Source organism: Gobio gobio (genome assembly GCF_949357685.1).
Source record: "Gobio gobio genome assembly, chromosome: 4".
NCBI lineage: Eukaryota > Metazoa > Chordata > Actinopteri > Cypriniformes > Gobionidae > Gobio > Gobio gobio.
The window spans coordinates 33,376,096-33,634,456 of record NC_137100.1 but is presented as its reverse complement, the minus strand read 5'-3'; the positions used below and the strand labels follow the sequence as shown (position 1 = coordinate 33,634,456).

Below are 258,361 nucleotides of genomic sequence, written 5' to 3'. Positions count from 1 at the left end.
CAGAAAATGGCCTGAAGCATCACACTGCCTCCGTCGGCTTGCCTTCTTCCCATAGTGCATCCTGGTGCTACGTGTTCCCCAGGTAAGCAACGCACATGCACACAACAATCCATATGATGTAAAAGAAAATGTGATTCATCAGACCAGGCCATCTTCTTCCATTGCTCCATGGTCCAGTTCTGATGCTCACGTGCCCACTGTTGGCGCGTTCGGCGGTGGACAGGGGACACCATGGACACCCGGACTGATCTGCGGCTATGCAGCCCCATACGCAACAAACTGCGATGCACTGTTTTCTGACAGCTTTCTATCAGAACCAGCATTAACTTCTTGAGCAATCTGAGCTACAGTAGCTCGTCTGTTTGATTGGACCACACGGACCAGCCTTCGCTCTCCATGAGCATCAATGAGCCTTGGCTGCCCAACACCCTGTCGCCGGTTCACCACAGTTCCTTCCTTGGAGCACTTTTGTCAGATACTGACCACTGCAGTCCGGGAACACCCCACAAGAGCTGCGGTTTTGGAGATGATCCGACCCAGTCGTCTAGCCATCCCAATTTGGCCCTTGTCAAACTCGCTCAAATCCTTACACTTGCCCATTTTTCCTGCTTCTAACACATCAACTTTGAGGACAAAATGTTCACTTGCTGCCTAATATATCCCACTCACTAACAGGTGCCGTGATGAAGAGATAATCAGTGTTAATCACTTCACCTGTCATAATGTTATGCCTGATTGGTGTATATGTATAATATAAAATTGTATATATAGTATATAATAAAATAGAACATACAAAATTCAAGTTTTTCCAAACTGCACGTGGCCAAGAACTACCAACCCTAATGCAGGGGTTTTCAAACTGGGGTCCAGGGACCCCCAGAAGGTTCTAAGGGGTACCCAGAAAATTTCAGAGAATAAAAAGACTAAGCAAAAATGGATAAAGTCTATCGAATATTCTAACGGTTTCATTTCTAAATGTTTCTCTCCTTTCTTGCCGTATACATTCCAGAATTATAGATGTTTGTTTTGTATCTTTAGTCAGTTTTTCTCACTACAGTCCTCTTTATCTCGCTCACTGGGGTTGAAAGGCAGTTTTCTTAACGCAGTACATGAGCTGCTTGCATACATTTATTGTGAAAGTTGCTTATACAAATACTTTTTAATTGAAAATATTATTCTTCGGGTTTATACATCCAACATTAATAAGCCAATTTAAGTTGGGAAACAATATGTTGTATTTAGAATGTCACACTTACTATTTATCTACAGTTTAATTGTTTTTTCGTACATAAAAATAGATGGATTTAAGGAAGGGGGTCCCTCATAAAAGTTCATCACTTTTGGGGTTTGAAAACCCCTGCCCTAATGAAATAAATACAAGGTCCTCTTAGAAATTCTGATGCTGTGATATCTGACCAGTAGATGGAGACAAAGACCGATTATTCTCCAATATTAGCGTTGGAATTTGCACCATTCTCAAAACAATATAATACATCGTGGCTTTTCACACGTTATTTAAACATTGGATTAATTTGGAGCACTGTTTAATGACCAGCTGAACTTTTTGGACCACAACAAACCAACCATACAGATTTACGCTCCATAACATCAGAACGATCCTAACCCACTAGTATTCATTGCAAACTAAACTTGCTTAAATACACAGAAGTCAGTGGATCTGGACCCTCCTGATTCTATCAAAGAATCTTGAAAAAAAAAAAATACAATAAATTTCAACATTGATAAGAAATGTTTTTTGAGCACCAAATCAGATCATATAAGAATGATTTCTGAAGGATCACATGTGACACTGAAGACTGGATTAATGATGCTGAAAATTCAGCTTTACCATCACTGGAATAAATTATATTTAAAAATATATTCAAATTAAAATAAATGTTACAGTTTTTATTGACCAAATAAATGAAGCCATTTCAAGACAAAAACATTACAAAAAAATCTTACAGACCTGAAAATTATTGAACGGTATCAGAGACAAATTATAATAAACCTACAACTCATCCCCTCAGAATCTTGCTCACTTAGAAAATGTTTTAAATGGCAGTATTCCGGTTATTATTCCAATATACAGTTCCAGACAAAATCATGACACATACACATAAAAGACTCAAATAGCTTCATAGGCATTCTTTAATCTGCCCGAACAATCAAAACACATACCAATATACAGAGTGGAGAAAAATACATGATATTTACATAGAAAGAAAAAAAAAATATTTGTGGAAAGGTTCCAATAAGGGAAAAAAAGTGTAGACTTGACGTCATCTGACACTTCATATTGTGTGCTAGTACCTTCAAATATTGGTTTTTTCCTCATACAAACTTTTATAAACATTATAAAATATTAGATAGGGCAATATCTGATTACTATAAAACATGTACCTAGTACAAAATAACAGAATATAATAAAGTCTGTAAAAATATTTAACATATTTGAAAACAATGAAGCAGGCAAAAACAGGACAACTACAGATATTTTTGAGGCCAATAAATAAAACCAAAGGAAAATAGAAAGTATTAATATAATAACAGTAATACAAACTAATACATCCTAAAAATGGACTTGAACCCCAACTACCACAGGTATGATAACCCTTCATGTATTTAACGCCGCCCTGATAAGAACAACGCTGTCCCCAAGTCTGTATGATGTAGTTTTCCCACTTCACCAGCAGAGGACAACATAACACCATTCACCACTGACAACGGCCGACAGCACTTGGGCGAATTGTCCTTCAATAAATAAATATCACCTTCATTGTGTAAGAAACAGCATTACACCTGTAACACTGACAAACCAAACACTGTTTTTCCTTCAACGACACTGGCAACCGTAACGACAAGAAAAAGGGATGAAGGGAAGCATTTTGCTGCAGAATTCTCACAAAAGAGTTTACACAAGAAAGGAATTGACATCTTTATTCACAGAAGCATCCAGTGCATTCGGCAACCCTCTGCGGGTTTGTCACGCACACATCAGTGGTCACTCACAGAGGTTAAAGCAATGCATTACTCTCATTTCATATGCATAAAAAAAAAACTGACAAACACAATATCAAAAAATAGTGACAACATAAATCTATACTTAAATTAATGTTTCAGGTACAATAAAAAATATACAGTACTGGAACCCAGTACACATAATGCTGGTTTGTATCTTTTTTTTCCCAACAATTGAGTTTGCCAACCAGCGGCATACTCAGAGTCAACAGAGAAGAACGACAGCATAGATTGGAATTGGATTGTAGTCAAGGGACATACCCCAAACACAGTCCTACTTCAGCTCAAACCACGATGTAAAGAGGGGGGGGGGGGGGGTGCAAAAGTCTGCACAAAGACATGAAAAAGCCTGAAATATCCAGTATGAAAGACAGAAAGAGAAGGTCCTTGTAAAAAGATGCTGCTCTTTCCAACATAAAAATGCACCGATCAGCAAAATATGGATTGTCATTTCCCTTGAAAAACAGGGATACATCTCACTTTTGGAAGGGGCAAAAGGGGGACACAGCTTGCTTGTCAGAGGGTTCACTTGATTTTGAGCTTCTCACAGGATTACGTCCTGTTCAACAAAGATGACCTGCATGAAATGAAACAAAAGAGTCGTTTAATGATTCAAAATGATCCAAGCAAAAATACGCAACGTTCAATGTTTTTTACTTAAAGTCACAATGAAACGGAAGTTGTGACAGATCTTTTCTTCCCTATTGTGATGCATATCCTATTGAGAAGAAGGAAAAAAAAAATATATATATATATATATATATATATATATATATATATTATATAATTTTTATTTTTTTATTTTTTTAGGGTGGAGACTGAAGGATTGAAAAAGTCCTGCATACGCCTCCAGAGAGAAGCTGTTTTCACCGGTAGGTCCAGTTATGACATTCTAATTATTACACGGTCAAAAAAAGGAAAATGTATGCATATGTATACCTATTCACAATAAAACCAAGAAAATGTATTTCGAAATAGGAATTAAAGTCCGCACAAATTCATCCAAAATCTATTACACGTTGTATAAAACCTTGAGTTTATATTATGAGCTCCTCATATATGCGTTTTAGTGTGAGCAGACGTTGTGCGTGAGGACAATGGACACGCTGTACAGTATCTGCCATGTGTGCTTATCCAAGTCCAGTGCCCTACACTTGATAAATCAAGTATAAACTGGTTTCAGACTAGCAGTAAAAGGCAACTTTGCCCTGTGCACATTATTCTTCTGTCTACACATCAGCTGGATGGTCTATTCTTTCTGCTCTGCCCTGTTTCCTGCTGGGTTATGCTGCCTTCACGTGCTATCGGAAATTTGGTCATTCCGACTTCTGAAGTCGTGATTACGAGCTCATTGCATTCAAGTTTCAAAATGTGAGGGCGTTCATGTGCAATTTTTACCTAGGAAACTCGTATTTACGATAATTCCGAGAGCACGTGAAGGCAGCATTACTATCCTCACGCCGAGACATTGAGAGTCATACAAGTGCTGAGTGGGGTGGAGCACGAACTGCTGATACAGACAGAATCTGGTGCTGTGACAGATTCTGTCGCAGTGGGGAAAAAATGCAGCCCACCGTTAGCCTCCGCATTCACTTTCTTCCTCCCCTATCCCTCGCTCTATCCATCCCTCTTGAGCAGTAAAGCTATCAGGAAACATGACTAAGCAAGAGCCAAGAGGTCTCAAGCAAATATGTGTGTATCTATCACTGACTAATCTTTGGCAAGCGTTAATGGAAGATGTTTTGTTTATATATTGAAAATGATTCATTGAAATTAACGCGAGATAATGTGCTTCTTTATATAAAATAAAAATAAATTGTGAAATAAGTGTTCTTAAATACTTTAAAAACATTAACGCTACACAGTGTAATTCCCAAAACACCATAATGTTCCAGTAAGAAACAAAAGGCAAACGACGCCTTAAAACATGATTTAAAAGTAATACAAAATAATGTGCTTAATTGAAGGTTCATTCGTTTATCCACTAATTAATTTTCATGACTGTTTATTATTGGATGAGATTTTTTTTATCCTTCAATTTGGGGCCGTTTTGACTGATTCACTGAAAAGAACAGGTTCAAAAGAACAGTTATAAATCAGATATTATTTGGCTTGCAAGCACACTGAACTCTAAACTAGCCATATTTAACCGACTAGATGAATAGTATAACTAGATGAAATTCTATTTATTGCAGACATTTCCATGACTTTTAGGATTTTATTTTATTAATTATTTTTCAAGACATGGACATCTGATTTCTCTGACAGTGGGAACCCTGTTAACTGAATCTTTTGATTAGACAATGTCTATCAGCAAACGTCACCGATCTTCAGACAGGCCAGGAATAATCTCAACATCTGAATGCATTCACACATACCAAGAGAGCGTCAATCAACAGCCCTGATGAATCATATCATACACACCTGAGAGATTTCCATCGGTCTTTCTCCATGTTGTTCTCCGGTCCTTCACTTTCATATGATGCCAGATACAAAGCTGTTGATAGATCATTGAGATGAGACGAGTGTGTCAGCAACAGAAAACAAAGCCACCTGTTTTCATTCATGAGGAATGTTCTGAACTCGTGTTACTTGGTTATTTAGCATGACGGCATTTAACACCTGAGGTAAATTATGACAAGTGCAATTGTCTGTGTCTGGTATCTTGTGTGCATATTTCGCAACTGTCATTAGAACAGGTTTATGACGCCAGTGGCAGAAAATGAGTAAGCAGAAGAGCTAGACAGGAAGTCCTAGCTGACAGTAAACAAGGAAGGCAGAATGTAAAAATTAATCAGCACTGCCTTCCATCACTATTATCAAGTGTCTGGGATTTTAGTAGATTAAAATCACCATTAAAACGTGTCAAATTAATCAAACTAGCATTGAAATAATCCCATAGCATCATTACCATCTTCACTGAAGACTGGTGCGGTCAGGAGATACTGCAGAATCTTGCGGTCTCTGTCAAAAGGACACTCCACCTTCTTCCACGTCATAAACTCCATCACTTGTTTGGCCAGCTCCCAGAATTTCTGCAGCAGAATCAAGATGGATTCAGTTAGAGATCGTCTATGTTTTGTGTGTAGCTACTGTCACACTGAATCCATGCCCTTGAAACTCAATTTCAACAGATGCATACGTCAATGAACTTTTGAAGCTACGTGACAGTTTTTTCTCAACCATCCATTGTTATTCAGTAGCTGTGACGGCAGTTGTTTCCATGCATCATGTTAGTTTGCATGTGTAGCCAAGCCAAACAGAAAGAATTACCTCAAAATTGAAATGTCCGTTCGGGAGCCTGTTGGCACATCCTTCATTGAGGAAGTAAATGTCTTTGATCAAGAGGCTGAAGAAAGGAATAACAATCTGGAAGGCAAAAAAGGGAACATAAGATAAGGGAACATAAGACACAACATCTACAACTGACCAAAAACCCAAAAAACCCAAATGAAGCAGCCTCATTGGAGGCTATCTGAAGGTTATTGTGACAGTAAGACTGCATTAGGCAATAGCGTTTTACAGCTGCCTCTAAAAGCCTACAGGGCAGAGCACAACTGGATCTACCACTTTGGAGGGCAATAACAATGTTTCATGACGCAAGGAAGCAGTGGCGTGCACGTGAGGCCGAAATCTTAAGTCTATGGTAGCAGATTCAGCTACAACATGATAAACAAAGCTGTCTCTATATATATAGATGCGTCACTCCTGTATTCAAAACACAAAACAATCCGCAATTCAAGCTTTGACGCATACGCATCAGATGTGGAAAATAGCAAAGAACTAAAATCCACGGCACACTGACCAAAAAAAATAACCAAGTAAAAAAGTCCCATGTTTTAAATTTTTTGTAGACCTGAAAATTACCATCATTCTGAAAAGCAATAGAAAATGGAAATAAATACTTTTTATAATATTAATACAGTAAATTATTCCATGGCATCACCCTTTTAGTTTTTTGCATTTATTTTTAGTGTTAAACCTGAACACCCCACTCAAACGAATAAACAAAAAAATAAACAAAAAAATAAAAACAAACTAGTGACATTATTGCAGTAAAGCCCAATGTGACTAATTAACCTCAAGTTCAAATCGAGCTTAAAATAAGTGTAACAACCACTAGCTAAAACAAGGGGTCAAAAATATGAGATGAAAAATATGAATATGAAAAAATATGATGAGTTAAATACATTAAGAGAGCAGTAATGCATTCCTGATTTAATTTGTTTACAGTGGAAATTCCTGCCCTGGAACATGCACTTATTTTGTCCCTTATATCTTTAAAGTAACAACACTAGCCAACAAAGTGTAAACACATCTGATTTTAGGGAAAAACAAGTGACATGGGCCACTGTGATGCAAAAAAGCCCGTCCCCCCACAGAAGGCTGAGCATTCCAGAGTTGCTCTGGAACATTCTGTCTCACCACCCAAACCCACACAGCGAACATCTCCTCCCTAACCAGTCGAAGATGCAAAACAAGCCCTACAAAGCTTAACAAAAACAAACAAATCCAAAAGATGTACAAAACAGTTGTGCATTTTAACGAAGACATTGACAATGTCGAGCATCCTGTTGGCAGACTCGTGCCGGAAGGATTTTATTGGAAAACACTGAAGAGCATCAGAACATTTTGTTAACTGGCCGACTGCCATGTTTTTAGAACAAAAATGGAGCATATTTTTGCAGAGGAAACAGAATGTCCCATTTGACGCTTGGCCCTCAGCAAATCATCCATAAATGGCCCAAACATTATTACATAACTCTCGGCCAAAGAGGCCAAACTCAATTTACTGTAAATACAAAGCTTCTGGATTGGGGTCTGACTTTCTTTTTTTTTTTTTACTGGCATCTTTTACGCACGGAATCTGATTTAATCACTGTCCTCATTACGTTTGTTGCTGATATCAATACAACATATCGCACACTTCAAACACTGTTTGAAAACAGCCAAAGCCAAACAGTGTTATGAAACCATCATTCCTACGGTTTCTGTGAGAAAACGTCTGGAAGAAGAAATGAAGCGCATTACCTTCTCTCTGCTACTATGAGCAGTGATGGATCTCTGAGTGGCTCCACGCAGCGCTGTTCTGTAGTTGTAGAAATTGCTAGAGGGATCCATCTGGTGCTGAGAATAGAGAAGAAGAAAAAACATGTTTATGCACCAACCTCAGGACTTGGCCTGAAAAATGTAGATGTGGTTTCTACAAACTAAAGTTTCTAATGAGCCCTAAATCCATTTGACATGGTTACGTCTTAGTTAGAACTACTGATTTAACCAAAGGCAACATGAGTCACTCTAGTTACTATTCAGCATGGGACTTTCTTTCATGGGAACCAAGTAAGATGAGACATTTCATGTGCTTTCAAACTTCATTAAACTTTTTGCCTGAAGGTGAGATGTTCACAAAGGTTCAGTCATCTTAAACCAGCAGTTTTAGTAGGTCCACAAAAGTTTGGGGTCAGTAGTATTTTTTTTTATGTTTTTGAAAGAAGTTTTACACACTCTCACCAAGGCTTCATTTAGTTGATCAAAAATACAGTAAAATTGTGAAATAATATGAAGACAAATGTATTTAATTTGTCCTTGCTGAATAAAAGTATTATTCTCTCAAACTTTTATCAGGGACTAGAGGTGAATTTCTGCAGCTTTAACATTCAAGATTGTAATGCTACAGGGAAGGCAAGAGGCCCACTAAGCCTTTTATCCTACAATCCTCCATGGTCTGAAAGTAAAACAAAAGGAAAAAGTTGTTGTGATACAGAGGCTGAACCTCCCTGAAGACTACACATAGAGTCCCTATTTACACATCAAAAAGCTGCAAGCCACAAGGGGAGACTGTACCACGCACGTGTAGGTGTGTGTGTGTTGCCTACATAAGTCATATATCAAGTTCAAGGCCTCTATAAAGATAAAGCAAGACCTAAACAAACCCTCTTTAGACAGTAAACACAGTGTACAGATTCAAAATGAAAGCCTTAAACTGTGGCCTAAAAGCTTTCTAAACATTTGCACATCCACTCAAAGGGAGAATTGCTGTGCTTCAGAAAAATTATGATACAAAACCAACAATTCTCGCCCACTTGGGACTAAAATTGGCAAGAGGTGGCGTCCATATTGTCAGGGGTTTGAGCATCATGCATGCATGAGTCACGGGGACAAGAGCCAGGGTCGAACACTTAATGTGATTAGTGCCATGTCAGCACTGCATTCACCACCATTCAATCCCACTCATGTTGTCCCCTACATATTCCCTCACTCCAGTGAGTCACACCCACCCACTGCTGTAAACAGAAAAGACAACATCAATCCCATCATGATGAAAAACCTACCTCTAGTATATCAAATTTGGCGGTTTTGACTTTGCCCCAGGTCTTCTTGAGCCGTGACACTGGACTCATGTTCATCCCGGCTGAAAGACACACAGAAACAGACACAGGTCAGCACACTGCAACACCTCGTTTCCTGTCAGAGGTGCAATTTCTCTATAACAAATAGAGCAGTTAGGCCCATGAGCCCACATGAACAATGGCATTAGAAGGAGCATCATTTCCCTCAGACAATAAGTTCAGCTTATAGTGCCGAGGGTCATGGTGGGCTTGTGCAGTCAGCACTAATGACCATATGAGGTCAGAGTGTTGACTGGAAATCACTAGGGGTGGGTCAACCAATCGGATTCTTCTGTACCGATGACAGAATCATTTCTTACTAAACCTTGCTTAGATGATAATCTACTCGTTTTTGAAGCGTTAAAATCTTTACTTTCCTAACGCACATTCTTGGTATTGTTTAGCCGTTGTTTTAGCATTCAGTCCATTTTGGTATATATAATGTTCATAATATAAACAATTCCTGTTGCACTCTGAAATAAGTTTGGGGTCAGTAAGATTTTTACATTTTTTCAAAAGTCTCGTATGCTCACTAAGGCTATATTTATTTGGTAAATACAGTAAAAAAAAGTGATATTGAGAAATATTACAATTTAAAGTGACTTTTCTATTGTCATATATTTGATCATTCCTATGATGGTAAAGCGGAATTTTCAGCAGCCATTACTCCGTTCTTCAGTGTCACATGATCCTTCAGAAATCACTCTAATATGCTTCTTATTGTCATCAATGGTAAAAAGAGTTGTGCAGCATTAAATGTTTGTGAAAACCCCAATAATGTGTTTCAGGAAATATCTTTTATTAGAAATTGAAATCTTTTGTAACTTCATAAATGTCTTTACTATGAATTTTGATCATCCTTGCAGAAACATTTCTCTCATTTTCTCCTATAAAAAAAAGTTATTATGGGTTCAATTATAGAAGTAAAATGATCTAGAAATATAAATTCACATTGACTTTAGAGAGACATTAGAATTAACCAATGGACATCGAAAATGTTGATATTTGTAGTTCATACAATTCACATTGCTGAATATTTTGTGATCTACATCTAAAAATCCATTCATTTTAGATATTTTCTTATCCAAACACAACAGTTTTAAGCCTGAACAAGAGCAGCACTATCTATCCATCAACAAAAGAGCCATCTGAGGCTTTAGTACCATTAGCAATCTGTCTGTACTAACAGGTGTCAGGCCCAGAGCTCCTCCGTCACACTAACATTATACTAGTGCGAATGATCCTTCAGTCCTAGCCACGCGCTGACACTATTCACATCACACAATGTACGTTGCCTCCAAAAAAAAAAACACTAGAAGGAGCGATAAACCTTTCCCATGACTTGTTTGTTCTCTTCCAGTGACTTTAATATCGGCCCTCCATCTCTAGGGAGGGAGGCTGGTGTAAGAGTCCCGGCCCACAGGCTTGTCTCCAGGGAATGACCAGGGAAAGGACAGCTGGCTCCACTCCCTCCCTCCCACAATCCCCCTCTCAATGAGTCTGTCCCTCTCTCAGTCTATTGGATTGGTCAACACTGACCATCTGCCTGAAGGATGCCGCTCTCTCGTTCCAGCTCTCACTCACACAGGCTGAACAGCTGCCTCCTCTCAAGGCCCTCGCCACTCCTGGTCCCCTACCCATAATGCCTCAGGCACAGGATGATTAATGCAGCCAATCATATTCTTATATAATTCTTATTGATAATAATAACAACCTGCATCATATATTTTTAGAAATCTAACTAATATAAAAATGTTTGGAACATATTTTATATAATATAATATAGCTAAAGATTATCTGTAGCTTACCAAACAATGAACAGATATAGATAAGACGCAGTAAAGGTTGATTTATTATCTAAACCTTGACGCACAGCTAAGGAAGACTCTCTGCAGCACTCCACAAACAAACTGATGAATTGTTTGCAGGGTCTATAAGAGATTTGACAATGTTGTGTGTGTTAAGCATACAAGAGCAAGGATTAGAAAAGCAAACCAAATCCTGCCAAAACAGCAAACTGTATTATCCAAACAGATTTGTGGGGAACAAAAGAGTTTCTGTAGCTGTAAGAACTGGAGCAAAGTGTTGCAAGGGACAGCAAAACACTCACTAATGATGGCCATGAGCGAGTTGAAGTTGCCAATGTTGAAGCATTCTCGTGCCACGTCGATGAAGAACTCAATGACTCGAGCCCGATGTTTCTTCTTTACAGGCTGCAAAGAAAACCAAGCAAGATTTTTGAACATCAAAAAGGGATATTTATAACTTCTGATTTCAAAGTTCATTGAATACTAAACACTTCCAAACCTTTCATGATATAATCGAAATATAATCTATGCAACTGCTCAAAAGTTTGGGGTTGTTAAGATTTTTTGAGATGTTTTTGAAAGTCTCTTATTAAGTCTTTTTTTTTAATGAATAGAAAGAACAGCATGACCCTATTAATTTTCTGACCCGAAACTTTTCTATAAAGCCTATATTTAAAATCACACTAGAATCACTAATTGTGCAACACAACTAACTAATGTACAAGAATATAAGTTGCTAGGTGAGTCATAGCATTAAAGCAGATAATTACCATGCAGATCTCTGTCGCCACCAGGTAGCTGAGCCTGTTGAACCACTCCACATAAGCCTCCAGGTTACTTGCTTTTTTGTGATCACTAAAGCATCTCTGCAAGAATCAAAATTTCAAAGATCAATATCACCATTGTATTTACACTGAAGCCTGAGTTTAGTCAAGAGACTCATTTAGAACATTGTGGTTTTTTTTTGTTTTTTTTCTTTACAAAAATACACCATATATTGGTCATCTACCATTATTATCTGTGTTTTTTATTTATCGGCTTTAGCCAGTTTAATGTTTTTTTTTTTAAACAAAATAGTTAAAGATATATGTGTGATAGGAGACACCTTGAAGTTTTCCTCCATAACTATTTTTACTGTGTTCTTACTGCTCCTATGCATTTTATAATATTTATGTGTGGTTTTCCGTTTAATCTGATATTTTCCTTTTAGCTATTTATGGAAAAGTTTGTGCAAATGTTTGTTGGTTTTATCCATCCTATTTATTGTATTTATTGACTTATTCATCTTGTGTATTTGTTTATTTCAATATCAATGCATGTAGTTTTTAATCCTAAATTCTGAACTGCAAAAACTTTGACAGCAATTAAAAGAGTTCATCATTTGTTGAATGATCACTCTTTAAAGGGATAGTTCACCCAAAAATGCAAATTGTCATCCTTTACTCACCCTCAATTTGTTCCAAACCTGTATGAGATTCTTTGTTCTGCTGAACACAAAAGAAGATATTCTGAAGAATGTTTGTAACAAAGCAGATTGAGCAACCATTGACTATCATAGTATTTTTCCCCTACTATGGTAGTCAATTGTTGCTCTATCTGCTTGGTTACAAACATTCTTCAAAATATCTTCTTTTGTGTACATCAGAACAAAGAAACTCAAACATGTTTGGAACAAATTGAGGGTGCGTAAAGGATCACAATTTTCATTTTTGCGTGAACTATCCCTTTAAGTGATCTCACAGAACTGTGCATGCTGGGACAACACAAGAAACAAAGGCCTCTGAGATGACTGATGATCTCCAACAATGCACATTCAATTAGTTTGTGCTATTATCTGTTTAGGGAATGTATGCAGGCGCTCTGTCTGAAAGCTTGTCACTCTATCCCTTCATTCCTCACATTCCTACAGTCAGATTGTGCCACCCGTCACACAATGCACAATACACCCTACTCTACCTTTGATGGACAACATCAGAGAGCCATGACGGTGCACAAGGACCCTCTGGAGAGACATGGCGACCAAAACAAAAGAGAAAAATCGCACCACGAGCTGTTGCCTAGCAGCCAGACGGCAATGGGCATTACGAGGCAGGGCTAAGCAAACTTTTGGCGGGTTATTGTGAGAAACCAGTTGCTAGGCTTTGGCCACAAAAGGAGACTGTGAGGAACGTGAGGAGGGAAACTTGGACAATGACCGATTAGACGAGGAATGTGCTGTGAACGTTGTTTGAAAAAGGTGACACCATGTTGAACCCGTTGAATGTAAACATTGTGCGTATTGATTTGTCCAAGCTGGATCTTTGCTGTAGTGAGTGAAAGACATAACATTTGCGTTGAATGTATTTTTAGTTAAAGCTACACTATGTAACTTTTCCATCCACTAGAGGTCGCCTGTTCAAAACAAAGGCGTAGTTTGATGACGGCACGTTTGAGCGCAGACTCTTGGGACGTAGTCTTCACCTCACAGCCGGTGGAAAACAGTCTGGATAGGACTCGGGCAGAAATCATGTTCATGGGTGCGATTATTAACGTTACTGTAGTGAAGCAGAGCAGGACCGAGTGTTGTGGAGCTGAGCAAGGCCGCAGGAGCGATTGAAGAGCAGGACTGTTATTATGGCATAGTCGCCGGCGGGACTTTTATTATGACACGGTTGCCGGCGCCACTTCCTCTTTTCCAGTCATGAGTGAGGTAACGCAGCTCTGTTTATCGTATTAGATCTATCTGAGTGTGTTGAAAAGGAAGTTATGACGTTCACTCGGCGGCTGCTATGACACTTGTTCACACTGCAGTGAGAGTAAAGTGTTTCACTGAATAAAACCGGAAACTGAGGGTAACGCAGATATGACGCAATCGACAGGCGACTCCCTCACACGCATAGCTCACACGTCCCGGTTCCTTGGTTAAAATAGCAATTTTCTCACGATTTACAAATAGTTGAAAACATTTGGGATATTCTAAGTACTCAACTGAACAAAATATATAACACTGGCCTAGTGGTTTCTGGATATTTTACTGCAAAAATCACCTTCAACCTTTAACCTTGCTGACCATAAACCAGAGGAGACTGTTACCTTGTCGTTATCAAGAGGGTCTTTCTGAACAAATGCCTGAACAAACTCCTCTGGTCCGATGTAGCTCAGTCTTTCCTGAAAAATAAAGATGATGTCAGTGTATGCTTTGCAGCAAGTCCAAATGGTCACCTTAAATAACTACACAGATTATTGATTTTGTAAATGAATCCATCCAAACCCACAGTGAGGTGAGGAATGTAAGGTCATGTAAACTGAGGAAGTTCCTCTCACCAGTTCAATGTGTGTGAGTTGTTGTGCCAGGGTAAAGGGGTCGTTGCAGATGGTCAGAATGTCTCTCTGGATAGACTGAGGTTTGGTCTTCAGCACAGTTAGCCTGTCGGTCACAGAGGAGTTGATCTTGGCCAGGGCCTCCTCATACTGACTCAGTGTGGTGAGCTTACGGATCAGTGTTTGTGTCATCTGTTGCACCGCCTTACGATAGAGCTGAAGAGAGACAAGAGACAGAAGTCGTGGATTTAATTACAACCATGCTTTTATTGACCAGAATTACCTGCTAATCATTTATTCGAAAGGACTGACTACAACATGTGTCCTGCACTGATAAGAAAGCTGAGGGAATGCACAAACATCTAATAGATTTTCAGGCATATAACAGTGGGAAAAAGTCCTTATTCTCTTGAATGGTCAGCAATGATGGTGGCTTGGCTCACATGGTCTGTCGTTCCAAGATAGGGTCTTGAGTATGTTATATAAACAGTTAAAGCAAGATTATAAAACCGCAGCACTTCATTCATGTCCTTTCAAAAGGTTCACAAGAGCCCTGCATGCCTCCCATTTCCCCTCGTAACACAAGATGGGGTTGAGTTATCTAATAACAAGAGCCTGACACAGTTCTGGACTTCTGTTGCATAAGAAAAGGACAGCATGCCCTGTTGCTCAACATCAGTCAGGCAAAAATCTACATCCTTTGCCTGCTCAACAACCAGTGGGTTTTAAGAAGTAGATGTAAAAAAAATAGATTTGAGATTTTTTTCCAGCTAATGAACCATAAAAAATAAATAAAAAAAAGTATAGCATCCGATTGATCAGAATCCAGCTGCTTGAGGTTTCTGCTTGAGCATTTAAAGAGGTAGGGGGAAAAATAACTGCAGTGTTACTAATAATCAAAAGAATATCATCAGTTGGTGTGGACGCTAATGTCGTTATCGTTATAATTATCATTCTTGGTGTTAACAGCCCTTAAATTTTCCTGATTGAGTGCGGGATGTACAAAACATCTTTTGTTTCTGTCAGGCTTCTGTACTCCTTTCTGACACATAGAAAAAAAGTGGACCATTAATCTGTTGTGCACAGCCAGTCTTCAATAATTCCCTCTCCAAGGCCATGTTGACACACAGAGGAAAGGAAGATTATTTTTAGCAGGAGTTCTTGGCGATAACTGCTTGACATTTTAAGCAGCAATTCAGACAACTGACTTGTTGTGGAAAAATAAAAAAAGCTGATTGTGTGCTGCCTCCGCATTTTTAACCCTGGCACGAGTGTGCGACAGCCGTGCAGATCACTCTGGCACGGATACACCACACCCAGGTCAAGGGTGAATGCCCTCCATTACTTTCCCAATAAACAGAATTTGTGCAAAAGGTGTCCAAATGTGCACCAAATGCCTGGATCTGCAAATGTGCACCAAATGCCTGGATCTGCAAATGTGCCCTGCCTTTCCCATACAGAAGACCACAAGCATAATGACAATCTAAGCAGACCAGAGGCCTGAGGAACCAAACTGCGGTCTGGAGAAAGATGTTACGACCTCTATTCTCAGCTCTTGCACCGAAAGCAAGAGATCTGCGATGCAATTGCCAGTAAAAAGACAGAAAACAGCAGATCAACAAACTGCTGGCAAACTCATCAAGACTGATGATGAGGTCCAGAAGAGGTCAAAACCTAGAAGGCCTAACTGGAAACCACTAGAAAGTGATCTTGTTATGATGGACTGTGAGCACTGGAGAGTACATTTGAAAAAAACACCATGTATTATTATAAATACACCTATTGTCTATTATGTGGCTCTGACTGCTGTGAATTCCCCCGTCAATGTAGAGTACGAGTACATGTCGTACTCATGAAGGGGAAAACATGGACTGAATTACATAATACAGACAGCATATTGATGGTCTGAAGAAAAATTAATTCTTCACGCTATGAGACGCTCTTCTCATGCACAGATGCACATCTACCAGACAGGCGCGACAAATGAAATCTGTGTTTCGAGTTTTGACTAAGTAGTAGATTTAAAGATGAAAGAGACTTTGTTGAGTTTTCAAACAAAATGGTGTAACCATTTAATTTCCTCATTATGGGTCAGTGACATGTAAAAATATACATACGGGTAAATATATCGCTCTTTGTATTCATGTTGGTTTCTTTTGTCTGTATTAAGACCATTGTATCATTCCAACATTTTTGATAGAAAAATAAACTTAAGACAGAAATTAAAAACCTCCTCATCATATAAGAGGTGCGTTCAGGATATTGCATGTATGAATTGCGTTGTGAATTTTTAAATAAACAAATAAATAGGTCAACAACATCATTGACCCTTATACAGTTATAGCTTTCCATGTTATCTTTTGATTGTGCAGGCAGTCTTATTAGTTTAATCAGCCTTTCACTAGATTGAGGAGGCGGTACAACACGCACACATTTCCTCAATGAGCTTAGCAGGGCTGCAGAAGGTCATCGATCTCCAGGGTCAGGATGAAGCAGATCAATAGCCACACATGTGTTTACTACACAAGTCACAGGAGGATGAGTCCTGCTTGTCTTTTCGGGTTAGTGAAACATCATTCCCTTGGATCTGATGGGTCAGCGCCCTCCATCTTAAACTGTCTATTCTAACTAGCTCCCTGCTGTTAGTCATTACACTAACGCTCACAACCATGTGAGATGACCAGACCTTGCTCCAGCAAATCTCTTTATATTTCACTGTACATTAACAAAATCAAGATTTGCCAACAGAGGACTGTTCAACTGTGGAGATAAATGCCCACAGGAACATTCAAGGACAAAGCTTGATGAGAGCTGCCAACGTTATTCAAATTTAAGAGGAAGTGACAGGCTCAGCTCTGGCCGATAGACGTACGAGCACAACAGAAGGACGATAACCTGATGTAAAAAATAAAATATAAAAATCGAATCACGTAACACAACCAAAGAGTGTAGCTTTGGTTTTTGTGTACGGATGTTTTTAAAAGAATCTAGCATAAATGAGGATTCCAAATGTGGTGAAAAAGTCCCTTTGAGGAAACAAATGCTAAGCCAGAACACGGTAACATACGAGTCAGCGCTAATGGAACTATTTAAATGCAGCCTGTGGAAAAGCACCAGTGAAGACAAAAGCCGGCTGAACAAAAGAGCTTTATTCTCGCTCCTCTTGTCAGAACACTTTAGGTCTAAAGAAATCTCACTCCCCATTGCCCAGGTGTTGACACTCTTCTCACCCAGCATGTTACATCTAATGTCTTAAGCAGCCGAATGTTAAAGAAGCCATGCTAAGACAAAGATATGTTATTCTGTTTATGCTAATAATGGTACTAAAGGCATAAAGAAACGCTAATGCCGTGACTTCAGGTGACTTATTTTAAAACGCTGTTGCCCTTTAGCTGACATTTCCTTAAGAATAAAAACCTCATTGTTTCTGCTGAAATGATCATCTAACACTTTGAAGCGTCAGACTTACTTCATCTCCAGTACTCAGACGATGTGTTAGCTCCTTCAGACTCTTCATCATCCTCTCATCCCTGAAGTCATAGGGAAACGTCTCCGTCCACTCAGTCAGCAACTGCAGGATCTTAGGAGCAATTTTCCTTACTCTTGCCTATAGATAAAGTCAAAATAAACAATGCAATTGTAATTGCATATTATTGTCTCCAGATTCTTAAAGTTCCTTGCTAATGCTAGAGCAACCAATACGACTGAAGACACCTTGTATGACAGTAAGTAATGATACATGATGTTTTTGCCAGCCTACCTTGTCTGCCTGAGGATCACTGAGCCTCTGCTGGTCCACACACAAATGGCACACTTTGGACATCAGCTCATATGGGTGAATAAAGAGTCGGGAACTGAGCAGGAACGTGAAGATATATGTCCTCTGCAAGTTAATAAAAATTAGATCAATGTTGGTACAACAATATGTTTTTCACTATTCTAAACAAAACTAGTATCAGACTAAAACAAATCAAAGTGTTAACTACATGGAATTTATTTCTATTTATGAAAATATAACTTGTTAGCTACATTGCTGTTACAAAGTTTGGGCTTGGTACAAATTTTTTAAACTTTTTTTTCTTCTTCAAAAGAAGATATTCCCTCCAAATTCCCACCACTATTTGATCATAAATGCAGTAAACCAGTAATATAACAGTAATATTATAGTTTAAAATAACTTTTCTATTTTAATATACATTTAAAATGTAATTTATTCCTCTGATGACAAAGCTGAATCCTTACTCCAGTCTGCAGTGTCACATGATCCTTCAGAAAACATTCTAATATGATGATTTGATGCTCAAGAAACATTTTTTATTATTATCAATGTTGAAAACAGTTCTACTGCTCAAATTAATATTTTATTTTTGTGGAAACTGTGATATATTTTTTCAGGATTCTTTGATGAATAGAATGTTCAAAAGAACAACATTTATGTATATAACAAATCTTTTGTAATATACAACTTTGTCACTTTTGGTCAATTTAATGCGTCCTTGCTGAATAAAGCTATTAATTAAAAAAAATCATACTGAACCCAACCTTTTGAAAGGCAGTGTATGTTGGTGATTGTTAGAGACAGTTTTATGGTGTAAGTGTTTTGACATTTTATGAAAATTAATTTGAGATATAAAAAAAGTGTGCGGCATGCGTTTTCAATACTCAAAATACAATGTTACTTTTGAAACTCCATAATAGTCCATATACTCACATCAGGATAGTACGCCACTGTAGGGACCAAGTGCTCAATAAGAGCCTCCAAGGACCCCGACACCAGGTTGTTGTCATGGTAATACAGGCCTTCATAGTCCTCTTCCTTTGCCTTATAGAGATTCTTGTTGTATCCATTGGGCCCATACATCACTGGAAAGGGTGGCGTTTGAGGCATTTTGTCCTGTTGAAGGACACAAAAAAACAAGTCTGATGAGCCTCAGATAATGCAAACACAATCAAAAACAGACATTAACGCATGAACCAATTCGTTAATGTTGAGCCTTCATCCTCCTCTGAAAATTTTGTTTACCTTTGTGTAAATCACAAAGTCCCCAGTATCATTATAGGAAGCTGAGTGGAAAATTACTCTTCCTCGGATGGACGACTCATGGGGATGAAAATGTCGCGATTAATCTCAATGTGCAAACACCTTCCCTGATTGAGCCTGTGAGAACTTGAGTTTAAATCTCCATTCAGTAAGTATTTCAGACTCGCACTCTAATCCACCATAATAGCAGCTGTACGTACCGCCGTCGGGTTTCACTCACAAACACCAACAAATTAATCTTCATGCTGCTTTTACTTCACGTGGATGTACAAAACAGAGGCTCTTTTAACTATGGTTTGATAAGAAAAAAAAACACGATGACCTATTAGATCTAGTACTTCTGAAAAGAAGGATTCTCTTTTTTTCCCCCTCAAAACCAAAATGTGGCCCGTTACAGATGAGAGTCCTGTGAGTCGGTCAGGATTAGCTAGAGGTGATAAGCAGCCAAATGCAGTTCTTCACCCACACAAAGAGCTCTGGCTCACACTTCCTCCCTCCTACTTCTGTATCTTCCAGGCTCTTGTGGAACAGCAGAAAGTGAGTTTTGCACATGTCAATGCATCACCTAATCACGCGGGCGGCTCCAGCATGCCAGCACGAGCTTCTGTGCCATTTCAGAGCTTAGCCCGTGACTTTATGTGAGATTCCTGGACATTGCTCATATGGGCCCCTCAATGGAGGCATTCAGAGTTACGGCACGGGGTGTCAAGGGACACCCCGAACAATGTGCGGCCCCAATGGCCGCCTGCCTATTCAGGCTCACAGGCGTTTGGGTGCCAGAGTTGGACAGGAGTGCGCAGGAGGGAGGGGGTGTCGTATGATGTGGTATAACCTCAGTCCACGGCCCCCTTCAGAGACCTCCTTGGAAAAAAAACATAGACATTAGCATCAAAATGGAAGCCCAAGAGGTCAAAGCAGCAAGCGCCCCCCGCGCATCTGCTTTACCATGTGTTATACCATCTGAGCAAATCAATGAGTTGAAAAGCTAGGAAGGCCAAATTATGTCATGAGTGACTTTGTGCGTTGTGTATGTCTGTATGAATGATGCCTCTGGGAACCACAGCTTCATTTTCCATCTCATATTCTGTGACATCATTTGCCAAAAAACAAACAGATAAAGCAATAAGCAACTTTGTTGTTTTTGAACAACCTGTGTTCACTAAAAGTCCACTCAACTCTTATATGGCCAAAAAGCAGGATCCTCCTGCGCATCTGCCGATGCAAACGTATTAGTGAAGCCCCCAGGCCACAATGCAAATCTGCTAAAAACTGCACCAGAAAAAGCCAAAGCCCTTTCAAACTCACTAGGTACACCAGCTGCAGCCCGATCCAATTCTGCGAGTGAATAAAACAAAGCAGAAGCTGATTAGTAGCAGGGAATCTGGATGTGTTTACTTTTTGGTTGCAGGTGTCAAGTATGGCCAGCCACATGTCCTCTCCCCTCTCCCGTTTAAACAAACACGGAGCACAGAATTCACAACAGGGGCTGTATAGCGTATAAGCAAACAAAAAGGTCCTTGCTTTCACACAATTACTGCACTGTGTTTTTCAGAGCTTTTATTTTGACGATGTAGAATATTTGGCATCCATGCACGGCTGCATTTTAGATAGTTATGACTGTCAGAAAGCTGAAAACATTCTGTCCCACCCACATGTTGACTGTAGATCACAGCGGACTTCCTCAAGCATAAAGCAACATTAAGCAAGATAAATGAACTGTCTGATCTTCAGGATTCCCACACCTTTAGTTTCGACCAATGCATTTCCATGATTTTTTACAGATCACTATTGAATAAGGATTTTAATCTTTATATATATGAAGATAGCGCTCAAAGTTGATAAAATAGAATAGAACAGGTAATAAATAAAATAACACTTTTATTTACAATATTTAGATTTCCGAGACATTTCCACGAGTTCTTAAGATCAATTTCCATGGAATATTTACAGGTTTTCCATGGCTGTGGGATCCCCGTCTAATGCAAATGTAGAGGTTAAAGCAACAAAACTCAAATGTTCCGGACTGTTTTGAAACTGCATCCTCAACAACAGGGTTTGTTGAGCTCATTGGCATGTTATTAGGAGCTGTAAAGTTGTTGTGGCAAGTCTTATATTAAAGGTCGCTTCATGCTGAATATAAAAACAACCAAGGAATAAGCTCTAACAAATAGGAAGGACTGTTCACTGCTGTGCTTACAGGAAGACATGATTCCCACATTCCTTTAAAAGATCCAAACAAACAAACAAACAAACAAACACCTGTCGTATTCAAATGACTTTGTTTGCTATGGTCCACGCATCAGACTCTCAGAGTTCCATGTAAAACGACAAATTAGTATAAAAGGATGTTGCGAATATTATGAAACAAGGAAATAAACACGTCTGCTCAAGACACTGCCATAGACACCGGTATGACACAACAATTGCCAGGTCTCAATAAATTGAGCAAAAGGATCAAATTTAGTTTTTTTTTTTGGTTTCTGTCAAAGTGGGTTACATGTTAGCCTTGGGAAACGAGCAGGTGTGTGTGCATGGGTGTAAGGCGGTGGGGGAAGGGAGCTATGGCTTCATTGAAACTACTCAAGTGTGTTTGAGTAAATAAAGGGCTTGGCTGGCATAGTGTCCTTCCCACTGTAAAAGCACTTTGAGCTATACCTGGGTGACTTGTATCTCAGAGGCAAAGTCCAGCCAAATCACAGCGACCTGATGCAGATCAGCATTTCAGAACACAATCAAATGTCTCAGACACACTTCTTTTCACAATCTTGACCTGACCCTAATTTCAATACAATTCAATAAACATGGATTAATCAAGTAGATATGACAATCTGCCAAATTCCCAAAATAGCTTACTTATTTGATAGTGGGGAGGAACACATGGATCATCTGAAATCAACAGGGGAATATTTGGCATCAACTCTCCAGTTCCCAATCCCGCCCACCATAAGACCACTACCACACTAACATAGGAGGAATGAAAATGATTTCCCCACTGAACACTCAAAACTCCATAAAGCTGCCATCCTTCTGCAGTGCACACCATCTGTTTAGTGCACACTATATTCCTAAGCCAATTTACTGTCTTTTTATACCACCCTAAACAATTATAGGCTAATGGACTTTCATAGAGATTTCCATGATACTTTAAAATTTCACGAAACCCCATGGGTTTTCCAGGCTTAGAATCGCAATTTTAAAATGCTCTGAATATTCAGGGCATTCCCTGGTAAGGTATATAAACATTACCATCATTGTATAATAGTAAACATCTAAATATCATGGTCATACCATATGACACATACATTTAATCAAATTATCAATGAAAAATGTAATCATCAAACTATCAGACCAGTTTAATTACACTAATACCACAAATAACCAATAATCGTTCATGATGGTAACGTGCATGGCACTGGATATGTTGTGCATAGCATATCTGTGAGGAAAATCACATTCAGGACCGCCAACATACCACACCACATGCTAGATTCTCTACTAATATACTTATGTCAACAAGACAGCAATGAATATTATCAGCACCGCATATTTGTTGGTGTGTTTAGATATAAGAAACTGAATTCTGCCTGAAATGTATTGACTGACGGACATAGAGCAGGTTGTAATGTGAAATAATATCAAAACGCATGCAGACCAAGCGGCGTGTAAAAGGTTTTGTTATTAAAGCGCATAAAACATTGCTTGTGTTTCTCACCTCGAAAGGGACAGAGACTCCGCTGTAGATCAGCCCTGCAGAAGTTTGGCGTTGAATGGCTGAGCAAGAACCTCCGGACATATATATCGCACACTTAAAAAAAGATTCTTAAAACATATGAGCTCACATCAAGTCTTAAACCACGCTGAGGATTATTCCCAGGTCATACGGATACCGACTGTGACATTCAAGCGCAGGTCCTTATAATTATATCCAAGCAGTATGTGCGACGTGCTGTTCACTCACGATCCCAAGCAAGTGTGAGTGCGGATCCACTGAGCGCGCGAATAGTAAATGATAGTAGGCTGCACTGGAGAATGCGAGGCGGCCAATCAGCGGACAGCACCAGAAACCCGCGTGCATGTCCGCGCGCGCCCATCAGTTTACGGAATATTTCACTAAAAAAGACAACTGAAAGAAGAACAAAATGCCTGTCTGAGCGAAAATCCCCTGAAAAGAATTGTCTTGGTTACTTAGAAGTTTAGTCTATATTCAGAAAGACAGCGGTTCATTCACATTGTTCAGCGCAAAAGAAACAAATGGAATTTTTTTTGTTGAAAAGTTGTTTAAAAAAATAAAATGACATGAAATGACATGCATAGGCAAAAACAATGGGATTTTTTCTCATTCAACAATCAATTTGCATGTTTCAGGATTTTAACCAAACTTTGTTTAAAGACGATTCTCAACCATGCTATGAAATATATAGTCTAACTGAAAGAATTGATATACCATTTTACTTTATGCAATATGTGGGTAAAATGTCCATTCATGGGTTTTCTTAATTCAATGTAATGTATCTATACACTGTATCTAATTTGCATAGCCTATTATTGTGTTCTTGGAGCAACATGTAATGAAAAAAATAGTGTAACAATGGGTGTAAAAGTTGGCAACATTTTCATAATAATATCTAATATTTTATAGGAACATTGATATTTAATTTCTTTTCTTGTGTCTCCCAAAAAAGGCCTGATAAACATGCTTTAAGTCTGGGTGTCCTCTATTGAGGACATGTATAAAATCAATGCCCTGTTTTGTAACAGAAAATCATATTTTGATTAGAAACCCCATAACATTTTCCTGATATGTTGATTTATAACAAACCATTTGAAATTTAGTCAGATTTAAATGATAAATACAAAATATTTTCATATTTCCATAAGAGTGCTGCATTTGATAATTCGGTCATTTTCAAAGACAAAGAAGAAGTTGTTGAAACTGTGACATGTATTGTGTCCGAGAAATTCACTAAAATATAATGTCCTCATATGAGGACAGTGGCACCCAGGAGGATAAAAAGGAAAAAGGGGGGAATTTGTTATTAACTAATTTGAATGCATCTTTTCTCATAATCCACAAAAGGTCATAAATGCATGTATTTATTGAAACAAAATAAATGTTACTATCATTAGCGTGAATGGGAATATCTTGGGGAATCTCCCTCAAGTCTCACTTCTTGAAGACAGCGACAGATAACACTGCACTGATAACATCGTTTTTGTATCTGTAATGTTTACCTTCATTATCCTTAGCTTTTAATTTGAACTAAATCTGTAAAACACACTCTACATTCATTATTTTCTATACCCACCTCGTCTTAGAATTGTTCTTGTGTTTTGCTAATGTGCTATTTACACATGAATGTCTCTGCATCAGGATGCCTGGACTTAGATTTTCACTGAAACTGGGCAGGACCCCACATAGTGAATACCTGAAACAGTTCACAGAGAGGTTCACTCTCATTGCAGGTCAGGGGGCCGAGAGGTCATCACCTCTCTCACCTTCATTGGGTATGCTAACTGAACGACAAACATATCAGTCTGTCTTTTAAATTGACAGAAAAAACTGATTCATCTGCAAAATGATTCACTCACCCGGTTAAACAAAAAAATGAGCGATATGCTATAAACATTCACATGTTCAATAAGTGTGTGTGTTTAAAGTATATTAAGACGACAGTAGCTGATATCAAACCAGCAGCTTAACTGAGGATGCCTATCATGAAGATTGAATAAACAATGAAAATGTTTGTTAAAAAAGCAGAATAGAACAAATTTGTAATGCTTTAATGTAAAAGACGTGTATGAATCATCTCTAAAATCTGCATCACAAAAGACTTTTCAAATGTGGTGTGAAAATGAAGATGTGTCTTCATGCCTTTGACAGCAGCATGAATAAATTCTGAATATGGGGAGCATTATGCTTGAAAATAACCATTCACAGATTTCACAACTTGGCTAACACCTCCACAATGGGCCCACCGTTATATAACCTCAGTGTATTGAAAGTCATTGTTCATTGTGAAGTGCTGAATTATGGAGGTGTTCGTAAAGATATGAAGAGCTAACGGTTGAGTTATCTGCAAAAGTTAACACTAACGACGAGCCAGAAAAAAAAGTTGAAGAGAAACAGCTAGTCCATTCAAGTCCAGTCATTCACCCTGTTAAAGGGTAACTTCAGTGATTTAGCATTACGCTTTGTATTTAAACCGTCATTTATGCAGTAGAAATGTGAAATTATTTTTGAATTTGGTGCCTTCTAGACTGAGAAAAGACAGAAAATGTATTTTTGTCTCATGTGGATAAAAGACAACAACTCCCAGATTGCACTTGCTTTGCTGCCCTACGAGGCCAATCCGTACACCGTCGTTTTGATCTTCATAGTAATACAATAATTTCGTTCAGTTAGAGAATAAACACTACAATTAAAAACTGAACGTGTCTTTTCAATAAAGTGTGTGTGAGCCGAACTAAGTAACGGCACAGACGCAGCAGTGTCAGATTTCATTCGAGCTGAGCAGAGCTGAGGTAACGTTAAGCGCCAGTCAGGCACGTTTTCAGATCGCATATGGAAGATAAACTGTTATGATGGTCCGTGCGGCCGTCTGTGTCTTACATTCTGTGCGTGAGATCTCTCCCCTATGGGCGGGTTGATAACATGCGGAACAGCTCCATCTACTGGCTGTAGTCTTTAGCCTCTGCCAAAAAATCCTCAGATGACGCAAAATGACGATATTTGCGTCATCGGAGGATTTTTTCCAGAAATAAAATGCATAATTATCTCGTCTCAGGGGGATATGAGGGGGCAAAGTATCATAATTTGAATATACTACCGGGTTTCTATTGATACAAAGCTTAATGCTAAATCACTGAAGTTATTCTCCAAAATAATTATGCAGTTTATTTCTGGAAAAAATCCTCCGATGACGCAAATATTGTCATTTTGACGATATTTGACGAATTACGATATTTGCGTCATCGGAGGATTTTTTCCAGAAATACAATGCATAATTCTCTCGTCTCAGGGGGATATGAGGGGGGAAAGTACCATAATTTGAATATACTACCGGGTTTCTATTGATACAAAGCTTAATGCTAAATCACTGAAGTTACCCTTTAAATACACATTTGAGTTTAGTCAGCACAGACGGTCTGACTTAGCTTCCATTCTGCTCCAGAGGTGTGAATACCCCTGTTTTGTAGTCCTAGATGGGGCAATATGAATGTGAAAAGTGAGATAGCGCATTAATTATTTAGATGTTTGAAATGCTTAAAAGGAATGCAAAATGAATACTGTGCCTGTTGTTGCATTAACACGTTTGACTTCAAAGATCCTTAAAACAGAATGTTTAGGGTTTTTTTAAGGTAAAAAAAGGTATATGCTGAAAGTTAAATTGGTTGATAAAAAAATCCCAATAAAGCATTTTAATGTTCCAAATCTTTACAATTCAATTGTATCACTTACAACGTATATGTACAGTGTGTACATATTTACACACAAGAATGCTAAACATGGAAATTCTCATCTGGATACACATTCAAACATTTCTGGCACATCCATTCTGTGGAAACAAATGCGCTATCAGTTGACAGAGATGATCATACAAGGTGTTAAAAACCACAGTATGGTTAGCTGTAGTTAACCAAAGTGCTAATGTACTGCAGAAACTTTAGTATGCCATATGGTTACAAGTGTGTGTTGAATTTCCATTACTGGAGTGCAAGGAGGTCACAATCGGCTTGTCTTTTGATATTGGGCTTTCCTGTAGCTCAAACAGTCGAGTATGGCGCCAGCAATGCCAAGGTCATGGGTTCGGTTCCCAGGGAAAGCAAGAACTGACAAAATGTAAAAATGTGTACCTTGAATGCAATGTAAGTCGCTTTGGATAAAAGCGTCGGCCAATTGCGTAAATGTAAATTGGGTGTCACTCTGTTGTTTAATTGCTACTTCATTTCACAAGCCAAATCTTTAAAATAATTTATAAAGATCCATTTTCACCAATTATAATAAATACTATTATGCCACATTGGGTGTAATTTTGACTCTAACAAGTCAATACTAACAGATGGAGACACCCAATTTTTAACTTCACAATCATTGAAAAAAAAAAAAAAAACTTAAAATATGGCCTCAAATCAGGAATAATGGGTGGCAACCAATTCCAGACAAAGGGCAAAAGTAGGGCAGTACAGTCTACTGCTTCCAGTCATCATTCATAGAGCCTTATTAGTATCTCACATATTACGTCAGAAGATCACATGCATGGAAAAGTCAAAGCCTGGAAACCAATGTGACTCGATGATCAGAATTAGCTTCCAAATGAGGAACAAGTTACATGTGTTGCTTCCTGACATTTAATGTGTTACCAAACATTTTGTGAAAAATGTGACTACAGTTCTCACAAAGGTAACACTGTACAAGTTCTTTTGGAGTGGGGATCTTTTTTTTGTGTAAATTTAGTAAACTTGTATATTCATCATTCTGTTTTGATTTTAACTTCTTGATGAAAAAAAAAACAATTCTGCCATCTTAATTGACTTAATTCATAATTAATGTAGCATCTCACTCTGCGTGTTGAACTTTTTAATGAATATTTCTCTCTATGAAAGATGAATCCATAAACCTCTAGGTTTTGCCTTTTCCTTGAAGTTCAGCCACTTAAATCCAGCACTTTTCTAAACATTTACAAAACATGCTGGGATAGACACGATCAATTTTACTCATGTATAGACCTTTTCACAAACATACCAGGGAAACCCCAACTGGCAAGTAAAGAATGAGTGAGGCACTTTCCCAGTCGATTTCTCAGTCTTGATGGATTTTAGGCCTTCATTACACTCTGCAAACTGATCTAGACCACACAAGTGGACTCTCAACTACACAAGCCAGTTATAGTCAAATGCAACTTGATGATTAAAACCTTATGAAAATATGTGGTCCATATACGTTTCCAGAGGAATGTCTGCAGCACCAAAAATTCACAGTTGGCCTAGTTCACTGTTTGTGCGAGCCTGAGGAGAACGCCTTTATGTCTCTGTCTGACAAAACCACTCACATCCCAGAAACCAAAAAATAGGGCATCTCTAACTGCGGGAAGTGACTTTTGAGAAACCTTGATGTGTAGTCAAATCCAGCCCCTAAAAAAGCTCAACAACAACGGCGAAACAATTCTGTCACAGAGATGTGCATTTCTTCTGAGGTGACCTCAGCCCTGAAAACTTATCATTAGGATACTGCGGCAGATAATGACCCATTGAACTCAGCCCTTAAGGTCACAAAGATATCACCTCTCCCGACCCGTTCTACAACAACAGATGCCACATGATACAACATGTCACAGATGGAGTGGATAAGATCAAAGGACAGGTGTAACAGCGAACAGAGACTTGGCTCGTATTCTGAGAGAATCAACACCAAATTACTGAAGGCCACACAATTTTATCATTGTTGTTTAAACTGTTGTTGTACAAGACTCAAAACGTTTCAATATATAAAATGAATTAGATCATATTAATATACACTACAGTAATATAATATTAATGTCTTCGTTTAACGCATACACAAGCATGAACACAACACTCTCCCCCCAGCAGGTGTGTGGGAGACTGGCTGCTAGCAAAATGAACAGGAAACCTGAAAATACTCCATGTTCTCTCGGCTCCCACACACACTGAAGGCCAAAGAACATGATCTCCCACCCATGTATCTCAGAGGTATACAGAATCGCACGATGTAGTCTCAGACTTACTGTAGGTCGATTACAATGTACAGCACACATATTGTTTATGCAGTATGAATGTTCACACCACTGGGATGCATGCCATGAATTATGCAACATTTTCTCATACGGTCTGACACATAACATCATTAACTGCTCTAAGCCATCACCATACTGACCACCTTTAGACATACAAGCCCTGAACTTCATATAAAGACACATCTCCTGTTGCCATCTGGATGCTACAGTGAGTAGGATGGGTTGCTGGTTTGTTAAGTCAGTCTGGGGGCAAAGGACTGTCTTGTGTCCATCTGTGACTTGGGTGTCTGAAGAAGCGCTGACATTTTAATTATCTTTGACTGAGGCAAGAGACGGAAGGCCTCAGTCTGGGAAAAAACTGACTACAAAAGAGAATGGGTTATAAAACTGTCTCAATGAGAGGCGTATGAAATGACATATGTAGGTGTAAGCATGGTGTCCAATAAAAAGTTAGACAAAAAACCCCCCAAAAAAACCTTCAGATAAATAAATAGAAAAGCTTTTTTAAAATACAGGGCTTAACTATATGGAGGAAAATGAACACTGACCCAACAAAAAAGAGTGATGACTTTTGGAATATTTAACTCTCAAAATGTCAAAATCTAATTATATAACAAATATTCAATTGAAATTAAATAATTAGTCATCTCAAATATATAATATAAGAAATGACTAAACGGACTCAAATCCCCTAAATAGTCAACAAAATGTCACATGATGAGCATCCTGGAAAAGAGCTCTGAGAACAGAGTTATGTGCTTTGGGAGGGGACAGAGCAGCTGGAAGACATTGCAAGTGTGCATGTGGATTGGCATTGAAGTATGGGGGGAAGGCTATAGGAAATGGAGGAAACTAGAAGACAACACCCAGACAAACTCCCTGTGACCCACATACCCTCCCTTTTCCTCCCCCGTCTCCCCTCTACCTTCTGAGAAGAGACGGCCTGGAAGCTGACATTCCATCCCCACCCCCCTCTGTCAAAACAAACAAGAAGACCACCTGAGGAAAAGGAATTGTTTTGTCACATTTTCAAGGGTCTAATCTTAACCAGTCAGAGGCCCACTAGCTCACATGCCTTCATATTACACTTCAGACCTTTGAGTACACAAGACGTAAATGAGAAATATTAATAGCTATGTACGACACATTATTGCACTGAACGGAGGCATACGCATAGTTTGTTTTGTCCTGCTTTTGTCTTATGGGTGTTGTCTTTCATCAACAAAGGCTACGAAGATTATGCACTTCATAGAAAAGGATTCCTCAGTGTTATGTAATGGGACAAATGGCACAAACATTGTAGTTAGTTAAATTACGTCAATCACCACGTTTATAAGGACAAAAACATTCAGAATTTGTTAAGTGTGATGCAAACACATCAACCAATAATAACAATACCATAAAAAAAGTTTGGTTTCTAGAAATATGAATAAAACCGCTGGCACACAATAATATACCTGTATTTATCATGTAATGACCTTACTTATTTCACCATTACTGAACATTCATTATATTTGCATGTCTAAAAGGTTGGTTATAGACTTCTGTTCAAAAGTGAGGGGTCAGTAAAATATATTTGAAAGAAATTCATAATTGTATTAATCTAGATGGTATTGACTCGATCAAAAGTGACAGTTAAAACATTATACACTCAGAAAAAAAAAGGTACACTGTCACTGGGGCAGTACCCAGGGCGGTACCTACACTTTTGTACCTAAAGGGTGCATATTGGTATTTTAAAGGTACATATTAGCACCTAAAGTGTACATATTAGTACCTAAAAAGAACAAAAGTGTACCTTATGAAAAGGTATCGCCCCAGTGACAGCTTTTGTACCTTTTTTTCCTGAGTGTAATGATGCAGGTTTTCCATTTCAGAAAAAAAAAATGATGTATTTGAAATGTAAGTGAAATGTATCACGGTTTCCACACAACTCTTTTCCACATTGATAACAATTTATTGTTTCTTGAGCAGCAAATCAGATCATATTAGAACGTTTTCTGAAGGATCATGTGACTGAAGACTGGAGTAATCGCTGCTGTGTTTTGCCATCACAGGAATAAATTACATTATTATTTTTGACATGTTTGATAAAATAAATGCAGCCTTGGCACGGATAAAAGACTTTCAAAAACATTTAAAAAAATTCTTACTGACCCCAAACTTTTGACTCTAGATGCATCAGGCTAGCTGTTGAAAAAAAATGTAAAGAATCTTTTTTTTTTTTTAAATAACATTTCTTTTCAACATGAAAAGAAAAATCATAGTTTACATTTGTAACATTTTTTATGAATGCTCTTGTGTGCTGCTCTTGCATCCAGAATATGGACAATAAAAAGGACAGAATTTTCTTTAATCAGAAAATGATGTACATGTAAACATTAATGAGGCAACCCACTTATCAGAATGAACATTCCAGCGAACATCAGCATGAGATTCCACCCACAGCTTTCAGAGAATGCTAGGTGGCTGATGTTGTCAGCAGACGGCCATAATGATGTTCTCAGTAAAGGCTGGGGGTGGCCGCTTCTTTCCACCATCCCTGCTGAACAGCTGAACAGGCCCACTTGTGTGTTTGTACTCTTTCATTAATTCCACCAGTGCACGGGACACTTGCTCAGTCAACTGGCTGCATGTTTCTATCTTTCAAAGTTGTCCACTAAATAACCTCACATTGCTTGGGAATGGTCAGATATGATGTCACTGGCACAGAATGAGATGAGACAAAATAGTCCACCACATAAAAGCTAATCTGTTCTGATTACATAAGATCTGTCCCTTTTTATGGCCGTCCAAGTCAACAGATGAGGCCCACTGCCCCCGCTTTCAGCCTGGGGCTCAACTGGCCGCGGAAAAGTGAAGATGACATTATTCAGACCATTTATGTAACAGCATGTAGTCATACATTAGAACTGGTCTCCACAATAGTTTCTCTAGGTTGTGTTTGCCTATTCAAACGGGTCCTTAGACTGTCTGCTCTGACCCTGCTAACAGCCTTTTCCATCATGCCACCAGTGCCTGAAACAATGCAAGCGCAGATGGCAGGCATGCCACGCCAAATGCCACACAAAGCAGTCCCAGATGGAGCCGGCCTAGGATTTATCTGCCTGATAAAAGAGTATGGAGAGATTGTACATTTTGGTGATTCCGAAAATAGCCAAATATCTGTGTAAGAACATATGACCTTCCGATTGTGTCTCACTTCTTTCTCCCAGACAAATTCTCTTTTTGATCTGCAAATGTTCAGACTTGAAAATTGGGACAGATTGCACAAAATCTCCTGAAAAGTAGGGGAATAGTTGGACAATGCAACTATTATGCACTTTGGGCCTGTTTTGAGTTCTCAGACAGGAGCATGAGCTTTTTTTTCTCCTCCCTATTTAGCTTTCACAGCCACCGTAAACATATGTTTTGAATAGCTTTCTCAAAATAGCCATCGAGACAAAGTGATCAGTTAACACAGCTGTTTGGCGTCCTACATTCATAGAATGAAATTTAAGTAATCATAATGTCTTTCTCTATGAAATAATTGTTCCTAACAAGATTGGGGTGACAAAAAAACCCCCAAAAGATTATTATTCCTCGTAAAATATACAAATGGGAGAGACTTCTTTGACATCTTATGATTATAATTACAAAACATAACATTGTGAAACCAAAAATTGAACAAAATGCTACAGTTAATATACAAAGTTTATTTAAGAGAGGTAAAGTGATGAAAACTTTTCCTGAAATTCAACTCTTAGGAAAATATTGCGCAGTTCAGCTGTGACGTGACCCTATGACCTCCATTACTATAAATCAAACACTTTTTGGTGTGAATAGATTTAAAAGAGAAACAAAAAAGTCCTTATTAACGATTAAGGGTCCCCTGTGGTTTTTGTGTGGAAAAATGTGAAGATTTGGTGATCCCAGTCACGTTCAAATGCCTGTGTGTGCTCATGCTGTTTTCCTGGTGAGGTGACGAGTGAAACGGAAGCTGCACGGCCCATCCCAACCGCAGAGAGCACACCCTCTTATCATAATCCTTCTGTTTCAAAACATTTTATCTTGTTTCTTTAGATTTCTCTAGTGTGTTATATGGTTGATAGACTTGAATATATGTTGTTAAAGGAATATATATATATATACACACACACACACACACACACACACACACACACACACACACACACACACACACACACACACACACACACACACACAATGTTTAAGAATTACAGGATGACAATTTGGTGCCATATATTTAATTAATTGAGATATATTCAATAATCCTTAGTCATCATGGTAATACCAGGTAAAATAGAAGTGATTCAACATGTGTATAGAAAGTTTTACTCAAACATACACAAAACCCAAAAGTAAATCACATGACATTAAAATAACGCAGTAAAAACAATGACTAAACAAAAAAGAAAATTGTATACACAATGTACATAACTAACTAGAAAAAAAGAAATGTACATTTATATAATATTTTTTAGAATAAAATATAAATCATTGTTATGCATTCTGGGAGCATCATTACTCAATTTAAGATGGCAAACTTTATTTGCCAAAAATTAAAGTCAAAAGTAGTTCAAGCTAATATGGTAAGGGTCATACAAGATTCCTGATAAAATTACTAATATATTTAGATAAAAACACTAGGGGATGGATCTGTTTAAAAAACTTATAGCTAATCTATATCAATTATGAAAAATAATTTTCTTGTGTAGAAAAAGAGCCCAAAAGAGGAAGAGCAGGCACCAGTGAGAATGAAAACTTTCAGTTAAAGCCTATTCACACAGACAGGTTCAGATCATGCAAAAAACTAGTAGCCCAAAGCATATTAATATTTACTATATGCTTTAGTGAAACGCCTAGAAGCAACAATAATAGAGCATGTTTAAAACTGTTGTCTGTTTAAAAGATATTCAAAAGGCTTTACCATCATGTCGTCACATAAAATATTTATTTGCAATAGGTGATCACCGTATGACACTGACATGAATTGTTCATTATTAATGAATGTGGCACTGGATCTATTCTAATAAAGTTCTGACGCAATTGTGTGCTCAGGCTGTTTTTCAGAACACAATGACTGTTATATCATGATAATCTTCCACATGTACAACCGTAATCAAGTGATTTTCAGCGCTGCCATGATATAATACACACATAAACATAAGCTCCTATATGTAGAATCAGGATTCTATAAAACGGTTCCTTTAGAAAACAACTGTAACATGTAGTCTACACTCTAAAAATTGCTGGGTTGTTTCAACCCATATTCGAGTCAAATATGGACAAAACTGTTGGTACAACTATCAACTATAAATTTTTTAAATTCCATTTTAAACCCAACAATTTGGTTTGTCCATATTTGACCCAAACAGGGATTGAAACCACCCATATATATATATACACACTCTTTAAAAAAAATGGCACCAAAAATGGTTCTTGGCTCGTAATCATAGGGGAACCTTTTTTAGTGCTATATAGCACCAATTTTGGTGCTTCAGTGGTTCTTCAGAGGTTCTTCAGAGGTGCTATATAGTACCTTAGTCAAAGAACCGGTGAAGAACCTCTGAAGAACCGCTGAAGAACCACCGAAGCACCAAAATTGGTGCTATATAGCACTAAAAAAGGTTCCCCTATGATTAAGAGCCAAGAACCATTTTTGGTGCCATATAGAACTTTTTTTTTTTTGAGTTTATATATATATGCATGCATGTTCAATCCATGTTTGGGTCAAATATGGACAAACCCAATCATACCCATATATATATATATATATATATATATATATATCATACCTGTGGTCCACCATGCTGAAAAGACTGTCCACATGATGTCAATTGAAGACAATGTTATGAGATCTGGATATGGATAAAACTGTTTGTTTGAAACAGGCCTCCGAAAGGCAAATGCCGCCTCTGACCATATCCCTTCACCCATTAGATCCACAGAGGTGGAGCTGGACGTCTGCTAGCTCTGCAGTGAGCACCACTTGCTTTTTATTCGTATTTGTAGTTCTAAACGAATCCTCGTCCAATGTGCAAAGGGTTGTAGGCAATATTAGCCGTTAGAGTGTGCATGGATCAGCACTTCAGTTTCTAACCAGAAAAAGAAGACCATGCAGGTATCTTTGGAATACTCATTTCAACACTACGATTTGGGGCACACTAATTCTAATTTAGAAATACTATTTAGGACGATAGTATGCGAATTAGGATGCAGTAATAGTGATTCATTTGTCGATTGATAAGTCCCCACCTGTACCTTTTTTTTCTCCTCAGTTATCCTGTATTTATAATCCTCAGTTTCTGTTGTTCATTGTCTGGTTAGTTATCCTGGCTTGATAGTTAGTTATATTGTGGTTCACTTTTTCCCGTGTTTATCCTGCATGTGTTGCTTTTTGATTTGTGGTTAATAAATATACTGCTGCCATTAGATCCTGCCTCTACTCTTCCTTGCTGCACAACAACAGTGACATATGTAGTAGAGTCACAAGGAGTAGGACAACAGTGAAAATAAATAGACAGTATCACAAGGTACACCGAGTAAAACAGAATTGATAGTTATATGGCTAATATAATATGGTACAACACTCCCTATTCTGTTTCCTTCCACCATGGGGTTCCTGGCCTACATACAATTTTACACATAACAATATTACGACAATAACATGACAGCTGTATATCAGTTTGTTTGTTTGTCTGTCAAGTCGAGTGCATAGTGGACTAAACTGCTTTCAGGGATTGTACCCCTGAAAACTGCCCCCCTTGCTGAAGAGCACAATGTTGACCAAAGGCTTTCAAAAGGCCGACCTCTGCCAAGACTCAAACCCCTGCTTTTGTGCTGTCAGTTAAGTCACTTCCACCAGTGCACCTGCCTGTGTTCACTTTCTTCTCAGCATGCATGTCTGTACAACTTCACTTCAACAAGAGAGGTAGCTTGCTGATATGTCTAGCTGTAATATAAATTGTAAGAAGGGAGGAGAGCATGTTTTTCACAGCTGTTGCGGTCATTACATGGTGCACTGAAATATCAGTCAGTGCTGTAAAATGCTCATCTGCTCATTCTGGGTAAATATTATACTTTTTTTACCATTAGAGTGTATATTGGCCACGCAGATGCTGAGTAAAATGTAACGACGAGTGACGGTGTTGACAGCTGCTTAAAGGAGAGTTCAAATGGACCAACACATTTATGAGCATCAGGAGATCGCATGCAGTTGGTTTGACTGATGGTGATTTCTTCCATAAACTGTTCATTGTGTCTACGTAAAATATTTCAAATAAACTTGTTCAGGGATTAAATTCATGATTTAAAAGTTAAATATCTTTATGCTGACAAGTGTTCCTGTCTAGTAATTGATTCTCCACTCAGGGATGGATTGCTTTAAAATAATTAAATGTAATGGTATTATTATGGAAATTTCATGTTAATGCTAATGATAATGTTTTAATCTTGTGTGAGTGACTTGAGCGATTGAAAACAAAATCTGTGCCGAACACTTTTTTCCGCACTCACGGCAAAAGGAGTATAAAGGCTTGTGGCACAAGACGGAACGAACGCAGAGAATTAAGTATACTTGGGCTTAATAAAGTTCGTAGTTATTGCATTCAAAGGAAACTTGTCACTGAAGTGACTCATGCAGGGTTGTACATGATCAGTTAACGATGGTGCTTTTGCAACTCTAGAGCTCCTCATTAAATAATGAATAAATAATGATTTTATGAAGTTAAAGTTTTTTCACAGACTTGACTCTGCAAGAACTGAAGTAGCCTATAAGGAGACTAAGAAAAACTATCAAGGCGCTATGATAACAAAATCATCGGCTGGGACATCATGACCTTCTGAGGAGTTTTATGTTCCAAGATGGGGTCAGAGCTTTTTCCAATGCCAGGCAACTGAACGCTTAATATTTGTCTGATGACTACACTGACCTCTCCTTTTGTCTATTTGTCTGTGTTTTGGAACTAACTGTGGTTTTATTAACAGTTTCCAATGGTGACCACACTCTCTCTTCAGCCGCTTCCTGTTGCGTAAAGTTTCACTGACAGTTGTTTACAGAGCAATACTCAGACACTGTTGTATATGCTCATCCACAATACAACATGTAACTATACGAATTGACAAAATGATCTGAGATTAGTTTTAAAGAGCAACATACCAAGTTCAGTTGATAGATGAGGAAAATTTGAAGAGGTGAAGGTTCAAATGGCACATTGACAAAGCTCACAAGAGGAATCTTACATAAAAAACATACTTGCTTACATAATTCATATTATTAAGAATCATTAACAAATCAACATATCCATAAAACAAAGGGAAAAAAAACTTTAAAATCTAGTTTGAAACATGTAACCGTGAAAAAAAGTGAATCTAAAAATAAGCAGTCTGAGTAAATCTGCCTCTGACTCAGTGATTCAGATTTGACTAACATTTATATTATAATTGTCATTATTCAGCCGTTAATCAGCACACAACAGAAATGCCTGTCCATAAAACTGACACTGCACTTTCACTTCCTGAGAATATGTTTAAGCTTATTGTTGTTGCAACGGTTGATACTGCGTAGATTTGATCTAATACACAATACCTATTTATTTTTTAGAGCCTCTTGTTTTTTGAGTTCAGTCATTATTACATTTTTACATGAATGTTTATTTGTAGCATTGTAGCATGGAAACAAAACAAAATGTTTTGTAAAAGTAGAACATCAACGAAACTAAAGGGCAATATCAGAGTAACAAAGAGTCTTTCACTGAAACTGTCTGACGGCTTTAAAACCCATAACTGAGGCCTTCTGCTGAACTTTCCCAAATTGCATCAGCACACCAAACCCTAACACAAAACCTGCAGAGACAGACATCATAAGCAAAGGTTGACAATAGCCACTTGGTTCAGAGTTTTGAGCATGTCAATCAGACTTAAGAAAAAAGATAGGATGCTTTCCCATCCAAACCGTAACCAGCTTGATTTTGTGGCATGGAACCCATGAGAATTATTTCCACATATCAGAAAGCCAATAAATCTCTCACAAATTTAGCAGTTGGTGGGTGAATGAGTTTCTCAGCCAGCGGCTACCTATTGGATTCAAAGGGCTGATTCGCTATGATGTAACTGGATATGAGCTCATTATGAGTCAGACAGACAGAAAGGATTGAGAAGAGAAGAGTGTATATGCTTCAGTAGGCTTGAAGACAAAAGTGCTTGCACACACACACACACACACACACACACACACACACACACACACACACACACACACACACACACACACACACACACACACACACACACACATTTGACAGTAATCGTTTTTGAGTCTCCCTCTTCTCTCATCTGTTGCTATTCAGACAGCAGTAAAAGCTGTGCCAGTGTCTCCAGTGAGACCTCCAGAAATACTCTCTGAACTTAGTCTAATCCAAAAACCACTGGAGATTCACAGCATTCTCTCCCAACAATAAGAGTAATGTTTGATGAATTACAAACACACAGTGCTCATACAAACATTAGAGGTTCATTTGTCCATGTCTGTTCAGTGTTTTGGTTATTATAATGTCACACAAATTGTGCAATATGTGAACTTCCAGAATGTTCTCGGTCACCTGGCTGTAAATCAGTGTATTCCAACCCCATTTGTTATATTCTCCTGAGACCCACCCATGGGTGTAGAATATACACGGAGGGGGTGGGGGAATGTGTACCCCGCATTTTTAATAAAACGCTAATTCAACCCCCGCACTTTTTTCTGGCAAGTGTGTTCACACAGAGGCCAAAGTGAATAAATCTAGATTTAAAGTCAAAGAGACAAAGTAGTCCATGCATGACCTGTTGCATTTTGTTCTTATCCAAAAAGAGGTGATCTGAACATGTATGTTTCATTCCTACTCGAAGCCGGAGGCTCTCACACAGAAAGTCCAAAACGGATCCGTAGCAGTATTAACTTATGACGTTCCAGGAAATCCCTTATATGGACAAAGGCATCTAGCTATTCGCTGTACCGCAATTTAATAAAAAGAAATGTTTTGACTGATGAAACGTGAAAACAATAAACACACGATAGCGACAATATATGGTTAATGTGTGTTTTTCAAGCCATCTCAAGGTATTTATTGACAATAAAGTGTACGAATAATGCAGTGCTATTTGACAGCCTTTTTAATGTTTTTGAAATAAGCATATTCCGTTCACCAAGGCTCCATTTATTTAATCAAAAATACAGTAAAAACAGTAATATGGCAAAATATTATTACATATTAAAATAGTTGTTTTCTATGTGAATATATATTTAAAATGTATTTATTCCTGTGACTAAAGTTGAATTTTCAGCATCATTACTCCACTTTTCAGTGTCACATGATCCATCAGAAATCATTCTAATATAAAATATTTCTTCTTCTTATTATTATTATTAACAGCATTTTATTTTTCAGGACTCTTTGATGAATAGAAAGTTCATTTAACAGCATTTATTTATTATAAATGTCTTCACTGTCACTTTGATCAATTTAATGTATGCATGATGAAAAGTATTAATTTCTCTCTTTTTTTAAACTTAACTGAAATATTTGAATGGTATCATGGTTTCCACAAATATCTGAAGCAGCACAACTGTTTTCAACATTGATAATCAGAAATGTTTCCTGGGCTTCAAATCAGCATATTATTATGATTTCTGAAGGATAATGGGACTGAAGACTGGAGTAATGAAGCTGAAAACTCAGCTATTGATACACAATATATTCGCATAGAAAACAGCCATTTTAATTTGTAATACTATTTCACAATATTACTGTTTTTACTGCATGTTTTGGAGTAAATAAATGCAGAAATAAAGTTTGTATAACTTAAAGGTGCAGTGTGTAGTATTTATGAGGATCTATTAAAGGAACACACCGACTTTTTGGGACTCTAGCTTATTCACCGTATCCCCCAGAGTTAGATAAGTCCATACGTACCATTCTCATCTCTGTGTGCCTGAAAATAGTCCCCAGCACACTCTCTCTGTAAGCAGGTTGTCACGTTGGTTATGTTGACAGAAGTTAGCCTATTTTGAGGCGCTGTGTAATATCATTGCGCCGCTGCACTCATGGTACTCGCGTTGTTTCCTTCTCACTTCTCGCGTGTGCTTTGTTGTGAAACGTAATTTGCGGACGGGACAGAGCTGTCTGTGATTCTTCCTCTTGTACAGTCATGCAGTGTGAAACCTCCTGTCGCCGATCCATCGGTCAGTGTGAACACAGCAGTGCCTGAATGCTGGCCCAGATAGTCATGCAGTGTGAATAGAGCAGTGATCCGACGAGTTTGAAAATCGTGCAGTCTGAACTAGGCATAACTCTGGGGGATATAGTGAATAAGCCAAAGTCCCAAAAAGTCGGCGTGTTCCTTTAACAGAAATGCAATATAATATACATTGTGAAACTATGTTTTCAGTGGTGTAAAAAGACCTTACATAATGAACCGTTTTTATTTCCTTAGAATTAGAAGTCGCCATTTTGCACAGTCATCAACGGACAGACTGCCCTACAGAGTACTATAGCTATCTGCTGTCTCAGACAACAATATTTTTGTAGCTTCTCAACATGCTTCGAAAGGGAGGGGTGGGCAGTGGGTGATTGCAATGGGAGCATTGTTTACTGTTTAGCAGTGTATATGATTTCTTACCAAATTAAAAGCAAAAGATGAGATAAAAAATAAAATCTGTCTAAAACTTTTGTCTTCTGCAGAGAACATTTGCATTAATATATTTTCTTTTCTTTTCTTAAAAACAAACTGAACGCAATCATGATTTTAATCCATTAATTCAGATCAATCATTTTAATGCATTATATTCTAATTTCTTTCTATTGAATGTATTTTATACCCGTTGAAAATCACCACTAAAACATACCTAACAATCTGTTCTCAAAGTACTTCATGTTGAAATACCCACACATGCTGCCCTAGATTTCATTTAACAATGTAATTTGTCCCTCACTTGATAGCGAGTGTCACTTCATGCAGGGTGTAGAGTGAAAGACACACTCCCACGAGTCAAAGTCACTCAACTCGCCTTCAACCACACAGTCATCCTCTTCTCATCATTTCCTTCTCGTCTATGTCCTACTCTGCCTCTCAGCTCCATTAGTCACAGTGCTGAGAGCGCAGTCGGCCCCTGCACCTGTCCTCTCCTGTTCTCACTCACACACCCGAGGGAACTGTTATTGCCTTGGGAGGAGTCGTCTGCTCGACTGCTCTCTCGTCATCCTTCCATCAAACACTGACACACTCATGCGTGCACAAAGACAGTCAGTTTGCTATGCCTGTCCTGCTACACATCTCTTGCAAAATCTGTACAATTTAGCTTTTTTGAAAATAAAAACGAGCAATGGGAAAAAAATTTTTTTCAGACATTCACGTCTTTGTCCTCTGACAACCTCACGAGACCCAGGTGCTCCATTACCTTCATCTCCTTCAAACATCAATTTATGTGAAGTCACAGTCAGTTTAATGTAATTGAAACTGACAACTTTTATGAGTACCCACATGTGTGCCTTTCACTCAAATGTGGTGTGGGGGGGTTTCTTCATTTTATTAGTGAACATGTACAGTTAAAACTCTCACAAAGTCAAAAATAAACTGTACTAAGGCGTTTTGGCAACAATGGGACAATATCTGATGATGGGACAATATCTTCTAACTCTCTTCTTTGATGTATAAGAGAGCATGCTTTGACTCAGTTCAATTAAATTCAACTGTCATGGTCCACATTGTTTGCTTACTGTCAACAAATGAGGCAAACAATTATCTATTTATGGGAGCAATTTTTTTTGCAGTTTTAAAGGTGCAGTGTGCGAATTTTAGGAGCATATAGTGGTGAGGTTGTGAATTGCAACCGTCCACTGCTCACCCCTCCCTTTGGAAGCACATAGAGAAGCTACGGGGGCCGACACAGGACAAAAATGTTGTCGTCGGAGAGAGCAGAGAGTAGCTTGTGCTCTGTAGAGAAATTTGACCGTTTAGGGCTACTGTAGAAACATGATGGCGCAAAATGGCGATTTCACTGTAAGGGGACCCGTGGTGTATGTAGATAGAAATGGCTCAATTTAAGGTAATAAAAACATAACAGTACATTATGTAAGGTCTTTATACACCACTGAGAACATAGTTATGTATATTAAGCCACGTTTCCACCGCAGGAACTTTCCCCAGGAACTAGGAACTTTGGGGTGGTACTCGGTGTGTTTCGACTGCAGGAACCAGGGTCTAAATGAAGTTCCGGTAAATATTTCCCCCTCCAAACGGCCCTGCTCGCGAGGTAGTACTCTTTCAAAGTTCAGGAACTTTCGGGGGTGGGACTTGGGCGCTGAACATGCTGATTGGTTGAGCTCACGCAGCATTTTATTTTAACCGGCATTTTTAAAAGTCTTTTGCGAGGTTCGTTCTGCGTTCAGTAAACATCAGCCTCGCTCTTTCTGTCCGATGGCGCGCGTTGTCTCAGCAATCGCATGGTCAATGTCCGTAATAGCTAATAATAACATGCGTTGTCTTATTTTAAATCTAGCTTTACGAGCTTTCAGAATACGCTTTAGTATCAGTGCTCATCTCTTTTCCGCCGTTTTGTTAATTACCTCTTTAGTAAACCAATACATAACTAGCAAAAGCAGCGCTGCTTGAATCTCCTCCATACTTGTTATTGTTGCAAACAGTATCGCACAAAAATGATTTCTGTCCGTTGCTGACTGGGAGGAGCAGTTGCGCACATTCCTACATCACCGGACTAATTTCCCTAATCTTCACGGTATAGACCGCAGTGGAAACGCAGACAGTAGCAGGTCTGGGGGGGAAAAAGTTCCTGTAAAAAAGTTCCTGGTACAAATTGTTCCGGGTAATTTTGGTGGAAATGGGGCTTTATATTGCATTTCTGTAAATAGATCCTCATAAATACTACACCTGAATGACTGAACTGCTCTGGTTCAGTAAAAAAAAAAGAAGGCAAAAGTTGATCAAAAACGTTTTTAAATGGATTCCAACACATGCATAAAATATAAAACATTTGGCATAAATATCATGTCACATTTAGAGCTTGATCTTCACATAAGTTTCTAATTACAATTATGTTTATCATTTTAAAGTTTTCCCATGCAACAAATTCAAGTGACTCCAACCAAAGATTAGAAACACTCAACGTCATATTTTATCTTACATGTAGGCCTTCTCTTTATCTCCCTGTACTACTATGCAAATATAATATTTTAGCAGGAAATTTTATTGGGTGGATGGAGGTTTCGTTGCATTCACGATCTCAGCATGCCACTCAAACTACACCAGAGATGAAAGACTGCATGTCTGAAGTCACAGTCTACAGAGTGAAGAACAAACATCTGTCCCCCAACTGGACACACTCTTCATACATTCGTCTGCTCACATGAAGAACTTGAAGCTGGCTGCAATGCGAATATAAATAACGATATGATATCGCAAAGAAATGAACACTGACACTGTATTTAACCTTATTTATTGTGTATAACTGAACTGATTTTGGTGGGATAATCATATAAACACAAAAATAGCCTATTCAATGTATAATATACTGTACATAGTTGAGGCAAATTACATATAATAAAGAATTAATTTGTTCCATTTCACCACACAGGACCTAAAAAGCCTAAAAAATAAAGCAGGAGAATAAATTCCAAACATAATAATGGATGCAAAGTGCACATTTCCATACAGGTCAGCTTTTCATACCCACAGGAGAAGGAAGTGATTATCAGCTGCTGCAGACTTACAGTTTGTCTTTGAAAGGTTTGTAAACATAAGCCAATCAAAGGCACCGCTCGCATGCAAATTTGAAGCCTATTATCCTGCTGAACAATTTAACAAATGACTTAACATATCTAATCTCACCTAGAAGAAAAATCCTTAGCTTGCCACAGGCTACGGTACCGCATGAATAAAACATTATCTTTCTCTTTTTACTGAAAAGAAAAGGGCAAAGCATCTAAAAAAAGAAATCTTTAATAAATCCTCCAGGCTAAACATACCATTTTTGTCTCGGCTAAAGCTTACACTGCTTAGCTAAGTAAAGCCATACCTACTCTAATACTAATGTTGCAAATTCGAAGGTGAATTATTCATGAATAAACACTCTAGATTGCATTTTCTCTTGTTAAAAGTACTTTCCCAAATACAAGAAGTTCACCCAGAAGTTCACAAGTATATTTTGAATCATGGAAAGTTATTTTCTCCCCTCAACAGAGAAATATGCAATAATGCCATGTCCCAAGGTTTCCAAATCTGCTGGTTAACAGCTAAATTTAGTTGACTTCATTATCTACAGCTTTAATTCTCTTAGAATGAAAAGAAAGAGGAAATGAAAAGAGAACGTGGGGATTTCACAAGGGTAAAGTTACTATTTATCTCTGTGAAATATTGTAATCGGACACATGATAGCTATTAGATAAAAGCAGGTTCTAGGAGCCTGAAAATTCCACATCATTTGACTTTTAAAACTTGTTTAATTTCTGCCGGGCTATACAAAAAACAGCTTTAAAATAAACTTCCTTTTATCATTTCTTTTAGAATTCAGTTGATATAAATTGAACAAAACAAAAGTACACAGATTAAAATCCATAAAGTACGACACAATAGAAAAAAACTGCCAGTAATCCGACTGCTTTGTTAAACAGCAGTTGTCGGCTGTATAAAGGAATCTACTAAAAACGCTTAGCCATATGTGCTTGATCTGGGGCAGAGGGACTATTATGGTTGTCTGGGGACAGTGTCTTAATAGGATGCAGAAGGCAAGGGTCCACATCTCCAATGATTCTCAGAGAAGGAAGCTGAAAAGAGTATTTGAATACTTTCTGATTGTCAAATTCAAGATCTAAACATTGACAAAAGTTACATTAGTTCTGAAAAAAGCTCTGGTCCCAATTGTCTGGTTTAAGGAGATTCTAAGTTTTGTTATAATGCAATGAAATTATGCATTTTTAAAGAAAATCAAGTTTTTAAATGTTGTTTATTTGTCTATAGGGTGTTTTTAATATGCTTTGAGACAAAACATGAACATTTATAAGTCAACACCATTGCTGAGTATTTTCTCCTTAAAACTCCAGCGAACCAAAGACAATCTCAAAAAACGCGGTTTGAAATCACTGGTGTTTCTTACGTCACAAACTACCTTGTATCCATCCAGTCAACGTCCATGCAGGCTTTAGCATATCATTAACTATGACCGCTCTGAAGCAGGAGAGTCTCAAAAGGAGCCAGGTTATCACAGTATATTTTTCTGTTGATATGAAAAATCAAGTAGGCCTACATTTAGCAATATAGCAGGTGAATTATGTCTATGATGTATATTACGATGTTATGATGAACTATACGCCTTCCTCCACTGACGTTCTATGATGTTGAGAGCGTTTCTAAGAATGCTGATTTTTAGAAGGCAGACTGAGACGGCGAACGGGAACATGGTTTGTGTAACATTAGCAACACATTACTAGCCGTTTGATAACGTACTCAAGCAAAAGGCTAATCATATTAATTACCGCTGTTTGTCCGACGCTGTAAAGAGTGATACCATTGTGCAGCATTTACTACAGTAAGTTGAGTAAAGTTGACCAAGTGGATCTCTGAGTTGGTGTGAATGGAGACGGGGATAATTTGCATTTTTATGGTTCCGCATATACTAATTGAAGCAAGGGTTTAGAGTTACATTCAAGTTATTTTAAGGCATGAAGACATTTTTTTTCATGAAAAGTCATTTTCATGATCAAAGATGAGTTTTAAGGGATAAAATGATTGATTACAGGGGGGCATAATCAATAATTCAATCAATTAAAAAAATCAACAGCGAGGCTTTAAGTGTGGTTTTAAGTGTCTAAATACTTTTTGGGGTTCATGACACAATTCAATGTAATTAGATAACCCTTTAGATTTTAGTTAATCCTCTTAAACTGTTCAATGATATCTTGGCCGGTTTTACTTCTAAGCCAATACCATTAGTCTCTAAGCCAAAGTAATTTCCTCCTGGATTGCTGAATGCAAGTGGGAAGAGGTTGGAAGCATGCAAATAACATAACACAGACCGATTTGAGCAGCCTGACTGTAAGATAATGCGTGTCATACAGAATAACCCTTCACAGATTCAGTAAACTGTCTGATAGATACTCCGAGACGTTCCTTGCGTGAAGGTCATTTCACATGAGGTCAATAGTGTTGCTGAGCTTCAGGTCTGCTAAGCCGTGTTAGGACATTTCCAGACATCATCTAATGTGGCGCTTGGGTCATGGGTTCAATTCCTAGATAACACACACCGTGATAATTATGTACAGCTTGGATAAAAACATCAGTCAAATGTATAGACATAAGTGTTTTGTCTCCAAAAAGACTTGGAGTCACAGATCACATGGATCTAGTTTTGCATTTGGAACTTGTCATTGGCTAAAACATACATTGTATTCCTTCATTCATTGGTTGCCTGACCTCAATTCTGTTTTCATAACACTTACGCATTTTGAACAAAGATGTAAAAAGATGCACTGCGTCACAGTGTTTTCATTAAATACAAAAGGTTGGTTGTTATTACAGTTCAAACAGGAGAAATTTATCTCAGGGGGAGCTGGGGGCTGTGCATAGCCCATCCATAACACGGGCATAACGCAGCCTGTACAAAAGCGCTGAGTCAGTTAGTCATCAAAGCAGCCTTTCCTAGGAAGACAAACATCCTCAGTGGAAGGTCACTTGGCCTCATGTTTACGAGCAGAGCAGCTTGCATGCAGGCGCTTCCCCCACACAAAACACTTTGTTTCACAGTGTCAATGCAGTGTAAATTTAAAGCCTTCCTATTTTGTTTTTCCCTTTGGCACGGGGTTGGCCAAATCACTGTGTAGACGCTTCTTTTTATGCATCTTTGTGCTGATGTGATCTGCTGCAGAGTGTGTTTGTGCCAACACTATAACTAATACAAAAGCTTTGCTGTCAGAGACAGACGTGTAAATCTTTTTCACGAGAAGATAAATTAACTTTATTGTATAAAGGCTGTGGGCCAAAGTGAGCACTGCATTTTTGTCTGTAAAAACACTGTTAGTGATAAAAGGGCACATGCTTCCTGCAGACGAATTCAGGAAACGTAGAAAAACACAGATTTGTTATTTCAGGTAATTAAAAAGCTATAATAATACATGCCACCTTCCTTCTAAAAAGCCAAACACCTTATGAGCAAGAGAAAGACTTGTTTGCTTTCCTTGATCACAGTGTACCACATTATGCTGAAGCACCAGATGGTCATTCGACATTCAAGTACCTCATTCTGCTTGCAATAAATCTGAAGCACGCTCATACAAGCCAGTGGGTTATATATACAAATATACCCTCAACCATCTCTCTTTAACTTCCATGAAGCTTACCACAGGAATGTTCACTCTGAGAACAACAGGAACATGTCTGAAGGAAGAAGAGGGTAAAGATGAAGAGTTGCTCTAGATGAGTGCTTCTCACTGGTTTTGCTTCAGGAGTCAGAGATTATACTTTCATTTTAAATTTCTTTATTGAGATGATATATATATATATATATATACACAGTACCATTTAAGAGTTTGGAAAATGTTATTATTAGGGGCCAAGCACCGAAGGTGCGGGCACCTATTGAAATCGTTAGATTTCTTATTATTATTCCGCCATTGAAGTCTATGGCAGCCCATAGAACCGCTTGCGGGAAAGTTGTGAAATTTGGCACACAGCTAGAGGACAGACCCAGCATTAACCACACCAATTTTGGAATCTCTAAAACAATCCCTCTAGCGCCACCACCTGTCCAAAGTTTGACTCATATTTTTGCTAATAACTTTTGAAACCTAAGGGCTAGAAACAAAATTCTTTTTTCCTCTGATTCCTTAGCTCAAGCCAATTCGATAGAGACAGAGCGACACGCGTCATAATCTGAAGACCACGCCCACCGGGGGGGAAAACAATCGAACGCTCTCCATTGACTTTGCATTGCGTGAGGCTGCATCCTTGTCATTTCGGACTTATTACAAAAAACTGAACAATGTATTAAAGCTGATATGTGACAAAGTGAACTGCAAACAAGCTAAACAAAACCCAGAAGCAAAAACCCAGACGTTTTTATAAGCTGTTGAGCCAAAAAACGAGCGTTTAAGGACAAAAAAGTGTATTCAGGCCATTGAGACAGAGCGCTACAGGTCATATTACACTGAGAACTACGGCGACTAGAGGGGAATGTAATCAACGACAGGAAATATCATATATAAAACGGACATTTGGATATTTGACTTAACAGTGACAAAATGTTTACTGCACACATAGGCATACTGAGACATACTGAGTGTCAGATCCCACAATTTACCCATTCATCCTGCTGAAGCGTCACTTCGTATTGCCTGTATCCACTTTTATCTTCTTAAACGCTCGTTTTTTTGGGTCGACAGCTTATAAAAAACGTATTTCTGTGTTTTTTAGCTTGTTTGCTGTACACCTTGTCACATATCAGCTTTTAGACATTGTTCTGTTTTTTGTTATAAGTCCGAAATGACAATGAGGCAGCCTCCCGCAATGCAAAGTCAATGGAGAGCGTTGGATTGTTTTCCCCCCCGGTGTGGGCGTGGCCTAAATACGCTCTGTCTTTATTGAACCCTATGACGTAATTTTCCGTCATAACAATTTTCCCGCCATTTTTAATTGACCGAAAAACCTACTTTTGCGAACTCCTCCTAGGCTGTTGCTCCAATTTGCACGAAAATTGAACACGATCATCATCAGACTATGCTGACAAAAGCGTATTAGACTCGAGATGATTAGTCAAACTGTTCTTGAATAACGCTCGAATGAAATCGACAAAGTGCCCACAAAAATGAAAGTCAGGCTCTATCTCCGCAACGCTTTAGCATATTCTAACCAAACTTGCTGTGTGTTATGGCAACCATGACCTGAGGCTGCCTGCAGCGTTTCGGCGCAGTGCCACCAAGTGGTCCAGACATACAAAAATGTGATATACTTAAGAACTTAACTTAAGAACGCTTTAGCCAAATATCACAAAACTGGTCTCTTTAGAGTCGGGGCATCACGCCGAGCCATACCATACCCAATTTTCCCATATCAACCATTTTGGGCGTCGGCCATTTTGAATTTTGTCAGAAAGTGCAATGTTTTACAAACACATTGGCGTATCATTACGAAACTCGGTGTGTGTCTTCGTCACCAAGCCCTGAAAGTACTCAAAAAGTTTCAAGGCAGCGCCACCTTGTGGACAAAAGTTATAATGAATTTTCCAATAATGCTAATAACTTTTGATTAAATTTGACTATTGGCATAAAACTGGTTTTAATAGATTCATTGGGTCATGCCAAGAACCTAGATCCCAATTTTGCCATATTTGGCCAAACAATCTGTTCGCCATTTTGATTTCCTTTAGAAACCTTCTTTTTCAAACTTCTCCTAGACCATTTGTCTGATTTTCACCAAAATCGAATCGTAACATCTTCAGACTATAACAGCAAAAAGTTATTAATTTCGTGTCAACAGACAAAACCGTTTTCATATACTGCAGTGACAAAGTTGAGCCATGATGCCAAAATGACTCGAGGCTGTATCTCTGCAATGCTTTGACATACTGACACCAAACTTTGCCTTTGTTATTGTCATCTCACTCTGACCGCACCACATCAATTTCGTAGCTGCGCCACCTATTGGTCAAAAGTGACAAAACCATTAAGTCATATTATTAGTGACTGTATATATGATTTTTCAGCCATTTTGCCTAAAATCATCTTAAAATGCCTTTAATTGCTCATTGTTGCAGTTGGCCTAACCCTCCCAGCCATGTTGGCATGTTTTATTGGCTTGTTTGCGCTTGGCCACGTTAATGGCTGCTCGCAGCTATATTTGTTAATGTTATTATTTCTCTAATAATTTGTTACAAATAAATTATATTTTAAATAAATGCTTTTAAAAGTTTGTTTTTTTAAACTTTGTAATCATCAAAGAATCCTGAAAAAATTGCATCATGATTTCCACAAAAACTGATAATAATAAATAAATCATGTGACACTGAAGACTGGAGTAATCATGCTGAAAATTCACAAGAAATTACATTTTAAAATATATTCATAGTAATAGTAATATTTCACAATATGGCTGTCTTTACTGTATTTTTAATCAAATAAAATCATAACGTTCGTTTAAAAACATTAAAAAATCTTACTAACCCCAAACTTTGAACAGTAGTTTAAATTGTCTATTATATAATTGACCACACAGAAAACATTATTAGGTAACACTTTATTTTACAGTGTCCTTGTTACACGTTACATGTACTTACTATAGTAATAACAGTCAATTATGCATAATTACATACAAATAACCCTCAACCAAATCCTAATCATACCCTAACCCTACAGTAAGTACAGGTAGTTGATTTATATTACTCAGTTCTTAAATATATAATTAAACTGTATGACACCTTAAAATAAAGTGCAACCCATTATTATCTATCATAAAGGAGGCATGTAATTTGTCTAGCTTCAAGGGACAGAATTTGCAACAAAAACAAATTTGGGAACAATTTTCTCTGATAAAGTTATACAAATTATGTTCTATTGTATGGTTAGTTGCATTTTATTATTTGCATTCAGCATTGTTTTTGTTTTTAGGTCATGATTTGAGAGAAGCACTGATATATATATATATATACACCAAATGAAGGGCTTAATAACACGTTCTGACTTGTTATGTAATGCATCATCGTTAGATTGACTGAGCGGCATTGCATCAGTTGGCAGTGCACCAAAGCCTGGCAGACTCCATGATAATCCTCCTCGATTTCTCTCAACCAGCTGAAGCATGCGTGACATATTTATGTGTGCCTACAAAAATTAAATGAACAGATACTTCATTAAATAAAGCATTCTGAGCATTTTTCATTATATATTCTACCATTTACAAAATTGCTGATGCTCATTGGTAACATGTTCAAATCTGCTATTTGGTTTTGTTATAGGTTTTGTATATGGGAGAAACAGAACTCTGCATGATGCTGACTGTTTGCTGATGCTGACATAAAAAGTCATAAATTAATGTAAATTTCTATTTCTACTTTTTCCATCATGAGTTTATGTAATAACTATGATTAAAGAATAATTATCTTTTTTTAAGTGGGAGAAATGAGCTTCCATATTTGTGTCAAAAATTATTATGAAGTCCTCACCAAAATGAAACACATTCACACAAATATACTCAATCTGTTCAGAACTGTTCAACATGAGAAAAAAAAAGTTAAACTAACATATGCCTATAAAACACAGAGGTATTATCAATGATGCAACATTGCCTGAAAATGATTTCTCCTCTTTTGAAGACACAGTTTCAAGGGATGCATGTGGGCATAAAAGCTTTCCCTGTTTCCATAGCAATGCAGTCAGCCGCACGACATCAAATAAGCGCTTTTGACGTAAGCTACTGGTGAACTAGAAAAACCTACTGAATATGATGACCCACAGGGCATCAAAACCAATAACTCATGGAAAAAAGAAAAAAAAAACACATCCGAGGGGAACAAAAAACCAAACATGAATATTCTACTTTAAAAACAACAGTTTGACATTTTGAGATATGTCAAAAATATTTATATCATAGACATATAAACGTGCAGCAGACCAAATATTGTATGATGCATTAAACTATAACCCTACTATACTCTTTAAAACACATTATGAAGTTAACATCTTATAATAAAAAGAAAAAGGTACTTCTTGTAGAGCTTGTAAAACCCTCTCCAATGTCCCTGTCATACAGTGAACTGTCTGTTGCGGAGTTTTGACAGCTCATTATGCTGGTGGTCACTACTGTATTATTTATATGGTGTGCGGATGTGTTCTAAATATAAAGCTTGTCCTCAACTGGTCCAGTGAGTCAGACACCTCCCCTTTAAAACTCCTAAACACCGATTCAAATTCCAGAGCTCCAGTCGAGCTGCCCTGCCACTGTCATGGGACACCAACCAAAATTAACAACCTCTGGCAGCTAGTCAATCATCATTCAAATGCTCAAATGCAACACAAATTGTCCATCGCTTCTGATGCACTTACTATGAACATTGTGCATGTGATTCTTATAAATAAATCCCTTTTAAAAATAAAATTTGCACCAACAACAGACATTCGTCCAGTCGGTTATGCATTTAGCAACAAACAGACTAATAAATCAACCAATAAACTGTGCTGACATTATTACATTTAAAAGGGGCTTTCCGCACTGTCTATTCCTATACCAAAGCTATTTTTTAATTCCTGCACTCACATAAGGTGAATATCAGGTCACTATGAAATACAAGGCCAAAGACAATCATTCTTACCATTTTTTTTTTTTTTAACAAACCACCCATGATCTGGCTTCATCCCTATAGCAAACAGATCATGCGTTATAGCAGAGAAGGTGGATGAGAGATCTTAAAACGTAAGTTTGCAGAGAACAAAAGCACTGCAAAAAAAATCAATTTGGCTTTGGCACATTGTAATTGCATTAATCCTTAAAGCTCATCTCATTGGAGTTAAGCCTTCTGCTCTGATCTCATGTGTGGACTGACTCTGGTGCACAGTCGAGTCCCGTGGAGAAAGCCATTGTTCGACACACATACGTTAGCATAATATTAGGCCTTGAACCTCCTGTGTGTCTGTGGGTAAGTTGGATTCTCCCAGGTTTCATTAGGCAGAGAAAGCATGCCTGGTGCCCAAAACTTTACTGAATACAATATGATCTCCAACTGTGAGTATCCTCAGGACTGAAACTGAGAATTGAGTTGCCTCACAGAGCAACTATTTGTCTGCTGCATAGCCTTGAACATAAAACTAAATTATCATGAATCACTTGAATATTTAATACTGGTTTGCACAAAACTTAATAAATTAAATTAATCATATGAAAATGCAGGCAAATTTTGAATAAATTAATAAAATGCAGATATTTTTGTAAACACCACATATAAAAGTGGTGCAAATATTCACCTCTGGGTCTTGATTTGCATCCTGCAAAACTCCAGGCCATCATTATTACGCACAAATGACAGATCAGTAAAGAACATCACAACCCAATCAAAGGGCAAGGAAATTCATATTTTTGATGAATGAAGAATGTAGCTGTCTGTTTCCTCATGCACTTGGCTCCAAAATTAACTGAATAAGTCACTTGCTACTTGGCAAGCTTCGGATTCCTCCTCCTGATTCTGTACCAACTCTGTCTGATGTGGCTAATTTGTCAAGAGGAACATTTAATTACATCTGATGAAAATAATCAGGCATCATACTGAATATCGGTGCTGGCTGACCAACAATAAAGCGAAATGGGAAACTTTTGTCAAGATAAAAAAGACTCAATTTCAAAGGTTAAACACAATCTCAGGATTTACAGACACATGTATCTATGTTAATAAAAAGCTACATTATCAATGACCATAAAAATAAATAAATAAACTGCAGTTTTGTTGCAATGTCCAGACGCTTGGTGAACTGAAAACATAAGAATAACACAGGCTAAATGTGTTCAAACGTTTGTGGTTACTCACGCAACCCTGGTTCCTTGAGAAAACAGGAATGAGCATTGCATTAGTTCACTAACGCTTATGGGGAAATCTCCTGTTTTCCCTGAAGCCTGATTGGTCCACGTCAGACAAATGGCATTTCAGCCCACCAACCCGGGCTGGGTTGGCTGCCTATATAAGCCATGCAGAAATGCCCAATCGCCAGAATCTTTCAACTGAAGACCAGCTAGCATGACTCGCTGTGCCGCGTAGTAGTACGGCAAGCTATGCAATGCTCAATCCCGTTATCTCAGGGAACCAGGGTTACAAAAATAACCATAAACATTCCCTTTCGATACAGTTCACTTGCGTTGCGTTAGTTCACTAACGCTTATGGGGAACTTAATCCAATAGCGTTGCTCAATGCTCAATCCCGTTATCTCAGGGAACCAGGGTTACGTAAATAAGCATAAACATTCCCTTTCGATACGGTTCACTTGCGTTGCGTTAGTTCACTAACGCTTTTGGGGAACTTAATTCAATAGCGCTGTGCTACAAGCGGAGAACGAAACCCCCTCTGCGAGTTGATAGCTTAAATGTGCTCATTTGATGGCCCTGTGATCAGCTGCACAAGGAGAGGCTCAGACCACGGTCGGAGCCTGACTACATTGTACACAAACACTTAGAATGACAACACCCGTGCTTGAGGGGCGGCAGTGGCTCAGTGGTTCATGTAGGTTGTCTACAAACCGGAAGGTTGGTGGTTCGATCCCCGGTTTCACCTGACCAAGTGTCGAGGTGTCCATGAGCAAGACACCTAACCCCAGCTGCTCCCGACGAGCTGGATGGCACCTTGCATGGCTGACACCGCCGTCGGTGTATGAATGAGTGTGTGAATGGGTGAATGTGAGGCAAAAATGTAAAGCGCTTTGGATGGCCGTAGGTCTGTTAAAAGCGCTATATAAATGCAGTCCATTTACCATTTTGAAGAGAAGTAATGTCCAGGTTGTAAAATCTGATGAAAGTGGACGGCGAGGACCAGCCGGCCACCACACAGATATCTGCAATAGAGATTCCGCTGGACCATGTCCAAGAAGAGGCCATACCTCTAGTGAAGTGGGCCCTAATCCCTAGGGGACAGGTCAAGTCTATGGACTTGTAAGCCAGCGCTAGTGCTGGAAATCCTTTGCTTTAAAACTGGCAGCCTTTTGGTGCAGCCTCCGAAGCTGACAACTGCTTAGGGCTGGGCGATAAAACGATAGCGATATGTATCGCGATAGACACGTAATCGATATCAATAAAAAATGCTTTCGATAAAACATTCGATAATTTGCTTTCTTCATCGGAAGAAACCAGAGGTTACGAAGCAAGTTTGGTTGCATGAACAAAGGCACTCACTCTCTGGTAACCAAGCAACATAGGGAGTGACACGCTAACAGCCATTCATGTAACTGTGTCAAGTTTGGTTGCGCCATATCGTTGTCTCGTGTTGGATTCATTCTTCAGCAAACAGAACCGGCGTGGAGTGAGGAAATTGTTGATAAAACAGGAAAACAAGTCAGCTCGCCAGTATGACAGTTTTTTGGATTGTATAAGTCTGACTGTAGTCAGACCAATGTCGTCTGCAAGACTGTCGCCCCCACCAAGACTGGTAATACCACAAACTTGTTTTACCAGCCTTGTTATACTTTCGTCTGGCTTCGCAGCGCGAGCATCCGCTGACAGCACACGCGCGCCTCGTTCTTTCGGGGACATGTTTATACTCGACATAGGGCTGTAACGATTTGACCAAAAATAAAAACCTCGATTAATTGAACATTTGACCTCGATTACGATTAATGAACGATTATTTTGCTTTTTTTTTTTTGCCCTCATAAGGTTTTGAGTAAGTTAACTGATAAGGTTTGTACTGTAAATATTTTCTACTATTAAAGGTGGAATTTTTTTTTTCAAATGAAAAAGTGCATTTCTTTGTGATTTTAAAATACTTGAAGGAAACGGTTCACTTTCATGGGGCAGATTTCTGTTTGTTGTACATCAGATACAGATACATTAGCAGAGTAGGCCTACATTACATTTATCTGAATGCATCAATGAGAGAATGATTGTGTGTCAATTACTCATACAGTCTCTATTCATTATTAAGCTGTGGTTTGTACTTACTGCAAAGGTATTAAAATGTATGCCTAACGGTTGAGTTTCTGAGCTACTTTAGTGACTTTACTTTAGTCACAGGACAGCGTTGACACTGCGTTTCTGTGCTCCTCTGCGCTCGATCTTCACGTGATGTGCGAGCTTCTGTCTGAGTGTTCGTTTGTCACAATATATCAGGCATTAGTTCAACATAATACACATCTGATGGTCGAAACTCGCTTTAATGTTCAAACTGGCAGGGCTTAAACCACATACAAATGACAAGCTTTGTGAGGACGCAGGTGAAAGATCTGCCTTCAGGGCGCGCGCGCGAAATCGCCCCCTAAACCCTGAATCAATGTTCCCTACGTTAGTCCACTGATACATTTCACTTGAAGGAGGGAATGAAAACGAGTGCGTGAATTCGGACAGCTTGTGTTTACATCATCAGCTGTACACTCGTTATTGCGGTGCAAAGTGGGATAGAATGAGTGCACTCAATAATGTCCACTATGGTTAATTCGGTTAATGGTTAATTAACCACTACAAATGGCTGTCCCCTCAAATAGTGCCCTATTTAAGGACACAGGGGGCGATTTCGGATTCAGCCTTTAAAACTACATGGAAGGTAATGTTGCATAATTGAAATTTTAGACTTGTTTATATTTTTATTATTTGAGTGTTTTCCATGGTTGTGTTGACATTTCTGCCTTTATAACTGAGGCAGTTAAAATAAAAATGTTTAAATGTAAAATATTTTCCCCTGGTCCTTATTTTAAATAGGTCATAAAACATAACAATAATTATCGATATCGACCGACATGAAACCCTTATATCGTGATACAGTTTTCAGCCATATCGCCCAGCCCTACAACTGATTGCCAGAACTGGCTAGAGTGCACAATATACAGGACAGAGTGGGTGAGATGCCTGCTCATTCTCAAAGCAAGCAAAAGAGCTGACAGCGCTACCACCTGCCTTCTGAATGGGGTGAAAAGCACTTTCGGCAGGTAACCTTCTCTCAGCCTGAGGACCACTTTACAGTCGTTAGGACCGAACTCAAGGCAGGACGGTTCCACAGACAGAGCCTGCAGATCTCCAATTCGCTTGACTGACGCTAAAACCAACAAGAGGACAGTCTTAAGCGAGAGGGGCCGAAGGTCAGTTGAGTCGAGCAGCTCAAAGGGAGGGCTCCGAAGTGCCCTAAGGACTGGGGGGAGGTATGGGGATTCCCGCCTGTTTCAGAGGGAAGAGCTGCGTCTACGCACTTCGTAAAAGTGCGCGGAGCTAGAGAGAGTCCAAACGGAAGGACTGTATATTGGTATGCCACCCCCTCGAACACAAATCTCAAGAAAGGTCTGTGATGGGGTACTATTTGGATATGAAAGTAGGCTTCTTTCAAATCCACAGATATAAACCAATCCCCGTAGTGAATTTGTGCTTATTTGTTTGATTAGTTAACATTCTGAAGAGCGTCTCATTTAGAGCACAATTCAGACATCTCAGTTCAAGAATGGGCCTGAGGCCGCCATCCTTCTTGGGGGCGAGGAATTAGTGGCTGTAAAAGCCTGACTCACTGCGTGCCACGGGAACTTTTTCCACGCCCCTTTTTCCAGCAGAGACTGAACTGCAGCTTTGAAGACATGAGAACTGTGTCTGAGAGTTTGAATCACGCCCCCTAAAGCGGGGTGGTCTGCGAGTGAATTGGAGCAAGTAACCTCGTTCTATTTTCCCCAAAATCCAGCTTGACACGCTGGGGATGGCTTGCCTCACGATGTAAGCTCGCTTTCACCTCGCTGCTCAGACTGCTGGCTCCACCTCTTTCACCTCGGCTCAAGGGGGGAAGGCGATGAGGGAGCGCCTGGTTTGATGAAGAGCGCGATCCGGGTGTGCAGCGTCGTGAGGTTCAGCTTCTTGCAGTGCAAGCAGCTGGAGTCCAGAAGCGCTGCTCGGCGTGGGTGCGGCCCAGTGCGTTCCACTGTGAGGCTCAATCGACGGCGAGAAGAGGCGAGAGAGAGGCTTCAGTCTTCTTAAGAGCAGAGAGATCTTCGTGCTGAAGGAGAAAGATTCTGACGTTCGGGCATTTCTGCATGGCTTATACAGGCAGCCAACCCCACCCCTTTTGGCGGGCTGAAATGCCATTTGTCTGTGAAAAGCACAGACGTGAACCAATCAGGCTTGAGGATTCTGAGAAAACAGGAGTTTTCCCCATATGCGTTAGTGAACTAACGCAATGCATGTAAACCATATCGAAACAGAACTATGTTTTATCCATTACATATTTTGTCGCATGTTTTTTTTCTTCAAGATTTACTACACACAGGATAAAGAAAATTTTATTTGCTTACTGCATTGTGATCCCCCAGCGGTTTTTCAATCAGTGTCCCAAATATGGTAGGCTGCGAAAGAAAGTAGAAAATCAATCAATCAATCAATAGAGGAACACAAAAGTTGACACAGGTCAAGAGCAAAGTGCAACAAGTTTAAGTTTCCTTCTACATTAAATGAGGATGTATAAACATCACATGATAGTTGTCATGATCACAGACGATTCGGATGGCTCACAGATAAGCAAAGCCAGATTAGAAGCTGACACAAAGTCATTAGACAAATTTAGTTACTGCAAACTCAAGTTATATAAGGGCTCATCCAGCACCTTTAGCCATAGCGCTGGGAAGTTTTAAAACTAGAACATGCACAACACAGTTCCTTGTTTTTATTCAAAATATATATTATTAAAGCTTAAAAATGGTTGACCATAGCATTATTGTTTGCCTTTAACTTAGCTTTGCATAATGATTTATTCATCATATTTTGCATAGGCCTACCGCAGAAGTATTTTTACTTCACAGCCAATTCTGGCATCCAAACAATATTACAGACCCTATTATAGTATCTAAATAATTTCCCATGCAAAGTGTATTGTGTCGTGATACTGACACATGACAAATTGCAAAAGTGACATGAATTCAATAATAAAACTGGGAAGAGAGATGCTGATGATGCAATTCGTGAATGACTTGTTTTATGAGCTTTATTGAACCGTTCCATAATTAAGCAATCATTATGGCCGACATCAACATTTGAGAGAATAATTCATAAATCAGACTGATCTCTGTGTTCCTGCAGTGGAGTAATATTCCACAGGATAAGGTTTCCTGAGGTTGCTGTCCAGAACACAGGACGCTTCGAGTCCAACAACCCCGGTTATTTTTAATGACTGTGGCTGAGAAATAATGACCATAATAAAAGAACGGAATTCATTACTTGTGTGAGCAGGTGTCTATGAAAAAATAAATTGAAATTGTGTGTGTGACTGTAATATAGACAGACGAAAAAAGGAGCTTGTTTGGCTAATTAAAGTCGTTAAAAGTCAAATAACAAATGAGACAGCACGGCAGAATGCATCTCACCCTGCAAGTCCATCGGTCAGTGATCCAAAGCAATTAACAAAACAGTGCTGCTTTACAGCACCCGCTGGCTCCGGCAGAGAATGAGAAAATGACAGAATAGGCAGCAAAGCAAGTCATGCATGTAATTAAAACCATTCCACAAATACAACGGCTGGAATCATAATGGGCTACACTAACAATCCTTCTTCCCCAGCAAACTACTTGAGTTGCAAGTCCTGTCTTGCATTTATTGTAGTTGGCTGGGTCAAAAAGGTAATCCATATTGACTTAATCGGGAGGATGTTTGGAGTTTGGCACAGCTGGAAAGAATGTGAAGGGCTGAATCATTAATCGGCCTATTAATTATAATCCGTCTCCCGTTCCACATCCTGTTTTTAATACTACATTGTCAAGCTCAGAATTAATGGTAACACTTTACAACATGGTTCAATATATTGACAGTTATACACCACATGTAGTCTTATCTCATGTATAAACAAAAGTCCTATTGCAAAGTGTTAAATACATGTAGGGACTAACTTCAGAACATGGCTCTCAATGCTTAAAGGACTTGGCTTTAACACATTCTGTTTGCTTCAACAACTGCCAAGCATGTCCGGGGCTGTTCTAAGGCAAGATTCAAGTTTTTCCGGTAATCTTCATAATCTTCAACCATGCAAACAACACAGTCTGAAGGGCAGGACGGCAACCTGGCATCGTCATGTGCCAGGAACCAGACATTTCACACTCAGTTTGCTCATTGGAACATCAGTCCCTGGCACAGAAGGAGCCCAAACTGTGTCTACTGAGGTTTCTGCTTTAATGGAAACACTGGGGGAATCCCTGCTGCTGCCACAGGTGCACCAGACCCCTCTAATCACACAGATGATTGCCTCTTCTGTCACAGTGACGTCTGTGAGAAAAACAGATGCTCACCTATATGTTATCTCAGGAAATTGCATTCCCTATAATTCAAGAGTCTACTATTAACTAGCAAAAAACAAGACTATCATAATGAAATCATCCCCTTTTGACTGCCACTTAAACTGCATAAATTCAACTCATCATGTTTATTATGAGTTTATAAGGCGCAACTAATGAATGAAACAGCAAGTGGCCCCTCATGTGTGATTTCAATAATAGATTGATGTGATTGCTTTTAACAATGTGAACCTTGAGCAAACTTGGTGGACTGAAGTGGAATTTATACAATGTGAATGGAATTAATAGTAAAAAGAGTAAAGGACCAAAGAGAATTCTCAACTGAATGGATCTCCGGTTGTTTTCGGATTTAGACTTTAGACAGACAGGTCTGAATCAATGCTCAGCATTGACTTATAAATCTCTGTCTGAGAGGAGACAGCTGAAGGATGTCTGGCTGGTCATCCTGAAGTGTTGTCAAACCTCAATTCACAATCATGCAATTGTGCCGCTCAAACTGAAGATATTTCCAAGATCATGTGAATAGAGAATTTAGTGTTAGAGCCTGGTGTTTAGAGCAGAAATAGGCCCATTTAAAGGTGCACTTAAATACACTGTACCATTAGTCAATAAGAATTGTTTTATTTATTACATTTTTTATTGAATTAATATTTTTATTCAGCAACAAAGACTCATTAAATTGGTCAAAAGTGTCAGGGAAGACATTTCTACAAAATATTTCTATTGCTGTTCTTTTTAATCCTGAAAAAAATGTAACACTCTTTCCACAAAAATGTAGCCGTTTTCTAGATTGACGATAAGATGAAAGGTTTCTTGAGCAGCAAGTCAGTATATTAGAATGATTTCTAAAGCATCATGTGACAGACTGGAGACTGGAGTAATGATGCTGAAAATTCAGCTTTGCCATCACAGGAATAAATTACATTTTAAAATACATTAAATTAAAAAGTTATTGTAAAATATTTAATAATAATCAAGTCAAGTCAAGTCAAGTCAACTTTATTTCTATAGCGCTTTTTACAATGTGGATTGTTTCAAAGCAGCTTCACAGTGTTAAACAGGAAAATAATACAACATTAGATCAGTAATTAAGTTTATATGGTTAATTTAGTTTACTAATTCGATTTATTTGGATATTTAGATGAAAAATTTGTGTCCCCAACAGAGCAAGCCAAGCCAAAGGCTACAGTGGTAAGGAAACCAAAACCCCATCAGGTGTCCTAATGGAGAAAAATAAACCTTGTGAGAAACCAGGCTCAGTCGGGGTGCCAGTTCTCCTCTGGCCAATTAACAAACAGCGTATGATTATTATTCTGGCAATTTTACAGGTCAGAGGTCATATTAGATCGGAATATTCGAAAGATCGGAGTCGTCAGGCCGGAGACGGGTTTATTGAGGATGCCGTATTGATTAAACAATTATTAAATTGCGATATTCCAAAGATTGGAGGCAAGACGCCGGAGACAGGTTTATTGAGGATGCCGTATTGATTAAACAATTATTAAATTATGATATTCCAAAGATCGGAGGCAACACGCTGGAGACGGGTTTATTGAGGATGCCGTATTGATTAAACAATTATTAAATTATGATATTCCAAAGATCGGAGGCAACACGCTGGAGACGGGTTTATTGAGGATGCCGTATTGATTAAACAATTATTAAATTGCGATATTCGAAAGATCGGAGGCAACACGCCGGAGACGGGTTTATTGAGGATGCTGTATTGATTTAACAATTATTAAATTGCGATATTCGAAAGATCGGAGGCAACACGCCGGAGTCGGATTTATTGAGGATGCCGTATTGATTAAACAATTATTAAATTGCGATATTCGAAAGATCAGAGGCAACACGCCGGAGACAGGTTTATTGAGGATGCCGTATTGATTTAACAATTATCAAATAGGAATATTCGAACGATCGTAGTCATCAGGCCGGAGACGGGTTTATTGGGTTTATGAATAATATTACAGTTTTACCATATTTTTGATTAAACAAATGAGCATAAGAGACATTTACAGACTTTTACAGTTGGTACAAAATGCAGCTGCTCGAGTTATTACCAACATTTCTATTTCTGAACATATTACTCCTGTTTTACAAAATTTGCATTGGCTTCCAGTTAAATTTCGCGTACATTTCAAAATTTTACTTTTAACTTACAAAGCACTTAATACATTTCTTCATATACACACACCTTCCCGCACTCTAAGATCGGCTTCTGCACTTACACTTGTTCTTCCACGCACTAAGACAACTTCCATGGGATCACAAGCTTTTAGTTACGTAGCTCCTCATTTATGGAATTTGCTTCCTGTAGAAGTTCGCAATAGATCAAGTCTTCCAGTTTTTAAATCTCGTCTTAAAACTCACTTGTTTAGGCAGGCTTTTATGTGATTTTAATGTTATTGTTGTCAGTTCTGTATTGTCTTCATTGTTTGATGAAATTGTTTTTTGTGGACTTTGTAAGGTGTCCTTGAGTGCCATGAAATGTATAATAAAAACAATAATAATTTAAAGAAATGGAAATAGATTATTCCTCTTTTTCTTCATAACTTTGCTATCAGACACTTTCAGTTTGCGTAATATAGTCATGGGAGCCTTTTACACTAGAAAATACGGCATCAGTAAGAAAACATTCAAAGGGTCTGTGGGCATCATGCAAGACTACGAACCACATGATCTACAAAGAACACCCACTTACAATGACCACGTGAGATGATGTGACTCCCACTACAAGTTATGCATAATATCAAACACACCATCTGAGAAACCAAGAAACACAACCCTAGAATCCTTGACACAATCGTCTGTGATCACTGATGATGACAAAGCTTATATTATTCACACGGTTTAAAAAGTGAATGCATCTTTTTATTAGATTAACAAAATATGATTGTATGACAGAATTTAGCTTTGTAGTCATACAGGCTGTGAAACACCTGATCAAGCATAGCTTCAGTAGTTTAAAATTGAAACACTTAACAAATAGCCGGATTCTGCCATACATACTGCTAAAAATAACAGTGCAGTCTTTTCTAGAGAGCTGTGTTTTTGAAGTAAAAGAAATAAGCACAGGGGACCGTGTTTATGTTGGGTCGAAGGTGAGCTCAAACCCCTACTCTAGTGGAGAACAGCTGCTACTGAAAACACAAAGGTGTGTGTGTGTGTGTGTGCGTGTGTGTGTGTGTGTGTGTGTGTGTGTGTGTGTGTGTGTGTGTGTGTGTGTGTGTGTGTGTGTGTGTGTGTGTGTGTGTGTGTGTGTGTGTGTATTTCCTGAAATGTAAACCTCATATGCCCTTATCCAAATAGCAAAGATAAACAAATAAAAAAGAACCACAGATATAAAGCGTAATTCTGGAATCCTTCCTCAGTTATATCTTATATGAGCATAAAATCCCTTCAGCTGTATCTGAGACACAAAACATAAATTATTAACATATACATATTCAAAGTCAAAGTCAGCTTTTTACAGTCATGTTTAACATACTGCAGAGCAATGGAGGAAAAAGAAATGTGGTTCCTTCGAGAAACTGTGTAGTGCAGACATGACAAATATTACACAAGTATTACAGTAAACAGACATTACATATAACTAGACAAGTAACAGTTTTAGGCAAAAAACTATATATATAGAAGAATGCATAACAATAATGGAATAATGGATATGTATTATTAATAAATTACATATTAAAAGTTAAAATAGAAAAGTCATTGTAATAATATTTCACTATATTACTGTTTTTAGTTTGTTTAAATAAATAAAATAAAAAATGCAGCGTGAGAGACGTTTTCCAAAAATAATAAAACATCTTACCGACCCCAAACTTTTGAATGGTTATGTATATACGTGTGTAGATTATGTAGATAAATACACAACACAAAATAATGCACATAATTATTTATATAATTTTAATAAATGACGGTAGTATAGTAGATTATACTTTATTACCTACTAGTGAAAATGCTTTCATTAAGTTGAATTTGCCAAAACTGTTGAAGACACAACTAAGATTCAACATTTCTCAATTTATTACTGTAAATACAATACGGACTAAAAACAAATTGTATATGGTCTTGCAATCACAATCACAAGCCCCCCCCCTTTTTTGGTGTCACTCAACATACGTTCCTGCAAGCACATTTTTAAGATCATAATTAGTTCCTGTCAAACAGATAACAGATGTTTTGGACAGACAGATTCAATTTGGCAGGGAATCTCACATAGATCAATTACCACAGGTTGCTGTAGCTAATCTTAGCTCTGGCCACAGCAGCAGACATCAAATGAAGGCAGTAGGAGCTCTATGCAAGCTAATCAAGCCGGCCATCCCATTCTTAATCAACTGGAGTAGAGTCTTGGCAGAGACCCGTGCGTGAAACACCACAACTGCATGTGGTGGCATAATGAGGGTCCGTTAAATCCTCATGCCCATGTGACATGAAAAAGTAGAAAATCAATAGCTTTCCTGTTTTTAGCATTTCAGCATAGCACGTTTGTGTAGAGCGCAGGCCTGATTTACGCAGCCAATAGCAGACATGCTTATGTTTTAAGGTTAATCAAAGTCAATGCAGTAGGCTAATCATTGTTCAGCAACCTTTGGTAGTGAAGTATAGCTTTTGTGCATGCTGTAATTTTAATGTGTGAAAGATGTTAATATATCTAGTATGCAGTGGGGATCTGAAATAAGGAGGCAAATTCCTCACTGTTTTTTTAAGTAAAGTCATGTTCCAGTTACACTTAATGTTGACATGTTTTCAGGTTAAATAACTAAACATTAATTATGATCAAGAAAGCAACAAAAACAACAACCAAAATAATTATATTTAGTATTTTTAACATTGATGTAATATTTTACATGTATTCCAAAATATTAACCAGCGTATAAAAACGAAGTAACATTCAGCTTTTCCTTTTTAGTCAACATATTTTTGGATCATCAGTTAAAGCTCGTAAACGCTACAAGTGTCATGGTCACGGATGGATATGGAGATGTGCCTTTAATTTCACATAATTGCTCACAAAAAACCCCTCACAGATAACAATTTTAAGTCATTTCAAGTTTGAATACGACATGACATAGCCTACGGTACATCCGAAATCGCGTACTGTCTGAGTAGTATACTACTACATTTGAATTTGATCTTACTTAGTGACCTTTGAAAAAGTATGTTCTATAAATGTGTGTAGTAGCCTATGAATGTAATCCGGACGTACTACATCCGCCATGTTGTCATAATCATGTGACCTACCAGCGTCAGTTACGTACGCTTTACTGTGGCCTCATTGGATAGTAAAGTGTCCAGCAAGTGCGCACTTCAGAATCTCACCGGAAGTAGTAGGTCATCCAGGGACTTTTCGCCTACTGTTTTTCGAATAGTAGGCCTAGTATTCGGACAAACTACTCTGTTGGCGCATACTGTTTTTCGCATGCTATATACTAGAAGAGAAGTATTCGATTTCGGACGCAGCAATAGTCTTCCTATTAACACCGTTATTTATTTTAGCGCGTGAACAACACAAAAATCCATTCATAATGCAATGGAGTCATTGCCTCCTATCACATGACTTTTCCCCATTCCTTTACAGACAAACCCATGGCACACTTTAGGGGGTCTGTTAAAACTCAATGGGCTCAGGGAAAGCAAGACAAATGCGGACTCCTGCTGTAGGCTAAATGTAACCACTTATGTCACCATTGGACAGTGTGTTTCCATTCAAAAGGTGCGAATGTAACTTATGCGCAAAATTGGAATATCGCATAAAACATTTGCGAAGGACTGTTTCTGAGTTGAAAACATCAAAATTCCTGATAAACTGGCATCTAACGTCTCAAAGAAAAATGTCAGTTAAGTTGCTGCAGTAGAAGAAGCCACTATGGGTATTTCTTCACATAATAAATTGCACCTCTGTGGCAGGCAAAATGCAATAAACGCTGTCATGTTATCTTGCTTGTTGTTTGGGAGCGCAGTCGTGTAAAGCCCTATTCGGACAGGATTAGTTTAACATGGTAAAGTAATTATTACCAGAGCTTCTCAGTTATTTTAGTCCCGTCCGAATGTGCCATCTCATTGAGGACAATGTCAGTAAAGATTATGGCGACTTTTACCTTCTGTAAAAAGGTCCTGAAAAATTACCTCGGTAATACTACTAATAACGGTAATACTACTAATCCTGTGCGAATACACCCACTGTAAATATGTACGTAGATATTCCGTAAATTTGGAGGCACTATTGACCGCACCTTATTTAATTATCTTTTTTTATCTCCTGGTAATCATTTCTAATTTAAATTATTTTATATTTAGTTCTCACTTTTTTAATACCTTGTATTTTCTCTTATTTTTATGTAAAGCACTTAATTACCATTGTGTATTAAATTTTGTATATAAATAAACTTCCCCTGCAATGAAGCTAAAAATATAAACAACTACATCATCATGTTGATATGTTATATTTTAACTATAAAACCCTTGTCTTCTAATATCTTAAATTGTTTCGTATACCAAGCTGCAGCGGACACATTTGTAAACATCTTTACTTGGACTCATTGTGCGAGCTGCTTCTTTAATTCCGCGTGGTTTATATACGTTGCTGCTGATTGGGCTGACATTTTTGACACACCCACCAAACAAGAGAAAACGGATCTCAAACCAGGAAACATGTCATTCAACTTGGAAACCGTAGCAAATCACGGTGTAGCCAATCAAAATGTGTCCCACATTTTGTCCCAATGCGCAAATTCACAAGACTTCTTTGATGCGCATCGAGGAATTTATTCTGTAAATGTGTTTCCATCATATTAGTTTATGAATTGCCTCAATTGAGCGCATACGTTTTTCATTCGCATGTTTAAGATTTTTTTTAAAAATTGTATTTATTTTATTATGCAATTTCCCAAAATACACATAAAAATAGGTCGATGGAAACAGCTAGAGTCACATAAAAAAATCATATTTAATAATATTTCTTATGCTTTATTTTTTAACTGGATTTTCACATCCAGTTTTTTGAAGAGGCACTGCCTGCCTTTGCTAGCCTGGTTCTGCCTTTGCCTCCACAGAAGAAACACCCCTGCTAGAATGGCACCATAGTTTCCCTCATGTGCTCTCTGACCTCTTTATTAGTGGAGTGCAATGTGCCATAATTTCGATGCAAGCGGAACACATCTGGCGTGACCTATAGATAATCCACTTATACTGTATATTAACATAAAGGAAAGAGATTTGATCTGTCAAATCCGGAGACTGAAGTGTTTGTTTTATCCTTTCATCCTCTCAGCTGCAAATCGTGAATCTTTTCACATTTTTTTCCATTAAAGAATCATGGTTTGCACAAAAAGATTAAAGGGGTCATATGATGCGATTTCTTGTTTTCCTTTCTCTTTAGTGTGTTATGTAGCTGTTTGTGCATGTATAATATCTGCATAGTTACAAAGCTTAAAGTCTCAAACCCAAAGAGATTTTCTTTGTAAAAGTTAAGGCTCAGCTACACCTTCCTAAAACACTTCAAACACCCCCACAAATCTACATCAGTATGTGGGGGCAGAGTTTCATAACACTGGCCAAATGTATACGCAAAAAAAGGAGTAACTTTTATTCTAGCTGTAGTATTGTTGTCGCCAGCGCCGCCATGTCGTGGAGATGCTGTTTTTCAGTGCGAAAGCCAAACTACTTGGTTTGGCCTTCCAAAAGAGGGGACAATTGATCTATCTGTAAGCCCCGCCCCCTTAATTACTGTTGCTAACTCGGACAAACAAATAGAGTTGCTAACTGTCTTACAATGACAGCTGTGTTAGTGTGAAACCCTTATCCCAAGATGTTTTTGGACACAGAATGCAGCGTAGCCCCTCGGATTGATGGCCAAACTTTACTGGTTTATGAAGTTTATTACATTGTTTTTCGCAGCATAAGAAGTGCACATTAAAGTCTCATTCACAAACTCTCTCTCTCCGTTGCATTATCATTAACATACACAGCAAATTATACAAAAACACTCACAGTAAACAAACATACAGACCGTATGCCTTTTCGGGGGTGCTAATAAACTGTAAACTTTGTATCTGCAAAACAACTCCGATAAACTGCTAACGTTAGCTCTCCCTTTCACTACCCGCAGACTATAATACCCATCAAAATAGGAGTCCCTCCTTATTAAAACAGATAATGCAGACCTTAAACGTATCTAAACAGAAACATAAAAAATATATACAAAAACAAATTAGACGATAAATCGCAATAAAATCTGTGACATGTAGACCTTCGTTTATGTGTTTTTGACCAACACTGTTAAGGTTACATGATGTGAGAACAGTTAGTTATTTCGGTTTGTAAGTTAGTAGGGACTCACTAACTTTAATCGTAAATTAATGAGAGTATAACAATCATAAAATCCTCTCAGGATACCTGGAATCAGTGTTACAGTACCCCAGGCACATTGTTTTACCATTTTTGTAGCATAAACACCATTTTCCAATGATTCTCTATGGCGCTGAAACCTAAAGATGTCTGAGTTTCGGTCACCGTGCAACTGATACTCAACTTCTATTGGCTCATCTGCGTTCGAGGGGAGGGGCTTACCGATAGATCAATTAGGGTGTTTTCACACTTGGTCCTTTTCAGGGGTCTGAGCGCGGTTCGCGTGATTTTTGGCCCATATGTGAACACTCCACACGATCTCAGACCCCTTTAAAGCAAACCGAGCCGAGACCATCTCGGGAGGTGGTCTGGGTACGGTTCGATCTCATTTTATGGTACGGTTCGCTAAGAACACGCAATCTGAACACAAACCGCTCTGGGCTTACTTGATTTTTCTGTTCACGAATTCCAATGTAGTTTGGTCATCAGATGCCTCCATACAAATCAGCTGTTCGTCATGGCTGCTTCTTCTGGCAAATCTCTACAAATTATTCGTTCACAACTTACACTTGTTGTGAACTTCGGTTCTTTTAAAGAGGACCCAAGTGTGAAAACACCCGTATAAAACAGTGGCTAAGCTTTATTTACAACACTGTTCCAGAACAGTACAACCCAAATATTCGACTGTGTGCTACGCATTTTTCGGACAAATAATTCTAGCACCTGGGAGAGTATAGACCATTTCTACGTCTTTGTTGTTTCTACGATAACAAATGCAAACTTACCAATCGGATACTTTCTGGTCCAGTCATGCTGGCAACATTGATCGATCATCTTGGTCATCTGCATTATCCGATTCAGGCTCGAATTGATAAGGTAGGACCGACATTATCATCTGTCAATATTGCTTTGGGAGCTGATGTTCCAAATATGGTAAGAAGCGTGACATTTCCATCAGAAGTTAAAGGGGCACTTCAGCGCTGGGAAGATGAATGTGTATTTAAACTGTGTCATTTATGTAGTAGAAATGTGAAATTATTTTTTAATTTGGTGCCTTCTAGACCGAGAAAAGACAGAAAATGTATTTTTGTCTCATGTGGATGAAAGACAACAACTCCCAGAATGCACTTGCTTCCCTGCCCTACGAGGCCACTCCCTACACCGCCCCCAGCGTCGTTTTGATCTTCATAATAATACAATAATTTCGTTCAGTTAGAGAATAAACACTACAATTAAAAACTGAGCGTGTCTTTTCAATAAAGTGTGAGTGAGCCGAACGAAAGTCACAGGACAGGAGTCAGATTTCATTCAGCACGAGAGGGAAGTAAGATCTGAGCAGAGCTGAGCTAAGCGCGGCTGTCATTCTCAGCGCGTGCCCAGTCTGGCGCGTTTTCTGATCGCATATGGAAGCTAAACTTTCATAGGAATTCATTGAAAAGTTAAAACACTCACTTTGCTCTGCACCGCTCCGTTATGAATGCCCGAGGCCGAGCGCATTTACATTCTGTGCGTGAGATCTCTCCCCTGTGGGCGGGTTGAAAACATGCGGAACAGCTCCTTCTACTGGCTGTAGTTTTTAGCCTCTGGCCAAAAAATCCTCAGATGACGCAAAATGGCGATATTTGCGTCATCGGATGATTTTTTTCCAGAAATAAAATGCCCAATTCTAAAATTCCTAAAACCGCGTAAACACATTGCATTTAACCAAACACACAAAATAATGTTCTTTTTAGAACCATCATATGACCCCTTTAAGCAGCAGTTCCCTTTCAGTCGGTCACTACGACGTACGTCGGTAATACCGACGAATTGGGATCACTTCAGAGAGCCCCTATCAGCTTCGAGAACTTAAGAACAGGCCAATGAACAATTGGCGTGCGAGATTTGCATCTCGCGCTCCGCCCCGCGCCGCGGGTATAAACAGGAAGCGAGAGCATCGCACTGACGTCATTCACTTCGAAGCCGAACCGGCGTTTGAAGAGTACGGACTGCTTTCCTGATTATTCAGCAAAGAGAGACGGAAAGAACAGAGAAGAGGATCGTGTGCTGGTGTGGCGGCGCTTTCCAGCGGGGCCGCGAACTCAAGCTGCAAGAAGGAACAAACTGCTGTTATCACAGCAATCTGTTGGTATCGGTGGGCGTTCCATTCTTTGAGTGCAAACACAGGCTGCACTATCCCCTGTGTGTTGCCGCGGTTTCCCTGGGTGCTTCAGCACTCTCTTAAAAGAGCGTTTCCTCACAAAAAGAGCAACACGGGTGTGACACTGCGTCTTTTTCAAGATGTCATTCCACCCGTGCGTTTCTGGATGCGGTCGTTCCCTCTCGCCCGCTGACGGCCACACTCACTGCATCACGTGCCTGGGCTTACAGCACGCTGAGGCAGCGTTTGTGAATAGCTCGTGTTCTCACTGCGGGAACATGACTATTGCGGTGCTTAGGTCAAGACTCACCTACCTCCGGGAAGGCGGAGTCCCCCTCCCCATACCTCGATCTAGAGCTATCCCTAACCAGGATAGACCTACTTCGACGGATGACCGGGGTGATCTGAGGATTACGTTCAGGACAAACCCGCCTAGTGTCCCTACGCAGGTCCCTGAACCCTCGCAAGCACCGCTGCCGGTGGCGCCACCGGAAGAGATCGCTGGTCCCGCCCACGGGCGCCCAGTCATCTCTTTCGGAGCGCCTGCGGACGAGCAGATGTCGATCGCAGCATCGGAGGGGGAGTTCCAGTCCTCGGAGGATGAGGATTCAGCTGTACTGCCTCCCTCTGGGAGAGTGGCAACGGCTGAGTCGGACCCTGAGTTGACGGCTATGCTTTCCCTGGCCGCCAAAAAGGTCGGGCTTGTGTGGAACCCTCCACCACGAACCTCCTAGGTTGGATGATTGGTTTCTGGGGGGGGGTCGCGCTGGTTCTCAGCGTCCCGCCCCAGTGCCATTCTTCCCGGAGGTGCATGAGGAGCTTTCCAGGTCGTGGACGACACCCTTCAGTGCCAGAAACAGACCTGGAGGCTCCTCCCTCCTCACTACCCTTGACGGTGGACAGGCCAAGGGTTACGAGAGGATCCCGCCGGTCGAACGCGCCGTCGCGATGCAGCTGCGTCCGGCGACCGCCTCCGAGTGGCGTGGTGATCCTCGTCTCCCGTCCAAAGCTTGTGGGCTTTCGTCCAGTCTGACTGCGAAGGCCTACAGGTCCTGCGGACAGGCCGCGTCTGCCTTGCATGCCATGGCGTTGCTCCAGGTGCACCAGGCCCAGGCACTCATGGACATGCACGAGGGTAGGTCTGACCCAGAGCTCCTCCGGGAGCTCCGGTGCGGCGACGGACCTCGCCCTCCGGGCGACGAAAGTTACCGCCCGTTCCGTGGGTCAGGCGATGTCCACCTTAGTGGTCCAGGAACGGCATCTCTGGCTCAACCTGGCCGACATGAGGGAGACTGACAAGAACCGGTTCCTGGACTCCCCCATATCGTCGGCCGGGTTGTTCGGCGACGCGGTCGAGAATTTCGCCCAGCAATTCTCGGCCGCCCAGAAGCAGACGGAGGCCATCAAACACATCCTGCACCGGCGGCCCGCTGCTGCCTCCACCCAGCCGCCGGCTGCAGCACCTTCGCCTGCCCGTCGCCGAGGACGTCCTCCTGCGGCCGCCCCCGCTCCCGCCCCAGCCCAGCAGCAGCCTTCCACCGGTTGTGGGCGTGGAGCTGGTCGCGGGAAGAACGTCCAGCCCGCTCAGGCCGCTGCCAAGCCAGGTGGCAAGCGCCGTCGGAAGAGACCCTGAGACGGGCCGCCCAGAGATGGAGGATACTGCTCTTCGGGAGATGGCTGCAGCACCACTCCTTCCCCCGGTGGAGGGCCGGGGGAACCCCATTTATTTTTCTGTTCCGCCACTGGCCCCAGTGCCAGTGGCACCCAAATTTTCAATAAAAGAGCAGTTTCTAACATCTCTGGGTGCCAAGAGAGCGCGTCTGGCGGTATGCGACGCTACCATGCCTCGTACCCCTCAGACACCTCTCTCCTCGCCAACAGGGGGCGTCGGTTGTGCGGACGCACACAAAGTGCCTCCCCACGCTCGCCCGTCCCCTCAGCGGATGCAGGTCGTGTGTAAGACCCAGACCCCTGCACGGACCACTCCCATGTCGTCCTGGGGCCCCTGCGTTCCGCTGCGCTGCCCCGCTCCGGGTACGTCCGTGGTGCCGATGATCCCGCTTGCTCGGTCTCTGGGGGCCTGGCTAGTGCTCCCCAGCCCGTCTCGCTGGATCATCCGCACCATCAGACTCGGCTATGCGATTCAGTTCGCCCGGCGTCCCCCGAAGTTCAGGGGTGTCCACTTCACATCTATACCGAAGGAGGGCGCCCCCGTGCTTCAGGCGGAGATCGCTGTCCTATTGGCGAAGGACGCGATAGAGCCGGTCCCTCCAGCCGATATGAAGTCCGGGTTCTACAGCCCGTACTTCATTGTACCCAAGAAAGGTGGCGGGTTACGACCGATCCTGGACCTGCGTTACCTGAACCGCTCCCTCCACAGGATGCCGTTCTGAATGTTAACCCAGAAACGCATCTTCAGATGCATCCGTCCCCAGGATTGGTTTGCAGCGATCGACCTGAAGGACGCGTACTTTCATGTCTCGATTCTCCCTCGACACAGACCGTTTCTACGCTTTGCTTTCGACGGACGGGCATACCAGTACAAAGTCCTGCCCTTCGGGCTGTCCCTGTCGCCCCGTGTCTTCACAAAAGTCGCGGAGGCGGCCATTGCTCCCATGAGAGAGCGTGGTGTTCGCATCCTCAACTATCTCGACGACTGGCTGATTCTTGCCCAGTCACGGGAGCAGTTGTGCGAACACAGGGACATGGTGCTCCGGCACCTCAGCCAATTGGGTCTTCGGGTCAACTGGGAGAAGAGCAAACTCTGTCCCGTACAGAGGATCTCTTTTCTCGGGATGGTGATCGACTCGGTCGCCATGACTGCGCGCCTCACAGAGGAGCGCGTCCAGTCGGTGCTGAGCTGCTTGAGTACGCTCAAACGCAGTACAGCGGTTCCACTGAAACATTTTCAGAGGCTCCTGGGGCATATGGCAGCAGCAGCCGCAGTAACGCCGCTAGGGCTGCTCCATATGAGACCGCTTCAGCACTGGCTACATGACCGAGTCCCGAGATGGGCGTGGCACAGCGGGTCCCTCCGTGTCCAAGTGACGCCGAGATGCCGCCAAACCCTCACCCCGTGGTCGGACCCTTCATTTCTACGGGCAGGAGTGCCTCTAGAACAAGTGTCCAGGCATCATGTTGTCTCCAGGGATGTCTCACCCACGGGTTGGGGGGCCACGTACAACGGGCTTGCAGTATCGGGTCTGTGGACGGGGCCCCAACTGCAATGGCATATCAATTGCCTAGAGTTGCTGGCAGTTTGTCTTGCTCTCAGCCGCCTCAAAGGGTCGCTCAAAGACAAGCACGTTCTGGTCCGGACGGACAGTACGACGGCCGTTGCGTACATCAACAAACAAGGTGGTCTACGCTCCCGCCGTTTGTCCCAACTCGCCCGCCATCTCCTCCTGTGGAGTCAGAAGCATCTGAGGTCCCTTCGTGCTATCCACATTCCGGGCCTGCTCAATCGTGCGGCCGACGAGCTGTCACGGTTGCCAGTGCTTCCCGGAGAGTGGCGACTCCACCCCCAGGTGGTCCAGCTGATTTGGAGTCGCTTTGGGGCCGCACAGATCGATCTGTTTGCCGCCCACGACACGACCCACTGCCAGTTGTTTTATTCCCTGTCCGAGGGGACCCTCGGCACGGATGCACTGGCACACAGCTGGCCCCGGGCTCTGCGCAAATATGCGTTTCCCCCAGTGAGCCTTCTTGCACAGACACTGTGCAAGGTCAGGGAGGACGAGGAGCATCTCCTCTTGGTAGCTCCGTACTGGCCCAACAGGACGTGGTTCCCGGAACTAGTACTCCTCGCGACAGCACCTCCTTGGCCCATTCCTCTGAGGCAGGACCTTCTGTCTCAGAGACGGGGCACCCTATGGCACCCGCGTCCAGACCTCTGGAAACTCCATGTCTGGTCCCTGGACGGGACGCGGAGGTTCTAGGTGACCTACCGCAAGCGGTAGTCGACACCATCGCTTCCGCCAGAGCCCCCTCTACGAGACGGCTTTATGCGTTGAAGTGGAACCTGTTCGTCGACTGGTGCTCTTCTCGCCGAGAAGACCCCCGGAAGTGTTCGATCGGATCTGTGCTATCTTTTCTTCAAGACGGGTTGGAGCGAAGGCTGTCTCCCTCCACCCTCAAGGTATATGTTGCCGCCATCGCCGCAAGCCATGACCTCATTAATGGTGAGTCCTTAGGCAAGCATGATCTGATCGTCAGGTTCCTAAGGGGAGCGAGGAGACTAAATCCTCCTCGCCCTTCTTCTATACCCTCTTGGGACTTGTCTCTGGTGCTGACCGCACTGCAGAGGGCGCCCTTTGAGCCTTTACAGTCAGTAGAGCTTAAGATCTTGTCTCTAAAGACAATACTCCTGATTGCATTGGCCTCAGTTAAGAGGGTAGGGGACCTGCAGGCATTTTCGGTCGATTAATCGTGCCTGGAATTCGGGCCGGGTGATTCTCAGGTGACCCTGAGACCCCGGCCTGGATATGTGCCCAAGGTTCCCACTACTCCCTTCCGGGACCAAGTGGTGAGCCTGCAAGCACTGCCTTCGGAGGAGGCAGACCCAGCCCTAGCTTTTCTCTGTCCCGTCCGTGCTCTCCGGACTTACGTGGACAGAACGCAAAGCTTCAGGACCTCAGAGCAGCTCTTCGTCTGTTACGGAGGACAGCAGAAGGGAAAGGCTGTCTCCAAGCAGAGGATGGCCCACTGGATAGTGGATGCCATCGTCTTGGCGTATGAATCCCAAGACGTGCCCTGCCCGCTCGGGGTTAGAGCTCACTCCACCAGGGGTGTAGCTTCTTCCTGGGCGCTGGCTCGTGGCGCCTCGCTGACAGACATTTGTAGAGCTGCGGGCTGGGCGACACCCAACACGTTCGCTAGGTTTTATAGCCTGCGTGTAGAGCCGGTGGCTTCTCGTGTGCTCGCTTCCCATAGTCAGCTTCACTGAAGTGCCCGTTCTAGTGTCGGCTTGCTGCGCCATTCCCTTCCCCTGGAACGGATACGTGCGCTTATTTTCTCCAGTCGAGTTCCCCAGGATTGGCGAACCCTGTTGAGTCCTCCGCACCCCTCGGCAGTCGGATGTTGCGGAGCGTCCGACGCCAGGTCTGGCACTCGTATGCATTGGTGGAACTTGTGTCATTGGTGGAATTCCTCTGCCGTCTCAGTACGGTGTCGTCCCCCGCCTGCATTAGGCCGGGGCCTCCCCTGGGACTTCGTATGTTGAGCATACGTATTCTTTCCACATGGTAACTCCCTTTGGGCATGATGTGGCTCCCGCAGCGTCCTTCGGGCACGCTTTCCCAGCGTTATCCAATCAAGTCTGCTGAATGGGTCTTGCGGAACAGCAGTATGACTCTTCTGGCGTGAATCTTCCCGCCCGCTTCAGAACGGGGTCTGAGGGGCTCTCGCTGGGCGCTGGAAGTGGTAGTAACTGTGGCGTTTTCCATAGGGATCCCAATTCGTCGGTATTACCGACGTACGTCGTAGTGACCGACTGAAAGGGAACGTCTCAGTTACGTATGGTAACCCTCGTTCCCTGAAGGAGGGAACGGAGACGTACGTCCCGTCGCCACAGTTCCTTCCATCACTGCTTGGCCGGGTCACTGGTTCGGCTCCTCAGTGAAAAACGTCAGTGCGATGCTCTCGCTTCCTGTTTATACCCGCGGGGCGGAGCGCGAGATGCAAATCTCGCACGGCAATTGTTCATTGGCCTGTTCTTAAGTTCTCGAAGCTGATAGGGGCTCTCTGAAGTGATCCCAATTCGTCGGTATTACCGACGTACGTCTCCGTTCCCTCCTTCAGGGAACGAGGGTTACCATACGTAACCGAGACGTTTTCAACATTGATAATAATAAACAAATGTTTCTTGAGCAGCACATTAGAATGATTTCTGAAGGATCATGTGACACTGAAGACTAGAGTAATGACTGGTGAAAATTCAGCTTTACCATCACTGGAATAAATTACATTTTAAAATATATTCAAATAGAAAATTAATTTAATTAAAAATATTTTTTTTTCATAATATTACTATTTTACTGTATTTTGAATCAAATAAATGCAGTATTGGTGAGCATAAGAGACTTTTAAAAACATTACAAAATGTCACTGACCCCAAACTTGTGGTAGTGTACATGTGACAGTTAGACGTGCCCATTTCTTATCAACGTGAAGTCATCACAAAGTAAGGAAAGGAAAGTTTTAGCTAATATTGTCCAGACCCCCCTTTTGTCTAGGGAGATTCCAAACTTTTTTTTTTTTGTAGTAAGTAATCTAACTTCATGGTCCTGTCAAAGTATAAAATGAGCAGGTATTAAAATAAAGCTCCTTTTTTCTGTGATTAGTGAGATATATGTTTTGATCATACAGGTATAAAGCAGTCATGCCAACCCTCCACTGGCAAAAAGAAGTGAGCTCATAAAGGAAAGGGTGCAACCAAAAACACAAGCACAGTCCAAGGAGCCTTTTGATGTCAAAGAAAACCACACAATGAAACACAAGACCCCTATAATGCTGGTCTCATACACCCATCTCAGGGCCACAGTCCTTGTTTACCTTCTATGAAAACAAAAGCCACCCCTCCCCTTTAATCTTCGTTGTAATTTGAGTTTGGAGGCAGATTTCACAAGTTCTAATTTTTGTTCTCCCTGCATAAATTCCCCTTTGTCACTTTTTAATGAAGTGCTATTATTACAATTTGGCTCTGTGAAGTGTAAAAGTCAGGTAAGTCTCATCAAAAGCTTTTGCAACACGATCCATACACCACATTCCCATCAACTCTGTCTTTCTGAACTCAGCTGCTTGCCTCAAAAAAAAAACTAGCATCAAATGCATAGTATCAAAGAGTCAGATAAACCCAGTCGACCTCGGCTGCGGTTAAGCCTGGGCACGACTGCCTTGAGAACAAGTGGAGCACATGCTGACAGAAAGAGAATTTGAATTTAGGAAGATGAAAGTCATGTTTAAGCATTCCTAGACGCGCTCTTCAGAAGGACTGTGACTGTCTACGTGCGCGAGGATCAAAGCCTCGCCTCCAGTGCCGGGCTGATGGCGGAGTGTGTGGAGGCCACCGAGGTCCCTGTGTTAATGGGGACAGAGTAGAGCTCTGGGCTTTGATGGAGAGCTTGTGCCTGATCCCCATCACTGCTGCATTGTTTGAAGGGCAGGGACAGTGGATCAGGCTACAGTCTCGCTGTATGGAGTGCTTTGGTGTAAAAAAAAAAGACCTTCTTCATTAGACAGGTGAGACTGATTGATGTGAGAAGAGATTAGATGTTCCTTTCATACAAAAGCAATTAATTTTTTCTATATTAAAATACTCTTATTTCAGCATGAAACGTAAAAAAAATGGGGGGGGGGGGTAACAATCTGTCATCATTTATTCATCCTCATGTCATTCCAAGCCCATTTTGTTAATCTTCAAAATCTTCACAGCCCAAAAAAGCATGTGCAAGTGACGATTCTCTGTCAGCCAATCAACAATCTGCAGTGAGTCTAGCTCCACCCTTTAGTACCGGACTACTGTGCTAGGTACCCCAACGGAAAGGGTGCCAAAAAAGTGGTACAGTACAGTTCAGAATACCATTCACAACTTCTGACAATGGAAACGGCAAAAATTGCGTACCGTACTGAACCGTACCGCTCTGTGGAAACGAGCCATTAGTGATGACAGAATTTATTTTTTTTTATATATTATATATATTATATATTATATATTATATATATATATATATATATATATATATATATATATATATATATATATATATATATATATATATATATATATATTAGTGCTGTCAAACGATTAAAATATTTAATCGCGATTAATCGCATTAATGCCATAGTTAACTCACAATTAATCGCACATTTTTATTTATTCTATTCCTATTCCTATTATAACTGTAATATTTTTATTTCATTTCTGTGTAAAGCACTTTGAATTGCCACTGTGTATGAAATGTGCTATACAAATAAACTTGCCTTGCCTTGCCTATTCTAAATGTCCCTTGATTTCTTTTTGTCCCATTATTTTTTCTTATTTTAATGCTCTTATCAACATAGAAAAGTGGATCGGCTTGCTTTGTTCAAATGTTTGTTTTATTGAAAACAACATTGGCATACTTTAGTGTTCGATTTCACACCAACATTCTCACTTGGAGCAAATAATCGCTCACACAATGTAACACTGCCCATCAATAAAAGGGTGAAACAAATACTTTGTTGCACAAACAGCCCCTTCAACAGCCCTTTCTAAGGGATCAAAACAGGGTGATACAAAATAAAATTACAAAGTGCACATGCAAGGTAAACTAGGACTCCGCCTATAGTGCAGTTAAACCAGGGGTCGCCAACTAGCGGACTCCGGTCCGAATCCGGACCGCGAAGCCTTTTGACGTAATGAAACAGTTAACGTTGCAATGCTCAGTTACTACGTTCAGACCCAGACGCGCGGTCAAGCATGCAGTGAAGAAGAGACTGATGGTGCGTTCACACCGGACGCGAATGACGCGACATGCACGCCGCTTAATCCGCGCCGCAGAATGTCTATTTGCGTCTTTGCATTGACTTAAATCACTCGCGCAAAACGCTTCATTCGCGTCTGGTGTCAGAGCAGAAAGCAGCGCTCAAGACAAGCACTTTTAGTTGAAGACCCCTGAGTTAAACCATGGCTTAATACGTTTCTCATTTCGGCGTCTCACGCTTGCCATCCACGTCTAATCTTTTAATGGCCCAAACGAGTGCGGGCAGCCGCAGCGTGCCTGATGTTTTGTTTCCGGTCTAGCTACATCCGGAGTGGTGTTGTAGTTTTTCTAACGTTACTAGTTGTTGCAACAGCATGTGAAAAAACTACAAAGTTTGTTAGACCAAAAAGAACGTTAATCTCGCGATAAAAAAATTGACGCCGTTAAAATAGGTTTGCGTTAACGTCGTTAATAACGCGTTTAACTGACAGCACTAATATATATATATATATATATATATATATATATATATATATATATATATATATATATATATATATATATATATATATATATATATATATATATATATATATATATATATATATGCAAAGACTAGAAATCAGTCATTCATAGATTGATTTCTCAGAAGATCGGGCATCGTTAATAATTTTTTTTCACACAAAAAAACAATTTCCTTTAGATGTACAGTTATGTACGCAAATTTGTCGATGACTTAGTATTGTTGAGTGTGGATTCGATTGGTTCTAAACTGTATCGTAAATTTAATTTTAGAGCAAAATTAATGAATCATACACAGATTTTATGCAAAAATAATTGCATGTGCACAGTTGGTGAATGAGATCAATTTCTCTGTTTAGAAGGAAATAACTACCTCTTTATTGGAATAATGTGTTTGAGAAAACTGTCTGGAAATTATTTATTATGAAAATTATGTATTGCAATATGAACATATTACACTTAAAATTAAACACTATATAAAGTTCACAATACTATTCAAGTAATCAGGTGTGTGTTATAATATATATATATATATATATGCTTGGTATATTTTTAGGTCTGACTGTCAAAAAGCAGTGATGGGAAAATATCATAGATTTTTTCTGCCTCAGGGTAACTGCAGCTTAAGATCCCAAATCAATACTTCCTGTTCCATACAGGACAAAACACACAGATGGAGAACATACCCGTTGTTTGGTGACATGCCTCAGTCCGATGTGCGGCTGACTTCTGCACTGTGGAGGAAAAAAAGAAAGAATTTATTGCTCTAGTTCTCTTTCTACAGCTTAAAAAGACTGTCTCTAAAAGTTTTAGAGAACTTCCGTGAATATAATCTACACGTATAATCTGAATCTCAACTGCATGACAGTTGTGAACACAAATCAAACATGGGACCCTCACAAAGGTCATCTGAACGGAAAACATCACAAAACTTGACAGCAGTTAAGTTTAAATTTTAATTATACATTATATTATTATATTATTCTGTGCAGTGGACATGGGATTCAACAAGATACAGATTACAGAAATAATCATTTGTGTCAGCAGCTTTTTAAACTCTTTAACTAAATGGTTTATGTATAATGATCCAGAAATTGGAGAGGCTGAGGGGAGGGACAGTGAGTGAGCAGGTCTAATTTCAGAAAACATTGCGGTCCCTCTGCCAGTACCCAAGTGAGTATAAAAACTCAACCACCATTTCATAATTTTCTTCTAAAAATCCTTGACAAAAATTTTATTTTTTATGATGTGTTTTTAATGTTCCTAGAGGCTAGAATAAACAGGGACAAACAGGGACGGCATCAAGGAGGGGCATGCCCCCCTCCCAAACAAGTTACTGTGACCCCCCTACCTCCCCACTGAACGCGAGTGTAAATGAAAGCAAAAGTGAACACGCTGAGCAATTGGTTGCTGTTAGGGTGGCCATAAATCCAGATTTTGGCCGGACAGTCCAAATTTTAAGCCCCCTGTCCGGCACAGCCTCAAGCCGGACACTCATTTGTCCTCCTTTTTGGAGTTGCGCTGAATTGGCCCACAAAAACCCTGCTTTAGATTCTTTATCGGGACGCAGCAGCATAGCGTCTATTGCCGTAAAATTTCTGGTCAAACAAACGATTGGCTGAAACCGGTGTCAAATAAATATCTGATATATCATAGGTTAAAAACATAAACAAGCCTCCACGATGTGCTGAATATAACGTTAACATGCCGAAACGTCAGACCCCGTTTAATCCGGAATGGACAAAAGAGCACAAATTTATATCAAATTCCAGTAGAGATGTTTTTCATGGATTTTGCACACTGTGTCGCTGTGAAGTGGACTTTAGTAGTCAAGGGAAAGCCGCCCTTGACCGACATGCCAGCACGGAAACACATAAAAGTAACCGACGAGCCACAGGTAACGTTACATCTTCCATTGGTTCATTTTTTCGAGAAGCAACATCACATCAGGATGACATCTCTGTTGCAGAGCTTAAAGTCTAGCATCACCAGTCATAACTGTATAAAAGAAATGCATAAATAAACAAATAATCTGGCACAGGGCCAGAAAACATAACATTTCTGGACTTCTGGAAATAACAGAAATGCATAAATAAACAAATAATGAATGCGAAAAATAAATAAATACACATTTCAGTTCTTAACAAAGAGCTCCCTGAGCTGCTGCAGAGGGTGAACTTCTTTAAGAACCGAAATGTGAATTTATTTATTTTTCACATTCATTGTTTGTTTATTTGTGTATTTCTGTTATTTCCAGAAGTCCAGAAATGTTATGTTTTCTGGCACTGTGCACTTTGCAAGACAGCTTCATCTCAGTGGTCAGTTTTTGAAACAGACATCACAATGTCTTGAATAAATACAAATACTGTGAACATACACTTTTTTGCCTCTTCTGTTACACATAGGTCTACATCAAGGTATATCGTAGATCAAATTGTCTGGCAATGAATAGAGTAGGCTATTTCAGAATCACTGTATTATGATACCATCGATATGATGGACAGAATTGTATTGTATTTGCGATTACACCAGAGTCCTATGCAATTATTCTTTCCTCACTAAATGCCGCAAAGTGTCCTCCTTTTTGCTGTTATGGAAATGGCCACCCTAGTTGCTGTACACTACAAAAGCAACAAAACGTTAACAAAGCGTGATTTCGGAAGCTGCCCCCGATTTGTGCACTCAGGTGCCGGCTCTGACGACAAATCTGAACCAACACTAGGCACTTGTCAACTTTGTAAAATGGTTACAGAGAAAATCTGAGCATCCTAAGCTAAACGACTAAGGATCACAGAAACTTGTTCCTCATTGAGAGGAGACGCATGAAAAATAAAAACAATGCGTTCTAAAATCGGCTCTGAGGAGTTCAAACATGTTTGATATCCTCCGACTGGATAGTCTGAATCTCAATACATAATTTTCTGTGAAAATCAGTCAACTCCGACCGCCCAAAATCATCAAGATTGGTTCTGACTTTCAGCAACTTTGGTAGACTCAGCCAGAATGCAAAATTATATTGCAGAGTATTCCAGCCTTAGGGGTGTGTGGGAGCTTTTTTGTGAGTATGTGGTGCTCTTTTTGAAACCTGAAAGTCACATTTCAAACATCACGCGTAAAGGCAAACAAGCTTGGATTTTCTTTCCAAAAGACAAGGCTCAGAAACAGAGTCAGCAGTCGAGTCTGTCACTGCTCAGAGCCTGTACTTCACTGCATTAACACACACACAAAAATACCTTAACTGACTCAAATCATGATGCCTCCAAACAAAAACAAAAATTTACCTCATATACTTGCACACACAAAACACTCTGACAACCTCGCTCAATGAATGTCTATATCTAAGGTTTGAACATTGACCTGAACTAGACACCACCGCTCTCCATGGGGCAAAGCAATTACCTGCTGGTTTTGCGACTCTAGAGTAAATTTATTCAGCAGATGTAGACAAAACATGGGGGCCTGGGGTAATAACACCTGCTCCAACCCATTAAAAGATGATAGACCCTTCCATAAGAGCTGCATTTTAATTGACCTAATAGGCAAATATAAAAAGAAAAATAAACCATTTCAATCCAAATCAAAAGAATAGCACAGAAAATTGTTGCCCATGTAAATTCATCAGTAAACTCAATATCTGAGAGCGAAACACATGCACAAGTCATGAGATAGGACAGACAATTGCAAACAGAAGCCACGCCACATAAGAGTTCTTCATTATGAGGGAGCCTGGTTGCCTAGTTACCACAGCAGCCTGCTATGCGTGCATGTTTTTGGGCTGGTCTACAGAACCTCTGTCACACACTCCATCGTGACTGCTGCCTGAGAGGCTAAACGCCTCCTCTGAGTAATGCATCTGAGTGCTTGTGTGTGTGGGAGGTAAGTTTATGACATAAGACAAAGAGGGTTCTCCAGGTCTATGGTTGCCCAGAGGGGTCAGTTGCACAAAATGCTTAGATAGTCTTACTATAGTCAAGTTAGCCATCTAATTTTTTTTTTCTTTAAAAAATGGTCATAACATTAAGTCAATTATATAAAACCCTGGAAACAATCCTTCAAAAACAACAAAGCAAGAGCTATATTGATTATAAATATAATTGATTCAATAACAAAAAATATCCAATCCAATCTAATGACAATTTCACATTTAAAAGTGTCTGCACTATGTATTCATTTTTACAGTTAGAGTAGTGGGATTTTCCGGTCACGACAAACGGTAATGCTATCTTTTAGGTGTCTGTTTGAGTTAGGGGTAAGTGTTTGTTTCAGTGTTTGTAGGCAGGGTTTGCACTGAACTGGTTTGAATGAAGGAAAAAAAAAATTAGAAATAAAAATGTAACCCGCTTATAGTACACTATATTGCCAAAAGTATTGGGACACCCCTCCAAATCATTGAAATCAGGTGTTCTAATTACTCCCATGGCCACAGGTGTATAAAATAAAGCACCTATAGGCATGCAGACAGCTTCTACAAACATCTGTGAAAGAATGGGTCGCTCTCAGGAGCTCAGTGAATTCAAGCGTGGTACCGTGATAGGTTGCCACCTGTGCAATACATCCATTCGTGAAATTTCCTCACTACTAAATATTCCACGGTCAACTGTTAGTGGTATTATAACAAAGTGGAAGCAATTGGAAACAACAGCAACTCAGCCACGAAGTGGTAGGCCACGTAAAATCACAGAGCGGAGTCAGCGCATGCTGAGGCACACAATGGCGCGGAAGTCGACAACTTTCTGCAGAGTCAATTTCTACAGACCTACATACTTTGTGTATGTAAAGTGGTGTAAAGCACACCGCCACTGGACTCTAGAGCAATGGAGCCGTGTTCTCTGGAGTGACGAATCACACTTCTCTGTCAGGCAAGTCTGGGTTTGGCGGTTGCCAGGAGAACGGTACTTGCCTGACTGCATTGTGCCACGTGTACAGTTTGGTGGAGGGGGGATTATGGTGTGGGGTTGTTTTTCAGGGGTTGGGCTTGGCCCCTTAGTTCCAGTGAAAGGAACTCTTAATGCTTCAGCATACCAAGACATTTTGGACAATTTCACGCTCCCAACTTTGTGGGAACAGTTTGGGGATGGCCCCTTCCTGTTCCAGCATGACTCTGCACCAGTGCACGAAGCAAGGTCCATAAAGACATGGATGAGCGAGTTTGGTGTGGAGGAACTTGACTGGCCTGTACAGAGTCCTGACCTCAACCCGATAGAACACCTTTGGGATGAATTCTCGTCCAACATTAGTGATTGACTTCACAAATGCGCTTCAAGAAGAATGGTCAAAAATTCCCATAAACGCACTCCTAAACCTTGTGGAAAGCCTTCCCAGAAGAGTTTAAACTGATGTAGGCCAATGTAGACCAATCCAAATCACTTAGATTCATTACAGTTATAATGACTTGACTTTTTAAAAATAATATTTCATACAGTAACAACAGTGATTTAACTAAAGAAAGTCAAAACTCTGACAAGTAGCTCTGACAACTAACAGCATAAAGAAGCACAGAGTTTCTAAAGAGCAACAACAACAAAAACTTTACTTTCCTTTTAAACTTTTTTTCAGTATTGCAGTGTTCATGCACATTTTTATAGAAGCTGTGCTTTAGGTATTCAAAGCAGATCATAACCCATGAGCAGCAGCCTTTCTTAAGGACATGGTGGATGACAAAGTCTCTGATCTTACATTTCTGGTAAAAGGAGAGGACAGGAGATATAATGTTGGTGGTGAATCTAGATAGAACAGCAATACGACGGATGTCCAAAGGGCGCCATTTGTAGTCTTATTTGTAGCTACAGGGAATGAAAGGAGTCCTGCAGTTTATACACCTGATATCCAAAACACAGTTGTCAACACTAAGATTTTCTGTCTGGCTGTGGTGACGGTTAGAGCTGAAAATAAGTTTGAATTATTTAGGCTCAACTCATTCACTCATTGATGTGAATGCCGGGTTTGTCTAGATGAATTTTTTTTTAATCTGATGGAGTTGGTTCATATTACATTTTCATTTGCATTCAAATGCAAAATTTGACTAACAATAAAAACATTTTTCTCTGTTTTTTTCATGGATAGAAAACACGGCACATTAGATGCACCTCTAGAAGACAAATAGGGCTGTATGACAGGAGTCTTGGGCTTATGTTTTTAACATTTTTGTTAAATATGTGTGGTAGGGAGGGGGTGCTGACATCATTAACCCATTTAATGCCAAGTGCCAATCAAACCAAACCCCAGACTGAGATAATCAAGTAAACGCATCTATATGCAAGACACAAATGTCAAGGACAGCAAGGATCAAATGGGCATATATAAGCAGAATATCATTACAGTAAATGGCAGAGAAACCCAATAAAGTGCTGAAATGAATGCAATCAAATTCTCTCAAATGCAAATTCAAATTCAGCATGAGTAATATTTCAGCTTTGTGGCTGTTACTCAAAACAACGAATGTTTAAGTACAATGACTGAACCTGGTTTCTCCCAAAGGTTTTTTTCTCCATTCTGTCACCTGATGGAGTTTGGGTTCTTTGCCACGGTCACCTCTGGCTTAGTTGGGGTCTTGGGGACACTTAAAATTCAACATTAAGACAATTGTTTGCAGACCGTCATACCCATTACCCTGCCAAACAGTTATCATGACATAAAAAATTGTGTGGAAACTGTTTTGTTCAGGATTCTTTTTTCTTTTTTTTTGTAGCATTATGGATGTCTTTACAGTTATATTTGATCAATTTAATACTATTAATCTCTTTCATAAAAATAATTTAAATTTATATATATATAAAAATATAAAATTTTGAATGGTAGTGTATAAATGCCCTACTTTTACTTGAGGGACTTTTGAGGTTTATATGAAGGAGTAAAACTGTTGATAATAATACTTTCATAGCAACAGCTGCTTTGGAGACACTTGTAGACAATCAAATACCAAAGTTTCTTCATCAGGGTCAAACAAAGCTATGCAGAGTATTTCAGAGGACTTTCGGAATTCGCTGACACAATTAATATAAATATTTTCTTAAAAGCAGTTCCACTATCTAAACAGGAGGTATATTACCACATTATCACACACCATCTCTTTTCGTTCCCTTCTTTTCAAGCAGATGAGCACCAGCACTTACATAAAGCTGACCTTGGCTGACACAGCCGGTCGAGCCTGGTGAAAGTGCGGATAGCACAGAGGCAGCCGCTCCATCCAGCGGGCATCCATTTTATCAGCGTCAGGGTGACGGAGTGCATGGCTGTCATGGGGATGAGATACGGCAGGCAGAGGTCCCATCAGTGCACTAACATCTGATGTCCTGACAGTGTCTGCTCACCCCTGGCCTGCCCAGCTGCGAGTCCTCTCTCAAAGTGTGTGACAGGCAGCTAATGCACAGAACATGCCTCATAAAACAAAAGGACTGGATAACGTTGAGGGTCTTTTTTTTACAGTTCAGGATAAACTACCTTGACATCTTGAGAAAGGTCTTAAGAGAAAGCCAATGTGATATTTTACTGCTCCAGTCTTGCTCTTGAAGGCTCGCTGCATGGAGTATTGGAGCGTATATAATTACAAAAGCCATGTTTAAGGCATACTCAACAATAACAATCTCATTGGCAAGAAATTGAGTTCTTTCACATTTTTAAACCCAAATTGTATTGCGGATATTATATGATAAACTTGCCAATCTCTTACTACCATGAAAGGCAAAACATTTCTAAAACATTAAACCGCTGTTGTAATGCACTACTTAATTTATGACTTGATGGTTCTCTCTCCACTTTCCAAAGTGGGTCTTCAGACAGCGTTTAGAAACGCATAGAGCCCCCTTGTGGCGTATTTTAGAGGACAGAGTTTATACAAATTAAGCAAGGTTTGTGCAAATTAGCCTATTATTATTTAGGTTGACGGAGCTTCCCATGATTTAGAAACACAGCTGCTTATGAAAGCACAAGAGGCATTAGATACAATAAGCAGGCAACCAAGTGTTCATTAAAAATCTTCTTGGCAAGCACCTTTTCCATTGTAAGTCCCTTCGCGTAATTCGCCGCCAAGATCTTTGCTGATTAGCTTGTTATGTGTGAGTGACATGTCTCTCTTTTGAGACCTTGAGGCTGATGATTCCCCGTTCCAAACAGCAGGTGGATTGAGCGGGGCCTTTGTTCATGGCTAACGAGACACAAAGAAGATTGACACACGGCATCGGGAGAAGAAGGTCTCCAAGGGAAGCGTTGTTTGATGAGATTATGCTGTGGAAACAAAATCGAGGCTTTCCCTGCTTTCCCAGGAAAGAAATCCTTCACTATGAGAGGAAAGAATAAATTTATAAAGAAAAAATAAGAGCGTGGAATGTGTGTCAGAGCATCTGAAGACAACCATTTCTTTGTAGCTTTGGAAATAATTGTGATCAGCATACAAGGCCTGGCCAAAAAAAAAAAAGAAAAGGTCTGGGTATAACTATACTCTCTTATCAGTTTGGTTATGTCTTCAAGTAAAAAGACACAATAATGCCCAAGAAAGAGGGATCTGTTACCTCAAAGTCAAAACTCTGTCATTAAAATGGAAATTGCCTCAGATTAGAGTCAACGAAGGTCAATTAAAAACTCTAATAGGCACAAAGAGAGATAAAGCCTTCAAAGCCCTTTCAGCAGAAAATAACTGCACGTACTGTATGACAAACGCAGACCTCAGAGAATACACTGAAAATCAAATCATTCCTACATGAGAAGCACATAATAATGTTAAAACGTAATTTAAACCATTATATTAGCTATTATCAAGATTTAAATTATTATAAGCCATATTACTGTCTGAACAGATTTGCATATTTTTCAAAATTGCAATTATGATGGTACTATAAACCTTAACGGTTTAAAGCAGCAATTAATAATTTGCAATAAAACATGGCTTTTAATGTTACTTAATAATCATGTAAATGAAGCCACAATGTTAACAATACATTTCATGGTCTGAGAAATTCACGATTGGTGATAGGCTACTTTAACATTTTTCTCAGATCTTGTGTTGATTTAACTAACACTTTGAAAATGGTTATAAAAGGGTGGTTAAAGTTCACTTTCATCCCATGGAAAAAAGCAACTACCTGCTAGATAACTCCTCTTTTGCTCCATGCAAGAAAGTCATACTAACTGGAATTACCTGAATGACATTCAAGTTTTAGGGTTAGTTCACCGGAAAATGAAAATTGTCATTAATTACTCACCCTCATGTCGTTCCGAACCTGTAAGACCTTCGTTAATCTTAAAAACACAAATTAAGATATTTTTTATGAAATCCGAGAGCTCTCTGACCCCTCCATATACAGCAATTTAAATAACTTTGGTGTTAGTGAGGCCAGCAGGGGGTGCTCAACCTGTGGTCTGTGTGGGTCCAAACGCCCCTGTATAGTGATGGAGACACTATACTGTAACAAGCAACATCCTTCGGAAGAGACGTTAAACAGAGGTCCTGACTCTCTGTGGTCATTAAAAATCCCAGGATGTCCTTCGGAAAAGAGTAGGGGTGTAACCCCGGCATCCTGGCCAAATTTGCCCATTGGCCTCTGTCCATCATGGCCTCCTAATCATCCCTATACAGGGAGTGCAGAATTATTAGGCACGTTGATTTTCTGATCATATTTTTTTTCCAGGCACATTTGACCAATTCCAAACCACAGTAATCCTAATAACTACTATTGATTTAGTATTTAATAATGTATAAGTGATATATAATTGTTCATGAAGGCTGGAAATGAAAATCACCTTAAATTCAGGTGTGCAGAATTATTAGGCATGTTTTCTTTTACAGATAAATTGAGCCAAAAAAGAGATTTAACTCAGACTGAAAAGTCAAAAAGTATTAAAGGCCCATGAGAAGGATGCAATACTAATGCAATACTAGACATTGCAGTTAAGGCGTGACCATTGGACAGTGAAATGCTCGTTGGGTCAGCAGGATCTGACAAAAACAGATGGTGAAGAAAAGACACCTGTCAACTGCAAAAGAATTAAGAATTAAGGTGAAGAATTAAGGGTGAAACCATCAGGAACCCTTTAGTCTCCAGCGCCACCATTTTCCAAAGCTGCAACCTACCTGGAGTCTCCAGAAGTGCAAGGTGTCAGGATCTCAGAGACTTCAGTTAGGTAAAGAATCCTAAAAAATGACCCCCACTAGATAAGAATCACAAGCTGAAGTGTTGTAAAATACATGAAGAAGGTTTTTTTATAGGCTTTATAGGTTTTATAGGTTGAGAATGACTCTTGAAGGACCAGCACCACATCCTCTAGTACCAAGAATTCATCTTCCAGAATCTGGCAGTACGTTTTGGGAGTTCATTTTTAGTCCATCTCTGCAAAACGGACTCCAGGATGGACTAATATGAACTCCCAAAACGTACTGCCAGATTCTGGAAGATGAATTCTTCAAACAGTGGTACTAGAGGATGTGGTGCTGGTCCTTCAAGAGTCACTCTCAACCTATCTGTCCATAAAGCCTATAAAAAAACCTTCTTCATGTATTTTACAACACTTCAGCTTGTGATTCTTATCTAGTGGGGGTCATTTTTTAGGATTCTTTACCTAACTGAAGTCTCTGAGATCCTGACACCTTGCACTTCTGGAGACTCCAGGTAGGTTGCAGCTTTGGAAAATGGTGGCGCTGGAGACTAAAGGGTTCCTGATGGTTTCACCCTTAATTCTTCACCTTAATTCTTAATTCTTTTGCAGTTAACAGGTGTCTTTTCTTCACCACCTGTTTTTGTCAGATCCTGCTGACCCAACGAGCATTTCACTGTCCAATGGTCATGCCTTTACTGCAATGTCTAGTATTGCATTAGTATTGCATCCTTCTCATGGGCCTTTAATATTTTTTGACTTTTCAGTCTGAGTTAAATCTCTTTTTTGGCTCAATTTATCTGTAAAAGAAAACATGCCTAATAATTCTGCACACCTGAATATAAGGTGATTTTCATTTCCAGCCTTCATGAACAATTATATATCACTTATACATTATTAAATACTAAATCAATAGTAGTTATTAGGATTACTGTGGTTTGGAATTGGTCAAATGTGCCTGGAAAAAAAATATGATCAGAAAATCAACGTGCCTAATAATTCTGCACTCCCTGTAAACTGATTGGGTGTGTATCAATCCGCTCCCTAGCTCAGTAGTCAGGGCACTGATCAGGACAAGTCAATGGGCTGATTCCCTGATCAGTGCCCTCACAGAGAAATAGGGTGTCAAAATTGAACCTTTAGGGATACAAGAGCTTGTCACTGGGGCAGTAACCTTAAAAGGACACATTTGTACCTTTTTTACCACAAAAAGGTTCATAGTAGGACCTTAAGGTACGTATTTGTACTCTAAGGTACTAATATGCACCTTTTAGGTAAAACAGGTACAAATGTGTCCTTTTAAGAGTACTGCCCCAGCGACAAGCTGTTGTACCCCTAAAGGTACAATTTTGACACCCTATTTCTCTGTGTGCTGACTACTGAGCTACGGAGCTGATTGAGACGCACAAAATTATTTTTAACAGGTTTTGAACGACATGAGGGTGGCAGAATTAATGACAGAATTTTCATTTTTGGGTGAACTAACCCTTTAACGAATAGTATAGAAGAAGTAGTACTACCAACACTGAGCTTTTGACAACAAAAAGAAAAATCAGCATAAAGGTATAGAAAGAGGAAATGGGGTAAAATGAATCTCGGTAACACTTTACAATAAGGTTCATTAGTTAACATGAACTAATAATGAACTGCACTTATAAAGCATTTATTGATCTTTGTTAATGTTCATTTTAACTTTTACTAATGCATTATTAAAATCTTGTTAACATTAGTTAATGCACTGTGAACTAACATGAACAAACCATCAACAGCTGTATTTTTATTAACTAATGTTAACAAAGATTAACTAATGCTGAACAGAGGTGTTGTTCATGGTTAGTTTATGTTAACTAATGCAACCTTATTGTTAAGTGTTACCTGAATCTCTAACTTAAACATACTCAGTCATAGAAAAAAACAACAACAATAGTGATACAGACAGAGCTGTATTTACAAAGCAACACAGACACAATGCTTAACTAGACCACCAACATAGCCTGACGTTGTCATACTCAGATTCTAGTCAAATGTTGTGGGCGGGGCTAAGTTCGGCTGGCATCCAGGCTACCACCAACACTAAATGAAGATGAAAAAACAAAATACACACGACTCTGTACTACTCAGCATAAACTGTATTCCCTTCCCTAAAAAAGGGGATTTGTGGTTACCTCATGACTGATTGTGGCCAGTGAACCCCATTACGTTGCACATTATTTGGCACTGCATTTTATTTCTGTGAGTCAACCATGTTTAAACACAAACATGCTAGTTTCAGCTATACAGCTAGAAACAAAGAACATTCAGTGCTGAAGGACATTTAATTGTCTATGAATTTACCTTCCACCAACAGACTTTTGAGTGAAAGAGTGGGTAACATGTTTAAAAGGTAAAATCCATTAAAAACTAGGTGCTTCTATCCTACAACTTATATTTCATTCTAAAGATGGCCGAGGGATAAGGAAAATGTCAACAGATGAGATGTGGATGAGAAAACTGACATCGGTCACACAGACGTTTTTCATCGAAGCATTTGTGAGTGTATAGAAAAATGCGCAATCTTTCCCAACCTTTAAGTTATTTATTCACCAGACATTGTAAAAAATAATAAGCAGCATATTCTGTAGTATCTGTGACATATCTTACTGATGTTTTGAGAGCATTTTGATTTCTTAAAGGTCACTTGCTTCCATTGTCTGAAAATCTTGTTATCTTCCAGTGAATGTCTCTGTGCTATCCCTAAAAATATGCAGAAATTACAAGTGAAATATGCTGATCAGGCTTCGTCTTTCCTGCTTCTGTCTGTAACCTCCATATTTTTGAGAACTCACATCGAATAACCACTGATAACACTCATCTCTACATGTACGGAAGTAATAATGACCAATTGTTGCATGAAACCAACATATTAAGCAGATTTCAATGTCAAAACAACAAAAGACACACACACACACACACACACACACACACAAACTGAATGGTTCTCACTTTTGAGATTGCTTCTCTAAACACTGCCTCACAGTGGAAGCACTTAGGTGAAAAGTTTACATTAAAAATCTACATAAGAGTTGCAAAATTTTCTGTTTATTTTGATAAAATAATTCATTTTTGTTCAAAAATATACTGTCATTAAAATAGGTTAATAATTTTTTTTTAAATACAGATTTTAAAGTAAAGATTCTGAAAGCACTGAATGTGATCCCATAATAATTTAATATAGATTTATAGTAGTAACATTAAATCATATTTTATTATATGATATGATTCATATATTTTTTTAATATGATGGATTCATTATAAATATGGTGATTATCTCTAAGGTGGACACCCAATTTATACAATAAACAAGCTTTCCATTGGTGTATGATTTGTTAGGATAGGACAATATTTGGCCGAGATACAACTATTAGAAAATCTGGAATATGTGCAAAAAAAAAAACTAAATATTGATAAAATTGCCTTTAAAGTTGTCCAAATGAAGTCCTTAGCAATGCATATTACTAATAATAATATATTTTTTATATATTTAAGGTAGGAAATGTACAAAATATCTTAATGGAACATGATCTTTTCTTAATATCCTAATGATTTTTGGCATAAAAGAAAAATCTATATTTTGACCCATACAATGTATTGTTGGCTATTGCAACAAATATACCCGTGCGGCTTCCATCTGAATCTAACCATGTCATGTCATCTAACCAGCAGAGGTGCTTTTTACCTCAAATGCCATACTTTTACATATTCTAAATTTGCTTTAATTAGCTTGAACAAAACTGAAAATCATTAAGAAGACCTTTGTCCTTTGTTCTCATTTGCTACTTAAATCTACAACATTTTAAAAACATCAAATATTAGATCAAATTAGCGCAAAATCAACTTTGTGTTGCTGCCTTCGATCATGCCAAGGATCAGTCAAATTTCCACGTGCATCATCAAAAGCGGTTGTTTTGGAAAGTGCTGCGGCAAGTTGGGCAAGTGGTTTAGAGAAAAATCCAATCAAAGGAGCCTTTAGCCTCGTTGTACCATATTAAATCACGTTTTTTTAAAAAGTTCTTTTAACCTTGTTTAAATGGATGAAACTGGGGAGAAAGCACATTGAGAGAACTAGTTTAGTTACATTTTTTTAATTTTGCATATCAAACTTGTGATCATAAAGTGTGTTTAAACCTAACTGATAACAGTTTTAACTTTAGAGAAAGCTGCAACATAAAAGGGCCAAAAGGACAGAGATTGCAGCATAAATCCCTGTTATAAGGTCCAGTCGTATCTAAGCTCACACACTAGCCGAGTCAGTTACCCAGCAATTTTCAGTTTAAGGGAAGAAATGGGTTCAGTTCTGTCTGGCAGCATTTCAGTGTCCACTATGAAATGGCCTGTCGGGATTCGGGAACACTGACATCCTGACGTGGTTCTGATTAGGAGTGAAGCTGAGAGCATAATGCCCTCTAAATGAAAACTCCTCTCAGGATGGGACTCTTGCTTTCTTATCCCTCCATATCTCAAAATTCATTTATGAAGTTGACACTTGTTTGGGTGCTATTACTATTATTCAAACAACTGAAAGAAGTTTGACAGATGTAGTGGCAGTCCTGACTTACATGGTGCCCTTGGCGAGATCAGACATCCGACAGTTACCTGATGAAATCCTTTTATTATGGTACTGTACACCTACTGCTGTATTTGAAAAATACACCTATGTTGGGTTATTTTTGTCAAGTGCTGGTTTGAGCCTGTTGGGCCACAGAGTGATTGTGTAGTGTATTTTACAGTTGTAGATTTCAGTTAATCTGGAAATATTAACCCATGTATGAGGTAAAAACAAGAAAAAACAAGTATTCCTGTAAAAATAACTCGAATAAATCAACCCATTATGCTGAGTTAAATTAACAACCACAGCATATAGGTTTACACAACCCACGGTTGGGTTTGTCCATATTCGACTCAGAAGTGGGTTGCAAAACAACTCAAATTCAGTTATTTCCAACCCAACAGTTGTAGGGTGTAGAATAAATACACAACAAAAAATGACACTTAAGAGAAATGCACTTATAAATACCAAAAATATGTCACATGGCTCTGCATATCCAATTATATTTGAAGCAGAGGTGCATTTTGTTTTGTGATTTGATTATGTTGACCTATACTATATTGTTTCAGGAACAGGCCGTCTTTAATTCATACACCTAACTTGATTCCAATAAAAATGTGTTGAATATGGAGAAAGGTGGAGGTGGAGAAAATGTATGTAAAAAAGCTTAAATGCTATAAAATTGATGAATTTATCAAACAAAATTTAGATTGAATAATTTTTCTAAAAGAATGATAAAACTTTGCTATAAAAGTATGAAAATAAGGTTAGGATGCTTGCAAGTTTAGACTGAAACTACATGATTTTAGGTATTAAAATAATAATAATGATAATATTAATAGTTCAAGCAGCGATCCTTCAAGCAGCCATGTGTGCATGTGGGGGGCAAAGTGTGGGTGTGTGTGATGTTTGTGTGTGCACGCATGTGTGCTCACCTTGCCTGACTCAATCTCATGCTGAGTGTCAAACAAGTGACCACAGGACACTAATGAGGACCAGATCTGAGCCAACTCAACATTCAACACCTACATCCTCCACACCACAGTAATCTGACCAGCCACATTCTCAAATCATTTCAACTCTTTAACTGAACATTTTTAGAAAGCTAAAACCTGAACCCAAGTAAGCTACAAGCACACACAATCCACAAACCATGTACAATTTTAAAACAACCAATACAACAAGCCCAAACATAAAGTTAACCACTAATCTCTAACCCAGTGGCTCTTAACCCGTTGACCCTAGCCCCAAGTCGCCAACCCCCCATATTGGCTACAATATTTCCTAAAGTATTTCTGCTGAAATTATGAAAACACTGCTTGTTTTTTTATTAACAGAAACAAGGTTGCTCTACTTTAAACAAGACCACCCCCCCAGCCCCGACCCCCCAATGGGCCCCGGCCCCCTAGTTGAGAACCAGTGCTCTAACCCAAACTAACCCAAAACACCTACAGTATAAACCAAACAAAAAAAAACTGCACTCAACCGACCTAAATCTAAATTTGACACCTAAACAACTCAGTAGGCCTGTTATTCTTACAACATACACTAATCAGATGTATGAAGTTAAAGCTCAATTAAGATAAATGCAACACAGCAGGACACAAGACACAGAGAACATTTAAAATACAAACAGCAACACAAGGGAAGAAAGGCATGATGAGATTAGAGGCAAAGGCTGATCTGATGGCTTTGTGCAGATCCAAAAAGAATATTCTCTTATATAACGGCCCGGACGCTAATCCCTCAACACCACCGTGCTGCAGTTGTTCTTCACTCACTGTAACTGCCATTACAGGCCGATTATGACCATCAGCAACACATTTCAATAGATAACTGAAAAGCGTATTCATCTGGTGCTCACACACACTGATTTGAAATAGCTTGATCTGGGGATTATAAAGTAAATCAAGCAGCAGCTGATATGATAAACAAACCATCCATACAAACATATTTTCATAAGACATCAAGGTGCACACACACACACACACACACACACACCATAGGCAGGATACAAAGTAGCTTTGCTTATTCATAATCCATTGACGGCACAGTTGAAGCAGCAGCAGTGCAAAGCACACCAGTAAAGGGGGAAAAATCTGACTGATTCATGCAATTTTCATATTACATATAGTCCAAGGACTATACATGATTTGCAGTACATTTAGTTTTATGGTTGGTAGGCTTTGTTTTGACTAAATGTATTAAATGGACCTTTTGGAAACGGATTTTGACATTTCATGCCATCCATCTCCTCATATGTTGTGTTTGAGCTTCCAGATGCTGTTTTGAGTACAGGTGCAATTTCTCCTGATCCCCAAATACAATCTGCAGCTTCTTAATGACAACAAGGCTGACTCCTTTCCATTAACATTTTATCTTTCATATCCACCAAAAACACACTGTTTTATACATGAACATCTTATATCCTTTTTTTTTTTAGCTAAACAAATACAAAGCCTATCTATTATTTCACTGCTCAGGTGAGCCACGCCACCCATTGTGTGGCAGCAGCATTAAGAAACTGTTGTGAAGGTACCAGGCAGTCTGTCTCCAAGTGATGCTAACATGAGCATCACTTTAATAGCTTAAACAACCAGATTAGCCTACAGATGCATTTTTAATTAAACGGCAAATAAACCAATACAAATCACTGTAACATTAAACATTTAAAAAATCTCAGATAATGAAACGCTAACACTGACACTAGTAACCTGAAAACAAATAGACTTTAATCTCACCTCGAACATGGGAGATGCTCCTTTTTCGGGCAGTGTACATCCCAGCAGCTCGGCGAGGAACTTTGCCATATAAATATGCGTTGTGTGTTTCGCCGGTATAGATATCCGGTATAAAACTCCGCTGGCTGTTGTTACTCTCACTACAGTGCCCACAGGTAGTCTTGTTCCAGCAGCGGTTTCCTACAGCGGTTTCCTTCGCTCTTTGAATTTTCCTTTCAGCATTTCTTTCAGTCCGAACTCATAGGAGTCGTTTTAAAGGTGTGACAGCTCATTGTCTTTGTCTAGTGAAGAGCTTGTGTCTGCAAACAGCGGCTCGCCAGCGCAGTGGAGTCGAGCTCATTGAACGCCACTTGTAATCCTCGTGCACGGGGGGTGAGGGACGTCAGATACACAGATGTAAAGCTCCGACAGGTTGCCTTTCTAGGATCTATCTAAAGGAAGTTTTCTGGCTGTTATTATGATATCAATAGTATGATATTAGCATATAGGCTATGCTGCGGTTTTAAATTTTAGATTTAGATTACATTTAGGATCATATACATTGCAGGTTAGCTGACATGCTAATTGCTGTCAATTTTGGAGTGTGCAAAATTATTCGATTTTTATGGGTGAGGCCCTTTCTTGCCTATCAGTAGTCAATGCATCGTTCTTTTGAGTAGAATATTTTCAGTCTATCCTGGAACTGATCTGCGTTTCTCGAAAGCATATCGTAGAACCAGCAATGGTCTTTACTAGCCTAGATCAACTTTAGTTCACGATGCTTTTGAGAAAAACAGAATGATTCGTTCAAAATTCGTATAACTCACGGAATAGGACATTTATTTGTGATTAATGACTTAAAATCATCATGATTAAATTCATGTGTATTCTTTAATCAAAATAACCTCCCACCAGCGACATTGTTCGACTTGAAGCAGCGCTGCACATACCGATCGGTTTGTGATAAAAGAGCAGACGACTCCGTATGTTTTTGAATACTGTCATACATTATCGGTCTGTGCAGCGCTGCTTCAAGTCAAACAAGCCGCTCTTCTCTTATAAGTGACATAAAATAGGCCTATTATTGTTTAGACGCGTTCTGGGCATGCACTTTGGATGTGCACACATAACGTATCATACAGCGGGTAGCCTACTTTCGCGTTGTGCACTTGAATATTTCTGTCAATTGCCCCAAGTGTCTTTCACATTGGCCCCGGGCCATCGGGCAGTCCTTATTGTTGACCATACTTTTTTTTCTCATTCAAGAAGCCATTTCACTCTTAGAAATACACTATATAGCCAAAAGTTTTGGGACGCCTGACTTTACATGCGCTTGAACTTAAATGACATTATCCGTAGGGTTTTATATGGAGATGGCCCACCCTTTGCAGCTATAACAGTTTCAACTCTTCTGGGAAGGCTTTCAAGGTTTAGGAGTGTATTTATTGGAATTTTTGCCATTCTTCTAGAACTAGCACTGATGTTGGATGAGAAGGCCTGGCTCGCACACTGAAAAAACAGGAAAACACATTGTCCAATTTACTTAATCATATTATTTGCGATCTATGCAACACAATTGTGTTTCTCTTCTTAACATGATTTCTTTGCTTTCGATTAATGTAATTCTCTAAAATTTGCAATCTACTAGATTACATTATTTAGGGTGAATGTGAACCAATTAAGTACTCGAAAATGATTTTTGCTGAAACTGTAGTTCCCAGCATGCTTTGCTTGGGACTTGACGACTAGATTAAATTCACGATTTCACACTTACATCAAATTAAATAGAGTAAAGATTATGCATATTTGGCGTGCTGTCCTGGGGAGGGCTCCATGCTCGGAATGAGGAGATGGGGTGGTGGAGGGATGCTAAAATAAAAATGGTCAACAAAAGAAGGTAAATCTGCTGTATATATACACCTCTTATCGTTGATTAAATTGATTAGCTTGATGTGCTCCACTCGTGTTTAATTAGGTTTAATTATCTGAGCGTGCAGTCTAGTGACAACAAAAATATACAAAATAAAATAAACTTGTGTTTTGGGATTTGATTAAAGAGGCAGGGTCTCAAGCCCCCCTGTGCTATGATTCTATGATGTTGAAATTATGTGAACAAATTATGTTTGATTAACTTAATTGATTCATGTGGAACCGATTTAATCATGTATTTAACCATATTTTTTTTCAGTGCAGTCTCCACTCTAATTCATCCCAAAAGTGTTTTATCCGGTTGAGGTCAGGACTTTGCAGGGCAGTCAATTTCCTCCACACCAAGCTCACTCATCCATGTCTTTATGGACCTTGCTCTGTGCACCGGTGCGGAGTCATGCTGGAACAGGAAGGGGCCATCCCCAAACTGTTCCCACAAAGGGAGTATGAAATTGTCCAACATGTCTTGGTGCTGAAGCATTACGAGTTCATTCACTGGAACTAAGGAGCCAAGCCCAACCCCTGAAAAAGAACCCCCACACCATAATCCCCCCTCCACCAAACGTTACACTTGGCACAATGCAGTCAGGCAAGTACCGTTCTCTTGGCAACTGCCAAACCCAGACTCGTCCATCGGATTTCCAGACAGAGACGCGTGATTCGTCACTCTAGAGAACACGTCTCCACTACTCTAGAGTCCAGTTGCGGCGTGCTTTACACCACTGAATCCGACGCTTTGCATTGCACTTGGATGCAGCTGCTCGGCCATGGAAACCCATTTCATGAAGCTCTCTATGCACTGTTCTTGAGCTAATCCGAAGGCCACATGAAGCTTGGATGTCTGTAGCTATTGACTCTGCAAAAATTTGGCGACTTCTGCGCACTGTGCGCCTCAGCATACGCTGACCCTGCTCTGTGATTTTACGTGGCCTACCACTTCGTGGCTGAGTTGCTGTTGTTCCCAATTGCTTCCACTTTGTTATAATACCACTAACAGTTGACAGTGGAATATTTAGTAGTGAGGAAATTTTACGAATGGACTTATTGCACAGGTGGCAACCTATCACGGTACCACGCTTAAATTCACTGAGCTCCTGAGAGCGACCCATTCTTTCACAGATGTTTGTAGAAGCAGTCTGCATGCCAATAGGTGCTTGATTTTATACATGGGAGTGATTGGAACACCTGAATTGTGTCCCAATACTTTTGGCAATATAGTGTCACAATAGGGAAGAAAAGACTATTACAACTTTTGTTTCATGCTGACTTTAAATTTCAGTCTGTTCCTAGTCCACAAGTCAAATGGGTTATATTTTTATAGCATTAGCATTATTTGACTATTCGAGTGCAGTGCTGATAGGTTGGCTGGTGTTCAGTCATTATGCCATTTGAAGTTGTAATTCAACAGCCTGCTGATGCGAGAGCAGTCCATGAGTGGTTGGGGTCTCTCTCTGGAGACCTTCTTTCCTCATGTCCTGGAGATGACCTAAATGTGTAAAAACCCTGAGTTCAAATGTGCTCCCAAATGTGTTCAGATCATTTTAACATTGACTGATGGATTGGTGAACATACATAATGCAGACAGAACAGCAAGATAAAGAGACTCACACACAGTCTGTCCCTGGCATGAAATCATAATTCACACTTTAATGTTTATCTAATGTGACTGAGAATCACAAATCAAACGGTTGCCCAGTGGTCATAAGCATGTGTGTGGCTGGCAGTCTGTGATTATAGGCACATTTGATGCAAATTGTGGTTTGCCATTGCTGTACAAACTCCAGATTCACGTGTCCTAAGGCTCGAGCTGCTGCGCCTCTGAAAAAAACCTTCACTTAAAATCTGGCAAGAGGTTTATTTCTATTACAGTTAGTGTGTTGCCTTCTGTTTTATTGACAGCAGCAGGTATCTAATGCTGTCTAATCCTTCATTCACTCTTACACCCATCTGAGTCCCATCTGTTTACAGTGACCTTTCGTGACCACAGTTTTGTTGTTTGGATAGGCATATATGACCTGATGACAAAAGAGGGGGTTATATTCTTTCATGTGTATTTTAGGGATTAGCACTGCATTTTCTATAAACCTGTGAGGATGTTCTGTCAGTCTTATATTGAACAGCTATCAAACATATATCTTCAGATAATACCCTAGTGACAAATAAATATACCAAAATGTATTTGTATATACTACAAATACATTTACTTATGTACTTAATATAAATACCCTGCAATAGTACTGTTGGTATACTAAATTGATATACTTAAAGTCTGCTAAATTGGAACAACTAATTTTGTACTTAATGCACTTTAGGTCCAACTAAAGATATGCTGAAGTACAACCCCAAATCAGAAAAAGTTGGGACAGTATGGAAAACGTAAAAAAAAGAAAAAAAAGAAGTGATTTCGAAATTTACTTTGACTTGTATTTCATTGCAGACAATATGAACAAAAAATATTTCATGTTTTGTCTGGTCAACTTCATGTCATTTGTAAATATGCATCCTTTCCTGTCATTCAGACCTGCAACACATTTCAAAAAAAGTTGGGACAGTAAAGCATTTACCACTTTGTAATGTTGCCATTCCTTTTCACAACACTTAAAAGACGTTTAGGGACTGAAGACACCAAGTGATGAAGTGTTTCAGGTGTCATTTTGTCCCATTCTTCCTGCAAACAAGTCTTAAGGTGGGCAACAGTACGGGGTCTTCGTTGTCGCATTTTGCGCTTCAAAATGCGCCACACATTCTCTATTGGAGACAGGTCGGGACTGCAAGCAGGCCAGTCAAGTACCCGTACCCTCTTCCTCTGCAGCCAGGACTTTGTAATGTGTGCAGAATGTGGTTTTGCATTGTCTTGTTGAAATATGCATGGACGTCCCTGGAAAAGATGTCTTCTTGAAGGCAGCATATTATGCTCCAAAATCTCTATGTACTTTTCAGCATTAATGGTGCCTTCACAGAAGTGCAAGTTACCTTTGCCAAGGGCACTGACACAACCCCATACCATGACAGACCCTGGCTTTTGGACTTGTTGCTGGTAACAGTCTGGATGATCCTTTTCTTCTTTGGTCCGGAGCACACGGCGTCCATTCCTCCCAAAAAATACCTCAAATACTGATTCATCTGACCACAGTACACGTTTCCACTGTGTGATGGTCCATCCCAGATGCCTCCGAGCCCAGAGAAGTTGACGGCGCTTCTGGACACTGTTAACATAGGGCTTCCTTTTGGCACAGTACAGTTTTAACTGGCATTTGTGGATATAACTACGTATTGTGGTACTTGACAAAGGTTTGCCAAAGTAGTCCTGAGCCCATGGTGATATCGCTTATAGATGAATGACGATTCTTGATGCAGTGAGGGATCGGAGATCACGGTTGTTCAGCTTAGGCTTGCGCCCTTGTCCTTTACGCACTGAAATTCCTCCAGATTCCTTGAATCTTTTAATTATGTTATGCGCACTGTTGAATGTGAAATATCCAAATCTCTTCCTATCTTTCTTTGAGGAACATTGTTTTTAAACATTTCAATAATTTTCTCACATATTTGTTGGCAAACTGGCGATCCTCGGCCCATCTTTGCTCCTAAAGGATTAGACCTTTCTTGGATGCTGCTTTTGTACCAAATCATAATTACAATCACCTGTTGACATCACCTGTTTCAAATCACATCATTATTTAACCATTTTACCTCATTACTAGCCCTAAATTGCTCCTGTCCCAACTTTTTTTTAAATGTGTTGCAGGTCTGAATGACAGGAAAGGATGCATATTTACAAATGACATGAAGTTGACCAGACAAAACACAAAATATTTTGTGTTCATATTGTCTGCAATGAAATACAAGTCAAAGTAAATTTTTTTTTTTTTTTGCGTTTTCCATACTGTCCCAACTTTTTCTGATTTGGGGTTGTATATTTGATTGTGCTAAAATGGAACTATTGCAAGTATACTTTAGGTAAATATCTTGCATTTAAAGACTGATATTATGCAGTGATAATACTATCTTTACTAATAATGATATTAAAACACATTTTAGACTTAATATTAAGAAATGTGCAGTTTGCAAAAAATAAATACTCAAATAAATTTGAATTATAACATATATATTAGTAGTATATAAGTCTCAAGTGATATGTTAGTAAATGTTAATGGATTACTTAGTATGAAATAATCGTTTTAAATACAGTTTGGTCAGGGTTTATTTCACTATAGGGTAAAACTGATATAATCAATACTAAAGCATTTGTTAAACATCTTTATGACTGTTGGATTTGACAATGTGTGTATTTATGAACCTGCCCTATTTCTGTAGATGTGTGAATATTTTGTATTATGTGGTGTCATAGGTAGGGATCCAATTCACTGTCAGACAGCTTTGTCCTGTTCTCAGCTTTTAATTCTCTGGTATCCAAGCAGCTGAAAGAGGTCTCCATGGTAATACTGCATTTGCTTTCTTGTGACATTGACTGTGATAATACCAAGATCGCAGTGTTCCTTAAAAACACACAGTTCCTCAGAACATCAATTACATTGTGATTTTAAATTTTTGTGTTGTATTTGTACAATGTTATAGACATTACACGACTCTCTGGAATACTGCTGGAATACTCCGTTGGTCAAAAGCACTGTTCTGTGGTCAGATATATTTGTATAATATACAGCAAGTGACCATTGTCTTCACACATATTAAAATACTTTAATCTTTAAAAAACAATATTTCATATTCTTGCATTTATGCAATTGTTAAGTAGATGTATAGTGGGTGGGATAATGTAGAGTCAGTTAACCTTTCAAAATAGGAATTTTATTAAGTTTCTGTTTCTTTTCTCGATCACATTTTAAAGTGTTTTTAATTACACTCTAAAAAAAAAAAGGTTCTATATGGCACCAAAAATGGTTCTTCGTCGTAATCATAGAGGAACCACTTTTGGTGCTATATATGTGTGTGTCTATCTATATACTTCCAAATCTTAACATGTTCTGTATATGGTAGCGGTGCTATTTAGCACCTTAGTCAAAGAACCGCTGAAGAACCACTGACGCACCAAAATTGGTGCTATATAGCACTTAAAAAGGTTCCCCTATGATTACGAGCCAAGAACCACTTTTGGTGCCATATAGAACCTTTTTTTGAGTGTAGGTTTTTTGCTTTATTTATTACATTTCATTCAACATTGGCATTTCAATCACATTCCCCCAATTCCCTCATGAACCATAGTGGTTTGTGAACCCCATTTGAGAATCCCAAATACACGCTAAACTAAAAGCATCAGATGAAGAAAACAACAAGATACATTCTCTTTCATTTTCATCAGTGTGTGTCCCGTCTGCGGGGTCTCCGGTGTCAAGGTTTTGACTCTGCTCTAGTGGGTCTCATTGGAGGGAACAGGCTCAGTGGAGACAGGTGTGCCTCTGCTTTTTATGTGCAGGTGGCCTGCTGTTCAACCGGCTGCCGCAGACTAATTACACAAACACATATTCACAAACTGACTAAACTGAAATGATCAACCAGAATTCCAAATATTGCAGTTGACAGTGGTGTAGAGTATTTGAGTAAATGTAATTAGTTACTGTACATGAGTATCTTTTTGGGCTACTTTGTAGTTTTACTGAGTATCAAATGTATTGGCAGCTTTTATTCAGACTACATTTTTGAAAAAGCAGAGGTACTCTTTACTCCAATACATTTGTGATGAGTACTGAAATTACGCATTGCATTTTGCATGGCACCTCATTTTTCTGCAGCAGTTTATTTCTGCTACAGAAGAAGTGATATCGCCATCTACAGGACATTGAAGGTACTGTATCTTGTGCGTTTTGTCCTTACTCATCCCAACTTGTCAACATGGCTACTTCACGCGAATGTGAGTGCATTAGCAGGTAGTAGTTGCTGTCTGGCTATCACCAGACCAAGCTCAATCTTTTAAGATTGAACATTAGTCTGGGGAATCTGCTCTGTATTTTCTACTGCACAAGAGGTGTGATCAACGGGCATAGTTCAAATGACTCTGTAGCAGGATAGAACAATTTACAGGTTTCCAGCCTGAGCTGCAGGGCGAAATCAAATCGCCGGCAGATCAGGCTGGATTTACCCAGTGTAAGGTAGTTGCTGAATCGAAAGTGTTTATATGAGATGAGAACATGCATCCGGAGATGAGGCCAAAACAGTGTCCAGTGCAGGTAGAGCTTTGACTATTTAATTTTACTTAAAGTCCCAGTGAACCGGAAGTTGCAACTGATTTTATTTCAGTGCTGTGACATATTTCCAAGTGAAACGGAATATTGAATAGAGGGCAGGGTTTTACTTCAGCGCTCCTCCTCTCCATCTCTCGCTCATAGCAGACTAACGGTTGAGGGGAGTGGTTAAGGATATTCAAACCCAAGGCAGGGAGGGTATTCAACCTGACGTCATTGGAAATGGAACGCCATTCCAGACCGTAAGTTTCTTTTCAGATTTCGATTAAAGATTACCGCGGCAAACAATTTTTTTCTGTGTATTAACCAATCCTGTACACTCTAAAAAAAAAGGCTCGTAATCATAGGGGAACCTTTTTTAGTGCTATATAGCACCAATTTTGGTGCTTCAGTGGTTCTTCAGTGGTTCTTCAGAGGTGCTATATAGCACCTTAGTCAAAGAACCGGTGAAGAACCTCTGAAGAACCGCTGAAGAACCTCTGAAGAACCTCTGAAGAACCACTGAAGCACCAAAATTGGTGCTATATAGCACTAAAAAAGGTTCCCCTATGATTACGAGCCAAGAACCATTTTTGGTGCAATATAGAACCTTTTTTTTTTTAGAGTGTAGCATTCCTCTCAGAAACTGAAGCCTCCGCGCCTTGATCACCCCCTGGTGGCACACTTTGAGAACCACTGATCTATTATATTGAAGCAACCTTTTTGAAGGATATTGTTTTACTTATGCCCCTTTTCCACCTTGATTTATGTTCAGTTTTATATACCATTTTCGAAAATAAACATGTGATTGCTCTCCTCGCAAAGGAACTGTTTCTTTTTTTCACCGGCACCGACTTATGTGTTTGAGGACTAGAGCATCTTTGAGCCTCCATTCAGTAAGAGAAAAGTACATAAAGGGATAGTTCACCCAAAAATTAAAATTGTTTTGAGTTTCTTCTGTTGAACAGAAAAGAAGATATTTTAAAGAATGTTGGTAACCAGATATTAGACATAGTAGGGGTGGGAAATACTATGGAAGTTAATGGGTGCAAGTATGGTTTTCAGGTACTCTTTACACAGAGTTTATAAGACGAAAAGGTGAGCATGAGCTCCAAAGCGTGCAATGAATTTAATAAAGGGGTTCCATGTTGTGCCCTGAAGATGCTCCATATGGTCTCACAGCTGTAGGGTGCAGGATATCATGTCTCACAGCACACAGGCTGACCCCCTGCTATAAAATCTCTTCGGGGACGAGTTCAAGAGGGTTAAAAAAGATGAAAGGAAATTTTGAAGGCCTTCGCATCTGCATCTGTATGTGAGAGTGTAGATATAATCTCAGACATCCATCTCTTTCAGGCTTTCTCTCTCTCATCCCTCATGTCCTGCTGAGATGCTTAATGATGCTGCAAAGTGCCTGACACTTACAACAGCATTTCCTTTTCTCTTTCTTTCTCACAATTGCGGATATGCCGTGTGCCAAACTGCCATTCGGATATAGGCCCATAAAACAGTGGTGACTGTAGCAATGACGCTGCAGTGCAGCAGCACCTGATTTATCACCCCCAGCTGCCTTCAGTGTGAGGACAGGCACATTAGCAAATGAGCATCAGGCAGTTCATCCACGCTCAAACCCTGCTGCTCTCGTTCTCTATTCACTATCAGAGAGATGCTGGTGGCACATACTCGGGCAATGAGTAAAGACAAGCTTGTAGCTTTTACACAAATATGACTGAATGTAAGGGGCAAATTAAGCCACTGGGCAGCCACTGGGCGTCTTTGAACTTTTCTGAAGTTTAGTGTTCGCTGTCAGCTGTCATGTGATTTTTGTGGCTTTTATCTTTATTTTGGCAGCAACGCTTTTTTATTCACTTTCATACCAAGCTGAGGTGTGTGTGTGTGTGTGTGTGTGTGTGTGTGTGTGTGTGTGTGTGTGTGTGTGTGTGTGTGTGTGTGAGTGAGAGAAAGAAGGGGGAAAACATTATTAATATTAATGTAGCCAAATACCCACATCCCGGTCCACACACTAAGATAAACATGCATACGGCACACTTCACATCTGTGCTGCATCTCAATTTATTTCAATAATTCAGAGACTCGCAGCCCAAGGTTACTTCCACTGCATTAATGAATAATGTCAAAGACATGCCACGGAGGAAATCAGGGATATAGGTATGTGAACAATCGGTCATAAATTGAGGAAATCACTTCTCCAAACTGTGGACACTGACATGGAGATACTCCCTAGAAAGATACACTGCCTTTCTATATTAAATAAGTCTTGAATCGCTTGAGAATATTGTCAATAAAATGACAGAGTATTAAAAGTCAGTCAGAAATTACAGACATCACTCCATTTTTGATTGAGTGATTTTAATAATGAATTACTGACCCATTCCAGACAGTGTTACCATTTGCCACCAGTTCCTGCAACAGTCAGAATTTCAAGTACACTAGCCCCGGAGAGAATGATTATCCCTCCTTTTCTCACACTCACTAGCTCTTTGTTGGCTTGATCTAAAAGCTCCAGGCCTTGACAGCTTCAAACAACTGGGGAAATAGAAAGAGCTCTGCTAGTCCGGTCAGGTCGTAGGTGATTACATGGCTGTTATTTGGAACCGTTCTGCGCAGAGCTTTGAGGACTCTGTGGGACCCTCTGGAGACAGCAGTATCCCAGTTCAGCAATTATTACACACCGTTTCTGCTACCATGTCAGCCCTGCCTTCACTGCTTCCTGCCAGCCCTTCACCTCCCTCCCTCTCTCAGCTTCACCAGAGGCCGCCATCTTTACGGCTCCACCGGGCTTTCTCGTCCTTCTGGCTTCACCTCGGTCAGCCTCCACCCTGCCTGCACCGCAGACTTTTAAGCCATCCGCTGCATTCCGTCTCTCCATCCCTTCGGCTCCAGCGGGCTCCGCTTTCCCTCCAGCAACACCTTGGTCCTCTGTCGTACCGCCTCCGCCGAGATCTCCAGGACCGTCGGTGTTGGCTGTCCCCATCTGCCGTGGGCTCCACTAACTACGGCTTCATCTCCCTTCTGTCATCGTCCAGATGTCATCTGCATAAACTCCATGCTGTCTCCTCCCTCCGTCAACTTCGCCGTGGTCCTTCATCCTGACTGGGTTCATGGACCACCACCAGACCACTTATCACATCCTCATTTCCCTTCAGTGCCACCCTGTGTCATCCTTCATCCCTCTGCCTCGTGACGCACCTCCTCTTCAATTCTACGGGGTGAGGCCGCACTTTGCCAGAGGGGGGCGTTCTGTAACCATTATGCTTAATTTTGGTTTCGTTTTCATTGTTTAGTCTTTCCGTTTTGCTCGTTCTAGTTTTCCCGCCATCATCAGATAATCACCACAGCTGTCTTTATGTTCTTATCTTTATGTGCATTTAAGTTCCTGATTGTTCTCTGTTCATGGCCGGTTCTCGGTTCATGACCAGTTAAGATTTACTTTCTTAACCGAGTCTATTTGAATCTTCTAATTAAATCAAAATCCCTCCGGTGCGAGGACGATCCGTTTAGATCTGCTCTGACGGATAGATCTGTATAGCCTTGGTGGTAAGAGGAAGGACCGTGTAGATCCGCTCTGACGGTCGAACAAAGTAGAGATAGCCCTGGTGTTCCTGTCCAGGAAGATTTGTCTGTAAGGGTAATGTTTAAATGCACAGTTACCTGACAAATATTTTTTTGAGTACTCCCTCCGGTGCGAGGAAGACCCGTTTAGATCTGCTCTGGCGGGTAAAACATCTAGAGAACGCCCTCAAGTTAGGCCAAGAAGATTTGTCTGTAAGGGTACTGTCTAAACGCACAGTTACCGGACAAATATTTTTAAAGTAAACCTGACTCTCCATTTTCTTCCACCCCAGATAGGGGATTTCATCTTTATTTTTTATTTCCTTTTAATTCCTATTATAACTGTTATACTATATATATATATATATATATATATATATATATATATATATATATATATATATATATATAATTTTTTTTTTTTTTTTTTTTTTTTTCACTTATGACTATTTTAACTTAATTTCTATGTAAAGCACTTTGAATTGCCACTGTGTATGAAATGTGCTATACAAATAAACTTGCCTTGCCTTGCCTTGCCTTCTTCGTCCTGCCTTTCTACCTACACCACGCCTGGATAACGTGCAGTATATTTAATCGTACACATTTGGTACTTTTTAATCCCTGTTTGCATGAAACCTTTCTGGATAAGCTCTTTTTTTAGTTTCATCTGATCATAGAAGCCAGTCCCGTTTGACTGAATATGCTGGAGTTTGTTTTTGGATGAGCAGAGGATTTTTCTGGAAACTCTCCCAAACAACATGTGGTGATGTATGTGCTGTTTTTTATGCTTTCTGATCACAAGACTCAACTTTTTTTCTGCAATTCTTCAGCTGTGATCCTTGGACAGTCTTTGGCCACTCAAACTTTCCCCCTATTGCCCTAATGGTAAATGGGAATTTATGGGTAAATGGCTATTTTCTTACAGCCACTTTCTATTTTGTGAAGCTCAACAATCTCTTGCTGCACATCAGAAATATTTTATTTGGTTTTACTCATTGTGATGAATGGTTAAGGGAATTTGGCCTTTGTGTTACCTAATATTTATACTCCTGTGAAGTAGAAAGTCAGAAAGGAGAAAAATGGTATGCTAAAAAATGTAAATATGAATGGGAATTCAGAGATATTTTACTCATACTAAAATTACTCATACTCTAGGGGTGCTAATAATTGTGGTCAATGTGTATTAGAGAAAAACATTCATTTTTATAATGTGATTTCCCTTACTTTCAATTGTTTTACTTCAATGAAAGGTTAGAGTTTTGCTAATATTTTGAATGAAAGATCAAAAGGAAAAACAATGCAGTTTTATTTTCACAGCCGCCTTTGATCATATTTACCAAGGGTGCCAATAATTCTGACCAATACCGTATGTGTGTGTGTGTGTGTGTGTGTGTGTGTGTGTGTGTGTGTGTGTGTGTGTGTAGATGTAGCCTCCCATGTGGGGACCAACGCAAGTTGTAGCCCCACAAGGATAATAAAACCTGAGATGAGCTACATTCTGGCGACCAGCCAGAGGTCCCCAAAAGGGAAATTGATTAATAAAAATACTAAATAATGCTTTTTTGAAAATGTAAAACTACAAAAAGGTTTCTGTGAAGGGTTTCGGGGTATGGTTTGGGCATTGAAAATACAGTTAGGTCAGTATAAAAACAACAGAAGTCAAATGCCCCGACAAGAATAGTAATACCAGACATTTTTGATTTTGTGTGGGCATTTTTGGTCCCCGTGAGAAGAATCATGCTAAAAATGACAAAAGTTTTCGACGAAGGTTCTGTTAAGAGATAGGGTTAGGAGATATAATATTCAGTTTGTACAATAAGTCATATATAAGTAATATATTCCTATGAACTAACAAAACAAAAAAATTATTTGTTCCTATTCTGTGAAACAGTTTTGTTATATTCTTATGTCAGAGCCATCATAAGAGTCCTTGGTTAACCAAGTTAATATTTTGTAGATTCTACTAACAGGTTAGCGATTGCTATATCTAATGTCACTCCACAATCTATAATTAGACAAACACAAAATATGACTGAAAACAATGACCTAACATTCCCCTAGTATGTGTCATTTGGCCATGCTCCCTGTCCAATACTGTGGTCCTCTTTTATGGCTTGAGCTTTTCTAATTCTGTGTGTCTGCACTGCTGGCCTCTCTCTGATCAGATCTAATCCATCTCTGCTGCTCACTTAGACAGAAAGGGATTTGCTTAGCCTGCTAATGCAGCCTGTGCTCCTTAAAGACCATCGCCGCAGTCCCCCCCCCTCTGCAGCTGCTCCTGCATGACGTGTAAAGATTAAAGAGCAATTAAGAGCCACTCTACGAATTACAGATTAACAGGAGGGGAAGAAGATGTGATGCTGACCTACTTCTGTCCCATCTCTGGCTTTGAAAAGCAGGATGAGAATTATTCGATGGGGGACAGTGAGAAGTTCTCTTCCATTTGATGGTCAATCTAATGTGGTCAAGTGATTACTGCGGCCATGAGATCAAATATGACACATCCAAAGCAGTTCATAAGGATAAAATTACTATTTTCTTTCCTCAGACCTTAGTTGAGGTGGATTAGAAAACAAATTAGGAAACTTTGACTTTTTAAAGCAATGGTCCAATTTTGCCCTACATCTTGAGGACTGGATACAATGTTAATCCAGTAAACCTGAACTAACCTGAATTTGTGTTTGTATGAAATGTGTTGCAATGCAATCCGTTACTCTCATTGAAGATGACTCGAAGTTATTACAATGATTTTCACTTTAACTTTCATGAAAGATTAATCCAATCAAAAACACTGCTTTTTAATATTATGTAAAAGGGATGGATTATTATTAGAACAAAATACGTGGGCTTGTTTGTACGTTGATATGCCGAGATATGAACGCATGCCTGGTTGCAGGTTCTAGCTGACTGTACAAAAATAGTTTTTAATTGCTGTTTTGACAGGTAGGCAGGTTGTGCTGGCATTAGTTAATATAGACAAGACATGCAGACACAGTCCCTTTAATCAGTGCACCGGCTGGTACTTTGTGTTGATTTGTTTAACAGGCTTCTTCCATACAGTGATGAATAAGCTATGCCAAATCAATAGAATAATTTAGGCTGTCACTGACAACACTCATTATGTTTTTAATGCCCTAGTTTAAAAATGTTATTAGTAGTTATCTATTTGCAAAAGTTATTTATTTTTTGAAATGGCATTCACATATTGTTTTGAGGAGGGTTCCAGATGAGTCTGAGGGGCTGTTTACACGATTCCGTTTTCAACTAAAAATTGAAAAAGTAGGAGAAAACGTAAAAGAAGATATTTGGAAGAATGCTTGTAACCAAACAGATCTCGGCAGACATTGACTACCAACCCCATCTAGTCAACATTCTTCCAAATATCTTCTTTTGTGTTCAGCAGAACAGCAGTTTGAAACAATTTGAGCGTGACTAAATGATGACAGAATTTTCATTTTTGGGTGAACTATCCCTTTAAAAGTGTGCAAAGCTCTAAAAAATTGTATTGGGTAAAAATTGTCATGTCATTTAAAATGTTTTGTGGACAGTGGAATGCCTTGGACTCAGCAAGAAAAGAAACCAAATAATAAATCTGTCCATTTCATACAAGGTAGTCATTCATAAATGTGCTATATGTAATTTTGACCTGTTATAGATTTGTTCTATCATCTGTCAGGTTGTTTTTAATCTGCACTTGATCATTCTCTCAAACAGAACAGAACTCATCTCTCCACTTCACTTCACAATCCATTTAGCAAAGAAACTACAAGGATTGACCGTCCTGGCATCTCCTGCACTGTAAAGAATTGCTGAAGTCTTGCACAGGCACTATACAATAAGGTTTCATAAGGTGTTATTATAGCGTTGTGCTGCTGTAATGCTACACAGTTCTGTTGAGTTAGCACAAAAACAACATGCCAGCAGAAAGCAGTGTAATGTAAATATGGTGGTAAAGGTATCAATGTGTTATGTGAACAACAGTTTAACAGTTACATAGTTAAACCCAATGTTTAGCTCTGAAAAAATAAACCTGGAATTTTATGTAAAAGCACATTGTGTGCGACAGCTTTAAGAAGGCAATAATTCTCTGTCAAATATTATTTAAACATCAACAAAACAAAGCAGAACAGAAAGGCATTGAAACATTTAATGATTTTGGATATGTCACTAATTTGTACTGAATAAACTAAATTAATAGTGTAAACAGATGTCTCCTTAGAAAGTCTTTACATTTAATTAAGAAGACATTTGGGGATATTTCTTTTAATTATTATTATTATAATGCTTGTAAAAAAAAAAAAGCATTGCTGAGTGGTGGCACATTATTCACAGAGGAACAGATGGATATGCTGCCATTAGAGAATTATGCAGGTTAAATTGATTAGCTTTATTTCAAATAAAGATGAAGATTAGACACAGACAGATGGATGGATGTCTTTGTGGAAATATTTATTTGGTCACACTTATAATTTTGGAATATATTCAGGAATTGATTGGTTTTCAATGGAGCTATTATTAATGGATGATCTGTTCAGACTCTCCTCCTTAATAATGATTTATTTTGAAATTTAAAGAAATAATCTGTGTTCTCTCACACAAATGCTTTGTGCATGTGTGCATGAGCATGTATAATGTGATATTTGGTTACAGTTATTCGATAATGAGAATGACTGACTGTTAGTTGCTAGGTTACTGTTCCATTCTGTAAATGGCCACTTTGATTGAAATTCCATTAAAAACAAAAGAAGCCCTTCTGTTGCTGCCTCCCAATGTTTTGTTTGGGATTGTGTTGATTTGGGGGTGGACTAAAATTGATCACAAAAACAGACCGATTCTCTCCTCTCTTCTTCTGTTTCGTCCTATCTCTCAAATGAGCAGGATTACAAGAGCATGTAATCCCACTGTGTTGCGCCTCATGCTTTGGATTCCTCTGAATTCTTGCTGTGACACAACTGTCATCTGTGGCGATGCAAAAACACACATTGTCATTCATCTTTGAAGTGCAGAGTTGCTATGCAAGTAAGTGCAGGCAAATTCTGCTGCCTTTATTGTAATGCCGAGTAAAGTATGGTAAAAACATAAAACTGTCTATGAAAACTACAAGTTTGCCAATTATTCGGAAACTGGCAGTGATAGCTTTTGTGATTTGATGTGGTCTGGCTAGCATGGTCAGGTTAGTCCTTTTTGCCATCAAAGTAAACAAAGTTTTGTCTCCCTCTAGTGGTAGTTTGCCATTCTGTTTCATTCATGTGTAAAATCCATAGGTAAAATCACCTGGGACGATTAAACGATTAAATTTACATGTTGATTCATATTGAGTTAAAAGATATTTTGTGAGAAAATGAGAGAAGAAAGAAAATTGTAGAAATGGTGTTATGGTAAACAAACACCGCAAAGAAATGCGCATGCGTACAGCAGTTTGCGAACGTCACTTACTTCTCCTTACTTATTGATATTCCCTTTATATACATGATATTTAATCGTGTAAAAATGTAATGAATTAAAAAAAAACATTACGGGGTTAATCTAATGTATATAACTGTGAGAAATCGACACTCTCCCGGGAAGCTATTATTTATTCGATTAATTCGCCATTCATAATAATGCGGGGTCAAAGAACCGTTCATAAACGATTCATTGGCACATACATTTCAAGTTCAGCTTGTTTCACCCCTATATTTACCTAATAAAAGCATATATCCATTTAGAAACGAAATATTATTGTAAATATTTACATTAAACAATACTGAAAGTTATATTAAATGGCAATGAAGTAACCTAACCGAACATAACCCAACATACTTTTCCGGTCAGTCAAATCTTAAATTCACTCCAAATATATCGGTTCTCTGATCATCACGAAAAATACCACTCAGGCCGTACACATAGACAGTAAAAGAAAGGGGGCCGTACATCAACGAATTGTTCAGTCCTGGTTCATGAACCGGTTCAGTTAGTTCATTAAAAAGATCCGATTCAAATAAAAGATTTGTTCACGAAACAGACATCGCTTACTTCCGGTCAGCTGATAATGAATCATCGGTGTTTGCAAACAAATCTACAGTGGCTTCATGCCTGCACCGTCCAGTGACACCACACACCGCCGCGGTCATGGGAGAAAATGAAGAAAGCGAAATAATCGAGCACCACGATGACGAGGAAATGGAGAAGAGACGGAAGCCGAGGAATCACTCGAACTCCTTTCTGGAGAGCGTGTCGTCCTCGGAGAAGGACGGACACAGCAGCACACAGTCCTCACACCGCCTGCTCGCATACAGTGATGCGCTCATCTCCATCATCGCCACTGTAATGGTGAGGAAAACTCAGTGAGCCTTTAGACTAAAAGGATGCGACTTGAATTCGCGGTCTTGAAGGCACAATTACATTGATAGATGACAGATCGTATATGAAAAACCCCTGTCATTTTCTATAAATCACCTTTTTCTGGATTCCATGAAATCATTGGTTTATGAAATATATGCATGGTTGAAACGCCCTAAACGGGTTATGAATATTTGTGTTCACAGATACTGCCTGTTGCACATACAAAATTTCAGGATAATGAGGTAAAACGAAATTGTATAATATAGCCTTAAAGAGACAGTTAACCCAAAAATGAAAAATCAGTCATTTACCTATTAACCCTCATGTCGATCTAATACTTATATGACTTACTTTCTTTTGTGAAAAATCAAAAAAGTATGTTGCCTTGTACATGTGTTCAAGAGAAGTCCTATGGGTTAAGAACAACATGAGGGTGTATAAATCATTTTAGGGTGAACTGTTCTTTTAAAACAAAATACAAATGAAAAACAATTGTGTATGTGTTTATCTCCTAACTGATATGATCTCTCTATATGCAGGAACTGAAACAGAGTATTCAGGCTTTGCTCACCACCAAGGTTGCTGTCTACTTGATGACTTTTTTGATTGTCACTGTTGCTTGGGCTGCACATATCCGGTGAGAGCATTCAAGCGCTACAGTCTATCTAGTAATAACTTCATTTAACTGCTCCTTTTATTCATTTGCATAGAGATTTAATTTAAGTATTTGTCTTCAGGTTGTTTCAAGTCATTGAACGCATTGATGACACTCTTATACTGCTTAACCTGGTGAGAACGCCAACAAAAGTATTGCCTAAACTTTACAAGAATAAATGTAAAGTAGCTGTATTTTAATTTTGCAAGCGTGTACTGACTCTTCAACTTCTAATTTCTATTGTATTTCAGGCATGTATGATGCTTATAACCTTTCTACCATACACAGTGAGTCATTCCACTCATGTTTGAAAGATTGCATAGATCAGCACAATTTGACGATGTTGTGCTTCCCTTTTGCCTCCTTTTATTTTTTTAAGGGAAATAGTGATATCTGTTCATGATTGTTTGTAATGTTAACTTTATTCATCTTCTTCTCATAGTTCTCTCTCATGGCAACATTCCCTAATTATATTCTTGGCATCCTCCTCTTCTGTGCTTGTGTCATGGTGATCGGTTTAATTCAGGTAAGAGTGTGTGTGCATGTGCTGAACAACATTGCCGGCATAAGATGCATTGAGATAACAATCTCCATGATGTTTAACACTGTTTGGTTTTACAGTCATGTTTTATTTGTGTCCATAGTGCTTGATTGTCTTGTATGGATTCAGCCGTCCTTTCCTACTCAATGACCAGATCCAAATGTCTGAGAATCAGGCTTATTACAAGCAGCACATCCTCAAAGTCATCATGAAGGTTCCTATCATGTGCCTGTTTGCCAGCATTTTTTCAGTTATCTTCTTCCAATTGGTACGTGAATTTACCCTAAATTATATATTAGTACAACTTAAGGCAGCCATTCTTTTTAGATATAACAAATACATTTACTTAAATAATATATACACTGGTCAGGCATAACATTATGTCCTAATATTGAGTTGGTCCCCCTTTTGCTGCCAAAACAGCCCTGACCCATCGAGACACGGACTCCACTAGACCCCTGAAGGTGTGCTGTGGTATTAGGCACCAAGATGTTAGCAGCAGATATTTTAAATCCTGTAAGTTGCGAGGTGGGGCCACCATGGATCGGACTTGTTTGTTCAGCACATCCCACAGATGCTCGATTGGACTGAGATCTGGGGAATTTGGAGGCCAAGTCAACACCTCAAACTCATGCTCCTCAAAGCATTCCTGAACCATTTTTGCTTTGTGGCAGGGCACATTATCCTGCTGAAAGAGGCACAGCCACCAGCCATTAGGGAATACTGTTTCAATGAAAGGGTGTTCATGGTCTGCAACAATCCTTAGGTAGGTGTCAAAGTAACATCCACATGGATGGCAGGACCCAAGGTTTCCCAGCAGAACATTGCCCAAAGCATCACACTGCCTCAGCCGGCTTGCCTTCTTCCCATAGTGCATCCTGGTGCCATGTGTTCCCCAGGTAAGCGACGCACATGTACCCGGCCATCCACATGATGTAAAAGAAAAAGTGATTCATCAGACCAGGCCACCTTCTTCCATTGCTTCGTGGTCCAGTTCTGATGGTCTCGTCCCAACTGTTGACGCTTTCGGAGGTGGACAGGGGTCAGCATGGGCGCCCGGACTTGTCTGTGGCTATGCAGCCCCATACGCAACAAACTGCAATGCACTGTGTATTCTGACACTTTTCTATCAGAACCAGCATACACTTCTTGAGCAATTTGAGCTATAGTAGCACGTCTGTTTGATCGGACCACACGGGACAGCCTTCGGTCCCCACGTGCATCAATGAGCCTTGGCCGCCCATGACCCTGTCGCCGGTTCACCACTGTTCCTTCCTTGGAGCACTTTTGTCAGATACTGACCACTGGAGACCGGGAACACCCAACAAGAGCTGCAGTTTTGGAGATGCTCTGACCCAGTCGTCTAGCCATCCCAATTTTGTCCTTGTCAAACTCACTCAAATCCTTACACTTGGCCATTTTTCCTGCTTCTAACACATCAACTTTGAGGACAAAATGTTCACTTGCTGCCTAATATATCCCACCCACTAACAGGTGCCGTGATGAAGAGATAATCAGTGTTAATCACTTCACCTGGTCATAATGTTATGCCTGGTCGGAGTGTATGTGTGTGTATATATATATAATTCACGAGCAAGGACCACGCCACAACTATGAATGTTGGAGAATTATTTATTGAAGAAGTTAGGGATGAAAAGGGAGAGGATGAAGGGGATGGTAGTCAGGCTGATCTGGGCAGCTGGTGTTGGCGGCCGGGAGACTCAGAGTGGGGGCATCATCTGAGTTAAATGTAGGCTGAGTGATTAGGACCCCCCATACAACCTGAAAGGGAAGAGAACAGGGGATGGTAAAGATGGTTGAATGGGTGAGAGAGGGTGGGGAAGGGAGGGTTCGAGAGAACGAGACAAACCGTACTGTAAGGGGCGGCCCGATATAAGAAGGTTTTGAGAAGTCAGGTGATTGGTTAAGGCGTGGCCCTGCTCCCAAACCTCAGTTAACTCCATTTTTTTAACTTCAAATTGTTACCTTTTTATATATATGTACACCGTTTAAATAATCATTTTTATTTATATATTTTTCCTTTGGTAGTCCTACGTCATTCTGGCTATTGTCATATTCCTGCCCTACATCTCTGAGTGTTTAAAATGGATCCGGAATAAAGCCATCGGTGGTAAGATCAAAATGTCACAACACTTCACTCTCTTATTCTTACAACTCAAGTGTTTTGTCACTGTTTTAATACATACACTGCTGTTCAAATGTTTGGGTTCGGTTCGGTTCAGTTTTTTTTTTTTAAAGGTGTCTCTTATGCTCACCAAGGCTGCATTCATTTGAAAAAATGCAGTAAAAACTGTAATATTGTGAAATATTACAATTAAAAAAATATATATGTATTTTTAAAATGTAATTATTTCCTCTGATGGCAAAGCTGCATTTTCAGCTTCATTACTCCAGTCTTCAGTGTCATGTGATCCTTCAGAAATCGTTCTATTATGAACTAATTTGGTGCTAAAGAAACGTTTCTTATTAACATCATCAATGTTAAAAAAAAAACAGTTAATAAACTGCTTAATATTTGATGCATTTTTTCAGGATACTTTGTTAAACAGAAAGTTCAAAAGAACAGTATTTAATTGAAATAGAAATCTTTTGTAACATTATAAAGGTCTTTACTGTCACTTTTGGTCAGTATGATGCATCTTAAATTAGGGTGACCAAACGTCCTGTTTTCCCAGGACATGTCCTGTCCTGGCCCTAATATAACAATTTTCTATCCATACAGAGGGGGCATACTTTAAATATATTGAAATTAATAAGGAATCTTTGAGTAAACTTCGAAGTATTTTTTATTTGAGTATCTCATTGCCGGGCCGAGTTTTCTGGTTTTCGGTATTCAAAATATGGTCACCCTATCCTAAACAAGTAGTAGGAATTTCTTTAAAAAAATCTTACTGATCCCAAACTTTTGAATGGTAATGTAACTGTAATCTGCATTATATCACTTTTTCAATAAACTCAGGTCAGACAGTCCAGGAAGACAGTCCAGATTCAATGCTCTTGTACACCTATCAGCCCAGTGAACCTCTGAGTAAAGAGCGAGTGGAGGCGTTCAGTGATGGGGTGTACGCAATCGTAGCCACACTGCTCATCTTAGACATTTGGTTTGTATTTTACTATCCTCCAAAGGAAATACGACAGTTTTGTTTTTGTCATTGCTCGATGGGACAGGCTACTAGTTGTGAAGTTGCACTGTGCTTCTCTTTGGCAAATCATTTTAAATGTCAAAGTTATTTCTCAAAGGTAACAAGTAGATTTGAGAGCTTAAGAAACTGTCTATTTCCACAGCGAAGACAACGTGCCAGATCCGTCTGTGGTGAGAAAGGATTTCAACAACAGCCTCATTACTGCGCTTCAGGAGTACGGCCCAGAGTACCTGGCTTACTTCGGTTCCTTCGCCACCGTCGGGCTGCTTTGGTTCGTTCATCACTCTCTCTTCCTGCACGTGACAAAGGCCACGCGCCTCATGGGCCTCTTCAACACGTTCTCCCTGGCCTTCGTGGGCGGCCTGCCGCTGGCCTACCAGCTCACGCACGAGTTTCCCCGAGGCTCCCGCAATGAGCTGGAGGCCGTGCAGATCAGCTGCGTCATCATCTTCTTTGCCGGCCTGTTCCAGTTAGCGATATGGGTGGTGGCGCTTTTCACGGAGCGCGAAACGTTGCACCCGTACGTGCGCTACGGCGGTCGAGACCACACCTTCATGCTGGCCAAGCTCTCGCTCTACCCCTGCGTGGCGCTCGGGACCTTCTTTCTCACCTGCATCCTGAGCCGCTTCAGCGCGCCCATCTTTCACATGATGGAGATAGGTGTACCGTTCGCTTTTCTTTTACTAAGGCTTCTGGTCCGCGTGGCGCTGGCGCTACTCCGATGGCTCTTCTGTTCCGCGAGGAAGGATTTGGATCGTGTTCCAGTAGAGGAAGAGGACTCCCAGTTGCCTATTATTGATTTAGCGACTTAGCAGTGAACGGAGAAGAAGAAAACACCTCGATGCTTGACCTAAGATCAAGGCTAGCTTTCCGACGCCATTGTTTATAATTAATGCTGCAACTGACAGCTTTGTGCTGTAGAAGGCATCCGTATCGGTCAGATCTCTCCAGTCATTTAGTAAAGACAGTGATTGATGTAGAGTGAGAAGCGATTGGTCTTCGTCATGAGGAGTCTTCAGTGTCATAGCAGTGGTCTGTGGAGGGCGGAACAGTTTTTTTCTCCTTACAGAAATACACACGTTTTTCAGCCTCACAGTTTTTATTTAACACTGCTTGTTTTCTTATATTTGAATGTGAATTAAATTAGCTGGATGTTTTCACTTATTTCAAACAGAAAGAACTACAGAAATTAAGACCAGGATAAGTTAAGGATAAGTTTTTTTTTACTTAACTTCTTGTGGTGTAAATGAGGACGTATGAAAAGCTGGGGCTTTATTTATAAAATGTGCGTACACTAAAATCCACACCAACGTTCATATTTATAAAAACAGTCTTTGACGGGGAATAGTGCTTAGTGCCACGTCAGGGTCTGAAGCAGACATACACACTTTTTTCCTATGCCGCTAAGCATTCTCAAGTAAAGCGTTTGGACGTTGACTGGTGCTCTTTTTTATGTTAATTTTATTCATTACAAGGTGGAAATCTGAAACCATTCAGCTGCGCACAATTTCAAAATCATTTGCGATTTTATAGATTTCACATCTGGAAGAGCGGCGTACTCACGTTTTTTGTGCATACATTCGTTCTCTGAATCAGACGAGACGTACGCACATTTGAGAAATGATCGTAACATTTTATAAATGAGGCCCCCTGGAGTTGGGTGGAGAGCAGCTGTAGGTTTGTTTGTTTTGCGGTTTAATGGTGGCTTCCTATTCTGATGGAGCTGTGATTTCAGGTCTCGGCTGGTTCTGGTGGCAGAAATCTTTCAAATAGCTGCATGAACGACCAGAACATCATGCATATAGGTCGAGGCAAATGCTCTGTCAATGTTCTGCTCATTTTATGTGACAATGAAACCAGTGATGCACCTTATAAATGCAGTCGGTGTTGCACTTTACAGTCTGATCTGGATGGAGCATGTGGACATCAAGAAAATTCAAGATGCATAAGCCATAAGAGGTTGTGATTGTTTTTTGTTTGTGGTGTTTTTTTCATCTAAATGTTATTACCATACTGACTGCAAGATGTTATGTAAAATGCACTTGTTAAATATTTGAATTGCCATTTTAAGTTGTTGTTGATTATTCTCTTCACATTAACAGTCTGCTGTTTAACATTAAACAAAGATACAATTTTGAGAATAAACTCTCAATTGCTGCTTGCAGAAATACTGTACTCTTGGTGGAAAACTGAAATCATGTAATAAATGTGACCACAGTGAGAGTAGGTCAAAAGTTAAGTTTATTCACCAAATATAGCATTGCAATAATAATAACAGTAATATAATAATTCGTTCTTTTTCCCAGTATTGCCCATAATTTGTTACTTTGTTTTCTGTTAAATATCTACTGCTGAAAACTTACGATTTATACTTAAAAAAATTCTGAAAATCAAACAGACATAAATAAAGGTTCCCGTTTTTTTTCTTTTAAACAATGAATAACAAACCGTGACAAGTAATTAAAAAAAAAAAAAAACATTTTCTGTTAAGCTTCTGAACAGTGTAAGCTTACACAATATTATATATTGGGTAAGATGATAACTTAAATTGTACAGCAGCGCTCAAAACAACTAAATTTCTAATACAATTGTGACATCCACAAAATAAGCTATAGTCACCTGGAGGTGGATCTCTTTTTGGTCTGATAGGATTCATATTTTTTACAAACACAATATTCTCACATGACTGCAAATTGTCTTCACAGGACAGCAGATGTGAAGGAAAAAAACATGTAAACCTATTGCAGACAGGAATGATTAAGGTAAGGGGTCACAAATCACAGGTTTTTAAAAAATATTTTACAGTACACACAACTGGTCCAAAAACTACACTACAGAGTCCCCGATGTGCAAGGTCATGGGTTATTACAAATCCTTAGTTAAGTTAAAACCTGAAAAAAGTTACGACCAAGTATAATGTTAATTTTGTTCATGATTTAATTACCATAAATATCTAATTTATTCAATTGGGTTATTAATCTGTTACGGGTTCTCTTTTGTAAGATTGTAGCATTTGATGTTATTTTAATCGTGTAATATTTAGTTTAGTTTTTTTCACAGCAAAATTGACAGTGCTTTGGTAAACGTTAACTAAATTAACATGAAAATTCAGGTTTTTAAAAACAAGAGCAGCTAAAAACAATATTGCAGGGAAGATATTGTAAAAACAACATAAAACGCATATAAACATCACATTACTGTTTGTAAATCTAAGCACGTTTACATTTTTTTTCAAATATTGCTCAAAGCACCAGTGCTTTTTGATATTAAAACCTGAAAAGCTAATTGAAAACCGTTCAAAGAGAATCTTTCGACTAGCGTAGATACAGTGCAACTAAAACGAATGGTCACGTGGGAAACAGCAAATCACCTTCTCAAAAAGTCTGTTTCTCCCCAAAAAAAACAACCCGCTCAAGTTATTCTCCACCCACAGAGAAGTTTAGTCATGCTGGATTTAAGAAAACAAGTCAAGCTGAGGTCTTCTTGCATATCATTTTCATAACTTACTATAATTTAGAATATGTTAAGCCTTATATATTATTATTTTAATAAATGTATAATCTCTCTCTATATTTGATCTTGTATATCATATCTATGTACAATAATACATATGATGATATGTACACGCTCAAAAGAGTTATTCTAGCGCTCGCACAAACACACTCAGTAATGGCATGGAAAAAGCAGTAACAGTAGGACTTACGGACATGCTTCGGTTTTAGTCTCACTGTTTTCTAATGCTTTGAGTTTAGGACCCCTGTTATAAATTAAGCTCATTTAAATGTTAACCATGAGAATGATGGCATCTCGAAAACCTAAAACCACCACCATGAGTTATTGCATTCCCAACGCAAATCACACGCGCATATTTCAGGCCACAGTCACTATCAAAATCAGTTCAGTGATGGCACTCCGCTGCTATTCATTCACTTACCATGTGCTTGGACCTTTTGTTTTGCATGTTTGTTGACTGGAAAACCTCTGATGTTGATTTCCCAAACAGTGACTCTGGTTAAGAGAACCATGTCGCCCTCTCGTGGTTAAGTCTGTAATGGGTTAAAAGTGAGAGTTTGGTTTGCAGCAGTCGTCACACTCTCTTATTGTACGGGAGCTCCTTCGGTCGGTTGGGAGTGTGCTCTTGTGATCACAGTCATGGGTGAATGGTTACAGAGTTCAACAGGACATGAACTGTTTTTGTCTGCTGTGGTGGAGTTGTCCGTCATTGGGCTTCCTCCACAGCAGGGGGCAGCATGCCCCTTTCTCGCAAGTGATTGCGCAGCGTGTTGAAGATGCTGAGTTGCTGTTCTGGTTGCAGGATGAGCAACTGCTGTAAGACCTTACTAGGGTTCGGCCCCCTGGGGAAAGAGAAAAACGACCATCAAAACGGTGTCAGACATTACTTCATTACAGGAAAACCCAATACGGAAGTGCTGATATCTAAATCTAATGCCAAACAATACAGTTACTTCTGCAATATATCAGAAGTTAAAACATCTATACATTTCTATTATGACAACTTTCAGAAGATGGATATGACAATGTTCATGTATTTGGTCTCGTCTCTTGTTGGAATAGATCTGCTATGCTGCTGCTGATAATTTCTGACCCCCTCAAAATAAGATGCATGTAAATATGAAGATACATTTCTAGCTCTGACTAATTTTAAATCCCAAGTTTGGCCACCCCTGAAATGGGTCATACCATTAACATAACCATAACCTGAGCTGTTGAATTAAATACGCTATAAAACTCTAGAACCTATAAGAACATAATCTGTAACAAAAATGCATATACACAGTTCAATTGAATGATAACATTTGCCCTCTTTAATGCTGTTAAACTGAATGTATGAAGCAAACTGTTTGCTGAAAATATCCAGTTAACACTGATATAGGAGCGTGCAGTTTATCTGTGTGTATGCATTTTAAAATATATTAAAATAGAAAATAATAATGTAATCATTTCACAGTATCACTGATTTTACAGTATTTTGAACAAATAAATGCAGCTCTTAGTCTTTCTATATAGTCTATATCTATCTATCTATCTATCTATCTATCTATCTATCTATCTATCTATCTATCTATCTATCTATCTATCTATCTATCTATCTATCTATCTATCTATCTATCTATCTATCTATCGCTATTAAAATGAATCGTGATTGATCGCATCCAAAATGAACTGTGTATAATTATTATGTATATATAAAAACACACGCACCATGTATATATTTAAGAAAAATGTTATTTATATATATATATATATATATATATATATATATATATATATATATATATATATATATTTTTTTTTTTTTTTTTTTTTTTTTTATTATATATAAGAAATTATATATACAGTATATACATGCAAATATTTCTTAAATACATACTCCGCTGACCCTGAGAGAGCAGTCATGTTAAGGTCTTTTTCAACCACACAGTATCATTATTTCTGTTACAAATATTCAGATGATCACAGAAGTACTGGGATAAAAGTTTACAGTTCAGATATAAACACTGATGTCTACATAGCAATCACCTTTTGAACACTTCAAACAAAGATTGTATCAATTACGCCACTAGGTGGCGACAAGTGACTGTTAAAAAAGTTACTTGTCATTGAATCATACATTCACGAGATTCGTTCAAAAACGGTGATTCATACAGTCATGAAACCACCCAAACTACTGCCAATAGAAACACCGATAGGCCGTTGTGGCATGTAAGACATACTGCTGCTGCACAAACAGCATACAATTATTACCCATAGCAGATCTACACAGGTGGAGCTGGGGAAGGTGGAGGGTTTCTGAGGAACACTGAAGCGCGCTGCAAACTGCTATAGCAAATGCTAAGCAGCTATTTAAATGTTGAGCAGCAGGTCACTAGCTGCAGATGTGACAGGACCCATCAGCCTGCGCCATCTATAGAGTTTCATGACAGAACTTGGTATATATAATGTGACTTGCTCCAACATTTCCTCGTCTCACAGAAATAATTAATGATGTAATAAGAAACAGAAAATACTAACATTTAAAATATCAAGAAATATGACGTGAATAAAGTAGAAAATACTGTATGCTAAATATACAAAACTAAGAAGCTGCACAGTGTAATAAAGTGTTAACATATCTAATGATATACTTTTTGTTTGTTTACATAGAATTTACGCTACAAACCATTGCCAAGACAAGACTTTTCTTTAAAAATTAAAAACTCACAATGTGCTGAAATTGATGGAGCAGGTCACATATATTTGTCTTTTTGAAAATGGGATTATTTAACTGAAGAGTCTCGACAGATGGTCGGATGAGCGTTTTGTATTTCTTTGATTTGAATTGCTTGTGCCACTTAAATCAGGAAGGATCAGACTATCTTCCATAGCTTGATTTAACCCATGTATTATGTTGAAGGTAATTATAGAAGTAACAGCCCACTGATGAGTAAATCTACTTTATTTATTGGCTAAAGCCAATGTTTACACACATTTGGCACTTGGTCTGTTAATTTTAGAACCTGTGTTTAATTCAAATGTGTCTTATTCAATTATTTTTAGTCATACTTCCAGTTTTATTTATTTTATGGATTTGTATATTTAATATTCTTTCAAAAGGATAAATTATAACCAAATGAGTTAAGAGGTCACCTGACTTCCTCACCTGATAAAACTTGCTATGTAAACATGAACGAACGTCGCCATCAGATACTGACAGTCAAAACGATCCATTATTCCACCATGACCCGGAATGGTGTCTGCGAAGTCCTACAAAATGAAAAAGCACAAGCTCACAGTGTAACGGACACTCCAAGTAGGTCAAGACTGTGTAAAGACAAACATTCAAGGGTTTATGTGTGACTTCTGCTGAATGTGAACTAACTTTGATCTTGAAAGCTCGTTTGAAACCACTGGCAAAGAATCCACCAAATGGTCCGATCAGAGAGGCGAACGTAGAGAGTGCAATACTGTGGATCTGAAAAGGGTAAAGGTTCACCGTTTTCTGCAGACAAAAGAAAGATACAGATCATCAGCAAATACAACATAATCATTTTGTAATATTTATGTTTCTTTATCATTTGAAAGGATTCGGGAATAAAACAAGCCCTCCCAATTGAATGCATTAAGCAGAGCTTTATTAACCGTTACAGTATGAAGTTTTGCCCCGTCCAATACTCACCCATCTAACTGCATTCTGCACCACTGCAGGAAGTGTGTATTCCTGCATCATGAACAGATTTGAGGGCTCACACTCTACTGCAAAGCGGTTCGTCTCACTGTTGTATTCCACTGGACAAACAAAGTACTGGTACTGGGATAACAGGTAGGCAAACTGGAAAAAAGGGACAACGTCAAGGTTTTAGTTGTCATATCTTGAGGGTTATGTGTTGATATCATATGACAATTGTTGTTAGTGTTTCTTACAGGTCTAATGGTGACTTACAAAGAAACTTAAGACCACTGTTGCAAAGAATCCCCCCATGAATCCTTCCCAGGTCTTCTTCGGGGAGAGCTGATAGAGAGTAAAGAGGTTTGAAATAAGATCATTTTTATCCACAATGCATGAAATGATGGAAAATGAAAACTTCTTCCGTGTAAATATCACATGTTCACCTTGATCAGTGGTGTTCTTCCAAAAAAGAAGCCAAACAGGTAGGCCATGATGTCATTACAGATCACAATAGAGATGGGAACAATAAACCTAGAGAAAAAAATTATAGTTTTATTTTACATACTGTAGGAGAGAAGAAACTATGCAGTGAACAAGGTATAACGAAACAAAAGAGAGAAAAGAAAGTTCACATTCATTTAATTCACTTTTTTTTAGAGAATTATTGACAAAGTTAACTAAAACATGAACAGAAATCTGTACTTCTGCTCTCCCTCGAGCGCCCAGATATGTTATCATGTGAAACATCAGGAATGCAAGCTTGAGAAACTAAAAAGTAGGAATGAGGTGAAACCTCAGACAGGTATGTCAGGTCAGGTGGGCTTACCAGATCATTCCCTCAAACAGGTTCTGAATAACCAGATGTGACTGAGTCACCACAATCAACAAGGTCACATGGGTCCAAGCAAACTGGAATGGCAAGCACAAACACACATTCACACACACACACAATGGCCACCCACATACAGACACACACACAAACTCAGAGTGAACAGTTGAAATGTTGTCTATTCACTAATACAATGATGATATATAATGCAGCACATATTCAAACAAAATCACAGCATGAATTATTATGTGTTGATAAACAATTTTAATTCTCAAATGTCAATTCAGAAGACTGCACTAAGACTATAAAATAAAACAAACTGAAATAAAATTAAATGGTCTAAATGCTTGAATACTAATTGTTAAAGCCTACTGGTCTGGAACAAAAAGTGTTTTGCTACCGAGTATATCTTGTGGCAGTTGATGATGTGTTATTGGTGTTACCACACTCACAAAGAAAATGACATTTTGCTGAGTAAAGTGAGTCACAGTTTATGCCTATTATTAGAGTTCCTGAACTGCTGTGGCTGGACTCAACCCAGCAGCCCAACACTGGTTATTAATAAATAACCAGAAACGTACATCAGAACTATGTTTGCATCAGTGCAAGTATCAGTGCTAGCAAGGCAGCAGATTACTATTGTTAATGTTTTAGTTTTAGTCAGGCTTCAATTTAGGCTTGGGGGTTGTCAATAAAAAGCAGCATCAGAGCCACCATTGCCATTGTCATGATGCTGAGTGTGCGTCTTGTTTTCAGTTGGCTTTACGAAACACCATCTTTAGAGCAATGAAAACATCAATCACAATTGATTATGCAAATAAATGCAAGAAAGAAGCCAAATTCAGTATGCAAATATTGCAATGGCATCATGACTGTGGTTACAAACACAAATCATTTAGCAGAGACATTAAACTTAAAATTAATGTTAAAAAAAGATTTCTATTTCAAATAAGTGCTGTAATAATAACCCTAAAAAATAAAATAAAAAACAGTAATGGTTGCTGAAAATTCAGCAGTGTCATCACAGGAATACATTTTAAAATATATTATTTTTTAATATATTATATATTTATATATTATTATTATATATATTATATATTTTGAATTGTAATATTTCACAACATTATTGGTTTTTTATTGCATTTTATCTCTCTAAATAAAAAGTCTTGTTTAAAAACATTACAAATCTTACCAACCCCAAACCCTTGAAAAATAGTGTATATAGTTTAAAAAATATATATGAATGGGCACCTAATACAAATAAATAAATAAAACATCTGAATGAATTCTGTATATTAAAGGGTCATGAACCCCCCTATTTAAGCACCGTATATATAACATGCAACAACTAGTTTTAACACTTTAAAAATACTTTCACAACACCCAAGATTTCTTAAAATATCTTTTAAAATGTGGTAATATGACGTATGCCATGGGACTACTGAGTATCTAATCGTCCAGCATATGATGTGCACATGACTGTGAGTGAATGAATGGACAGTTTAGTTCTGGCTGGTACAGAAATGACTGATACACACCATATAAAACTGCAGGCGGTAATGCTTCTTCACTAAACTCAGTACAAACATGCAGAAACCTGTAAAAAGCAAATAACATGCAGTTAATTTCATCAAATGCAGGAGAAACTACTATTCTAAACTATTTGTTTTGGAAAGATTCCGTATCACTGTTATGACAGCAGTACACAACATTATGACATATTTTGTTCTCATACATTCACAAAATACTGGAACAAACACACTGAGTAATACGTAATACTGTATAATGTGGTTTATATAATTATACTCAAGGTATTGATGACAACCATTAAGAGGTGTTGGAGAGAAATGAAAAATGACTGCAGTGGGGAAGACCTGCAACAGCTGCCAACATGCTGTGCATTTATGGCCATAACAGAGGCAGAGGTGCATGCGCCTTTGGTCCTGAGTATGACCACACATTTACATCTACGTTTGCAGCAGTGACTTTGTCGCAGCCCTAAGCTGGTCCGAACTCATGAAATTGGTGGAGTTCATGCAGAGTGATGCTGTCATTAAAGCAAGAGGGCGAAACGCCAAATATTAAGACATTCTGAACTGTAATATACTCAAGGTTGTGCTATATTGTGAATATACTGTACACTACCTTTCAAAAGTTTGGGGTCGGTAAGATTTTTGTTCTCACAACGACTAAGAGCTGAATTTATCTGATCAACATATTGTAAAATCGGTGACATTGTGAAATGATTACATTATTATTTTCTATTTTAATTAGTGCTGTCAGTTAAACGCGTTATTAACGGCGTTAACGCAAACCTATTTTAACGGCGTCAATTTTTTTATCGCGAGATTAACGTTCTTTTTGGTCTAACAAACTTTGTAGTTTTTTCACATGCTGTTGCAACAACTAGTAACGTTAGAAAAACTACAACACCACTCCGGATGTAGCTAGACCGGAAACAAAACATCAGGCACGCTGCGGCTGCCCGCACTCGTTTGGGCCATTAAAAGAGTAGACGTGGATGGCAAGCGTGAGACGCCGAAATGAGAAACGTATTAAGCCATGGTTTAACTCAGGGGTCTTCAACTAAAAGTGCTTGTCTTGAGCGCTGCTTTCTGCTCTGATGGTGCGTAGCCTACACACCAGACGCGAATGAAGCGTTTTGCGCGAGTGATTTAAGTCAATGCAAAGACGCAAATAGACATTCTGCGGCGCGGATTAAGCGGTGTGCATGTCGCGTCATTCGCGTCCGGTTTGAGCGCACCATCAGTCTCTTCCAGGGGCGTAAATCACGGGGGGGACGGGGGGGACAGGACCCCCCCAATCTGAGGGCTGTCCCCCCCTAAAAACCATGCTGAGTATTGTAAATAATATAATGATATATACTTAAAATACATGTGTAAGCAGTAAAACAATACAAAAGCAAACAGGACAAAAAAATGCGTTTAAGTTTAGAAAAATGTTGAGTTCCCCCCTCCCCCCTTGCCCCACAGTGGTTTGATCCACCGCGCACCTCAACTAACTTAACGTTACCCATAGAACGTAAAAAAAACTACAACACAAGTTTGTGGAGACAACAAGCCCTTCAGACAGCAGTTATGAAACTCCAGTAAGCTGTCAATACTATTTTATTCACTTTAAACATCAGATGAACTCTTTCGGACTCTTTTCTCTTTAATACAGATTAGGCAAAACACTGTTAACATCACTTGCCCACCGCGGCACCGCCCAGGGCCACCGTCGTTTTCATTTTTATAGTAATACAATAATTTTGTTTAGTTAGAGAACAGACACAACAATTAAAAACTGAATGTGTCTGCTCAATACACGGGTTTCCTGTTTACAAACATTACAGGGTGCGTGCGCATCCTGGAGGCAGAAAGATAGATCGCCGGTCCGCTACTGCAAGAACATTGAAGCTTTCCTTATTGTTTGTATATAACTGCTGACTCAATAAAACGTGATTTTAGTTGGATCTGTTTGTCTGTCTTTAATTTTGCAGTGTTGCTGTGATACATGTATGAATGATCATGTTAGGTAATAATTTTTTGGCAAACGCATGCTTCCCCCTAGGTATGTTAAACATCAGGCACCCAGCACTGGCTCTGTTGGTACAATTAAACACGCAGCAACTCCTTGGCATTTTGACTTACAGACACGCCGCTACTAACCTACAACACGAGAGGTTTCTTCTTTCTGCCTCTCGGGTGCGTGCGCAAGCAGTGATGACGTCGCCGAGAAATCCATGTATACAGCACGAGCCGAACGAGAGTCAGATTTCATTAATCACCAGAGCAAACAGCTGACAGACAAGATGATCGCGGAACATTTGGTTTCAAAGCGACATGTAAAAGTGCCTATTTAAGGGAGTGTGTCATTGTACTGTTTTCTTGCTGTGTTTTTCATTAAGAATAATACGCTAATGAACCCATAATTCAAGCAACCCGAACCCGCCCTCGAATTGGCGCTAATTCTAAATCTAAAGTAGGCGTATATGCGGACGGCCGCTCCGCCAGATCTGTGTTGGGCTTGCTGCAGTTGAATATCTAAAGATCTGAATATCATAGTATAAAATACTATGTGTAAGATACGAGATAATTTAATAATTATAATATGACTGCGTGGGGAACCTTACTCATATTTAAACAACTATCGCTTTGTGTTGTTGGTCAGATAAAATGACAGAGAAAAGAAAAACGGACATTAGATCATTTTTCAGTGCACCAAAACGCCAAATAAGCACAAAATGTTTTTTTTTTTTTTTTTTTTAATATTATTATATATTTTTTTTGTGATACACATATCCTTACAAGTACGATTTTGGCTGTATTATTTGTGTCCCCTTCAAAAATTGCTCTTGAGAAATTTCATGTTTATCGTCCCCCCCAACTGTTAGATGAAATTTACGCCCCTGGTCTCTTCTTCACTGCATGCTTGACCGCGCGTCTGGGTCTGAACGTAGTAACAGTGAGCATTGCAACGTTAACTGTTTCATTACGTCAAAAGGCTTCGCGGTCCGGATTCGGACCAAAGTCCGCTAGTTGGCGACCCCTGGTTTAACTGCACTATAGGCGGAGTCCTAGTTTACCTTGCATGTGCACTTTGTAATTTTATTTTGTATCACCCTGTTTTGATCCCTTAGAAAGGGCTGTTGAAGGGGCTGTTTGTGCAACAAAGTATTTGTTTCACCCTTTTATTGATGGGCAGTGTTACATTGTGTGAGATTATTTGCTCCAAGTGAGAATGTTGGTGTGAAATCGAACACTAAAGTATGCCAATGTTGTTTTCAATAAAACAAACATTTGAACAAAGCAAGCCGATCCACTTTTCTATGTTGATAAGAGCATTAAAATAAGAAAAAATAATGGGACAAAAAGAAATCAAGGGACATTTAGAATAAATAAAAATGTGCGATTAATTGTGATTAATTGTGAGTTAACTATGACATTAATGCGATTAATCGCGATTAAATATTTTAATCGTTTGACAGCACTAATTTTAATATATTTTAAAATGCAATTCATATGCTCAATTCAACATTTCTTATTATTATCAAAGTTGTGCTGCTTAAAATTTTTTGTGGAAACCATGATACAGGTTTTTCAAGCAGGTTCTAGAAGGAATAGAAGATTCAAAAGACTTTCATTTATTTAAAATAGAAATCTTTTGTAACATTATAAATGTGCTTATTGTCACTTTTGATCTATTTAATGTGTCCTGGCTGGATTAAGGTATTCATTTATGTAATATTTTTTACAAACATTTATATATATTACTGACCCCAAACCTTTGGATAATAGTGTAGCTTCAGCTCAACAGCTTGCTGGCATAGAATAACAGCATATTCACATGATGAAGCATTTGAAAATGTGACCAAGCATGAAGTCATTTCTGAAAATCTATGCGTAGAATATCATTCAGTATATAATAAATTATGCAAAAAAGCTAATTGTGGACTATGGCCTTTTGACCTAGAGTCATAAAAGTTTTATGCAAGCTCCCAGATACACTCACCTGCCAAATACAGTGCAAAAGAAATAAACCGATGATAACGCACAAGGAACTGCAAAGGTTCCTCCCTTTGGACAAGTGCGCCAAAATAATCAGCCACTGTCTCTCCATAAAAGAAGTAGTTCACACAAATCAAGAAGTACCTGAAATACAAGGTGCATATGTGTCAAGATCTGACAATTTGAGTGAAAGGCACATATTTGACAGAAACTGTTGGCTTTTAACAATACATGGCCCTTTTCTTCTGCTTGGCTGTCGTCTTGTTTTGTTTGAACAAAGCCTGCAGGTGGGGTGTATTTTATGCTAGGTTCCAACATGGAAGTGCACTTTGCTCTTTAAAAGTCCAGTTTATCACTACTTTATCTATGACAAAAGGTGACTGGTAAAACGTGAGAGAGTGGGTGTGTTTGTGTTTGTAGTTGAGTGTTTGTACATGAATGTAAAGTACATAAATCAGTGAGAAGGGGTGGGGGGGGGGGGGGGGGGTGGAGAGATGTTAAAGTGAGAGACTTGTGAGAGTTAAGGGGTGAAAGAGAAGCTTTAAATGGTGCCTAGTATGCATTTTACTTACCAGCTAAGAGTCCTGAACCACGGCAGTTCATAGGAATGGTAAACTCTGTAGCCAATGGTTATAATTTCATGAAAACACTTAATTTGAACACCCATAACCTATAAAAAAAGAATGATAAAAATGTAAGTTAATAAATGTTGTAAGAATCAAATGTCTTTTTAAAATCACTGTAGTGATTCATATTAACTTATAATTGAAAATATCTACATTATGTCAGTTCAGGTGAGGTTATAAATGAGCCAAATTACATCATGTGGGTTTGTGGGAAGGCAGCTAGGATGTTGTGTAAATGCTTGGTCACGGAACCACAAATGCTGGCTAGCCAGTGGTCAGTGTGTTAGTCACGTTAATTGTGTTTGTGTGGTACACATATGGTTTGTACTCATACTTACCACAAATATAAGCATAATGGGTCCCAAATAGATGATGAGGAAGAAGCCAATGATCATGGTCAATGACAATATGCCTCGTATCCACCAGTTCTTCCACCTGCCGAGATCAAGACATGTTTTTTTAAATCATAAAAAAATCTAAAATCATACGAATCAACAGTTGAATCAAAACTACAGAATCAAGACTACAGTTTTGTAGGAAACCCTTTGAGCGAGTTTGTATAATAAAAATACATTTATAAGTGTTGGCAAATCCCCACTACAAGCCAGTGAAAGAGGTGGAAACTAAGCTGTGTAAAAAGCTAAACTGATGACCCAGTGGTTTTCCCCACTGTTGAAATGTAGGGGTGTTAAACCAAATGAATTGGCATGAACAGAATGATGTATTGTATGACAAAACAATGATTTCAGTTTGATTTAAGCTTCCACTGTTGATCACTTAAGATATATTTTTGTGTTCTGAGATTTCCGAGAACAAAACGGATGGGACTGATTTATGCTGATGGCGCCATAAATGTAATAAATGAGGTTCCATGAGAGATGTGAATTCTTTGTTTTCTGGCCCAGAGTGTAATAAACTGTTTGCAGGTGCCACAACTCACGCATGCCGCTGAAAAGAACGAGAGGAGATTTGTCAATGGAAAGGAAGAGAAAGGAGAGGGAGAGGGGGAAAAAGTGCAGCATCATCACAAAGCATAGCCAGGCGCCGGCATTCAGGCATGTCGCCCTGCATTGGACCGGCACCTCTGCAGTCTTTTTAAAGAGAATGCATCAAATCCCACCAACAGAGCAGCAAAACTAAAGAGGATTAGGAGCGTTTTACCCATTGACCTACCTCCTAACCTCATCTGTATATCATATATCACTACAGTCTGTCTTATTGATCTGAATCGAAGTCAATAGCTAAGCAATACGAGGTGTTGTAAGGTTATGTGTCTGCTTTCAAAGATGAACTGGATCAAAAGGTACTGATTTTACTGAAAAATAACGTGTGGATAGGATTGTTTTAATGCACTGGTTTCCTATTTTCCCAGTGAAAACAGGTACAACTAGTTGAGACCTCAGAGACTTATAGTTGTCTGTGTGCATTGTACTGGGGCCTAAACGTACATACAGGTACATAAGGCCGACAGAGACAGTTTGGGGAGTTGCTCATGAGCTCAGCGTCATTGGGTACCTAGATGACAAGCCCTCCAGGGCTTTGTTGAGACACTGTGGAGTGTTATCTGTGGTTGGTGGCATGTCTGGTGTTTCCGCTTTGGAGTCACCCTCCATTTCTCCTTCCCCTTCACCGGGAAAAGCAAGCCTGTCGTCTCCATCTACCTCCTGCAGAGCGCAAACACACACAGTGAGAAAAAAAATACATAAACTAGATAATTAATGCACTTACTCCAAGGCAGATAATTATATTTTGCTAAATCATAATCTTATATATAATATAAACAATATTATAAACAAACTACAACACAGTCAAATTTCTTTAAAGTCACCATCACTTCTGACAACTCTTTAATATATATATATATATATATATATATATATATATATATATATATATATATATATATTATTATATATATATATATATATATATATATACAGGAAATTGTCTCGTTTTATTACAAAAAATAAATAAATCAGAAATACCCCCTTGTGTTTTTTTTATATATATATATATATATATATATATATATATATATATATATATATATATATATATATATATATAAAAAACACAAGGGGGTATTTCTGATTTATTTATTTTTTGTAATAAAACGAGACAATTTCCTGAGCTTGTGTTAACCACAGACCTTATTACAGGCATTTAACCAAAAAGCCATTGACGTCAAGACGATGGAAGTGTAAGTGCTAAAATGTTAGGGGTGGTTGATTATGATTTCACTTTTTTAAATTTAGTTATTGTGTAATGTTGCTGTTTGGACATAAACAACATCTGCAAAGTTACGACACTCAAAGTTCAACGAAAAAGGAGAAATTTTAATTTAAAGAAATTAATTTTTAAGGACTATAACAAATGGCCGGTAGGGACTACAACGAGCTTCTCATGGGTTAGTGATTTCACTTATATAGTGATTTTCACTTATATTCACTTTGATAGTCCCTACCGGCCATGTTGCTCTTCTCAACATGGCCTTTGTTGTGTGTTTCCGGGGGTGGGGTTTATGTAAATTTTAGGGTTAGTGATTTCACTAACCCTACAATTTACATAAACCCCGCCCCCGGGAACATACAACAAAGGCCATGTTGAGAAGAGCAAGAGTTATGTAGTAGTGTTGTTGCCATGCCGTCGAAACGCAGTCATTTTCACCCCGATTGCAAGTCCTTTTTGTTCGGCCTTCCTATGGATGCTGGCCGTGGGAACAATGGTTAAAATTAATTTTTAACTCAGTTCCTGAACATTATAATCCAAATAAAGCTCACTGTTCTGCACATTTTACGGAGGACAGCTTCCTCAATCAGTGCATGTTTAATGCCGGATTCAGTCCTCAAAGATGGAGCAGTTCCCACTTTAAAAGCAGAAGCTGTTGTTTATGGGCCACAACCTATAAATGTTTTATTATTTGTTGATGTGTTTTCCATTAATAGTGTCCATCGTTATTTTTATGCTGTAGCAAGGACGTAAACAAAGGGAAACACCATTTGGCTCCGCTAGCCAGTTACCTAATTGCTAATTCAAACTTATCCGACAAACACCTACAAACTTCTTTTTAGTCCCACTAGCAAACTTTGAATGTTGGTGTTTGTTGGCGTTTAAGTGATCAGTGTAAATACAGGCACGCTTAACATGGTTCTGTGTTTGATTTGGAAGGACACTGTAATAAATCAATGGTTAGTCTTATCATTCAGGCAACAGATATTTGGCTACACTCATTCTATAAAGACAAAACTAACGATGCTATACAGTCAGTAGCAATCTCTATAGATCTACAGTCTGTAATCATATAGTCTAATCCCTTTGAGAACTGTAGTATTTGTTAAAATGATTATATGAAGAAAAAGCTACAAGGCAATCATGTATTCTGCTGTCCTTAAGCTTTAATAAGGCTAAAACCATATATCAAATGCTAATATAAACAGTAGTAGTATTTACAAATAACAGGCTATCTACAAAGTATGAGACAACTACAAAAAAAACCATGCCATTCTGAAACGTCCTGTAACAGCCGTTCTTGCACAGCTTCTGCTCGATCCTCTTCACTAATATTCTCTGGGTCTGATTCAGGCTCAAACTGATACAGCAATATTGACGCCATTGTTTACAATACACCTGAACACATGCAACTACCCGTAATGTTAAGGGGCGTGACATTTCTGGACAACGTGGACTAGGCGGTTAGCAAATCACAACACACTGGGCCAGTTAACCAATCTAAGCCCATTGTGTATTTCTGAGGGAAGGGCTTCATAAAATCAGGAACTCTACAGACCGATTTTACGAGAGGGGACACAGCGGTGTAGAATAAAGGTAAAATATGTGAAAAATAAGTATGAACCCATGTTACAGTGCACCCCATAAACACAATCAAGCTGATCAACCACCCCTTTAACTTATTTCCGGGATTCGGCCTACAAAAATACATAATCTCCTCCAGCAATAGAGACGGAGCATATTTAGGCCACGCCCACACAGGGGGGGGGGGGGGGGGGGGCAAGCCAACGCTCTCCATTGACTTTGCATTGCGGGAGGCTGCCTCCTTGTCATTTCGGACTTATAACAAAAAACAGAACAATGTCTAAAAGCTGATATGTGACAAGGTGTACAGCAAACAAGCTAAAAAACAGAAATACGTTTTTATAAGCCGTCGACCCCAAAAAACGAGTGTTTAAGGAGACAACAGTGGATACAGGCAATAAGACGTGAAGGTTCACCAAGAAGAATGGGCAAATTTAGGGATCCTGACACTCAGTATGCCTATGTGTGCAGTAAACATTTTGTCAATGTTAAGTCAAATATCCAAATGTCAGTTTTATATATTATATTTCCTGTCGCTGATTACGTTCCCCTCCAGTGGGCGTAGTTCTCAGTGTAATATTGCATGTCACGCTCTGTCTCAATTGCTTGTATCCACTTTTTTGTCTTTAAACGCTCGTTTTTTGGGTCAACAGCTTATAACATTTTCTGGGTTTTTGGTTCTGGGTTGTTTAGCTTGTTTGCTGTACACTTTGTCACATATCAGCTTTTATACATTGTTCTGTTTTTGTTATAAGTCAAAAATGACAAGAAGGCCCTTCCCGCAATACAAAGTCAATGGAGACGGTTTGATTGCCCCCCCCCCAACATTAGGCAGGATGAGGAATAATATTTTTTGATTAAAAAAATAATAATAATAATCCGATTAATTGAAGAACATTTTAGAATTAGATGCAGCCATAGTCCAAGCCCTACATAAACGGCCACTAAGAAACATGTTTTGAAAACACTGAAAGACCGATTAGTTGACTAGTTGTTCAGGTAATCCACCTGTGGTATTGAAAATATGTAGTGTTGCACATTCCTAACAATTATAGGTGACAGACTCGTCAGACATTTATATTAAACAAAACACACAAGCCACATTTTCAATAAACCAGTAGTCTTTTGCAATCACAATGAAACGCAGCTCTTCATGGAAACCACAGATTTACCAGTCAAAGTAATGAAGAGCGACGGTAGACAGGATATTAGCCAGCATAATTTATGCAAATGCTAGACAAATGCCTCTGAGGAAAATCAATCTGGCATGGACATGGCATCGGTGTAGGTGTGGTATAGTAGACTGAAGATTCCTGTCTGCCCTTCAGAAGGTGAAGAGAGGCTGCTTTTTCATCTTTCACTGTTGTCTTGACCAACACACCACAACTACGACAAGCTAAAAAACTGAATAAAATATGGCTTGTAATGTTGTGGCTTCTGTCCCCTCTGTGAAAAATCTTCTACAGTAACAGTAGCAGAGGAACTAATGGATCAAGTGAAGGGGAAAGTACTACCGAGAGAAAAAGTTGAATATCAAAAGGGCTGGCCGCTGGCTTAACAGCATCAATTTCTCGATTTTAATCAATCTGCATTCTGATGAATCATTAGAAGTCATTAGAATCAACAGAAGCTTGCGAATCCATTTATTTATGTATTTTTCTTTTTTTCTTTGAATTTTTTTTTTTTTTTACTTTGGTTTTACTGAACAGAGGTCCAAAATTGAAACAATAGCACTGTATACCAAATACATAAAAGTGAAGCAACTCTAGTTACAGATAAGTATTCCTGATACATAGAATAGAGGAGTTCCAGACAGATCACAGTGATAACATCAGATGAGTAAATTAAGAGTAACAAATATGTAATGACGTATAAGACCCAGTATTATCATATTCCAAAATGATCTAATACAGACTTCCATATTTTCCTAAATATTTCCAGCTTGTCGTTATTGATAAATCGTAACTTCTCAATATGAATAATGTTCACTAATTCACTCTGCAGCGTATCAAATGTTGGAACAATATCCAGTTTCCACCTCTGAAGAATCAGTCTTTTTGCAAGAACCATAAATAAAGAAATACCCTGTTTTTCAAATTTACAGAAAGAAGGTACTGAAATCACCCCAAAGATGGCAATCATCGGATCTGGAGCGATTTCTTTTTTATACACTTTCGAAAGCAGGTCAAAAATATCAGTCCAGTACTTGTGAAGGTTGCAACATGTCCATAGTGATTGTAGAAGTGTACCATCTGCAACCTTGCATTTATTACAGAGCGGTGATACTTCAGGGTAAATCTTATGCAATTTAGATTTACACATGTATACTCTATGTAAGGATTTGTCTAGTATTAATCGAAAAATCATGTATGCTTTGTAGGCATTCCTCCCATTTTACATCCTCAATAGCGAAACCTAAATCCTCCTCCCATGTTTTCATAATTGTAGTTGTGTCGCTATCCAACAGATCAATTCATATATTATAGAAATATGACACCGCTTTGGAGTTACCGGCTTTAAATCTATTTATTTACTCTAATTTGTTGTGCTTTTTAAATTGTTCAAAGTCTGGGAAATACTTTCTGACATAGTCTCTGATTTGCAGATATCTAAAAAAGTGAGAATTTGGTAGCTCAAACTTTGATTGGAGCTCTTTAAATGACAGAAATTGCTCATTCATATAAAGTGAGCCAATGCAGCCTATTCCCTTCTGTTTCCAGAGTGAAAAAAACATATCATTAAGAGCAGGAATAAAGGAGTGATTCTTGCATATATGGCTATCAAGATATACATTAGGGCCTTTAATATATATTCTAATTTGTTTCCAGATTTTTAAAGACTGACCAATTACAAAGTGGCTGTTGTAAATATACTTACTAATCTTCCTTGGACTGTTGCACAGTTCCTGTAATGAAGAGCTAGGGCAAAGGGCCTGTTCAATTCTTAGCCATTCAGGCACTCCTTTTATATTAACCAACAAAGTATAAACACAATGTCAAAAAGAGATTCATTGCACAGCATAGACAGATAGTATATAATCGTTACTGATAATAACGATAACGGGATAATATTGAACTGAAATAACTGACAGCTTCAGTAATTATAATGGACGTGATCTTTGCTCTCTTTCTGTATATAGATATTTTTCATGCTTCTAACTACACATTGCAAAGTTTCTGGATTGACAACCGTATTTAAATGTGCGATTGAATATGATTGACAGAACAATCTGATACAGTATGTCAAATGAAATGTGCATTAAGTCCTGGAGTGTAAATGCAAAATAATAGACCTGACACTTTTTCTATGTAATGTGTGGCTCATTTGCTCTTCTCATGGGTAGGGTACTTTGTACTGTGTGTGTGGATGGCCGTGGCCGTCCGCCACCACAGAACAACATTTCTGACCCAGGAAAAACCCTGTCATCCAATAAATCACATAAACTTTTGTTACTATTGATATGAAACAAAGTCTCAGCTTTCAAATTCTGTCAATTTTATCACAGTGCCACGACAAATGACTGTAGTGCCTCAGTTCAAGCGAAGCAGCAGCAAGCAGCACACATGAACCCATAATATCTTCCTCTTTACTAGTAGTTACAGCACGAAATAGCATGAATAAACATCAGAAGGTATGTTGAAGGGAACAGGTCAACTTACTGAAATGTGTCGCGTCTCAGATGATTAGACATATTTCTGTCATGACAACTCTCAGAGAGATTTGCATGGTAATGGTAATGGATGTGGCAATGTTAATGTATTTGGTCTTGGCGAAATAGATCTGCAACGCTGCTGCTGCACAGCAAGTACCGAGACTTGCTACTGCCAATACATTCACAGATATTGCTATGAGCATGTAAGAGATGCTGCTGCTGCACATGTAACATACATGAATTAACCCCTGTAGCCAGGGCTCTGAACCGGTTCAAGGAACGAAAACGAAAACCGGAAACGAACGAAATTAAGAGGAACAAAAACGTAAACGAAATCAAAATCAATTTGAATCGTTCTGAACAGAAACGTTAATTTGAAATGACAATTAACCGGTTAATAACGTTATTTTATCGTTCTCTTTAATATTTTAATTTGGCAGTGACCAATAATGAATAGAGTAGTACAGCATGTGACGTTGACGGATCAAGCGTGAGTGAAATGCCCATGCACCAGTAATCTATGAATCTACCGGTAATGCAAGTCAGTGTAGAGCGCGCATTTTCATGCCTCAAGTAGACATTTCTTTCCCCACTGAGGTCTACAATGAAAGCGCAGGTATTGGAGGACATTCTTTTCGTACGTTTAAATAAGCAGTACGGACTTTAAGCTCAAATAGTCTGATTTAGGCTAGTTTGTGGATTTCGTTTAAGCCTATCCAAGTAGGCTAGCATCTATCAAACATTTTTCCTATAGTCTTTCAGATTGCCAATACAGGTCAATGTTTTCTATATAGACGGTTGATGCTTCGTATTAAATGGTATGTTATATTGCATTAAATGATCAAGCTTTATTAGCGGACTGAATTTGATTATGTGATGCAAGGACGTGTTGCGCAGTGTTTGCTTTGAAATTACCAGTTGACGGTGCATTAAAAGAGCAATGGTTATCCAGGTTATTCTTTATTCATGCAATTTTTAAAACAAGTCGTGTTGAAAAAAAAGTTATGTACAAAGAATGTTATCACTCTTCTGAAAAGAATAGGCATATAGAGGGCCACTTTCCGCTCCATTAAAACAGGTCAATATTTGTCCCACTGTTTATGCTTTGTAATTAATACATGTATTTCTGTTGTGGTTTTAAAAATGTTATGAAATAAATATTCAAGTTTAATTATCATACGTTATATTATTATTGATTGAAAATAAGTCTTTATTTATACATATTTGTTTAAAGTATAGGCTAAATTAAAATAACTTTATTAACCGTTATTTTTTCAAATCAAACCGTTTTCGGAACAGTAATGTTTAATGAGGAACGCAAAAACGGAAACGTTAAAATATCGATTCTGCTCGGAGTGAACCGATTGATATTTTTTTCAGTTTTTAAGCCCTGCCTGTAGCACATCTGTACAGGTGGAGCTGGGAAAGGTTGAGGGTTTCTGAAAGCACGCTGCAGACTGCTAACAGCAACACTACTGGTATTTGAATGTTGAGCCACAAATCAGTGGCCGCTGATGTAACAGCAACCAATCAGCTGCGCTATGCAGATGACGATGCGATCCCTACCAAATAAGTTAAGGACCTATCAGCCTGCCCCTGCACCAAAGAGTTTTATGCCAGAACTTGGTATATATTACATAATCATATTTTTACTTGTCTTATTTAATACATTTGAATAAAAAATTATGACAGCCACCATTTAAATGTCTATATTTCAACAACAAATTGGAGTAAACATAATTGTACCATTAAAAGGTTCATATAAAAACTGCACGTACAATTTAAATGTATGTAATGTAGTTATATTATAACAAAAAATAGCACTTAATTTAATAATTATAATTTGGACTCAGTTGTTAATTTTAACCTTTAATCTTATAGTAATATTTCAGCTGATAGGGTTCCTTTTTTAGTTTACAGCATCTGTTCATCATATAAAGCGATCTTGTCTCTTCAGAAAATGTTGGACTAAACCACTCAATTCATATGGATTAGTTTTACATTCTCTTTATGAACTTTTTGAAGCCTCAAATTGGTAGTTGCATAGCTGTCAACGGAGGGACAGAAAGCTCTCAGATTTTATCAAAAAAAATCTTCATTTGTGTTTTGAAGATGAACGAAAGTCTTACAGGTTTGAAATGATATGAGGGTGAGTAAATAATGACAGAATTTAAATTTTTGGGTGAACTAACCCTTTAAATACAGGCTATTTATTTTCAAAGATAAAAGTTTTTACATTTGTACCTGGACTACAACATGCCCTAGATATTGTTTGGTAACACTATACATTGAGACTCCATTAGTTAACATTAGTTGATTCATTAGTTATTTTAAACTGATAAAAATACTTCTAAAGCATAGTTAATTTCAACATTTAATAACAAATTATTAAAATCAACAGTTAAAGGAACACTCCACATTTTTTGAAAATAGGCTCATTTTCCAACTACCCTAGAGTTAAACAGTTGAGTTTTACCGTTTTCGAATCCATTCAGTCGATATCCGGGTCTGGTGGTAGCACTTTTAGCATAGCTTAGCATAGATCATTGAATCTAATTAGACCGTTAGCATCTCGCTCAAAAAATGACCAAAGAATTTCAATATTTTTCCTATTTAAAACTTGACTCTTCTGTAGTTAAGGTTATTCCACATAGGCACACATCTATATGCTACACTAAATTTTTCAAATAAACATCGAAATAAATCTAAATAATAAACTAAATTAACCATTTAAACTAAATTACTGATCGAATTATTGATCTAAAGCCCACACTGTCGCTGTGTGATGGTTGAGATGGGCTGATGACATCAGTGTTTTTTCCGGAGTGGCTATGCGGCTGAATAAAATTTTGCTGCATTATTTTCCTGTTTAACACTGTAAAGCTGCTTTGAAACAATCTACTTTGTGAAAAGCGCTATATAAATAAAGTTGACTTGACTTGACTTGACTTTTGACTTGACTTGACTTGACTTGACTTGACTTGACTTGACTTGACTTGACTTGACTTGACTTGACTTGACTTGACTTATTTTCGAATGGACAGATATTCTGAGCACAATGTTTTCACATGTTATATATCTTAACATCAACAAGAGTTTCTGTAGTTTAAATAGTAGAGATGTGGATAGAAGTGTCTGACAAATGCATAAATATGAATTTCAGAAACTAACCCTAAAGGTCACATAAAGTAAAAAACACACTGCGGTCCGGTCTAAGTAGGTGGTTCATGGCCTAAATAGGCTTCAAAAATCAGGCTCCTGTGAGTCTTTGTTGGCTCTGTTATTCATAGCTTTTGTGTATTTTATGTTTGGTGGTGTTTCTGTCAAACCCCTTACTGACAACCTAATTTGGCCATATAAGAACTAGAGGAACACAGCATAATTTCCAAAATTAGCCAAAGTCTTTGGACCAAGACTGTAAGAAACTTTGCTGAGGAGGTAATTGGGTGCAAGTTGCGTTGAGTAGAGAGGTCACTCATGTCTGAAACAAGGCTCAGATTAAGGGTGGTAAAAGAAACCCTCTGCTAACTCTTTAATGAGGGCACACTCAAGCCCCCAGAAAACATTCATGGAAATTTACAGACCAGAGCAACACTCATTCCAGCTATCAGCTACATCAGTGTAGTCAAACAGATTTTGTGCAATTTTAAATAAAATTTTTATTTTTGAAGGCAACAAACAAACTGAAACATTATCCCATTCATACTCTGCCAGGACAATAGACATATGAGAAGAGAGTTTCCTAATGCTCCAGATGAGTGAACCTATTATTATCCTGAGGGTTTCACTAAATGGCAGCCTAGTAGAATACTGCAGTCCATTTAAAAAAAAGAATCAGTGTTTATGAATGTGCACTAATATTTCCACCATTTAAAGGAACACTCCACCGTTTTTAGAAATAGGGCTTATTCAACTTCTTTCCTACATTTAGATATGTGGGCAAATGCATTTTTGTCTCAGTGCATGCATTGTTTTAGTTTGTGAGGGTCGCCGCTAGCTTAGCTTAGCATAATGAATGGAATCCTATGTTTCCAGGTAGCATGTCCTGACTAAAAGTGAAAAAAAAGAAAGCCCACCTAATTACTTCTTGTGGCCTGCGTATTCACAACGAGTACAAATAGCGATGCAGATTAAGACTAGGCGATTTCCTAGGCAGATATTGACTTGGGACTATATTATGGGGAAGCACAGGCAAAGCACTGCTACTTGGGCGCAGAGATACACGCAACACATGAATCCCACAACTTCGGTCACAGTAAATGCCCAAATTAAGTGTTATATTATGGGTTTTTTTGTGCAGGATTAACGTTAAGTGGGAGATTTAGTAGTGTTTAATGTTTTGTTATGCTAGTTCAGAAGAGTTTCTGTTATGTTGGGGTTTTTTGTAGGGTTAAAATTGTGGTGACAAGTAGAGCATGAGCTTAGTTTGAGAACAGATATATGTTAAATGGAATATATCGCTGTCCTCATTCAGCCAGTGCTATGCTAATTCTACCAAAGCATTTAGTAACACAAGGTGGCATTTATTGAACTAGCTAGTTAAAGCTAGTCAAGTTTCCACTACTAAAAATTTTACATTACATGATATTTTTAAGTTAAATGTATGAATTAGCTTACTCAAATATTTCAAGTTAATTTCCTTAAAAGGGATTTTGACTATACCTACAGCTCTTAAAACCAATCAACCAGTGTACTTTTAAATGGGCTATTTCACATGGTCAGTGTTTTAGTTTGTTCCCTAATGTCCACTTATAATGATAGTCATTCAAAATCATTAACCGTTTCAAGATCAACTGATTTTGTTGTTACCAATACAGATTATTGAGTTTTTTTGACATGTCCGATTTTATTTTTTTATTTATTTCTGCAGTTACAAATAATTACATTACATTAGACTACAATTTAAAAACACAATATGGTTTTATAATAATAATTATTATTATTATTATTATTACGTTCCTTAAAATACATTGATATGCAAATGTAGACGGTCATATGTTAACATTGTTATATGCTGGCAAAAAATTCAAATTTTTTGTTTGTTTGAGTATTGTGAGCCTTAGAGTATTTCTCTACACAACAATTAACATTTTTATTTTCAAGCAAGCAAGGAAAATCCATGAAATGTGTCTTTTAGAAGCGGGAGAAATGGCTGTGTATGTGTCTTCAAGAGCTGTGTCCTCCACACATGTATCCTCCTGCCTATAAGAGTCAAGAAAGTGAGGGGATAAAAAGACTAGCCTGCTGATTAGCTGCTCCATAAATGAGACTACACTAATCCCTGAGAGAGAAAGAGGGAAAAGCTCCAGTCCAGCTCCATCCCAGAAGGCCTTGCACACACCAAAACATTAACACACAAAGGCAGCCATCAGCAACCACATCTCTCATTCAGTTTCTACCTACAGAGCCGGTATCTGTAACAGAATATGCTGAACAGGCAAAGATCATATAACCAATGAGCAGAGGAAATGCCAAATAACCTGCCAAATCATCACTTCAGCAGCCTATTAAATCCTCTTTGAAGTGCTTCAAGGGTGAAAATAAAGTGTCAGTAAAGGACGATAGCCTATCTTCTGCAGACTTTTTCCCGGGGGATGATTGACAGCTTGGCCCAGTTTTCACTGTCCCTTTAAATACTTTACAGCGGTGGCAAAAAAACCGGACTGATCAGGAATTCATACTGTTGCAGCAAATACCAAACTGGACATGCTCAATGCTGATGTCAAAAGCGGATGAAGACGAGTGGATGCAGCAGAATTCCAAACACAGCATTGCATACTGTATTCTGTGCTAATTAATCCACTGTTGCATAATGGGAGAAAAACACTGCTAAAAATACCAGCACAGTTGCTCATCAGCATAAATTCTGCAGAATACAACACAGATTGCACTGAAAGATGTGTCCTGAGAAAGGACTATGGCCCACATGTGTTAGTCAATCAAACACTCAAACACTCACTCACCCACTGAGTTTGGGTGGGACTAACATGGAAGATGGGGAGTGTTTAGGCAATATGTTTAGAAAAGTCAGAAATGCCTTGCAGAAGTTTTAACCATGAAAACTTCTTGTCACCTAGCAATTAGTGTTGTCCCAAATATACAGTTTTCAATAATATTGATTCTGAATAATTGAAATTGTTTAAATACCAATTTTCTGCAGTATCGATACTGGCTGTGTTCGATGCATCAATACAACGATCATCACTCCTTGCCAATATGAAAATCAGTAAGACTGCTTCTGTATTGATTCCACAACATGTGCACAGATGTGTAGAATGCACTTAATTCAAATACAAGAACAGCATTGAAAAAGTTATTGAATAGTACAAAGTGTCTGAAATTAATGAACAGGATAATAGGGCTATGCGATTAATCAAATTTTAGTTTTGATTTCGACATCCAACAATCATAAAAAATGATAGTCGCGATAAAATTATCATTGTGCCACATTACGTTCCTTTCCTTTAAAGTGGTGAGCTTTCACCTCTCATTAAAAGCCCAAACTTAAGCCCAGATCAGTAAAATCTTGTAATGTGAATGACTGATGTAATATGAAGTCTGCGGTGGGACATGCTTTATAAAACTAAAAAGGTAGTAAAAGTGCATTAAGCAGTGAAAGTGATCTTGCATTGTTTCCCAGATGGCTTTCTGTACTAGCCTAGAAATCTAGACGCACCCTAGCGGCAGAAAATTTATTTTGCCGCGAGTGTAGTCTAGCAAATCTCCTGAGAGCTGGAAAAACCAAACTCTGGTCAGGCCAATCACAGCGTGTGTAAAGAACAAAGAAGCTGGTGAACAGCGGTCTTTTGAATCGGCTTTGGCCGCGACTCTGGAAGACTTGGAATTAAGCTTTTCTTTGAGAAAAGAACAAAGAACGGCACGTAAGTCATTCTTAAGAAAAGAAGATATGTTCGAAGTTTTGCCTTGCGGATACGGCGAAAGTCTATCAACTAACGTTAGCTCGGCTTCACCTTCTTCTTTGCTCTGGTTGGTTGTGGCGCTGTGGTCATGGTCATGGCGCCATCCAATTGCGTGCAGAGGGAATTTGAAAGACAACCGTTTATCCCGCCCCCTCGGATTGAGCCCTGTAAATGGTGAGTTTCCAGACCCAACATCTTGATGTGGGTCTGGCTTGTCAGGCCATTTCTGTACACCTTGTATCGAAAAACAAACAAGTAAAGTAGGCCTATACTTGGAGCTATGGGTCAGCTACGGCTAAATGGTTGATTTATATTCAGTTTCTCAAATTGGCTATTAGCTGAATACAATACCATTACATAGATTTACACGAAAAACCTAAAACATTGTTTATTTAATTTGTATATTTCTATTGTATCTGCACTATTGTTTTTAATTACCTTCTGCTGTTCATACTGCAGAGATCCTGGTCAACTGCCTACTCTGCCTATAGTTAGCAACAGCCCTATATGCAGCGTTCAATAAACAGCTGTTATACTAAATTCTGTAGAGAATTTTAATTTGGTACTGACCCGTAACGTGATTTGTATTGTATCGTGGCCTTTGTATCGTAACGTGACTTTGGTGCCGATACACAGCCCTAATCGATACACTAGTGCCAGCTGTTTAAACAGCTGGGATAAAAGCGGATGTGTGTCTATATTAGATCTGTGCATAAGGACTTAAAGTGACAGTAGCCTAATAAACCTGCTGCCGCTTGTCATTAGTGTTAATCTAGTCGCCCATGGTCCACTGGCTGAACATCTATCGGCACACTTTTCTGGAAACACTTCAGGAGTTTCATGTGATTGGTTGAATTCTACAGGACGCCCGCGAGACGTGTGTGTTGCGTTCTTTAACGGTCCGCCTGGAAACAAATTCTATGGCGCCAAACCACCTTGTGGAAGTAGAACGCTGTCGTGTTTACAACTGTGACAATGAATGCTCACCAGGATCAACTAAAGGGCTTGAATTTCAAAAGTATGTGAAGTTCACGGCTCCATTGTTGCAGTTAACATGCACAACGTTCTTGAATGAATAATTTATAGATGCACGGTCTGTTATTGCAGGGACATCGACATTTTCACGCCCCTAATGACGCGGAACAAAACAAACTGTAATTGTGTTACATGTTAGTCAAACGTCCTCGTTGATTGCAGGTCAACCCCTTGACTAATCTTAATCAAGCAACAACAGACAAAGAGAAAATCACTCACTGCTCTCCACTGAATAACTTCAGTAGCTTTAATAAGAATCAGTGTATATATATCATTTATACAGAGATGTTTTATTTTTACATTTGTTTATTCAATTTCTTACTTGAATACTACTGTAAAATAAAAAATAAAATAAAGCACCATTTATTTCATTTGTATATTATACTGTATTTGTAATGTGCATCTTTGTTCGTATTTTAATAACAAATATAAAATAATGAAAAATAAATGTAATCTTCACCCGCCCCTATTTTGGCCTAAATAGTCGGTCATTCTTTTTTCTTTTATATTTTGTGAGCTTGTAAGACTACATTTTTTGAATCGTGATTTTCCTGAAAATAAATTGCGATATATTTTGCCATATCGCTGTACTGTAAAATAACTTGTGAAATATTAGCGTTTTTTTTAATTAACAGTGCAGTAGCTTTCTATGGTAAATTGCAGAAGTAGGACAAGATCACGAGAAGAGAGGCAATCTATGGCAGAAGCCAGGCTGGAGGACGTGCTGCACAGAGGTTATGACGGTCCAGTCCACTGAACTCCAAACACTGCTGAGGTGGTACATTGAGCAGAGCACCATGCTAAAGCCCAGAGAGACTCAGGCTAATGAAGCTTCTCTTAGTTATGGGAAAAGAAAACAAGATATTAACTGAAAACCATGAGACTCAGCTCTAAGTGAAAGTGAAGGGCTGTAAATTCTGCTAGTTACTTTGAGTGATGGAAAGAGACTGACCTTGAGAGAACTGGCTGAGGGGCTCTAGATGGACAGGCAAAGCTCGGCCTGTGTGACATCAGCGTTAGTCTTATAAGGTCAGTGGTCTCCAGGACAAAAACACAATGTTCTTTCAGAGCCTTTGTGTTTCTCCGACTAAATCTGCAGCATTTATTACCATAAAAGGATAAACCAGTTGCCCTTGCAGAATTATTTGTGAATAAACAAAAGCTCAAAATATTTTATGCATAATCAACACTGAATATGCTGAAGTCTCCAGAGTCTTGGTCACTTGTTTCCAAAGTAAAGTAATAACTGTATCCTTTTATGGAATTAATTTAAAGGGTTAGTTCACTCAAAAATGAAAATTCTGTCATTAATTACTCACCCTCATATCGTTCCAAACCCGTAAGACTTTCTTCAGAACACAAATGAAGATATTTTTGATGAAATCCGAGAGCTCTCTGACCCCCCCATAGACAGCTATATTTAATTAACACTTTCAAGTGACGAGAATACTTTTTGTGCGAAAAAACAGAAATACTTTATTCAACAATTTCTTCTCGCCTGTGTCAGACTCTTACACTGTTGACGTAGTGTAAACAGTGCAGTGTTTTCTAGTTCAACTCTTTGAGAAATTGTTGAATAAAGTTGCTATTTTTGTTTGTTTTTGCAAACAAAAAGTATTCTCGTCGCTTCATAAAATTAAGGTTGAACCACTGTAGTCACATGGAGGATTTTAACAATGTATTTACTACCTTTCTGGACCTTGAAAGTGTTTATTAAATAGGTGTATATGGTGGAGGGGTCAGAGAGCTCTCAGATTTCATCAAAAATATCTTCATTTGTGTTCTGAAGATGAACGAAGGTCTAACAGGTTTGGAACGACATGAGGGTGAGTAATTAATGACAGAATTTTCATTTTTGGGTGAACTAACCTTAAATAATGTAATGCTTATTTTATTCATTTAAATACTTCATGTTTATTTTATTATTAATAAATATTAAATAAGTATACATATATTAAATACACAGTGCTGTGCAAAAGTCTTGGGTATTTAAAAATTGTTTTAGCCTTATTTATATATTTTGCTGTAGTGTATCAGTAGGAAATATCAGTTTACATTTGTAAACATTCTTTTTGCCATTAATTGTAATAAACCAGTGACATTTTTGTATGCACAAGGAGTCTGACAACAGCCGGTATGATCTGATCTCACCATCATCAAGTCCATCTGGGATTACAGGAAGAAACAGAAAAAACTGAGACAGACTAAATCCAGAAGAACTGCAGAAACATGTCTAAGATGCTTGAAGAAACCAACCTGCAAAGCTACCTGAAAAACAATGTGCAAGTGCTATAAGACAAAAGCTGTTTTAAACGCAAAGGGTGGTCACATATTTGATTTAGAGTTAATTGATAAATAAAATCTACTAATTAATATTTTTGAAAGCATTCTCAATTTACAACATTTTTACATGTGCCTAAAACTTTTCACAGTACTGTAACTTTGCGCTTTTCAATAATGTTTACACGTTAGGTCAGTAGGTGGAGAGTAGGTGGTCTTTTGTGGCTTTTTAAACACATTTGACCACATGAGCATCTACACTACAAAAGCAATCAGGTCAAATGCGTTTTCGACTACCTCTGGGAGTAGTTGAAAGCAGGGTTCCTACACAATTTTCATTTCAAAATTCCATACTTTTCCAGACTCGAATTTCCAGACTTCCTACAGATTTTTCCGACCATATTTAATTTGTTCTGATAAAATGTTTTCAAATTCAACTGCTAAAAAGTGTTACATTCTAAAGATTTAGTATTGGCGTTTTTGCCTTTTATTGGGATAGGAAAGTAGCTAGACAGGAAGTAAGGAGGGAGAGAGAGGGGGGCGGGATTGGGAAAAGTCCATGAGGCAGGACTCGAACTCGGGTCTCCCGAAGCACAACAGCACTACATGGCGACGCACTTACCCACAATGCTATCGGCACCGACAAGTATGTTACACTCTGAGTCAAAACCTCTATGTAGGCTATCTAATATTTAGAAATCCTATATTAAAATTGTGCCTTTTGTGACCTTAACGATCAAAATGCTAAATCAGTCACAATTTTTTTAAAGGGTTATTAATTAACCCAAAAATTTTATTTCTATCATAATTTACTTACCCTCATGTCATTCTAAACTAATAAGACTTTTGTCAATCTTGGAAATCTTGGACACATGAAGATATTTAAAGGATTAGTTCACCTCAAAATGAAAATGTCCTAATCATTTACTCACCCCAATGCCATCCAAAATGGCAACCAACTCAGTTGGTTGCTCAAAAACTTAATTTATCTTTCACTGAAGAAAGTAAGTCATGGATATCTTGGATGGCATTGAGGTGAGTAAATGATTAGGACATTTTCATTTTGGGGTGAACAAGTCATTTAATAAAGGGACTGAAATCTCTCAGATTTAAAATATTAAAAATGTTAATATAATAAAGTCTTATGGTTTTGAAAGACATGGGGGTAAATAAATGACAAGTTTTCATTTTGGGTGTACTATTCCTTTAAGGACTCCACTATCGACTCTGTTTTATCCTCAAACCCAACTTGCTTTCTCAAACTACAAAGTGCTGTGTTAACCACTGTTGAACTGTGAAAAGGAAGGAACACACAGGTCTGACCTTTACTGCCATAGCTAGTTTTTCATTCATTGAAAAAAACGATTGTGTATATATTTATTATATACATTTAGAAATCCTTAATTTTATATTTAGAAAATGAAATAGGGACAATAGTCTGGAAACATAAATATTTTTCCATACTCTTGATTTATTTTTTCCATACTTTTCCAGACCTGGAAATTACTCAAATCAAATTCCATACTTTTCCAAACCCCTTAGGAACCCTGTGAAAGTGAACAACGAACAAGCTCAAAACGTTTTAGACCCCGTTTACACCTGTATTTATCGCTGTCCACTAATGATCTGATCGACCAAAACGCATCTTAATACCAGGTGTAAACCAAGCAGCAACCTTCCGGTCTCTCTCTTGAATCCAACACGGAAGTGACTTAAACTGCAATTCATTGACTGGCTGCTAGAGACATAACTCATCCGTTTAAATTATATCAAATAATTAAATTTCTGCTTAATTAAGGTCATAGCCACTTGAGTGACAGCTGGATTGCCCCTATTGTCGAGCTAGGTGAGTGTGATTTCAGCAACCAGGCACCTCAGCTCCTCCCACCTTTTCTCATCCACACTCGTTTATTCTTACGCTTTTGTTTTTTTTTTTCACAACAAGCGATCATTATTGATAGAGCAAGTTTTCGGTTTACAGTATCCATTTTCCCCGATTCCGATCTGCTGCGTAGATCACGTGACGCGCTTCCTCTGGCACGATAATCTTAATAACATTTTGTAGTGTGTGATGCTTCACGAATTTCAAATCTTGTAGTGTGAGCATGTTTAAGATTTGAGGGAAGAAAATCTGCAAAGATTCTCCTGAAGTGTGTGCTGCAACCAGATTTTACAATCGGATAGGATTTTAAAACTCCTGTAGTGTGAGCCAGGCATTAGCCAAGAGTCTCAGCTGCCACTTTGGGCTTCAAAAATGCTCTTCAGAAACCTGCGGGTGATGTCACAGACACTACATTCATTGTTTTATACCGTTTATGGTGTAAACAGGGCCTCTGACTAAATCTGCGGCATTTATTTCTATATAAAGGATAAACCAGTTGCCCTTGCAGAAATATTTGTGAATAAACAAAAGCTCAAAATATTTTATGCATAATCGACACTGAATATGCAGAAGTCTCCAGTTTTGGTCACAACATTTAAAGAAAATACAACTCTTGTTTCCAGACGAAGTAAAATAGTAACTTTATACTTGTAAATAATGTTATTGACATAATTTAAATAATTACATTTGGTTCTCTTATGGGAAATTTTGGGTTGAAAACCAACAATGTTCTTAGTCCTATAATATAACTATCATGAGAAACGGTATATGGTCTACATAAGACAGTTCAAGATTACATAGACATGACAGGAAGCCTTCACACACAGATCTCCTTCTAAAGCCTTGTCTGTGACTAAAAACATTTGTAACTGTAATTACGGAGTCATGAGTTCAAATCATCCATTTCCAGGATGGCTGCTGAGTTACTCACTTCTTAACTCTTCCAAACTGTGGCCAAGTGATTTGTTGTCACATATGAGCTACCCCAACGCTCAGCTAACATCATCACTACATCATTTTCAGGGAAGAGGAAATGGCTCTAGCCAATCCCATATATACACCATTGCACAAGACTAAATAGATTGTAAATAGATTCTGTGTTTGATAGCCTTAAAGCTAAGCATATGATTTGTCTATAGGGTATTCATAAAAAAACTAAGGAATTGATAACTGATAACAAAACACTGAACACTGACTTTGAACTCACAATTTGAACTAAAGAACATGCGTGTTATTCAATAATTTCTTAACTCATAAAACCTACTAAATTACACTTCACCAACACAGAGCTGACTCAAAACGTATCTTTCAGCTCTTAAATAAATATTTCCCAATATACAGGTGCTGGTCATATAATTAGAAAATCATCAAAAAGTTGATTAATTTCACTAATTCCATTAAAAAAGTGAAACTTGTATATTATATTAATTCATTACACACAGACTGATATATTTCAAATGTTTATTTCTTTTAATTTTGATGATTATAACTGACAACTAAGGAAAATCCCAAATCCAGTATCTCAGAAAATTAGAATATTACTTAAGACCAATACAAAGAAATGATTTTTAGAAATCTTGGCCAACTGAAAAGTATGAACATGAAAAGTATGAGCATGTACAGCACTCAATACTTAGTTAGGGCTCCTTTTGCCTGAATTATTGCAGCAATGCGGCGTGGCATGGAGTCGATCAGTCTGTGGCATTGCTCAGGTGTTATGAGAGCCCAGGTTGCTCTGATAGTGGCCTTCAGCTCTTCTGCATTGTTGAGTCTGGCATATCGCATCTTCCTCTTCACAATACCCCATAGATTTTCTATGGGGTTTAGGTCAGGCTAGTTTGCTGGCCAATTAAGAACAGGGATACCATGGTCCTTAAACCAGGTACTGGTTGCTTTGGCACTGTGTGCAGGTGCCAAGTCCTGTTGGAAAAGGAAATCTGCATCTCCATAAAGTTGGTCAGCAGCAGGAAGCATGAAGTGCTCTAAAACTTCCATGTATACGGCTGCGTTGACATTGGACCTCAGAAAAGGTGCTCACAGTGGACCAACACCAGCAGATGACATGGCACCCCAAACCATCACTGACTGTGGAAACTTTACACTGGACTTGGATTGTGTGCCTCTCCTCTCTTCCTCCAGACTCTGGGACCCTGATTTCCAAAGGAAATGCAAAATTTACTTTCATCAGAGAACATAACTTTGGACCACTCAGCAGCAGTCCAGTCCTTTTTGTCTTTAGCCCTGGCGAGGTGCTTCTGACACTGTCTGTTGTTCAAGAGTGGCTTGACACAAGGAATGCGACAGCTGAAACCCATGTCTTGCATACGTCTGTGCGTAGTGGTTCTTGAAGCACTGACTCCAGCTGCAGTCCACTCTTTGTGGATCTCCCCCACATTTTTGAATGGATTTTGTTTCACAATCCTCTCCAGGGTGCTGTTATCCCTATTGCTTGTACACTTTTTTTCTACCACATCTTTTCCTTCCCTTCGCCTCTCTATTAATGTGCTTGGACACAGAACTCTGTGAACAGCCAGCCTCTCTTGCAATGACCTTTTGTGTCTAGCCCTCCTTGTGCAAGGTGTCAATGGTCGTCTTTTGGACAACTGACTTGACAGCAGTCTTCCCCATGATTGTGTAGCCTACAGAACTAGACTGAGAGACCAATTAAAGGCCTTTGCAGGTGTTCTGAGTTAATTAGCTGATTAGAGTGTGGCACCAGGTGTCTTCAATATTTTCACTATATTACTATATTACACTATATTATATAGATACAGAATTTGGGATTTTCCTTAGTTGTCAGTTATAATTATCTAAATTAAAAGAAATAAAAATTTGAAATATATCAGTCTGTGTGTAATGAATGAATATAATATACAAGTTTCACTTTTTGAATGGAATTAGTGAAATAAATCAACTTTTTGATGATATTCTAATTATATGACCAGCACATGTACACTGTAAAATCCAACAGTGATTCTAACTAACACTTTTTAGTTAACTTTACTTAAAGCTACACTATGTAACTTTTCCGTCCACTAGAGGTCGCCTGTTCAAAACAAAGGCGTAGTTTGATGACGGCACGTTTGAGCGCAGACTCTTGGGACATGTAGTCTTTACCTCACAGCCGGTGGAAAACAGTCAGGATAGGACTCGGGCAGAAATCATGTTCATGGATGCGATTATTAACGTTACTGTAGTGAAGCAGAGCAGGACCGAGTGTTGTGGAGCTGAGCAAGGCCGCAGGAGCGATTGAAGAGCAGGACTGTTATTATGGCATAGTCGCCGGCGGGACTTTTATTATGACACGGTTGCCGGCGCCACTTCCTCTTTTCCAGTCATGAGTTTGAGGTAACGCAACTCTGTTTATCGTATTAGATATATCTGAGTGTGTTGAAAAGGAAGTTATGACGTTCGCTCGGCGGCTGCTATGACACTTGTTCACACTGCAGTGAGAGTAAAGTGTTTCACTGAATAAAACCGGAAACCAAGGGTGACGCAGATATGACGCAATCGACAGGCGACTCCCTCACACGCATATCCCACACGTCCCGGTTCCTCGGTTAAAATAGCAATTTCTCACGATTTACAAATAGTTGGAAACATTTGGGATATTCTAAGTACTCAACTGAACAAAATATATAACACTGGCCTAGTGGTTTCTGGATATTTTACTGCAAAAATCCTACATAGTTCACCTTTAATGTCTTAATTTAATTGTAAAGATCTAGTAATATGTACTATTCACATACTATGCTTTGTTTACTCAGAAAACCCAAGTTAAGATTAATTGATTGGTTTGAGTGCCATTTTGTCAAGCATTAAAAAACCTAACCATTATGGTGATCAGTGTTCCCTTTGGTTGGGCACTTGGAACATTCATATTATTGTAACTCTTCCTATCGATGCAGTGATGCAACAAGAAATCACAGTAATCACAGGAAGATAAGTAATAAATAGGTTTTAAAAGTTGATCAAACTTCTGACTGAATAATTAACTATAGTTAATGATTTAGTCAGAAATTAAGACACCTTTTAAAAGCATCCAATGTAAATCTTCCCTTCATGTCGTATAATGGTTGTTTACAATTTTATTTCTAATGCTTACGTCATAAACATCTTGTGAAACTTTTAATTGGGTTGAAATAATCCACCTATATTTCTAACAATATCTTGCAGTTGATCATGCTTGAGTCACACACAGACTTCAGCATTCAGCATGCAAAACACAACAATGGTAACAACAATGGTAGCTATACTAAGTCCAGAGTAAATCTAAAGTAAAAGATCAAGAACTCTCTACAGTTCTTTTTTAGTTACTATAACTTTTGTGTAAGTGAACTATACTAAGCATTTGTTAGCACAACACACTATTCCTATTTCACTTTACTTGATTTTTTAAGGCAATCGGTTTGCATGCTAATTAGATTTTACAGTGTACCAAATATATAACTCTAAAACTAAATAGTTTTTTTTTTAGCTCAAGAGAGCATCATAACTTTACTATCCTACAAAAACTGTTATTTGAAACAGTTGCCATAATAAAATGTTTTGCAAAACAATTTCTCTGACATACAACAGAATACAGAAAATATTGTTTAAACAACCAAAACAACTAGCAACAAATGCCTTGGCTAATCTTAGAGGAATAATTCACACACAAAATGAAAATTGTCCTCATTAACTCACCTCCTTTCAAAACTGACACATTTCTTTCAACAAAAAAGATGATGATGATCACCATTTATTTACTTTCATTGTATGAAAAGAAGCAATGAAAACGAATGGAGAACGAGATATCATTCAGCCAACTTATTTTGTGTTCCATGAAAAAAAGTCATGCTTGTTTGTTACACGAGGGCGATTACATTTTCGTTTTGGGATGAACTATTTTTTTTTAAATACATGGTTTCTGAACTCTAATTTAAATTAGGCTACATTAAACAGCTCTGTATGACACACCAGCTGACTCTGACAGCTGACCGTGTCTCAAACCCTAATGAGCTGCCTACCTAGACAGTATTTGTGGGCTTGACAAACGTACCCATTTGATGCTCAAAATGTTAAGAAAGTTCCAGACGCGTCTATGATGACCAAAAATGCTGTCTAGGTAGGTAGCTCACTAGGTTTTGCGACACAGCCACTGACTCTGGTTTGGCAGCGTGTTTGCCTCAGCAACTTCATATGAGGCAACCGACAGTTGCAAGATAAATAAATTAAAGGGGCAGTCCCATAACACAAATGTCACCACATATAATGCTAAAATTACCTTAAGCGAATTGTTTTTGTGTAATATCTACTCAGGTTGAAGCGGTCGGACTGGTTCCTCGTTAGCTGCTTAGCTAGAAGGTCATTCGCAATCGACTGAGAGAAATAAAGCCTCCTGAATGAACGTGTGCTCCATGGCATAAATTACCTTGTCACTGATGTTTTCCGTGCCGTCAGGGTCTCCTCCTCCTCCTCGTCGTCTCAGCTCCGTCATTTTTGCTTATTTCAGTCTAAATGATACATAGATATCGTCGGAGGTCCGTGTTAAAATGAAGCAGAGGGGGGTTCGTGTCAGTCTCAGTAATCCGGTTAATATTACCGACTGTGACCATCAAATTGTCTCCCGCGGCAGGTTGAGGGACAGACAACCTGCGTGCATTTGTTTATGCCCGCAGATCTGCTGCTGTTTTGTTAGTTAAGTGAGAGTCCAACCTCCCCTCTCTCTCTCTTTCCCTCTCTCACTCTCCCTATGTCTCTCTTTACCTCTCTCACTCACTCGGTGACTCAACATAAAGAGGAAACACTGCTCCACTCTGCGGCTGGAGTTCTCAAACTCTTACGACAGTCCAAATGTGTCTGTTTCTGTGGACGTTGTGAAGTACCTCACCACCACAATGTTCTTTTTGTAACCCTGAACCTAAAACTCTCACACAATCTTTTTTTATACTGTATACTGGCTCTCCTATAATTGTTAACGCATTAAAGTTAATAATTATCCTTGGGAAGTTTCTAATATGCGAATGTCCTATTTATTAAGCCCTCCTTTAGGTTTTTTACAGGTCTAAAAAAATATTGCATTGAATGAATGAATTGAATTACTAAAAATAAGATTTGTATATATAGGCCTAGGCTATATATATATATATATATATATATATATATATATATATATATATATATATATATATATATATATATATATATATATATATATAGGCTATATATAGATATAGATATATAGATATAGAAAATATATATATATACAAATCTTATTATGAGAATAGTAGTCCGTGGAACTTGTTTATATGTGATACAAGAAAATGTGTAAATGATCAAGTCTTCTGTAAACGACATGCATAAATAGAAAGATCTGTTACATGTATCCACATGTAGCTAAAACATTATCGGGTAACTATTTTAAGGTGTCGTTGTTACAGTGTAATTATAGGCTATATAATTTAAGTACTGAGTAATATTAGGCTAATTAACTGCATAAGGTTAGGGTAGGATTTGGATGAGGGTTGCATGTAATCATATGCATAATTTACTGTTATCACTATAGTAAGTGTAACGTGCAACAAGGACACTTTAAAATAAAGTGTTACCAAATTCTCTCATCAAATTCACCCTCATGTTGTCCCAAACTGGTCACCAATCCATTACAATGTCAACCATCATGAGTTTATGTACAGTACACCACTGATCTATAGAGATATATAAACTATTGTCTGGTACTTCACAATAGTCTCATTTGTTAACAGTTAATGTGTTAACATGAACTGACCATTGTTACCGTATTTGTTCTTCTTTGTTAATGCTAGATAATAAAAATACAGCTGTTCAGTTTGTTCATGTTGCTTCACAGTGCATTAATGTTAACGAATACAACTTTTGATTTTAATAATGAAGGCTATTAGTAAATGTTGAAATTAACATTAACAAAGATGAATAAATGCTGTAGAAGTGTAGTTCATTATTAGTTCATGTTAACTAGTCAATTAATGTTAACCAATGAAACCTTATTGTCAAGTGCTACCATTTGTCTAGATCAATGGTGTACACACAAGGCACGGTAATTGAGTTTACTTTTATTCATTTTTGTGTTCAAATAGAAGTGTCATGATGCTGTATTATATTTTAGCTCATACATAGGCCTACATTAAAAACGTATTTTTAACTCTGTAGTAATAAAGGATATTATAAAGTGCCATAGCTATAGCGATGTGTGGTTTTGGCACGTCAGATTACAAGAGTCTCTCACTTGCTTGCTTTCTCAATACAGTGCCGCGGTTTACTGGACACCCAAATTTAAACATGCATGTTGCAAGAAGTCTTAAGGATTCATGTTCCACTAATGGATCGTTCCTGGAAACCAGTCAACAAACACCTCAGCCCTTTCATCAGTTCAGAGACTTAATACTGGGCTTTGTTGTAGTTGAGTTTCCAAGCAAAATGAATGCTGTCTTGATGTATTCAACAGCTTTGATTCCATTTTTTATTTATTTAAAAAGTGTGAAATCACGTGTCCCATATTTGAATACATTTTCTAAAGTCTTCCTATTTATAACGAAGTTCCTGGCCTACTAGATTTTATATTTATACACTGCATTTGAAGTAAAAAACAAAAACTAATCTGAGGACACTGGTGGTGGTAAACAGCAAGTATTTAATTGAAATTAAATTAAAAAGTATGAGTACCATATCTATTGCGTCATAATAACAGGTATAAGGGTTATTTATGGGGGAATGGGGTTCATGTAATTGTTTTCAACACAAATATACAATGAACATTCAGCTACCACAGTTTTGCACACTAGATACTGTAGTAATGCAGTCTATCACAAGACCACCAAACAGGGACAATCCGTGTGTATTTCATCAGTTCTGGGATCAGTCCTCAACATCCATACATAGAATATAAAAGTCATTCCAGTCATGGGCCATGTTCTCTATATATCCGCCTAAAACTGTGCACAAAACCTTCAGGATCGACTCGTTAGATAATGCCATAAAAATGAGCCAAACAAAGAAAAAAAAAACTAATAAAACAATGCCAAAAACATGTACAATACACTGACACAGAAAGTCAGCTGTGTTAGACATGCAACAAGTAACCAAACTTGCTGAGAGAAAAAACAAATCAATCATAAAAAAGAAAACCTTATAATTGCATAAATACTTTGTACAGTTCATTTCACTGTAAAGAAATGCACCCTTTCAAAATAATAGCCCACAACATAAAAATGCATCTGATAAAACAGTGATTACTCCATGTCTTTGTCTCATCTACTTGTCAAGGTGCAAAAATAATTTCAGATTGATATAGCCGTTTGATCTTTGAGCTGCTTGTCGACAGCAAAATCCCAACAGCTTTGTGATGTTTCGATTGCACACTGAATTACAGTACATTAATATAGAATAATTCAACTATAACGAGTGCATATTAGGCTGTACGGAAATCATACAACAGTGAATAAAACAACTGCAACGGTAACATTTGTCATCTTTTTAAAGTTGTGTCAGACAGTTTAAAGAAAGAAAGAGAAAGAAATTCTCTCCATTAATCAAAGCAGCACTTTTGATTGGTATTGCCCACAGTATCAAAAAACAAAACAAAAAAAAATAACGGATGAAACAACAAACCTATTATTTCATAGTCTTACCTAAGGTACGGAGAAACTAGGCTTCCAGTCCTTCAAAAAGTGTTAAATCCCTTTTTCTCTACACATGACGACTTTCAAGCTACAGTCTTTCATCAAATGTATATGGAGTTAAAACATCAGTAACTATTGCTTTTGATCATCTACAGACGTTTAAACTGGTGCAACATCGCAAACGGTTAAAATTGAAATGTTAGGAATAAGAATAGTGAAAAAGTAAAAAACAAAACTAGTGACACAAAGAAAGTAACATTTAAGTCATCAAATTCCTATTAGTTAAGAATAGCAGATAAAGAATTGCATTAAGGACTGTCAGAGAAGAAAAACATCCAATATTAAAACAAGTATTAACTCTCTACACTTCTGAAACATATTTTATAATATAGTCCATCAAGTGACGTTCTGTCTTTGAAACGTATATAAAAAGGTTTAAAACATTTCAACGAATCCTGTCATTAAAAAAACAAACCAAAAAAAAACATGATTTAAAGTGGTAAAAATCATCAGTCTTTGATTTTAAATTCAAAATGTACATACTTTCACTGATCTACTATTAAAATATATGATAGTAGTTACAAATCAAGGCAGTTTGGCAACAAAATATAAACAAACAAAAAAACTCAAGTCAATTGCAACTGGCTGATACTGTGGGCAACACTTCAACAGAACATATAAAATGAACATCATAATTAAGCATTTGCATAACTAGACAAGCTAGTAATGTCAACCCACAAACATTTATCAACATTCATAGTCCCCAATATTATTCCCGCTGGGATGCTGTGACTTGTGACATCGACTACACACACACACTCACATTTTTGTTCTTTTAAAGCCAAGAGTGATTTTTAACATACTGTAATACTATATTACAAGCAATGTGTTGTTTTCATTTTTTCTTTTCTCTCTTAATAATGACTTTTTGTTTCACTGTATCTAGTTAAAAATGCCATTGTTAAGTATTTACAATATAAACAAATGTCATCTCGTTTCATCAGGAAGCGTTTTATACGCATTGGTTTTCTAAAATCTAAACATTGCTGACTTTGTGGATGATGCCAATGAGATGACGGCGCAAACTGCAAAAGAAAATGCATGAATGGAAAAGTAAACTAGCAATCGTTTCTCTTTAATGTTCACACTTCTGCAATATATGAAATTATGAGCATTAGTGAGCCCCATTTTGGTCTACGTCAGTGATTTACCAATGGGATTTTGCACGGGGAGCTGTGAAATGGGTTTTTTGAGGGTGTTTTGAGCTTTGGGCATGTGATGCAGGGTGAGGGTGATCTAGTTTCTCGGGCTTTCTTCAGAGCCCCGCTCATGCTGCAGGTTGTAGTAACAGTTCTGACACACACGCACAGGAGAGGAGATTTTCAGCCGTTTGATCTCAGACTGAAAGCGACTGCACCTGAGGGAACGAGCAACAAATTGTGAAACACTGAAAACCAGCTGAAAATGATTTAGTCATTTTAATTATCAAGACATTTTAAAGACTATTTAACATAGAATTTCTAAAACGCATATAAACAAAACAAAACAAAACAAAACAAAACAAAACAAAACATAAAACAATCCCAAAGAAAAAACAAAACACAGTTACAGTGGTCGTTTCCCGTTTCCCAATTGGTATAAAAAATAAATAATATAATTCATATAATATAATGTAATATCAAAAAATAACACATAAAATATATTTTGATCATATATTATAAATACTAAACCACAAATAATCTGTCTTACTTCTGGCAGAAGACCTGGCCACAGTTTCTGCAGTGGTGGCGTCTTTCAGTGAGGGAGAAACGCACTGTGCATCCGGAGCAGCTGTCCACCTGTTCATCCTTCACCCAGTGATCTGCAGTAGAGCGTCCTGGTTGATCACTGACGGACCAGCTGAACACACGGCCACGGCCGTCGCCTACCAGGATCTTACTGTGGTCTCTGAGTATACAAGAACATCTTGTTTTCAACTTCAATTGTAGCTATTTGCTGTTCATGATCGATTTGATGTTATTCAACTCTGAAACCAGAACGAATAACTTTTTTTTTGGTTTGAATGATCTGAATATGTTCTCGGCCATGTCAAACTGTGACTGGCTTGACTGCATGTTCAAGGCTTACGTTAAAGATTGTTGCTATATGCCCGAACATTTTACTGTACTAATTGTTTTTATGGATCCTAAAATTTTGCATACGTCCTGTAAAACTATATGTACAAACCCATTGGTTTCGCAAGCTGTCCCACTTCGCTGTGATATTCTGATTTATCTTTCCTAATTTAGTAATAGGCCTATTATTCATGAAAAAGTAAGCAGTAAATTGGCGAATTTCAATTGTCTCAGTCTCTGCAATTTGTAAGGAATAATTGACGACGTTATTAGAACAATAATGCACACCCGAGGTGGTGATGCGGTCACGACGCGAAGCGGAGTGGCCGTTACACCTCGGTGTGCATTATTATTCTAATAATTGAACGCCCCGGAGTCAATTATTCCGCTTATACTACGGTTACCACACCTCAAGACATCGATCCGAAGATATATTTAAAGGGATTCGTCCGGTTTTTGTACTTAAATCGCTATTGTGAGTAGGACTATTTCTTCCGCGTCTCATCCAACGGCTCTTTTGCTAGTTCCAAAACGTCATTTTAAAGGTGTTAACGAAGGCTTGAAAGAAAGAAAGAAAGAAAGAAAGAGAGAAAGAAAGAGAGAGAGAGAGAGAGAGAAAGAGAGAAAGAGAGAAAGAAAGAAAGAAAGAAAGAGAGAGAGAGAGAGAGAGAGAGAGAGAGAGAGAGAGAGAGAGAGAGAGAGAGAGAGAGAGAGAGAGAGAGAGAGAGAGAGAGAAAGAGCGCTTGTGTGAATTAGGCTACCTATGTGCGTCTCTAAACAGCGCTGTTATTACCTCGCTAGTGAAAAAATGTCACGTGTAGCCTTTAAGTTGCTCCACTATATAGGCTAACTGATCAAATCGTCAGGGCAGCGCTGACACCTTTTTGTGCAAACTGTAGTGCGAGTGCGAGTGTGTGTGATTTCAGTAATGAGACAGAAAAGCTTGCCTTTGATGTCCGCTTCCGTCTGTTGGTTTTCATCTGGACTGTCTAATACTGCTGCCGCCCAGTTGTTGAACGTTTTATATTCACCGTAAATATTAAGATTTACTTTAGGAAAATCGTCTGTCATATTGTTGTTTTTTAGTCCGTTATTACAGTTAACTATGCGAAGTGATATGGAACTGTAATGCGGTCAAGAGCTGCCTGGAACTACGTTCGCTGTGCATCTCCCAGAAAATAATTGCACACCTCAGAACGTTCATCAGCCAATCAGATTCAAGCATTCAACGGCCCCGTAGTATAATTACAAATATTTGGGATGTGAAAGATATTATATAATTTGTGATATGCGCAAAATTATGCATGGAAACGACACCATTTTATCAGTAAAAGGCCAATTGGATAGAAAATGGATGGAAACAGGGCGGAGACAGCAATTTCACAATCTTTTTTGGAAGTCGATGGAAACTTGGCTAATGTTAAAATCCCACTAGAAATCAGTTCTCTCTTTTATCCAGCACAAACACAGAGCACCTACTTTGAAATGGCAAGTGAGGTGATTTCCGCAGGATGAGCGTTGTCCTTGCGGTCAAACGCTGTGTGCATGGTGAGTTTGCTCCGGAACACCAGCTGTCTCTCCCATCTGTAGCCTGTTCAGGAGACAAAGCAAACAGTAAAGAACATGCCAGTTGCTCACATAAAAACACTATCATAAGAATCCTCCAACACAAGAGAAGCGCACTTGTATGACAATGCTAATGATAAACTTAAAAGTTAACAACCACACTTCTGAAATCTATCGCATTTAAATACATTTTGCTTACATACATTTAAATACAGTACGTATTTACTGATCTCGCTTTGGTCTACATCATAACTTTTCATGTAAATTGTTATGCCAATAACAATTTTTAATAAAAAAAAATAAGAATCAAATATATATCTAATTATTTTTAATGTAATTGTAAAATCATTTAAAACATTCCTTTGCCTAAAATTATGTTTAAAAAAAAACATTTTATCATACGACATGGCATGGTTTTAATCTACTGCACCTGGTTTGAGTTTGTTGTAGGACCGAGCCTCCATTGTACTGGGCTGAAGAGGCTGTGGCACTGGACCATGTGGGGGTGCTGAGTGCGGTTGGGAATGTTGTTGCGAGGGAATTCCTGGTCTAATCTGGCCCTCTGAGTAGTTTACAAAAACAAAGCCATCCTTCTCGTCAATGCTGAGCGTGTCCGACCAGCGGCGGGAGTCATCAGACCCACTGTCCACGGACCAGGAGGCTCCGTTGCGAGGTTTGGGTCTGTGGACGGTACTGCTTGGCTGGCTGTTTGAGGTCCGAGGCTTGGGGTCCTGACTGAGGCTGGCTTCCTCTCCTTCAGACTCACTGCTGTCATCGTCTGGAGCGTCACGACCCTCTGGAATAACAAGATTGAGTTTATTTAATCTGAAAAGATCAAATAAAAGTTTAAGAAATTCCCATAATGCATAAGGTAGTCTTTTATTTAATACTTTCATATCATCTTTGCAATATTACAGCACAAATGACATTCAAAAGGTGCAATGGGGGATGTTTTACCAATCTCTCCACAGCAGTCTGGCACCTCTGGGGGCTCTACAGGGTCTGGAGCAGGGGTTTCTGGGACTTGCAGAAATTCGGTTCTCCAGAACTACAACATAAAGTCACTTGTCAAGAACTGTTATCTGTTGAATGCTTTTAAAGACACAAGTAGGAAGTAGGTAAATTCAGGTGAAGGCTGTTACCCTGACAACACCATCTGAGTGTCCTGTCACGATAACATTCTGTGTGTCCCACTCGTTCATCTCTGAGACGCAGCAGCAGAGGATTTGCTGGCTGCGGCCGGTGAAGGTGTTGGTGCTGGCGATGGGGCTTCCATTAATGCTCCACACATGGATGTAGGTGCCAGCACAGGACACTATATCCCCCTACACCCACACAGAGTCATATACAAGTCACAGAATACTTCAATTAGTTCTGAGGCATTATTTTATTATGAGGAATCATAAAAAGCAAAACATTTTATCAAATTCTTTTTTAAAATAATGTAAATAGCATTTCACTTATTAATTAGAAATGAATTCATATTCAGGCCAGCACATTTGTTAAATTTATTACAATTTCTGAGAACTTGATCAAAGAATTATATAATTATTAATTAGATCAAATTAACATTTGATGAGTTGGCAGTCATTTTTGATTAGTCGATAATAATAATAATAATAATAATAATAAACTATTATATTTGTATAAGCATTATAATATATTATTGATTATTTTATTGCCCTAATAAACTTTTAAAATAATTTTCTGTGAGTGCTTATTAAATGGCTAAATTAAACAACTTGTCACTTGGCACATTTTTTATGTATTACAGCTTTGGTACAGAGTTACTACATCAAATTAACTTTATACCAAAAAATTCTATATTAGCCAATAATAATAACAATAATACATTATTATATTTTCATATGAATTATTTTATTATGATTATTTATTATAAAATTGTACAAATTTATTTTATTGTCCCTATAAACCATAACAATTTCATAGTTTTCATGTGAGTGCTTAATAATGGTTAAACTAAAAGGATTTTAAATGTAGTGTAAACAACATTTGTGACTTTTAGAAAGCATTCTTTTGGGCTCACAGTAAGCTCGTTGATGCAGAGTGCCGAGACTGGAGCCCGGTGGCCCCTTAGCTGGGTGACGAAAGACAGCTTGTTCAGGTCCCAAATGATGCATGTACGGTCCCGAGAGCCACTCACGACAATGTGGTAAGCTGATGACGCTGTGAGACATGTAACTGCATCTGTGTGGCCCAGAAGAGCCTGGAAAAATACATACATACATACATTAATTAACCTATAAAACATAAAAGTACGTTTAGCAAATGAGTCTAAAGAAAACGTATATATTATATATTATTTGGAGTGAAAAGAATCAAACATGCAGGCAGCATTAAATCAAATACAAAACAAACTCCATCATGTGCTAATAACAGTTACCTGTTTGAGTGCGAGGGTCTTGGCTTTCTCTTTGGAAGACCCGGTCTCCCAAACACAGATGGCTGTGCTGAATCCTCCAGTAATGACTAGTTTGGGATTGGGGCAGATAGAGCACAATATCTGCCCCCACTCAGACAGACACTCATATACTATCCCCGCCTATGAAACGAACACAACACAAGGACATCAGACAATGGACCTGAAACCTATATATACAGAATAAACCAACAACACACACTAGAACTAGTGGGCACTACTACACAGCTAGTGAAATGCAAATCATCTGAACAACATAGTATTGTATATCTTTAAAGAAATTATTTTAGAAGAAAAATAGAAAGAAAATACTGCAAAGAATTTCAAATGCTTCTTAGAATGAATCTCAGAAATGGTCTATGTATGCTTCTGCTCAGCAAAATACAGAAAATAAGCACTCTGCCGTTCAAGTCTAAGGTTAGTAAGATTTAAATTTTGTATTAATTAATACTTTTATTCAGCAAGAACTCATCAAATTGATCAAAAGTGACAATAAAAGAAAATGTATATTGTTACAAAATATATATTTCAAATAAATTTGTTTTTAAACTACCTAGCAATCAAAGAATCCTGAAAAAAAGAACACTGCTTCTACAAAAGAAATTACACCGTTTCAAGAAGAATGAATATAAACCTATAATTTTTGTAAAACACATTTTATGAATATGCAAAGCTTTGCAGAAGCTCTCATCCCAAATGCATTTTAGGATCTGACAGCCAGTCACAACAGCTGCTGAAAGCACTGCAAGTAAACAGAAGAACTTGTATGTTGCAAATGACCTTGTCAGACTCATAGTTGGAGAGGCGGCAGCTGAGGTCCGCGTAACCCCAGGCGAAGGTTTTATTCCAGGCAGGAGGAACCAACACCTTGTTCTGCTCAACAGCCAGAATGCCCTTGTCAGTGCACACGATCTGACCCACTGGCTCTTTCAGCTCTGTAAGACACAAATGACACACACAGAGCTCATTTAAATGCTCTGCACTGTATGGCCAGAACTGTTGACGATATTCAAAACTCGAACATTATTTCTGAACAAACAAGTTTTAACAAGTAAAAATGGGTATTACAATATATGAATAGCTATTCAACTAAATAGTCGTCATTTATATATTTTAATACAAAAAATAATGCATATGACAGAATATAAAACAAAAAAATGGCATGCAAAACATATCAAAACGTGGGCTGTTTTTGATCATCACAGAGCATGTAATGCTACTGTACACTTCCATCCAATCTGCATCACCTTTGACAGGAGTGAGTGAGGGGCGCAAGTTGTCCAGATGATGGAAGAAGATCTTGTCTAAGGTTGAGTTGATTGTAACAGGCACACCAGGTACCTCTCCGTTTGACTTACTGCGCACCCGCTTTGGAGGATGGGGCTTCTTAAACAGCTAAAAGAATAGGCACACAGAGGTTAAACTGGATGCTGAAATAAAACAGACACCAATATTTACTGTACAGTGGTACTGAAAGGTTTATGGACACCAAAGTCACACATAATGTATGAATTCAACCATTGTATATCCTGCACTTGCTGCTATTGCACTTCTGGTTAGACCTAAACTGCATTTCGTTGCCTTGTACCTGTACTTGTGTAATGACAATAAAGTTGAATAATCTAATTACATTAAATACAGAATATCAAACCAAATGGCCTCGGCCAACAAATTACTTTTTAATGACTGGTGTCACAGTAATTTTTACTAAATGTATGAAGTCAAGTTTGCACAGGTGTCCTAGCAGAATATCCACTGACGAAGTTCATGACATTTTCAAAAAATTATTTTCGCAAACCTGTTTTGGGATCTGGCCAAAGTTGTTGATGAATCCAATGGTGGCAGTTTCTTTAAGTGGATCATTAATGTTGTAGATGTCCACCTGGCCCTCATAGAAGAGATGGTGGAAGACATTCACGGCCTCCACCGCTGGAGGACCCTGCTGCTTGTAACCAAAGATCAAGTCGATCCATTCATGCAGATGGGAGCTGACATAGTCACACTCCAAAGCCTGAAAAAACACACACACAGTTTACAAACCTATTTCTGGAGATGGCCTTCAGATATTCTCTGACATTTACGTTAAAAGTGGGATTAGGAGAACAGTACTAAACATCTGTATTAGAAGAGTATGACACACAGAGTCTCTTTCTGACCCCCGGCTCCATCAGGGACAATGTATTACCTCTCTGTGAACCCTGATGAACTCTCTCGGGTCTCCTTTTGCCCACGGAGGCAGAATAACGTCTCCAAGCTTAATGCCATTCTGTTTACTCCCTTTAGGAAAGAATGATCAAATTAAATAACATACTTGTATAAAAATAAAAGAGAGAGAGACTGTATTTAGGGTACAAATGAGGATAGTTGTCCAGCTTGTCCTTACCAAGGTCGAAGTTGTTGGAATTGAGCAGGAACTCAGGAAGGTAGAAGAACTCAGGGATGAGTTCCTTCACATCAGCCATGTTGTGTTTGGAAGCAGAGAGCCAACCCTCTCGTATACTATGAAACATTCGGTCGGCCAGATCAAAATGTCCTCCCTAAAAACACAGATGAAACTAACATGTAACCAACAGCTTTAACCTCTCTTCAATCTGGATCAACTCCAAAGGCCTGTTCACACTAGGGAGGATAACTATGATGATAACTATAACTTTATAGTTTTAATAATTATTCTAATTCTATGAGATGGGAAGTCCACATCACTACTATAAATGATAATACAGAGGAACAATCTCATTAGAAGCATCAGAAAGATTGTTTCCAGCTGATGAACGATAAAAACCTTGCCAATCAGAATCCACTTGACTGTAAACAGCTTGAGAATTTAAAGGAACAGGCGGCATAACTGCAGTGCGCGCTTATAACAAACAGAATATTATCATCTGTTGGCGTGGACGCTAATATAATTATCATTAGCGTGACTGCTAATGTGTCTGTTAATAACAACATCCTGTCAGAAACAAAAAAATATTAATACTTATAAACTAACTTTGTATGGGGAAAAAACAATAAATATTTGTATGAGTGCGAAAGATGCTATGTTTATTTTGGTGACGGCCTGTTCTTCTAGTTTTGTTTGTTTTTGTTTTCGATGCCATGTGGAGGCTTTATTTAGTAATATTTATAATAAAATGTATTTCCACCTGCATAACAATGGGTGTAGAAGAATGGAAAAACAGGTTTTTGTAGATCCTGTATTAGCCTCAATTTTTTTTTCCATCTTTGCCCCACAGTTGGTGAGAAAAACTCCCAACAAGAATAACTAAAACACAGTAAAGAGATCAAGCCATGCAGGACGAACCTGAAGCCTGAGGAAGATCTGTGTGAACGGCTCCATTCTGACCAGATATGAGGCCACGATCATTGCAGATGAGTAATGAGTGCCGTAATGATACGCAGGAGTCTCGCCTGTGGAGAAACAAAAACATGTTAAAAAGGTTTGCATAATCAACACAACTCACAGATCATTAGCAGGGGTCTTTGACTTACCATTAGGGTCCTCCCAGTCTTTGAATCTTTTCTTGTACTGGATCAGTCTGTCATCTGTCTGTGCTCCCATTGGTTTTGATAAGTTTCGGAATGTCTTTGGATTATTGAGGTCCAGTTCCTGTGGAATAATTAAACATTAAAAAAACACACAAATCGTGTACTAATGCTTCAACAGAATGTAAAATTGGCTCCCTACATTTTTCTGCTGTAGTATTTATTACAAAGAATGATCAAGGACATGTTTGTACCTCAGAATCAAAATCTGCCAAGATCCATGGAAAGACTGGATACTGCATCAGGTCATTGTATGACCTGCCGGCCAATGTGTTGAGATGCATCAGATACTGGAAATTACTAATTTCTCCTCTCTGCAAATAAAGAGTCTTTCATGAGCAACACTGCAAAAACAAAACAAACAGACAAAAAATTGTAATGTGAAGATACAGTACCTCCCATCTTTGGGTCACTGACTTCTCTCCGACCAGTGTACTAAGAAGACCAGACCTATTAACAAAACACACACACACACACACACACACACACACACACACACACACACACACACACACACACACACACACACACACACACACACACACACACACACACACACACACACACACACACACACACACACACACACACACACACACACACACACACACACACACACACACACACACACACACACACACACACACACACACACACACACACATAGTTTATTTGATAAATAATCTCTAAATACACTTCATAATCTTATAATATGATAGCAACTTACCCCTGTTCCACACTAGTGTTGGGACGTTGCCCAGAGACAGATTCTGAGCTGTCGGCTAGTGATGGAACAACTGCCAGGAACCTACAAAACAAGATTTGGCTTTAACCGCCTTGAAAGTTTGGATATGCTATGCTAATTCCCGTGTTCCATTAGCTGATTTTAAGTTGTACGCTTCAGAAAACGCAAAGCCTCAAATCGCAAATGCTGATTGAGATCAGTGATGACAGTGTAACTAAGCATTTTTCTGAGGCTCTCCTACACTTAAAAGGCAGAAAAGTCAGATTATAAAATGTCTCGCTGAAATACACTCCCGTTTCAAAGTTTTTTTTTAAAAAGAAATGAATACTTTTATTGTTTAAGGATATATTAAATTGATAAAAAGTGACGGTAAAGACATTTACAACATTATATAAGATTACCGTTTCAAATAAATGCTGTTCTTTTGAACTTTCTATATCAATAGAAAAATATCTACAAATGTGTCAGTTTTTAAATATCTTTTAAAAATGTGTCAGTTTCCATAAAAATGTTAAGCAGCACAAGCTGTTTTCAACGTTGATAATAATAAGAAATGTTTCTTGAGCATCAAATCACCATATTAGAATAATTTTTGAAGGATAATGCAACACCAAAGACTGGAGTAATGATGTAAAAAAAAAAATTTAATTGCATCTTAATGTAGTCTATTACAATGTGCAGTAGACCTGCTCTAAAAAAGTGAAACTTCACAATGAATTGCTGCCAAAATGGGGAGCTGCCGTGTGTGACAGGGAACCTGAGAGAAATGTCTTAGGAAGTAATTTAGTTTGGCACCCCTTTCTATTCTTAATAGCGGAGTATGACAACATCTGACAGGACAGGATGAGATTTCATCGAAAATGATCAAAACCTGTGACATCCACATCCAAAATAGAGCTGTCAGCTAGTGGGATGCTGCCTTAAAGGGTAACTTCCGTGATTTAGCATTAAGCTTTGTATCAATAGAAACCCCGTAGTATATTTGAATTATGGTACTTTCCCCCCTCATGTCCCCCTGAGACGAGATAATTATGCATTTTATTTCTGAAAAAAATCCTCCGATTGTGCAAATATCGTCATTTTGCGTCATCAGAGGATTTTTTGGCCAGAGGCTAAAAACTACAGCCAGTAGAAGGAGCTGTTCCGCATGTTTTCAACCCGCCAACAGGGGAGAGATCTCACGCACAGAATGTAAATGCGCTCGGCCTCGGGCATTCATCAACGGAGCGGTGCAGAGCAAAGTGAATGTTTAAACTTTTCATTGAATTCCTGTGAAAGTTTAGCTTCCATATGCGATCAGAAAACGCGCCAGACTGGGCACGCGCTGAGAATGACTGCCGCGCTTACTTCCCTCTCATGCTGAATGAAATCTGACTCCTGCAGCTGCGTTTGTCCCGTGACTTTCGTTCGGCTCACTCACACTTTATTGAAAAGAAACGCTCAGTTTTTAATTGTAGTGTTTATTCTCTAACTGAACGAAATTATTGTGTTATTATGAAGATCAAAACGACGATGGGGGCGGTGTAGGGAGTGGCCTCGTAGGGCAGCGAAGCAAGTGCATTCTGGGAGTTATTGTCTTTCATCCACATGAGACAAAAATAAATGTTCTGTCTTTTCTCAGTCTAGAAGGCACCAAATTCAAAAATTATTTCACATTTCTACTACATAAATGACAGTTTAAATACACATTAATCTGCCCAGCACTGAAGTGCCCCTTTAAGAGGCATCAGTGTTTACAATACCTCTGATACACTTTGTTCCGGACTCCTTTTTGGAAAGACAATAAATAGTTTCTTCCATCTCCGGAAAACACTTCTACTGCCATGGGCTGTGAGGAAGACAGCATAATGTAACTTCATTATCAGCCTTGACATCAAAGCAGCCCAGTGTTATCTGGGTTCTAGCAACGGATTAAGCCACACGGTTCATTTGCAGACCTGAAGCAGGTAGCGACGTTTGTGCACTTCTCTGATGTCTTCGTAAGCAAAGATGCTGTAGGTTCGTTTCAGCTGACTCTTGCTCTGCCGGGCCCCTCGGGGGATGATGGGCTCATGCATACTGCAAATGTCACAAAAACAAAGTGCAATCACTAAAACAGTGGTTCTCAACCAGGGGGCATCAGCAAAGCTCCAAAGCGCCCGCAGAATGATTTATATTACTAAATAATTAATCTAAAAAGGATCACAGAACTAAATGACAGAATGAATCGTAAAGTAGTTAATTTAAAACACTTCCCATTTCACTTAATAAAAAAAGTTAGCGAACAAGCAGCCGCGTAATAGTCACAGCAGGAATACTGGAATATCTTATCTATATGGGAATATTGAGTTGAACAATCAAAAAGGTTGAGAAAAATTGCACTAAAATTATTAGAGACTATGTCAGAAAATTTTAAGTGAGTCTTCGTAATTGGCTAAGAGCAGAAAACCAAACTCTTACTTTGCAGGGAGTGTCTCAATGTCTCTAATCTCTCTGGTAACAGTCATGGTGAAGCCATCGATCACATAGAAATGTTCTTTCCCAAATAAGAGCAGCCCTTCACTGGTGTCCAGACCCTGAACCCGAGCACAGCGGTACATGTGCTGGATCTGTCAGAACAAACATGGGAAACACATTCTCAGTACATCATTCATCATATCAATCAATCAATCCAAATTATCCATGAAGTAAAATGAATAATCATCCAACCTGACTAATTTTACTAATTACTTTTTTTATACAGATGGGGGATAATCTAACAGCTAGCCCAATAATTAATGATCAAAATTTGGCTTTATCCAAAGACCAACATTTTCAAAGCAGACACTGCCAGTAAAACAATTTGCAGTTATTGAGCAGTGCGACTAGGATGTTATGGAGGAAGAGGTGGATCCGTGTAGTGCTGCAGACCTTCTCTCCCTCCTCCAGCAGACGGAGCAGCGTGGTGTTGTCGGTTTTCTGTTCCTCGTCCATAGCTCCTGACTCCAGCAACTCCTGCAGCTGGTCTTGACTGTCCTCATCAGCCCCATCTGCTGTGGAGCGGGAGCGTTTCAAAGGGGCCTTCACCAGACCTACAACATAACACAGCACGCACACGGAGTCAATCCATACAACACACTCAAAGTTTTAATAGATAGTCAATCTTATCATCTGAAAGACAGTTTCTCTCATTCAATTTAAAGAGTCGGTAGAATTACCTTTTACTAACAAGTTAGTAGTAGTTGTACAGTATGTCAAGTCTTTTGAAAAAGGAGAAGAATTCACTGTATTGAAAACGGTACGTCTTTTCTATATGCTATATTCATCGACAATCCAAATGTATAACCATGTAAAACTAAAACAAAATAATGTACACCAGTGAGCAGTTGGTATTTACTTTCTGTAGTAGTTTCACTGTAACATATAATAATGACCTTTGACCCTTGCGATGGTGTCCTCTCCATGTTCAGGCTCCTGCTGTGTGGTCTCTCCCTCTGTGTTCTGCTCTATGGAGTGCTGGTACATCCCTGGGTTCCCTGACAGCAGCCGCATGTAATACTCCTTACTGTCATAGCTGATCGCTCGGCGGTAGCGCACTGGTTTCTGGAAGGATTGAAATTTAACAAGAATTATTTAATATGATTAATTCACTTCTTATGTCAACCATGATGGAAAACCTTTATAATGAAAAATACGATCTTGCAAGTCAGTGACAGCCAGAGGAATCCAGTCAGAGGCATACAAACACACTTTGGGCTCGAAACAGACATGTGCATCACTCCCTAAAAAAATCCCACACTGACAATTCATATATATGTATTGTGTAATTCATATTTAGACACCATTTATATTCACCCACAAAGGAAATGTCAAGCATTTAAACATCTTTAGATCAACAGGTTTGCAAGATTCAAATTCAGTCAGGTGTCTGTATGCAAAAAAAAAAAAGATTTTGGGGTGAAAAACAATCTGCATGGACATGCTGTTTGTCAACTTTCTATTAAAGCATCTAAATACAAGTCAAGGAAACTGTAATTAAAGGTGAAGTATGTAATTTCTGCACAACTAACAACACCAAAAAAAATGCTATTTTTTGTTTGAGGGGCTTCAAATGGGCCACACATAACAACACTGGCTCAACCAATGGAGAGAGTTTAGGGTGGGGCTACAGTATCTGTTTGCTGAACAATGGAACAATGAACAATGGTCTTTATTTCTGCGGTTCTGTTTGGTGCCGGCAATTACATCATTCAACATCAATACCAATTATTAGTAAGTTGTAACAGTATAATTATTCTGCAACAGAATATTGTTCAACTTCATGACACACACTATAACATGGATTAAAAAGGATTAGCAAACATGGGAGGGAAGGACCTTTGTGTATGAAATGTATTCAACAGGATTGAAAGCAGAGAAAACATCTCCAACAAGCATTTTAAAAGCTCTGCTGAGACGTGAATCCAGACATGCCTCCCTGTCGTGAGGCAGACAGGCACATGTAGAAGGTCTGGGGACATTTTATTTTAGAGTTAAGCATTCAGCTCAATGCAGTTGTTTGATATCTTACAGCAAGACTAGTTTAGGCACACTTCAGTGTCTACCTGGACTGGTATGTTAACCACAGCACCCAGTAATGGCACCTGAGAGTGATTCTAAGAAGGAAAAAATGGGTGATAAGGCAAGAGGAGCGTATGAAAGCCTTTAGGGGTCCTTATGTGCATTCATTGCCATCATATGGCTAATGCTGCAAATTCAAGTTTGAGAGCTCACAAAAGATCCATTCAGAGCAGATTATAGTGCTATAAACACACTGACTTTCACTGGAACTATAGGCACATTCAACAGACTTGTTTCAGTTAATGGGGTAAAATAAGATTAAACCTAGTTACACAAGTAAATTTTTTTCTATTTTGGGCAGTCAGAATTACCTTCTTTTTAAGCAAATCTTGAAATCTGTGCAATGACTTTCTTGACTTATATTATATTTACTTATATTCAGCACAAATATGGCTAAAAATATATAAATAAGATTTTATTATAATAAACTAATATTATATATAATATAATACATGTAGTATATTGTCACTAGTATATTTTCACTGTCAGACTAAAACCTTGTATCTCCATGTTTCGTCTTTTTTTCTTTCATAAATCATTAATACTGGTTACCCTTTACATCTGTTTGTGGGTTTCGCAAATATTTAACCAATAAAAAGTATTAAAAAGAGCTTATGACTAAACCTTGTACTCCATTGGATCCTTAAACTGTCAGTCAAACCTCATAACTCCACCCGCCTCAATCGTCAATGAAGTGCCGCACGCAGTTTGAACCATCTTGTTTGCAGTGCAAGGGTAAATAAAGAATTGGTTCTTTGAATAAGTACAGTGCTTTTTTTTTTACTCAAGAAGCACAAAGGCTAACGTATTTGAGGAGTGGAGAAGAGTGTCTCCGATTTGTCTTCGAGTCATTGCCAATACTGCATTAAACAGCCTGTGCGTAGTTTTGATCCCAAATTTTTATAAATTTTACTGGTAGTCCACTGTATGAAGAATTTTTGGGTATAATATGTCACAGTTTACTTTATTTTGCAATCCTCACTTACATAAATGAACTATAGTGTCCTGCACCCACTAGTAAAAAGTGACTGTAGCTACATTAAACTTTACAACCTGTGAGATGATGAAAACTAACTACCTCCGATGCGGCATGTCCTAATTTTCCTTGAAATTCGCTTGTCAAAAACCTCAACTCCATTTGAGCTTGGTTTTGGTAAAATGTTAATAATATAATGACTCATCATAAATTTATGTTTAATTAGTAAAAAAATAGTGATTTTTCCATTTCCTGAAAAGTCGTTTTGGAGATACAAGGCTTCTGCCTGATATAGTATTGTCCCAAACTAACCTGTGATAAAAATGCACTACAGGTACCTCATCAAAATCAAAATTACCACAAAAAAGAAGGGGAAGAAGGGCAAATACTAACCAGAGTGCTTGCGTTGGGCTCAGGATCAGGCACGTAGGGATAATGAATGTAAAACATGTCATTCCGAACCATTTTCTTCCTCATTCTACAGGGTCCCTCGGTCATGTCCAACTGAAACTTGTCCAGATGGGAGCCAATAGGAGGCCCCCAGAGACCCCTTTCCCGAAGCAGCTCATATTCAATTCCTGCCCACTCATCCATCACATACTTTAGTGCATTTTGCTGCCTCTGTGAAAAAACAAATGCATATTTGGAATGAAAATCTATTTTTTTTGTATTATTCATTCCTCAACAATTACGATTTATTTGATTTAAATGTTATAAAACAATTATTTGGCGACTACTCCATGTAAAACATTTAACCAATTACTATTTTTCTTTTTAATGAAAATGTGCAGGTTACCTCTTGATGCTCCTTGTACTGCATTGCTACCAAGTCCCGAACCACAGCAATGTGCGTGAACATCCACTGGAAGGTTTCCTTTGGACATTCAAAAATAATGTGAGTACAAACTGCCTGTGCAAGTCCAAAAGATCAACTGTGAAATCATTTCCACATTTGTGAAAGTTGTCAGTTACCTGTGCAGAAAGGTTGTTCTTGTTCATTCCACTCTCCCTCTTGTTGCGACGGGAGCCGGTCAATTTGGACAAACCAAAGCCACTGCTGACTCGAGACAGTTTGGACTGATTCGCTGGGGCAACAGTCTCGCCCCTGCTGATGCATTTCTTCTCATGGACTAGTAGGAAAACAAAAATTGTCCAACACAGTAAGAGAAACACAATAAGCAGAGTGACAATGATAGATACAGGAAAAAGTGTGAAAGCAACAAGCTGCTAAAATTGAACCATGTCTGCACACAAGATGGAATTATAAAGGGAACATTTGAGTGTGCTTGACTGGACATTTTCCTCACCCAGATGGTTCTGCCAGCTTTTAGCAGCAGGTTCCTCTAGAGCAGGTCGGGCGGTGGCGATGTCCACATGTCCTCTGTCATTGACAGGTAGAGACACTTTAAAAATGTCCTCAAGCATTTGCCGCTTACTGTGCATGAGCTCCGTCCACACACGATTCACTGCCTTGAGCAGCAACTGACGACCTGGCACACACACACACACACACACACACACACACACACACACCAAAAGAAGAAGGACTGAAGTTAGACATTAATAATGGCTTTTATGAGGGTTTGTAAAAGTGTTAACGATTAACCGATGATCATCGAAGAAAACGTATCGATCATCGATTAAGCAGGATCATGCACATACAGGTGCTTAACCGCGAAACATGCCGGAGTTATGTTTGGGACCATTTTACAATTAGAGTTATACCTTCATAATGATGCTTTGCATGTGTATTTGAAGCCTTTTGTTTTGTTCAAATGTAAGTTGTACTATTGTGTTTATTTTGTGTAGGCCAATATACATCTGATTTATCCCATAATAGGATGCATTTGGTTAAGAATTAACACGGTAGTAAAGCGGTAGTAGTGATCATTTTCAGCTTCATCGCATGCAGCTCAAACAGCAATGGACAACTAATAATTGCTATGATTGGGACTGTCATATTACAAAACATTATAAAGAGAACAATACTGTAATAAAACATTGTGAATTATTTGGGTTTAGTTGCCGTGCGTTTCTCGAGGAAGAGTGGGTCCACAACATTAATGAGTAGAAAGATATGATAAACTTAGTTCAAGTTTACCAGCGTTCATTCAGTGCGGGCGCTCAAACAGCAATGCACAGCTAATAATAACTATGATTGGGACTGTCATATTACATAACATTGTTGAGAACACTATTTTAATAAATCGTTGTGAATTCATTGGTTCTAGTTGGTGTTTTCAGCTCGTTCCAGGAAGAGCATTTCTGAATAACAGATCTGAGGCGGCGTTGGTGACACGTATTAGTCGTTATAGCCTATTTGATTATTAAATAAGTCATTTAATTAAATTATCAATCCCATTGACTCATTTTTACAATCCTACTAGCCCTTTATTTAGACTAAAAACACTTCATTCATTTGGTGAGGAATAGGGATGAAACGGTGTGAAAATTTCATATCACGATTATAGTGACCCAAATTATCACCGTTATCAATATTATCACGGTTTTGTTCAAATGAGATGAAAGTGTTCAAAAAGAACAGATGCACACACTTAAAACATTTCTACAAGTTTTATATTTGAAAATCAACAAACAACAAATAAAACAAGCAGCTCTATGCACTTTTTTTAAGCACGATTCTATCCAATTATGGCATTTCATTCCTTATAATGACCGTCGTCAATAGCAACGCATTATAACAGAGCACATCCACATATCACAACGGACGCACACTCTCGTTTCATTCAAATGCAACTTGCGTCTCTGTTTTTGATAATATTGACAATATTGAAATGAAATCAGAGGACTTTAATCTCAATTCAATATGTCCCCGTAATTATTTATGTGGTAAAGTAAATCTGTGTAATAAGTGAATGATGATAATACATTATTATCCCTTAAATGTCACTTTTACTGCAAGTTTTCAAAATCGTGATAATCAAATTTTAAACGACATTACTAACCTCCAGTACATTTTATTGTGGTTTATAGTGAAACCGGTAATCGTTCCATCCCTAGTGAGGAACATGCCGTTATTAGTTGCAGTATTAAGGCTAACGATTAATTGATCGTTAATTTAATCGACGATCGATCATGGGAATTTGTGTAATTTGACATCCCTAGTTGAAGGTATTAAACTCAAAGCTTTTTGTTTGCAGTAATGTCAGAAAAAGAGAAAAAGAACAACCTTCGCTAACATCCTGGCTCTGGACGCTGTCCGACTCATTCTCAGAAGGAACTGCAACATGCCAGGTGGTCATTCTGGCCTCCGCCTCCAGCCCAAAGCCCTCCACACTACTGTAAGAGAACATGAAAGAGAAGTGACCTGTGGCTCGGCGATACAGCACACGATTCTCATACATTTGAAGACACCAAGGTCTTTTGGCCAGTGCTTTATCACTGCCACATCATATAAACACATTCAACCTGTCAGTCAATAATATGAGTTTGAAGGCCAGATCACAAACAGTAAGAATAATGAACTATCATTTCAGCACATCAGACACTAGAAATCAAATCAGTTGAAGTTCAGTTGATCTTCCTGCGTCAGCAGAGCACAGAGGCTCAGAGTACCAGCACTGCACACTAATGTAATTCTGCTCACAGTCTCTGAGCTGCTCTCATTTCTCAGTCTCTCTGAAGCCAAACTTCTGAGTCAGCCTAGATGCAGAGCCATGACAACGTAAACCTCCCCCTCAAATCTCTCACAGTGACTCACAGTAAAAACAGCAAAGCAAAGAGCTGCACGATCACAAACAATTCTGAGACCAAGAAGAAAAATGTGTAATTTTTACCAGCTCACACTGTAATAAAGGTGTTAATTTTTTAAAATGTATTAATAGATTAATAAATGTATTAATCTATCTAAAATGATTTGTTTATTCATTAAATTATTGTTTATATATAATAGTCTTTTCATCAAGACTTTTTTTATTATTCAATTTATTTTTAACAGCAAAGATCTAATCATATATCTGTTCATCTAAATGGATTTTGATCAAATAATTTTGAACAAATAATACAATTTAACAATAAACTATATATATATATATATATATATATATATGCAAGAAGAACCTGAAACCATAGCATGAGAGACTAACATGTCCATCCATACGCTCTAAATTCATAATCCCTTGATTTCACATAAAGTGCCTGAAAACATCATGCCACCTGTGTCTCTCTCTCACCTCCCCGTGTGCAGGTTGATCAAGCAGTGGGCCAGACAGGTCACAAACTCCTGGTCATGGTTGCCGGGTCCCAGCACAAGGTTCCGGTTTACCGTCAGCACACGCAGTGAATCCAGCAGGGTGACCTGCTGTGGGACGGTCTTGTGTGGTCGTGAGAGCTGGTAAAGTATTGTTCGGTTCAGACAATGGTAGATTGAGTCCAGAGACAAACCCTGTGATCGGCGTTTGGACTGATGAGGGACACACACAAAAACAGAAGAAAGGAGAAAAGGAGATTTGTTGAAAAACCACCACTCATGTAAATCACATAGGAATACAACGAGAGAGAGAGAGAGAGAGAGAGAGAGAGAGAGAGAGAGAGAGAGAGAGAGAGAGAGAGAGAGAGAGAGAGAGAGAGAGAGAGAGAGAGAGAGAGAGAGAGAGAGAGAGAGAGAGAGAGAGAGAGAGAGAGAGAGAGAGAGAGAGAGACTGATTTCTGAAGGATCATGTGACACTGAAAACTGGAGTAATGGCTCCTGAAAATACAGTTTTGCCATCACTGGAATAAATTACATTTGAAAAAAATGTTAAAATAGAAAACTGTTCTGAGCATAAGAGACTCAAAAACAATTTAGCAATTTTTTTCACTAAAAATTGCAACAAAAAATGTATTACCTGCCAACCATTTAAGAACAACCAAAGGGACCCATCAACGTGATGTCATATCACAATCCTATTGATCCTATTTATTTATATGTGAATAAAAGCCTAAATTCAATCTCTTCGGAAAATGTGGACTAAACTGCTCAATACACATGTATTAGTTTTACAATCTCTTTATGAACTTTTTGAAGTGTCAAAGTGGTAGTTGCGTAGCTGTCTATGGAGAGTACAGAACTGGCTCAGATTTTATTTTAAAAATATATATATTCATTTGCGTTCCAAAGAGTAAAGGCAAAAATGGGTCCAAAATGTTAAAGCAAGACCTTGCCTTTGTATCACCTAATTTAGATTTTCCTTTAGTAATTCGCTAGAGAAATTTTGACAATGGGAACGAGTGTGCTTATTTTGATGTAGGCGGTGTGAAAGCATAAATGGAAGTTATGCCCAAGTATTAGGTCACAGGACTGCGCTCACCTGGGTGATCAGCTGAACAATGAATTCCACCACTAGCTTGGACTCTTTATTGAACATGCCTTGCCACAGCTTATCCACCACACGCTGAGTGAAGTAGAAGACGTTGTTGACCAGAACCTGGTAACTTCCTCCTGTTGTTATGGGCAATGATGCCTCCTCACCTGTTGGAGATTTGCAATGAAAAATGAAAGACTGCGCACACACATGAACCATTTGCAATGAAGAAATGGTTAATATTATTTTTTACTTGGGGAACATTAGAACAAGGGGAAATGTGGTGGAGGTCAGGGGTCACAGAAGTCACCATCAGCTTCAGGGGTATACTGGCAGCTAAATGGATCATTTATTTAAAAATGAAATATATATTTTCACTTACACTCATGACATTTCAAACCCTTATTTTTTTCTAAAAAAAAATCTAAACAAAATAGAATTTTTGCTTTTTGGGGACTGATGCTGTCAAGCACCAAAAATGACACACAGAACAAAAAAAGTACCATGAATGTAGTTTGTATGACCCATGAGCTATATTACAATCTTTCTGCAGCCATATGAGAAATGTGAGAAACATACACAAAATTTAGATCATCCTTCTCTGAAAATCACAGCATCTGCCATGGCTACCAAATCTCATTTGTGCAAGGTAAGTTCAAATATGGCAGTGGTTCTCAACCAGCAGGCACAAGATGACAAAAGTATTTAAATTAATAAATCATTGTTGATATACTAAATAATCTAACTCTAAATTGAAATGCTGAAGTCAGAAAAAAATCAAGAAGTAAATTTGTAAATCATATTTCACCCCTTAATAACGGTTGTTATTAAAGTGTATACAGTTCTTAAAACTTAAAATAAATTCACAAAACGAATTATGGTTAATTAATTTAATATAAACCAGTTATTAAAAAAAGTTTGAAAACAAGCTTCATTACAGCAGAAATACTAAAAATAACTTAGCCTATATGGAGGGGTTTTGTATATTGGGTTGGACAACGGTGGGGACTTCTAGTCAAAAAAGCTGAGAACTACTAGTTTTTTTGCATATGCTGATGACTAATCTTCACTGACACCAAACCACACAGGTTGGAACAAAATGAGGTTGAGTAAATGACAGTACTTTTATTTTTGGCTGACGCATTGTACCAGAGAATTTCCCTGAGCTAAACCTGATGATTGGGATGTAACTAACCCAACAGAACATCTGCTGCAAGAAGCTGCTCCATCACACTGTCCAGGATATAGGACTGAAACTCCTTCTGCTGGGTTCTGGTGGAGCGATCTGGTGAGGCCTGAGGACAGACAGCAAAGTTAGTATTTCTGCCCAACAGATGGACACTCCAATATTAGCTTCTAATAAGCAGGATGCAAAGTGCCACAAGACGATACAAAATAAAGCCACAATGGCATGCACTTCACTGGCAACAAATACAATGTTCACTTGTGATTGAGTAGATATCCGAGATGATTTTACCTCTAGTAGAAGATCAATGATGGGGGTTTGTTTGCTGGCAGGTGTCATGCACAGGTTGTCCATGATGAGGACCCTCATGAAGTCAAAGACGTACTTCTTGGCTGGGTGGTTGGTCAGGTAGGTTTTATTGCCAACATTACAGTATTCCGACTGGCTGCGGTTCATGCCTGTATCTGTCACAAAGGCTTTGAACTCTTCTGTTGGCGAGCTGGCTTCATCATCTAAATCACTCACCTGAGGGAAAACAAGCTACACAATAAACTTCAATTGTACATCAAAAGGACAAATTCTCAAAGGCCCTGAGCTCCCGAAAACCAGTTACAATGACAAAACTCAATAGCATACCATCTCAGAGTAGGGCCGTATATTGAAGGGGAAAACTGTAGCAGCAAGTGTACACAGGAAGTCCGGGCTGTGCCACATGGGTGCCAGATCTGCGATGTTGTGATAGAGGTAACGGAAAAACTGCATGAGAGTGATGGGATATTCTCTCAGCCAGGAACCCTCCTCCTCTGACTGCCAAGGCTGCAGGGCAGGTTAAATAAAGAGAAATATCAAAAAACATGTAAAAAAAAAAAAAAAAGTACAATTTCCTTTCATTTTTTCCTTTTGTCACTAATTTCCCAATTCATACAGAATTGTTAATCAGTTGTAGTATAAAACCTTTGACCAACTGAAAACCGCAACAATCATCACAATAGCAACAGTTGGAGACAGTGTTGGGTAAGTTACTCTAAAAAAGTAATTAATTACTAGTTACTAATTACATCTTTAATAGTGTAATAATTAGATTACTACAAATTACTCTCTCCAAAAAGTATTTAATAACTTATTACTAATTACTTTCTAAATCCTATATCATCCAATAATCCTATAATCCTCGACTAGTTAAGTGATTCAAGGATAGACATGAAACGACTCTTTTAATTCATTCAAATAAATAATATAAAACTACATAAATTATTCTTATTACCTGACCAAAGTATTACAAATGTGAGAAGGATACATAAAAACATGCATTTTAAATTTAGCCTTTAAATGATGAGGTTAATTCCACTATTGTATTATATATAATTGTTCTACAGTCTATACACAGTATTTAGTTCATTGCATCAGAAGTAACCGTAATTCAATTACAGAAAAAAAATAAGAGTAATCCCTTACTTTATTTTTTCAAGGGAACAGTAATTAAATTACAGTTACTAATTACTTAGTAACTAGTTACATCCAACACTGTTTGGAGACTCACCAGGTTGAGCATGCTGCGCAGCATGGCCAGGAGCAGGAACGCTGCTTCAGTGCACATGTTGTGAATGGAGCCCACCACTGTAGCGCTGGAGGCTGGGACGCCAAATATAAATGCCCAGATAGAGTCCAGGTCAAACTGTGTGAGAAGATGGGTACACCTCGATAATTATTGTTATAAAATAAAAGTGGTGACACTACAATGCTCTAACACAGAGGAAACAAGTGCAGATGGTTAACATTTATATAAAGCATGCATGATTGAATGGATGATAAAGTGAAAACTATTTGAATTTTGAACACTAGTATAGTTTACATTGAGCAAGTCACCTTAAAATACAGTGTGATCCAAAGGTCTGAGGTTAAATTTGTTTTTAAAACATGTTTTGGATTTTAAAACAAAGAAATAATATGTTGTGAAATTATTTCAGATTCTGCAATATGTCTAGGTCATTAATGATAAAAGAAAATAGGTCACAATGTGCTTTTGTCAAAAAAGGAAACACTGTTCACAAACACACACAGAGAGTGAAGACATTAAGTTTGATTAGTAGGGAAAAAAAGGTTTGCATACTGACATGTACCTGCAGGCTGTCAGGCAGCTCTGTGATTGGCTGCTGGAGGAAGAGGGCCATGAGCATGAAGTAGATCTCTGGAACGTTGGTGTGTTTGGGCAACAGAGTTTGCATCACGGGGAATCCTGGGAAATGGCAGGCATCTCGGTTGATTTCACGAACCGTCGACCTGCCCCCTGCATTGCGGCCCACATTAAAACCTGAAAGGAGATACGAGCAAAGGAAATGTTATGATGTTATAATACTATAGTATTGTTCTTATAATTATTGTTATCAAATACCATTACTGTATAATGACAGTTGTTTTTTACCATCTATATAATCATCAAATATGATTATATAGGTCTCCTGCTCACCCAGAACAGTGCCGATCTTATTAGTGAGCACAGAGTCGGTGTGGTCCAGCCACCCTCCTCCAGTCAGGCCCTCTTTAAACCGGCACAGGATGGATTGGTTACTCAGCAACACCACCAAGATCAAGAGAGCTGCTGTCACCGTACTGGAGTGAATGTGTTCTTCCATAAACATCAGCACCCAATCAAAACCCAAGGTGCGCACAAGCTCATCACATGCCCTGTGGGAGTAGCAGAAAGGAAAATTTAGGGGTAGGGGTGATCAATATGAAGGCCAAACTTACAAATTTATGTTATAATTTTTTAAGTCAACAGGCTTCATTTACAATTAAATGCTGTGTTCTGCAATTTTTTCATACACAAAGAACATACACTAAGTGCACTTTTAAGCAATAAAAGCACTTGGGCCAAACTAAATCATTTTGGACACATATCTGAAGTGTCCAGTTCCATCTGTATCCAATCCCAGATATCATCCCTAAACCAGCAGACTCAGGTAACAATGTTACAGATGCTGTAAAATGCCGTGCAGCTCTCTGAAGTCTAATAATCCACCCATGATTTAATAAAGGGCATCACTCACTGTGCATTAACAGTGCTCTTCTCTTTGCAGCTGAAGAGCTGTTTTGAGCAGGATATCCAGCAGTCTGTTCCGCAGAAGAATTAAGTTGGACGACAGGAGGCCTCCAAACTCATCATCAGCCCCTGGACAAACACCCAGGAAGAAGAGGTGAAGGCAAATTGAATTCCAGTCATTTCAATTGGTATCTGCGTGATTGGGAATTTTGTTTAAGGGTGAAACATCCCCATGCAGATTTTTCATTTTCCATCCAAGATTTTTTTCACACAAATTTGATTTTGACCAAAATAATGCTTCTGGGTTTGAAAGGGTCTGAGATGTTAAGATAAAATGCTTCTTTGATACAAAAAAGATAGCCAACCTCTATCGATCTTCTCCTCATTGGTGTTCTCCATAATGACAAACTTCTCACAGACCGCAAATGTTGGTAATGTTGAAGAGATGAACTGCCCAAACCTTAGCCATAAACAAATAATGAACAAATAGTTTAGTTTTTTATTTATTTATTATTGTTAAAATCAAACGGATCTGATTGTGTCAATTTTGATTCAGATTCAGCCTTCTCTTTTCTGTGGATTAGACAGCATACATTTAAAAGTGCCTGCATCTCTGTGTATACCTGAGCAGGTCATATGAGTTGGGGAAGCCCTGCAGCAGGAGACTGAGGACATTGCCGATGGCAGCGATGGTGGGCTGAGACAGAGACTGATCCCTTAGAGTAAGAAGCAGTTTGGGGATCAGCTGGAACTCCCGCAATAGTTTGCCATTCTTAGCAGCTTCACTGAGAACAGAAACAATTAAACACGGTGTTATTGATAGTAGTATAATTCATTTCCATGAATTTAGATCACTTAAATTTTGCTCAAATAATTGCAGCCTTGGTGAGCATAAGAGCATATGTAGTTATAACTGTAACTGCTTCTGGGTCTCAATCATAATGCTAATGGTTAATGTGCACTTTCAACCTTCAATAGGGCTTAAAAGTAAAGAGAGCTAAAAAAAAATACCATTATATTGCAGAAAGGTTTCAATCAATTGCCCTGAATGAAGGATTCAGTAAGGAATGGTGAAGTGCAGATTGAGTACCTGGATTCAGTCAGAAGTTCAATGAAGTGCTCGAAGAGAGAGAGGTGCAGTTCATAGGGAGCATGAAGCCAAACCTGAAAGAACACACATTTATTTAAAAAAAAAAAACGTGGATATCATAAAAAGAAAAGAAACAGAAAAGTTTCAGAACTATTACAACTGGTCACTTCATGCATTTTTACTGATCTGATAGCTAATCCGATTTTCTTAACAGTTCCATTTACACTTGGCCACATAAATGTGTCTCTGCAAAACAATATAAATCCGATCATCAATTCCCAAGCTATACTGCACATTTAACAGAGTTCACGTAAACGAAAACAACAGATATGAGCTGCATTTTATTTATCATCCGCTAATTTCAAGATCAAAGACTGAAGAGGAAGAGAAAGCAGCATCAGCACTGGTAAGTTTATTAACGCCATTTTTTAATGAAAACGATTGTGTTTTGAGCTTCAGGATGCAATGCCAAACTTTCATTTGCAGCAGATTGTGCATTGGCTTGCTGAAGAGACAGGCTACTCATTTGCAGTGGACATTTGGCCAAGATATTTGAAAATCTGGAGTCCGAGGGTGCAAAAAAATCTAAATATTAAGAAAATTACCTTTAAATTTGTCCAAATGTAGTCCTTAGCAATGTATATTACCACTAATAATACATTTTTGACATATTTAAAGTAGGACATTTACAAAATATCTTCATGGAACGTGATCTTTACTTAACATCCTAATGATTTTTGGCATAAAAGAAAAATAAATCGATAATTTTGACCCATACAATGTATTGCCACAAATATACCCGTGCGACTTATGACTGGTTTTGTGGTTCAGGGTCACAAATGCATTTACACTTGTCCAGTTTCATCTGGAATGAGTCTCAAACCACCCCCTGAAGTGATTTAAATCGGTCTCGAAAGCATTTTGGATGGCTTTTCACAACAGCTAAATCACATGAGAATACGCTTGAAGTGATTGAATTTTTTTCTTCAAGACTGGTCATAACCGTTTTAAATCACTTACACAAAAAGGTAGGCTGGTCTAATTTAAATCCAAAAAGAAGAACTGATTAGCCCTAACTTATTCCTAGTTGGTCAGAGTAGTTCTCAAGGCACAGTCTTAACAGCTTTGTTTATGCAACTGGCCACAGGTGTAACCAGGCCCACTGAAACTATGTTGCAACAGCAAAACTGTTGGATTTTTTATGCCAGAAACAATAGAAACGTGCCTGTAGTTACATTTTTAACAAGGTCACTGATCATGTCAGTCTGGGATATTTATAGATCTTGACTGGATGTTTAAAAGAGGTCAGTCTTTCTTTGTTTATCTGCTGGATGTGAGTAACTTAAAAAAAATCCTCATGGGTCCTCATGTGAGCTTCGCACCTCAAAATCACACAGCAGGTCCTGGAAGGCTGTGGAGTTCGGGATGATAGAGGTCTCGTGGCCACTATCGACAGTTCCAACCAGGGAGAAGGTCAAGTGCAAGATATGGCTGTTCAACAGAGGTCTTTTCTTCTTCAGCAACATGGCCAACAGCTATAACATAACAGAAGACACTCAGTTAAAGAAGATCTTTCAGGCAATGATCTAAAGCTGACAGAAAAAAACAGAAGGTCTATCTATGCAAAACAATGATCTGCTATATTTTCCTTAGTCTACTCATTTCAGGATTCGGTGAACCGATCAGTTTAAAACAGACTGCCATCCAAAATTTTAGGCATTCATTTTCCTTACACAGTGACACCACAATCAACATTAGCTCTATGAAACATTGCATTCTCTATACAGACCCCATTAAAGCAGCAGAGAAATAAAACAATGCACCATCTGTTATGCTTAAACCAGCACATCCCAGCATGCTCCACCCTTACGAACCCCCACTTATCACATCAGTTGGCTGTCAGCGGTCACAACAGCCCAGGCTCACTGTTAGCATTTAATTTGCCACCTCATTGGCTCATAACATCCTACAGCTACAGCTACAGCTACAGAGAACAGAGGACATTCTCAGTTCAAAGTTCAATGAGTAATTGTTATTGCAGCCCACCTGGTAGCCTTTGATACGCTCCATCTCCTTGCTAGCTAGCGGGTTGCTCTTGACAACACAAACTAACGCTTTTACTGCAGCATAGAGACCCTCTACGTCGGATGCCATGGCAACCAGGCCCAGAATGGCAGCTGCTCCTCCGATGTACTGGAGGTTGGTGGCCACTGGTTTGGTTACGAAGGCACGCACACCTACATGGAACAAGATTGCAGCTATAAATACATGAACACTGAGAGAAAGGGCTGGTTTATTGGAGAAGCTGTGCTGTGCCTCTCCATTTTCCATTTATGAACTTTTCAAATGTTTTATTCTGCAAAAATCCTCACAGATCTCCACTGTCCTAATGAAAACAGCACACACACACTCACCCAGGTAACCGATGACCGCAGATCCAATGGTCCTAGCCGGTCCGTTGAGATGGCCCACTGCATTATGGACGAGCTTGACTGGTGTGGCACTTTCATGAGAGGAAACCCCAAGCTGAAAGGAGATGGAAATAATAACTGAGCAGCTTTCCAAAAAGGATAATTCAAATAATTACTGAGGGGCAATTTCTGCAGAATTGGAACACTCGTCCTACAAAAAGTTCTACACATTCTGAACCCCTTGCATGTTTATTTAATAAATATTTTGGCTAACTAAAGAAACTATAAGTCTATAAGTCTGCTGTTTACCACAAAAAGCTCTGCCGATTTTCCACACAAGTTGAAATGTTTTTTGAGCACCATATCAGCATATTAGAATGATTTCTGAAGAATCAAGACTGGAGTAATGATGCTGAAAATTGCAAGAATGAATTACATTTAGAAAAAAAAAATGTATATATATAAATAATATATATTATATGCTTGCTTATGGCCATGATTATTTGGTAGTTGTCAAAATATAAAATGTAATACAAAATGGGCACTTTAGTATAATTCATTTAATTGTTTTAATTCATTACATTATTACATATTTATTAACCATTGATTAAATAATTGAATAATTATTAATTATTGTATTAATATATATATATATATATATATATATATATATATATATATATATATATATATATATATATATATATATATATATATATATATATATATATATATATATATATATATATATATATATATATATATATCTCATTTTAGCATGAAGATGCAGGAAGAGGGTGAGACTGCTTACCTGTTTGGCAATGGCTTTGCTGTCCAGTTTGTTGTAGACCTTTCTTATCTTGGCCACAGTGAGACTCGATACAGAGTGAGCAAAGAGACTGAAGGAGACCTTCTCTTCAGGGACCAATGCAACAGGACAGGGCGGCACAGCCTCAGTCTTTGAGTCTTTACCTGGAGATATGAGAGGAAACCCTTTCACTATCATAAGCCACACCAAGCAACTACAGAAGCAAATACCGGCATTTTGCTAGATAACAGACAAAAGATTAAACATTTCAAAAGTACAACACCCATTCATTTACAATAAACATCTACTTCTAAGATTATGCATCTTTTAGTCTCTAGTTATCCACCTAGTGTGATATAACAGGTACTTACACGGCAGGTAAACAGCTTGGAAACTGCCTACATAATTGGGTCCCAGCTCATAGATGGCAGCTACACTGGCAGCAGGCAGCACCTCCTCCAGAAAGTGAGTGGGCCCCAGTCGCCAGACAAGAGTGGAGAGCTGGCGCTGGGCCGGTGGCGTGCCAATGTAGCTGTACACCGTGCTCACCACAGGTGGGTTTGTGGATGCAGAGCCGCCAGGAGCATTGTGAACGTAGTGCAGCTACAAAGACAAGCACAAGTGCAAGTTAAGACAAAGATAAGTTAAGCGGAGTGATCCAAGTAATTTAAACCCCGGAATACACTAATGTCTTTTAAAATCCGAACAGATTTTAAAACACTAGGCATCATACACTTGCCGATCGGATCACAAGTGGATGACGCTAAATACAAGTGTAAACTGGGTCTAAAATGTTCTGAGCTTGTTCACTTTCGACCACTTCCAGAGGTAGTTGAAAATGCATTTGACCGGATTGCTTTCCTAGTGTAGGCGCTTATGTGGTCAAATGTGTTTGAACAGCCACAAAAGACCACCTACTCTCCACATACTGACCTAACGTGTAAACATTATTGGAAGCACGCTAGCCAGATGGGATTTAAAGGCTTGTCGGCTGAAGACCCAAATTTGTTTAAAGATGAAAAACGTACCAAGCACAATGTTCTCTTATTATGAGAGCTTATTTCGTCCAAAGACCTGAAAAAACCTAGCATGGATGCCGGCCGAACTTAGCCCCGCCCACAAAATTTGAGGTCGGGCAGTTCGGTCTGGACTTGATCCGTTGTGGAGCAACTATGCCCGAACAGGAGCTGTTCGGACCAATCAAATTGTCAGGGTGGGCTTTAGACGATGATGGACAGATTATCAACAGTAACGTAATCATCCACGTCACCAAAGAGGGCTTGGGTTGAATTTGTTCTAATCCTAAACGGAGAACTTGTTCATATATGCATTCACCTTTACTATTTCTCTCAAAAATTATGATCGTGTTGGTAAGTAACCTACTCTGTGTATCCTTAAATTCTTTTTACAACAACGGCAAAGATCGTTTACACCAGGGGTGTCCAACCCTGCTCCTGGAGAGCCACCGTCATGCAGATTTCAGTTCCAACCCTGCTCCAACACACCTGTCGGTACTTATCTAGCACCCTGAACACCATGATTAGCTAGTTCAGGTGTGTTTGATTGAGGTTGGAGCTAAAATCTGCAGGGGGGTAGCTCTCCAGGAGCAGGGTTGGGCACCCCTGGTGTAAACGAGGGTTGACAGGGTTGCCTGCTAATATTCGCATTCCTGGGTCTAAATATCACATAATTGGGGTCGCTTCCACCCATGGACATGGAAAAACAGTCCGCGGGAAACCCTGTGCTGAAACCCAACACTGTGTGCAGTTGAGTAGACCCTTTTTACAGACTGTGATGACGCATCGTCATCAATATCGTAAATCCAGCAACGTTTTTTGTATTTGCATTTTTTTTTTTATATATATGTACATTTATAACACTAATACTTTGTATTTTATTACTTTTGCATCAAATTACAATAAACAAGCTACCGCTGCTGTGAGGGTTTTTCTACAGTGTCTATGGGAGTGATGGTAAAAATTTACATATTTCTCTCTTTTGAGATTTTAACAATCTCACTCTATTTTTTCCCTCTTTTTAAAAATTGTGAAATCACTATTGTGGCGTTTTTCTGTTGCTATTTGAGCAAATGGGCACACAAAATTTTTTTTAATGTATTTTCTCATTCATAGCTATAATATTTAACCCAACTATGACGACTTCCGCTCTGAGAAACCCGGAAATGTGAAAAGGGTCTGTTCTGTTGACATTTGATAACTAACGTTATGCGTCGCTCTGTTGCTCTGATTGGTTGTAGGTCTATCCAATTGAGGTCTTTCCTGGTTCGGTTGAAACACGCCCCCATAATCACGGCCCAATGAATCAGTATCAGACTTATATTCTGACTAGAATTGAGTATGACAACGTCAGGCTAGAAAAAGGCCATACTTTTACCCACCCATAGACCCTCCACTCGAAGAAATCAGGACAGAAGTGGTTAAAAATGGACAAAAGAGACTGGCACAGACAAGAACGAAATTGTTGAATAAAGTCATTATTTTTGTTTGTTTTTGCACACATTTGCACTCATTAAATTGAGGTTGAACCACTGGAGTCACATGGACTATTTTAACAATGTCTTTACTACCTTTCTGGACCTTGAAAGTGGTAATTAAATAGCTGTCTATGGAGGGATCAGAGAGCTCTCAGATTTCATAAAAAATATCTTCATTTGTGTTCTGAAGATGAACGAAGGTCTCACGGGTTTGGAACAACATGAGGGTGAGTAATTAATGACAGAATTTTAGTTTTGGGGTGAACTGTCCCTTTAATACCAGGTGTAAACAGGGCCTGAGAAAAACTGGACATCATACACTGGTTTTAACTGGTGATTCAGCTACTAATGAAGCAGGCGGAATCACCAGATTTCAGATCTGACACCAGTTTTGAGCTATGCTAAAGAGAAATTAAAATCTGACCTTTGTGCATAAAATATAAGGCCAAAGTAATGGCTTTACTTTTCCATTACTATAGTCAAAACAACATTCACATCATGTCCACATCAGAAGCTGGGCCACACCTTGACAGTGCTGACCATCTGGCCATCGATGTAGAGAGTCGCCATGCTGTTCTTCAGCATTCCTTTGCTCATAACCAACACCAGGTGGTGCCACTGTCCCTCGGTGATGAGGTCAGCACAGCGGAAGCGAGCACAGCAGGGCAGGATCTCATAGAAGGAGGACTCCTCACTGAAGTCATCCACTGCGATGGGGAGAGAGGAAATTATGTCACGTCACTAACCACAGACAAAGGAACTTTCCCTCTGCATTTCGGAAGGAACAGGCTCTTAAATGCTGCATAAAAATGGCTTAATAGTCTATCAACAGTGTGTCTACAAAACATAAGCGTGCTGACATCACAAGCAACATTATTTATTTTAATGATTTGTTTAATGTGTTCACAAACAACAGCATTAAATATACATTTTAAAAGTTTGTAATTTTTTTTGGGGGGGGGTTTTCAAGCTTCCTTAATCTGGGTACAGAGGGACAAAGGTTGAAATGGTCCTCTGATTCACAAATGATTTCACATCATTAAAACTTTGCTGACTAAAGAGCTAGAACAGGAAGTTGTAGGAAACACTTGCCGTAGGTCTGAAGCAGCTCTTCTTTGGTGGACACAATGAGAGATCGGTCCTTAGCAGACAGCACAATGGCCAGGCACACGTAGTGCTGCTCAGATGAGGTGGCCCGTCGCACCACCGTGAGCAGACGCACAGGGTGAGTCTGGGGTGGCGTGCTGAAGCGCTCAACGCAAAACCACGTCGAGTAGCTCAGGCCAGATGGGGGTGGAAAGAAACGTTCGCCTGGAGAGATGAAAATTAGGATATTTAATATTATGAGCTACTTTCTCTTTTTGCATCATTTTGATATAGAATGATTCATAACAGTAGCAGCTGTCCAATGCAATCTTTAATGAATACGAAGTTTCAAAGGAACAGCATTTTTTTTGTTTTGTTTTTAACGATCACTTTTTAGCAATTTAATGCACCCTTGCTGAATAAAATTATTAATTTCTTTAAAAAAAAAACCATATTGATTTCAAACTTTTAAACGGTAGGTGTAGATTATCAGCGTAACAATTAACATACATTTCAGAATTAATTCATGTTTTAATTAATTATTTTCAAGTTCAAATCATTTTGTATATGGTTTGGGGTCCAACATTGTCACTGAATAAAATCATCCTGGACTAATGATCATGTACATAATTCATTCATCTATTAATTCAAATGCATAATTATCTATTACATCAAGTGCACATTCTTGAAAATTTAGCCTAAGCTACTTTTGATACTCTAAATCCACTTCAGCTTGTACCCTAAACCCAGGAAACCCCTGAAAGAGAGACAGGAACAATGAACTAGACTGCAGGGGATCTGAATGAAACTCTCCGAGGAAGAAATGATGATGTCATCGACGAAAATGGGTCAGAGGATATGATGCAGGAGTCTATCTATAAATACTGAAATCATCCATTTACATTCAACAGAGGAACAGAGAGAAAGAGAGAGAGAGAGATGAGGGAAAGGAAATAGGGAGGATGAACGAAAGAGAGATGGTAAAATAAAGAAAGGGAGGAAGTGAGAGAGATGGAGAGGCAGCGAGCCCTGAATCACCTCATTAATACTACATAGGCACTTGTACGCCCACTCAGGGCTGCTGTGAGCCGGTGGCACTCGAACAGGAGCAAAGGCACAAAAACAATTTCTGTCAAGGTCTGTCAAGTTTCCCTCCTTTCTCTAGACTCCATCATCTTCGCAAAAATTCAGTCACAGTGCTGTGCTCCTGTTCCCTCTACCTCCCGCCTGTCATGAGCCAAGACGCTTCTAAAATTATCAAGCTGCTATACCACCCTTTGCCATCCCACGTTTGTAAACTCAAAAACTTAATTTTTGCGGCTGTTTGGAATATTTCCGATTCCGATTGGTCAATCACATAACAACTGATAAAGTATATTTCACCTAGTGTTAATTTCCTTAACGAAAATATGACAAAAAATGTTCGTTGACGAGCCTTTTTTCCATGACTAAGAAGAGACGAAGACGAGATGACACAAACGTCCTTAAACGATAACTGTGACTATATCAACATGCAATATCGTTGACGAAAAAAGATGAGACTAAAATGTAGTTTAAAAAATAAAACTTGTGTTAAAAGAACACATATTCTATCTGGTGTTTTACCTAAAATGTGCAATCTGGCAACCCTGGTTCATGCGCACACTGTTCATGTGCTCTCTCTCTCTTTCTGCTTAAATAAGTGTCATTCGGTCGGTCTGTGTTCGGTCATGACTCACGAGCAGCTTGTGTTGTTTGCGCGACTAAGTCTGCCATCAAAACTTCTCAGTGATGAACTGTAATAAATCCAAGCATTGATCTATGGACTATTTGCGATTGTGTTTGCTGAATAACTGCACATAGACAACCTCTGTGACAATAGTCTTTTTTGCTGTTATTTGAATAGAAAAACTTTAAAGTAATGTGGAATTTCACGGTTTTAAATTTTTAGAGAATCCTATAATAAATATTAAACTAGATGAGGTAAAACAAACCATGCGTATGGGTCGACATTCTCTTGATTTGTGCTTATAGGTGAAAATGTATAAAAGTATAAAAATACATTTCTCAAATGACAACAATCGTTGTGATTATAATTTTGAGCAAAATAATCGGGATTATCAATGCAGCTTGACGAAAATGTGACAGTTTTCATTGACGAAAACTAGACTAAAATGCTCAGACATTTAGTCGACTAAAACTTGAGTGGACAAGGTTGACTAAATATTATAAAAACTAAAAAGCACATTTGACGCAGGACTAAGACTGAGACTAAATTAGAAAATATCTGACGAAATTAACACTAATTTCACCACTGTCCATGGCAATATACCGGTGCTATTTTCATCTCTCTCATATCATCCCATGGCCTTCTTATATCAACTCCGGTTAGAATAGCTAATTGGCACCAAACATTGGTGCTGATTTTAGTTTACATATAAAATTAAGAAGTTAAAGCAAGCATTGCTGGAACAAGAAAAAAAGATAATTTAAAATAAATACATGTAACATTGTAGCTCAGGCTGCAGTAATAATTATACTATATTGAATATTCTAAAATTCATTCTAACTTAATCCTGCAATGACACAGCTGCATTTTATCAATGTTGTAAACAGTTGTGCTGCTGAACATTTGTGTGGAAAATAATTTATATATTTTAGTTTCCACAAAAATATTCAGCAGCACATATACACTCACCTAAAGGATTATTAGGAACACCATACTAATACTGTGTTTGACCCCCTTTCGCCTTCAGAACAGCCTTAATTCTACGTGGCATTGATTCAATAAGGTGCTGAAAGCATTCTTTAGAAATGTTGGCCCATATTGATAGGATAGCATCTTGCAGTTGATGGAGATTTGGATACACATCCAGGGCACGAAGCTCCCGTTCCACCACATCCCAAAGATGCTCTATTGGGTTGAGATCTGGTGACTGTGGGGGCCATTTTAGTACAGTGAACTCATTGTCATGTTCAAGAAACCAATTTGAAATAATTTGAGCTTTGTGACATGGTGCATTATCCTGCTGGAAGTAGCCATCAGAGGATGGGTACATGGTGGTCATAAAGGGATGGACATGGTCAGAAACAATGCTCAGGTAGGCCGTGGCATTTAAACGATGCAAAATTGGCACTAAGGGGCCTAAAGTGTGCCAAGAAAACATCCCCCACACCATTACACCACCATCACCAGCCTGCACAGTGGTAACAAGTCATGATGGATCCATGTTCTCATTCTGTTTACGCCAAATTCTGACTCTACCATCTGAATGTTTCAACAGAAATCGAGACTCAGCAGACCAGGCAACATTTTTCCAGTCTTCAACTGTCCAATTTTGGTGAGCTTGTGCAAATTGTAGCCTCTTTTTCCTATTTGTAGTGGAGATGAGTGGTACCCAGTGGGGTCTTCTGCTGTTGTAGCCCATTCGCCTCAAGGTTGTGCGTGTTGTGGCTTCACAAATGCTTTGCTGCATACCTCGGTTGTAACGAGTGGTTATTTCAGTCAAAGTTGCTCTTCTATCAGCTTGAATCAGTCGGCCCATTCTCCTCTGACCTCTAGCATCAACAAGGCATTTTCGTCCACAGGACTGCCGCATACTGGATGTTTTTCCCTTTTCACACCATTCTTTGTAAACCCTAGAAATGGTTGTGCGTGAAAATCCCAGTAACTGAGCAGATTGTGAAATACTCAGACCGGCCCGTCTGGCACCAACAACCATGCCACGCTCAAAATTGCTTAAATCACCTTTCTTTCCCATTCTGACATTCAGTTTGGAGTTCAGGAGATTGTCTTGACCAGGACCACACCCCTAAATGCATTGAAGCAACTGCCATGTGATTGGTTGATTAGATAATTGCATTAATGAGAAATTGAACAGGTGTTCCTAATAATCCTTTAGGTGAGTGTATATAGATGAATATTGTAATATTGTTGCAATCTTTGTCTTTGTTGCTGAGCCACTTGTTTTCTACATTGTAACGGATACAGAAAGTAAGATAATAAAACTCAAATACATAGACATGACCTATCCATTAATCTGGCAAGTAGCCATGTAATAAGTGGGATGATGTACAATCAGCTGATCATTACTCTGCTCTAGGATCCCAATTACCAAGATAAGGTTTCTATTGCGATAATGACCTGCTTTCCTGTACATTATCCTTACCTTAATGGATAAACACCTGCTGCATACCTTATCAATTTAATCTACAAATACTTTAAATGTTGCGCTTTATCTCAATAAAGATTTCCAAAGAGCGGGAAGCTGTTGGCTGCTGTTATGCAAATCACAGGGGGAGGACCAGTGTGTTTATGAGCACATACCGTTTCCCATGCCACTGACCACCGCCCCGTCACTGACTCCAGATGTGTTGGCATTGCTGGACGGTGCATTGTGAGGGGCCAAACTGGGCAAAAACAAACAGCTGGAGAGAGAAGATGGAAAATAATACAAATGAATTTCAAGATTGCCAGCAGCTCAGACATTTCACACATTTTATTCTCATCTCTCATAAAACGTGGGAATATTTCACATTCGGATTAAAGAGGATATTTGGATGTTCGTTTGTGGGTGTCATGCCTTATGTAACAATGACAGAGTGTGCTCATCATGACAGCATTGAATTACATCTGTTACAAACATCCACTAATAAAACGTCAAACAACAGCAGATATTAATAAATGCCAGAGAAGCAAATTATGAAAATAGGTGCGACTCAATAGAAGATTCCTGTCATTCCCTACTTCATTAAACATTCTGCCATTCATTAAAATAAAGAGAAAACCACCAAGTATCACTCAAAACAGCTAAATGGGTCTCTTTGGAGGCTAATTACCCCTGACAAGGGAAGCTTCATATGCCATTTTAAAATTGAAAAAATGGTGGCGTCCCATATCACACTAACAATGCAAGCATCCACCCAAAAACAGTGAAACATTAACACCTCCACCAGACATGGAAGTGTGTGAGGAAGGGTTCAATTTGGGGACAAATGTGCTCGCTACGTATGACAAAACCTCTCTTTGGGCACATTTGGAGATGTCCTTATTTGGGAAAAAATGTATTTAGTAATACAATTATAATACAAATTAAAATATGAATATAATTATTGACATGATTGAATATTGATTTATTTAAATGAGATAAAGATAACAATAGAAGTCTTTGTATATGTGTGAACGGTGGGTTAATCTCCATCTCCTCTTCCCCATGTGCTCCCTTATAACCCAAAAAGCTCTTATCCCAGCTGTGGCAGCACCATTAGGCTGGTCTACACGGCCCAATACAGAACGTGTTTACATGAATTTTTCATGAAGGCAGATGGGGAACGCGCCGCGCCGTGTGTGCGCGCGCCAGTGTTTTCTCAGCATCCACTAGATGAAATGTGGGCCAGTACAAGCGATTTTTACATCTTCAATTATTCTAAGCTGCATGTTCTATTCATATGTAGGAGGAAGTATTTAAAGATACAAGAGGATCCTGGCTAAGACACATAAAAGATACATCATTTGATTTGTCTAAGGTTGGTGCAGGTTTAACGGGAATTTGTGGTTTTGAAGTCGGTAGAACTGCTGCACAATTGTTCAAGCAATAGAAATGCCATTGGGAGACTAGCACAATTCAATCTGTGCACAACTAATATTACTTGAAGCATGTGGCTCACCATTATGTGAGCTTGGTGCAAAAACAGAACCGTTGACCTATTTCATAGACATAAATCTCCCATTTAAGCAGCTAATAATTTGGAAAGAAGACAAATGATGATCACTGTGCTTTCATAATTAATGAAAAAAATGAAATATTAAAGATCTGTTATTTTCATTTTTAGCACGTACCCTGATGGGATTATGTTAAACAGAAACAGATGGAGGCTCAGTGTGGATTCTTTGTTGCGCTTTGAACTGTGATACTTTCGGAGATGTAAGCGCATTTCAAGCCTCTGTTTTTCTGTGAGCTTTAAACTAGGTCAAGCTTTTAAAAGCACAACACCAGATAAATGTTTGATTGACGCATATATCTGGTAAACACATTCTGAAATGAAGCCAATAAATGGCTAAATGGGAGTCTGCTTACAAGCATTGACTGCGCAAACAAATCTTTATTTTCAAAAGATAGGCTAGGCTAGACTAGCGCTGAGAGCCTTACCCGAATCCCTCTAATGACGTGTCGAACTCCACGAAGGCGGGCGTGACGGAGGATCCATGGAGACGTATGTCATGGGGCGTCGTCATGGAGACCAGGCACTTGACTCGGGTGAGGGGCACAGTGCTGCCCTCAGCTGATCGCACCAGACTTCGACTGATCCGGTACTGGCTATTGTCCTCGTTAATTGTGAACACGCTATCCGGCCCAAAACCCTCCATGGACAGGGTCATGCTGTCTGAGGGTGCAAAGGGTCAAATGGTCACGTAAACTCTCCTGCTCACTTAGTATTACACTATTAACTTAAGATTAGAATAAGTTAATGGTCGATTGTGATGTAACATGGATAACACTTATTTCTGTTAGTGTAAGGGATTTTATACTTCACCTCAACCACATTATTAGGCACAGGAAAATGTGCTGTTTTTTTATTTTTTTTAAAGAAACATTAGCAGGCACAAATCCTATGTTTCTTGTTCCTAGATATGTTTGATAAACTACTAAATAACATTAACATAGCATGAAAACGACCACATTAAATGTCTGTCCTGAAAAAAATTGTGGTTTCTTAATTTTGTCCATTTAATTTTAATGCAATTGTATTATTACATAATAAAAAATGTATTATATTATATATTACTTTATATTCCTTTGAATGTATTTATTTATTGAAATTAACAAAATCAGGGTTGCAAACTATTTCCCCAACACTGAATGTCACAAACTTTGGTTACAGGGCTGTAAAAAATCTAATCAAAATAATAACATCATAAATTGAACAGACAATAAAACCACTGGTAATAATTATTCTGACCTCCTGAAGTTGACGATAAAAATGTTCTAATTGTTAAGCACCTCTCTCATTTTAATAGCCATTAGTTGAAAATAATAATAATAATAATAAAAACATAATTTCGTTTCAGGCCCTATTTGTGGAAAGTGCCTTATATACAACATTCAGACAACTTATCAAGAATTCCCATAAACACTAAATGCCATTTCACATTCACGTAATGTTGCTGTTTGAAGATTGAAGCAGTGTAACAGGAATGCTAAAGGTATAAAAAAAACATGTGGGTGTTGAATGTTGGAAATTTGACACACTAAAAGCAGATAAAATTCCTGTCCTGTAAAATCTTTTCATTCTGTTTAAATTAGAGTTCTCTTAAATAACCTCATTCTGAGATAATCTGTTTTGGATATAATGAACAAAAATATCCGCTTTCACTGGACCCTAGATCGACAGCAGAATTCCTCAGATACTTTCTACTAAGCAAGCAGGAAACCTTTAAATGAGCAAGTTCAAAAAAGGACTCGCTGGACATGGCGAGAGCTTGGAGAAAAGTTATTTCACTAGTAATTAGGGAAACTGGGAACTCATCTCCGGCAAAACCCTGTTCAATTGAACGTCTCTCGGCTGGCAGAGTCGAGGAGAGCGAGAGGAGAATGTTTTGTTTGATTCTGATGGTGATTGATGGCATTTCACCAAGGCCACAGTCAGTGAAGCCTGAAGTAATGTCCCTCCTTTCACTGGCCCACAGAGAAACCACAGAGACAAGACCACATAACACTGACAAAAACTGTTTACGGGATGGTACAAAAGCACACTGACAGTTCTAGTAGTCTTTATGCATTCTTTTTTCCTTACTTCGCATTTCAGCTTCATAGCTGAGGGAGCTCGGCTTGTGGACCCGGTACTGCTTCAGGAGCTTTTTGTCCCAGGCACCGCAATTCAGAGGATTCCCTAGTCGCAAAAATTCCCTGGAAAATATATAAAAACATTTTATAGAGACAGCATAACCCACACAATAAACAGCCTGATCTTCCAGCATAAATCACAACACATTAAGAAATACAACGACTGTAAATATTACAAATAAATAAATGCAATTAACGATATATTAAATAACAACAACAGGACATATTAATAAACAATACATATTAACCACTTAAGTAAATATTATTATGGTTATTATTAGATCTTTTTGCAGAAGGATTTTTCCAGAGCTGAATGTTGCATGACATTTAAACCAAGATACAAAGCCGGGTTAATTCCTCAAATGAGCTGGAGTGAACTGCTGTTTTGTTTTTTATTTTGTAGTGAAGTGAGCCTGCATCCTCCATCACGTTAGACCAGCCATGCGGAAAATTGAAATCGCTAATCCGTTTGACTTGGAGAAGACCCATGGAGAGCTTTGAATAATATTAAGATGTGTCAAATTTGATAATTTTCCTTCTATGCGAACGTGCAGCTTTGATAAGATCGAATCATGCAGACAGAATTAAAACCGACTCATTTGGTCTTTGTATAAACAAAAATACGTTTAAAAGAGCTCACATGTGGGAGACCAATCAATAAAGGGCTGGGGGCAGAAACATGTTCCATTAAGATACTATTCATAAATATTCATCACTTAAATAAACATGGCTGAGGCCTTGAGATGTACTTGACAAAGAGCTGGCCCATATACTGTACTGTATATGCTGTATTGTATTGTACTAGAAGCAGTGAGGGCCTAACTAACCCTTTAACGCTGACAGCACTAATTTTTATAGATTTTCCAGTCACTATCGAAGAAAAATCTTCTGAGCAAACTTAGACTCACCTGAGCACCATCGGCTGTAGGGCCTGGGAGGCCAGTCGCTCAAACATCCTCTGCAGTGGTGGGTGGAGTGGGTGATCTTCATCTCCCAAAGCGCAGCTACAGCGCTGAAGCAAGCGTGAGTGCAGTCCTGCCTCACACAGGATCTGCTGGTTCCTCTCTGAATGCACCAACAGCTGCAGAATGTTAGCAACAGCTAGCTGCAGGTCCAGAGCATGCTAAGGAGCAGAGCAAGGGTAAAGTGAGCTGCAGGATGTACTTAATAGTACACTTAGTTCAGATAGTCATCTTGCAGTGGCACAATCCAAACATGGCATGTTATCAATAGTCAAGTAGGTTCTGTGGACAATCCGCATCACAGGGACAACAAAAACATCAGTGTATCAGAATCTCAATGTAACCCTGCAGAAGTGTCCGATACAATAATGTTATTTGATATCCAGTAAGAACTTAAACCAAATTTCTTTTAGGCCTGATTTCAGAAGATACACCCCTTAAAGGAATGCTCTGGGTTACATACAAATTCATTTATGTCATCCGCATGCCACTTTTGCTATCAATTCCCACAGAATATAATTTGAATTTGAGCCAATGTGTTGTCACACATTCTTCCATTGCAAGCATGCAACCCTCTAGATACTCTGCACCTCTCCAGGGAGCAGCTTAGATTTGTTTTTGTGGTAATTGCAAACATGACAAAAATGCTTTCGATAGACCTAAAACGGGAAAATGCCTTTAAGTTTCATACAAAATCCAAGTACATACTGCTTATTTTGACAATTTACTGTAGGTGAAAAGTAAAAAAAAACACTACTTGGGCATTTAAAGTGTATAACAAAGCTGCATATACAAAGCCTTCATCCCACATTATCACAAAAAATTTGATTGTATGATTTTTAAAAATATTTTTGAAAATAAATCTCTTATGCTCACCAAGGCTGCATTTATTTGATTAAAAACACAGTGAAAGCAGTAATATTGTGAAATAATGTTAATTTAATGTATTTTAACGTGTATTTTGTATGTAAATTATTCCTGTGAGGGAAAACTGTCATCCATCATTACTCCAGTCATCAGTATCACACAATCCTTCAGAAATAATTCTTATATTTGGATTTGATGGTCACAATTGTTGTTCTCTTAAATGTTTTTTGTGAAAACCAAGATGCGTTTTATTATGGATTCTTGAAAGATCAAAAGAATGATTCAAAATATCAAAAGCTCAGTTTTTATTTAAAATAGAAATAATAATTGTCTTTAGTCGCTTATGTTCAATTTAATGCATCCTTGCTGAATAAAAGATTCAGTACTGAATATTATTGAATATTAATTTCTTTTTTTTTTTAAATACCACTGACCCTAAACTTTTGAATTGTACAAACAATTTTGAGGTAGCATCATGGATACAGCAAAAAATATGACCATATTTTATGCTGACAAGCTCAGCAACACATTATTATCTCTCCTTAGCTACATGCCAACATTAATAATTTGCATTAGGCATTCCCATGAAGACACCAAACAATGTGTCAGCTCACTAGGTTTTGAGACAGAGCCTATGTCTACAAGCAGCTCCTACCTCAGGCTGTGTGTCAGAAGAAACAGAGGGTAGGAGGTCGATCATCGCCAGCACTGCTCCAGGGTGGATGACTACAGGGTCTGAAGAGTGCTGGAACTGATTCCCCAAGTTCAGCTTTAGGTCCGTTAGGGCTTTACTAGGAGCAGAGTTGGATGAGCCATGGTAGCCATGTCTATTGGGAAAGAAAAAGATCACTTAATGGCTCTTCTTAGTCTCATTACTTAATGTCAGGGTCTGAAAAGTGTAATTCACTTACACATTTTGGCTTGGCAGTTTTATCCAGATAAAAGCTAAAATGCTGAAAAAGCTTAGCTTTTTTTAAAGAAGGATTTTTGGTCATAGTTAAACACTCTTAAATACAGCATTGAAATTCAATATAATATTACTTATGAATCAACTCCCCACAGAGAGCTTGAAAAGAAAAATGACTGTCAGCACTATCAGAGGAGGGAAGATTTTTGCAACTGCAAAGCTTTACGGGTAAGCAAAGTAGCTCAACTCGGCAGACGAGATGTTGCAGAGGAAGAAGAAAACATGGTCAAGGAGATGATTCAAGGAGCAGAAAAGTGAGGGGAAAATTGCAGACGGCAATCACTCTGATCAGAGGGAGAAGATGAATAACAGTCTCCTAAACAGATGTGATGCTGTAAGTTTCCTACGACAAGCAATTTGTCTGTTCACATTGAAAACAAAAATGTAGCCCGGCAAAGCACAATGACAGTCAATCAGAACATATTATATGTTTAATGAACAGCTATGAGGAGCAAGATTTTGAATGACATTTCAGGGTGGGCAGAGCAGGGCTATCATAAATGTATGTGATCAACTAAATGTCTTGTTGCTTGTTGGGGCTTGTTAGAAATAAAAAAATACATGAAAGAGATACATTATAATCACTTGTCAAGTTGTCATATGGTGTCTGGTTAAACCACTTTGTAAGAACTGAATAGATAGTTCACCCAAAAATGAAAAATTAGTTACGTCATTATTTTTATTGACAATTTCTAGTGAAATCTGTTCAGATGAGTGTATAATACTAAAATTCTACACAATCCTTTGTCTAAATAAATTGAAAATAATAACACTTATATTTAGGCATCACAACATTATAATGTACAATATAAAAAAAATGAATATTAATTTTGAGATCTGCTAAAGATTCAATTTAACGGCGTTCTTAAATGATTAGTGTTTTTAAAGATGAACTTTAAGTGTGCTTTAGATGCTGTTAAAGGTAATCAAAACCTACACTACCATTCAAATGTTGACATTGTTATAGTGTAATTACATAAAGTACTGAGTAATATTAATTAACTACATTTGCTTACTAATAGGGTTATGTTTAGGCTTAGTTACTTGTAATTATGCACAATATACTATTATTACTATAGAAAGTGTAGTAAAGTGTTACCTTCAACACTGAAAATAAGAATAAATGTTTCTTCAGCACCAAATCATCATATTAGATATGATTTTTGAAGGATCATGACACTGAAGACTGGAGTAATGATGCTGAATATTCAGCTTTACCATCACAGGAATAATTACATTTTAAAATATAATCAAATAGAAAACATTTTACAAATCTTATCCTAGACATTTGAATGGTAGTGTATTTATGTGCAATATGACAAATGAAAAATACCTTATATCGGCAAATCACAGATATGGTAACAATGTTTATTTTACATCATTACAGTAAACAATGACAGTAAATGATGACTTTCATTTTGGGGTACTACTATCCCTTTAAAGGACAGAAACAAAATAACCAAGGAAGGTGTGAGAGGAAAGTGAACAAAGGAAGGAAAAGAGAGGGAAACAGACTGGGAAAAAAAGGTCTGATCAGTCGACAAGAACAGAAGAGAAAAAGAGAGGGAGAAAAGGAAGAGGTGGCAGAAAGCAGTACCTCTTCCTGGCGATTGCTGGCGTGCCCCAAGGAGAGGGCAGCGAGGTCTCATGAGTCAAGCAGGGGGGCACCTGTTCGGCACGACTACAACGATTCAAACACACGGACACGCGGAGTCACGACCAAACAATCAACATAAAGACAGACCAGACGTTCACACAGCCATACAAACACAAACAGCAGGTCCATACCACACACACCCCACGTGTGCAGCCAGGCAATGCCAGAGGTTATGAGAGACAAAGAAATGAGAAAGAGCAAGAGAGGGAGGCCGTTAGTTCCTGTTGAATATACAGCTCAGGGCACAGCACATAGAACTCAGAAGAACTACAGATCATGCAAATCTAACAAAAATAAAAACAAGCCCAAAGCACAGCTGCACTCAGATAGCATGTGAATATCATGACTAACAACAAAGATACATTAATGCAGTGTTTCTCAACTGGTGGGTCGCGACCCAAAAGTGAGTGGCAAGACCATTTAGAGTGGGTGAGTGTCCAGTCAAAGAAACAACAACAAATGTACAAGTATCTGCGGTCAGATGAGATGTTGTCAGGCTATGTGTGTCATTATTCTAACGTTATTTTTGTAACTTGCTATGAAATAAAAAGTCTCTCACCTCAGAAAAGCTCACTTTTGTCCTGTCAGCCATTATACTGTGCTCGTAGTGTGCACTCATCAACTGCACACTCTTCAACGCGCACTGTATATCACTTCATAATAAATAATGCGCAAAAGAAACTACGAGCATGCACCGTTGTAGTCACGTTGTCAATTAGGAAGTCATGAAATGACCAAAAAGTACCAATAAATTATGTAACTTGTACTTTGCATGTTAGTTGGGAATGATTTGCAATTTTGCATGCAGGTATGATGTTCATTCTATTCATCAGGAGCAGTTTGATGTATGTATTGTGTATTTACCATGGTAACTGTTGTTTTCGCAACCCCAAAATGCCACTTAATTTTCCCATTGTGTTATTTAAAAAATTACTGGTGGCTAATATCAACTTAGGCCTACCAACTTTATTGTATTAACAAACACTAGTTTGGGACTGCTATTTAACAGCCTTACATTGTACTGTTTATTCATCAGTATTAGTCATATTCTTCCAATTTATGTGTATGTTAAGTAAAGTGGGACTGTACTTTTGGGAAAAAAAATTGAGCAGCAGTTTAATGAACATGGGAAAGAAATGTGGGTCCCATGGCCAAACCAGATGAGAAACACTGCATTAAAGGAAACTACACTATCAGCAGATCAGGGATGTGCATGAGTAATCAAGTCCTTGTTCTGCATCAACTACAGAAGTTGTAAAACATTATTCAAACTATTCAAACTTTTTCCTTTGTCTTTGCTTGCTGTAGAAAAACATGAAAAAAACGTTTCACGCTGAATCCCTTAATGTTACTAAATATGTTGGGTGCAGCTCAGGATATGTGATGTTGACGTGATGAAAGGAAATGTTGAGTGCTTTCAGGTGCATCTAAGTGCCAATAGAACTGAATTTGATCTGTATATGTGGTACTTGTTAGAATCACACTTTTTTTTTGATGGAAAAAAAATGCGACCTGACAAACACGACATGTTCAATCGTTGAAAACAAGTGGCAATTAACGCAAACAAACGTTGAGAGAGGTAACACAATGTCTATTGCTGTAGGTCGGTGTCTGTAGGTGCAGTGTGAATTGGCCTTTAGAATAGACATTTTTAATTACATGTTAATTACCCCTATGGCGGAAGTCTACGTAGTAGTTTTCATCTAAGCTCTGGGTTAGCGCAAATGTGTTTTTAATTTTTAATTAGATGGTTAGTTTTTATCTTTTTTAAACTTGTTTGTTTATTTTAATTTTAAAATGTTGTTAAAGCTACACTGTGTAACTTTTAGTTTATTCTTAGCTAAAAACACTTATATATATATATATAATACAAAAATATATGTGCTCATTAATGTATATTTACTTCTTTCAAGTGATAAAGTAAAGTATTCTCGTAAGTTTATAATATGCCATTGAAAATACATACGGGTGAGGGGTTCGAATGCGGGTCGCCATGTTGCCCCTCCATCTTGAAAGTACATTAGCCAAAGAGGGACATACCCGTAAATTCAAGCTTCGCCTTTCGCGTTTTAACACTCGATGGCACCGTGTCGAATGTGGACCAGGTCGAACTGGAAGCCATGTTAATCTTGGACTAAATCGGCCACCGTAGGAGTTAAAACGAAATCAGAATTGAGAGGAACAGAAACTAAAATTCACTGGATGGTCATATACCAGTTCACCACTAGATGGGGGAAAATATCACACAGTGTAGCTTTAATTTTTTTTAAACCATTATGCTCATTTATTTTATATTGAAAAAGCAGTTTAAACCGTTATTAGTGGTGTAATGTATGTGAATAAAACAAAATATAAACCTCACGGATATGTAATACCTTATATTTAAAAAATAAACAATAAGGGCCAGATTTACTAAACAGGGCAAATTAATGTGAGAGCACAATTCCAAAAAAAACATTGATGCAAGTGGAAAGTTCTGCATGCCATCTACTGACGACGCGCAAATGAAAGAAGACGGACTCAGCTGGATAATTTCCCTAATGACCAACGCAATCTACCAAGTGCAGCGCAAAAGTAGCGTCTGGTGCTATTCAGCGCAAATGTTTTACTGCCTTTAGTAAATCCTGACAGTAGTTTTTTTGGGCTAAAAGAGGGTTTGCACAAGTTCGTAAATCAGGCCCTTAATATTTTAAAAGTATTTTTATGTGCAAAAAATTCTCGACTGAATCACTCGAAATGCCCATCCTCACTAAAGTCCTTTTAAAATTTCTCAATAAAACAATTAACTGCTCCCTTGAGTGATTTCATTTTCTTTTTTCAGCCATGTTACTGATATAATCACATCTATTAAGAAAAGACAACTACCATTTATACACACCTGTCAAATGAGTCGGTGGCCATCTTGTACAGGTAAATGAAGAGCTTGCTGCAGTGCTTGAGTGTGGGACACACGTTTTCTGCAGGTATGATCTCATCCTCCAGTAACCGCTGGAATGGTTGGGCATTTGAGGGGAAGACAGCTGCTAGACCAACTTTCTTAGCATCAGAAAAACATCCCAAAAGTCGCACTGCATCGGCCAGCTTCTCGTACTGGATCTCAGTGCGAAAGAAGTGCGAGTTGGCAGGTTCATAACGCATGGCTGCTGTTAGAGTGCAGAATACGGTGTGTAGAAGTTCGAAGACTTTGTTCTGGTTGACCTTCTCCCAGCCGCTGACAGGTGGAGAACAGAGAGAACGCTCCATGGCAACCAACAGTGAGGTCACGTACACAAAGCCGCCCACCTTGCGGAAGACGGTGCGTGTACGGTGGCTCTCGCGCAGCACAGCCAGCAAAGCCTAATGAGAAACAATAAAGTTTGTCAAGCGAGTTCAAATTTAAATCATAAGGATGAAGTTAAGTGTGCAACAAGGTGATCCTCACTACACTACTATTAAAAGAACTAAAAGTTCAGTAAAAAAAATATTTTAAAGAAATCATATTTTATTCAGCAAGGATGCATTAAACAGATAAAAAGTGACAGAAATATTTAGTAACATTATGGATTTACTATTTTGATTAAACGCTGATCTTTTGAACTTTCTATTCATAAAAAAAACCTGAAAAAGTAAATGCTTTCATTTCAGCATAAAATTTAATTCTAAAATATATTAAAACAGAAAAACAGGTACTATTTTTACTGTATGTTTGCAGCCTTGGTAAGCATAAGAGAATATTTTTTGAGAATGTTTCAAAACATAAAAAAAATGTACAGACTCCAAACTTTTGAACGTAGTTCATTTACACAAATATGGTGGTTAAACAACAAAAAGTGATTTAAGTGAATACCATGAGCTAGATTTATGAATGTAGGGGAAAAGGTAAATATATGCAAAATAATATCTCATATGCTCAATATATATAATATAATAACATATAATATCAATGCACCAAAATGTTATTTACCAAACAGAGACATTTTGATCAGTAGGTCTCCATCTGACCATTTGGCAAAAACACTGCAGTTGTTCAATAACATTTTGGAACATTAAATTCAATGTGTGGATATTTTGTCTCACATTTGCTCCATTGTCACCTGCACCTGTAACCAACTTGGGCTGCATGTGCACACTTATTTCTTCTGAGAGTAATGAATGTGCCTCACCCGCAGAATATCAGTTTTGAGCTGTAGTTCTGTTGACGGTGCGGAGTGCATAAGGCCAAGCAGAGTGCCCATGTCATCATCTCCAGATGGCGACAGCACCAGCTGCTGAATGATCATCAGAGCGTGCTCACGACACTGATGATATTTCACAATGTTGTGCACGCACCGTGCTCCACCAAACTCACGGAACAAACCTGAAAGATTGAGATTTTATTGTTAAAAATGTATCGGAGTATTATATAAGCTTGGAGAAAAGCAATTTTGGGTTCCGGGTTCAACTTTGTATTGTTTGTGGGAATATTAGACACATCAAGACTGTGGTGAGATTTAGGAGTGACTGATCACCTCAGTGGCAGTGCCATGTTTGGAATTACTCACTTGAATCATATTCTGCAACAAAACCATTCTGATTGCAACATATGAATAAAGCATGAGCACATCTGTGAGAGCGAGCATTCTGAGACTATCAGCAGCCATGATACAGAAGAGAAATTATTACAGAGCTGAAGTTAAGAGCGTTCCTTAACCAGAGAGACCTGACTCAGCACCGAGAGTGAGACTACTGCAGGGCCTGAGAGCATGAAAATGAATTTTGACTCATCCCTGAGTGCATAAAAACAAAAGGAAACACTGGAGTACAATAACGCAATTATAATAAAAGCCGAAGAGGTTCACTGGAAAGTTTTAAAAACAAGCAATGTCAATCTCGTATTTCTGTTTGAAACTGAATTTTTTGGCTTTGTGTCCATGTCTATTAGCTTTGAAACATACTAATGACTCATCCTGCACCACACACATTTTTGTTCAATCAAATGCTGGAGAAAGAAAATGACTCTCCCCCAAATACCACCAGCAACTGAATAGGAAGTAGCAAATTATGGTTTACAGCTGTAATGCAGCTTAAGCCAGATAAGAAATTTCTGGCTAAACTTATGGAAGCTTATTTCCTTAAAACTGTGATTGTCTTCAAAGTACTTACATGAAATATACAAAGAAAGATAAATAAATAAAAAAGTAAAAAAATCTCTTTATAAGGCCTTATTTTCTAGAGAGATGAACTTTCAGTTACACATTACTACAATAATACCAAAAACCTCATGTAAACAATGTAAATCGTGGGCTTTCCAATTCTGCGTACATCTGCAACGCTTTCTTGACATATTCCGTGTGGCCCTGATTATGAACAAAGGTAGCTAAAGAGGAAGAGACATGACACCAAAACTACTGAGTCTGTCTAAATCCAAGCCTACTGCTCACCATTTCCTCTTTCAAAACCCAGCCAGTTGGAGCCCAATTCCATTCCCCTCTCTCCTCTTCAAACATTTCCTGTCTCTCGCTAAACCTTCCCATTACAAAGTCAGAAAGGCTAAAAATGTAACTTTAAAAAAAGAAAAAAAAGGAGGAGTCAGTAAATCCTATCCAGAGATCCCGCTCAAGGAAACAGCTGTGCACACATTTACCTGCATTGGTGTTCGAGCCTTGCAAGAGTACTGTGAGCGTCTCCATGACAAGCCAGGCAAGCTGCTTTTGCTCTTCAGCCACATTGTTCTTGGCATCACCTGACCACAGTGAGAGGGTGCAGTAAGCAAACAACGCAATTAAAACCATTTTCAGCACTGTTAACTAAAACTTTTTAAAAAGTGTTTTCATTCATTGAAATAAAGCTGAAATTAAATAAAATAACTTTTACTTAAACTTAAAACTTCAATAGACATTAAAAAGAATTGTTCTGGCAACTAGCTGAAATAAAAGTACAAAAAAATGTACAAAATAGAAATATTAAACAGAAACTGATGAATGAAAATGACAAAATTACTCAAACTTGAAACTGAAACTAAAAATTAAAGAAGAAAAAAACCCATCAGAAAATATAAAAGGTAATTATAAATAGAAATGATACAAATGATAAATAATACTAAAATAACACTGACTAATATAATGTAATGTAACGAAATAATATAATGACTAATGTAATTTAAAAAAAGTGTTACCCTGCTCGACATGCGCTTGTGCTGGGTCTTTCAACAGCGCTGCATATTTGTGGAGCAGGTTAACTAGCACTTCCAGCAGTCCAACTTCACGGAAGACATCACTGAAGACGGGATGGTGGCGTCCAAGCTTGAGAAGAGTGCGAGTTGCTGTGATGCTGCATCCATAAGAAGTGCTTGACTTTAATAGCACGCTGACGCTAAAAAGCTCTTTGCAAGGTACGTAATTTAGCCCGAAGACAACAAACTCCAGCAGCTCAAAGTACTTGGACTGCACCTCCGGTAGTTTTGTTACTCGCTCCGCAAACTGTGACAGCGCATGCTGCGCCTCTAAGATGAAATAGTTGGCGTAGTCGGCAGCGTAGATATTGGCGATGGCTTCAAGGATCATGCGTGCTAATCGACCACTCTTGGCCTTCAAGAAGGCATTCTGAAGCACAGAAAAAGCATGGATGTTCCTGACCGTGTGTCCTGAAAAGAATGGACAATGAAAAAAAAAAAACAACAACCAATACATTATTCAAAGTGAGCCATGATGGGGAGTAAAATACAAAAATTTGTATTATTAGTTTAACACCACATAAACCTAATGACAGTATGAAACTGTAAAAACCCCAGTGACCTTTGGTGGACTCTTGCATAGCTAGTAACACACAACTTAAGCTGTGTGCAGAAGTCTATATTCATGACAACCTCCAAATAATTCTGATGTAAACAAGATGTCAGTAACATGAATAACTGAATAGCAGTGTTGTAGTCAAGACCAGCTCATTCGAGTCCGAGACTGAGACCAGAAGGGCGTTGAGTTCAAGTCAAGACCAAATCCACAATGGAATCAGACTCGAGGCACAAGACCCAAAAATATATTCATGGTCTTGGTGTCTTGACTCAGATTTAACCCTCTTCTGGTCTCGGTCTTGACTCAGGCTCGAATGAGCTGGACTTGCTTAAACACTGCTGAATAGCCTCCAAAAGTACATATGAGGTCTGCAACAGATGTCCATTCTGCATGTTTCTGGGATATCTCTTAGCACACAATTCATTACTGATTTGTTTCATTGGGTCTTTCTGAAATCATTATGGTCTTTAACCAAGCTTAAAAAAAACATAAACATACTGTATGCAATATTAACTAAGAACACCCAACCATCACATGATTACAGAGCAACACCAGTCAGTCCCTCAACCCTGCAACCCTTAAAAACAAATTCTTGTGCATTCAACCTTTATGAACTCCCACTGCAATAAGAGTTAATGCTGGCTGCATGAAACTGCCACACTACAAAGTAGGGAATAAACGGTCTCTGAGATTGGCTTGTTGGAAAAGAGGAAGTCTTGATGTGACTGGGTGCATAAACAACATTATCTGGCGCCATTATTTTAATTACAGCATTTAATGCCTCTTGGAGAGGCATAAGACAAGCCAAACAAATACCCTAACCAGATTACACAGTAGGTGTTTGCCATTTGCCTCCTTCTGACCAATTAATGCCATTTACAGCCAGTGAGCACTAATGTTTTAATTCTCCCTCAGAAACCACAGGCTCTTCTTCTCTCTGTGTGACTAAATCTAGTTGACGAAGGGAAGCAGAAGCAGACGTAGATGAGGACATTAATATGAAAATGTAGAGAGGGAGAATACTGCTTCAGACAGCCATTGATTACAGCTTGGTTAATTAATCCTGCAACTTCATAAAAAAGGAAAAAAATCCCAGCTGATGCAAAAATTGGAATGCAAATATAGAAGCACACTAAATCTCTAAAGTATTTTACTAATGCAGGTCACTTAAGCCTCAAAATTGCAAAATTGCATTCTGAATCCTGTAAAGAACTCAATTTCGCAATGTTTCCTGGCCCAAGTTCAACATACCCCCGGAATTTCACATCACCAACTTTCACACCCAGCTGTGCTATGGACATAAGTTAAGAGTCAAGCGCATGTTATTTTACGGAGGACTAACCTTTCCCAGAAGGCTGTGGAACCACAAAACCTGGAAGCAGGAAGGGTGCTCCAGTGGTGAGACCAGCTGGCTTCAGCTCACTGACCCCATATGTGGTCAGAGCGGTCACCAGGTTCACCAGGTCCCTTAGAGCATCTTTGGCTTCATCCTCTTTGGCCTGCTCCAACCTAAGAGGTACACAGCAAGTGTATCAGAGAATATCACTACTAAATCATATCCGAATTTGAAACGACTATATAGCCTATTTTTGCTTTTAAATGACCAATGTTTTTGGGTAAACTATCGCTTTTAAGCAAACCTTAAACAAAAATTGTCAACAGTGACATTAAGGACATTTATAATTTGACAAAAGATTACAATTTAAAACAAATACTGGTCTTAGGAACTTGAAAGAATCCTGAAAGAAAAAAAAACACATACCTGATCATAAGATCTATGAGGAAGGTGTAGCCCTGACACATTCGGAAGTCATCCAGCAGTATCTGAGAGACATCACTCGAGTCCTTCAAGAAACAGGAGAGCCCAGCAAACATCTCCACAATCTCTAGTGGAGAGAGGTCATCTGACTGCTGCATGTTCTGGATGCACGTTGACAAGCACTCTTTCTCTGCAAGAACAACGAGTGTCATGTTGGTTGTGAATTTCGAAGCACTTTTTTGAAGTAAACCAATAAATGCCTAAAGACAACACCTCCACATTCACATACTTTAAAGGGTACATAACACACAGTTTCTGCCAGTTAATCTTGAGTACCTATAGAGTAGTATTGCATCCTTCATATCTCCGGAGTCTTTAGTTTTATCATATTTATAAAAGACAGATACGCTGTACCGATTCTTTCCGAAAACAGCCGAGCTCATGCAGGCGTGCAGTGGGCGGAGCTAAAGAGTCATGAGCGCACACACACACACACACACAATACATCATGGTATTATCCCTGGATGACTTTCGATTTACTATACGTTTGTGTTGTGGACATATGCACTTAAGCGCCGATTGCCAACAAAACACAGACATTTGATGCAATTTCACTCACCACCTGCGGTTTCGACTCGTGACCGGCAACAAACAAACACACTTACAGAACTCCATTGCTGCTTCGGAAAAACAAACTGCATCCAATGTTTCCTTCACGCTGGGTTATTTGGGAAGCTGAACAAGGTTATATTTGCCTCACAACCAAAAACAACCAACATTGTTGATTTCGTGGTCCAAAAACAAAATGACAGCACCACCGCCGACGGCTTCTGTAACCCGAACGAAGCTTGTTGATATGAGTGCTCTTGCTCTCAGCTCTGTTTGATGTGCGCATGCGCTCATCCGGGAGAAGTGCCCTTAAGGCCTGTACACACCGGGACGAATATCGCGCGCTTATCGCCAGCGTTTTTCGTGACGTTTTTCGGAGCGTCTTGAGTGTTCACACCCAAGCGATTTTCACTGGCGATGCGCCGAGTGAACGTGCACATTCAGTAGATGCACTCCCGGTACACAAGGTGGTGCTGCGGCACTTTACGCTTCTGACACTCGCTTGTCACACAGAAGAAGAAGAGAGACAGTATTTACGTGCTTGCCAAAACCACAGATATATTATGTCTATGGCCAAAACCATTCACACACTTTTTGCTAACTGGCAAGCAGCATTCTTCTTCTTCTTCTTCTGTTTTATGGCGGTTTGGCAAACCAACTTAAAAAGGTGCATTCCCGCCACCTACTGATCTGGAGTGTGAAGCTCACATATAGGCTATTTAATCATCTCTTTACCTAAAAAAAAAAAAAATTTTATTCTATCCATTATTCCAATCCTTTTTAAATACTTCAACATTATTTCATATACCCTTGATTGCATTAACCCATTTCCTAATAGCACTTGCATCGATATATTATTAATTCCTATCATTTCTAATTCATGAGATAACTGAAATCTTTGGCAAGCAGCATTAGCAGCTCATCTTCTTCTTTGTCTACTTACTACTTCTTCGTCGTAACAATGTGTGCTCGGCAAGACCGATTTTGTGCTTGAGCGCCACCAAGTCGTGTTTTACTGTCACTTCAGCAGCTCCAGCCACGTGAACAAAAGCGCTGATGTCATTGGTCGGCCAGTTTTTAACGCGCCGTGTCAAAAAAAAAAAAACGAACCCGAGGCGTTTTTTTTTTTTTAAATGAAGCTTTTACGGCTGGCGTTTTGCGCGTCGGTGTTCACACTCACATTGGCACCCATTGTTTAGTCACAAGGCGTTAAACGTCGGCGATAAACGCGCACGAAAATCGTCCCGGTGTGAACAGGCCTTTACAATAAATTCCATCCTTTATGAAGTCATACAGGGCCATACTCGAAAATAACTTTCAGAAACGTATTTGAATAGCCTAGAAATCTAGACGCACCCCAGCGGCAGCAAATCTAATTTGCCGCGAGTGTAGTCTAGCAACTCTCGGTAGACCTGCGAGCTGGAAAAAACAAACTCTGGTCAGGCCAATCACAGCGTGTATAGAGTCGGTGGCTGAGCTTAACATAATGACGGCACGTCGCGGCGGTTCCGCGTGCTACTTGTAAACAAAGAAGCTGGCGAAGAGCGGTATTTCAAATCGGTTTTGGAAGACTTGGAGTTAAGCTTTTCTTTGAGAAAATAACAAAGAACGTCACTGAAGTCATTCTTAAGAAAGGAAGATGTGTTTTTGGCGAAAGTTTAATCCATCAACTAGCTCCCCTTCACGTTGCTCTCTGGTTGGTTGTAGCGCTATCCAATTGCGTGCAGAGAGAATTTGAAAGACAACCGTTTGTCCCGCCCCTCGGATTGAGACCTGCCAATGGTGAGTTCCCAGACCCAACATCTTGATGTGGGTCTGGCTTGTCAGGCTAGTATTTGAATCCTGAAGGAGTGTATTTGGCACAGAAATACTTAATCATACGTACAACTCGTTTTTTGATATTTTGACCATGTTTAGCATGAGAATCCATCTCTTTAACAGTGTAAATAAGTTAGAATGCATGAAATAGCATTAGACTTCCCTTAGATCGTAACCCACCCTTAAATACCAATACCAAAACTCAATAGCAGCAAAATGAACACAATAAGTACATTGTACTTATTTTTTTGATGTAAATACATAGTAGTTAAAGGCACCTAATATAAAGTGACCAAGTTTTATTTTAGACTCTTAAAGGCTGAAATCTGAGTCCTTCTCAATTAATTGCAAAGCAATTTCTGTCAAGAGCAACAGCAACCACTAGACATTGACCTCTAAAAACACTAAAGCACAATAGTGACAGTTAAGTGGTTATGTAAGGTTAAAATGTTACTAGGGTTCATAAGATGCCAGCAGCAAAACGTTCTCAGTATTATGCATCCATGCACAGCAAAGGCAGAGAATCATCATCATCAATACAACTAACCGTGGATGTACTTGACGACATTTACGCTGAGGCCGTGTCGGGAGATGGTGGTGAGCACCTCTCCTGCGCTCTTCCTCCAGGGTAGGTTGTGGGGGGGACACCAGGAGGTGATGGCACTGAAGAGCAGCTGTAGATCATCCTTCTGGGCCAGCTCCTCTGCTGGAGACACGAAACTGCACAGCTTCACTAAAATCTGAGCAGAGCAAATAGAAGAGAAACCAGAAGAGAAACCAGAAGAGAAAGCCACGGTTGATGTCAATGTGTGTCTTTTATGGGTATTTTTGGGAGAAAATGCTATTCCTAAAGACAGACAGACCTGGACAAAGACTTTCTGTAGAAGAGCTCTGCGGTCCGCAAGAGGAAGCTCGGTCTGGGTGGCGGCAGGAACCTCGGGCATGTGTGGCAGGTCAAAAAACAAATATAGGCATTTGACCAGGGTCGAGGGCACCGACATGGTGGTCATACAGTCCACAGTTTTCTGCAGAAGCAGAGAAGGGGATTCAAATTCAGATGATAAGCAGATCATGTTTTTTCCTCCATTCAAGCACTGACTAATGCAAATAACTGGCAAACTGTTTAATATTTCACAATTCTGGTAACAGATAGACTAGTGGGGGGATGAACAATCAATAAAGTCAAATAAGTCACTTTGGATTAAATGTCAATGTGTTTTGATGCAATTCTGTGACTCATACATCATCATCATCCTCATCTGAAAGCCCAATGAACGGACAAATAAGGATTACAACAGAGCCTTTAAATCAAAGTTTGAGGTCTAAGCTTTAACTTATTTATACATGAATAACCAATTTTCTGTTACTACAGATGATTATACTATTCAGAGACTGGTAAGACTTCTTAAATGTTATTGAAAGAAGTCTCTTTTAAAGCCACAATATGTCATTTTTCGCCGCTAGAGGTTGATTATTCAAAACAAAGCCGTAGCTTGATGGCGCCTTGATTTTGCGGAGCTCTTATTATGCCGCAGACAACCGCTTCCGCTTCTTCTGGTCATGTGTATTTGGGGTAATGCATCGCTGTTTTATCATATTAGATACATTTGATACGTTATAATGCTACTCTGTGCGTTCGCTACTATGAGACGCTTACTGCAGTGTGCAACAAGTGTCTCATAGTAGCGAACGAACAACGTTAGATTGATATTAGGCATGTAAAACATGGTACTAAATCAAGAAAACAAGTGTCTAATAAAACACATAATATTTAAAAAAAGTCTTTGGTGTTTCCATGGTTTCTACAAAATAAAACCGGAAATTGAGGGTAACGTGGGTATGATGTCATTGACAGGCGACGCACAGACACGGTCCGTGTCCTGGTTAAAATTGCTTATTTCTCTGGATTTAAACATTTGGGATAATTTAAGTACACAAGTCAACAAAATATATAACACTGTTCTAGTGGTTGTTGTATTTTAATCCAAAAATCTTACATATTGTGCCTTTAATATTTGAATATATTTTAAAACGTAATTTATTCCTGAGAAGGTAAAGCTGAAAATTCAGCCATTACTCCAGTCTTATGTGTCACATGATCCATCAGAAATCATTTTGACATGCTGATTTGGTGGTCAAGAAACTTTTTTTATAATTATCAATACTGAAAACAGTTGTGCTGCTTAATATTTTTGTGGAAACTGACAAACCGTGATACATTATTTTTAGGATTATTTGATGAATCAAGAGTTTAAAAGAACTGCATTTATTTGAAATAGAAATCTTTTATAACATAAAAAATTTCACTTTGATCAATTTGTATCCTTGCTGAATAAAAGTAACAATTTAGTTTAAAAAAAACCTCTGACTGACCACAAACTTGTGAAGAGTAATGTAAATCCTCAATTACAGCCTTTTTTTCTTTTTGTATAAATCTAATAAACTAGGTGAATTGAAGAAAACCTAGAGGATATAAGCCTAACCCTGCTTTTTTGTTTTGTTTGCATCTCACTACACAGTTTTGGGTCTCAGGTGAAACCCTGGTGATAACCATTTATGGTATCATCACTCTGCTCTAAAGGGGCTCAGGTGGACGTGACTGAAACGAAATGCTGCAGGTGGGACAGAGCTTTACTTTTCCCTGCCATGTCACCTGCAACAGTCTCACCGCTGACACTAATCAGAGCAGGATCCTGCTACCAGTGCCAATGAAACACTGATACGAGAGGAGAAAATCCCATCAGCCGCTATTAAGTCAAGTCAGGAAGTGATAGGACTCAGCTCAATCGAGACAATGATTCTCTCTCTCACACACATGCAGAGCCCAAGCACTTTTTTTCATTGCAGATCCAGTCTGAACCAGTGTCCACAGGCTACCACACACAATCGTGTCAACTCACAATAGATCAGAAATGGCCATTATTAATACTCCAAAGTTCTCAAGAAACATTTCACATTTTTGTTAATGTTGAAAACAGTTGTGGTTAATATTTTTGTGGAAATAATCATACTTTTTTTCAGGATGAATAAAACGTTCAAAAGAACTTACTATCTCTTTTGATCAATTTAATGTTTTCTTGCTGAATGAAAGTATAAAAAAATAAATAAATAAAAATCTTACACCACAAAATCTTTCAACTTTTGAACGATCGGGTACTTATTGTTATAGTTATCTTTCTTAGTGTGAATGGGTCTTAAGACAAGGCCAAAGAATCCCAGCAGTGCAAAACCTTAATGGAGGTTTCATTATAGCACTGTCACAACCACTGCTTTCATAAGAATGAGAAAGCAAAACAGAAGAGATTAATCACTTCTGCATTTTCATTCCAGGAAACATACTGCGTGAAAAAAAAAAAAAAAAAATTCCAACAACTCTCTGTCAATACAATTCACTCTCTCTTTAGCAAAATTAATTGCCTTTTATATTCAAATAAGGCCTCTGAAAAATTAAGGCAAGTTACACTAATAAATCTTCCTAAGCAAAAGGTCCAATATGTGAAAGAAACTGAACCAGTTGGACTCTTGTTATGGTAGACGATCTAGGCTTGAAATGGCTCTGTGGTAGTTTACCTCAGCACTGAAGCTACGCTAGCAGACAGTGTGGTGTAGGGTCATGTGTACATGACACCTACAGCCACTAAACGATGATGTCAGACAGAAAAACACCAATAGAAGAGGGAAAAAGCAGAAGGATTTCTCACAGGCCGTCAATGCAAGAGGGGGGAAAAGATGAGACAAGAGAGACGGCATCCGTGAGGGTGAAATAAGGGTGCATTGGGAATGTAGAGCATGAAGGGCGTCCTTACAGAGAGAAAAGAAAAGACCTTTGTTGTTTCCGAGGGGCGGGGAGTGTTGCCAAGAGCACCAGTTTTTGTCTGCAACTCTCAGCTTGGAATACAACCATATTTCACCCCTCATGTTTCAACATGTTTCACCTCTCAAAACCAGAGACTACTGCCTGGAAAGAAAATTGTGCATGTCCAATTAATTCAAGCTCATCCTCTGTTTTATGACAAGCCCTAAATTGTGCCATACCACTTGGATAAGCATTTTGAGATGTCTGCATTTAGGTGGTGGAAATGTGTTTTATGTACAAAGAGCAACATTAAGATATCAACATTAACACAAGAAAGTGTTTTAATTATGTATTCCACATTAAAAAGAGGGGGGGGAAAGTACAAATACACATACCGTTCAGTTAATTAAAGCAATTATTTTCATTGAACGCCATTGTATTAGGTTTCTCATTCAAACACAATTGCACGGTGTTAAACTGACTTGAAACAGTTGCGTTTTAGCTCAAATAAATATATATCTTAATTTTGAAAGAATATGTTTCAATTAAGTAGCCCAAAAATAACATTTGATGCTTGTTCAATTAAAGGTCCTTGCACACTTAGTCCAAAATTCTCGTCCGAAGTTTTTGCGCGTTAAATAAATAGGACCTCACGTTGGGTCAATCACGCCTCTGAAACTTTCGCCCGTCATAAAAAGAATTCGGATCTGGTTACATTTTCGGTGTTTTCCGCATATGTAGCAAGCATTTTGAGAGGGGTTTTGACAATTCAGAGCCACCGGATGAAGAATACGAAAAAACGCATACGGAAATTTCAGACTTCTTTTCAACCACTTAATCCTTTTAAGTAAAGAGTATTAGTTGTGTTAAAATAGCATTATAGAAACTATTCCCCTTCCCATCATGATTTGTACAGGACTGGATAAAGGTTGAAATAAAATGCTTTTTTATGCGTTCGTTTTTGGAGGTTATCATTGTGGTGAAGTGTAGAGCATGTGCTTGGGGTGAGGACCTGCTAACAACAAATAAAGTTGTTTTAATAATAAATAAAAAAAACTACTTTGGGCATGCAATGGATGTAACAAAACCACCTTCTGGTTAATGCCTATGAGTCTTTACAGAGTAAAGATTTTCTTGTTAGATGACATTTGTAAAGGTTGTAAAAATTGTATTTCACCAAATAATTAACTACTCATTTAAACTGGATTACTTTTGGAAAAAATTAAGAATGTTAACCTGATTCAACTAAATGGCATTGAATTAATGTTATGGGAAGAAAACCTTACGTTAACTGAAATAAACAATGTTAATTAAATGCAACATAACCCAGTTACATGGAACCTGTTGACATAAAAGTTAAGTAAATCCAACATATATAAATGTTTTTTTAAGTTTAAAGGTTTAAGTCAGGAAGACTTTTTTCCCTTGAAGTTAATACTTTTATTAAGCAGGGATGCATAACATATTTTGGTTTCAAATAAATACTGTTCTTTTGAAATGTATATTCTAAGATTCCTGAAAAGAAATGCTTGATGGTCTTCACAAAAATGTTAAGCAGCACAACTCTTTAACTGATAATAATAATAATAAACATAACATGTGAATATCATGATCATCACTGTACCATGATACAGCCAGAGCACTTTTCTTAAAGTATCTAATTAGGAGGGTTTCTATTCTTGTGAGAACAGTAGTAACAACATTCCCATTCAGTCAATACAACACATGATTATGGGACATTCACAGACAGCCCTTGATGTAATGATATTCCAAAGTGCTGCAAATTCAGAGATATCCTTTGGGCATTTCCCTGACATAATGACATCCCCTGGACAGGAAATCTGCACCTCTAAGGTGACTGACATCAAAAGCTAGAAATACTTCTGAAAAGCTTTTGATGAGAGCAGGATCAGTCCTTCCTCGTCTAATGAATGACATGACAGGAACATTGTCTGTTTGATCGATACATGTTGGCCTCTCAGAACAGAGAGGAAGTGCTTCAGGGAGAGGAAAAACAACTAGTAATTGGAGATCATTTATGTAGTGTATAACGGTCCACACCTTTTCACAATTTGTTCCCTTAAAACAGGCCTTCATAAATTGGCCAATGACTTGGTAGGCAAGGCCTCCAGCTGTGCAGGTTTAAGCAATCAACAGCTTTAGAAACGGGTCCTCCATGACACAATTCTCACAGCGCCACACCAGCAGTGGGGGAAGCCATCTTTCACAAAGTGAGTATTCCTCCTCTCTCCTGCTCTTGGTCAAGTCCAAAACAGACTAAAAACATACTTAAGGAAATGTCACAATACTAGTCCTTCCGGCCTCCACTTGGTTCTCCAGTCTCTCAGTCTAGGAGAAGACTAGTTCATCCCTGATAACAGAGACCTGCGTAACTTGAGATAAGGGGTTTTGTTCAGCTGTGAAACTACCATGCACATGTTCAACAAATTACACCAACAAAAAGTTGAGTTTTATTATCTTAAAAGACTTGATAAAATGTGGCTAAATGTATACTGCAATCTAAGCGATGTGGGTGAGTAAGCCATGTAATGCCAGAGTAAAGGACAATAATGGCTGAATAAAAACAAAATAAATGCTATTTTTTTTTAACTAAAAAAAAAATGTCTGTTTCAACATTGATAATAAGAATTTTTGAACTGGAATTTATAACATCAATACGATACCTGGAAAAGTATCAATATTCTATACCATTTTCGATACCGCAAGGAAAAAACACTGCATATACTGTCAAATAGATTTTTTTTTTTAATGTTTTGTGTCTATTGAAAGTCTAGGCAGTCAAAATTTCTTCTGAAGAGATCACTTTTTATGATAAAGCTTTTTTTCATATATAAACATTAATCCATTACCATTACAATTATCTCACAAATATTTGCTAATTATATTTTTTACAATGGGGTAATTTTGTTGCAACAGCTTACACACAGCACAAGGAAGCTTGATTTCAAATAGTAAATTGAATTTAAAAAGACAAGTAAACAGTAATATAGAACTAAACAAATTACTAACAATAGCACAAATAAATACAAAAGAATAAAGATACAAATGAAATAGACTGCTTTATTTTTTCAGGTAGGTCTAACAGTTGTATTCAGGTAAGAAACTGGGGAAAAAAAAAGAAGAAAGTAATAAAATTTGAATTGACATTGGATAATCTTCATTGTAAAAAAATGTAATACAGATTAATCCATTAAAGTTGCACAAGTTAACTGCTGTCCCTTTAAGACCTGACGCACACATGGATGCAAAATATTTTTGTTCCTGTTACACATTCTTCCTGAACGCTTTAAGACTGTGTTTACATTAATACTCACCAATATGGGCATTGTGACATTAATTTTGAGTGTATTTGACCATTAATAAGCTGGGAAAAGGAGCTCATTTTTGTATTTGTATGTCAGAGGCGGCTTTATTACGGTATATGTGTGCGCTTCAGATGTAAGCGCGAAATCTGCGGGAATGAGTAGAATGATGTGCATTCCTGCACGAAATTCAGACCCGTCACACCAACACTAACACACTGTCATGAGGAAAAATCCAGAAGAACGCGCCGGCGCGTTCACCATGTTCAGAGGGCTAACCGGAGTGAATGAGAGTAGGGGGGTGCGTGTCAACTCGCTGTTGGTCAGGGAGAGCACAGCTGGTATCGGTGTATCGATACTGTAGAAAGGAGTATTGGTGTCGTTTGAGATATTTCAGTATCGATACATATCGAAATATCGATATTTTTGACAACACTAGTCTGTATATATTTTTCTAGTGCTGATCAAATAGGTTTTCATGTTTCATGCATCTTGTGATTGCTTCATCTGATGCACATTAAACATAGGCCTACAGACCTGTCCTGAGGAGGCCAGCAGGTTGATGGTGTTCAGAAGCATCCAGCCACGGCTCGCCTCTTCGCTCTGATTTACCTCCAGAAACTGCACAATGGCTCTGCTGGCCGCCTCTGTGGGAGGAACACAAACACACAAACAGAATCACTGACGCGTTTAACAGTCTGTGCATGTGGATCAAATCCATTTTCACACGTCAGCTTGTGTGTGACTGGCCTCATCTGGGGAAGGACGCTGAGTCAATTAGAGGTGATGACATGCAGGCGCTTTCTTTTCTCATTCATCAATTGCTGCCTCATTTTGAGATGCAATACTGTGACACCCCAGTGAATTCACAAAAGGACAAAATTTACTCAGAAGAATATTATTTTCTGCTCCAACAAAAGTGTAATTATATCATTTTCAAATCCATTGTCATTAAAAATACAATACATTTCACATAGAGAATAAATACAACATTAATAACATTTTACATCATGCTTTTTATTGCATCAGTATTATGACTTAAGTTTGAAAAAAGCAGGTGTTAAACACAAGATGTTAAATGGTATAAAACCTACTAAAACACTTTGCTTCATGACATGCTCAGTCTGGGGTTTGTGAATCTATGCAACATATGCATATTCAATCACCAAAAATAAACATTACTGTACATCATGTGCCAAGACAAGCTGCCAACACAGTGTGTGGACAGCAGAGTAACTCTGAGACCAAGCCCAGATTGAGTCAGAAGATCAGTCTTCCTCAGTCCTAAATACAGCTATTAAACAACAATGCACAGGTACAGTATGAAGCAGGTATAAACTAGTGATGCAACACATTTCAAAAAAAGTTGGGACAGGAGCAATTTAGGGCTAGTAATGAGGTAAAATGGTTAAATAATGATGTCATTTGAAACAGGTGATGTCAACAGGTGATTGTAATTATGATTTGGTACAAAAGCAGCATCCAAAAAAGGTCTAATCCTTTAGGAGCAAAGATGGGCCGAGGATCGCCAGTTTGCCAACAAATACGTGAGAAAATTATTGAAATGTTTAAAAACAATGTTCCTCAAAGAAAGATAGGAAGAGATTTGGATATTTCACATTCAACAGTGCATAACATAATTAAAAGATTCAAGGAATCTGGAGGAATTTCAGTGCGTAAAGGGCAAGGGCGCAAGCCTAAGCTGAACAACCGTGATCTCTGATCCCTCAGGCGGCACTGCATCAAGAATCGTCATTCATCTATAAGCGATATCACCACATGGGCTCAGGACTACTTTGGAAAACCTTTGTCAAGTACCACAATACATAGTTACATCCACATATGCCAGTTAAAACTGTACTGTGCCAAAAGGAAGCCCTATGTTAACAGTGTCCAGAAGCGGCGTTGACTTCTCTGGGCTCGGAGGCATCTGGGATGGACCATCACACAGTGGAAACATGTACTGTGGTCAGATTAATCAGTATTTCAGGTATTTTTTGGGAGGAATGGACGCTGTGTGCTCCGGACCAAAGAAGAAAAGGATCATCCAGACTGTTACCAGCAACAAGTCCAAAAGCCAGGGTCTGTCATGGTATGGGGTTGTGTTAGTGCCCTTGGCAAAGGTAACTTGCACTTCTGTGAAGGCACTATTAATGCTGAACAGTACATAGAGATTTTGGAGCATAATATGCTGCCTTCAAGAAGACATCTTTTCCAGGGACGTCCATGCATATTTCAACAAGACAATGCAAAACCACATTCTGCACACATTACAAAGTCCTGGCTGCGGAGGAAGAGGGTACGGGTACTTGACTGGCCTGCCTGCAGTCCGACCTGTCTCCAATAGAGAATGTGTGGCGTATTTTGAAGCGCAAAATGCGACAACGAAGACCTCGTACTGTTGCCCACCTTAAAGGGGTCATAGAATGGTACATGCACTTTCACAAGTTGATTATACGGAAATGTGTGTTGGCAGTGCCTGTACACAACCATCCTATATTGATAAAAATACATCCAGTGTTTTTTTTTTAATCTCCTTATATATTTTCCCCTGTCTCAAATCGAGCCGTCCGACCGTGTGACGTTACACGGTGTACGCCCCTCCTAAGATTGTTGATTGACAGCAGCGTTTCAACACAGACCCGCCCTGAGCGAGCTGTCATCAGTCCGCCATTGTTGATACGCTGGAGCAGAATGGCGTCCAAGCGATTGTGGTGTTGTGTTGTTGGGTGTAATAACGAACACAGCAGTCATTTTGATGTTCCTAAATCCGAACTGCTGAAGACCCAGTGGCTGCAGTGCTGAGTTTTGTTTTAGAAGGGAATATTCCCCCCGATCAACGTCAATGTTTGCGCAATCATTTCTCAGCAGACTGCTTTATAAACGAGCGTCAGTATAAAGCAGGTTTTGCTAATAAGCTGCTCTTGAAAAAAGGATCGTGTTCCTGCTGCACCTCAGGAAGATCGAAGATGTGAGTGTAACGTTTTATTAACCTTTATATTAATCTTTGCAAATCGCTTGCACGCTTCACGATGAATGAGGCTAAAGTTTACAGGGTAAGTTACATTACGGCATGCTTTCTGTGTATGATGACGTTCTCAATATAATTCATAATCCCACGTTTATAATGAACAACGCGTTATGTTTGTTATTACAAACTGTGTACTCGGGTGATAAAGTTAACGTGGTAACACTACACTAAGCTTACTTTTGTACATGGTTTATAATGGTGTCTGTTACTGATTAAGAAGTAATGTCAAAAAAAAATCTTATAACATAACATCAATCTGTCAGTGAACTAACATACATCAGTAAACACATAGCAACTACGCTACTCTGCCAGTACAAAGATAGATCAAAGTGACATGACGTTAACCAACCATTCAGAAACGTCCTGTTCGAACTTCGATGGGTTCGTCATCTGTTCCTGGTCCGACTCCGGTTCAAAATGATAAGGTTGCTCAGATGTGTCCTCAGAGACTCCCGTTGCCATTATTTCTCGAAAATATACCCTCAAATGTTGTCAAGGCAACACTCCACATGTGTTGTGGTGTTGTGTCGGGTCGAACCAAACGCCCCACAGAGCAGAGGGGGCGGGGTGAGCAAAGCTCATTATCATTTAAAGTCACATACACTGAAATGACTTGCTAAAAACTGAGCTGGTTTTGACCAGGTAAAATGAGTGTTTTCTTACAATACTAATGAGAATTTTTAATTAAAGTATATTACAAACTTTTCATTTAGACACTAAAGAATCATATTAACTTGCACAAAAATGTCATTCTATGACCCCTTTAAGACTTGTTTGCAGGAAGAATGGGACAAAATTACACCTGAAACACTTCATCACTTGGTGTCTTCAGTCCCTAAACGTCTTTTAAGTGTTGTGAAAAGGAATGGCAACATTACAAAGTGGTAAATGCTTTACTGTCCCAACTTTTTTTTTAAATGTGTTGCAGGTCTGAATGACAGGAAAGGATGCATATTTAAAAATGACATGAAGTTGACCAGACAAAACATGAAATATTTTTCGTTCAGATTGTCTGCAATGAAATACAAGTCAAAGTAAATTTAGAAATCACTTTTTTTTTTTTTTTTGCATTTTCCATACTGTCCCAACTTTTTCTGATTTGGGGTTGTACATTTAATTGATTATTAAATGAAATGAAAACGTAATGAAACATAGCTTCTATTGTTTCTGTAAAAAATTCAATTTCGGTGGATCACTATTATAAACACGTATAAAGTTCTTCAGGATCAACACTAAATGTCTATACAAATATTTATTTAATAGAGGATAAAATGTCTTAAAAATTAAGAAAAAAAAATCATTTTATTATTTAACATCAAAATGAATTACAATTACATTTAACATATGCAATATGACGATTTATGAATTCATTAATGCCTGAAAAAAGAGAAAAAAGGGGTGAGACTCGTTTGAACCCATCTGGAATTGATTGGATCGGGAAATGCGGGTATTACATATAAATTAGATAGACCTAATGAGAGAAAAAGCTATTGTTTAGCATGAATTAACAAAGCAAGAGTGGTCGAATTTTATTTAATGTTGACTTTAACCTCTAAAAAATGTTTATTTTGTAATGACTTTTAATTTACCATGCCAATAAAAAAAAAATGTCTGACCTTTCTGTCAAGTTAACTTACAATGAAATAGATTGGACAAGTCTGTGTAATAAATCCTTGTTAATAGAATATCCAGGGCATGCAAGTCATTTGAAGTTGAAGTACCTGTTGATTTATTAGAGGCTCTTCGTCTGATCTCAGTCACCATCAGCCTGGACACTTGCGTTGTAAACTGCAGCAGGTCTGAAAACTTCTCATTCATGGAGCTCGGTGGAGCGTTCCCAAACACCTGTCACACACACAAACTCCATTTACAGAGCTCAAACAACCTTCTTTTCATGCTGTCCTACTTTCCCTCTACAAAGATGGGGACCTGTTGAATTAAAGCTGAGATTTAATTAGCAAATCACTCCCTTGATGTCCGAAGAGCTGTATGCTCAGTTTGTAGAGTTATTCATCTTTCATAGCAGCAAAAATAAGACATTCACAGGAGCTCTGAAAACTGCCCTTCAGCATTTGTCTCACAGGCATCAAATTAATATAAACCACAAACATTCATAAGAGGAACAAGACTGCCATGCTCAAATCTATCCTGTCAATCCTCTCGTCAAAAGAAATCAAAATCTAGAGAGACACTGTGGTGTTAATATGCATCGTTTCAGATGGGTCTATAACACTTCATGAAGCATGACAGCTTTGTAAATAGAGAGCACGTTTCATCCCTCTTCTACAAGTGCTCTCCAAATGCAGACAGACCGCAGCAGGTCAGCGCTCTTTCCTGCACAAAGGTCACCAGCGGTGTGTCTGTTTAATATGCTGGATGATTAGCACCATCATGCTCTTCTCCAGCCGGCAAGAGTCACTTGATATCGTAACGACTACTTAGCCTTTGTAAATGAAGCACTAGTCACTGCTGGTTCACTTCTTCTCATTGTTTAAGTTTAACATCAAAAGCAAAGTGTGAATAATTTCGTTTAATGACAGGGATTTTTTTTTAAATCACGACTTTATAGTGATTTGTCTATAAAAGAAGAAAATGTGTAATTGTTCTTACATTCAAGCAATATACAATTTACTGATTATAGCCTATATACATGTACACTACCTTTCAAAGGTTTAAGGTTGGTAAGAAAGTTTTTGAAATAAGTCTCTTCAGCTCACCAAGGCTGCATTCATTTGATCAAAAATAAAGTAAAAACAGTAATAATGTGAGATATTATAACCATTTAAATTAACTATTTTCCATTGTATTAACTTTTAAAAATATAATTTACTCATGTGATGGCAAAGCCACATTTTTTGCATTATTACTCCAATCAGTGTCACATGATCCTTCAGAAATCATTCTAATATGCTGATTTGGTGTCTAATAAAATTGTATTATTATGAATGTAAAAAACACTGTTGTATTGCTTAATATTTTGTGATTGTTTTTCTTTCAGGATTCTTTGATGAACAGAAAGTTCAAAAGAGCAGCATTTATTTGTAATTTAAATAACAATATAGATGTCTTTACTATCACTCAATTTAATTCATCCTTGTTGAATAAAAGTATTAAATTATTACCCCAAAAATACTTACAAACCCCAAACAGTAGTGTATTTTTGTTCCGATTTGTGATTTTCAGCAAAAATCATTACGAAGTGATTATGAAGTTTACAGCTGTCACAGTCACATTATAGCTTTACAGTTGCCAGATATTAGTGCAATTATAACTAATGATTTGTTGTCTTTTTTTTCTTTTTCAAAGAATGTTTTTTTTATTGAAAAACATGAATAATATTAATCTTATAATATAAATAAGAATATAATTGTTTTCTGATAAAAATATGCTGCTAAAAAAAGTACATTTGTATATATATATTTTTAACGGTGAGGCCAGTGAAAATGTTAGCAGGGCAAGTAATCTGATGTACTGGTCAGGGGGGGGGGGGGGGGGGGGATTCATCACTCCTCTAACCTGACAATTAATGGTAACAAAACAATAAATTAAAAAATACAAATAAAACGTCACAGCGGGTTAAATTTAGCATTAGAAGTGCAATACAATTGTGTCTATTACACTTGTCATCTCTTTTAATGCATTTTGACTTGAGAGCCTGCATGCATCTTTGAGAATCCCTCTACATTCCGTCTGCCTCTTTTAAATAAAATTATCCTGATGCATATTAGATGACGATGCGGTCTCTTTAAGTAAACAGCCATCTCTCTCTCTCTCTCTCTCTTTCTCTCACCCGGTTGAAAACAGGCAGCATCATGTAGAGCTTCTCCTCCTGCTCCTTTTGTGTCATGTGGCGCGGCGGGTGGCAGAGCTCGGAGAAGAGGCGGCGCAGGTGCATGAGTCCCAGCGCGTTGTCCTGCGGGCTGCACTCCTCTTGCCGCGGCCTCCCCATGATCCTCTTCACCATATTCATATTTAGAGGCTTCTTGAGGCCGAAGCCAGCCCTGAGAGAGCAGACACACAGATAAAAGAGAGGTATTGTTATATGGAGGAAATGGAAAAGGGGAGAGTGGAGGAGGGGGGGAAAATAGCAAGATGTCAGGGAAATTGATCGTCGACTGTGAAAGTCCACTTCTAATGTGACGCGATATGCTAGCTTCAAATTGCAGATCAAATTCAGCCTGTTTATTTTTTGCTTCTGTCTGAGTTCCTCTAGTGAAGATTCTGCTGCAGGTACAGAAATACTGCAGGACATGCAAACAAAATTGGATCCAAGATATTATTCAGATGTATTTCAAGGACACAGTGATAAAGGCAAACTTAACCCTCCGCTTTTTTTTACTTCAAAAAAATAGTCACTCTTGAACTCCTCGCAGTCAAACATGAACACATTGGTTACAAATGGGAAGCAAATTTCATCATTAGAAACATTTGGTACTGCACCCGAAAAAAATCTTACTGAAAGATAATTTTTTGAGATATCGGCCTCAAATTTGGAACGCAACTTGTTTTGATTTATGGCTTTGATTTTCTCACTGTTTTAGGGACCTATCAAACACCAGGCGCAATGCAACGCCAGGCGCAACACAAGTGTTTTTCGCTAGTTTCAGCCCGACGCAGTTATCATTTTCATGTCCAGCGCCACGTTGTTTAAATAGCAAATGCACTTGTGGCCATCTGTTCGCCCATGGGCGTTGCTGGTCTGAAAATGAGGTGTGTTCAGGCACATTGCTGGCACGTTACTATTTTGAGGCAACTGAAATCGACTGCGCCATTGACCAACAAAAACCTGATCTAAAGTCAATGGCACATTATTTTTTGTGTTATTTAAAGAGCACATAAGTCATAGGTGGGTGCACAATGTGTGTACACTCAGCTTATTACACACATGGACACGCAGCAGCACACACATTTTTTTATATATAATACTCTCTGGAGAAGCGTTCAGTCTTTCTGCTTGTACATTCCACCATGTAAATAGTGAATCTGCCATGGCGCGAACGCAGATGGCTTTTAAAGGGAATGGGAGATGAGACTGATTGGTTTATTGCACGGTATTGCCCAAAACACACGACTCATTAAGAGACTAGGTACAACCCTTTTGGACCATGCCCCTGGTGCGGCGACCGTTCGGACACGCCCTAAGTGCACCTGCGCCATTCAAGATTTAGGACAGTTTAATTTGGAAATTGAATTCGCAGGTCTACAATTCTCTGCTCAAAAAGTGGTTAACAGGTAATAAATTGATTATAACTACAGCATAAATATAATTTAGTACTATGAAATCTGCTAAAAATACAAAATATTAAATAAAAAATGTATCGAACTAAAATATAATACATAAGAGGCTAAAAACTACAGCCAGTAGAGGGAGCTGTTCCGCATGTTTTCAACCCGCCCACAGGGGAGAGATCTCACGCACAGAATGTAAATGCGCTCGGCTCTGCCTCGGGCATCAATAACGGAGCGGTGCAGAGCAAAGTGAGTGTTTCCACTTTTAAATGAATTCCTATGAAAGTTTAGCTTCCATATGCGATCAGAAAACGCGCCAGACTGGACACGCGCTGAGAATGACTGCCCCGCTTACCTCAGCTCTGCTCAGCTCTTACTTCCCTCTTGTGATGAATGAGATCTGACTCCTGCTACATCTGTCCTGTGACTTTTTTTCAGCTCACTCACACTTTATTGAAAAGACACGTTCAGTTTTTAATTGTAGTGTTTATTGTATTATTATGAAGATCAAAACGACTTTGGGGGCGGTGTAAGGAGTGTAGGGCAGCGAAGCAAGTGCATTCTGGGAGTTGTTGTCTTTCATCCACGAGACAAAAATACTTTTTCTGTCTTTTCTCAGTCTAGAAGGCACCAAATTAAAAAATAATTTCACATTTCTACTACATAAAAGACAGTTTAAATACACATTCATCTTCCCAGAGCTGAAGTGCCCCTTTAAGGTGCGTCAAGTTTATGTGTATAGCGCATTTCATACACACCGGAGATTTTTAGTTTTGCTTTCTCTCGCAGCACATAATCAAACAAAGCCTACAGTTCTTGACCCTGCAGAAGATAGATACTCTCTTCGCACCTTTTACTACAATCCATTTTCTAATCTAGTTTTGGAACATTAGGAGAAAACATGAAGATATTAGAAAAGCGATGCTCTCTTTCCTGCTTGTGTCCCACATCCCTTAACAACTACTATTTACCTTATATTATTTATATTACCATTATTACTGATATTTATTTAAATGTTTTACAGGCTGAAGTATGTTGATTCACTGACGAAGTACTAAAATTAACATGCGTGCTTAAATGGATGTTTGAGCCTCGTTTATATTTTTTATTTTCAAAATGTAGGCTATTTATTAGGGATGCAACAATACAGTTAGTCCACGGTTCAATACATACCTCGGTTTTTTAGCCACGGATTTTAGTTCGGTTCGGTTCTGATGGCTTGTCACATCAGTTTTTTGCTATTCTATTCTTAGGCGACATGAACCGAAAGAGGTTAAGGAGAAAAAAATATTTTTTTTTATTGCTTAATCTTTATTGTTACTTAAAAGACTTGAAAAAAACTTTACTAAAAAAACCCATTGTACACATTCCTAGTGTATTGTATAATATAAAATAAATATATATAAAGATTTACACTGGCAGCTCAGAGCTGTACAGCATTATTTAAGTATGAAATTGAATGAATAAATGTAAAAAATAAAACACTACATAGACTCCACTATAAAATATACATTGATTCTTAATAAAGCTACTGTATTACAGTTTTTCAGTCAAGAGCAGAGTGATTTTCTCTTTGTCTTTTGTTGTTTTATTAACATTAAAGGGATAGTTCACTCAAAAATTAAAATTCTGTCATCGATTTATCACACTCAAGTTGTTTTACACCTGAATAAAGTTCTTTCTTCTGTTGGACATAAAATATATTTTGGAGAATGTTGGAAACCAACCAGTTGCTGGTCCCCATTGTAGGAAATAATAATATGGATGTCAATGGCTACCATCAACTGTCTAGTATTCAACTGTCTGTGTTCAACCGAAGAAATGAATACAGGTTTGGAACAACATTAGAGTGAGTAAATAATGAGATTATTTTAGAGTGAACTGTCCCTTTAAGGACAAGCGGCAGCATCTTCACTAGGCTGCGCTGCTGTCAATTTAAGACCTGCACACATCTATTATACAGACACACGCCGATTTTACTTTCTCTTTAGACATAACTGACTGTGTTTATGTTAACCTTGTGTGTATTTGACAGTATTAGCGCAGTAAGACTACATAGTCCAATAATCATGTGTTTGACAAGCTTTTAGTGCTTGCGCTCAGAAAAGCTCATGTTAAAACAGTGCATTAGCACGCAAATGAAATATTTAACTGGCAAGGCTTTAAAACGCATTGCAAATAATGAACTTTCGTGATTGTGAATAACTATAGTGTTCCGTGAGTATAACTCTACCACTAACGTGTGATGTGAATGTATGTCGCGTTGTTCAGTATATTGGGATGGAGGCAAATTATAGAATGTGTAGAAAAATAAGAATTAATTAAATGCAAAACTGAAAATTCACAAGCGCGGATTGAGCCGTGAATGCTGTACCGAATGGTTCAATATTACATTGAGAATTGTGGCATCCCTTTTATTTATTGAGGTATATATGAATGTGTGTGTTAATATATATATGGTGTGGGGGATGTTTTCTTGGCACACTTTAGGCCCCTTAGTGCCAATTGGGCATCGTTTAAATGCCACGGCCTACCTGAGCATTGTTTCTAACCATGTCCATTCCTTTATGACCACCATGTACCCATCCTCTGATGGCTACTTCCAGCAGGATAATGCACCATGTCACAAAGCTCGAATCATTTCAAATTGGTTTCTTGAACATGACAATGAGTTCACTGTACTAAAATGACCCCCACAGTCACCAGATCTCAACCCAATAGAGCATCTTTGGGATGTGGTGGAACCGGAGCTTCGTGCCCTGGATGTGCATCCCACAAATCTCCATCAACTGCAAGATGCTATCCTATCAATATGGGCCAACATTTCAAGAGAACTGACCTAATCTATGAACAACAGTCAAATCCTTTTACACTGAATGCCACTAAAAATAGATCAGATATCTGATATACATACAATGTATTTTCATTCAAATTCACTGAATCAGAGCAGCAGCGCAGGACCAATAAGTTCAGACCTAAAAGCCTATTATAAACAGATTTCCTCAAATAAGTTAGACTATATATGCCAGGACGTTATGGTATTGTTGTTCGTAACCGCGTCCGCGGCAACCACTTGCGTGTCAGGGTTTGAAAGCTCGTCTCATGTGTGAAAATTATCTGTACACATGACGGGCGGCAATAATATCGCAAGAAAAGCCTGACGTGTACTGGCAACTGCATTATTTAACCGTATTTTCTTCAATACAATGTTAAAGCAAGTGTCAAGTGAGATTCATTCATAATGTTTCTACTTTGTGTAATATGACAGTTCATACTGGAGTGAAGCCGTTCTCATCATGTGATTGGGGGAAACATTTCTGAGGGCGTGGTGAGCTTGTGCCAGGGGCGCAGATAGTGAGCCGTTGGAAGTACCATCCTACGTCACGATGTACCACAACGTCCAATAGGAAAATTCAACTGCAGTAGCCACCGTTCAACCTTAAGAGGGCAGCACTTTGGCGGTTTTACACCATATTTTATAGAATTAAAACACTTTATACTCAAATGTCAAAACATTTACTCGAATCAATGAACAGCATTAATAAAGCCCCAGTATAACAGATCATTAACTAAAAAAAAGTTGGTTTAGGGTTTAGTTACCCTTTAATGCAGTTCTGAAGGCGAAAGGGGGTCAAACACAGTATTATTATGGTGTTCCTAATAATCCTTTAGGTGAATGTATATAAAATATACGTGTGTGTACCTGCCTGTATCTGATTTAGAATGGGCAGAAATCAGTAAGAAATATAGGCCTAACCATCCATAGATAAAATAACTGATAAAAAAATAAGCGGTTATGTAGAAGCAATCGCCTTGTGGGCAGTGCCATGACTTGCCCCAGCCGTAGGCGTGCCTAATTCGAGTCCCAGCTCTTAATTCAGGCTTCTCAAGCCAACATCAAAGTTTGCTAACAAACTTTAGCCTCTAGTTGCAAATTGTGGCATATTGCAAGTTGCAAAGCATTCCTAGCCTGTATGCCAGCCGAACTTAGCCCCGCCCACAACATTTGAGGTTGGGCAGTTCGGTCTGGACTTGATCCGTTGTGGAGCAACTATGCCCGAACAGGAGCTGTTCGGACCAATGAAATTGTCAGGGCGGGCTTTATACTATGATGGACAGATGATAAACAGTAACGTAAGCATCCACATCACCAAAGAGCGCTTGGGTTGAATTTGTTCTAATCCTAAACTGAGAACTTGTTCGTATATGCATTCACCTTTACTATTTCTCTAAGAAATGATGATCGTGTTGTACTCCGTGTATCCTTAAATTCTTTTTACAACACCGGCAAAGATCGTTTACACTCATCTTCTTCTTTTACTTCTTCCAGTGTGCGTGCAGACAGGGTTGTCAAGTTTTCACAACAAAACACGCCCAATTGCTACTCTATTGCTAAAACTAGCCCAAAACAAGCCAAATAGCTTGGCGTTTGGGGGGTAAAATATGTTTTTTTTGGCAGGGTTGCCTGCTAAAATTCAAAAATTCAGTCTAAATATCACATAATTGGGGTCGTTTCAACCCGCGGACATGGAAAAACAGCCCGCGGGGAAACCGCGGACTTGGCAACATTGTGTGCAGTTGAGTTCTGTTGACATTTGACAACTAACGTTATGCGTCGCTCCGTTGCTCTGATTGGCTGTAGGTCTATCCAATTGAGGTCTTTCCTGGTTCGGTTGAAGAACACCCCATATGAACAGCCCAATGGAGCAGAATCAGACTCATATTCTGACTAGAATTGAGTATGACAACGTCAGGCTAAAGCATTCCCATCTCGTGTTTTTATTAATGATAATTATTATTGAACCATATCTATTATAAATAGTATCAAATTTGCAAATAATTTCCAAAGCTGTAAGAAATGCATTTGTATAGGCAATTGAGGTTGCCTTAAGTGGGAAAATACAATCTAAATAAAACTGGCTGTACACGCCCAAAATAGCTGCAAACTTCACATTTGACTTGAATGAGCTTGAGTTCTCCATCTAGACAAGATGTGAAAGCGTTTGGATGAATGTGCAGGAAAAGCTATCCACACAGACATGCATCACTTTTTTTGCTACAAATAGGTCATGACAGGAGTCCCCAGGGCTACTGGTATACTTCGGAAAAATTGCACCAAATGATTTCATTTAGGAATAATTATTATTGTCATCATTTATTTATTTTATTTCCTGTAAACAAGCATAGCTTACTGAGGAAACCATGTTAACAAACAGTAGTTTTCCTATGCCTTGTTGTGCTCCACACAGTGAGGTCATGAATCAGATCCAACTGCGTAACGGTTACAAAATTTGGGGGAAACAAAGTAGCCACACCAGAACTTTACATTATCTGCTGAAGCCGGCGAACACATGGATTGAATAGGACACACATCTGACAGACATTTGCTTGAGCCGGCAGCGCTGTTATAAAAAATGAATGCTTCAGCAATGCCCTCACCCTCAGCAAAAAGCCCAACATCTGTGAGTTGAAGCAGATTCTTAGACAGGAACAGACCGCAGACATCTACAGCCACTGAGAAAGTCAGCAACACTTGAAGGCAGGAAACATGAGACGATGAAGAGCAACGGTGACTGCTTCTATCTAACTAAAAATATCTGCACCGTATCCAGGTTCCTGAATTTTTGGATATTATTCCATGTAACAAATGGTTATTATTCTAAACTATCTGCTCGGAGCACAAGAAAGATTATATGGCCTTGTGATTCAGTAAAATGGTTTTAATGATCCAAAACTGTCCATTCATCCAAGCAGACCAGACTTGAAAAATTATAAAGTTGCTAAAATGCCACACGTGGCCCAGGGCTCAAAATTTGGCACGGGATTGCAGGTATTGTACATCATTTTACTCAATCCCACAGGTTTCGTGCTTATAAGGCGGGAAATTCGTGAAAACGTTTATTCAATAAACTCGATGGTTGAATGAGCAAATTAATCCACATAATCACAGATTATAAGAGCAAATCAGTCATTTGAAAACTTTCTGAGAGACAATTTCACAAACAGAGTGATTCATGGCTTCACATCACCACATCGTCTGTACAAGCGAGCTGCATTTTGGGACAGAATTGTCACTTGCCCAATCAGGCCAGTGCTGCATCATTACTAAAGGTAATCATATGCACGACAAATCAATTAAAAAATTTGAAAAATTAAAAAAAAATCTCCCAATGCTCCATGTGAAACTTCGTTCTTCCGACCTTTTACCAAAAAACGCAGTACGTGACGGCCGGTGTTGATTCTGTGGCGCACCACCGCGACTTAGTCTATGTGTGGGAAACACTGGAGAGACCCACACACACACCACACGCGTCTAAACCTCAGCCAGGTGGTCCCACAAATACCACGGAACAACGTTGGCATTACTTAATCCTATGACCAGTGTTCGTAACAGCTACAGTACGCATACGGATAGCCTACAACTGAGCTATTTGCAGCTCCCTAAATAAAATGGCAAGCAGTTTTATAGACGAGGCATTCAGCATTTGACGCACACACTTGCTTAGCTATAGTTGCAAGCACATATAGAGCAACGCGTTTCCACTTTCAAAGTTTATGGCAATATTTCAACTAAGTCAAACAGTTAAAAGATGCTTTGAAAATTTAAAACTTATCGTTGTCTTGAAGAGAAGATCCCAGCACTGCAAGTGGGGGGAGGGACCGTGCATAAACTGCAGCGTCTCCAGGAGCACAGAGCTGCCTGTCTGTAAATAATGCCGGGGGAAAAATATCGGCGAACGCAGCAGCCTTGTATCGGCCGATGCCGATACACGTAAAAAGTGCATATACCGACCAGATATATCGGCCGGCCGGTCTAACACTAATTTAAACTTCCAATGATTTTAAAGCATTCATATATTGGATCAGTGCATTAGCTCTTAAAGTGACAGCAGCCCTAATACACCTGCTGCTGTTTGTGTCATTAAATGTTAATCAAGGAACAAAAGATAGCGAGGATAATTAATCCATTTCATTTATACAATGAAACATTTGATTTTTTTCCATTTCTGTAATATTCCTGCATCTGATTACGGTCAGACCTACATGAAAACCTTAAAGCAATATTTATTTCATTTGTATTTTTATTTTATTGTATTTATATGTGCTTCTGCTTGTAATTTGTAAAAAAACTTTTTTTTTTTTACTTAAAAAAAAAAAATCATAATTAATAATCGCAATTAAGTTATCACAATTTACATTGAATGATTTTAATAGCTTTATGCCATTGTTTGAAGCGATTGCATGCCATATTGTTTTATCAAAATAAACAAGCTTAAAACATTATTCCTGAATTTTTTTTATTGCTTTTCAATAGCATTATGCCTCAAATGTCAAATATACATTTTTTTGTTTTATTTAAAGAAACCAAACTAAAGTAAAAATATGCATGGTATTATAATGTTTTTGTAATTGCGCCTTTGAACGATTACATAATTGTGGCATCCGTAATTGTAATCCTGATTACAAATTTGATTAATTGTGCAGCCCTAACTTGGATTTACATCAGCGTGATAAAAAAGCAACCTATAATGACAGAAACCATCTTTGGGAAAAATGTATTTGACGTGCAACAAAGTTTAGTTTGTCTCGCATGCCATTTGATTAGGGCGGGGTTTATGAGCTATACTGCAGCCAGCCAACTGGGGGCGATCAAAACCTTTTGGCTTCACTTTTCTTGTGCGGCACACCTGGTGTAAAATCATAAACAACAAAATTACCCCATTGTATAAGCACAAATACATATAATGAGATTACATTGAGATGAGATAAATGTAATTTTTTTAAAAAGCCACGTGGCCTGTGCACAGCAAAATTTGCTTAGCATTTTTCTCATGTGGCCAACAGTCAACTGTGGTTTTGCAACCCAATCATTCTTAATTTCAGGTACAGAACCAATCGCATGAGAAACACCTCAAGTGGTATAATTTCTGCTGAGTAAGAAAGTACAACGGTGTTTACACACCAAGAGCAGCTCCTTTTCCTAGTCATTAAACATTCAGAGCTTATTTATTAGTTTCTCAGATGTCAGTCACCATTATGATTATCATCAAGAATGCGGAGCACTCAAGGCACCATTAATTATTTCTTAATCCAACATAATAAACACAAATCAACTGGACATAACAGTAACGCTCTTGAAATTGACATAGAAATGCTTTAGCCTCCAACTGGTAAAGACAACATCAACATCAGGTCATGTGAGTGTTAATGTCGTTTTCTTATCTATGGCAGCAGTCAAGCACCCCCATCATCCTATCCAGGACATTGGGGGAACACATCTCCCCAAAAATTCTAATCAGTCATATTATAACCGAAACATGGGAATAATCAGAGCCATAAATGCATGGGGGAAAAGACATTTCAAAATAACAATAATTATTGTATTAAGCCTTGAATGCTTGCAAAAATTGAGTACCGGTAATCATTCTCATTCATGAAAACGCCAGTTGCAAGGGAGCATGTGTGGCAAATTATAGCAAATATAAAAACTGTTTCACAATAATAGCGTTTGAACATTGAAATCAAGAGATGAGAGAAACAGTAATTTTGTGCTTGAGTGGCTGATATCAGAACGGAAGCCCTGAAAGGCTAAGTGAACTTTTGTGAAGGTCATTTTTTTCCTGAGTTTATTATATTTCCCTCTTTTATGCAACAACAAAAATAGGGAGAAAATATGCTAAATATATTAAATAAAAATAAAAAAATAGACTAAGGTAGGCACTTAGCCCTTCATTTTATTGGCATGCATTTCATTTTATTTATCATGGATAAACTCTGATAAACGCTGTTTTTGTGTTTGAACCTAATCAAAGCTTTTGTGTTTAGACAGTGGTTATGACAAAGTGTAACTTGAATCATAATTACATTAACAGGTGTTTCAAAGTCTATTTAATTCACCTTAGTCTATATGTCCTTCCTCAATGAATAATCCTGCCTTGGGACACACAGAGACAGATTTGATGTAAATCGGTGGGGAGTAAGGTTGCTGGGACATGAAATCTTCAGTAAAATGTGGCTAAGCCTTTTATGCTTTAAGTCTTTCATGGCATTTCTTAGAGGGCTGCCAGCTCCAATGACTGTCTGAGAAAGCTCCAAAGGACTGTTCGGAGAGAAGAAAAAAAAGGCACCGCTTCAGCCTCCTCAAAGCCTTTCAAAGACTCTTGGGAATATTGAGTGACGTAAACACAAAACCCCCACATCTCAGCCACTGTTATGGGTGATGGAAATGCAGAAGTGAGATGGAACATTTCCCACTGACTAGAGGCTACAAGTCAACAACAGGTGACAATGTCAGCTGTCTCGATGCGAAACAACCCATTGGATTCCCAACCCACTGGAATAAAATGTCAATAAACTTGTGGAGGAGATAATAAACGAGAATAATAAACGTGGCTGGAGCTGAGGTTACGATGACTAACAGACAGCAGACAAACGGCAATCCACCTGTCACTCAAAGTGGCCACGCCCTTAATTATGCAGAACTTTAAGGCTTTATATTACGTAAACGAATGAGTTAAAAAAAATCACCCCCCTCACAGTTGTCATGAAGGGCGAAATTAGATATATAGCCCAAAACCACAATTTGTACCAGGCTGTAAACAGGTTTTTTTCTGCTGTAAAGTTGGGCATTTTAACATGGGGCTCAATGAGATTCTGCTCCCTTCTGGAGCCTGTCTGTTGAGTGCAGTTTAAGTCACTTCCGTACTGGCTTCAAGTGAAACTGGGGGAGGTTGCTGCTTGGAGTGTACACACGTTGTGCACCCACCTATAGGCGCATATTACTAACGCACCCTTTAATAAAAAAAAATGCTTTGTTTTCAGTTGCCTCAAAATAGCAACGCACCAACAATGCTCCTGAACACACCTCATTTTCAGACCAGCACGCCAACGGGCCAACAGAAGGCCATGAGTGCATTTGCAATTAAAACAACGTGGCGCTGGACATGAAAATGATAAATGCGTCGGGCTGAAACTAGTAAAAAGCACTTGCATCATGTCTGGCTGGTATGATAGGGATAGTGTATAAATGTCTTCAAGTCATGGAAAAGTTAGGCTAGCCGTTCATTTCCAAACATAATTAAATCAAGGGTCCATTAAATCCTCCTAACAATTGATTGTACTGAACATAAGAACTACTTACTTGTGTAAACACCACAATAAAAAATAAACAAGTAATAAGATTCAGGTTGATGAGTGATGATCTTCCAGTGCTGTTTCAGCTGTGCGCTGTTTCAGATTCTTTGGCGCATGGTAAATCCGACCCGTCAATCTGAGCGATCAAATCAATCCAAGCACGTCCCAGCTGTAATACAGTGTCCAATTGGTCTCTACACTTCATCCCTAGTACCACTATATTCAACCACTAGACCCAATATCTAGTTTTTATTGGTTGAACTTTCAAATGACGTTGGAAAACATTTTGGGTGAACTATCCTTTAAGACCTTTTCAACAATATATATGAGAACATATAAGTTCATCAGTTATGTAGGCTACTATGATTTTACAGATGACATTTCCATGTAAAGCAGTTTTTTATGCTATGAAAATAGATAATATGTCTTCTAATATGTCATCAAATTTAAAAGCCCTTGTTAAGTGTTGGTCATATTCCCCACTGTAAGGCCAAGCTTCAAAGCTTTAAAATGACACCTATTTTGTGTTGGTTAAGCAAGTGGTGGTTAAATAACATAATAACTTGGTAGTGCCCCCCACGTCGAAATAATTCGGGTTAATGATTAATTGATTAATTAATTGTTCATTTAAACAACGACTGTCTATGGATATCATATATAAATTATTAAATTAATAACACATTAATTTAATTAATTAGTTATGGGGGGAAATGTGTTAAAATAATTAATGCATTTAACGCACCGGGCCAATACCTACGCCCCAAACCTACGTAGTTCATCTTACATTCCATAAAGTTGATTGGTGACAAACATGAAGCAGGGCACTAACTCACTTTGTGATGTAGCCTATAGAATGCAGTTATATGCCTCTAATAGGGCTGCACGATTTGGGGAAAATATCTAATTGCGATTATTCTGGTTAAAATTGAGATTTAAAATGTGATTATTATTTTTTATACATTTTTACAAATGAAAAGTGTGTATATAACATTTTGTGTTTATATATTAATGTGACTAATAATAATAATTATGATTATTATTATTGCTAAATAAAAATAAGAAATTTTACTATTACAACAACATTCATTATTAAAAAATTTAAATAGAGCATTTAAGAATAAATATAACAGTATAATAATAATAATATTTATATTTTACAGAAAACTAAAAATTATGGTTTACCTGTTAGCATGCAGACAGCCTATGACAAAATCATTAGAAAGGTCTAAGGATTTATTGAAAAAAAAAATAACTATTATTATTATTATTCAAATCTGTGCTTTTTATCTGTGATATCAATTTCTTAAAGTCTATGGGCCCTATCTTGCACCCAGCGCAATTGACTTTGTACACCGACGCATGTGTCATTCCTATTTTGCACCCGCGCAAAGCGCGCTTTTCCCTCCACAGAAGCACGTCGCTAAACTAGTGAATGCACTTGCGCTCCCTGGTCGGTTCAGCGCAAAAAAGGAGGCGTGTTCCGGCGCAAACAATCCCTGGTGCTATTTTGCTGTTCCATTAAACAATTGCGCCACTGACCAGAAAAAACCTAGTCTAAAGTCAGTGGCGCGTTGTTCATTATGCTATTTTAAGGGCGCATGCTTGACCATAATGATTAGCGTGCACAACGCGCATACACTTTGCTCATGTAACACAGATGCAACAGTTATTTTTGCAAATCATAAATTGTTACACTAAAAAAATATTAACACGAGATGACGGAAATCATTGTGGTGTGCCACGAAGATGTGAAAAAATAGGCATAAATCTAGCTTACAAATGATTCAGGCTAATTGTAATAATTAAGGATAAGACCTGTTTGCCCAATAGTGGCAAGACATATATGTATATAAGGACATCTGACAAATTGGTTTGTCCGTCAAGAACCAGGAAAAAAAATCGACTGAAAAACTGAAAAAACTGAAAGACTGAAAAAAAAAAGACTGTGAAATCACCTTTACCATAATGTACAACATTACAACTTCACTTCTCTGTCTTTCACTGCTCTTACAAGAACATCAGTCTCGTCGGCTGTGAACCGCTCCTGGCGTGCGCCTGGTAAATACGCCATAATAATAGCAATCCATAATGGAACTTGCGCACCTGCTTTTAAAGGGAATGTTGGATGACGCTCGGATTGGTTTATTCACGTTACGCCCAAACCACACCTATGAATAATGAAGCTACTTCAGACCAACCCATTTTAGATTTGCGCCGGGCGCAAGAGCCATTTATCCCGCCGGGAAAATAGCAACAGCGCCGAGACCCGCCCACAAAGTTACTTGCGGTTCGCGCTCTGACACTTGCGTTTCAGATCGTTAAAATAGGGCCCTATGTCTTTAATATGAAAAATGAGCCTCTTCACTGCGGGGATTAAAACTCCTGTACATTGAAGAAAAACATATGGATTGTCATATACATTTATTTAGAGAGAAGTTTTATTTTTCTTATTTTCTACCCAAAGTTATATTCATACTGTAGGCCAGAGGGCGCACTCGAGCAGAAACGCCACATTTGCGCCAGAGAAGTAATCGTTTGTTTTCGGGAAATCCCTATGGGAAATCCCTAATGTGAAGCTTGAGCTGTATGCTGAATAAAACGAAGATAGAAACGCTTTGACTGATTAAACATGAAGATAATGCTTCTGTGACAAGATATGGTTTATTTGAGTTCTTCAAGCCTTCTCGGGTATTTTCATAATAATAAAAGTATGCAGTGCTGATTGAGATTCTGTGATAAGAAGCCACATCAGCTCGACTGACTATATGAAGTGAGTTAAAACATGTTGTTAAACGTTGTATTTGGTTAGACAACAGGTTTATGAACGCTTCGCATTACTAGTTTGTGAAGATGTTTGACACATGTTGCTCAAACTCGCAGTGCTTTCAGATGGAGCAGCGTTTACTCCTGATCACAGGGCCGCTCTTCACTGACACGCTGGGCATTTATTTATTTAATTAAAATCGCAGCCTTTGCGCTTTCATAATCGCACATAAGCCAAATCACGATTGCAGTTCGATTTCAATTAATCGTGCAGCCCTAGCCTCTAACATTCAAGCTTTAAATGTATGACAAAATGCATGAGTTTGTCTCATTTATATCATGATAGTTAAAGATGCTGTATGTAAGAATGACAGCTAGTGGTTGAAATGGGTACTGCAGTCTAAATTCAAAACATTGTTTGCCCAGCCCTCTCCTCCTCAGATTCAAAGCTCACGCGAGTTGCCAGTTTGAGGACACCCCAACAGGAACAAGCGCAATTGACAATAGAAGGCCAGGAGACTTACACAGTGTAGGTTGAGGAGTTCATTCATCCACGTTTTAATGTGCTTCCGTTCATCCGCGGAACACAGATTTCAAAGTATAACTGGCTGTTTTTCAGATAAACGAGTATGTGAACTCAGCATGTTTCTGAAATATCTGCAAACATATGCCATTTTTATGCTTTAGTAGTCAAAAACGTACAGCACACTGTAAGTAATGAGAGCAATATCACACAAGTAATGTTTTGCAAATGTGATATTGATTTTATGCAGTAGTTCAATAAATAAGAAGTAAATATTGTGTTATATTTTAGACACAATATTGTCCGCTTTTGTTCAATTTTGCCAATGAAAATTTTACCTATAAAGTCAGAGCAAAACTGTTGTGCGTCTTCAAGCAACACACAGCGGTGTTTCTGAATGAATCCACCTTATGAGCGAATCTGTCCCCTCAAATAATGGCCTATTTAAGGGTATGGAGGCAATTCCTACTGGCAGTTTTATCACTTCATACAAAAATTATATGTAAAAAAAACTATTAAAGGGATAGTTTGCCCAAAAATGAAAATTCTGTTATCATTTACTCACCCTCATGGCTGTTGAAGGCTTAAAGTTTATGTGTAATAAATTCTACGGTGAATCAAATAATAATAATAAAAAAATTATCTAAGGCTACATTTTGTCATGTCTATTTGATGCTTTTCTCATATAACACAATAAAGACTTTAAATGATCTTTCGGGGGTAATTTCTTAGCTAATTTTGACGTGCGATTATTTGCGATCGCCACATTGTGTAATTAATTAAATAAATAAAATTTAAAAAAAGAAAATTGCACAAGCTTGTTTAAAAAAAAAAGTTAGCCACACTGTCTCATTTATAGACACTACAATTCAAACGTTTGGAGTTGGTATGATTTTAATGATTTATGCTCACCAAGGCTGCATTTAAAACTGTAATAAACTGTAGTAAAAACTGTAATATTGTGAAATATTATTACAAATGTAAAATAACTTTTCTATTTTTTAATATATTTTAAAATATAATTTATTTATGTGATGGCAAAGCTGAATTTTCAGCATCATTACGCCAGTCTTCAGTATCAGATGATCCTTCAGAAATCATACTAATATGATCTGATTTGGTTGTCAAGAAAAATTTCTTCTTATTAATATTAATATTTTTATGGAAACTATGACACATTTTTTTCAGGATTCTTTGATCAAGAGAAAGTTCAATAAAATATTTTGTAACATTATAAATTAGTTTAATGCATACATTCTGAAAAAAAGTATTTATTTCACAAAAAAAATTAACAATTAACTAATCAAACTTTTCAACATTAGTGTACTATTACAAGGTTGTTGGAATTGTCACTTCATAATAGATTTACTACTAACAACTAATTACCACATTTATCATTTTTACGTGCTTGGAAGCAACCAAAGCAACCTCGAATATTTAGTTTAATTATACTTACGCAATACAAGTCAAGCACTTATAACCCTCAAAAGCCAACAAGAAGCGCCAACACAGGTTATAGCATGCAGTGCTCGATACAAGGCGAATATCAGTACAATAAGAGACGCAACACTCAACAAAACCAGAACAAAAGCCAAAAAGTTAGCTGAGTTACAATGTTATTATTGCTTCTAAATGGAGTATAGTAAGAGTCTCCAGTGAAATTCATTTCACCACAGATAAGATCATGCAGGCAAGGTAGCAGTAATTTGGCATTCAAACTCCAACCCGATGATTTACAACATACTACTGATCTAGACTGAATCCTTAAGGTCATCTTTATACCTGAACAAAGATATTAGAACTTTTTGTCCAGCAAAAACCTTTAATTCCCATTTAGCTGAAATCTTCTCAAAAGTCAGTAAATCACCGTAACTCTGAGGAGGATGACATAAACTGGTTTCGTAATAACTGTAAACAGTAACAAGCTGGAGTGATATGGTCCAAACCACTGTGACTGGTTACCCCACACTCAAATCAACATCTATCTCTTGAAGTCAAGAGCCCTTTCTGTGTAAATCACAGTGTTGAATGAGTCAGAGTCTAATGAAGCCCTTGGTTTCAAACGTGTCTTGACTTGATTTGCAATGAGCAGCCAGAAACCAGGTGCTTGAAGTCTTCAAAAATCACAATTCCCATAAAAGGATGACTGCCAGGATGAAGCAGTGAAGAGATCATTTACGCCCACAGTGCCTGATGCAAGCTGCTTATTACTTCAAATTAGAATTGAACCTTTTCTTACATCTGAAAAAACTCTCAACAACCTCTTGTTGCTCCACTCCATCATTCCTCCAGGAGAAACGGCACCGTCATTTCACTAGCTGTGCCATCTGTCATTTGCCTACTCATCTGTTCTACCTAAAACAGCCTTCCTTTAATTATATAAAAACTACGACATAGAAGAATCTCACATGGCATCCAAAAATGTGTGATTCTCGAAGCAAAGTGCTGCCAGAAACCTCAGCAGATAGTAAGAAGCCATTTCAAGACCACCATCGCAGCAAACAAATCCATGACACAAGGCTCCAAACTGTAAACAAACGCCTTGTCACCATAGAGACACACTGATCAAACATGTTTTTTTCCCCATACCTACTGTTCTCCCGGTGCTCTGCAAGCATCCCTCGTTGTTGCAGGCGTTATTTCGATCCAGAGATTGCTGAGAAAACAACCGTTAGTAATTTGTGCCGTGTCGACTATGAAAAAGAGAGAAGGCAGAGGACGCTGTGGGAGCAAGTGCCGATTCACGCTCTTTGCTGGCACTGCCAGGAGACCTGTGCACCAGAGAGCCAAGCAGCCTGCAGGGACTGGCACAGCTGATCCTCCCTGTCACCAGCTCTACCACGTGGCTAAATCATGGGGGGGGTGACCACTGTCATACCAGGAGATACCAAATCGGCAGTACAGGGGGATCTATCGATGGCATTTAAAGAGCAGATGGCAGTTATGAAATGATCACGCTGTAAAAAAAACAATCTATCAACAGATCAGGGTAATGACTCTCTAGTCTACATAAGAGAGCTCTGGGTATTTTGAAAAGGGGAAGTCAGTCATCTGATTCGGAGGATATACACATTGTGTACTAACTGAACACTGGAACAGCACCTACTAAATAACCCAAACCACTCGAAAATATCCAACATCTAAAATACACAAACATGAGATATCCTTTCACTGAAGATACAATATTACGTAAAGGGCCTTTTCAATAATGGCACAAAGAAAATCTGATTGCAGCAAAGCACTGAAGAACAGTCTGAGGACATAAAGATCAAAACCAGCTCACAATGACACAAATGAAGAGAATGTTTGTTCAAAAAGCACAGACGCTTAATCTGTAGAAGGGCTTTTACTGGCACTGAATCATGAGACAAAATGCTTCGGCAAAAGTTCTTTGCATATAATGCGAGTCATGTTTCCCAGAGGTGGAAAGTAACTACATTTACTCGCGTTACTGTAATGGAGTAGTTTTTCTGTGTACTTCTACTTTTTTAAGTAGCTTTAAAAATCTGTATGTTTCGTTTGAAGTATTGTACTTCGCTTCATTTTAAACCACATCCGTTACTGTGTAAAAATAAATAAATAATACGAAAGGGGGTAAAATTGCGCTCCGCAAACTACTGCATTGAATTGAAGGACGACTAAAAATCACAAAAGGATAGAAAAGGACCAGACAGACGTCAGTGATGCAGACCCAGCTGAAAGCCGTTGTGAACCCCAGGCTAGTATTGTAATACTTTGGATATTGAAAAATAATAGCGTGGTGGATCTGGTGTTGTTCTGGTGGATATCAAATTGGCAAAAAAAATGTTGATGCAAATGAGGAAACACATAGAACATGTTCGGGAACACCATCCTTTTGTGCAGATAAAGGTATGTTTATAACTTAAGGCCGAATGTTTTCTGTGATCCAGAGGGAATCCCGGAATTCAGTGATGACAATTGAATTTACAGTATAACGCAGATGTCACGTAAAACACGCAAACTGATGGATGAATGAATACATTGAAAGTAGAGCTGTACAATAAATCAAATCGCGACAGGGTCTGTGAATACTAAAGCGCAAAAGACTGCTATATAAATATATGATTTTTGCTTGTTCTGTCTCTGTGAATGAGCAGCGCCGTTTCGTCTACTACATACTCAAGTACACGTGATGCTCATGGTGTTTTTAACGTCTCACAAACAATATTTGGACATGAACACATGAATATTTCCAGAACTGATCTGGGAGATCCCCCTAACGATCATTTTCATAATTTTTTTTTTAATAAAAACCACTGTCAAATACAATATGAAACAGGTCTTCAATAAAACCTGTCGAAATAAACATTTGGTTTAACTAGAAGAAATTGTGACAGAAATATATTACTATTGTAGGCCAACAATAGAATGTACTTGTAAAAATAATAATAACAATGATAATAATACTTAAACATTATTTAAGAATATATTTTTTAATCCATGGTTTAATTTAGTAAATCTCTGTTTTGCAGCCCTTTGACAAAACATAAAAGGATAAAAGTTTGTTACATTTTATTTGATTACCACCGTTTTGGTAATATATTTGTATTAAATCATAAAAAGAAAAATTTCATAGGACTATTATTCTTAAATATTTTAATAAATTAATGATAAAAATAAGTTGTTAATCTAATTCATAATAATTTATTGAATTTAGTTGATTAGACATGTTTTATTGAAATTTTAATAAACAAAACAAGTTTCAAGTTTGTTATAATAAAGCATTTGTTCAATCATAAAAAAATATATATATATTAATAATAATGAATATAAATATATGTATAATTAAATTATGGTTATTTATTCAATAATTGTTTAATACCATGATGCTGTGAAACTCATGTTTTCATATTGTGAAAATCTCATTCTATTACAACCCTACACGGGAGAGTCTCCCACCCCCGCTGTTAAAAAAAAAAAAAGAGTCTTGTACTTAAGTAAAATTTCATTGAAGTAATAGTACTTTTACTCGAGTAGAATATTTTGTTACTCTTTCATCTCAGGTGTTTCCAACAATGTAATTTGGTCAACAGTAACAGCTGGAAGTCTGAATTGTGTAAAATATCACATGTAATGGGTGACCTGCTGCATGCTGATTCACAGCTCAATAATACACACTGAGCAAGCACATGACATAACATTCAATTAGAATGACACCTGAGTAGTATAGGTATCACAACATAACATATGGAAATATAAAAAATAAATAATCATAGTTTTCCACATTCAAATGTGTGTGGCTCAGGTCTCACGTCTTTCCAATTCCGAACCGGTCAGTTTTGTTGCGTTCTCGCTCTCTTCTCTCGGACGGCGAAGTAACACACACACCCGCCTCCTCTCACTCACTCGTCTCATTCACTCCAGTTAAATAAAGCTTGTATTGAGCATGATTGTGGCGGGGTGGGCGTGGTCCCGCGAGGTCTGTAGCGGGAGAGAGAGGGCGGAGCCGAGCGGTCGGTAAGTAGGTCAAGTGCAAATGACGAACACCTGTCTCTGATTGCAGTAATTGGCGTGGAGAGACCGCATATAAGCGGCTGCTGGGAGAGAGTGGAGAGAGAGAGACCGACTGGGACTTGCCACGTGAGCTGCCAAACAAGACCTGAGTGACTGTGCTGTACAAGAGAGATCAACTAAAAGAGAGAAGAGTGAACCATTGATGATTGAGGCGCCCTCGTGCGTGATTTATGTTTGTTTATGAGAAAGACTGTTTAATAAAGTTGCAAGTCCCAGTCACGCCGACCCCGCCTTCTTCCTTCCTGACCAAGAGTATTCCGAACCGCTTCACACTGGTGCCGAAACCCGGGAAGGAAGAAGAGAGCCGCCGCCATGCAGACCCCGCCAAAGACGCCGCTTGCGGACCTGGTGTCATCGCTCGCTGGTCTTCACCAACAGACCCACGAAGATCTGCTGGCCGTGAGGGCCGAGCAGGACAAACGTTTTGAGGCCCTCATTCGTGCCCAGCATGAAGACCGCGAGCTGTTCCGGAGCTGGATGGTCCGGGAGATTCCGGCCACCCCCCCGTCTACAACCGACTCGGCCGCCACCATCCACCTCTCGAAGATGGGCCCCGAGGATGATCCGGAGGCGTTCATCGACCTCTTCGAGAGGTCCGCCGAGTCCCGGGGGTGGCCCCGGACGGACTGGCCAATGCGGCTCCTGCCGCTGTTGTCAGGAGAAGCGCAGGTAGCCGCACACCAACTGCCAGTCCAGAATCTCCTGGACTACGAAGACCTGAAGCGCGCCATCCTGCAGCGGGTCGGCCGGAGCCCAGAGCAACAGCGGCAGCGCTTCCGAAGCCTGACCCTCGGCGAGTCCGGCCGACCCTTCACCTTCGCGCACCAGCTCCGGGACTCGTGCCGCAAGTGGCTGATGGCCGGCGGAGGCGACGTCGAGGGAATCATCGACCGTGTGGTGCTGGAGCAGTTCGTCGCGCGGCTTCCCCAGAAGACCGCGCAGTGGGTCCAGTGCCACCGCCCGACGTCGCTGTCCCAGGCCATCCAGTTGGCGGAGGACCACATGGTGGCGTGCCACGGGGTCGGCGAGCCCCTTCCTTCGGCTTCTCTCTCTCTCTCTCTCTCTTCTCCTTCCCCCCCTCTTCTCTCCAAGCCTGTCCCTCTTCCCAGGTCGCGCAGCGGGTTTCCGCCCAGGCCAGCACCGAGGTGGAGGACAGGGCTGCCCGCGGAGGTTCCGGCAGTACCACGACCATCAGCTAGAGGAGGGGGAGCCACCAGCGACCCGTTCCCCACCACGTCCGCGTCGGCGCTCTCTCCGCGCCAATTTGGGGAACCGCTGCCAGCCACTAGAGTGGCGGGGAAGTCTGGGCCGGCTTGTTGGCGTTGTGGGGATCCCGGACATTTTATCGATCGGTGTCCGGTGATGGAGGTGGGGACATTGATCCGGGTCCCCGACGCGCCGCAAGCTGCCCCCGATCAAGCTGGCCTGTACCAGATACCCGTGAGTATCAAGGGGGGTACTTATCAAGCTCTGGTGGATTCAGGGTGTAACCAGACCTCCATCCATCAAAGCTTGATTCAACCTAAGGCGTTGGTTAACGGCCGCGTGGTTAAGGTACGGTGTGTGCACGGGGAAGTGGTGGACTATCCGTTGTTGCCCGTGGATATTCAATTTCGGGGTAAAACGCATAGTGTTGAGGTTGCAGTTAACCCGCACCTCCGGCATCCACTAATTTTGGGTACTAATTGGCCAGGATTTAATAAACTATTGGGGCACTTGTGTGTGGATGCCTCTTGGGGAAAGTGTAAAAAAAGGAAAGAGACGGTTGCTCAGGTGGGAGAGGTGGATTCGGGACCTCTGGGTGCTCTTCCAGGGGAACAGAGCGGTCTCGAGCTACCCAGCCTCACAGACCGCGATGATTTTCCCCTGGAGCAGTCCCAGGATGAGACGCTTAAACATGCGTTTACTCAGGTCCGTTCCATCGACGGCCATCTCCTCCATCCTGACCAGCCGCTCTCTTATCCTTATTTTTCTGTTTTAAAAGATAGGTTGTATCGAGTGACCCAAGACGCTCAGACAAAACAAGATACAACCCAGTTGTTAGTGCCTAAAAGCCGTCGGGAAATGCTTTTCCAGGCGGCTCACGCGAATCCTATGGCCGGGCATTTAGGAACAGCGGCGACACTTAACCGTCTAATGGCCCGATTTTTCTGGCCGGGCATCCACGAGAATGTACGCAGGTGGTGTGCGTCTTGTCGTGAATGTCAGTTGGTGAATCCACCGGCCACCCCAAAAGCACCATTGTGCCCGCTCCCGTTGATGCAGGTCCCCTTCGAACGAATTGGCATGGACCTCATCGGGCCATTGGAACGGTCAGCACGTGGGCATCGCTTTGCATTGGTTCTGGTGGACTATGCAACACGATACCCGGAGGCAGTTCCGCTCCGCACTATTTCGGCGAAAAGTGTCGCGAGCGCACTGTTTTCCTTAATCTCCCGGGTGGGAATCCCGAAAGAGATTCTCACCGATCAGGGCACGGCGTTCATGTCACGAACGATTCGCGAACTGTATGAATTATTGGGCATTAAATCGGTTCGCACCAGCGTCTATCACCCACAAACAGATGGTCTGGTGGAACGATTTAATCGCACATTGAAATCCATGATTCGTAAGTTCGTTCACGAGGACGCCAAAAATTGGGATAGGTGGCTAGAGCCTCTGTTGTTCGCTGTTCGCGAGGTCCCGCAAGCCTCCACGGGGTTTTCCCCCTTCGAGCTTCTCTATGGACGCCAGCCTCGGGGGGTGCTGGATGTCCTTAGGGAGGCTTGGGAGGACGGACCTTCGGCGAGTAAAAATGAAATTCAGTATGTCCTGGACCTGAGAACAAAACTCCACACTTTGGGGCGGCTGTCAATGGAGAATTTGTTGCAGGCTCAGGACAGACAACGACAGCTCTACAACAGAGGCACTAGACTGCGTCAATTTTCACCGGGAGATAAAGTCCTTGTATTACTCCCTACGTCGAGTTCTAAATTACTCGCGAAGTGGCAAGGGCCCTTTGAGGTCACACGGCGAGTTGGCGAGCTCAACTATTAGGTCGTGCGGTCAGATAGGGACGGGGCACGTCAAATCTATCACCTCAACCTCCTCAAAAAATGGTCTGAGGCGGAGTCAGTGATGCTTGCGACGGTAGTGAGCGGAGAGGAGGATCTCGGGCCGGAGGCGGTCCAAAAGCCTCAATCTATCGCTCTGGCCTCGGGAGGAGACCACCTCTCACCCTCGCAGCTCACTGACGTAAGTCGTTTACAAGCAGAATTTGCTGACGTCTTCTCGCCCCTACCCGGCCGGACCGACCTCATTCAGCACCACGTTGAGACGGAGCCGGGCGTGGTTGTTCGCAGCCGGCCTTATCGCTTACCTGAACACAAGAAAAAAGTCGTTCAGGCAGAATTAGAAGCTATGCTAGACATGGGGGTAATAGAAGAGTCCAACAGTGACTGGGCGAGCCCGATTGTTTTAGTCCCTAAACCTGACGGCTCGGTCCGGTTCTGCGTGGACTACCGTAAGGTAAACGCGGTGTCAAAATTCGATGCTTATCCAATGCCAAGGGTTGACGAATTGCTTGATCGGCTAGGAACTGCTCGTTTTTATTCGACACTGGACTTAACAAAGGGATATTGGCAGATCCCCTTGTCTCCTCTATCCAAAGAAAAAACAGCTTTCACCACGCCGTTTGGATTACACCAATTTATCACCCTTCCTTTCGGCTTGTTCGGGGCTCCTGCGACCTTCCAGCGTCTGATGGACAGAATTCTCCGGCCGCATGCTGCATATGCCGCTGCCTATCTAGATGATATCATCATCTATAGTGCGGACTGGCAGCGTCATATGCAGCACTTGCGAGCTGTCCTGAAGACGCTGAGAAGGGCGGGGCTCACGGCCAACCCAAAGAAGTGTGCGATTGGGCGGGTGGAGGTAAGATATCTGGGCTTCCACTTGGGTCATGGGCAGGTGCGTCCCCAAATTGATAAGACCGCAGCCGTTGCGACCTGTCCGAGACCCAAGACCAAAAAGGAGGTTAGACAGTTCCTGGGGCTGGCGGGGTATTACAGGAGGTTTGTGCCTAATTATTCGGAGCTCGCCAGCCCGCTGACTGATCTAACTAAAAAGGAGGTGCCAGATACAGTTCAGTGGACGGAGCGGTGCCAGCAGGCTTTTACCCAGATAAAGGCTGCTCTGTGTGGTGGACCGCTCCTACAAGCTCCTAACTTTTCTCTCCCTTTTTCCCTACAGACTGACGCCTCGGACAGGGGGTTGGGCGCAGTCCTGTCCCAGGAGGTGGAGGGTGAAGAGCGGCCGGTGCTGTACATCAGTCGCAAGCTCTCTAAGAGAGAGACGATGTACAGCACCATAGAGAAGGAGTGTTTGGCCATCAGGTGGGCCGTTCTCACCCTTCGCTATTACCTCCTCGGGCGGGAGTTCACCCTCTGTTCGGATCACGCCCCCTTGCAGTGGCTCCACCGCATGAAAGATACCAACGCGCGGATCACCCGTTGGTATCTGGCGTTACAACCCTTTAAGTTCAAGGTGGTCCACAGGCCGGGTGCTCAGATGGCTGTGGCTGACTTCCTCTCCAGGAGGGGGGGGGGGGAGGCTGCAGGCCGGATGGCTCCCCGGCCTGAGACGGGCGGTGGGGGTATGTGGCGGGGTGGGCGTGGTCCCGCGAGGTCTGTAGCGGGAGAGAGAGGGCGGAGCCGAGCGGTCGGTAAGTAGGTCAAGTGCAAATGACGAACACCTGTCTCTGATTGCAGTAATTGGCGTGGAGAGACCGCATATAAGCGGCTGCTGGGAGAGAGTGGAGAGAGAGAGACCGACTGGGACTTGCCACGTGAGCTGCCAAACAAGACCTGAGTGACTGTGCTGTACAAGAGAGATCAACTAAAAGAGAGAAGAGTGAACCATTGATGATTGAGGCGCCCTCGTGCGTGATTTATGTTTGTTTATGAGAAAGACTGTTTAATAAAGTTGCAAGTCCCAGTCACGCCGACCCCGCCTTCTTCCTTCCTGACCAAGAGTATTCCGAACCGCTTCACAATGATTTTACTAATTCCCACAGGTTTCGTGCTCATACCAAAAGCTAAAATGAGTGGCTCACTAGGGCTGTCACTTTTTATTCGATATTTGAATATGCATTCGAACATGACGTGAAATATCCGTAATCGAACTATAAATAAACTATCCGGTTTTTAAAGTGCCATGCAGAGTCCTGCACGGGTGCGGGTACCCGCGAATATGGCTGAAACGGGTGAAAAACATCCTAACTGTGTCGGATACGGGTGTGGGTCGGGTCGGACAAGGGAGCATAGATATCCGATATCTATGCAAGGGAGTTTATTTGTGCCCGCGCAGCGTGCGCGCCCTCCCAGGAGAATCACAACCATGCGTGCGATCTGCCTGCACTCGTCGAGATGGATCCTGAGGAGTTGAAGAAAAGATAGCCGCAAATGAGGAAGTTCATCGCTGAGGAAGCACGCGGATAACTGTGGTAACAAACCAAGCACACGCAGTTCTATCGAACAGTATTTTTGTTATGTTTCCTGAGTTTGGTCTCTTAA

At 38.9% G+C, this 258,361-nt stretch overlaps 4 protein-coding genes across 7 annotated transcripts; 1 reads left to right on the top strand and 3 right to left on the bottom strand.

Annotated features, from left to right (window-relative positions):
- Positions 1 to 1,889: 1,889 nt before the first annotated feature.
- Positions 1,890 to 23,583, bottom strand: rasgef1ba (RasGEF domain family, member 1Ba). 2 transcript variants are annotated; one of them, XM_079815140.1, is made up of 14 exons: positions 23,272 to 23,583; positions 19,230 to 19,412; positions 18,279 to 18,401; positions 17,988 to 18,125; positions 14,522 to 14,734; positions 14,291 to 14,365; positions 11,989 to 12,084; positions 11,521 to 11,623; positions 9,354 to 9,433; positions 8,053 to 8,148; positions 6,295 to 6,390; positions 5,933 to 6,056; positions 5,446 to 5,518; positions 1,890 to 3,598 (listed from the first exon to the last, which is right to left on the bottom strand). In XM_079815140.1, exons 1-14 carry the CDS (start codon positions 23,350 to 23,352, stop codon positions 3,574 to 3,576), a joined length of 1,506 nt encoding a protein of 501 aa, XP_079671266.1. In that variant the 5' UTR covers positions 23,353 to 23,583; the 3' UTR covers positions 1,890 to 3,573. The 2 variants fall into 2 exon arrangements, 1 of the variants encoding a protein (XP_079671266.1); XR_013816374.1 differs by lacking the exon at positions 1,890 to 3,598 and adding an exon at positions 3,830 to 4,322 and having other exon boundaries at positions 4,481 to 5,518; positions 23,272 to 23,545.
- A 91,244-nt stretch (positions 23,584 to 114,827) lies between these two features.
- tmem175 (transmembrane protein 175) lies at positions 114,828 to 121,989 on the top strand. Of its 2 annotated transcripts, none has more exons than XM_079815136.1 (10): positions 114,828 to 115,155; positions 115,371 to 115,409; positions 115,707 to 115,804; positions 115,905 to 115,956; positions 116,074 to 116,109; positions 116,265 to 116,348; positions 116,467 to 116,631; positions 118,413 to 118,494; positions 119,344 to 119,485; positions 119,670 to 121,989. In XM_079815136.1, exons 1-10 carry the CDS (start codon positions 114,955 to 114,957, stop codon positions 120,337 to 120,339), a joined length of 1,569 nt encoding a protein of 522 aa, XP_079671262.1. In that variant the 5' UTR covers positions 114,828 to 114,954; the 3' UTR covers positions 120,340 to 121,989. The 2 variants fall into 2 exon arrangements, with proteins under 2 accessions (XP_079671262.1, XP_079671263.1); XM_079815137.1 differs by having other exon boundaries at positions 114,883 to 115,155; positions 116,467 to 116,577.
- cds1 (CDP-diacylglycerol synthase (phosphatidate cytidylyltransferase) 1) lies at positions 117,980 to 159,145 on the bottom strand. 2 transcript variants are annotated; one of them, XR_013816373.1, is made up of 14 exons: positions 158,656 to 159,145; positions 135,176 to 135,324; positions 133,999 to 134,095; positions 133,607 to 133,704; positions 133,039 to 133,178; positions 129,063 to 129,121; positions 127,522 to 127,604; positions 127,139 to 127,226; positions 126,969 to 127,037; positions 126,705 to 126,857; positions 126,408 to 126,527; positions 126,189 to 126,292; positions 123,462 to 123,882; positions 117,980 to 118,145 (listed from the first exon to the last, which is right to left on the bottom strand). XR_013816373.1 is itself a non-coding variant. In XM_079815138.1 (13 exons), the coding sequence occupies exons 1-13, from the start codon at positions 158,719 to 158,721 to the stop codon at positions 123,747 to 123,749; spliced, it is 1,362 nt and encodes a 453-aa protein (XP_079671264.1). In that variant the 5' UTR covers positions 158,722 to 159,145; the 3' UTR covers positions 121,751 to 123,746. The 2 variants fall into 2 exon arrangements, 1 of the variants encoding a protein (XP_079671264.1); XM_079815138.1 differs by lacking the exon at positions 117,980 to 118,145 and having other exon boundaries at positions 121,751 to 123,882.
- A 1,559-nt stretch (positions 159,146 to 160,704) lies between these two features.
- Positions 160,705 to 249,987, bottom strand: wdfy3 (WD repeat and FYVE domain containing 3). The gene is given in 65 exon segments (XM_079815135.1): positions 160,705 to 163,298; positions 163,631 to 163,828; positions 165,475 to 165,586; positions 165,992 to 166,357; positions 166,519 to 166,609; positions 166,704 to 166,886; positions 167,609 to 167,788; positions 167,966 to 168,124; positions 168,782 to 168,936; positions 169,249 to 169,396; positions 169,800 to 170,012; positions 170,187 to 170,278; positions 170,385 to 170,538; positions 171,303 to 171,409; positions 171,491 to 171,608; positions 171,739 to 171,858; positions 171,940 to 171,994; positions 172,272 to 172,352; positions 174,032 to 174,117; positions 174,227 to 174,347; positions 174,729 to 174,877; positions 175,179 to 175,339; positions 175,682 to 175,850; positions 178,237 to 178,464; positions 178,640 to 178,717; positions 178,816 to 178,973; positions 179,151 to 179,333; positions 181,034 to 181,143; positions 182,037 to 182,266; positions 183,153 to 183,313; positions 184,342 to 184,441; positions 184,624 to 184,857; positions 184,969 to 185,148; positions 185,873 to 186,007; positions 186,447 to 186,643; positions 186,800 to 187,017; positions 187,380 to 187,417; positions 187,419 to 187,501; positions 187,738 to 187,832; positions 187,996 to 188,157; positions 188,463 to 188,536; positions 189,845 to 189,997; positions 190,509 to 190,699; positions 190,877 to 190,988; positions 191,685 to 191,845; positions 192,053 to 192,284; positions 194,701 to 194,882; positions 195,268 to 195,486; positions 199,568 to 199,668; positions 201,390 to 201,624; positions 203,035 to 203,147; positions 203,993 to 204,207; positions 205,569 to 205,740; positions 210,416 to 210,873; positions 211,680 to 211,873; positions 213,140 to 213,238; positions 213,671 to 214,138; positions 215,629 to 215,795; positions 216,049 to 216,235; positions 219,020 to 219,212; positions 219,336 to 219,497; positions 226,129 to 226,238; positions 230,344 to 230,467; positions 232,413 to 232,623; positions 249,861 to 249,987. Coding segments are annotated over 65 exon segments (10,491 nt in total). The 5' UTR covers positions 249,890 to 249,987; the 3' UTR covers positions 160,705 to 163,177.
- Between the last annotated feature and the right edge of the window lie 8,374 nt (positions 249,988 to 258,361).

What these genes read in the sequence shown, in the direction of transcription:
- rasgef1ba (XM_079815140.1), bottom strand. Translation starts at nt 23,352, where the DNA reads ATGTCCGGAGGTTCTTGCTCAGCCATTCAACGCCAAACTTCTGCAGGG. An exon ending in AACTCACACACATTGAACTG is followed by an intron (nt 14,366 to 14,521) that starts GTGAGAGGAACT and finishes TTTATTTTTCAG; the next exon opens with GAAAGACTGAGCTACATCGG. An exon ending in ACCAGTCTTCAGTGAAGATG is followed by an intron (nt 5,519 to 5,932) that starts GTAATGATGCTA and finishes ATCTATCAACAG; the next exon opens with CTTTGTATCTGGCATCATAT.
- tmem175 (XM_079815136.1), top strand. Translation starts at nt 114,955, where the DNA reads ATGGGAGAAAATGAAGAAAGCGAAATAATCGAGCACCACGATGACGAG. An exon ending in CAAAATTTCAGGATAATGAG is followed by an intron (nt 115,410 to 115,706) that starts GTAAAACGAAAT and finishes CTCTATATGCAG; the next exon opens with GAACTGAAACAGAGTATTCA. An exon ending in CCGGAATAAAGCCATCGGTG is followed by an intron (nt 118,495 to 119,343) that starts GTAAGATCAAAA and finishes CAATAAACTCAG; the next exon opens with GTCAGACAGTCCAGGAAGAC.
- cds1 (XM_079815138.1), bottom strand. Translation starts at nt 158,721, where the DNA reads ATGACGGAGCTGAGACGACGAGGAGGAGGAGGAGACCCTGACGGCACG. An exon ending in CGGAAAACATCAGTGACAAG is followed by an intron (nt 135,325 to 158,655) that starts GTAATTTATGCC and finishes TGCGCTCTGCAG; the next exon opens with GAGGTAGATGGAGACGACAG. An exon ending in CCATTATGCTTATATTTGTG is followed by an intron (nt 133,705 to 133,998) that starts GTAAGTATGAGT and finishes CTTTTTTTATAG; the next exon opens with GTTATGGGTGTTCAAATTAA.